The sequence below is a fragment of the Cnephaeus nilssonii genome (genome assembly GCF_951640355.1).
Source record: "Cnephaeus nilssonii genome assembly, chromosome: 21".
Lineage (NCBI taxonomy): Eukaryota > Metazoa > Chordata > Mammalia > Chiroptera > Vespertilionidae > Cnephaeus > Cnephaeus nilssonii.
Window position 1 is genome coordinate 11,918,699 of NC_137092.1, and position 288,358 is coordinate 12,207,056.

A 288,358-nucleotide genomic window follows, 5' to 3' on the forward strand; every position below is an offset into this window, starting at 1 on the left:
TGTCCATACAAGGGCAACAAGTGTCATGGCAGCTACAGGTTCATGAAGACTATCGGGAGCCCTTACTGGAAACAGTGTTTAGAGCTACCTGAACAGCTGAGCTCCCTTCTAGAAAGCTGTGCAGGAAAGACCTCCCACTGTAACAGTGGGAGAAGGGGGCCCCCAGCCTCACTCCTGGGGGGTGATGTGCTCTCCTTTGATGCTCCCACCGTAGCTCTGAGAGCCATCGTGGCCACAAGCTGTGTGAGTCCCAGCATCAGCATGAGCCAGGAGAGGATAAAGAAGCCAGCTGTGAGTGGGTCTTCTCCTCCCATTTGCCAAGGGAAAAAAGATTAATAAGCATTCCCTGGCACAGAGCAGAGAAGCCATCCAAAGTTCTAAGACTAATGTGGCATCGTTTTTCTGGTGGGGCTTGAGTACTTTGGCATTCAGGGAGGTGCTGCACTCCCAGGTCTACTGTTTTATGTGTCTGTTCGCAATGTAGTTCTGTGAGGTAAGTAGAATCAAAGATTATAGAACAACTCTGAATGTCTTTTCCCCTTCCATGCAGGGTATTCTTCATTTCTCAGCATTCAGCTCATTGATAAGTACCGCTAGGATAGCTTGTCAAATTCCCCCAAAGCGATGAGTATCCTTCTTTGTGCTCCTGTAACATCCTGCACACCCCTTATTGACAGTCCTGTCCTGTGGGGTTCTATCTATTTACTTTAAAGTATGTTTCTTCAGTAGACTGCACTCCTCTCCAGAGCAGAGGCAGAGGTGGTTTTATGTTTTCTTTGTAGATCCTTATCCTCCCCAGTCATTTACTATCTATACCATCCCAAGTCCAGTTTTAAAGACTGGAACATCAAAGATACTGAAAGAACAGGAGGGAAAGGAGGAAAGTTAAGGATTTACCCAGAGTTCTGATGTTCAGTGCAGCACTCAGTTCTAAACTAGGCTGTCATCGTGCCTATTTTGTTGTCCACAGAGAGTGAAACATATTTCTAAGGATGATTTTACTACTAAAGAAATGAAGAACATACAGCCCAGGCCAGATAATTCTTAAGTATGATTAGACGATGGCTTATGGGCTTCATCTACGCTTTAAATGAGGATCATTTTCAGGTCTAATGGAAATTACATGGTGGCTTTGGCTTCACAGGGAAGGAACTTTGAGCTAATCAGCCTTGGGAATGCCACCATCTGAGATGCCAAGGCAAAAAGAATGCAATCGATTAAGAGTCTCCCTTCCAGAAAGTTCCAAGGCTGGGAGGCTGCTGAGATGAGATGGGACTGGAATCCTAGCCACAGGCTTAATTGCTTTGGAAGAGCCCACAGCTGTTGCTGCTGGAAGAGGAGGGTAAAATCCTGTCTTCTTACTTTTCACTTTCTGCTGACCTTGTTTCTGAGCCGCCTGGTACCCGTGCCTATCCCAAATGGTTTTCCTTCAGTGTCCCAGGTCTTGTCTTTGCTTTTCATTGTAACCTCAGCACTAAAGGCAGTGTCTAAAATATGGTATGTGCTCAATATTTGTTTGATTAACTGATGAATTAAGCCACCAAAGTAGAGCTCAGATGGGAAATGACAGTTTTATGGTACACAAGAGAGATGCCCCTTCACTTTTTCAACTAAGATTTCTCTTGACCCTGTCACTGGAATACAGGAAGGTGAAGAAAGGAGAAACTGTGAAAAGCAGTTTAATTTTGTCTACCCTATGACTATATCTACTCATATTTTCCCATTCATATTCCATGACCAAATCAATTTTTGGTGGGAAGGGGCCTGTTTTATTTTGTTGTTTTTGTTACTATAATGAGAACAAATTCCTGAATAATTAATGCCTTGCTACACATCTGCAACCTCCTCTGGCCTTTGAAATAGCTAAAATGACCTAAGGTCTAGGGGAAGAGTGGCACCAATGGACTTTGCCAGAAGTTGGGCCCCTGGGGTAAGAACTAGAGGGTTATTGGCTTAAGTGGTGTTAAGCAGCGCCTAAGAGTGGAAAATGAAAGGAAATAAAATCCCTCAGAGAATCAAGTATAGCTAGGCCTCACCCTAAAATAAACAGGCCAAACAAGCATGTGTGGCAATGGTTTATTCCTCAAACCTGTTCTCCCCTTTGATTTCACTTAGGTTTCCAAACATTTATTTCTACCTTCTAGCTGTAACCTTAGACCCAAACACGTTTTAAGACTTTAAGCAATGTGGATTTGTTCACTTTCTTCTTTATCTTAGAGAATAAATGAGCATTCTGTATGAATTTCAAAAATATTAGTGATGGAAAAGCCCAGCGAGTTAACCCCATGACTAACCACCATGAGTCCTTCTTATGTCTCCCAAATTAGAATTTCTTCTAGTGACCATTTAATTTTCAGAGTAAAAACCGTAGGTTGCACTTGTTTTTCTGTTAACACTTTACTTACTACAGCTGAGGGGTACTTTACTCCTAGCAATATGTTTAGGTTCTTTCCACATTCTACATATTGTTTCTCCTTTGATTGTGAACCTTGGATTGTTAGAAACTTACAGTGTTTCTAGATACATTGATATTTAACTCATAGGTCATTTAGAAAGTACCAGTTGATGTCCACTACCTCATTTAATGTATCTTATTAAGTGCAATTTGCCTTTTTGCCAAGGATATGCAAACCAGAATACCAGGTTTGAAATTCAAAATGCATGACATCTGAGTGGATTTCTGCAAAATTTCTCTCTTGCTCCTCCTACCCTTTCTCCACACTTGCAGCAGTAACTTAGAATCATCATACTGTTTATTTTGTCCCATCTGTCCCAAGTTAAAATAAGAGTGTGATATTTCAGTCTTAAACCTACCATGTTGAACCTAGAGTGAAGACCAGGTAGGTATCTACCAGGTGTTCTAAAAAATCCATCTGCTCATTGCCTAGGGCCAGTGTCTTTCACAGTGAGGAGAAAAGTGCTGGACCAACAAAACAGTCCAGGGAAGTGAGGTTGAAATTGATTGAAGTAAATTACTCCTAAAGCCTTGATTCTCCTCTCCTTTGAAGGCAGGAGTAAATTTGGTTTCTGCATCCAGGTGGTCCTCAGATGTTCTAAATTAAAACATAGTGAGAATGGGTTTTTCATAACTCTGCCCTGACCAATCTATGGCCTTAGACTCTGCTCTGTTTCTGCACAATCCACCCAGTGGAACTGCAGAGTCAAGCAGGCAACGTGGAAGCACAATTTCTTTTTCCTCGTTGGAAATAGGCCAAGATTGTGAATGTTAATCACCCAATTCTTGTAAAAGGTACCTTGGGGCCTTTAATAAGCATGAATGGCCGAGTCTCAGTTTTACACTTCATCTGTGAGACTTTGTCAGAGGGAGGTGGCAGCTCTAAACGAGTATTTACACAATACCCCAAACCAGAAGTAGAAAGGCAAAAGCCTGCAGTTGTTGATCTCAGAGACTTGAAACTTGATGAAAGAAGGGCTTTGAGCAATGGTTTTCCATGGCTTTTGAGGGTAAGTCTAAAAATCAAAGATTTCAGGGAGCAAATCCCTGTCTTTAAATATCTTTCCTGCCCAGCTCCATTGTCTTTCCCCTCATGCTGCTACCCTAGGATTTGGAGTTCCCACCTGAGCTACTGTCTCAGGAATACTAGCTTCCTTTTCCTTTCACTTCCTGCCTACCTTGAACACAGTGATGGCAACATAAACTTGGGTTTTTATCGGAGGTGGGAAAATTAGAGAGGTACAACCTCTACAGATAAACAGAATAAGTATGAATTTTAACTTTAATCTGCTTACTTGTGTATCTCAAACAAGTAGGTTAAAGTTACTGAACTTAAATTTTGTCATCTATAAAATACATCATATAATTATTATAAAGATCAATTGACAAAACTTAGTGATGACCCTTGTAAATTATAAAGTATTGCATGAGTGTAAGTTATTATTATTATTATATCCATTTATTATAATTGTTTATTATGCAGAGGTGCTGGGGGTTAGTACTTCAGCATATGAATTTTGGAGGGACACAATTCAACCCATAGCAGATGCTCTTGGGTAGGGAAGAGAGGATGAACTCAAGTGCCTGTGTAAAAGGTTAGCACATTCATAACAAAGAGGATGGAAGGAAGACAATGTGGAAACAGAGTACCTGGTTTTCTAGGTTTAGTGTTTTCTTCATGAAATAAGCCGGATTAGTGGCCAATGGCGAATGTGGAGGAGATATTACCTGTTTGAGAAGAAAGGAAAAGAGGCACCTGGGAGAGTGGGAAAGTGACTATTGTAAAGAGAAGTAGAGTAGACTTCCAGGGCAGCACGAGGGCCCATTTAGAGTGAGTGGCCATGGCTTTAATGTGAGAACAATCCATAAAGTTACGTGGTTTTTCTATTCAGTTATGTTCAGATGTTCAGCTACTTGAGAATGATATGAAGTAGAACAGAGATTTGGGTTTAATTAGAGTTGTGATTTTGCTAGATGTATATGGTGGAGGGAGAGAGGAATGAGAGAACTAAGTATGTGTTCAAGGTCTTGATTATAATGATGAACCATAGAGTCAAAGGCAGTAGGGGGAAAAAGGAGATGAGGAAAGATGCCTGATAGTGAAAATGGAGTAGCGTCAATAGATTGTAACTTCTTGTGGAGTTGAGAAACAGCTGGAGATGGGAGACTAGATAGAGTGCACTAAAAAGACAGGGAGTGCTGGTCATGGAAGTTACTTTGGAATTGGGATCTGGAGTAGTTGCAGTGATTAGTAATGACTAAACTGGAGTAGCACTGTAAGAATGAGAGGTTTAGCCAAGCCCAGGTGGCTCAGTTGGTTGGAGTGTCATCCTGTACACCAAAAGGTGGCGGATTCAATTCCCAATCAGGGCACATACCCAGGTTTTGAGTTCGATCCCCAGTCAGAGCACATGTGGGAAGCAACAGATTGATGTTTCTCTCTCACAACCATGTTTCTCTCCTTCCATTATCTCTCTAAGATCAATAAAATAAAATAAGTAGTTTAGTAAGAGTAGGGGTCAAAGAACAGATTTTTAGGGCATTAATTGCCCCTAAGAATTTGAAAATGTTATGAATTATTACAGGAGTAGTTTTAAGGAGTGGAGGGGCATCCGCAAGGTGCTAAAATAGCCTAGGGTTGAAGGGGAATGACCTAGAAGTTTGTAGCCTACTGTAACAAAAAAAGGACCTTAGACAGTTCAGTCTAAGAGCAGGAACTTACAGAGAGCTCGGCAGGGAGGGGGGGGGGGTGGGGGGGGGAGAGAGAATGGGGAAAAAGAGAAGGTTCTGGAAGAGCCAGTGAAGCTAATGAATGAAGAGTAAGGGGAACACCTCAGGCACCTGGATGTAGGGAAAAACAGACACTGCCTTTGAAAGCTATAAAGAAAGAATCCTCTGGGAAGAGCCAGGTTTGGTCAAGATAAGAGAGGGAAGGGATTGAGGATAAGAGGATTTTTGCTGAATATGGACAGTGAGTTCCGGAGGGTACAGCGAATGTGCCTGGTGTTGGAGAGAGCTGAGCAAATGGCTGAGTTTAGGGAAGAGAGTCTGGTGACTAGGAATGGCCTGGGAGTCCTGAACTTCCTGACGGAGGTACAGAGGTGTGGAGACAGAAGGGATAAATCTTGCAGTCTCTACTCCGAAGTTGGGTGTGGATGTGTTTGGGGTGGAAGGTGGGGAAATGCTTGATAAATACTTCTGGAATTTAATCCACTTTCAACTATTACTCTATCAATAGAGAATCCTTTCTGATTATCTCCCTAAGGAAAAAGTGCAAATCTATAGAGTCTAAAATGGCCCAAATTAAGTGTTAATTCCTCCCGAACTCCTGGGTCCCATAGATTCTAGAATCTGCTATTGAGCAACTATGACTATTCAGCATACTCGGGGGGGAGGGGCGTTAAAAAACACTAATGAATCTCTTGCTTTTAGTGAGTTTATATTTTAGGATATCCAAGAACACAACGTAAGCATCTAAATGTTTGCATTTCCCCGCTTTTTGGGGGACGAAGTAATGGGTACTAGAGAGGTTTGTAGGATGTAGCCTTGAATGGGTATTCGTGCCATGGACAGTTAAGAGAATTATAGGTGTGTATTCAAAATGCAGGTATTTGAATGATGTTTACATATTGTTCCGAGTGTGCATGTTTAATAATACACATACATACAAATACACAGTGAATGTGCATGCTTTGTGTGCCCTCCAACCCTGGGAAACAGACTGGTGTGACATGATCACCCTCCTGCGGTCATTTCATGGACACAAACTCCTGCACTTCTCTAGAACTCACTGAAAATATCTGAAAGCCTCAGCTGAAACTCATGGTTAGGAGCCTTTACTATTTAGCCACCAATAAAGACAGCTCTCCTCTGCCCACAGTCACCCCATCCCAAGCTGTGTCCCTGGAAGGTGCTATGTACTTCATGTAAATGTCCATGTCAGCAGCTCTTTGTGGGACACCTTTGTCTGTCTGAGCAAGGAAGAGAAATTCTCAGAACAGTCTGACCCTATCCCTCATCACAACTGGTATGGGGCTGCCCCCTGGAGGTCTCAAAAAGCCTATTCCTTAAATGCAAGCCAGAGGATCGAATTAGACTAGAGGCATTTGAGATGTTGAAGCTGGAATATATCATCTGACCATCTAGTCCAGACCCCTCACAAGTGAGTACATTGAGACTTGAACCCAGGGAATCAATTTTCAAAGACAGAATCATTTTCAGAGAGTCCATGCAGCAATGCGAGACAGTATAATCCATAATAAATTCCTCCTCAGGAAACTTACTGCAGCTTTTGAAACTGAGAAAAGCTGGCTTTATCTATTCATATTCAAATTGTTCGGGAAGATCATTAATTCCTTGATGACACTTACTAAACATCTACTGTGTATGTCACAATGAACTTAGCATTATCCACTAGTTGTTCGCTTCCTGACACCTGTAACTAATTTGTTAATCCCAATATACCTGAAATCAGGAAGTAAATGATCTAAAGTAGCTTCTCAACTTTCTGGTGCTGTAGCAATAATTATGTTTAAAAACAGTAATCCTCTGACCTCTCTGTTATGAGGCAAATGCTGTTGTCACCAAGTAACAGACTATGCCTCTTATGTCTATACATAATCAATTTCAATTCATTATCATTGGTTCCACCAGACTACACACAGTGGGGTCAAGTGGTGTGTGATCCTGGCGGGGCACCTGCTGAGTATTTAGGAATGAGTGTGTAAGCAGAGAGAGCAAATGTTGATAAGTGTGGACCAGCATGAGTTATATCTCATTACATTTGGCAATCTGCAATTTTGGGGGAGATGTGGAAACTCTCCTCATTACAGCCTCCTTCTGTTGATAGAGAGAGGAGTCAGTTAAACATGTTATAAAGAGGTAATCACAATGTTATTAATTAGAGGAAAGGAAGATTACAAAGCTGTCTGATAACATTTTAGCAAGTAAAAATATGTGTCTACACCTAGAAAAGCCATTATGTTGGAATAGCGGTGATTTTTCTCTGGCTTTTATGATAATGATTGATTTTTATTTTCTTTGAGAAAAGCAATTAAGAATAAGAAAATAAAAAGAAATTACAACACGATTAGAATCCTAGGAGGCAGATCCCAGTTATTCTCAATTGGTGAATTTGAAATCAAAACAAGCATTAAAGCAAAGGGGGAAAGAGGCACCGACCTCTGACTGGTGTGTAAGATTCTTGCTCCCTTGCAGAGAAAAAAAATAATGATGAAATTTTTTTTATCATTTCTTCTGTAAGCAACAGGCATATTCTTGAAACGGTTTTGAAATACCTAAAATTTTATTTGTTTTTTAAGATATAAGTTCCTGGACTCAATTTCATGTTGACTAAGCTGAAAGTTGTCCAACTCCTTTGATTAAGAGATTTAAGCAGGAGGGCCATACTACTTTCGCTGGGAGGTTTTTCTTCTCAGTGGAGCTAAACGGTATTTCCAAAATATCTGGCTGGATCTTAAAAGTCATTCGTGACAGGTGATAATTGATTGCATATTGAGTTTTGCCAGAAACTTTAATGTCATTGGCATATAGAGACACAGCGTTACCACGGTGTGTATGTGCAGAGGACTGGAACACAAATAGAGGGTTTCATAAATTAAATTTAATGTTTCATAGCTTTTTTTAACCAAACAAAGTAGGTGTGGAAATTATTTTAAGTTAAAATTTATATCTGTGCAAAATAAAAACCAGTCTCGGGGTGTATAAGTGTGACAAGAAAGCAGGATTTAAGATCATGTGTAGCCCTAATTGAACTTTAAAAGAAAGAAAAGGTATTTTCATATCAAAAGGAAAAACTTAAACATTGGAATTTTAAATATTTTCAAGCCTGGGCTATTTACAAAATAATAATGACCCTAATGACAACAGTTATACACATCATGGAACAGGAGAGTTGGATAATCGATCGGTGCATCTCATTTTAAACTTAATATAGTTATTTCTATTTTATGAAAAGGTCCCATTCTTTCTATCACTGTTAATATGACTAAAGAGAGAAGAAACAAAGTAGATGAGGAAACTCATTGACTTAGAGTGAAATTAAACCCTCACATTTCAGATAATTGCAATTTGTTTAAAATGTCAATTTCATTCTACCCTCTAGAGCAGAAATGACAAAGCAACGGACCAAGGGTCAAATTAGGTCAAACTAGCTTTATTTAACCTACACTATACATTTTGTTTTATTTTGTATTTGTTTTGCTGTGGCCACTTTCCCCCTCCTATTTTTAAGGCCCTCCAGGACTCATACACTATATCCAGTTATCCATGGGATAGTTATTGTCATATCCAGGCAAATTCACACACTTAGAGTAACTGTTTGGCTTCCCTGTACATTTTTGTTTATTTGTTTTATTTTGTTTTTGTTTTGTACTCTATTCCAGAGCAGTCAATTTCTTTAACTGCCAGTCTCCATTACTGGCTGTGAAATCTATTGAGTGGGTCTGGGATCAGCATTGTTTTCCACAAACTAGAATACAGTAGAAATTAGCAGTGCATCATAAGTATAAAGATAAGCCTACTTTATAAAGTGTTCACCTCGTGTGCATACATGTGCACACATAGAATTATGTGCAAATTAAAAATGCATTTCTTACTATGATGGTAGTCCAAAAAGTCTGGAAAACACTGCTGTAGAGAGTATCTCAGAAGGGATTACTATCTTCATTAAGATTACATTCAAATTACATGTCACAAACATTAATTTACCCCTCAAATTATATTCCACAAATGCTGATTAAATTCATTCCAGAAATATTTACTTTCTAGTACTGATGTGCCAAGAACTTTTCAAATTATTCTGCCTTCAAGGAGCTTGCATTTGTAATGTTTAGGATATAATCTTAAGAATTTTGATTTAACTATAACATCCTTTAGTTCTTTTGTCGTACTCAGTTCAAGCTCCATCCACTTCTTATTCACCTTCCCCATCAATTTTTTTATCACCCTGACTGAAAGTGAGGAATTTCTTCTCTTACCGCCTGCCTCAGTGACCTATTTAGCAGTTGCTGTATATGGATTTGTGCCATTTCTTCTGTTGTTCTAATAAGTGGCATTTTAATGCTGTTGATGAGCACAAAAAATCCTAAGTATTGACAGTATTTTCCTGCCTTTACCTGCCAAGGAGGATCATTTGTTGCATTGCTATAGTTGATCTTTTAACATGCTGAGGATAGGCACAGGCCAAGATGCAGAACTTAAAAAGAAGAGAGAATGCTATAGGTTATGCTATGTAAGAAAATGAATTATTACATCCTGGGATTATAAGAAAACATCCAGAAAATGGGAAAAGATGGTGGGAAAGAAGGGTTTAAATAGGAAAGCCAGTTGGTCTAGAGTTTGGTAGAGAGAGATAAGAAAAGGAGAGTTTAAGAAGTTTTCCTTTTTTTTAAAAAAAATCTCTCCTTTGCTACCTGCTCAAGAGACCTTCAGTAAGTCTTCTCTTAGAGTTCAGTGCTTTATGGAGTTATTTGTGGGGTGGGAATACTGCCCTGTGCCTCTAGGTACCCAGATTTACTTGGATTACAGCTATATGATTTAATACTTGCTAGGACAGCATTCCAAGTCAGTTTGTGACTTTTGATGAAGGGGTTTCAGAGTATTTTTACTAACCCATGGCAATCAGATTGGAGGATTCACACTGAAGGGCATTTTCCCCCTGTACAATGAAGACTCAGTGCATTTGAAGGTAATTCTCAAGCTACCCAAAGTTTAGGGTTTGAACCTTTTGTCACCTTTAAAACCATTTGAAGAAAGACATCACACCCATGCACTTATTGTAGAACTTGCCCATAAGGGTTTCAGAAAGAAATTATAAAAGTCATCAACAAGATACTAGAGAAATTTCTTGCAGCAGCACACAGCACCCTTTCCTGTCTTTCAGTATGTCAAAGGAAGCAAATATATTGGGATTTATGATCAATAAATCTAAAGCCCTGTTATTATTCTGTCCAGTTCTCTGACCTCAGACTTGAAGGTCTATAACTTCATCTTACATGACATCAGATAGACTCATTCTGGGAATAAGGCCATTCCACAGTTCCCTGCATTAATCAGTGATATGTCCCATAATCATTCTAAATCTGCAGTCCTATAGACACATAGTTGAGTGTATACAACAGCATTAAACGTGTCAACTAATCACCACATGTAACCTATCATCTCAGGAACAGTAATTTATCCAGGATGTGCAATGCTATGTGAAAAAATCTTAGAGAGATGCTCCTATCTCCACATCTAAAGAAACTGTTCTCCAATGAACAGAACCAAACACTTGGCATTTCTGTCCTAAAGACATCTTCTATTGATGCCCTTGATCAGTACGAGCACTAAGTATATCCATTGTAGTCATTTATTGTTTAAATAATATTTCTTATTTTTAGGATATTTTTTTATATGAACTGACACCTCTGGACAATTAATTTCCATTTCTATGAGTTGTTTTTATTATGCAGCATTAACCAGTCACCAAGATAATAATGGGCCTTTCTTTGATGTACCTCAATCTGCACATCTGCTTCTGCTCCTCTACCAGATGTTCGTATTTATTTATATTCCTTGCTCCAGTTTGAGATACTTCTGCTCTGGGGAAAGACATATCAGTACAATAAACTATATTATAGAAAATGTCAATATAATTAGTGTGTTCATGAGAATTAAACATAACCACCTCAATCAACAAAAACTGAGATGATTCTAGAATTTTCTTAAATGCATGCTTACAATGAACTCTTAAGTCTTTTCTTAATTCATATTCTAGGTCTTAGTACTATTAAAGTATCCTTTGGCACAATGCAAAGTAGCCTTTTAAAAACTGTTTCATTCCTGCAAATTGTCTAATCAACCCTCTTGTATCTATCTGTGATCATTTGGTTCCTACAATATATATCTGAATCACCTCTAAAATTATTTCCATAACACATAATTTCAATAATTACAATTGTTCATATGTATTGAGCACTCACCCTGTGACAGGCTCGTGCTGTATACTTTACAAACATCTCATAGGGTCCTCATAACAACCCATGAGGCAATGCCATTATAATCCCCATCTCACAGATGAGGAAATTGAGGCTCCATGAGGTTGGATATCTGGTAAATAACAGAGCAAAGAATCAAGCCTAGAATTACCTAGCATCTCCTAACTTCTGTGCTACACCGACCTCTTCAATATCAAATAGAATGATTTTATCTATAAATCAGGCACATGTTAATACATCTTCCACACCAGGAAATAAATACCTGCCACACCCCCATGTAGGAACTTGCTTTGGATTAATTTGTAGAATTTCAGGTAGAGGGAAGCAATTTGGTGGAGACCTAGGTAGGAGCTGTTCCCCAAGGATCCAGTTTCTTAAGTTGGGACACACACACACACACACACACACACACACACACACACACACACACACTTCGGGGCAAAATGGTGCATCTTCCTGGAGTAGTAAATTCTTCAATGATAAGCAGTTTAAAACAGTAGTTTTTAAAGAAACATGGACATATTATGGAATGAATTTTTAAAACCTTGAATTTTTAAATTAAAAGTAAGATTTCCAGAACCTTCCCCTTTCTGGGAGTTGGGCATACCCTCCCTTTTGTGTTCATGGTGCATTGACTCACAGGTGTTGGATCAGAGGAGCCCTTGAAAGGTCTTAGGCAGATTTGGTTGGTGGGGTCAGATGCCCGGAGGCATCTCATTCTGCCTACAGTTTGGAAAATGGGTGCAAAAGAAGCAAGAAAGGCCGATAATAAGGGCAAAACACAGGTAAATGATAAAAAGCAGCACACTTGGCTGTTTCACACATAGGCACACAAACACATGCGCGCGCGCGCGCACACACACACACACACACACACACCCTGCAAGATAAAGATGTAAAAGATTTAAAGGGCACATGTCCAAATATTTCCTCTTACTCCCCCCCCCACCTTTATTAAACATGGGCCACATGTGCGTGTGCTTGGCCTGCTTTGCTCATTCCCTTGCCTCTCATGGCAGAGCCCCTCCAGCAATGACCCTGACTAAACATTTCACACCCTGGGCAGTTTGCCATGGTCTTTTGGTCACAGCCAGTTATGTTTCTGGGCAATTCCTGGAGAAGCCTGAGACATCTGCCTAGTGGTGTCCTCTATTGTCTGATAGAGAAATAAGGGTTCATGGAGGGAAGGAATATTGTTTTTATTCCCTCCATTTCAGCTGATGATTGTCATTTCAGGATGTAGTGACTTCAATTGGTGAGAGAGATTTATTACTCACTTCCTGGAGAAAGCAATTTTCTCTCATGTGTGAACATTTAGACAGGGGCATCCAAAAATGTCAGCAATTTTTGGCTTTTGTAACTTAGAGGGGAAGAGAAATTACCTTCTGCCCAGTTTCCCCCACTGCTCAGGAATGAGCAGTGATGTGCTCTCCAAAACCACAAGGCAGAAGGGGCCCTGTGCTCTTCTATGCGATAAGAGTACAAAGCCACTAGCTTCAACAACTGTCTCTCTAACGACAAACTAACACAAATTCTTTAGTGACTGGAAATCCATTGCAGCAAAGGCACGATGACAATGCTACATATCCTACCCTCCATCACATCACAGCTCTAAAGATGTACTTTTATTTTGTAACTAGAGGCATGGTGCACGAAATTTGTGCACGGGTAGGGTCCCTAGGCCTGGCTGGCAATCAGGGCCTATGGGGGCCATCTCGGCCAGTCCTGATCAGGGCCAGGCCAGCCAGGGCCTGCTGGCTGCTGGCTGTGGCCTGCCAGTTGCTGGCTGCCGGCCAGGGCTTGTGATCCTGCCAGCTGCCAGACGGAGCCAGAGGGACAGGGGGCGCTGACTACCAGGGCGCAGCTTCTGCATTGAGCGTCTGCCCCCTGGTGGTCAGTGCACGTCATAGCGACTGCTCGACTGGTTGTTCTGGTCGTTCTGTATTTATGGTCGCTTATGCTTTTATATATATATATATATATATATATATATATATATATATATATATATATATATATATATATTATGATTTACCAAAGAGGATCAGGAGCTCTCAGTAACCCTAAGACTTCTTTTCTCAGTCTATCTTCCTTCCCTGGGAATTTCACCTATCCCATTGCTCTCATTATTCACTGGCACATGACTGACCGGTCCATATCCATGCCCATATCTCTCTGCTGAGCAGCAACCACCTGGAATACTTTAGATTTCAAACGCCACAAGTCAAAGCCTGAACTCATCTTCTTCCCTCTCACCCCTGTTCATTCTAGTGTGTTCCATATTTCAGTGACCAGTACCATTTTCCACTCACTTTCTCAAGCCAGAAACACTGAGCATCTTATTTCTCTCTCTCTCTCTTAACACTCAGTTTATTCAACTAGTCATCAGTTCCAGGAGATTCAAACTCTTAAACACTGCTAGAAGCTGTTTGGTTTACTTCTCTTCATTTCCACCTCCAATATCACTCTACTGGTCTGTCTTCCCAAGTCCTTTTCCCTATCTAATTCCATATCCCTGTCACCACACTGCTGCCAGAGGGAATATTCTAAAAATCATATCTAGTCATATTACTCTCCTAAAAAAAAGTCCTTGATGTTTCTACAAAAGGGGAAAGTTCAAACACCATCTACATTAATAAAAGAGAAACATGCAAATTGACCATCACTCCACTACACCCACCAGCCAATCAGAGCGAGTATGCAAATTAACCCAACTAAGATGACGGCTGCCACAGAGCTGGAGCGAACAGGAGGCTTGGGTTGCCCCCGGCGATGGAGGAATCCAAGCTTCCCTCCCGCCCTGGCCAGCCCTGGCCTCCACTCAAGGCTACAAAGTTTCAATTATAGAAGATAAATCCCAACAAAGATGGTGGCGGCCATGGAGCTGGAGCCAGCCAGAGACTTCAGTTGCCCCCGGTGATGGAGGAAGCCAAGCTTCCCGCCTGCCCTGGCCTGCCCTGGCTTCTGCTCAAGGTTACAAAGTTCCAAATATAGAAGATAAATAAATCCCAACAAAGATGGTGGCGGCCACAGAGCTGGAGCCAGCCGGACGCTTGGGTTGCCCCCAGCGATGGAGGAAGCCAAGCTACCCACTGCCCTGGCCTGCCCTGGACTCCACTCAAGGCTACAAAGTTTTAATTATAGAAGATAAATAAATCCTAGATACCTGCTTCCAGCTGGCCCTGGCCTATGCTTGGGTCGCTGGGAGGCGTGGCCACCCTGCAAACCACCACAGGCCCCTCGCCCAGGCCACCCCACGCCCCAAGGGAACCCCCACTCTGATCTGGGACACACTTCAGGGCAAATCAGCTGGCCTCCACCCGTGCACCAGGCCTCTCTACTATCTAATAAAATAGTAATATGCAAATTGACTATCACTCCAACACACAAGATGGCTGCCCCCATGTGGACACAAGATGGCTGACACAAGATGGCTGCCCCCATGGGGACACAAGATGGCTGCCACAAGATGGCCAGCAGGGGAGAGCAGTTGGGAGGGACCAGGCCTGCAAGGGAGGGCAGTTGTGGGCGATCAGGCCAGCAGGGGAGGGCAGTTGGGAGGGACCAGGCCTGCAAGGGAGGGCAGTTGGGGGCGATCAAGCCTGCAGGAGAGGGCAGTTAGGGGTGACCAGGCTGGCAGAGGAGGGAAGTTGGGAGCGACCAGGCCTGCAGGGAAGGGCAGTTGGGGGGGACCCAGGCCTGCAGGGGAGAGCAGTTGGGGGGGATCAGGCCTGTAGGGAAGGGCAGTTGGGGGGGGGTGGAACCAGGCCTGCAAGGGAGGGCAGTTGGGTGGGACCAGGCCTGCAGGGGAGGGCAGTTGTGGGCTATCAGGCCAGCAGGGTAGGGCAGTTAGGGGTGACAGGGCCAGTAGAGGAGGGCAGTTGGGGGGGGGGGGGGGACCAGGCCTGCAGGGGAGGACAGTTGGGGGCGATCAGGCTGGTAGGGGAGGGCAGTTAGGGGTGACCAGGCCAGCAGGGGAGGGGAGTTAGGGGCAATCGGGCTGGTAGGGGAGCAGTTAGGCGTTGATCAGGCTGGCTGGGGAGTGGTTAGGGAATGTTCAGGCTGGCAGGCAGAAGCGGTTAGGGGCAATCAGGTAGGCAGGCAGGCGAGCGGTTGGGAGCCAGCAGTCCTGGATTGTGAGAGGGATGCTGGGCAGTCAGGCATCCCTTGAGGGGGCCCCAGATTGGAGACGGTGCAGGCTGGGCTGAGGGACACACCCTCCCCTATGCATGAATTTTGTGCACCGGGCCTCTAGTATTTTATAAGACACTTCATGAGCAGACCATTTACCTCTCATCTTTAACATCCAGAACCTTAACTCTACTCCCAAATGCAAAATACTAAGGAATTTACAATTTCCTAAAGTTTTGTCTCTTGCCTTGAAGCCTTTGTACATGCTGCTCCCTTTTCCTGGAATAGTTTCTGTCATCTTCCTCATGGCTAAACTGCAGCCTACTGTTACATACCCAGGGCCCGGGACTGGGGTGTCCATGCATGATCCTGAGAGCAAACACCTGCTCTCATTTTTCACTCTAGGTACCTCTCTTGCCTCACCTTAATTCCAGCCCTCCATATACTTAATATCACTTTCATCCTGATCTCTATTATCTTCCTCCCTCAAAATGGGTTAGGTGCCTATCCCATGTCCTCAATTTGTATCCATTATTTCCCTCTTGCATTTAGTCTGCTGTATTGTGATTGACTTTTTACTTTTTTCTTCCCCATTAAATTAGAATTTCTTTGAGGGCAGGAATCTTTTATTAACTGTCCTTGTCATAGTGCTTGATATCAAGCAGGCAATTAATGTGTCTTGCAGAAATGAATACACTTTCACCTCTGCGTGTGCCCAAGTAGAATCAGAGAAAGTTTGACTTGGGAGGGACCCCATAAATCATCAGGTCAAACCCCTCATTTTAAAAAGGAAGAAAATGAGGTGAATAAGGTTAGGGCAAGACTGTTTCTCAGACTAACCTAAGCTGGGAAAGTATTCTAGTACCTTATTTTTAGCAGATGTCAGTTGGCAGTGCAATGAAACATAAGCTATTCACCGAATGATATTTAATATTCAAGCCAAATAATGTGATATGTCAATCAAAATGATTTTATAACTCCTTATAAAATAAAAGAAATCAAGTTTTTATGAGATGTTTTTCTTAAGTTGGTATGTAAGCACCCACCACCACCACCAGACCACCCACATTTCACAGTTGAAAACACTGGGAAAGGGCCAGGAAAAATTAGTAGAAATGCAACTAGAGAGAAGAGTGTTTACTAATTTGTGATATTACATAGCTAAGCAAGACCTTTCCCTTGGCTTCAGCAGAGTAGGCGACAGATGGCATTGCCGGTCTCTTGATCACTTCTCCTCTGTACTTTTCTTAGAGCCAGGAATACTGTAAGGAGTGGGGTTGCCATGAGTGAGTAGTCAAAGAGGAGCTTCTTACCAGTAGTACTTATTTATATATGTGAAAATATAGATATTAAGAATTATATTAAGAATTAAATCTTTCATGTTTGGAGCCTTCAAGCAAATAGACTAAATATCATATAATAAAATGATAGTTCAGTAGGCTTTGGAATTTACCAAACCCCCCCAAAAAATCAAATTTAAATCTATTCATTTTATATTTCTGAAAAAGAGGTATTAGTAAGAATAAGTAAAGAAATACATGGAAAATACTTTAAAAAACAAAACAAATGCTGAGGGGAGAAAATGAATGTTGAATTGAGTTCCTTCTCCAGGTGCTATGCCAGCAAGTAGCAAAGCCAGAATAAGACTTACTTATCAGCTGCTTCACCTGAAAATCAGAAAGGCACAGAAGTCTTCTAGGTGTTGTCAACAGAAAGTAAAAGATGGCTGGCATTCTATCTTGTGCAAAGATAACCAGTGAAATAAAATGAGCTCAGAATTCTGATGTTTAGGAACTGCTGTCAAAAACATTATTTTGACTGTCAACTATATGATTTGAAGGAAACCATATCTAACAGGGTATCTCTCTCCCAAATTTCCTCCTTTCAGAAAGTATGTGACAATTAAGGACCTTAGGGAATTTATATTTACTGAAGAGCCTCCTGTCCCGTTTCCCACTCTGACCTTGCATCTGTTTGCAGAGACTTGAATATTTACCAGTGATGTGCTGCTAAATATTTAACAACCAGTTTTCCAGGGGGAGAAAAATACCATGATGTATAACAATTAACAATTTCTGTGGTGTAAATACTCCCCTCATGGCCAATTGCAAGTTACCGAGGTGATGCCACAGAAAGCAGAGCTAGGAAAGACGTGCACAATCACCTGTTCAAAGCCAATGTGAGCCAGCTCCAGCACACTGCTGCTTGACACCCTGGGACTCCTTGACCTGAACAGAATTCTTCAGTGTAGCTCCTACCAGAGCAAGTCTTCAGACTGTCATTGCCTCTAACCCGAATTCTTTTGCATTAGTCCTGATTAGCTAGGTTATTCTACATAACAAATTAGCCCTGAAATATCACTGGCTTGAGAACAGCCAAGGTTTATATTTCATTCATGACATATGTCCAGCCTGGGTCCACGGGGGAGGGCACTCTGCCTATCACAGTGACTCAGGTCCCAGCCTAGAAAATGCTGGTGGCAGTGACGGGGAGCCTGGAGACTTGCGTGTGGTTTTTTCACCATCACAGCTCACATTTCATCAGTCAGGACTAGTTCCATGGTCCCACCTAAAAGCAAGGGATTTGGCAAGTACGAGGGAGCGGTAGAATGTTCGGTGAGGAGTCTCAGCAAACTATGATGACTTCAGCAGGCATCCACATTTCCTTGTGGTCTGGGCAAAGCATCTTCAAGGGACCAAGTACTGTTAGGGAGAGATAGAGGACCTGACTCTGAATGCCTTAGGGCAGGTGTCCTCAAACTACGGCCCGTGGGCCACATGTGGGTGTTTTTGCTGTTTTGTTTTGTTTTTTACTTCAAAATAAGATATGTGCAGTGTGCATAGGAATTTGTTCATAGTTTTTTTTTTTAAACTATAGTCCGGCCCTCCAACGGTCTGAGGGACAGTGAACTGGCCCCCTGTTTAAAAAGTTTGAGGACCCCTGCCTTAGGAAAACCAGTAGCTCAACAAGAATCTTCAAATGACATTTTTTAGACTCATAATAAATATTAGTGTGCCAAACCAATTGTTCTTCTTTGACTTGGAAGGAGACTTACTGCTCAACAAAAAATCCCAGGAAGGCTTTGCCCTGGTCCTCTTTGCCACACCTGGGCTATGTGGCGAGTTGTTATGAACTTGCTTGTCTCAACAATAAACAAGCAATGTGAGGTTTTCCTGCCTGAGTTTAAAGCCCAATGCCCACTTCCATAGCACATTCCTGGGAGGCTGGGCCCCTCTGAGTCCAAGTGTCTGAGACAGGGAATGTCCAAAGCTGGAGGGACTGTGGGTTCCCAGGGACTCTGGCCCAAAACCACAGGATTTCAGTTCAGTTCAACAGATGTGTACTAGTACTGGTGCCCAGCGAGGACCAGGTGTGGAGGCTTCCTGTGGGGCTTCCACCGAGGAGAGGGCATCAGGTTCCTCCAATTCTCTCACTGCTTCCTGTATCTCTCAGCTGATGAGACACACCATCACTTTAAACCCCTCTATTCTGAAAGCAAACACCTCTGAGCATAGGGCTAGGGAAATGCGCTGAGTAGCAGAAGAAGATGACTGCAAGCCTAACTCAGCCCCTGACTAATTCCGGGCACGTGGACAACTCTCTCAACCTCTAGCATGCCCATTTCCTCATTTACAAACTGAAGGAGTGGACTAGAGTTTCCACACTTCCTTTTTTTTAAAATTTATATTTTATTGATTTTTTACAGAGAGGAAGGGAGAGGGATAGAGAACTAGAAACATCGATGAGAGAGAAACATCGATCAGCTGCCTCCTGCACCCCCCCCCCCCCCGCCACGGGGGATGTGCCCGCAACCAAGATACATGCCCTTGACTGGAATCGAACCTGGGACCTTTCAGTTCGCAGGCCGATGCTCTATCCACTGAGCAAAACCGGTTTTGGCTTCACACTTTCTTTGTGAAGGCTTTAGGGATCGATTTGCCTAAGAGGCTAGAAGCTAGTGGGCAAGGCCCCAGGACCCCATTCTAACTTCCAACCAGAGAAGATATATTTTTAATGTGTGAGATTTTAAAGCAGATTTTTAGTTTTGTTTTTCAGAGGGGCGCCTTTGCCTCATAGGAGATGTTCTTAAGAAAAGGTTTCTAATACTTTTTTTTTCTTAAGTTTAAAAACCACTGGACTAATCTGAGTACCTGAGAGAGGTGGAGAAAGTAATGTGGACTGGTGGCACCTCTGTCCCAGCAAGTAGGCTGCCTTGTGGCACCAGAGGAAGCTGTCCTTTCTCACGGAGATTAGCCAGGCTGCCAGTTGTTTGGCACTGCCCAGGCTCCTATACTTGCAGCCCGCATCAAGCCTCTTCATCCAACCCTGCCAGCGTGTTACATAGACGCTCAGACCAAGTGAGCAGCATGCAGAGTAATGGGACTTCCCTGAAGCTACGGTCGAGGATCACAGTCTGCACCAAGAGCATGTGGTTTGGAATAATTCCACAGCATATTAAATCGTACAAGAATTTTCACTCATCTTCATCGTGGAGGTCACAACATGGCTTGCCTCTAATGAATTCTTTATATTGGCAGCTCTTCTGTTATTTTTCCCTTCCTCCGTAGGTTCCTCATTTCCACCTCTACCCCCCACCCCGCCTTGCTGTGAGCCGCCCTCCCTCCCTTAGTCTCTGTGTGGGAACATGTGGTAATACTTTTCCTTGATTTAGGCCTTGAGTTTGGTCTACACCTGGGTAGGCCTTCAAGTAACGGCTCAGCAGGCGTCTCGGAGAGGTCGTGCTCCAGAGTGCTCTGTGTGCACACTTGCTGGCACTCCCTGGCGGGCAGGCCAGCCCTCTCCTTCCTCCCTCCCCAGCCATGCAGGGCCTTCCAGATGTGGCTCCAGCAGATAGGCTGGTTGTCTATTCAAGGTTCCAGGAATGCATTTTTCAGAATGTGATATCCCACCCAGGATGTTCCTCTTCTTGAAGCGAAGGGTTAACTGAAGATCAGACTGGATGAACTAGGTTAGTAACTTGCTTTGGTGAAGTAAATATACCTTGAACAGTTTTCTTGTAATTTAAAACTCTTCTGAAATATCATTTTAATAGGTGCATAATATTTCATCATACCATTATTAAGTAACCCATTTCCTATGGGTAGGAATTTAGATTACAGATTTTTCCAACTTACTAAAACACACTGTGATGAACAACATGACAGCTGATTTTTTTATTTGTTTGTTTACAACTTAGAACTGAAATCACTGGGCCAAAAGATTAAACATTTACACATACCTATCATCCACACTCTCCAGTGAGGCTCAAACACAAATGGAATGTAACGTGGTTGTTGATTGTTAGAGATACTGAATAGAACACTTGCCTTCTGAGGCTTTTCTGCCAAGTTCTTCCCTATTCTTGGAACTGGTCATAATAAATGAAGAAAAAAAACCTCAGCAAGGCATATGTTGTTGTCTAAGATTGTCCAGATATTTCTCCTTGGACCAGCGCCACCACCTGCTGTTCAGGAACATACCTCCCTCAGCTTTACTCCTCAGTCAATGCCACATCAGGATGAATTATCATTTGCAGTTCAGCAGTTGGTCTTACCAACATAGGAGCCTTTCCCATTTGGAATTCCTACCATAGGAACAGGAACAGGGAGGAGGAGGTATGGAAAGTTCCTGGAGAAGAGGTGTGAGGGGACCCCTATACCTGCCCCATTAAACTACATAGCATCTCACTGAAGGGTTCAAAAGAGGGTAAAGCCACTCCTTAGATGGTGGTAAACCTTGCTTGCGATAGAGAAACCATATAAAATGACTCAAGTTAGAAAAAAATAGAAATAATCAGCAAAGTATGGCTTACATGTTTATAAAGATGGTGAGGATAGCTGGAGATCCCTTTATAAAGTTAAAGTGAAGAAAAAATAAATTTAGGGAACAACACATTACAAAGGACCTTTAAAAAGAGCACAGCAAATGCAGAGGAGGTGGCTGGTATCCTGTTGATTTTCTGTCAAACCATTCCATCCTGAATGGTAGAGCCTGCTCATCTGGATACCACCCATGGAATGATGAGTAATTCTCTGACATATTCACTCAAACATGTCTTCTTGAGTCCTTAAAACTAACTAATATTCACCAAACACTTTATAGTTTATGAAAGCCTATTCATATATATTATCACATTTTATCCTTCCAACAACCCTGGGGCAATTATTATTGCTTACTATTTGTGAGTTAACTGAGGCTAACAAAAGTTAAGTAGCTTATCCAAGATGATATATTGTGATGGCTAATTTTATGTGTTTGTCAGTTTTACTGGGTCACAGAGTGCCCACATATTTGGTTAAACATTATTTCTGGATGAGTCTGTGAGGGTGTTTTTGGAAGAAATGAGCATTTGAGTTGGTAGACTGAATAAAGCAGATTGCCCTCTTCGGTGTGGGTAGGCATTATCCAATCTGTTGAGGGCTTGAATAGAACAAAAAGGAAGAAGGATGAATTTGCTTTCTCTGCCTGACTGAGCTGAGATATTGTTCTCCTGCCCTCATACTGGGACTTACACCATTTGTGGTTTTCAAGTAGATTATTTTCAGAACAGGTCATTTTACATCAGCACACTGGGCATTGGAAATGCAACCCATTGAGAAAAGTCAGATATTTTTTTGGTTGAGGAAGTTTGACATGAAGTTGAATATAAATATCTTCCATTATTCCATATTGTCACTGGATATAAATATGGGGAGTAGAGGGAGATTGCAATTATAAAGGGGCTCTGAATCAAGCCAAAAGTGACTTCCCTTATTAAACCAAAGAGAATCTAAAGAAGCTCCTAGACTTTCCATGTGGTTGCCACAACTAGCCTTCTGTTCTGAAAATCTAAGCCCTAGTACCTTCCTCCTCTCACTCTTCATGCTTTCCTCTTTGTCTCTCCCCCATTTCAAAATTCTCAAGAAATGCAATGCACAGAGTCATATACTGCCAGCAGCCCACTGCATCTGTTACCATCCACCAAACCCCTCCTAAATTTTTTTCAGTGCACCGTTCCTTTCCCAAAGGCAGTGTAAGGCCCCATTAGGCAGGAAAAGAGAGTAAATCCAGGATGTGGTTCCATTCAAATCTGCGTTTTATATCTATTGTATTCTCCCAGTAAGTGATTTTTTAAGTTTGTTGCCTATTAACGTATGAGCTTTGATTAGAAGATTTCCTATGTTTGGCATATGTACTCAGTATCCTTCTCATGTGGTAGATAATGTCTTTGATGGCAATGACATTTATTCTATGCTTGGAAGATTTATTTAGTCTCACTCTTGGAAGATCCTTCTGTTGCATTTTTGACTTATACTGTTTTTCAAAATCTTTGGGGCATGGGGATTAGGGTAAAGGATATTACCTTTGGCCTTTCCTGAAAATATTCCTATAATTATACTGTTCAGAAATTTGCCATCTTACATAGGTTCTGTTATATTCACAGGTTTCTATCATTGGATAGGCTTAGTCTATTTTTAGTATATACAAATGACGACTAAATATGAATTTAAGGAAAATACATTCTTAAAACTAAAAAAATAACTTAAAAATCTAAATAATGTTAAAACCATTAAGGGAATAACATTAACTCATTAAATACTTTTTACCACAAACAAACAACCTAGCCCATATAGTTTTGCAGGTGATCTCTTCCTAATAATCTAGGAACAGATCATTACAATTTTAATCAAACTCCATCAGCAAACAGAAAAAGAGGATACTACCCAATTCCTTTTATAGGCTACTATAACTGTGTTGTCAAAACGAAAGTAGGACAGTATAAAAAACAAAATTACAACTGAATTTTCTTCATGGGCAGAGGTAATTTAAACTTTCCTCAAGCAGTGAAAAGGATTGAGTTGAATTTAATTAACAAAAGTGAAATATTTACTAAATGTAACAATATATGAAAATGCCAAGGACTTTTCAGTTAGCAGCAAAGAAAAGCACTAAAAGCTGAGGCCCTATAGAGTTTTGCATCAGAAGAGATTCTCTGTCTGTATGGGAAAGTAACCCATGGCCTTCTATTCCTGACAAAATAGGTGAATAGACCATGTAGGACCTCCTCTGTGATGCATCTATACAAATTTGTATGTTAGCATACATCATAAGGTGCTACTATAGACAAAGCACCTTAGTGATAATGTTATCATTCTTCAAGGAATTCTATAATAAAAAATATTAAAGAGCCCTGCCCAGACTGACTCAGTTGGTTGGAGCAATGCCTCATACACCAAAAGGTTTCGGGTTTAATTCCTGGTCAGGGTGCATAACTAGATTGTGAGTTCAATCCATGGTGGGGATGGTGCAACTGATCAGTCTCTCTCTCTCTCTCTCTCTCTCTCTCTCTCTCTCTCTCTCTCTCTCTCTCCTTCCTCTCTATCTAAAATTAATAAGCATGTCCTTAGGTGAGGATTTAAGTAAATAAATAAATGGCATTAGTGTTTTTTAAAATGTGAAAGAACTTTACAATATACCATATGTATGGAAGGTAGTAATATGATTATCAAATGTCCCAGTCACTTTTATGCTGGAGTGTGTTTCAATGACAGATTATAAACCCCAGAGGACAAGGTTTTGAGTGAAGAGAAATGAGGGTAAAGAGGGAAATGTATGGCCAATAGAAGGTAGCACATTCTTGGAAGTTGGGAAATAAAGTATGTTGGGAGTGGAGAGAAATGTGAAAATAGATTGTTTTGAGTGATGTCGATCCTTGGTAGTACTAAAGTTAAAATTTAAACCATTAGCTGAATTCTAAGCCACATGAGAGTAGAAGTAGCTTCCACCATGTTCTGAGCATAGGCCATGGCATACAATAGACACTCAATAAACTTTGTTGAATAAGTGAAGAGTGAATATTGATTCATTAGTTGTGACAAATTTACCATACAAAATAAAGATGTTAATAATAGGGGAAACTGGGTAGAAGGTATATGGGAACAATCCTCACCATCTTTGTAACTTTTCAGTACATCTAAAGCTACTCTAAAATGAAAAAGTTTACTTAAAAAAATTTTGCCAACTTTTATCAAGGGCATAGTATATGTATGAACTGTTCTGAGCAGTTTTATCTACTACTTTAATTTTCACAACAACCCTATAGTGCAAACAAGATTATCCCCATTTCATAAAGAGACTGAAGCAAAGAGGTTAAGTAATTTGCTCAAGGTTGTCACACAGCCAGCAAGGAATGGAGCAAGGAATTGAACCCAGGAGAGAGAATTTTGTCTTCTTAGTATAAGATGGTTTCTGGAAGTGTCTCTCAGCACTATTATTTGATTCTCTGATTTTTAATAAGTGTCTGTTGTATTGAGGAATGAGTATATGGCAAGTTAAAAAGCTATTGTTGTGGAGTTTGGGAAACTGTGATAACAAATAAATTAATAGGATTTCAAACTTCTACCTGAGTCAAGAGTGGGGGCGGCGAGGGAGAGATGAGATTATGAGTATAAATGTGAGTAACTTAAGCTTTATAAAAACAATTTTAATAAAATGAGGAATTTACATAGTGGGAAAAATTGGCAATGGTTATTACCCAAAAGTATAGTAGAGAAAAATGGCCACACTCTAAAGGATTAAGACAGTTGGCTCAGGTGAAGTGCATACTGTTATGCAAAAATAATCATAAAAGTTTTAAAACGTGAATGATTGATGAATTGTATAACTTGACTGTGAACAAAAATAGAAGCCTAGAGATTGTAGCCAGTCTAAGGGGAATACAAATAACTGGGGGAGAATATGAAGGCACTGCTATGCACAAAAGAAAAAGTGAAGTACAACAATCAAATCATAGACAAAGAATGAGGTTTTGTTCAGTTTAATATAGTAGAGAGTTGAAATATAAGGAAGAGTCAATGAAGCCATTATTTTGGTAGGTGAAGTTGGAAACGGTTGGCTCCTGTAAAGGGTATGGTGGAAGACCTGAATAGATTCATTCAGAAATGAAACAAGGCAGAGAAAGCAACCCCATACATGACCTTTAAAAGCAGTATTTGTTCTGCTGATTGACTTGCATATTAGCCAAAATTACTTCAATTTTGAATATTTTCTTGTAATCTTCCTTTTCTTCCTAATGTCTGACTCCAAATGTTCCCCCCACACACACACCACCCTATATGCTTTGCTTATATCCACTTATATCAGCCATAAGGTGGAGCTTTCATTGGAAGTTTTCTGAGAATGTGTATTCAGAAGGGGACAGAAATGGAGTATGGGGCCTATCCCTTAATATTGCAGAATCCCTCCTCCTTTTACATGTGTTTTCTTAGGTTTCTTCTGCCCTTCAATTGTCCTCGGATTGATCTGGGACATCCATCTTCTTCTACATCAGAGCTCCTGTGTCTCCATCCTTTGGACTCAGACTGGGACTTACATAATTGGCTCCCAGGTTCTCAGGCCTTGGGGTTGGACTGGAACTATTACACTGGCTTTCCTATGCTCCCAGCTTCCAGACAGCGGAGTGCGGGATTTCTCAGCCTCTATAATCTCATGAGCCAATTTATCTCTCATAATAACGCTTTCTCAATATCTATATATTCTTCCAGTTCTGGAAGACTCAAATAAACTAATCTTTAAGAGTAAATTCTCCTTAAAAATTAAATTATCTAATAGTCTGATATGCAGTAAATTCTTAGAAAAATCATACCTATTACAACACACAGTTTTACTGTATGCATTTTACTTAAAATCTTTTTTAGATATCAATAAGCATTGGCTTCTATGTGAAGTATAAAAATATTTACAACACTAGCATTTTTTTATGTTTTTAAAAAGTTTAAGAAAGGATTCAATTGAAACCTAAAGATTCTTTCTAGTAAGAACATAATAGAATACAAGCTGTCTTATTGAAATTTACTATAACTATGTTTTATGATAGAAAAAGGTAACTATTTATAATTGCATTTAATACTTATAAGATCATAGTCAGAGACAGACTACTTTGGAAGTCATTCAGACATTTTCCTAGTGGTACCCTGCATTTTTAAAGAAATTTTGATGGTCGGAGAGGGTCAAGCTGGGAAAGAGAGAAGTTGAGGGAGGAGTAAGAAAGGTAGCCGACACCATTCTTTGTTTAAACCATTAGATATAAGGCTACCAGTTCCTCAAAGCCCCATTACCAATCATCTTTCTTTCCAAAAGATAGCTTCATGGTCTGGCATAATATGCGTTGGTGGAGTTCACCATAACAATATCTTTGAACTTTGTACACAGTAAAAAGAAAGTTATTATTTGACATAGCACAATTTTGAAGTAACAGACATCTGATAAAACATTAAGAAATCAAACATTTAGCTAAGCATTTAGAGAAATGACTTACCATGAGTCATGGATTTTGAAATAGTCCCCAAAGTATTTATGGCAAATCCCTTTACTGAAGATATTTAAAATTAGATTCAAAGAAAAACTTGAGTGAGAGAATGCTGGAGTGAAAACTCCCACACTAACAAATATGAAACAGATGAATTTTAGCTTTTTCTATTTTTAATATACACAACTGTTATTTTTCTGATTCATTAAAAGGTATATTTGGTATTCTAAGCTCTTGGCCAAATAATATAAAATAACATCAAAATTAAATCGACAGTACTTAATGGTTCCAGAGACCTAGAGACATATGACAGGACATTCAAGGCCAAAACTATAAACTCCAAATATTGCTTTTATCATTGATAGAAAAAGAGTGATCTTTGGGAACTTCTTCTTTAGAAAGTGATATATTCTCAGGCTCCCCACAATTCACGGGGGGATTCTGAACTGCAAGCACTGCAGCTGATTTTAATTGCCGCGATGATGCATAGGGAGAGATGTGATATCTGGGGTAACTGACTTCTAAACAATGAGGGGCTTTAAAGATTAAAGTCAACACTTTAAATTGCACTCACAACTGAATAGGAAGCTAATGCTGACCATAAAATGCAGGTGTAATATTCTCCATATGTTTTGGACCTGTAGCTGAAAGAGATCAAGCCTTCTGCATCACACACAATAAAAACTCAAGGACAGTGCATTATAACATTCTATTTTGAAGGTTAGAAAGACAAAGTTCATGATGGTAAATAACACAAACATATAGTAAAAGGTGTTCTTAGATGTAGGATGCCAATCTAAGAAATAAATGAACATCTATGAGGCCTTCTTAGCCAAAGGCAAGCAGATTGCTACAACTAAGTGTACTTTGAGTACCTGAAATCTTGGCCTAGGTATGAGTTGGTCCATAGTTCCTGATTTATCTGATAACAGCAGAAATCTGGATGCATCAATAACTGGCTAGACCTTTTCAGGTATGAAAAATAATGCCTCAGATATCACACCTGAATAAGGGTTCACAGAACACTATAAGATTAAAGTCTAAACTTGAAAAAAAATCAATAGTCATAGTATCCTAAAGAAACAGCACATCCCTAAACATAGACAATCCTTGGTGAGCTAAACAATACTCCATGCAAAATCGTACTGGAAAATTGAAATTGAACAAACCAGGAATAGTCCTGCCAATGTGAAAGAAAATTCTCCAAATAGTATAGTTTTGTTTTAGCCACTGACATATGGGAAAATTTATGTAGTAAAGTATATGCTTATAAAGTTTCAACTTATATTTAGTGGGGGAAACAATTTATTATACCAAGAAAGCATAAATGTCTGACAGATGGTAATGCTTTTTTTCCCTATTCTTGGCAGGGTCCCTTTTTAGCTGAATGGCTCTCGCTTCTTAAAACTATGAATATTGTCATTCACACCTATTTTCTGAAATTAAACAGACCAGTTCTATGATGAAACCCCCTATAAATTTGGTTACTGTATAATGTCTTCCCATTTTGTATCATAAATTATCAAGAATACCACTCTCCCTAGAATAATGAGAAATGCCAAAACTAGGGAAATCGCATTCTGTAATAAAACCCTTATTTTAAATTATCTAAATCAGCCCTAGCCCATGTTTCTCATTTGGTTGGAGTGTTGTCCCATCCACTGAAGGTTCATGGGTTCAATTCCCGGTCAGGGCACATCCTGTGGTGGTGGATTCAGGGAACATACAGGAGGCAACCAGTGTTTCTCTCTCACATTGATGTTTCTCTCTCTTTCTCCCTCGCCCTTCCTCTTTATCTGAAATCAATGAAAACATATCAGGTGAAGATTAAAAATACTATCTAAATCAATTTTTGAAAACCTATTTTTTTTAATTTATTCTGATAGGAGCTTACAAAGGAAAGTATAAAAGATTATACTGGAAATACACTATTTCATCCGTAAATCTTTATTTTTGGCTTTTAAAAGTTCTATCCCCTGGCCGGTTTTGCTCAGTGGATAGAGCGTCAGCCTGCAGACTGAAGGGTCCCAGGTTTGATTCCAGTCAAGGGCATGTACCTTGGTTGCGGGCACATCCCCAGTAGGGGGTGTGCAGGAGGCAGCTGATCGATGTTTCTCTCTCAGCAATATTTCTAACTCTCTATCCCTTTCCCTTCCTCTCTGTAAAAATCAATAAAAAATATATATTAAAAGAAGTTCTATCCCTTTAAATCACTTGCTAAATTATAATTTATGTGTAAAATATAGATGTCTAGGCAATGGATCTTGTTAGGCAAAATTTTTATGTGTTTGTGACATAAGCAGACTAGTTTATTGTGTTACTTTAATATGAAAACTACTTCTTCACGTAAGAAACTTATTTTCTTGATAAAAAAAGGATGTACTATATAAGCAAGTGGAAGACCAGGTAAAGGATGCAGTCAGGTGGGTAATACTGGATGCCATCTCTCAAAAGACAGAGATTAGATCTGTGTGCTGTGTGCTTCTCACACTAGGAGTCAGCATTGAGTCCTGCCTACTTTAAAGTAACAAGGTTTTTTTCTGGGATTTATTAAGCTGATTCTCAAATGAAAATTATCAAAAATGTTAGATCATTTAGGGTAACAGACTGCTATATCAAATCCCAGTATTTCAGCAGCTTAAGAAAATAAAAGTTTAACATCCAATTAACAGTCCCAAGCAAATGCCTTTGGTGAAGAAAGCAGGATGATGCTCAGGGTAAAGGGTTCTCTGTGCTACAACAATCATTCAGAAATTTGAGGCTTTCAGGGTCACCCCAATATCTGTGCAGATGTGGAAGAGCATGAACAATGCTTGTGAGATGTTTTTATAGGCCAAGCTTGGTTATGGCGATGCAGCCTTCTGCTCATGTCCCACTGACTAGAACTCAGTCACATGTTTGTATCTAAGGATAAGCAAGGTTGAAAAGTGTTGTCCGATTGTCATAGTAGGAGGAAAGAAAATTAAATGTTTATTTGAACAGCTACTCAGTTTTTGCCACAATATATGTCACAAACATTTTATTGCTACCAAAATTGGGTTGGACAACTGTCACTTGTAAAACATAACTACTGGCACTTTCTCTACCACTTAAAATAACACTTAATTTTACTTTTCTCCCTATTTTACTTTTTCTTCTTTGTTTCTCTTTCTTATCTGCAACTTATTAATCATCTGCTAGTGATTTGGCTGAACTGACTATACATAATATGTTTATTTTGAAATATGCATTCACATTCAAGAAGAAAATTAGTAACATAGTATGACATACATAAACATCTGGTTAAATTTTTTATAAGATATAACTGGAAGGCCAACAAATTTTTTACTGCTTTTCTAATAAAAATGCAGGACTTCTTTCCCCAACAGTTTAAACCTATGAGAGTAATTATGATCCAAATTCAGAATGATGTAAGTAATGATTGCCTATATTTGTCTGTAAGAGATTAATCTTTATGGTCAAGCCATAATCCAAAGACAATTTTCATCTTATAAATAAAAGTTTAGTGAAGAACAGAATTTTGGAGAAAATTCCTTGATAATTGACTCAGTGGGGCAGTCCAGGTGGTTGCTGTGGAGATGCTCAGGAAAACCTCTTTCTGGTACCATCCCTCTAGCAGCCTCATGCATCAGAAATTTTATTCTCAAATTTGTCTCATTGTAATAAAAAATAAAAGGGGGCAGCTGTTATTCTGGAGGATCTGACACAGTGGTAGGTGGTAGTGTCGAGGTTAACTGCACTGGATTTGGGATTCAGATAATAACTGGGTTCTAATCCTGGTGCCATCAGTCATACCCTGTGGGACTTGAAGTCAGGTTGTTGCAAGAATTGAGCAATAGGACTGTGTTATATAGGATATAACCAGTGCTCAAGAAACAAGAGCTGTTGTTATTAGCATTATTAGAGGCCCGGTGCACGAATTTCACAGCCCTAGCCGGCCCTCGCAGCCCCAGCTGGCCCTCGCAGTCCCGGGTTCTTCCGGAATGTTATCCAGATGGTCGTTCTGCTGTTCGGTCTAATTAGCATATTAGCTCTTTATTATATAGGATTACATTTTGATTGGTTGAACGGCCAACTGGATGACCGGACACTTAGCATAGTAGGCTTTTATTATACAGGATAGTTTTTGATGAGTATACTTATCTTTATGAATACAACTATATACACATGATTTCATTTTAAAAATGATGTTGTATTTAGGTGTCTGTTATAAAGATTGTTTTTTGTTCAGTTCCAAAAATAAATAAATAAATAAAAGAACTGGGTCTGATTAGGCAGAGGAGATTTAGAAAGAGACTAATCTCTTCAGTTGTATGAAGGATCTTGCAGAGGAGTGATTGCCCCTGTGTAGGAAAGCCCTGGGAGGTAGAACCAAGACTGAAGCAGAGGTTGGAGGTTGAAGGGGGAAATGTGGCCTCATAAAAGGAAACATTATGGGCAGGTGAGAGCAGATCAGAAACCGGCATGGGTCGCCTCCTGCGGGGTCAGTTCTCCATTCCAGGTTATCCAGGATGGAAGAAATCTTGGTGGAGAAGACATGGACAGGACTCCAGGGGTTCTGAGTTTCTAGACAATGCCTCATACTAGAGAAGGCTCCAAGAAGCAGCAGAGGGTCCAAGTGAGTAAGGAAAGCAGCCTGAGCAGCCCTCATCATCTCCTCCCCCAGCCCAGGTCTCCTGCTGCAAAACCGAAGATTTAACTGGAGGCGCTGGGAGTCCCATCTGGGAGCTGTCCCAGCTGGGAGACTCGGTTGCTATGGTGACAGAAGCGGTTGACAGGAACACTTTGAACCGGTTTGGGGAGGGGAGCCGCAGGGGGTTAAGAAACTGGCCGTTGCGGCTTTGGTTACTAGGGCAGCAGGGACGCTTGCTCTGGGCCTGATCCTAATTCAGAGGCCAGAGCTCCACCGCCCTTTGCATGGCACCCAAGAAAGAGAAAGGTGGGCCGGCCAGCACCAATTCTAAGGCGTGGGAACCATCGCTCATCGCTGCGCACTTCAATCAGGTGAGCGGAGTCCCTGAGTTCTCCTCACCCATTGACCCTCCAGGCCACACAGCCGGCTCACCCTCCCTTCCAGACGCCACAGATGCCCCTTGGAAAACCCGACCTGGTACCTCTCCCCAGGCCTGGTCCTTTCTGATCGCAAAACTCAGGGTCCCATCCGCAGGGAGTGTTTGACAGAGTGGGTGTTAAGGAAAAAAGAGGGGAGTCGGTGCAAGTTCAAACAGAGCCTGGTGGGGAAGAGGTGTCCCTGACACTCTGGGATCCTTCCGTGAAGTCACCCGATGGCCCTCCATGGTGTCCTGAAGTTGTCTTTATGAACTGTCACTTCCTCCTGACATCTCCTGGAGAACATCCATCCTGTCAAATCACTGTAGCCTGTCCTACCGTAAGGTTTTAATAAATGCTGGGTGAAAACTCACTCGTGCTGTGCCTAAGATAACATAACTTATTCAGTACAAGTGAGCCTTCTACTCATAGGAAGCAATGCCTTTCTTATGTGATGCCCAGGTACCAGAATATCAGAGATTGGATGTAGTTTGAAGGCACTGCAGGAGATCAGAGTGATTGGTTGCTAGACTCATAGGATGCTGCAGAGGCACCAGGCAATCTCTAACCCACCTGCCACATGAGTTCAAATTGTACTGCATCCCAGAACCCACTAGCTCCCCACCCTCCTCCAGTGAGTTGGACAGCCCAATAGTTCTTGTCACCTGCCACTGGAAATCCACTTCAACACTAAGTATATTATTCTAAGTCCAAGGTAACATTTGAAAGGAGGAAAATTGATTTGGGGAATTCCAGCCTGCCATTCTAACATATTTTTTTCAATTGGAAAAAAATATTTTTTTATTTTTTTTATGTGTGTGTACAGTTCACTAGTGAGGTAGTACTTGAAGGAAAAATATAACTAAAGACTTATTATGGCTTTTATGAGAAATTTCTACCTATTTGTCCTTATTTTCCACTATAATTGTGTGTTTTTTCTCTATAAACAGTAATTCTGTTTGATACATAATTCTACCTGATGAAGACTTTCATGAAAGTAAAGATACTGCTGATGCTGACATGGCATCATGTAATTTTTGGTTATTTCTGTAACTTTAGGAATAAAGGGTGTCAACTCAGTAATTCCCTTTATAGTCTCAAATTCTCAAAGATATTTTCCAAAATACCCTGTAAAAGCACCCTCTCTTTTGCTTTTCTAAGTCAACACTAGCCAAAATAATTTTCCCCGTTTTTCTTTGCGATTGTATAGGCCAAGTTTGGGCTGGAGGGAACATTTCTGCTTGAGTTATAAACTGCTGAACAACGGAGTGTGATGGAGGTGCTGACACTGCATTAGCTTTAGTGTTGCAAATAAGAAGCTATAATTTTCCTAGTTGAATGGAAAACCTAAAGGCACTATTTTTCCTTATGGCTTGAAAACCTGAAATAATATTCTGCCTTCTTGCTCCTGCTCAAACAATATAATTTCAATAAATCTTATATATTAATAGAAAGAATTTGAACTCAAAGTAATATGCAGTTTCAACTACAAAGAGTGAACTTCTTCAATTTGTTGGAATACATGGTTTTTTTATTGCAGGAGGATGACAACAGCACTCCACCTCAGCTCATATTTTTTTCTCATCTTGGTTTCATGTCTGAGCCAAGAGGAAAATTCCCAGATTAACCCAGCAGGCCAAAGCCCAGAGGCATGCCCTAACCACCAATGAAATAGACTCTGAATTTGGTTTGAAGATTACTGTGGATGTGTGAATTCCTTACCCACGGAGCTTAGTAAAGTGCTTCACACGTAGCGGGTGCTCAAAACTATGTTATTGCTTCAGTTCTCAGAGATTTTCTCTTCATGTAGTTGCTACTCGTGTAAATTTGTGCTCCAGTATGTGGTGTGTGTGTGTGTGTGTGTGTGTGTGTGTGTGTGTGTGTTGGGAGGTGGAAGAAGGAGGCCCTATCTCTGAGTTTTCTATAAGCTAGATTTTAGAATTAACTGATTGAATAATTTAAATCAATAGTCATTTTGATCTCATATTCATATTGAGATATACTAGACTTTAAAGGAGTATCACAAATTTTTCTATCTTATCAAATGTGGTTTCTTCTTGGCTGAGCAATCACTTGATTGCTTTAGGTAATTGACTGCTTTCAAAGTTCCTATAAAGTTATTCTTTCTTTCCCTTCCTCTCTCTCTAAAATAAATAAAAACATATTCTCAGGTGAGGATTAAAAATAAATAAAAATAGCTGAACTATATGTTTCAATTGGAATTTTGTGTTATGGTCAGAACTTATGTGTCATCATAGGGGAAAGGAACCTCATGATGTTATCTATGTTAAGTGGTAGCATGATACCAACATAGAGAGTATTCAGAAGCCAATTACAAATCCTTTTTTAAAAAATTATTATTGACTTTTGTCCCCAAATGCCTTTTTCAGAATTCCAGGGTTTCCCAAAAGTTTGTTTGGGTTGATTTAGATATAACACAGATTGAGTTTGGTTTGGAATTTTGCTAATTTTAATTGTTAAATATTTTCATATTTTCAGATAAGTGGAGGATGGTTATTTCTTTTCATGTTTCTTAGTTTAAGGTCTTATTTGCATGTATACCAAAAAGGCAGCCATAACTTGTGAGACAAACTATTGGCATAGCAATTATATTTCCTTACTGTGACTCACCACAGAAAACATTAAAAAGTAAAAGGGGAAAAAAAAGCATGTGACAATCCGTCCACCCCTTCACTTACCAGTCTCACTGTTCCAATGCACTAATTTCATTTTGCAATGATAATGCCAGGTCCCTAATCCCCAATTTAAGGAACTGGACACTCTACTTCTTGATTTAAGCCTTCAATTCTTATTTAACACAAATCTCTACATGTTTTTAAATATTTGAAAAATCTATTATAATATATTGATGTGTCCTTACTGAGATTCATGAGGTCTTTCCCTGATTTTTTTATTTTTATTATCAATGTGTTTCCTCTTTTCATAAAGGTAGTAATATTTGCATCTAAGACACAAGCTGATACTATACATAGTAGGGCTTTTCTTCACAATACTCAGTAGTGGAGATTCCCAGGGCATCTAGCTAACCTGTCCCTTTTATAAAACTGAGGATCCAAGTATTTCAAAATCTAGTGCAAAGATGTAATGATTTAGCACATGAAGGACCAGATTCCTTCCTCCTTAATAGAAGATTAAGTTATGATATGCAATTATAGCATTTTATATAAGCCTTGTAATCAAACAAAATTTTACATATTTGATCTTACGTAAATCCCCAAAATAGTGTTATGAGGTAGGTATTATTAGAATAGAACAAGTTATTTAGGGAATGTATGTTGAAAGGTTATTTGATTAGTACCTAAATTTGAGATCAAAGTGTTGCTTAAAACCAATAAATAAATATGGAAAGTGTACTGCTTTTACGTGAAACTAGACTTTATCCTTCTATTTGTTATCCTCTGTCTCTCACAAACAACATTTAGAAGAGAGACAGGCTTTAGCATTTTCTTTTTATTTCAACTTTTTGGCTTCTTTCTGAGATCATTTAAGCAGGACAAATAAAAATGTGAGTGTCTTGATTAGGAAAAAATTATTTTCCTATCTCTAAAAATAGTTCAGAAATGTGACTTCTTCTGCTACCTGGAGGTATACTGCATTTTCTGGTCATGCCTGCCAAACCTGGCTCATAAAAATCTTAGACCACCTCTGTCTTTCAAGTCTCCAGATGTCAATGGCACTATAATTCTCACAGTCACTAAAGCTCATCTATGAGTCAGAGGTCATCTATGAATCATTTAGTCTGCCTCTAAATCCTCTTGATTTTTCCTTTATTGTTTCTCACTGCAATCTGTTCTCTGTTCCCATGCTTTCATTCTACCCCACACCTTCATTTTTTGATTCCTGATATTTTACATGGATCCTGTAGCTATACTCACTATAGAAACATCTGTTCCTATGTATAAAACCAATGAGCAACTTATTTTTCCTAAACACTTCTCACACCATGCTCACTCCCAGCTCACAGACTATCAATGACCATCTGCAATCTCAAGCTAATCATCCTGGCTTCTTCATCTTCTTTAATCTGGCCTCATTTAAGCATCAAATTGAATTGCTCCAGGCAAACAGTCTCCTCACTGCAGCACAGACATGTGAAGGAGGCAGTGAGCTGCTAGAGACAGTCTGGCAGACCTAGGTACTGAATTCTGATTCTGAAATGAATAATGGTTGACCTAGAGCAACTTTCTTACCTTCTTTGAGACTTATTTTCCTTCTGTCAATGGAGATAATAATATCCACCTCAAAGGCTTGCTATGAAGATGAAAAGCTCATCCCAAAAGATACATAGGATGACGTGACAGTGCCCTGAAAAGAACTGTGCAGATTCATTTCACTTCTCCCAGACACTTCACCTGCCAACCAAGAGGCATTCAAGTAAAAGTTCTTAAAATACTTAGTCGGGCTGGCCAGCATGGCTCAGTAGTTGAACATCGACCTATGATCTGGGAGGTCATGGTTTGATTGAGGGCTTGATCCCTGGTGGGGGCCATGCAGGAGGCAGCTGCTCAATGGTTCTCATCATTGATGGTTTTTATCTCTCCCTCTCCCTTCCTCTCTGAAATCAATTTAAAAAAATACTTAGTTAATAGTTCCTCCTTCTAATACTTCAGTTGAGGAATAATATTTTTGGGTATTAAATGTGGCTTAGTGACAATAGCTAAATTGTGCACACTTGAAATAGAGTTTCCTTGGAGTTCTTGAACAAAGCTTATAATTCCTATAAAGGTTTAGAATTGGATAAGGGTTCAAGATAGGTGTTGCTGAAATATTAATATCCAAAATATTTCATATATATAAAGTTTTTATAGAATATATAGATACAAGGATATTAATAAACTGAATCGAAGTAGGTTTTTATGGAAACACTAGAGGCCTGGTGCACAAAATTCGTGCATGAGGGGGGAGGTCCCTCAGCCTGGCCTGCACCCTCTCTAATCTGGGACCCCTCGGGGGATGTCTGACTGTTGGCTTGGCCCTAAACTGTCAGTCAGACATCCCTTTCACAATCCGGGACTGCTGGCTCCTAACCTCTTACCTGCCTGCCTGCCTGATCACCCCTAACCACTCTGCCTGCCTGCCTGATTTCCCCTAACTGCCCTCCCCTGCCAGCCTGGTCGCCCCTACCCGCCTCTGCCTCAGCCCCCACCACCACCACCACTGTGGCTTTGTCTGGAGGGACATCCAGTCTAATTAGCATATTACCCTTTTATTAGTAAAGATGTTTAATTGAATTGAAGTGCTTGGGCTATTATAAATATAGTTTATCAAAAAAGGAAATACATTTTTTGGACAGAACCCTTGAACAATTTTTGAGGGGCAGTGAAGGATTTTTCAACTTTTTTGATCTTAAACAGTAAGCTATTTCTCATGTTAATGTGTATTTAAGACTTACTGGAAATACTTATAATACGAGCTGAAGACTGATGTCTGGCAGCAAGTGTATTTCTGAAATTGGGTTGGTTTTTATTACTGTGTTTTCTGAAATATGCTTTCATTGATATTTACAAAACAAATTGCCAGTTCACACAAGGGTTGTTTTAATAAAAGCCAATGAAAACAACGGAGTTGCTAGGAGCAATGTTAAGAGGGAAATGGACTTTTCATAACCTCACATTATAATTTCTCTTTTTGGACAAAAGTGTATTATTTGAATGAGTTTGGAACCAAAGGGAATTAGTATGTCAAAATATCTACCTAGATATTACATGTGATCATTTTTATTAAAAATGAAAAATATTAAATATAAGTAAAATGTGTTTCCAATATAAGTTTGGCGACATCTGAGGAAAATGTTAGGTAAGAAATGGTGAATGTTAACCATGTTTCAGCTCTAGCTATAGAAACCATCAGTGGCTCCCAGTTACCCAAAAGACCAAATCCAAGATGTTCTGCCTAATTTGGCCTTTCTCTGCTCATGCATCTTTATCTCATTCTGTTCCAATGTAATGCTCTCTGTAGTATCCCCAAGCACACACTGACTATACCCACAAATTTTCCTGGCTTGAAGATCTCCCACCTCCATGTAACTTTTCCTCATTAAAAATCATCCCCTATATTTTCCAAAAAGGAGCTCAAGTCAACACCATTCTGGCCCTCACTGACTTTTCTCCTTCCTAAACTACTTCAGTGATTTTATCGTTAACACTATCTTTATTTGAGCTGTGGCCCAACCGTTTCAGTGTTATATCTCTGCAAATTCCTTTGAGGGTAGCAAAAGGTTAATATTTTTAATTCCCTCCCTCCTGGTTATAGCACCTAATAGTGATAGGCACATAGTGGCCTGCTGAATCAATTTCATTGACTGTATTTACTGTCTCAACCTTCTGGCCTGTTTTCTCTCTTGAGCCCCAGAATTAGTCACAATCCATTGGTCCTCAGAACTTAAATTGAAGAAAATCTCAAAGCATTCATTTTTGTAGCCATAAAACAGGGACAGTGGTCATACCTCCCTTACAGATATTAAAAAGATTGTTAAGAAGATTTAAAGGCATCTAATACACTGTATCTTAGACTTCACACATCTAGACCCAAACCCCAGAATTTCCCCTTCACACCTGCTCTTCACCAAGTCTTCACCTTCTCATTGAATGGTGACACCATTCACCCAGCAAGTCACTAGTACCAAAAACATTGCACTCAATGTGTTCTCCTCCTTTGCTGCACCCCATAATCAATTTTTAGTAAATCCTATTGGTTCTATCTAAAATCTTTGTTCTTGGCATCACCCGTACTGCTACCCCCTAATCCAAGCCACCATCATTTCCTGCCAAATCTACAGGTAGCTCATGAGCTTAGGAACTTCTCTTTCTCCCATTCTTACTGCCTAGAGTTTTGTCACTATACAGCATCATGAGTGGTTCTTTTAAAACATCTGACTTGGAGTAAAATCCAAATGCTCCATCATAGTCTTTAGGCCTTTAGGTCTTTTAAGACCCTGTATGCGTGCGCCTCTGCCAACCACTCTGACTTCATCTCGTATCTCCTATCACTCCCCTTTTACTCTGTCTTTTGTAACCACACTGGCCTTTTTGATGATATTCAAATCTATCAGAAAGCACATTGCCACCTCAGAGCCATTGTTCTTGCTGTGCTCTTGGCCCAGGATGACCCTTCCTGAGATAGCCACTCCCTCCCTTCCTTTAGGATTCTGTTCAAGTATCTCCTTCCCTGACCACCCTGGTTAAATTACACCATTTCCCTCTGTCCACCTACCTTGATTTGGTTCCTGACCTTCTACTTTACATTTATCTCATTATTGTCTGTTTCCATCTATATGAGGGAAGTTCAGTAGGGCAGGAATTAGTTTGCTCACTGATATATTGCCAGGACCTGACATATTGAGGGGTTCAGATAACATTGCTAAAGGGAGGACTAGTAGGCACTCAATAAGGAGGAGCTGTTTAGTAATTAGAATTATTAATCAGTATGATTACTATATTTTTGGAATGGCATGAAAATCAAACAAAGTATATGGAAGAATGTGGGACTCTATTTAACCTGGTGTAAAGATTTACTATTATAATAATTACTCTTTTATATATTTCCATAAGGATGTTACACATGTTCTTCAAACACATGGTGAAAAAAGGGGGGCATCTGTAATATTCCCAACAATAAAGATAAAAATAAAACAAACAACAGAAGCCTACTATCCTGTTCATTGAAGTTAGAAATCATCCTTGAACCTTCTCTGCTAATATCAAATTGGCCAGGGATTCCTATTACTTCTCCCTCTCTATTTTAGTTTCTTCTTTTCACCTCCCATAATTTCTAACAAGAATACTCTTCTAACCTTCCTTCTTTTTGCCTCCACCCAGGGGTGGGAACTGGTTAGGGAGAGACTTGGATTCAGTGCAGATAGCTATGTACTAGTATGTGTGAAAGAGAATAGAGAGGGGAGGGGAGAATGGGATTGAAAACTGGAGCAGGAGAGATGGGAGAATTGAAGAGACAAAGAGGTCAAAGGAAAGTGGGTCATTTTCTCTGGTACAAAAGCCCAAGGAAAAGGAGCTGGTTCTTAAGATTGAGGGAGAATGTATTGGGATGAAAATGTAAAAGGGGGAGGAAACCTAAGCAAGAAAGCCTTGCTCTTTTAAATGCAAGTCAAGCCACTGTGTAGACAAACTGGATAAGTAGGAGACATAGACAGAGGACTCCTTCCACGGTCCTTCAGGTGGCATCTGCCATGAGACTTTTTCTAGGATACAAGGAGAGATGAGGTCTAGCCAAATGCCTATCACCCTACATCATGACTATTCGTACATCTCTTTTCCCTCCTGGACTGTGGGTCTTGAGAGCAGAGACTTCTTTCCAATACTCTTTTAAATACAGAAAAGCACAAAGGATAACAACAAGCACATATGTGCCATCATTAAAAATTGCTAATTATTTTATTAAATAAACACTGTAAACAATTAAAAAACACTTTGTCCCTACCTCCATTCTGTGTTCCATTCATCTTCTCTCCCTTCCTAGACACAAACACTGTCATGAATTTCATGCATATCCTCTCTGCCTATGTATCTGTTAGTCTCTATCCATGAATAATAATACATAGTATTATTTACTGTATGATTTCTAAAATTTACACAAATGGTTCCATGATTACACTTATAAATTCTGAAACTTGTCTTTTTTTATTCAGTCTTATGTTTTGAAGTCTGTCCATGGCGAGATATACAGATTTCGTTCATTTCCTTTAATTGCTCTTATCTTATTCATCTTTGCTTTCTCATTTCCTAGGGTAAAACATACAGCATAGATACCCACATAGTAAACATTACTTCTTATTGAATAAATTAGGGCAAATTAAATAATAATAGAAATTGAAACTTTGCTTTGTAGCTATCAAATACTTTTACCTGTAATCTGTTTTCGCCTTTATTTCTGTATTTTTTTTTCCCCAAGCTGATGCAGTTTAAGGATAGCGATTATGCCTTATGCATATGCATTCTATTTCTAAGACCATTTCAAAGTCTGGAACATAGTAACTCCTCAATTAATATTGGATGAATGAACAAATGACTCTGCTGAATTATTTTGCTAAGGTCCAGATTCTGAGTACTTGAGTGTTTTCCCAACTCCATGTGGTTAGAATCAGGACGAATAATCAGGTTTTCTGATACTAAATCCAGTGCTCTATTCATTGCACCACTGAAAGAGCTATTGTAAGGACTGTATTAGGGAATCAGTAGGAGAAGAATAATTACAATGAATTACTGCCCTGATGTAACCAATAAATAGACTCCATGTACCTGAGTAATTGGAAAAAAATAATAACCATTGCCAGATCTATGGCTTGAAATTTATCATAATCATTAACTTGGAATATTTGGTCACATGGTTCTTAAATGAGGTACATATTGTAAAGGAGATGTGTGAATTATGAGGGTGGACAGGATTGCAGGAGTGAAGGAATGAGCAGGAAGAGGTTTCACTCACATGGAACTGCGCTTGCTAAGGTCACTGGTAACCTTCTCACTGCTTTAAGGACATACACCACTCCCTCAGCTACAGAGACACCTTCCCTCCTGGCTCTCCTCCATCTCACCTTCTTTCTGCCTCCTAAGAAATCCTTCCCCAAAGTTGTGACAGCTCAGAAGAAGTCTGAAGAAAATCACAAGTATTCTAGGAAAAGCATCTCATGAACTTCTTCATCCACCCATCCACACTTTAATCAGCCCTCCTGCTAGGATTGATTGATATAGATCAACACTTTTTACCCTTCACTTGTCAATGGGGGTCTTATTCCAACATCCTCACCCAGAGACATGTCTCACTGTCTCTTGCCTTCTTGGAGCAACTGGAAAAGTCAGGATTGCTACACAGAACCAGCTCTGGAGGCAGTACATCCCAACTCCCTTGATGGGCCAGTCAGAGCGACTGATACTAAGTAGCCTGCACAGGAAAAGGTCTTTTAAGGCACTTATTTTAAAGTCACTTTGCTTACTTTCAAACTCCCTTAGTCATATTTGTATATCCTTTGCCATTTGTTACATCATAGACCTTTAATCATAGTAATTTAACAAATACTTTTGGGTTAAAGTGCTCCTTTTCTTGTTGAATTGAGGCAAGGTGTGGATTTCCTACCTTTCTTCTTACTCTACATGCACCCTCTGAGTTTTTCTGAGGCAACCCAGGGAGTGTTTGGAGAGACCCCACCATTCCCTACTGGCATGATCCAAACTCAGGGATCTAGAAGATCTGACACTGCCCCAGCACCATCCTTGGATACACATTCTTTCCCACATCCTAATTTGCAGATAGTAGTTTTTGACCTAAAAATTAGAATAGGTTGTCAGACAAAGAATTTTTGCCTGGTTTCCAGGTATTAGAGACAATATAAAGGATGTAATTTGGTTACCGAAATATTGGCATTTCTTAGACATTTTATTGAATTTTGGGGAGAATAGGATAGAGTACTTGTAATCAGGACAGTCTTATATACTTGTAGCTGTCAGAAGTATCATTGCATATTCTGTACTCAGTAAAATAGATGCAGGAATTAAACTCTACCAGGGGCTTTGTAATAAACAAATGAGTGAGGACACTTGTATTAATTACAAGAAAATGATTGTCCATGAGACATAATTAGCCAAGCAGCAGCTATGAGGATGGATGGCTCATTAGAAAGAGTATTGGTTGGTTATTTTGTTTCCTCTGAGTAGGCCTAGTACCAAGGCTATACAGATTCATGGACTATACAACAATGCTTCATGGATAAATGACATTTAAATTAGAGAAATGAAGGTAGGGGGAAAAAGGCTATAATAGGGTAACTAATAAGATAATAATGAATCTTGAAAATATATCTTAATTTTCACGTGGAAGATAGTAACTCAACACTTGGAGACTAGAGGGAGGCACAAGAGGGTCCCATGTCTGAGGAAGGAGTTTATGAAAGTGTGTAGCCTTTAATATCTGATGATGAAAAGAGATCTTTTTTGGGGTGAGTCCCTGATTCCAATTTTACATTTGTGTAGCAATTAGCAGGACTCCTCTTGGCTTTGCTTGATCTTCTCTGTTAGAAAAATGTCTCTGATATGTAATATTTGTTTGAAAACCCAAAGAAGCTTGTTTCCTTTTGAGGTTTGCCTTACTTTTTATGTTCTGAAGTTCATTTTGGACCTCAGATTTTGCTCCGAGCAATAAAACTGGTTGGATTGCACTAACATAATGGAGCCCATAATTTTAGCCAACTCGTGGGGGTGGGGAGATAGTTAAGGTGTGTAGTGGTTTCTGTGGTTTCTCTGTGGAGTAGAATTCCCTACAAAGCTTTTCCATGTGGTGTTTTAATAGCTGTCTTAAAACTCTCTGATGCATGGAGCAAACAGAATTAGGCTCATGTGCTGGGTTGGTGGGATGGGCCAAGGACTCTGAAACACGAAAGAAAAACAAAGAGCCTAACTCAGAGGTTAACTTGTCCACAGAAGATCCTCAGGACATATCCAAATTCAAAATTACAGAAGTAATCACCTCTTTAACCCATTTTGCAGAATTTTCTAAGGGAAATTAGAATATTTTTGCATATATTACTATTTCATAAAACCTTGCATAAAGCTTTCAATTTACAAAATGAATCTAGATGCCTTTCAACCACCTTTGGAAGGTTGTATTATTACATCCACTTTTATAAATGACAAAACTGAGTCACAAGGGTAGCCCCAAGGTCATTTGGCTAAGAAACTAAGTGGCAGAATTTGATATCACTCCAGAGTTCTGCATCTTTACACAAGATCTTCAGTGCTTTTAATTAGGGATCACATTCAATATTTATGATTACAAGGAAAACAAGCCAGTGGTGTGTACATGCACAGTAAGGACGCCTCAGGACTGCTGAGTTCTCCTCAGTGAATGAATATAAGACACTGAAGTGTTGTCTACTAGTAAGCATCCAAGGAATATACTCTTTCTTTAATTGAAATGCTTGGTGATTCAGAGACATGGTTCCTTCCAAAGTTCAGAGTGTAGCTGATAAAATGCCACATACTTAGTTGGTGTTCCCATACTAAACATGTGTAAAAATTCTCTTTAATGTGTGGTTTTGGCTGCCAAGTTCAAGAAACATTTATTGAATGCTACTCTATGTCAGGCACATGGGGAAACAGAAGTTGTCTAGATGGGAGGATTCTTGGGGAGCCTTTTCCACTGCCCCAGCCCTCTGCCTAAAGTGTCATTTACAGAACAACCCTTTGAGTTAGTTCAAGAATCACTGGCATCCCTTTTAGAAAATGCAGATAGCGTGGAGAGAAATAATAATTTTAAAAGTTTTTATTTTTTCTCTTCACTAAAACTTTGGGGGATAGTTATTTATCCAATCACCAAAATCAACTATTAAGGTCCTGAGCTGAATAAGGGGATGAGGGTAAATTTTATTCTACCCAGGAGAAAGGGGATCTGGATTCTGGAAAGTCCTGTAAGGGGTTTTAGGGGAGTCAGAACATAGCAAGCAGCAGGCCAGGGGGCCCATCTTATCTGAGAGAGGGGTGCTCTAAGGCTCTCTACCAAAAACAAACTTCAATCACTTTGCTTTCGTTTTTAAGAACTGGCCCTGCCTGACATCTGTATTTTAGATCTAGGTCCATAAAATTAACCAGATTAATATTCACAATCCAAGTACCAAACATCTGATCCACTTCTTAATATTTTGAAGCCAAGTAAACAGGTCCCATTTCTAATGAAAATTTGTCTGGTGCCCAGTCCTCTGTGTGGCTCCTCAGAGTTCACTGTCTTCTTCGTCAGCTCTGCACTTCTTTTTGGCTCTAATTGATGTCCTTTCATGTTGGTGATGGGTTGATTTCTCTGACAGACCTGCACCAGGTGCCACACTCTCACATTCTCTCCCAGAGCTCCACAAATTAGATACCTATAGAATTTTAAATGAAAATCCTGTGTTCATGATTTTTGCCCCTCTTCCAAGGATCTAAAGTATTTTAGAAATATATCAGTTAACAATATTGTTACTAAAGGGAAAAGTATTTTACAAATGGACTGACCACCAGGGGGCAGCTCCTGGATTGAGCATCTTCCCCCTGGTGGTCATTGTGCATCATAACGACCAGTCGTTCAGCCATTGGTTGATTTGCATATTAGGATTTTATTATATAGGATAACATGTATCCACTTTTAACCTGTATTTTCAACTTATTTTACCGTTAGAATTCCTTTTTAACAAATGCAATTATAGCAGCAGCCAGTTATATGTAATAAAAATATTTCTTTTGCTGGCCAACAGCCCATACTAACACTCCTTTGCTGATGGAGATCCAAGACTCCTTCTGAAGGAAAAACCCAGTGTGAGAAAGACGTTCACAAATCCCCTGTCCATTTGACAGCGCATCTACTTAACAAAAGGGCTATCCTTTCAGCAGAGTATTGCCATAACGTACGGGTTTGCATATCTGCACAGTGTTAAACAACTCTTAACAAAGCATGACTTCTTCAATGCATTGATTTTTCTTGGGGCTTTTACACAAATCTTCTCAACTCGTCAGGCTCAGGGGAGTCCTGAGTAGAGGACTGTGGGGCTCCCATCCTGGGTCTTTCAGGGCCAAGGCAGCAGAGGAGAGCGTGCTGGCCTCCAATTGCCTTCCCAGTACCAGTTGATGTTTGTGCTAATAGCAGGAAGCAATCTCTATCCTGTCACACCAAAGCTACTGTTCACTTGCTTTTGATAGGGTTTCTGTAATTATATTAGAATATAGGAATGCCTAAATAAAATTTGGAGAACTTGCAATATATGAAAGAAAAATAGTTATCAATCTACGCTGTGTCTCTGGGACAGTGGGCTTATATGAGACAGTCAGGTTGTCTGCATTTCCATGACTGCTTTCTCGCCTTAGGAGACTAGTATGTAAGTGTTTGGGTTAAGACGCCCTCCTGCCAGGCTTCAAATTAGGTGAGACTGGTAAAGTAAATAAAAGGTAATGGATTGTGTCCATACATGACTTCATCCCATCCTTTGAATGACTTTATCAATAACTACTAGAGGGCAAGACTCAGCAATAACATGTACAGTGGATGCCTCCTGGCAGCAAGAGCCAGCCTGACTTCCTGAGGTGTCTGAGGTGTGCCCGACTAAAGCCCTCTTCCTTCACCACTGGATACATCCAGGGAAGTTTTCCTAAAATGATTAATGTTTTCTTTCTCTAGGCTTATGCTACTAATTACAACCCAAACTTTTTGAACTTTCTTAAACAAACTCGCCCACAGGTAGGAGCACTGCAGGACTCTCGTGTGATGAATCAGGTTGTCCGCACCCTGCTTTCTTTCCTCCCCCAGGGGCAGCCTCTAGACTAAATTTCTCTTGCTTCCCGGTGAACTCAAATGTAAAGCTTTTGCTTAACTGCGTGTTGGTGGAATACGAATGGAGGGGTGTTTTTAATAGTATTTTGCCATGTCTACTTTGTGTTTGATTTTTTTACAAAAATTTTCCTATTGCTAAAACTGCTGCCCGTTTGTAGAGATTTGGACTCTACATTTATCCTAAACTACTAAGAGAAAGATTCAGAAATTAAATTTGCAGAGCATCATTTAATTAGACACAGGAAACAATTTGCTCTTGGTTAGTGGAATGTTGTGCATTTCCTGGCATCTCACTGCCCCCTAGTGCAGCTTGCCAGTGAGTGCATCCTTCTCCACAGACAATCCAGGTTTGCGTTATTTCTGTCTGGTCAGTCCATTCTGGCGATGTGGTTAACACTAATTCAGCACTCCCACAAAGTCCTCTGGGAGTCCTGTTTAGCCAAACAGATCTAATTTCTGGAGCAGGAGTTTGGTGGGTGAGAGAGTGCAGAGGGGAAAGAGCCTCAGCAGAATTCCTAGATCCCTTCCAGTGGAGAGATGTGGCCTGGCTCCCCAGCAGGGCTGAGAACTCTGCACCTGAACAGGTCTAGGCCAGCTCTGGCCCAGGTGAACTGCCTCAAGGTGAGCCCAGGGTCCCAGAAGTTTCAGTACAGTGCTGTGACTCAGAGGAGCAGGTCTTGTGTTCAGATGTGTTCTCGAGAGAAGGAACCCAGGGAAATTTTCTTAACCTCTTGGAGTCTTTGTAAAACTGTCATTTATAAAAGAGCAATCTTATGGTATTTAGAAGATTTAATAATCTATTTTTGAAGGTTTTATGCACTTCGGTATGTGAAATAAATCTTCATTTATTATGGTTACTGTGGCTGAAGTAGCCATTAGGTGCAATTTAAGGATTATAGAAAGGCATTTTGACCCCAAAGGCTTGCTCTCAAAATTGTTCTGAAATGATCACAAAATTGCAAGCCAGTATGTGGTCTCCATGTGGTTTTTGCCAAAATGACCTTTAACAAGATTTTTAACTTCGTAGGGCCTCTGTTTTGCCCATCTATAAAGTATTAATGCACCTATTTAAAGAGATTACTTAGGGATTTAATGAGATAACATATGCCTGGCACATGGCATTTTTCAATAATTGTTAGTTCCTTCCTCCTCCCTTCTCTTTTTCTGGTCTGAAATAGTGAACACCTGCCTTCAACGCCAGATACTGAAGGGTGGATGCTGAACTACAATGCCCTCTTCTGAATTATCTCCAAAAGAGCTGAGAGGCAGCCCTTTCTTGTCACCACTGACATTCAAATATTGGCAAGGAAATTTACAGCAGGGAGTGGGGCTAGGGATAGAAGTGGTCATTAAAATCTTCAGTGATGGAAAGCGTGACTGATAAGAAATTAATGGGATTGCCTGTTCAATAGCCATATGGACTTTATTATGAGAATGAGAGAGATTTTCCTCCTTTAATGATGATTATAGTTGCATATTTGACTGAGAGACAGATAAGAGAAAATAAAGGTGTCCAAAAGGAAGTTCATTTGTTACAATGGAGTTTTTTTCTAAAGCATGCATAATGAATATCATACCTGCTTTTCTGAATCAGGGTGAATTAGCAAACAGCAAAAAAGCAGGTTTTAAACTCAATATGACAGAGGGAACACAGAGCCTCACCCACATGCGTGCACACCCACACACATGCTTTTTGTAGGTAAAACACACATTTTTGTGCTTTTACGTGCAGTTTTTATTTTGGTGGTAGCATTGAAAATTGGGTGGGTGTTGTTAGGAAGTTTCCATGGAGAGAAGTAAGAGAGTTTAGTGATAATCACTATTTGATGGTAAGGAAGAATTTGCACTAAGATCCTTTCTCCCACCTGTTCCCTTGTCTGTCATTACCCTGATAAAGAAATGGAGAGAAGCCAGAGAGAACCACATACAATTAATGCATTTAAGTTGTGTAAACTCTTTTCAAATCAACTTAGACATTGTTTTGGAATCCACCAAGGGGGAGTTATACTCTGTTTGAATCAAAACTCTAGAGTGGAGCTAGAGAGAAGTGAATATTGCCAGGCCCAACCCCTTTATTTTATAAATGGCACCTTCTTTATTTTATAAATGGGGAAACTAAGGCCTAGAGAGTGCACATAACTAAAGTGCCCTCCCTTATTATTATTATCTCTCTTTCCTGATGTCTTTATCATGTCTGCTTGATCCATCTCCCCATAACACTGTCAGAGGCCTGATTTGTATGTTGGTTCTTCCCTCAGCACGGCAGGGTAGGTAATTCAGTAAATTCCATTCTTAATCTCCTCCAGAGAATTGCTTCTTCCCAATAGAAATTAGAATAGAGAGAAAGGGATTACTGAATAAGAATGCTGTCTTTAGTAAAGTTTCTTTCAGTCATTTAATGCAAAAATTCATGTCCCAGTTTAATATTTTAGCCTATTTCTTGGGAGTGGAAATAACTCACGAATTAACAATGTGATTCTTATTTTAGATTAGGAGAAAAAGATGGGTTCTAGTTCTGTGTTTTACAAATGCTTCAGAGATTGATTTTTACCTCATATAAAAGTCCATTTGGCAATGAATACAATATCATCCAACATTCAACAAATATTTCTTGAGCTCCTACTATGTTCCTAGAATTATTTAGAATCTTAGGATTCTATCAGGGACAAAACAAAGTTTTTGGCATTTGAGATTATATCTTAATGTATATTTTGTAACATATGAACTACTGCTTTCCGACACCAAAATATTTTTGGATAGCATTCTAGTGAAAGTGTGTCATTTTTAAAAGTTGTCTTCCTTAAAATAAAAGACCTACTTTCTCAAGAAAATTGCAATTTGGTCAAGTGGCATGAAATTTGGCACAATACTGCCGCCTGGCGGCTACTTAAATCAGGAACCCACATAGGCTACATACAAAGTCAACTGTGTTTTTTTTAAATTTATCTTTATTGTTGAAAGTATTACAGATGTTCCCTTTTTCCCACCATTGGCCTCTTCCACCCTGTTCAAATATCCTACTCCAGGCCTTTTCCACACTATTGTCTGCCTATGGGCTATGCATATCCTATATAATCCTATATAGTAAAGAGCTAATATGCTAATTAGGCCAAACAGCAGAATAACCATCTAGACATCCTTCCAGATGACCGTCCAGATGACCTTCTGGACGAAGCCGGAGCTGCCAGGGCTGGCTGGGGCTGCGAGGGCCGAGCCCCTTGCACGAATTTCATGCATCAGGCCTCTAGTATGCAAATACATTCATTAGTTATCTCTTCCCGCCATCTCCCCTTACTCCCTGACCCATAAGATTTATGGAAAAAGTATTCTGTTTTTCAGTAGAAGTCTTTGACACACAAATACCCAGCCAGGAGTATTGAGAGTCTAATTCTTTTGGTTTTATAACAGAAAGATTGGAAGGGCTCCGTTGCTTTTGTTGTTGGAAATCAAGTTGAGGACGACCTTCTCATTCGAGCCCTCACCCTCGCTGTCCAGGTCCCTCAGCGAAAACTCTTCAGTATAATATCATGGCAAGACATTCTCCAGCAGGTACTGTCCTTCCCACTCTCTTGAAGATATTTTTTCTTAAAATAGTAGGATAAAATAATAAAGAAATAAAACTGTCATATTCTTGGGCTATTTGATAAATTTTTGTGGATTATTTTAAACAGTTAGCTAGAATAATTTGAATTGTTTAATCTGAAGTAATTATCTTTTGTCCATGAATATTGGTCATTCAACATTCATCCATTCAACAAAAATTTCTGAGGCCTTACCTGGCTCCATGCTAGGTTATATGAGGAATTATTTAATGAAAGTTCAATAAAATAAAAGACAAAACTATGTAATATTCCCGGGAAGTCTAACTAGAAAGATTACAGTCTACAGAGACTCATAGCTGTCAGAGGTCAGAGGGGCCCGATAGCATAGTCCTCTCAGATGGCACATACTCATACAGGCACTGAGCGCTGACCACAGTGACTATAAATACTTCACCTTGTACATGAATAGCTCTTCTTGCTAGATTCCCAACCCCTCAAGTCACCTAGGTGTTTGAAAGTCACATATATCTATGTAACTATTCTTTATGTATGCCTTTATCATCATAGATGCATTTAATTTTCTTACAGATTGATGAAGCAAATGCATTCTTTGGAAGCACACCTAAAAAGTCAAAGCCATCTACAGGCATTAACTTTCCCTTATATTATGAGGTAGGTAGACATATTTATTGAAGAGATTTTTATTTTAGAAAATGAGAATTGAAACAATAATCTTTTAGTCACTTTAAAAAAATGTAATTCATTCTTTGAAAGCAAATTCCTGTTTCTCATTGGATCTGTTTGTTCTTGGTGATGGGCACTTAAAAAATCTGCCTCCCTTTTAACTAAATTCCTCTCTAGGAATAAAATTGTCCCAGATTGTCTACACCATCACTGCATCCAACTAAGACTATAAATCAGAAATTTTTATATGCAAGAGTGTTTGGTCATACTTTCTCATGGTAATTATTGAATATGTGATATTATTTAAGGGGGTCATATTATTAGTGTATTAAAAAGTATTCATTTCACCAAAGACATAATGTAAAAATGTCCCCCCAAACGTTTCCTGCACAGGACAAAGCCACCTGGAATGATTTTCTACCAGTTTTTTATCTTTGTGCACATTCTACATCCTACTTTCCTACTTTAAATCAATGTGAAAATGACAATAATCTTCAGATTAATGGTGCATTCCATTTCTAGCAGATGCTTAACACCAAACCTGGCTGACTAGTTGGTTTGTGCAAAGGACTTAGAACTCATGCTCAGTACAAGAGGGTTTCCTCTCACCCTGCCTTGTTAATAACTAACTTACAGCTCACAAGAAACTATAAAAAGCCAGTGATTAATTAGAATATCACTTAAAATTTATCAGGTACTGTTTTATGGCTCTGTAGATTAAAGCATAAGTATTTTTGGATCTTTATAAGACAAACTTGTTTGCACTTTATTTCAGTGATGACTAGTAAAGTTTTTATGTGTCTCAGGTCTTGGATGATTTCATAAAGACCTCTGTAGCATTGCCTGAGCGCTATCTGAACAAGTTTCATTGCGTTTATATGTGATTGACAATACTGTGGATTTTATAGCATTGACTCTTGCTACATTGTCGTGGGAAAGCTCTGTGCTGTTGGAGTTAAATAACATATACTTACTGTCTTTTGTTATGATGTTCTGAGTATGTGTGCTCTAGTTGGGACATTAGGTGATACCTAGATTTAAATTATTGGAAATTTTCTTCTGAAATAGCTATAGAAACACATGTCCAGTTCTTGAGCCTGGGATCAAGGAGCTCCCCAAAGGACTCTTCCTTCTTCAAAAATGCTCAGTAAAAATCAGAGACGATACAGGCCAGTTTTGAAGTCTAATCTGAACAGCCATTTGACTGGGATCACACAGTGTCATAAATCCAGAGTTCATTTGAAAAGCCATTTCTCTCCAATATATGCCATGACTCTTGGATGTGTATGCTTCACTCAGGGAGGTCCATTTCACATCTGGCTCTACCACATTCCTCCAGTGGAGCTTTTGGGCAATCAGCCATCCATACCCTCTCACATACCCTGTTGTGAATGGTTGCAGAAGAAAAGGGAAGCCAGATGAGCAGCACCACAGAGAGTGGACCTTGGGTTCAGCAGATGAGCATTGATATCAATGACTATAGCAAAAAATGGATAAAGAACAAAAACAAATTCAGGCTCTTGGTCAGGTCAGCCAAGGACAGAATGCACAAGTGGAGAAGCGGGGCCCACTTCCATCTCAGTCCCTCCACACTCAGGACCTGGTCAGGAACTCTGTCACCTGGTACTTCATCCCAAGTGAGTTAAAAAGCTGTGGGTGATGCCTACTGAGAGCCCCGAGGTAGCTGTGAGTGGCGACCATGAAAGAGGCCCAGAAGCTAAATTCTTCTGAGATCTCTGGACTTTCAGGGCATGTGGACAGTCTGTTCCTGAGTCTATTTCTGCTGATTGTCCTGCATGGTCTGTAGCAAGTGGGTCCCTTGCCACAGGTGAAGTCTTCAGGAGCCAGTCTAGGGAGTGTTATCTTTTCTTTCTCAAAGGAAACTGCAATGGGAAAGAAAAGCTACTCTAACAAAATTGCTTATGTTGCATGGGAAATTCATAGTGTTGTTTCCTTTTAGACCTGCATTTTTTAAAGAAACCTCAAAATAGATATTATAAAGCCATGCACTTCCATTCCATTTACTCTACTTGTAAGATATTCTCATTGGCCTTACATCAGAGCCTAGTCGTTCTTACTTTAAACACAGTTCTAACCAATTTGGCTTTCTGGTTTCCTAGCTTGTGGTCAAATTAGGAGGAGCAGCAAATTAAAGTGAAACTTCATTATGGTACAGTTCATCCACAAGTAGTAAAATAGTGTCAGAACCACATTACATATTTCCAATAACGACTTGGAATGTCTGGGCCAGCAAAGACCACATTCCTGAATGATGTGCTCAAGCTTTCGTTTGGATGGCTTGGTGTTGTGTACACACCGCCTCATTTCTGAAATTGTGTAATTTCCCCTGAAACTTTAGAATTGCATCTATCCATGATATTGTATATCTGAGAGTCTTTTTTTATAAATCACAGTTTTTTGAAAACCTGCTTACATCTGTGCTAATGTAATTCCACAGAGACATGCATAATAACTATAGCCCATTTGTTCATTCACCTTCTCTTTTTGGCAATTGTGTTTTGCTCTTGCAAGAGCTACTTCAAGGACTCGTGGGAATGGAAGAGAATAACCTTTTTTAGTCTCAGGAATGTTAGCTATTTATTTATTATACTAGAGGCCTGGTGCACGAATTCGTGCACAGGTGGGGTCCGGCCGGCCCACCTCCATCTGGGCCCATCAGCCTGGTCGGCCGGGGGGAGGGGCTGTGGGTGGTTGGCAGGCCGGGGGGAGTGGCCACAGGCGGTTGGCCGGCTGTCCCTGCCCTCTGGTCGAACTCCCGGTTGAACTCCTGGTTGAGGGGACAATTTGCATATTAGGCTTTTATTATATAGGATTATTATTTAACAATGATGAAGACATTGATGATCTCATGCACTGGCATTACACATAACCCTTTTTGAGGATGTGGACACCTATGAAAATGAATACAGATTGCCTGTATTATATAGTAACCAGTTTTACCCAACAGTGGTATTGTACCAAATATGAAACAAGTATATTCTTATTCAAGAACTAGTGTCAAACACTATCTGGATAATGGAGGAGGAAATATGAATATTATAAAGACTGACCCCAGAAGCTTAAGAACTAGTTAAAAAGAAATAAAAGGAAAAAATATAAGCCTGACACATAGTAGGTATTCAACAAATGTTTGTTAAATGAGTGAATAACCCAATGCAGAAAATAGTCAAGTCCATGAGGAACAGATGAAGTGTTATGGGCATTCCAAGGAAAATGAGATTGCTATTAGCTAGGGTTGGGAGAGTTTTGTGGAGAAGGTGGTATTGGGAGGACAAGGAAAGGGGTCCTGATAATTTTTATCTTTTAAATATATTATCCAAATTAATCCATATCACAATTCTAAAAGAAAATATAAATATCCTCATTTTATATATAGGGAAATGAATGCAAAGAGAAGGTAGAAAGTCTACTAATTAGAAAACTGAAGAATTTGGATTTAACTGTAGTTAAATTCATTGCCTCAAGTTTTGCCACTTTTCCACAAACCCAATACCCTTTCACTGGGCTCAGAGCTGTTCACCCTTGGATGGGTAGGTCTTGGAATTCAAATGTGGCAGAGGACATTCTAAAAAGGCGAACAGTTCAAGCTAAGACGTAGGAGTGGGAGAAGACTGATAATACATACTAAATTTGTACTTATGTGGTACAATATATACTAACTAGGAGAGGTAATCTTGTGCGTATTTTAATTATAGCTTTAAAATCCTAAAGATGGAAAGCTATGAGAAAACATTTCAAACAGTGGGAAAACTCTATGCTTTAAGATTCATTCCTGGAGCTTAAATTTATTTTTTGAGTATACACAAATACCTGTTTGTCCGTATATGTTTTATGGCCCATGTAGAGAATTTGGCCTGTTCATTTGCAGGTATACTCATTCCTGACCAAAAGTGAAAAGGAAAATACTAGGGGTCATTCAAAGCCAATAGAAATGTCCCCTATGAGAAATGTAGATGTGTACTATGCATGCAGATTCTCCTTCTTGTGATTAAATCTGATACATAGTAAATGAGCATTATAAGAGATATACCAATTTTTGACTTGGACATTGTGGTTTTGATAAATTAGAAAGAAAGATAAAACTACCAACTGGGCAGGGATTTATTTGTCCCACTTACCTGAAATCAAATATAACTTTCTTGAAAGTCTTAGATTCCACTCCATAGTTTCCTTCATTTCATGATGGTGCTCATTGCACCTCCCTACCTGGAAGGCCTCCAACCACACATGGACTGTGGTTTTTGTACTTGTCTGTGAATTATTCAGAAAAGATAAATTAGGTTACCACAGAAACAATAAACCAAAAGCCTGCTGAAACAAAAATGGTCTATAAAAATAAAGATTTTTATGCCCTAGTTGGTGGCTCACTTGTTTAAAAAAATAGTCAATTTTGTACAATAAAGGACTTGGACAATCCTAAAGATTAATTATATAATGCAATTTTACAAATATGCAAATAATAATTTTCCTCTTTATATCTATCAATAAAAAAATAAAACCTTATGTTTTAACCGATATATTTTAATTAAGATATTTCTATGGCTCTTTCTATTGGGAGATCTTAAATATGGAAAGATTTTTCTGTTACTAGATTTGAGAATAATGGACCATATGCAGTTAAAAATATAGGATGCAAATTTTACATCGTCAGATCTAATTAGTTTCACCACATTTTTAAGATACTTTGCTATTACATTGAATTAGTATCCCCCTATGTAATAATTCCATATTTGATCCCTCTTCATGGATGTATAGACATGTTTCTCAGTTCTTTCCCCAACATGTATACATAATAACACACAAGTAAGAGTATAGAATCTATTGTAATCTGGTTGGCTCCCTTTTCCAGATTCCTAATATAAAACTTATTTCTTAAACAGTGTCTCAAATTAACAGTCTACTCAATAAAATTTCAAGCCCTTATTTTTTTGGGGGGTGGCCCTTGTCAAAATGAAAAATGGGAAACTCATGCTTCAGAGATAGGAACAAATAATATGTGAAAACATTTAAGAGGTTTGAAGTTATTAAAATGGCAGATCTACTGGGAACAGAAGGAGCAGTATGTCATGGAAGAAATGAAGGAAAAGGGAGACAGGAAGCCTTCTCCAGCCTTTTCAATCCTGCATTTTAAAACAAAACAAAACAAAATTCAGGAAGAATTGGAAGGTAGCCAACCTAATGCCGTTATTTCATAGAGCTTAGGGACACACCAGGAAATTACAGGCCAGTTAGTTTAACTTCACTTGTGGGGAAAGTATTAAAAACTGCTGCAGGAGATCAAGTAAAAGGATGCTTAGAAAAGCACAGCTTGATTAAGGCAAGCCTGGCCAACGTGGTTTTCGGAAAGGGAAGGTCATGTCTTAGGAACTTGTTGAAATTCTTTGAAGCTATTATGGCCAGTATAATCTTCAAAGGGTACAGCGAGGCCCAGGATTGGTGTATCTTTTTCGTCCCACACTAGCCCTTCAGGGATGCTTGCAGAACGTGGCCCACATCAGGGCCTTGGTGCTCCAGGGTTAGAAACCACTATCAAAATAGCAGAAAATAACCGCTGAAGGAACATTTTTAAAGCTGGGACCAATTAACACAATCTGATATTTATAAATGTAAAATAATGACTTGGAACCAAATTTAGGAATATTGAGCTATTACAAAGAAGTACTACATTGGGACTATAAAAACAGCCTAGGGTTATTGTGCCAAAATCTGGGCTTTGGGAGCGTTTCTCACCCAAAGAAGGGGAGATGAGAAATCAGAGGGGTAGAAACAGTTAGAAAGGGTTAGTTAGCAAGGATGGCAACCGAATGAATTTTGTCAAGATGGGGAAAAGAGCAGTCCAATGTGTTAATGCCCTGAGCCTCCATGGAAGGAGGAGGGCAGAGCAGCCTGGCAGAGAAGGTCAAGTCCAGGCTCATAACTGAGGGGCAGAAGGTCAGGGCTCTATTGCTTTAGGAAAGGGTTCCCAGGGCTCAGAGCTCAAATGTTTGCCTCTCAGATCTGAAACTTGGAGTTCTGTTTTCAAAAAGCAGAGACAGAAATGGAGCAAGGTTCAGCTAATGAATAGCAGCCATCAGGTTAGAAGCTGGTGGTGAGATGCACTGATCCAAAGCAGACTGCCTGGGTTCTAACCCTTGACTACTTCCTTGCTATGGAATCTCCGACAAGTTACCTAACTCCACTCTATGTCAGTTTGCTCTTTGTAAAGTCAGTATTCTTGATAGTACCTACCTCATGAAGCTGTAGTGATGATTAAATGAGATAATAAATACAAAATACTTAGCCTACTACCTGGCATAGAGTAAGTGTCCAATTAAGTTTACCTATAATTAATAATAATATTAGTAATTAAATAATATTGAAATAATAACATTATTTAAAAAATTCTACTGAGTCATGGTGAATGTTGGAGTTTTTCATGGAAGCATGGGAAGAACTAGAAACATCTATGACTAGGGTATTTTTATTGCTAATTTTTATCGTGGCAAAAATACATGCATAAAATTTACCATCTTAAGTATTTCTACGTGGATAGTTAGTAGTGCTAAATATATTCACATTTTGGGCAACCAACCAGTCTCCACAACTTTTTCATCTTACAACAATAAAGATTTAAAAAATAAAATAAAATAAAACTTGGTTTGCAATCAGTTTAGAGAAAAATATTAGGTTTGTAGTACAGGTGTTATACAACTTTGGCTAAATCATCAAGTGATAATCACTAAGGTTTAGGAAATGCTTTATTTGTATACATCCCACAAATATTTGAGTGCCTATTATACATCAAATCTAAAGTTCAGTTTATCTTGGTGAATAAAACAGATTCCTTGCTGTCACAGAATTTACATTTGAATGAGGAAGGCAGGCTTTAAGCAAAAATTAAATATGAAAAAATATATAAAACTAGGAATTGAGATAATTGTTTTAAGTCAGAATCACAGGGGAAAAATGCATTGGAGATAAAATGATAAATAAATAGAGCCAGCTAAAGAGTAGAGAAAATATTCAGGCAGAGGAAACGGCATGTACAGAGAATCCGAGGCAGGAAGGGGAAGATTCATTCTTAAAAGGATGAAAAAGCCCACTGTGCCTGGAACAGAAAGAGAGAGCGAGAAGAGAGAGGTGGGCTGAGGCCAAATCTACAGGAACTGGTAGGTCTTTGTTAAGAAAAAGTTTGCATTTTTACTTCATAGGAAATAGGAAGACATTAAGGCTTATAAAGGGGAGAGGGACACAAGCTGAGTTTGTGTGTGTGTGTGTGTGTGTGTGTGTGTGTGTGTGTGTGTGTGTGTGTTTTATATTTTCTTGCTGTTGGATGAAGAATAAATTGGGATGGGAGCAGGTGGCAGACATGGAAGTGAGGAGACCAGTTAGGAAGCCATGGGAATATCCATTTAGAGAGAGAGTAGGCAGATTCAAAATATATTTCGGAAGAAGATGCTGATGTGAGATGTGAGGGGTGAGAGAGAAGAAGGTATCAGGAGTGACTCCAAAGTTCTGGCTTAAGAAACTGAGTGAAAATGTTACCGAACTGAAAGATGCTCTATTTTAAAATGACACATGGTTATGCAAGGTAGGGATTCATATCCAAAGTAAAGGGATTCATATCCAAAGCTCTGCCTCCCTGATTGACCACTGTTTGCTCAATTACAGGTTGAGTTCAGTTGGCTACACTTATTGGGCTGGGTTCTGTCAAGCTCATCCTGTTTACAGCTGGTCTGCAAAATACTGGCTACATTGAACATTTATTGAGAATAGGATTTAAAAGAATAGCCCAGACCGTGAAACCCTTATTCTACCTAACAAAAATAATTTTGGATATAGAAAAAAAGTAGAGAAGATTAAATTTGGAAGAAGTTTGGAAGTATACTTTGGGACCAGTTAAATTTGATGTCGGGAGATATCTAAGAGGAGATGTCAAGAAGGAAGTCGGGATTTGTAGTTTCTCATTTTGCCTAGCTCAGTGCTGGCACATGGTATGTATCAAAGAAGTATTGTTGTCTGAAATAATCAACATATTAAGGGAGGACTAGTGAGAGTTACTGGTAAAAACTACGAAGAGTAGACAGACAGTGATCCCTTTCAACAACAGCAGTTCAGTAGTACTTCCTGGGAACTAGAAGTTTTGGCCCTTTCCATTTTCCCTTTATTGGTACCATATTCTATACAGTGGTTGTCTAACTGGCTGAAAACCCATTAGTTTACAATGAAATTTAGTTGGTTTCGGTTGTATGTGTGTAGTTTGTGATACAAACTTTTTTTTTGCTATAAATATAGGGCCAAAAGAGATGGAAAACCAATGCATGAGAATCCTCTAAACCTACTCTGTGTTAATCATCCAATTGCATTTCCCTTTTTCAGTTGCTCACCTAACACTGGGCTAAGAGACAAAGCAGATACTCATCCCAGCTTGCTCCTCACTCAGCAGACATTTCACCAAGTTTCTTATCACATGCTGGATAATAGGCACAAGATTGAGTTGGACCTGGTGGTCTCTGCCCTCAAGAGCTCATAGTCAACAACTTTATAAACAACAAGTTTGCTTTATGCCATTGTATGACATTTTAATACCTCGTAGCAAGTCTGATATAGAAGTTGTATATTTAATGCCTGGTTATAATTGAGTCTATTCTTCATTGAGCCCTGTGGCTGACCTCACTTATTGTTCACAACTTTTAGCCAAAAGGGTAATGGTCCCCAGACAAGGGTATGTTGGAAAGAGGAGAATGGGAGGGGCAAAACACTCACCAAAACAGTCAAAGATGCAACAGAGTTATGGGAGGCCTTGTTTCCTTAGAGGGAGAGAAAGTATAGCTGAAATTAAAATGTGGTAACAATTTTCATGCTTCTATGTGTTTTTAATGTGATCTCTATTTCTGAAATTCTAACTCCTCAATCTTTGGTTGCAAGGAAAGGAAGAAGAAATATCAAACTAAAGCTGGGAGAATGGACTATTAGAGAAAAATTCATTTATATTTATTGGAGAACTACTATACATATTGAGTACTTAGTGAATATTAATTTGAATGGGTGAATCTCAGATAGAGCTTTATGTACTAAAATTCATCCATTATTCTATTTCACAAGCATGATTGGCAAAAACAAAAACCCTCAAACCTTAGTAGCATGATAATGTAAGTTAACTGAAATATGGTCACTATATTGATTGAAGAAATATATAAACATATATAAGTTTAGGAGTTTGAATCACAGGAAACCAATCTTACAAAAATTCTTACCCAGAAAAAGTGAAATTGTTCAATAGATCCCTTCCTTTAAATTTTCGTATTTTAGCTTCATACTTATTTGGGTTACGTGTGAGCGAGGTCAACAGGATGCTCTGCATAGTGCCCTGTGCCACACCAAACACTCTAAAACTAACAAGTTTATCATTTCCTTATTTGCTTTTATCAATAATTTTTATGAAAAAGACAAACTCATTTTGGCTCACTCACTCATCAGGAAATGTTTAATACGATTATATTTATCAGAGGGAACACCTAATTATTTTAATTATTTCAAGTCTTATAATGTTACCCTTCCATTTATCTCTGGAACTGCAGAGAAGCAGGGCAGAGCCTATGACATTTGAGTCACAGGCATCGCTGCTGGGTTCTGTGTCCTATAGGAGAAGCTAGTCTTGCATTGCATTATCCAAGATTCATTTTATGAATATGACTGAGGGGTGGCGGGGGGGAAGGATGGATCCTATCTGAATGCAGTACAAGGGACAAATATATTACTTTTGGTAACTAATAAAATTTCAAGGATGACAGCAAATTTCTGATTTGCTTTTCCTCCAGTAAAATGTCTGCTTTGAATTATCCAGAAAAAAATCCTTCTCTCTGCCAACTTGTTTCAATTCCCTGAGTAAAACCATCTATAGAGCATTGTCAGAGGTTTCCCATAGAAGTTCATTTCAGATTTTTCAACCATTGGAGGAAAACACACACACACACACACACACACACACGCACACACACGCGCACACACACACACACACACACACACTTTTCCCCGTTTTTGGAGCAGGCAAAGGAAAACGTACTGGATTGGTAAGGCTTGTGTATGGTGCTTTCCCTTTCTTTCTGAAAGCAGAGACAAGTATTAGTCATCAGATGGGGAAAAGAGTTTTTGGTCTCACCCCGGGCTGGTGTCCTGTTTTATGTATGCAGGCCCGCCCTGTGTGTAGGCGGAACCGGCAATAGCTGTGTGATGTGATTTAAGAGGTGCTGGAAATCCTGCCTGTCCAAAAATAGCCCCCGCACCAGCCTATTGAGTTCAGGCACAGTGTCCATAAAACCCTGGTTTAAGTGAAATGAAATGAAACTGCCTTTTGCAGAATGTTAACCCATCGTGTCTCCTATCCTCTCAGCTTGAATCTACTTCTCAGAGATAAAAACTGGCCCTTGAAGTCATGTCCAAAAGGGTGAAGGGTTAGCAAGGGCCAAGGCTTAAGGTAATGATGCAAGTCTCAGAAGCAATTCTGCACAACCATGCGTGTTAAAACTAAGTCCCTTCCATATTCATTCAGCCAGGCAGCCAGTCTGATTTTGAATCAATCGTTTATGGAACTTGACGTCTCACACAGTACTCCTTGCTGGGACCTTTAAACAAAACAAAAATAATAACAACTTATGTTTGGAAGATATTTGTAGGAACACAAAACACTTTCACACACAATGTCAGATCTGATCCCAACAACAACCTGGTGAGGCTGACTTCCCTCTTACTATTCTCATGTGGCAAATGAGCAGAGTCTCAAAGAGGTTAACTGCTTACCCACCACCCGCAGCTAATCATGGCAGAGCTCATGTTAGAACCCAGGCATTCTGACTCCAAAGTCAAGGCCATGCTCTTGGAGACACAGTCCCTATAGTCAAGCGGCTAACAATTGAGTTAAACCTGCTTAGCAATTTATCTAAACCAAAGAGCACAGTCCCGGGAGTTTTCTCTAGTGGTGTTACTGAGAAGGTGTTTTCCTTTGTCTTAAAGTTTCTGGAAGAACTGTTCCAAACACCAGCTTCCAGGCACACTTTGCCCTGGGAAATTTGAGTTAGGTTTTATCAGTCATTCCTCGGGGGAAAAAAAGGGAAAAGTAGAAATGTGAGTTGGCAGAAATTAAGGTGCAATGTTCTCTAGTAGGCCTTGGGAGCTAGGGGTGTTTGGAGTAGTAGGAAGTGGGGCTAGACCTAATGTGGCATTAGGAAGAGATTGCGCAGTCCAGAACATCTATATCCAAGCTCATCGACTTGCTCCAAAACTGAACACACACATACACCTCTGTTCCTTCAGCCATTTGGATGAGCCATGGTTTTGTAGTAACTCTAGCTCATTCCTTTTTAGCCATTGTAGCTCTAATTCACTTCTACCTTTTTCTTCCCAAGTGCAAAATGCACCAAGTTGAATAGAATTACGTAAAATTCAGACTTAGATGTTTTCATTTATCAGCCAAATAGCCCTGTTCAAATGCCATTTCTTTTATGAAATATTCTTGGAATTCCTTAGGCAAATTCATCTTGCTGTGTTATATCGTAGTGGTTTGTTTGTGTCTGCCCCCCGTACTTCCTAGTGAGTGGCATGAGCAGGAGAGGCATGTGTTATTCATTCCCTAAAGACCCTGTGCTCTAGGCTAGCAATTCCAAGCTATTTTGGTCACATTTCCCATCAGCTAAAAAAATAATTGAGCATTTATTCAATGTATGTTGTGTGTGTATACAGAGAGATAAAAATGTACAGGAATAGAAACAAATTACCAATATTATAGAACATCCTCAAAAGTAAAAACAAAAAAGGACAAAATAAGAATAAATATAATCAGGAGTTCTAATATTTTCCCCATCCTGGTGGCTAGTCCTGTGTGTGTGTCGGGCTGCATTGAAGACCAAAGCCACTGACTTTCGCACACAGTGGGGACAGAATAATGTTTGTGAAATGGCTAAAAGAATGAATGAATCCTGTCCTATACATACTAGTCTTTTGGGCACATTCAGCACTTTCTGTGGCACCAGTCACTTCTTAAGTTAGTGAGCTAGCACTTAGCTTTCCCGGCCTCTGAACCCACTGGCTTAGTGTGAGGAGGCTGGCTGATGTTACCTGCCATCGCAGTTCCTTTACAAGGGACACCTGCTCAATGTTTGTGAAGGTCTGCGCGATTTGTGTGCTGACTTTTTTTTTTTTTAAATTCCAGTCTTCAACCTGGAAAACAGATATGGAAATGAGTAATTCTGTTAGCATAGGATAACAAAAAAGTTTAAAAAGTGCAGCAAGGACATAGAGCAATGCTTAAAGCTTTCTGAAGTTTTTAGGGAAAAGTTTTAGGGAAATGGCTTGAAAACGGAATGGGGAATCTAGGAAGTAAGGAAGGAGGAGGAATTCTGGGCAAAGGACTCAGTCCATGCCAAATCAGGCAGACATAAGATGGCACAGTGTACCAAGGAAGTCTCAGCAGCGGGTATCCTCAAGTGCAGGCAGGAAAGTGGGAGGAGCAGCCAGCAGTGAGGCTGGACAGGTGTGTCAAGGTCAGGTCATAGAGGTCTCGGTATGCTCTGCTAAGGAGTGAGCAGTTTGGTCCTGTGGGTATGGGAGCCAATGAGGAATGCACAGCTGGGAGTAATGAGAGGTGGAGCTATTAGGATTTGTGTGCAGGAAGAATTCTCTGGGGGGAGTGGGGGTGGTACCGTTAAAAACAGTTAATTGCTATATATCATTTCTATTGTACATATAATTTATCCGCTGTTTTACTATAAAAATAATACATGTTAATTTTTTTAAAATTTGGAAAATATAGAAAGAGCATAGCCCATATAGTTGTGGGTACTTAAAAAGTATCTATAAAACATTCCACCACTCAGAGATGTATGCTTCTTTCTAAAACATAGGAATTATATAATATATGCTTTCTATCATATCATTTCCACATATGATGTTGGCCTATTTCTAAATCCATATTCAGTGTCTATATAATAGAAAGCATGTCTCTATTTAGTAATTCATTTAACCAACCCCCCCTTTGCTAAATTTAGACTGTTTACTAATAGTTATAACCCTGATTGTTTCCTTATGAAAATTTTCAAGAAGTGGAATTACTAAGTCAAAGTAAATAAACCTTTATAAAACTCTTGACACAATGTCAAATGCATTCGAGACAATTTGTGCCAATTTGCATCCCTTCTAATACTTCCAATTTAACCACATCCTCTTCAACTGAGTGTTTTTTATCTTAGTCGATTTGATAAGCAAAAATTGTAAGGTTGGGCCCTGGCCAGTGTGGCTCAGTTGGTTGGGCGTCATCCTGTGCACCAAAAGGTCGCCAGTTCGATTCCTGGTCAGAGCACATGCCCAGGTTGCGGCTCAATCACCCGGTCAGGGTGCATGAGGGAGGCAGCTATTCGATGTTTCTCTCTTTTTCTCCCTCCCACTCTCTCTAAAAAATCAATTAAAGACATAAAAAAATTATAAGGTTAGATATTTAATCAGATTTTTATTGGCTATTAGATTTTAATCAGATTTTATTGGCTATTTTTATTAGATTTTTTGAGTATGGAATTTATTAAAGTTAAATGATTAGGTAATTTTGTTTTTAGATTTCTCCTGATAATGGGAGGGGACCCTTTATTGTCTAAATTCAGAATGGGGGATATTTGCTTTAAGTGATTTCAAACAGATTTCATGTGCTGTGAGGCAAAACAGAAAGGAAGAAGCCATCATCGACCCTGCACAAACTCAAGGTGGACTGCAGATGAAGGGCGCACGTGCAAGACTGCTAATGAGGGCACATCTTATTAGCCTGCAGGAGGGGCCTCGATGGAAATGTCAGTGAGGCCTTGGCAGTGGGACCCAGCAAGAGTAATCTCAGATAAGGAAGTCTGGGAAGGGTTGATGCAGAAGGCTCTTTGGTGTGAGCCCTTCCAATTTCTAACCTCTTCTTGGCTCCTTGTGTCAGTGGCCCTCAAAGTGGCACACCTCAGTCACCTGGAGAGCTCATTAAAATACCAGTTCCAGATCCCAGCCACAGTGATGGGATCAGGGCATCTTCAGGGAGTCCAGCAACATACTGGTGAGCAAGCATCAGGTACTTCTGAGCCTGCACTTGGAGGAACACAGCCACACCTGTCCACATGCTGCTCACAGGGCCAGAAAGGGTCCGTCCTCCTCCATGATGAACTCGCCACCTATACTCTGCATCCCCCTCGCCACCCACCCAGACTGGACTGTGGCTCTGCCTGTTCTCACCCCTTCTCACATCTCCCAGAGTTCACCCTTCATTCATTGTTTCTTTCATTTTTGAGCACTTATACTGGGCACTGTTCTGGGTGCTGGAGGGACAGGCAGGAAACTGCCATCAAGGGACCGTCAGTGGTGCTGCCTGCATGCCCACATCTTTGTCTACAGCTGCTGGGCAAATTAGAAAACCTCTCCTGACCACACATGCTATGAGCAAATGGCCAACAAGCTGGAGGGGAAAGGAACAGAGTGTAAGCTCTGAAATACTCATTCAGGGGTTTGAGGTTTGCCGTGGTCACCAAGACATCGAATAAAGCCTGAGTTTTTGTTGCAGATGAACAGTCACTGAAGATAAATAACACGCCAAGACTCTCAATGAGACCTCTGTGCAGCTGATGTCTCTTACCTGCTCTACACTCTCTGTATCGTGTTACTTTCAAAGTGAAATCCAAATTCCTGTCATATGTCCTTCAAGCTGCTGGTGGCCTCACCCTTGGTTATCTCTCCAGTGTCAACTGTCCCTCATATTTGGGGGTAGCATATTCTGCCACCTGTCGGAGCTATTGGGATTGAGGGTTCTGAGTCTCAGGTCCTCACCAGGTCTCAGGAAAAAAGAAGTTCAGCTATTTAGAACTGAGGCACCAAGTAAGGATAAAATGAGTAAGCATGCCAAGAATATTTAAACATAAAAAGTTGAGCTAAAAAACACTCCATCCCTCCAGTGAAGAAGAGGATTGGGAATGGAGACTGGGGAGGAGTGGAGATGCTAGCTGGGAATCTAGTAGCGTCAGCTAACGGGTGAAAAGGCATATAGTGAGGCAACAGAATATGGTGACGAGGAGCAGGACCTGGAAGCAGATGGCCTAAGTTCAAATCCCATCTCTTTTACTTACTTGCTGTGTTATCGCCAGGCCTCAGTTTTTTATCTATAAAATGGAGTAATAAAGAGCACCCACCTCAAAAGGAAGGTGAGAGTTAAAGGAGCTAGAATGTCTAAAGCGCAATCCTGAGATTATTTTAGTGCAATTGTTGGAACAATCCTCATCTGGCACATAGTGTGTGCTCTGTAACCATTGTGTGTCCTGAGAACCTACTCCTACCTGCAGTCTATTCCCAGAGCTTGATAGCTGTGGCTATAAACATTTGAGAACACTTTCAAGCCAAACAATCAGTAACCCTAAAAACACCATTCTAATATTTATTGAGTGAATATACTGTATATGTACATAAGCCAGGGATTCTGTGAGGGGACTTAAAAGAAGAATCAGATAAGAATCTGAACTTCCCAGCTCCTGAAGGAAACAACCTGTATACACAAATAATTCCAATATGAGAGAGTTAAATCCCTTTGGAAAGATTTGAAAAGTCGTCAGGTTGTTCAGTTGTAGTGTTCACTACAAGCTAAAAGGACTAAGAATGACTTCAGACAGGTGGGAACATCTAGGGACTAAGGAAAAGATCTGATCTAAGAGAAAAGATTGTAAGAAAAGACTGCCAAGGTAAGAGTTCAGTGTTGCTCATCAATACACATCTAAAGCTAAAATACCTCTGACCTTTCTAGGTAACTAGAGGCCCAGTGCACAAAATTCATGCACTGGGGACTAGGGGGTGGGGCGGGGGAGGTCCCTCAGCCTGGCCTGCACCCTGTCGCAGTCCGGGAGCCCTCTGGGACAGTCGGACATCCTTAGCGCTGCCACGGAGGCAGGAGAGGCTCCCACCACTACCACTGCGCTTGCCAGTCGTGAGCCTGGCTTCTGGCTGAGCAGCGCTCCCCCTGTGGGAGTGCACTGACCACCAGGGGGCAGCTCCTGCATTGAGCATCTGCCCCCTGGTGGTCAGTGCATGTCATAGCTACTGGATGTTCTGCGGTTTGGTCGATTTCCACATTAGCCTTTTATTATATAGGATTCTTCCATAGGTTATCACATTCAGCTCTATGTGCCTTTATGCATTTCTCTGGTATACAAAAAACTAACACGCTACTTAGTTAACAAGAGAAGCTTAGCTTTTTCCTTCTTTGGAAGAGTAATCCCAACAAATGTGTCTCAAGTAGAAGCCTGTGCTTTTTGACATACACATGTTAGATGCTCAAAATGCTCATCTCCCATGGGAAATCCATCACATTTCAAATTACACATGTCTGTTAAAGCACAGATCTGTTCTACCTGCCCTGTATTTATTATTGTTGCTTCTGAAACTTCCTTACAGCCCCAAAGAGGTCTTAATCCCTGTCAAATGCTATTACGTTACCAACTTTTATGTAGTCTTGAAAGGGGCTGTTTATTTAGTTTCGGTGACTCCTTATTACTGCCAAATATTATTTCATTTCAGCACAGATGTAAGAGGTCCAATGACTGGAATTATTTTACAGCCTTGACATTGTCGAGAGATGGATACCAGTTTAATTATGGACAGCTGAAAATGATCTAGGAGTCACCTGCTCGGGAAATTCATCATCATTACAAACTTCTCACCAAGCTGCAGTCTGAGCACTTGCATAACGTTCCATTGGCGTTAGGCAGACAGTATGATCTATATGGAGCCTGTATCTTCAGCCACCTTTACATTTATGTACAGACAGCTTAACATTGCTTGATTATTTTCTTTTCCTCTGCTCAAAGTGAGGAAACATGTTTCCGTCATTCCCATTCCTTTTTTCCCCTTCTTTTTTGGTCTCCATTGCCTTCCCTCACTGCTACCCTCCCCTCCCACCTGTTTTCCCAATTATGCCTCGTTAGAAATTATTCATCGCTTAGAGAATGTGAGTTGCATAGACTAGACATGTAAAGGATCAAGTAATGCAAAGACTGCAATATATTTGGCACTCAGTAAATGCAGAAGGAATGAAGGAGGGATGAGAGTGGAGGGAACAGGAGAGAAGGCTGTGAACTGCAGAACCCTCTGCACACAATTCCTCCGTCTCAGTTCAGAAGATATTAAGAAGAGCAAACTGCCTCCTTCTCTACTCTCCTATTTCACGGTGCGCCATAACAAAATACGCTCCTACACTTTCTCTTTTTCTCTCTGCTTTCCCCAAGGGGATCCCGATTGTCCTGGTTAGAGTACAGAGAGGGTTAAGTGAAAGGAGAAGCCATGGTCTCCCCAGCTGATAACAAATTCGGGTCACACTGTCTTGTCTGTCCAGGTGCACTTCGTTCCATTCCTTTTCTCTCTCCTCCACTTCTGTCTTGGGTGTGAGGCTAGTAACAATAAGAGCTCATTTCAGTGAGGTTTTACCGTGCGTATGTTACTCACCACCCAAGGTCTTTTTATGTGTTATTTCATTCCATTCTCAAGGCAGTCTTATGAGATCAGCAGTGTTCGTGTTTTCTTTCTGTAGCTCAGTGGTTCTCAACCAGGGATGATTCTGTCGCAGGGAACATTTGTCAATGTCTGGCGATAGCGTTGATGTTCAGAGCTGTGGAAGCCAGGGGTGTGCTAAACATCCTGAGATGCGCAGGATGACCTCCTACAAACAGAGAATGTCCTGCTCAAAATGTCAATGTGCTGCTGTTAGGAAACCCTGCAGTAGGTGACAAAGCTGAGGTTGGAAGGGAGTAGCAACTTGCCCAGGCTCCCAGTGGCATTTTCGAGGGCTGGAATATAAACCAGCCTCGCTTCTGCGTGATGCTGTGCACAGGTAGCCATGGCTCCGGAGCCTCTTCATCGCCCCTGTACCGAATGCGCTCAAGTTCCCAGCACGCATCCTCCCATGTGAGGCACCTCCATGTCAGTGGTCCTTCTCAGTCATTGGCAAATCCGGCCTTTTCCTCAAATGTACAGAATCTGGCTCATCTGATTCAGGTTCTTCGTTCTAAACATTGAAAATGTTATAACACACATCAGGGCAACATAGTTCCTCTGTTTTTTTTTTAATATTATGGGCAGATATAACATATAATAGCACAAATTAATAATGATGCTATCTAAATAACGAACTTGAAAGATGGCACATATAGTTACCCACTCTACTTTGATGAATAAATTATACAGATTTAATCTGACAGGTGTTTAATGATAAACCTAATACCTTGTGTTCTTTTAGGATAATTAGGGAGAAATGGTAAATAGCAGAATTACTTTTAAGGTGCTGATCAAAAATGTTAGTAGTGTTCTTCTCTTACTATTAATTCTTCAATATCCGCAAGCTCAGTATTGATGGTGTTTTTAGATACTGAGTATCTTTTAATAATTATCCCAAAGGCAGCTACACATATAAACACACATACTCTGTGCATACATGTACACAGACACTTGTGCACATATATGGGTATGTGTACATGTCACACATGTGTGTGTCAAAACACTTTTTGCTCAGCCCTGTGCTAGCCTGGACTGAGTTAAAGTTATGGATTCTGATCCTGTTTACTGAGGTGTTCCTGTGTCTAAACCAACCCTAAGTCATGGACCTAAGAATAATGGGTTAAATATGAACTCATATTTTGCATATTAATACAACTACTGTGCAAACACTATGGACACCCTCCCTGGAGGACCCTGAAACCAGATTATTTTTAGGAGAACTGGTGGCTATTTGGAGCTTCTGGAGAGAAAGTCTTCCTTCAGCCCATCGCTCTCCATAACCCCTCCCTTCTCTGCCCCACACACCTACATCTTTCCTCCTCCATCACCTCTTTCCCAAGACCAGTTCCAGACAAGAGAACTGCAGATCCGAAGTCTTCATTCTTCCTCAGAACTCACCTGGATTAAACATGCATCCTATATACATATACACATACATACATATGCATGCACACATATATGTTTATACGTATACACACTTGCACACATATACCCATTGGGTTTCTAATCTGTGGGGCAATTTTAAGTGTTTGTCCAGGCAGATGCTGTGCTTACTGCTAATGCGGGGAGGAACCACCGGGCGGGGGGATGGAAGAAGGGAAGGGAGGGCACTAGTGTCTGTGGGTGGGCCTGACACCCAGGCAAGGAAAGAATTTGGCTCATTTGCTCTATTTTTGTTGGATTAGATCATTAGATAGTAAATATGGCCTCAGTCTTTGAGCCAAGTAAGTAATAAAGAGGGAAATATTTTTATTTCTTAGTGTGCTCAAAATCATAAACTTTTTAAGAGGAAAAGGACATCTACCTCAAACTAGGATCTCCATTCTGCGCAGCCTCCACTGCACTCTCTGAGCTAAATTTTCTCCTACAGCCCTCTTTCCGGGTCTAGAACCCCTCCGGAAGCCCAGCCTGCCCTCCACCCAGCCCTGGCAGGCCCCTCGGCCGGGCCTGAGCAGGTCCAGGAGACACATACAGGCCTGCCTGGCAACAGTTCTTCTCCATTTTAATGAGTTTCATTTGCCCATAGGACTCTTTTTTTTTTTTTTTTTTTTTTAGTTTCTGACTCATGCCAGGCTAATTTATTTGGTTTTTTGGTTTAATGAACACCCAGGTTTGTTTGTTTTTTAACCCACTTAAGATTGTTTTTCTGCCTAATTTTAAAAGCCTGGATTTTTGTCCACAATTATTCCCCACCCCTGACCAGCTCACTGCTCCCATTTTCTCTTGTAGCCTTCATCTTCCCAACACCTACAGCCCTTGTCAGTTTGCTTCCTAGTACACACACACATGCACACAGTCACACACATAGATACACACATGCGGATACACAAAGGAACACTGGTATGCACATATACATTGATGAGATCCTGACAAGTGACCCTTACACTGCTGGAAGTTGAAGGTTTGATTATTTCAATTAATACAAGTAAGACAAAGGAGGGGCAGCCTTTCTGAAGTGTTATGTTAGCCTTTCTTCCATCCTGTCTCTTCCGCAGTTCTTTTGTTTTCTTTCCTCAAAGACTTTTGCTTCAAAACAAAGGTCCTCTAAGGATTTGTTTTTCATCTGAGACTAAACTACTGGCTCCTGATTGGGTGTAATTGTGACTTATGGAGTGTGAGAGGAAAGAATTTTCAGTGGAAATTAATTTGCTTTTCTGCCTCTCCTGGGATGACCTAAATACCATAAACATTTTCAGTCTCAAGTTTTGAAATCAGCAGAGACTTTCATTTTCATTCATTAACCCAAGGATCCACATGTCATCCCTTTGGGGGAAGCCCAGAGAGAAAAGACATATGTGGGAATCACAGCTCCTCTGAGTATCCCTGGGGAGGACAACATGCTCAGAGTCTGCCATTGCTGAAGGTGCCAGGGTGCCCAGGAGGTGCCTGCCTTCCTCCGAGAGTGTCAGGGCATGGAATCTGCCCCCACGGGGCTGCCCTGGAGCTGTTCCGGCCAGAGGGACCACCCCATCCCTCCTCAGTGCTGCCTTGCACTGCCATTGCCCTCACTCCATGTCCCTGTGTCACAGGAACATGGTGCCCAGCTATTCCCGTGACACTCCTCATCACGAATCTCTCCGTTTCACAGTAGGATACCACTGTCATTTTGATGCCATACCAGGTTTTTGTTTCAGACCCAGCTCTCGGCAGGCAGTTTTAGATGAACCAGAGAAAACTTGTATAGCCAGCAAAATACCTTTCTCTGTGGATGTTTTGTTGTGCTTTGAGTACATTTAAACACCGAGTGAGGTAACATTCATGGACTCATAGAGACCTGGGGAGAGAAAGCAACTCCAGAGACATCCCATCCATCACCATGACGCCAGGCAGGCTTCACCTACACCACCCCAGACATAGGTAAATATCCTGTTTTCACAGGTCATCAGGAAAAGAGACTCCACAGCGCTCCTGGGTAACCCATTCCAGTGTTGACTTCCCTTCAACGATGTTGTTATATTCGTATTGCAAGGAAATGCCCCCTACTCAACTGCTGTGAGCTTCAGAAACCCAAATTTGTATATTTTAAACCAGATGTCACAAAGCAGCCTGATTGTCAGCACACCGTTTAGCTGGTATTGAAAATGCCATTTTAAACCATGTACATCTACCCCTGGGCTTGGACCTAACTGGACAGCTCTACTTTTACAGTCAACGGGTGACCGTTCATTCCCTGAGGACTCTCTTCCTCTTGAACGTGGTCCTAATTAGATGGTGAGGTTCTGCAGGGGTGCCTTTGTCTTCCTGCTCCCAGAAATCTCAGCCATCGGGTCCCTTTCTCTAACTCGTGGTACTTGGAGAACTGCTGTAAAAAGCAAAGAGCTGTCTCACGGAGGTTGTTTGTCAGACACTCGCAAAGCTTTCTGACACTTGGTTTGTTCCTTAGGTTTTTAGGAACTGCAGTTTCAAGGAGTCCTTTCCCTGGCTTCCCCCTTCCGCGATGCAATGCAGGAAACCCTGGTATGCTCTCCAAGAGGTCCAGTTACATTTTGGCTTAAGATAATCCACAGAGCCTTTGCAGTTAGAAGCAAAATAGCCATCTCCCTTTCTTTCAGCTGTTTCCCTTGGCAAAGTGGAAAGTCGTAAGGCACTGGGTTGGCCAGGAAAGCCCTAACCAAGAGCTGGTAGGAACCTCAGACAGGACGCGGCCGATGAGTTGCAGTGCGCGCCGTCATTGTCTGGGACGGAGGGTCTGAAATTGACACCATATGCGCCCGGAGGAGTAATTGCTCCAAGGGGGGAGAAAAGCAACATGTCAGAACATTTTAGTAACACCTAATTCATCCTGGGGTTATAAATAAATCTGATTCTTGCTTAAAAACAAAAGTCGAAAAATACTTTGACTAGACTAACTTTTGTGACAGTGCTTCCGCTGGAGGTGAGCTTTTATTAGGGAGACAACACAAGTAAAGAGAAACACGTAACAACTTTTTTACGGTTTATTTTACGTGATTTTATTTTTTTGCAGTAAATAAAGTGGTTATAGGGCTCCAAGGAAAAGGGCCCAGATGTTAGGGAGTTGTGTGACATTTAGGGGAAACAAGCTGTAAAATGTGGAGTCATAAAACAGGCTGTCAGTGCCACACATCTGGACAATACAGCTGTATGTTCCTAGTGCTGTCGTCACCCAAAGAAAACTCAATAACCTTATTTCACCCCAATTAGGCTGCATACCAACAGGATCAACATTAAATTGCAAGGGGGAGGGGTGCAACATTCGCACGGCGCCTCTGTCAGTCATCTTTTATCTTTCATTCTAATTTGGTCACTCAAAAATAAATGACTGCTCACATAGCCATCCCCATTATTATAAAACCCTGCTTAATTTATAACATACTAATAAGTCAAAGTTTGACGGTTCGGACTATTTGCTATGCCAGACAACAGATTTTCTGTAGCGTGAACCTGACCTATCCGGTACCCTGTTACCAGCCCTGCCTACCTTCCCTCTGCCCATTTTGGAGAGTTTGAGTCTAGCCCTATTGGGGGAAGCTCCCCCTGCCCTCTTGGAAAAAGAAGTTAATTTTCAGACAACCCAATTTAGTTGGAGGATAAATGCCCCTCTCTATGGCATTGATGCATTTTTCCCCTACGTTTTTTGGCCAGCAATGAGGCACTTTTGCAGTAAGGCAAATATTACAACACCAAAATACCATTTCATCTTTTCATCACTGACAGCTTGTGCCATAGGCTATGAAATGCCACCTTTTCTAATAAGTGTGTTTCTTCACAGGTGTTAGTAGCAGCAAAAGTCATTACGGACAATGGAGAGAAACTAACCTTACCACTGATAGGGAAACTCTTGAAATTCCAACTTCTCCAGATTAAACTTAAGGACCAACAGCGACGGGAAAATGAAAGGAAGGTACTGTACCCTGGTGGGTTTTCTAAAGACTCTCTCTCTCCTCTCTTTTCCGTTAATACTCACCCGAGGATGTTTTCCCATTGATTTTTAGAGAGAGTTGAAGGGAGGGGGAGAGACAGAGAGAGAGAAATGTCATTGTTGGTTGCCTCCCGCCTGTGCCCTAACTAGGGCGGGATCGAACCTGCAACTGAGGTACGTGCCCTTGACTAGAATCAAACCCTTCAGTCTATGGGCCGATGCTCTGTCCACTGAGCAAAACGAGCTAGGGCCACGTGTCCTCTCTTCACAAGCCGACCATTGTCACCTAGCACATTTAGCTGTTTGTCTCAGCTTCTTAGAGAGAAGCCTACACAAGGCTCTATCGGAGAAATTGTATTTCCTCAAAGGCAAACCCATTAAAAATAAGTTCCCTTATGTAGAAATACGACAGTATCCAGGGCCTGTGCCTGAGGTCATTTGTGTGGCAGTCTATTTATACCTACTGACAAAGAGGAGACCGAGGAGAGACAGAGTCAGGAGAAGTAAATATAAAAAACTGAAAGTCCTATCTAAACTTTACCACATGATAGTCAACAAGAGTATCTATTAAATAATCGGCTACATCTGTACCTTCATAATAATCTGAATATTTCAGCAGCAATCCATCACTTCTGTTTCCATATTATACGTCTGATTATTTCTTCACATGTAGACTTTTCATTTAATTAGCCTTTGGAAGTCAATCTGTGTGTTTTCCAAAGATTCATCTTTTCATCTGAAAAATATTTTAAAATATTTTTAGCAAAGTGATGCCAGGTTCAAATCCATTTGCTATTATCATTACTCAAAATAGGAGATGTTTTTCTTATTTTTCATATCATGATGAAATACTTTGGGAAAATCAGATGCTCCTATATGTACATATATAACATGTGCCTGTGTGTATGTTTTAAATGGATTTACATGTTAGTTCCTTTATGTCCCTAAGAGAAAGAGGTAAAATCAATTCATGTAAGAAGACAAAGTGACCATATGCCCATAATACCTTCTTCACTTTGGCAAGATCCTCAAATCCAGGTTTCCTACTTGAATTGGTCTCTTGACAGGATAATTGTAGAACAAAATAATAATGCCGCTGTATATTTGTAATATTGGGCTTTATGTTTTTCAAAGAGATTTCCCACACAGCATCTTATTAACATGGCACATATTGTCCTCAGGAAATTTCTACTCATATGAGCACAGGCAAAGGTATAGTTTTCCACCTATTGAAGCATTTTCCATCACGTACAGGAGACTTATACCTTAAATACTCAGAGACGTTGAGACTTGGCAGAAGAAAAATTGGAAAATTTGAAACTATAGAAACATCTTTTCTTGCCTTTTTAAATTCCAGTGTCACATGGGAATCTGAATTAGAAAAAAATAGACTGTGAGTCCTGGAAAATTCCTGCACCTTCTGTTTGCTCTGTGCTTTTTCATGGCACCTACAAATATACCTAACAGGCTAAAGAGTGTCAGTTTACTTACTGGTTTGCCACCTATTTTAAGCTAGTAATTGTTTTTAATAGGAATAGATTTTAGATTTAAGTTAACAGGTTTGCAGTAACAATAAATGGAGTATCCTGAAAGCTCAAGAAATGTTTTTAAAGCTAGCCAGGAGCAATGATATAAAAATATTTCTGCACTGTTATTTTGCTCAGCATTTCTTTGAAATGTGAACTATAATGATATAGTTATGAAATTCTGAAGATATGGAGATAATCTTTATTTATTTGTTGAAAATTCAAGAGTCCTAAGGAATTTGGGGCTTGAATTTTAGATTTATTTATATATTATATATAAGTAATAGATGCTTAAGAGAACTCTGAGCAATTAAGAGCCAACAATTACACAATCTGATTTGATGTCTTCATTAGATCGGGTTCCCAAAATACCAGCCCCAAATCCTCGTGTTGCAACCATATGAGTAAGTGATGAAACCTGATTGGAATGGAATACTTTCCTTTACTCTTGGTAAAGGCAAGATTAAGGGGTTGTTTGAGAGATGATATAGTCTACGTTCATTTCAACAATACTGCCCAACAGGTCCATCGGAACAATTGAGGTTAATGTTTGTCAGCCAGGGAGTTTGGCAGAAAGCAAAATAAATATAAAGTATGTAAAACTGACACTATACTGTGGATTAGAAATTAAAAAACAGAAAAGAGGGCTTGACCCAATTTTCTTCTCTTTCCTAAACCCAGGGTAAGATTCTGAAATTCCTACAGTGGAGTGTGTGTCTCCTCAGGTTTTTAACTTCAATGTGAAATCTATGTAGATGTTTTCTTTCAAATGCTAATTACATTGCTTAAATCTGTACATTTTCTGAAAAAATTTTAAGTGAAGGTTTAAAATATATCCAGAACAATAATTATAGAAAATATTAGGGGAAAGCTGTGGACAAAAATTAATATAATTCAGATCCTGTTCTTTTTCCCCAAAGAAACAAATATAATGTATCACTATATATTTGATCCTGTTTTATTAAATCTTTTCTTAAAAGTAAATGGTAAATAATATAGTTTCAATTGCCAGGTACAGTAAAACTGATTTTTTTAGATTCCACTAATTTTAGTAATTTATAACACTTTAGTCTGGGTTCTGCTTAACATTGCATTGACTTTGATCATGAAGGAAGTTTGCTGGCTAATAAGTAGTACCAAAAAATAATACAAGAGAAGATAGTTCTTAGAAGAACAGTTTTGAAGTCTTTAGCACATGAATTTCTGGGAGGCAATCCTTGCCTCTAACTGCAAATAAGTTGAATATATTTGAAAACTTTATCTATTTAGAAATAAACTTATTGATTACTTCCCAATATGCATACCATGAAGGAAATATATATACTGTATTTCTTTAAATATATTTTATCATTTCAGAACTTCTGAATATGGCTCTTTTATAATTAATCTCAAACTATATTTTATTGTATCTTAAAATGTGAATAAGTGTGTTTTGCTTAGAAATGAATTTTCTCATCACATCATTATCTCAGCATTTATTCTGCATTTTTAGTTCTTATCAATCTGTTGTTAATTAACACACATTTATTGAAACAAACATTTAGAAAACAATGTAGTGGGCATATATATATTTTCATAATGTTCTTTATAATTTTAAAATAAATAACTTGGTTTCCATTCTGAAACCTGTTTTCATTTAGCCATTATCTGAATATTATAGCATCATTAACATTTTTACTTCTTTTTAATTCTACCTTTTCTGTTATATATTAATTATAAACATTTATTTAAAGCCAAAATACTTCATTGTGACTCAAACTATATTAAGAATTTAGGGTTTTTTTATATTTAACTAACAGAAAATATTTAATCATAAAAAATACATGAAAATGGCTATAATACAAAAAAAATTAACAATTTAATTAGTCAAACTAAATCTAGTTTTCTGTGCCTTGGAGTTGAGTCAAGTTCAGAATATTTGAATAGAGTTTTGGGGAAAAAGCAAATATATTCTAGTTGTGCTTTTAATTTGTGAATTCAAATAACCAGTCCATATTTTCTTGGATATTTTTAGCATCTTTTTTATATAAAAACAGAACAGTTCTTTCTGGCTGCTATACTTAGTACAAGTTGCCTTATTTCCCGACGTACTAGGGTGAAGAGAAAATATATATATACATGAAAGAACTATTGAGAGAGAGTATTGGTAAACTTTTCTTAAGACAGCTCAAGATTAAAAGCACATGAATTTGATAAGATATGACGATAAAGCCTCAGACAGCTTGAGTCTGCTCGTAACAGCGACAGAGAAATGGGTCACTTTAACACACATTTTCCAGCTGAAACCCTGAAGCGCTGGAAACCAGCCAATGTAATGCCATTGTGTGTGTGTGTGTGTGCGTGTGTGTGTGTGTGTGTGTGTGTGTGTGTGTGTTTGCTTTAAAAGAAAGACCATAGGGACATACCAGGAAATTACAGGCTGGTTAGTTTTGATTCAGTTGTGGTTAAAATCTTCAGAAACTATTTCAAGAAATCAAACAGAGGAAGAGCAGGAACTTGGTTTAGAGAGACCGTGCGGATTCAGGAAAGGAGTAACTTGCCTCACTGGCTTGGTGGAATTCTTTAAGGCTGGTTATCGAAATGAGGATACTACCAACAAAATGTGGGATCTAAAGAACTGCAAAATCCAACAATTCACAGTAAATAACAAATGACTTACTGGCTGGCAAATCTGTAAAATAAAAATGCTTTGCAAATTGGGATCCTTTAATTAATAAAATCATTTTATAGATTTCATGAAAAATGTGCAGGAACACACTTATTTAAAATTGAGCAGTATTTTTAAATACAAATAGCTTCAATTACAGCAGCTAATAATAATTAGCTACCATTATTGACTGTCGGCACTATACTAAGCTCTTCACACAAGCTATATAATTTAATTTTTTGAACGACTTTATGAAGTACAGAGTAGTATTCCCAGTTTGCAGATGGGGAAACTGAGGGTGTGAAAAGTTAGGTAACTTTCCCAAGGCTGAATAGCTGCTCAGAGGTGGAGCTGGAATTCAAATCCAAACCTGTCAGACTCTAAAGACCATGCTCTTACCACTGTACATACCCCTCCCCAGTGTGTCTCAATATTTATGCAAAGTGGCTGTGTTGGCTCAAAACCAGTAGAGTGTCTGCCAGAGATGTTTCCCTGTAACAGCAAAGGCTCTACTCAGTGATCTGCCAATAGCCAGCTGGTTGCACTAATTGCAAGGATACAGCATCCCAAGGTCAAGTGCAGAGACAGGTCATGGAAAGTAACTAAGCTCAGCAAAGATAAAGACCACTGAGCTACCTGACCACCAATTTCAAGGGAATCCTGACTTCATTTCCAGTCCTGTCCCCACCCAGAAATGACCTGGTCTTAACATTCCAAACATTCTTGCCCCTTCTCTCTACCCTTCGGGATATTGAGATAGAATAGTGATGTTCATCTGGTGTGCTACAAGAATGTTTAAAACATGTAATACTTAACTGCTTAGTCAGGGGCATTGACCTCTTTTCCCTTAGCTTGTCACATAAAATAATAACAGCCAACATGACAATAGTGGGAATGAATCAAAATTATTTTTTGGTCAGATTGGAAAAAAAAATTTTTTTGGTGTGCCACAGAATTTTGGTAATTAGTTTATGTGTGCAATGAGATGTAAAAGGTTGAAAATTGCTGAGGGATAATAACATTGGCTGATCTTGGTGCTAAAGCCTCTAGATCTCATAGAGTCCTACAGGAGACAGACATTAGACATCAGACCCACTGCCTCACCACCACTACTGCAGGCTCCTAACTCAATCCCATCCGTTATATTTTCTGTTTGTCAGGGAAGTGGGGAGGAGAGCAGAGGACAAAGAATAAATATAAAATATAGAAAAGGAAAAATGAAATGTTCATAATGCCACAACCAATCAACAACTTGGTATAGTCCTTTGTCCTTTCTGTGGATTTGTTTCTTTATATAGCTGCAATCATAGTAAAAAGAAATTATTCAGCTTTTTAAAAATTAATATAATTTTTACTCTTTACCACACAGCATTCACATGTATTAATTTACTGGTTGTATGATATTCTATGGACTACCATAATTTTCTTAATTATTCCTCTATTGTTGAGCATTTCAATTATTTCCATATTTTTTCATAAAAGCAATGTTATGATGAACAACTTTATAGTATATAATTCTTGATATTTTTAATAATTTCCTTAGAATAGGTTTATAGAAATTGATTAATTGAGCCCCTAAATGTCCCCATAACCTTGTGTATCCAAAACAGGTTCTAGATCCATTTAGACCCTGCTCTCCATTTTTTTAAAAAATAGCCCTCCGGTCAAATGAACTTGGAAATCACTGTGTTAAGTTTTGGAGATTTCATAGCACATTAGCTTATTACAAATGGGCAGTTTCAGGAAAATAAGTCTGTTTAGTCTACTATCTTTCAAACTTATTTGACACCAGACATTTCTTTCAGCCCATATCTTGTCCTTTCACCTGTGACTAGTAGAATAGATTTTTTATGAAGTAGAGTAATATCTTGACAGAGAATCAGAGTAGCACTCAGGACACAGAGCCAGTTCCTCATAAGCCACATAATGTTGGAATGGCTTAGTCACGGAACCTCCGTGAGCGTGGTCTTTACCTACGTCCTTAATAATATTTCGTGGGAATCTTATGCTAGAACATGTAAGACATACACAAAAAAAATATATACAAATATTAAGAAGCACTATTGACCAAAATAATAAGATGAAGTTGAGTGATTTACCAATTGTTCCACTGACGTTTACCTCCCATTCATTGTGAGGAATAACAGAACAAATACATCAAGGAGTCATTTAGAATAAAATACAACCTAAAATATTTGACGTATCAAATAACTATGCTGCCATGTTTCAGACAGGAGAATTTGTATTTTTTTTCCTTTAAAAAGTGAGAATAACAAGATTAAGAATTTTGAATAGGTGTCACTTGATACTCAACTGAGTACATGAAATGCTCATACTATTTTTGGTTGTTGCTAAGACAAGAACTCACCATCTGCTATGTAGCTTAACTAGTTAAGAAATATCTGTGCCTATCCAAGGCCTTCTCACAGTAGAAGGCACCCAGATGCTTTTTGTACACGATGCATTTTAAATAAAATGTACTCTGTAATGAACTTGAGTCTCCCTTCATATGCTGGAGAACATGTGTTCCCTAAACATGGTGGAAAGAGGGGCCTTTTGGATATACCCTCCTATATTTTTGTCTTGAATTGGCAAGAGTTTACCTCTGAGTTCTTCAAGTTGTGAGCAGATCGCCGTAGAATAAATAGGAGTATGCATGCTATGTTAGCCAGCAGTGAAGAGGGTCAAAGAAGAAGTTGGGGGTAAACAAATTGTAGCATATGATTTAGGAGGGGCCAACTTTCTGAATACTCAGCTATTCAGGTTCACTTTGCCCTAACCTGCCCCCAAATTGCAAACATAAGCTCATATGTCCTGGAGGGGCTTATTCAGAATAAGAGAGAGAACTGAGGAAAAGGAGAGAAGATGGGAGATGACCTTTGTGTGCTCAGAGCTTGGTAATAAAAGGATGCTTTACCTTTGGACCAAAGTAGAATTCTAGAGGCTAACAGTCAATCATTGTCCAGAACCAGAGGGTCAAGGGGACTATCCTGGCTCAGCTCTCAAGTATGGGGGGTGAGAGGAGTAAGGAACACAAGTAGGAAGACCGCCACTAGAGGCAGCGCTGGGGGAGAGAAAGGGCCTGGATAGAGCAAAGAACGTGCTCCGAAATCTGCCAGGGCTTCTCTGCCTGCACCTGGCTCCTGGGAAGACAAGGTGCTTCCCTTTGCTTCTGTTTCTACATACAGTGTCTGCCCCGGGCCTTCTCACAGCAGGACGATCCAGATGCCACCAAACAGTGCAGCTATAGCTGCTCTACCTGGGAAATTCTTTACAGAGTGATGCTTCTTGAAATCCTGCCAACTGAAGATGCATCATTGTTAATGGAAAACACAGAACACTGAATTGTATAGAGAAAACAGTAACGATTATATAAAAATGATGCATAAACATAATTTAAAGAATGCATTAAATATATCATCTTCCACTCATTTTCTCTGGATGATGGATTTATGGTGATTTTTGTAAATTCTGTATATTTTTCCCAAATTTTCAGGAATGATATTTTTATAATTTAAAAAGGTTATTTAAAGAAGTGAATCAACATTTATAGGTATTTTTTAAAATACTTTTGTGAAAGGAGGGAGGTAAATATTGATACAGTCTCCTAGCACCCACCCCTCCGCTCCTCGTGCATAGATGTGCTTCATCACCACTTAGGCTCAACCAGATCTCCACTATCTTGGCCTGAAGATGGAATAGATGAGTAGACAGTGATTAACTGAAATAAACAGTAAGTCCACCTGACAGTAGAAAAACCATTGCTTGCTCACTGTATGATTTGGAAGAAAAAATGTTCTCTCTTTCCAGGCGACAGAAGACAGATTTAAGGTAGAAAAGGATGAAGGGAAAGCGAAAACTCCCAAGGAAAAGAAGGCCGCAGAGGCCAAAGCTGCCAAAGGAAAGGGGAAGGACCAGCCTGAGGCGAGCGCAACAGTGAAAAAGACGACCCAGTTAAAACGGAGGGGAGAGGAAGATGAGATCAAAGTTTACATCGGTCAGTAAGATGCTCCTCGTGCTGGTTACCTTTCACTTCTTGCCTTATCACCTACAGAGTAACTGGAGAATAATTCCCCAGCCTTTTCACTGTTTATAAAACCATAAATCACATACTACCCATGACCCCCTAGTAGAAAAATAGTTCTATTTGCAATTCATTTGTGTTTTCAGCAAATGTTTATTTAGCACCTGTCTTGCTATGGGCACATTTACATAATACACATAAAGGATGAAACAATGAGCGAGCTGTTGTGGCACCGGGGAGTTTACTATCTTGTTGGGAACGTTTTTTTAAAAGGCAGACATAATTATAAAGCAAAGTAAAAAGTGGTTATTGTCATGAGTGAAATACAGTGGTAAAAAAATTAGACCAGTTAATGTGGGACTCAGAGCTTCCTGGCCTCAACTTCTCCCACTATCAGTGTGTCTTAGAGCAACTTGAAGTTTCTTTCTTTTTAGATTGTTGATATAGAAATGATTTCAATTAGACAGCTATGAGCAATTCATTGCCACCTTCCCATGAGTCCAAATGGAGCTGCCTGTTATTATTTGCATGGCATGTAAATGAGATGGCAGGCCTTCCCATCCCTCACTCCCCTGCTATCTCTGCTCAAAATGCACTAACTAGGCTTAGAAGCACTGACATTATGGATTCCATGGGCAATATCAATGCTGATTTGTTTAGTGATAGAATAAAAATCATTACTTGAGAATTAAAAGTGTGTGCACCTATTGCACTATTTTAAAATTTATCTTAGTGGGCTATTATGGTATATAATTTTCAGTCACCATCCACTCTCAATAGTTGCTGCCTAACCCACACTTAGCATTCACACCTATTGACATAAATACCCGGAATACTTTGGTAGGGGGCATGTCCATATTCAATATTTCCCTCTCCTGTAAACACCTCTCCTTATAAAATACCACAAAGCTGCAGCTACTCGTAATTCAGGAGTAAATCCAGATGTTGCTCAAAAGAGATTAGAAGCAAAAAAAAAAAAATCGCAGCCTAAACTTTGTGTTTTTTTTAAACAAAATCCTAAGCACACATTTTCCATGACCACAAGCCCTGTGTATGTTTGTCCTCCTATTACGCCTATGTCTCATTTGCAAAAGTGATTTAATATTTTGTAAAATGGCTTCAGCCTTCTTACTGGAAGGGCAGTAATGAGAACCAGTTAGGAGGACTGCATTCCAGCCAGCTGGACTGCTTTTGGCAAGCCAGGGGATTGTAAACGCATACATAATGTACACAGCCATGGAACTGGCTGAGTGCAACCTGTTCTTTTAAAGTGACACCTCCTTTTCTTTCTGGTATTGTGGACAGATGACGAGCCAGATGATGGTGCCCAACATTACATTATAGTTGTGGGCTTCAACAATCCTCAGCTATTAGCGATCATGACTGAACTCGGCATTCCCATAAGCAGCGTGATTAAAATATCTTCGGAGAATTACGAACCTCTGCAGGCACACCTGGCAGCAGTTAGCCAGCAGCAGGAAGTTGTTCTTAAGCCAGAAGGTATGCAGCTTGCTACACAACTTACTGGGTCCTTCAATGTTCCCCGCTGTCCTTAAAGTATAAATGCAAGTTTCTGTCCAAAACATAGTTATATCATACATACGTTCTGAAATCCTTTCAAGACTTAGATTCAATTTTTAGTCTGCTTGCACTAGCCAGGTGTTGTAAATTTTGCAAATTAAAATCATCTTCTGTGTTTATATCGCTATATAGCCACAGAGAACATACACTGCAGGTCAAAAGACTTAGTTATCCAACTATATTTCTCTGGCACATTTGATCTATAACTTTTACCTAGAGCATGAGGTGGGTAGATCCACTGTAGAAAATCCATTCTTCCAGAAGCCACCGTCACCAAGTGGCCCAAGGGAGATCATGGCCTTGGATGCTTGCTGTGCTTTGCTCCTGGCTTGTTGTGATTAAGCAGGAGTGCCTTATCTTCCAGGCCTTAAAGTAGTGAGTTATGGGATGAAGCCCCCACCACAAGAGTTCAGCCATTGGAGCCTGGAGCTCCATTCAGCCATTGGAGCCTGGAGCTCTTCATCTAAGGGCTTTGTGCCTGACCACCTCTGTGGGAAGGAACAAAATGCGTTACATCCATTAGACGATAGGACTGAGGTTTGGTGTATAAGCCTGTGTGACCCAGAAGTCCAAGCTCATTCTGCCACCTACTGTTACTTTGATTGTTATTTACTAATAATACCATTTGCACCATGTTTTGTAACTTATGCAGCCACGTCCCCATTTCTATAATACTACATTTTTAAAACTCCTGTTTCAAGTAAGAAATTGCTACCACTGATGATGATAATAGCTGCCATTTATTTGACACATGCAATGATTCATATAGTTTTCAGAAATGTGTTTCGTTTCCATTTTCCCAATAAGGACTCTCAGCCTAGAGGCAGCTATTAAGTAAGAGTAGAGATTCAAACCTAGATACTTCTATTTCCAAGATAGTTGTAACATTAAATAATTCATTATTGGAGCCAGTGGTAGTGGTAGTGGTGTGTGTGTGGGGGTAATGCTGCGTAAACTTCATAGTCTCTCTTATACAAATTATTTAATTTATAAAAATAAATAATAGAAAAATAGTCTTTAAGTAGACTAATGAGATATTGGTAGTAAAGCCTATTTTAGCTATAGCTATAATAACCATAAGTATTTTAAATTTTCAAGTGTAACTATATAGAAAACTGTCATTATTTTATAGTCAGAGTACAAATGCCCAGAGAGGCCAGTAGTTATGTTACTATGACCAAGAGTTAACTGAGGCATAAATTGGTGAGCCAGTCTGGTTTTAGCCACTTGGGAAAGAAGAACCGAATTATTTGCATTTGTAACTAGTTATGCAGCAAATAAACACTAACTTGGTCAGAAAGTGGTTGAGCAGTAAAACTGCTCCTATACAAATGCAATGTAAAGTGATAAAAATATTTAACATATTAGCTCCAAAATATGTAGCCATATCATAATCATTCAGGGCCTCAACTGTAAGATGAAGGGGATGGGACAAGCTCATATTTAACACAAATTTCAGAAGTAAAATCCTCTGATTTCATAATCATATAGCCCAGGTCCAAAGTCTTCTCAAAATTGCATTTCTTTTTTTGCATTTTCTGGAGCTATATAAGACATCTTGCATTGCATATGACGTGCCATGTCCACTTACAGTGGGACGAAATTCAACACTCTCATTTTGTGGTATAAACATGTTGCTATTATTAGCTATAGAAGCTGAAAAATTGAAGAAAGAGAATACTATAAAAGAACTTGACATTTTCTGGAAGTACTTGGAACCGATCCTGAATAATGAAAAGCCTGAAACAAATCTCTTTGATGTTGCTCGATTTAAATACACAGTCAAGGCAGATGACTTTCCTTCCGACTGGTCGGACAGCCAGATGATGGTGAGTACCCGCAATAAATAGAGTGAGCGCTGTGCACATGGACACTGTGGTTCCATTTACCCATTCCTTCCTTCCATAGATATTTATTGATCATAGACTATAGGTAAGGTTTTGTCCTTTATCTTCAAGACAATGAAAGCATTGAATGCCCAGTAATGGTTATAGACTGAATCTATAGCTTTCAGTGTATGAATTAGTGACAAAGAATAAGAGGTAGATGAAGAGCTTTGGCCAGGTAAGCTCAGTTGGTTAGAACACTGTCTCGATATGACAAGATTGGGGGTTCAATCCTGCAGGGTGATGTATTTCAGCTCAAGGGAGCTGAACTGAAAGCACATTCTTGGGAGGGAACCACATGAAGTGAGTGCTCTGAAGGGAGCTGGGCAAAGCAGGGTGGGTGCGGTAGATGAGTGTCTGTGGTCAAGGACTGTGGATAGCTGCCAAGAAGAAAAAAAAAACTGAGGAGAGCGGGATCAAAGCCTAGGACAGTTTCTGAGCCAAAGGGTAGGTGTCCATGGCCAGGGGTTGGAGCATGAATATTTCTCGTTAGGAGAGTCCCTGATTTTTTTTTTTTTGAGATGGGTGTACACTTGATGAATGAAGTAAGTGATAACACTGAGGAGGGAGGCCCAGATTTGAACCTCCAAGGATGGACAGGACTTGAATAAGTAGCAATGATAGATTAATTTGAGTTATAAAGGCTGCCAACAAAAGGCATTAGCTGTCACTATGTGGAAACAGAACACTTAGGTCTGATACCTTGCTAATAGTAAGAATATATATTTGTTTTGTCCTAGACTTGGAAAATGAAGCTGAACGTAGAAAAGCTATAGCTGAAGACAGAGCTTATTCTAGGCAAAATTGGTTATGGCAAAGTTATGGGTTCAATCTTTGATCAATGCACATACAAGAATCAACCAATGAATGCAGAAATAAGTGGGACAACAAATCTCTCTCTCTCTCTCTGTCTCTCTCTCTCACTCTCTCTCTTTTTCTCCCTGCCTCTCTCTAAAAATTAATTTAATTTATTTTAAAAACACAGCTACTTCTAGTAGAAGTAGACTAGATACATGGTATAGATACATGGTGTCACACTCTCAGCTATGTCTTTAAGTTGATAATGGCCTCATATCCAAGGCAGGAGGCAGACAAAGAGCCTTCTTCCTCTGTGGAGGAAGAAAAGCATTAGTACCTTTGGCTGCAAACAGGCAGGCTGTATTTCTGCTCAACTAAGGTAACGAAAGCTTTACATCAAATAAATGCCCATCAAGAAGTGCTAACTTGCTCGTGTAAGACATCTGTAACATCTCAAGTTAAGAGCTCGGTTGCTGAAATCATTTTCTGGCTTTTAACATATGATTTGCTGTTTGTTTTAAAAATAAATTAACTAGTTAGACTAAGGGGTCATTGGGCAGAACTTTTACTATATTTCTTAAAAATGCAAACAAACAAAAACACGTTTTGATGCCAGGCTTTGGGCAAATACTAGGTTGAAGCTTAACTGAAGAATGCACAGAATGAGTGTAGACACGTGAAGCGTAGACTGACAGCTGTGCTGTGAAGATGGGCTGAGCTAGGCACTGCCCTGACTCCTGCCACACTGTGGTCACGGGCCCCACAAGAGGCTATCTCACCCTACCTTACCTCTCAGCTCAGACATAGGATGAGCCTATTGAATCCTCCCTTGCTTTCAAGCAGACAGACCTAGTGATAGCAGTACCTTTCTACTTCTGGAAATGAAAGCCCAGGTGATAGAAGCATCTGATTTATAACTGACCTGCCAGATCATAAACTTGTGGATATTAGAGGAGTGGTGGTCTATCATGATTTCTTAGGTTTTTTCCCTTAAGGTAGCACAGGTGAAAGAAAAGGAGAGGCAGGGAGGAAAGAAAGAAATATTGTTCTTGCACACACTGCAGTGTGCTTGCACAGATGATGTCAAAGCTGAGCAATGCTTCCTATGTGCCTCTTGCACAGCCCAGCAAGAAACCATGAACAGCTTATCTTGGGCTGAGGAAGTAGAAATTACCTATCTGATGTGCTGTTTTAGGAACTGAGATACCGAGAAAATAAGCCACACTGCTGAAACTAATAAATAGGGTGCTTTTCACTTAGTTCAAGCATTAATTCGGCTCTTAACAATATTAGGTAGCCATAAGGCCCTCCAAAGGGAGGTGAACAAGAGGAGCAAGAACAGTTCAACAAAGGAAGACTCATGTGCCATGGCTGGGATTCAGTGGTTGGGGAAGCGCTTTCCTATAAAAAGTGATAGGTTTGACAATGAGATGTCACCTCACACCTGTCAGAATGGCTATCATCATAAATCAACAAATAAGCGCTGGAGAAGATGTAGAGAAAAGGGAACCCTTGTGAACTGTTGGTGGGAATGCATATTGGTGCAGCCACTGTGGAAAACAGTGTGGAAGGTCCTCCAAAAATTAAAAATGGAACTGCTTTATGGAGCGATTGCACTTTTGGGTATATATCTGAAGAAAACCAGAACACTAATTTGAAAGAATATATGCACCATTGTTTTCATTGCAGCATTATTCACAATAGCCAAGATCTGGAAACAGCCCAAGTGCCCATCAATAGATGAGTGGTACTTTTACACAATGAAATGCTACTCAGCCATAAAAAAAGAATGAAATCTTACCATTTGCAACAGCATGGATAGACCTAGAAGGCATTATGTTAAGTGATGTAAGTCAGTCAGAGAAAGACAAATACCATATGATTTCACTTATATATGGAAACTAAAGAACAATATAAATGAATGAAATAAAACAGAAACAGACTCAGAGATACAGAGAACAGACTGATGATTATCAGAGGGGTGGGGGCTGAGGTCAGGGTGGAAAAGGTGAAGGGGCTGAGAAATGTAAATTGGTAGTCACAAAGCAGTCATGGGATGTGCAGCATAGGGAATGTAGTCAACAGTCTTGTATAACTATGTGCAGTGTCAGGTGGGTACTGGAACTCTGGGGGAGAAGACTTTATAAAGTATATGATGGTCTAACCACTATACTATACACCTGAAACTAATACAAAGTAATATTTAATGTAAACTGTAATTGAAAAAGAAAAGTACATTTTTAAGTGATAGGTTTAGCTGTTAAAGTAGATACACACCATACATCTGATTCCAACAATATGAAATGAGTAACTGATTTTCACCAATTCTGTCCCCTATAGCTGGAATTGGGCACCAGCATTTTTGAGAGCATTGCCTGTTTGATGTACGACACCCTGGACTGGAAAAGGCAGCACCGGCATTATTTGGAGAGCATGCAGCTAATTAAGGTCCCACATGTGGTTAGTGAGAGATCTGTCTTAGAAGCCACGCTAACTTCTGAGGTAGGCACGTGCTCAAATGTCTTTTCATGAATGGAATGATTAACTGAACAACTTAATTTTCACTTTTATAAAACATATGAAGAAAACATCATATAAATACTTGTAGCAAGGTCATACTGCCTGTCGGGATTTAATAGGTGAGGATGGGAACAAGGGAAGACCCCTCAGGGACAGTCTGAAAAGGGTACCTATGTGGTGGGGGCTTTATAAGCTCCCAGCTCCCTGCCACATGCAGAGGTGCCCCACCATTCCCAGCCCATTGTGCACTAAGTGGTCTGGAACAAGGAGAGCTGGCAGTCAGTTCAGGATGTCTGCTTAGCATCTACCATGTGCTAACGCTGTGTGAGGTCTGACAGTGAAACAATGAGCAAGACTCCTCCCCTGTCCTCCTATGGAGGTTAACTTTTAAAGGGGACAGCAGTCAAGTCAAGAGCCATTTCAGCACAGTCAGCTCAGAAGGAGAATCAGTAAAACATGGCACCTACCCTGGTCTGGAGGAGTAGGAAAGAGAGAGGAGGCAGGAAAACCTTACCAGGAGGGTCAGTGATGTGGTGAAGGCTGAGTAGAAGTTGCCTAAGGCAAAGCCAGATGAGGGAAAGGGACAGACTGGCCTTCTCAAGAAAGGGGCAGAGATATACGAAGACATGGAGGTCAAAGAAAAGAATTTTTATGGCACAAACCAGGATCACGGCGTAGGTCAGTGCCCTCAGGCCATATGGGCAAAGTGGCGAACAATAGCATGAACTAAAGCTAGATAGGAGCCAGGATGCCCATTGGTGCTGAGTTAAAGGGTCTGAGTTTCCTCCTAAAGGTGATGGGGACCATCGAAGGATTCTGAGAGGGAGAATGGCATGATTCGGAGTCACCCAGGGAGGAAAAGCTTTTTGACTCTCAGTGCCCCTTCTCCCCATCACATTCCTGGCTAGTGAGCTCTGTTAGGAAAAATGGGAAAGTGTCTGTACCCATTAACTTCTTCCTTTTGTTTGAGCCTAATATCAGCAAATGATTTTGTGGTGGGAACATAATCATACAATCTCAGAATCCTGTCAGATCCCATCAGACCCACATTTGACTAAAGCATCTCCCAGCTGGACACCTCAGTTGTTTCTTTATAATTATTTTTCTTTTAGGCTCCACAACCTGTTGCCCCAACCCCTGGGAAGAAGAAAGCACAAAATGAAGAATTACAAGCGCTACAGTCAGCACGTATGAGACCTGTTATTGGAGGCTCTAGGCCATGAGCTGGGGCTTTGGAATAGTGACTGTCCACCGTACTGCTTTCCGTTATCCCTCCCCCTGCAGATCCTCTGCCTGTTAGTGCAGGGTCATAGTGTGAATTGGTGGATGAGATTTTGATGGAAGACCTGGAGAGTGCATCTTGATTGAGCAATGACGTTTTGTCTGTTTTACAGTGGCTTCTGTCATCACAACGGAAGTAGACATGAGATATTACAATGATTTGCTGAATCCAATTCCAGAAGAATTCATTTCTGTGCCCCTGATACTGCACTGTATGCTGGAACAGGTAGGTGAATAACCGACCTGTTCAGTCACTTCATCTCTCCTTGCTTCCATTTTTAAAAAATGATTTTAAAATTACATACATAATACCTGAATGCATTTTCCTGTACAAAGATTAGAACATTTTAGATAAAACTAAAGTTTGCTTTGATCTTCAAGCCCCTTTCTTTTGCTATGCTCTGGAATTGTTTCTATAACATTCCTTCAAATTTAGTAAACCTGTCCTTAAAATTATCTATGTCTTTTGTCATTTTAATGAAAGAGAAAAAGGAGTTGGATAGGTGGATAAGGTGTTTACTAGTCTTTAGCTATCTTTAAAATTTCCTTTATACTTGTAGATTTAATCAGATTTTTCTATTTCTGAGGCCAACCTCAGACATTAGTATTTTTTTTTAGAAATATGTCAATCTTATTTGTGTTTTGTATATCATACAAACTTCTTTATTCACTTATATGTATTTTTAAATTTCCTTTGTATCTGGTTATATTCCTTTTCTATCACTGATCTTATTTATTTGTGCTCTCTCTTTTATTGATCATGGATGTCAGTGGTATATCTATTTGTATTTGTCTTTTCAAAGAACCAGCATTTTGTTTCATTGATCAACTCCTTTTTACTTTTTAATTTTTTTCATTTATCTTAATTATGTCCTGTTTTCTTTGGGTTTATTTTTATTTCATTTTAATTGAAAGCTTACTTTATTTATTTTTACTCTCTTTTACTTCATGCAAGGCTACACATTTCCCTCTGAGTATTTCTTTGGCTACATCCTGATGTTTTCAATTGTAAAGATTCTTTTTTTATTGCCATTGTTTGTTATGGTTAGTAAACATGATATGCATGTTTAAAATGTTTTTTTAATTTTCTGGACTTTTTGAGTGATCTGGTGTACATGGTCACTGGTGAATTTTTATATGTATTTGAGAAGAGTTTTTTATTAACTAATTTAATCCTTAAAACAACCCTATGAAACAGGAACTATTTTTATTTCTTGCTTTACAGATAAAACTGAGGCATAAAAAGGTTAAGTAACTTGTCCAAATAGTAAGTGGCAGAAACTGCTTACTACTTAAAACCAGTCCATCTGAGTAGAAAAGTAGGCATGCAATCTTTTAAGACCTCACTTTCTCTTTATGCAGGAGATTCTTGCCCTTTACTGATCTCACCATCCATCTGTAACTTTTCTATCTTGAAGAAAGAATGAGGACTTGACCTGAACCCCAGTTCCTCCCAGTCAGTAGCCTTGGGCCTGAGCCAGTCACCTAACTTCACTTCCCCTGGCTTCTTTCTCTGTAATGGAAAATAACATCTAGTCCACCCACAGCATTGCTGTGAGGCTGAAATGAGATAATGTATGTGAAGGTGGACCACATAGTGCTGGGCATTTGGTTGGCACTCAATAAATATTTATTAAATCTGAAGGAGTGTAAGCACTCTTTTGCTTTAAGAGAAAGAGTAAATCATTAAGAAAAATTATACTGTTATTTTTATTTCTATCATAGGAAATTTTCTTGTTTACCATTTATATTTTGTTATCTATTCTAATACATGTATTAAAGTTCTATCTACTTTAATGAATGGATTATAAACATTTTTCCTTTTTTTTTTTTTTAGTCAGTGGTAATTAACTGCCACTTTGTGTAAGCACTGTACTTTATTTGTGGAAACTGCCTGGTTTTTACTAAGAGCAGTAGAAATATATGAATATCATAAAGAGCTGACCAGTAAACCAATTCCTCCCAATTCTTTATCGTAACAGGTTGTGGCAACAGAAAAAGAGCTCATCCCACCCAGTCTGGTGGAGCTGCCGCCCAGAGCCGATGGGCTGGATCACAGAATTGCAGCTCACATTGTGTCCATCCTGCCCTCTCTCTGCCTCACCGAGAGGGAGAAAAAGGTCAGATGGCCTGAGAGAGCCAAAGTGCTTGCATGCATTGAAAAAGTATGGATTCTCTCTTTAAATCAGTATTATTTCCATTTGAATAGAGTCTCCATAAGATATTTTTACCTGAAGAAGAAAGTGAAAACAAAGCAGCGCCCAGAGGCCCTTTGCTGCTGAATTACCATGATGTGCACGCCCACAAGAAGTATGCACTGAAGGTATTAATAACCCATTTACCCTGAGGATGACCGCCTCGGGAAAGCCCGTTTGTAATTACTCAGTTAGAGAAATCTTAACTGATAGCCTTACTGAATCCTATTATTACTCATAATACACAAAATGAATACCTGTTTGCAAAGTGAGAGCTCAGAAAACGGAAATGGATAAGGGAGAAATTATGTCAGCAAAGAAAGCTTGCCTAATTATAGTGGTCCAGTTAACCATCACATTGATTGTGGCTATACCAAATTTGCATTAAAACTTTATAGTTATTTGCTTTAAATATCTGCTAATATGAAAAACTAGTAGAGGCCAGAAAAGACTCTCAGAAGGGAGAGAGGAGTACATATGAGACTTTGGCAGTTTGTCACTGTGAATGAAGAATCTGTCATTTCTATGCACCAGGAACCTCTGGCAACGTGAGAACTAGCTTTTGTGACCCTCAGCAAAATACCAATAGTTTGTCTTCCCCAATTACCAGTGATTTCCCCTGTTCCCAAATAATGAGAGGGAAGGTATTATGTTTTGCCTTCTCCATATGCATGAGTCATTTGGCAGCTGCTTTAATGTCTTCTGTTGTGCTGTTCTTTTTCATCAGGACCAAAAGAATTTTGACCCAATTCAAATTGAGCAAGAGATGCAGTCCAGGTTGCCACTGTGGGAATTCCTTGAGTTCCCTCTGCCCCCACCATGGAATAGCACAAAACGTCTAGCTACAATCCATGAGCTCATGCACTTTTGTACAAATGGTGAGTACACTACTCTATCTTAGCTTAAACTCATTCACTTATGGCCCTATGTGCCTCTTTAGATTACACCCAAAAGTATTTTGTTTGTTGAAAGACCTTTCAGATGAGGGTGGGTATTTTGATTGACTACAATTTTCTTATCCTGAATAATGTTAGCAATACTATGATAGCTACTATGCTTAACCTTATTCAATTTGCTGCACTGGGTTTTGGCTCTACTGTGTTTCCATAACAAGAATCGCCTATTTTTCATTTTCTCCTTTTCCCCACCCCCTATGTCATAGCTCTTCATTGACATAATTGGAGATGATGTGGGAATCCCTGTTGTAGTTAGAAAGATAGATGGAGGAGAGAGCCTTCTGTTGGTGTGGTGCTGAGGGTGTGTTGATCTACTGAACCTCCTCTCCCAACAGGAAGGGCCATTTTATGCTCTTAAAGAATGGTGAGAAAGAGGGGTCATTAAGAATATCTAAAATCTGCCCTGGTTGGTATGACTCAGTTGGGTGTGCATCAAAAGTTTGCCAGTTCGAGTCCCGGTTGTGGGTTCGATCTCCTGTAGGTGGCGTGCAAGAAGCAGCAGATCCATGTTTCTCTCTCTCCTCCCCTCCTCTCTTTCTAAAAAAAAATCAATTTTAAACAATTTTAAAGACTATCTAAAACCAGCTTCTCATTGCAGAGTTCGCTGAAATTTTATGTTATAGACAATCATTCCCTAAAACAAATTCTATTTCCACCTGAGGCTGTATAAAGATACATTCCTACATATAAGAAGGAATAAGAAATTACATAAACATCTTTTTTTTACAATAAAGCATTTGACCTAGAAAAGAGAATAGCATGGGCAGATTCTTCCTTCTCATTTCTTTTCTAACTCTAAGCCAGTGGTTCTCAACCTTTCTAATGCCACGACCCTTTAATACATTTCCTCATGTTGTGGTGACCCCCAACCATAAAATTATTTTCATTGCTACTTCATAACTGTAATTTTGCTACTGTTATGAATCTTAATGTAAATACCTGTGTTTTCCAATGGTCTTAGGCTCTACAGCAGCGGTTCTCAACCTGTGGGTTGCGACCCACAGGTTGAGAACCGCTAGCAGGGTCCCCTAAGACCATCGGAAAACACAGATATTTACATTAAGATTCATTAACAGTAGCAAAATTACAGTTATGAAGTAGCAACGAAAATAATTTTATGGTTGGGGGTCACCACAACATGAGGAACTGTATTAAAGGGTCGCGGCATTAGAAAGGTTGAGAATCACTGCAAGTCTAAGCAAATTATGAAAGATTTTTATATTGATTTACATGATTAGTTGTTAATACCTACCTCTTACCCCACTATCTTGGACTTCTAAAATACAAGAACCAAATTTTTTCTTTGAGTCTCAGGCCCCTATCAGAAAGCCTAATGCACAGAAAATAAAAATGAATGAGTGAGTGAGTGAATGGATAGATACACTTAGTGTAAAAGAGTAAATATGCTAATGAATAGATCCCATTGAAAGCTGATAACCTTTGAAGTACAGTTATGGAATATACAGCACCAGTTCAAGTGGGTGGAAAGAGGCCTTTTCTAGTCCTCATGAAGAGGAAATTCTACTGAATATAATAGCATATGTTAGACACAAGTGAGTAATTTTTTTGGTTTTAAATTACAATAGCAGAGGGTGCTTTTGCTTTAAAAGGATAAGTTGTAACCATATTCAACCAATGTGGTACCCTGGAAAGTCCATGTGAATTAATCTGGACACTTAATATTTATTAAGCTATGAAATAATTGGGGAGCATTATCTTGATAAGTTATATCTTGATTATGTAGCTTTCTTATTATTAGGTGCCTTTGATGTTTGTTGTAAAATTGCGGAGCCCATATTAGTCAGATCAACACCCATCATGGTGTGACTCCCTTGTTATTCTGGTGAACGGACCCCTCTGGCTGCCCCCCTAATGTACCATAAGAGCATTCCAAGCAGCACAGATCCTGCTTTCTTACAGAACCCTTGAACTGGAATGAAGTAGAAAGAGCCTTCAAAGTGTTTACTTTTGAGAGCCTGAAACTCTCTGAGGTTGATGAAGAAGGGATACTAATGCCTTCTAGGAAAATAGATGGGATAGATTCTGAAATTTTCAACATACCATGGGACAACCCTGCCAGATTTGCTAAACAAATAAGGCAACAGTACATTGCAAAAATGAACACCCAAGAGGCCAAACTCGAAACAGGTACATTGCATGGAGGGAACAAAAAACACTCTTGCATTTTGTGGTTGTTGATTTTTCTAGTGTGGCAGCTCATGAATCTTCTTTACACTGATTAGATATTGAACCCAAAGACAGCGTTTTATTTATGGATCAGAATTGGTCAACATATGTTCAAGATAGTGAGATCAATAATGAACCTTCAAATCCTAGTCAACCTGATGCTGACAATATGAAGCATTCTGACACGAATAATGAGAAACCCTTAGAGCCTGATAATGGAGAGCCCTCAGAAAGGGAGGCCAGTGTGGAGACTCAGCAACAATCTGAACCTTTAGGTAAGTAAACATGTATGTGTTTGTGTGTGTGTGTGTGTGTGTGTGTGTGTGTGTAGACACTATTAAGAATGTATACATCAGCCGAAACGGGTTTGGCTCAGTGGATAAAGCGTCGGCCTGCGGGCTGAAGGGTCCCGGGTTCGATTCTGGTCAGGGGCATGTGCCTTGGTTGCGGGCACATCCCCAGTGGGGTGTGTGCGGGTGGCAGCTTATCGATGTTTCTTTCTCATCGATGTTTCTAACTCTCTATCCCTCTCCCTTCCTCTCTGTAGAAAATCAATAAAATATATATTTTTAAAAAAAGAATGTATACATCAAAAGAGTGATTCAAGATGCATTATTTTAATTGCTCTCCGTTTCAATTGAAAAACTTTTTACTATATTAGTTATTTGGGTAATTAAACTTTGTTAATGAGTGTTACTAGTCAGTAAATCCTTTTTATTTCAACCCTTGTTTTTCAAAATTTCCTAAAGCCTCTTTGTCCACTCTTACTTTAGTAAACATAGTGCATTTTTATTACTTAAAAATATAATTATGAATTATATTATTGTAACTTAAAGATAATTAAAACTTTTATCACTAGTGTTTCACAGGGTTAGTATACTTATATGAAAAAATTATTTTAAAATTACTTGCAATAACATAATGAACTGCCTAGTACAGAGCTTTATACAAAATCAATACTCAATGAACATTGATCCCTTTCTTTTCCTCCTTATAGCTCATATAATTCCTCTCATTCTAGAATAAAGCATATATGTTGTCATATTTGGAGGTATAGTCTCATTCATGAATAAAGCATATATATTTTCATATTTGGAGGTATAGAAGTAGAAAAATATTAAGCTAAATTTTTATTGAGCTATCATACATATAGCTGTCAGATTAATTACTTCAAATACAGCTCAGTTACTTTCCTATTTATAACATTCAATGGCTCCCTACTATTTGTAAAATAGAACCCAACTCCTTGGCCTGCTTTACATGCTTTGATAATAGTACTAAATTACTTTTCTGAAACCCCCTCTTCTTTTTACTTTTTGCTCACTCATCTCATGCTCTAGCCAAATAGAATTAGGCCCTATTTCTTCTATACAACCTGCTCTTTTTAGTCCCTGTGCCTTTTCCCCATAATTTGCTCCACCTAGGGTTCTCTTTTTTATGATGATTAGGTATCAATAGCACCTCCATGAGACTTTGTTAGATGTGTCCATCTGGAAATGCCTCCTTAGCATTTCCATGGTAACAATTAGTCTATACTTTCTTTATTGCATTAGTTGTCATTTCCTGCTACTTATTACAGTAATGCATATGCCTATATTCAAGCCTCTATAACACTGTAGCTTCTTAAATGCCATAAGTATGTTTATCTTAAAAATATTAACCATATACTGTTCTGGCCATCTGGCTCAGTTGGTTGGAACATCCCTACACCAAAAGGTTGTGGGTTTGATCTCTGGTTTGAGGTATGTACCATGGGTAATCAACTGATGTTTCCCTCTCACATTGATGTTTCTCTTTCTCTCTCTCTCCCTTCCTCTCTCTCTATATATATACACACACACACACATATACACGTGTGTGTGTGTGTGTGTGTGTGTGTGTGTGTGTGTATATATATATATATATATATATATATATATATATATATATATATATATTAGAAGCCCAGTGCACGAAATTCATGGATTGAAGGGGGGGCCCTCAGCCCGAATTGCCAGAGGGCTCAGGCCAGGCCCAGGGACCCCACTGGTGCATGACTGGGGCTGGGGAGGGACGTAGGTAGGTTGGCCAGCTGGGGAGGGACCGCGGGAGGGCTCCAGGGTGTGTCCAGCCCGTCTGGCTCAGTCCCAGATGGCCACACCCCAGCAGCAAACTAACATACCAGTCAGAGCATCTGCCCCCTGGTGGTCAATGCACATCATAGCGAGCAGTTGAGCGGCCTTAGCATATCATTAGCATATTATGCTTTGATTGGTTGAATGGATGACTGGATGACCAGACACTTAGCATATTAGGCTTTTATTATAAGGATATATCTATATCTATATATCTATATCTATATCTATAGCTTATATCCATGGGGAGCGGGCCTAAGCCATCAGTTGGACATCCCCTAAGGGTTCCCTGATAGTGAGAAGGTGCAGGCAGGGCTGAGGGACCCCCCCCCCCAAGTACATCAATTTCATGCACTCTAGTCCACTATAAACATATGTATTTAAAATTGCATTGGAGATGCTAGCCAACTCAGTAAGGTAAGAAAAAGAGAAAAAAATGTAAGGTTTGAAAAGGAAGAAACAAAAATATTATTTGTAAATATTGTGTTTGTAGAAAACCCAAAATAATCCACACAAAAAAAATAGGATTAATATGAAAACTTAATAAGGAAATTGTGGTTGTGAAAGGATGCACATGAGATGTCTGGAGTGCTAGGACTTTTCTTTATCATTATTCATTATGCCAGATATTTATGTTCCATACACTTTCCTGTATGTGTTATATTTTATAAGTCTTTAAGCATTAAAAAAGTAAGTGGTCAGTGCCACAAGAGAATAGGTGTTAAGTCAGTATTGACTGAATGGTTAACTTACCATTTTCATTTATCTAGATGAGGGTAGAAAAGGAAATCATCAATGGAGTAAAATTAAAGAAAATCTATTTGAATATTGCCATGCCTTATTCCAAGCCCTATGCTAAGATATTTTACTTATATTAACTAATACTTTATATAAACATCAAGCCTATAAGGAAAATACTATTATCCCAGTTCTAAAGATGAGGAAATGAAGACTCAGAGCAGGTTAAATAACTTGTTCAACCACATAGAAGGCTAATTCCAACCAACGTTTTCTTCACTGTGTCTTGGGGCTTCCACAGTTCCAGAAATTCCTTGTGATGCATCTAATGGCTTACCATATTCATAATCTCTTCTTCATGCTGATACTTGTCCTGATTTTGCTACATTTGGGTCTTCCTTCCTTTTTTCCCAATGTTGATTCCGTATTTCCCTGTTCTAAGTGCCTTCATCTATTAGCCTAGCTCACAAAAAAACAAATCAAATAAGTTAACCAGGGGTGGTGTAGCATGAGGGCATCCTATGGAAATATACACATATGACAAATAAGTCACTTTGAATTAATATGGAGCCAGAATAAGCCAGGGGAGATATTAAACTTGAGGGTTTTTTCCTTTGTTTTTTTGTTTCGTTTTGCTTTTGCTTTTTTCCCTTTAGAGCAACTAGTATATGGTTTTCCTTAGGCAACTTTTGCCACCTGGTGGTCAAACCACATAAACTGGCATTCTGGATTCTGGTGAAAAGTAGATAGATATAGCAACTTCCTAAATGATCAAGGCTGAACATTATCAGTGTGTCCTGGAGACTGAGCAATCTTGAGAGCTGGAGCTGAGACTCAGAAGGGATTCTACACGGCACATGTGGGCCCACATCAAGGAATGGTTACAGTTGAACCAGGTAGGGCAGTTGAAGCTTAGTGCCTTACTGTGGCTGTTGTGGATGAGAGATTTTTTTGTGGTGATCTTGCATTTTCCCCTTAACTATGTCTCACACTTCTAAAGCAGCCACTTTAAATCTTTTTAAACAAAGCAGAAATTGTTAATGTATTTCTTGCACAACCATCTTAGCATCAAATACATATAAAAGCCTTTCCTGGACATGAAGGGCTGAATATTTGTGCTTTTCTTAACCAAACACTGTATTTCCATCTGAGACTGTTTTTGAACTTGACAGGGCCTATTGGATATTTATGAAAAACTGAGAGTTGATAACCATGAGGCTATAGGTTTAGATGTGCCCTTTATGCTTGTTGGGTGTTTTTTTAATAAAGTAACTGCTCTGCAGAGGGATCTTGTTATCTCTAAAGTAAAACAGATTAGGAAAGCTGTTTTTCAAAGGGATGAGAACGCATCTATTTCCAGATGTGTCAAAAACTACTGAATCACACTGTCAAAGGGTTATGTGGTTGAAGGCTGAAATCAGAAAGAAAGAAAAAAATGATATTTGCTCTTCTATTAAAGAGTTCAGATTAGTTGGTGAATGTTCTTTCCTTTGACAAAATAACTGATGCACAATTTTTAGAACATATTTTCTAAACTGGAGACTTTCTGCTGGATCCTTAAACACAGAAGGGAGTATCAAATCTCCCGGAAATCTGGCATACCACAGAATAGAATAATTTTTATTCCACAGATTTCATATCAATTGCTCAAGGACACATGGGACATCATGGTCTATTTAGGGTTATAGTTGGCCTGAGTTTTCTCTTGAGTGAATATATTTAAATAAATACTGAACTGAACTGACTTTATAGTTTTACTCAAATCAAAATGGAACATTCATGCTGTCACCTTCAGCAGCCCAAGGCAGAATGGAACCAGTAATGAAAATGTAAGTAGCTATGCTCCTAAAAGAAAGAAAAACATGTCCCCTCCTTGTTAGACATAATTAACTACTCCCTCTGGAAGCCCAGATATGGTTGTCTTTGCCACAAATCTTATGCTTACCCCCAAATAAGCTTTTGTTACAAGGTTTCTGCCACATTTCTGCTCTTTCTACATAGATTTCCAGTTTCAATATATGATGTAGATTCCCCCTTCAATTATTTTAAATAGTATTAGGCCCTGATAAATTCCATGATTAAAAATGAAGCAGGGTATGAGACAGAAGGCTTTTGAAGAGGTAACATTGTGTAATATGAATGAAGTAAGAATTTGCAATCCATGAATATTTCAAAGCAAAGCATGCCAGACAGAGAAAAGCAAGTGCAAAAACTTCATGACACCGCAAGCCGGCTGGTGAGTCTGGAGTGGAATGAACAAGGGAGAGTGGAGGGAGATGCATTTGGAGAGAGAGGCTGGAGCCCTTTCATATATTACTTTATAGGCATTAATTTTCTATTATTCTAAGGGTGATAAAAAGTCAGATTGGCTCAGTGATTCAGCAGCACTACAAATAGCTTACAAGATTCATTTCCTACTCCATTTCTTTGGTCAAATTTGGAATGTGCTATATATTTTATCAATTTCTCTATTAGAGATTCATAATCACAAGAGTATATTACAAATTTTGAGATGTTCACAGTAAAGATGCTTGTTTATCCATGTTAAACTAATTTATCATGGATATCTTTTTTATATGTAACATTCGTTAACTTTAGGAACTACAAAAGCATGGTGATGCAGAGATCAATAGCAGGACTCTGTTCTTTCTCTGCCCATTCATGTGGCTGTTTGTTCCATGGCCAAGGATCATATCTCAATCCCAGTCATCTGATAAGGATTCTCTTGGGTCACAAGGAGAGCTAGTGTGCATGACTCATATTGGTCCATGGTTTCATGGAGTCCAACTACCCATTCATTGAACTAAGATTTGTTAAACCCCATCTATATATCTATAGATGCTCATTAAATGGTTTTCACATTAATAAATGATTAATGAGTGGAAGAAGAGGTGCATTTTCTCATTGGATGTTCACTTATCTGGTAGTTCTCCTTTTCATACATCCTCTGCCCTGATCTTGTCTGTGGCTCATGAGGTAGACCAACAGAAATTTGAAAAGAGTTTGTGATCATTGCCAGCATGACGAGACAATCAGTGTGTACTAAGCAGTTGATACAATTTAATCAGTAAATATCTGCAACTTGTAAAGGTAAAGGTACATAGTCGTGAGTGGTACAGTCTGAAGTCAGCATATCTGATGTGATTTAGGAATGTATATATAGGAAGCTGGGTTCTTTTCAAAGGGTTTAGTATCACTTTTCTAGATAGACACTGATTTAGAGTTATTGACACAAACACCTTTTTGGAGGCATGAAACATGCCTTTCAGGAATTACCTTTTCAGCACAGAAACATAGATCATATGGGCAACAAAAAGGCACAGCACTGACAAAGGCAAGAACAAAGCCCAAACACAACTGGATGTTGGTGTCTTTGATTTACAGAGCAGACCAACGAGATCAAAGATGAGGCAGTCACAAAGGCGGGTTCTCTTGAAAAGGTAAGAAATTACTTTCTTAAAAGTGTAGAGACAAGATCATCAGAGAAAACCGTGACCCAGAATAAGAAACAGTAAAAAAAAAAAAAAAAAGAAAAAAGAAAAAAAGAAAGAAAAGATGCTTGGCAAGAGAATGCAGATGCCAGAGAAGGAGAGAGATTATTCAGAAATCCCCAGACCAGCTCCAACTGGAGAGAGAGGAGTTAATTTCACTAGCCCGATTAAGCAAAACTTCCAAGCTCCATGCTCCTCTCTAGACAATGTGGCTTGGCAACCTCACAAACACCTGCTGACCATACAGCCGTGTAGAACTAATACTGTCTTGAAGAGAGTTCAGAAAACCTGCCTATAATTGCTAACAGGACTCCGAAGAGTATAACCTAACAATAAAAATATTTAGATTATGTTGCCCATAAAAAAAAAAGTCAAAGGCATACTCTTTCTGGCAGCAGGTCTCCTAAAATGTTGCCATATGGATTTATACATATGCAGATTTCCCCAATTAGATGGAGTGCATGCTGGCTAGTTGATGAAGTCCACGAGGGCTCCATTTGTACTTACACAGATTAAAGCTGAAATCGTATTCCTGTGATTTTTTTAGCAACCCAAGAAGATGGCTGTGGAAGCAGAGTTAGAGGACATTCAGAAAACGCAGCAACGCAGTCTGATGGACTGGAGTTATACTGAGCATTTTAAACCGAAAGTTCTGCTGCAGGTATTAATGGATTGTGTGTGGAGCGGTCTGATGTGTCATGGTGTGATTTAGAGCAGTTCACTCCTAAGTCACTCTCAAATCTAGTTTGTATCACTATCCCCCTTTACTTCAGCTATAAATGAGTTCTTCTCAGATCCAGCTACACATAGGCAGTGAATCTCCAAAAGAGTTTAAAATGTACTTTCCAAAAGGATCTTTTCATCAAATCTTTTAAGAAAAAGAGAAATGTACGTGACTGCTGCACACATTTTCTTGACAAAAGAAAGTAAGCCGTTTTGGGGAAGCAGCCTCATTTTCCCCCCCATATTGCCTGTCAGTTCTGTTCAGTTTTCACTACATTTCAGAGGATTTCTGATGCAATTAACAGGCCAATGGAACCTGCAACAACTGACATTTATTGAGCACCTACCATCTGCTAGACAATGGTTAGTATGCATTTTAGCTCATTTAACCTCTCACTAAATCTATGAAGTAGACACTAGGTAAGTGGTAGGAAACAGAGGCACCTTGACCAGTAGTAACTCATCCAAAGTCACATGCTGATAAGTGAGAGAAGCAGACAATGAACCCAAGAAATCTGGCCCTTGAACTTGTGCTCTTAACCACTATATTAACAAGTAATCCGAAAACTAATTCCTTTTGTTGTTTTTACATTTTATGTTTAAAACTGGACTCTTTCCTCCAAGTTTTAGATCCACATATTCTTAAAGCCAGATGAGGACAAATATGTAATATCTCAATCAATAAAGAAATTAAAATGAAAAAAAAGACTCCTACGAAAAATAGCAGCTTCCTCCCACCCCCGAGCCTGTATTCCCAGATGTAAAAACCTTCAAGCCATTTCCCCTTTTTTTGTTTTGTTACTTAACTGTTATCTTTAAATAACAAGTATATTTTATTTAGGTTTAGTTTTAGGCATTACCATCAATTGACTCTATTGAGAAAACAGCTCTGCCCACCCCCACCCAAAACACACACACCCAACACACACACACACACACACCCAACACACACACACACACACACACACACACACACACACACACACCCCTTTGCACTCTAACACTTCTTGTCATTCTCTGACACTGTTAACTCTCATAATTTTTGGTTGGGTCTGTATTCAATATTTACTTTATTTCAGTTGTATAATTGTTATTCACAGCTGAAATTGTGTAGTATTGTATTCTTACTGGTACATTTCCTTTTCTGATATAATTTCTATTTTTCCTGGAGTTCATTTTCCCATTTTTTCATGTTTGTTTACTATGCATTTATCACTACTCATCCCCGAGCTCTCTATCAAAGAGTAAATCTCCTTTTAATACATTCAAACCTAACAAGTATTCTATCAATTTTATTGTCTAAGCAATATCTCTCCCACATGCTCTGAACTCCTACTTGCCCTCTAGGCCTGCTGCACAGCTGTGGTCCTGGGAGCTCCCTTTACTTTATCATCCTGGCCACATCCTTTGCCTCTCTTTCCAGTTAGATATTCTGTTTCCTGAATTCCAACTCATCGTCTCTCTTGGCTTACTCTCTTTTTGTAGGGGGCCAGCTCTTCCAGTTGCTTCTTGAATTAAGATATATAGCAGGTACATTATTGAGGCAGTTGATATTTGGAAACATCTTAATTCTACCCTTACCTTTGACTGACAGTTTAGCTAAATAAAAATGCTAAGTTAAAAAGTATTTTCCCTCAAAACTTTGAAGGCATTCCTCAATGGTCTTCTAGCTTCCTAGATTCTCTTAGAGAAAAATCAATGAAATTCTGATTCCTTACCAGTTGTTTGAGTCTATTTCTTCCTTCTCTCTGGAGGTTTTTAAGATGGACTCTTTGTTCCAATGGTCTAGACTTCCTGTTGATGTTATTTGGTGTGGTTCTATTGCTGAGTATTACACCAGTGAGCCCAGGACAACCTTGAAACTCCTGTCTTTATATTCCGGAGCATATTCTATAATCATTTCTTTGACAATCCTTTCCCCTCATTTTTCCTATTCTTTCTTCCTGTGACTACTGTGATTCTGGTGTTGGACTTCCTGGACTGTACTCCCAATTTCATTATCTTTTCCCTCCTAGATTCCAACACTTGATCTTTTAGTTCTGGGAATATGGCTCAGCTTTCATGCAATTCTTCTACTGGGTCTTCTAGTTTTGGCATTATCATTTTAATTTTCTAAAGTTCTATTTATAATTTTATATTACCTTTTTTATAGCATCCAGTTCACGTTCCCTAAAACCATATTTTCTCTTATCTCTATGAGGATATTAAAGTCCTTTGAAGTCTTAGTGTTTTCTCCCTGCAGTGTCTCTTTTTTCTCAAGTTCTTTTTTTGGGGATTTATTTTTTGCCTCCATTTTTCATATTAGAGAGCAATATCTAATGATATCTTGCCTCTTTGTTCATATTAATAACCAGACACTAAAATATGACAGGAAGTGCTGCATAAGGTCCAGGGGTGAGGAGTTGTCAATAACTGGACTTCATCATTGGTGATTTGGCTGAGGGATTTCCTTGAGAGACCCATCAGTGTTGGTATGTTAGATCTGTTCTCTTGGGCGATTTAGATTCTCCAGGAAAAAAAAATCTAATTTCCTGTCTGAAAGACATAACTTGCCTGTCAGGGTTTTGGGAGCTGAGTGATGGGGAGAAGGCAGTTAGTTTTCTAACCATTCAGTCTGTGGATCTGCATTGTCCAATGTGGTCATCACTAGTCACATGTAGCTTCTGGTACTTGAAAATGTAGAGCATTCAAATCAAGATGTGCTATAAGAATGCTATATATGATATACTAGTATATATAACTATATATGATCTACTAGTATATATAGCTATATAAATTCTATGCACACTAGATTTCAAAGACAATATAAAAAATAATATATCTCATGAACAATTTTTGTATTGATTATGTGTTGATTATGTATTGAATTATTAATATTTTAAAATATACCTACTATAAAATTTAAAATTACATGTGGCTCACATTTGTGGCTTACCTTGTGTCTCTATTGAACAATGCTGAATTAGACTTTTATACAATTCCTTTTCTCTGTAGTACATCTCTCCCTCAGCAGTGCCTAGGGTCTCTCTTCTTAGAATCCACTGCCACCTTCTGGAGCCAATAATCCTCCCTCCTTCCGCTGAGGAGGAAGACTGCAGCCACCTGGCTGCTCAAACCTGTCCAGGGCTTCTGGGGGCCCTAAAACCTTTTAAAACGGCTTTGAATTGATCTTTCTATTTTCAATGCCATTGGCAGAGGCACATAGTACTGCCATTTTCTGAGCCTTTCTGCATTTCTACACACAAATAAGGTTGTTCTGGTCTCTCCTAAAGTTAATCTGAGGATTTGGCTTTCTATGTCCTGCTAAGTCAGTTACCACTTATACTTCTGTTTTCCAGCTTCAGAAATGTTGTTGCTTTGCCTCCTCTCCCATGGCCATATCAAAAACCAATAATTCTACTGTTTCCTTTTTTAGTGAGATGTTAGGGTGTACCTGTGTTTAATCTTCCATCTGAAACTGGAAGTTCATTTCAGACCTTAATTTATTTCAGTTGGGCCCTGTCCTCACTCCTCCATGAAGCTGCATCTTTAAGGGTCACCAATAATTGTCCTTTCAAATCTAACATACACTTACCTTTATCTTTTTTTAACCTTTTAATATCATCACAAAGCAGGTCACTTTCTGTGAAACAGTCTTGGTTTCCAAGGTACCATACCATATTGCTGCATTTGGAATTTTGTTGAATATTCTTCCACCTAAAATCTAAATATTGAAGTGCTTTAAGTCTCAGTTTTGAACTATCTTCTTTCTTCTCTAAACCTTCTTTTAATGATTTCATTTATTACCTATGTCCTAATGCTAACGACTCTTAAAATTTTATTTTTCCAATTATTTCTCTCTTAGCAGACTGGTGGTTGCCAGAGTGGAGGGGATGAAAGAGGTGAAGAGATTAAGAAGTACAAATTGGAAGTCACAAAATAATCATAGAATGTACAGTAAAGCATAGGGAATATAGTCAATATTGTGATAACTATGTTATGGTGCCTGATAGCTACTGGAAATGTCAGGGGGAACACTCTGTAAAGTGAATGATTATGTAACCACTATGATGTACACCTGAAACTAATCAAAATTAAAATGAAAGTAAAATTTAATTAAAAATTAAAAGATACAAATAAATAATAAGTAATCTCTCTCTTGAGCTCCACACTACCTCCAAATTTCACTTGAATTTCTGATAGGCATCTCAGATTTAGTGTCCCACATTAAGCTCATAAGTTCCCCACTCAAGCATGTTTCTCCCCTCATCCATCTCAGAAATGTCACTATCAAGCCTAAGGCTAAGAGTCACCCTTTATTTCAGTTTTCCTTTATCCCACATGTCTGATCCATCATCAGGTTTTGAGGGGTAAACCTCAAAATTTCTCTTCACCATCTCCACTGCTGCTACTTTAGTCCAACTATCATCTACTTTTTTTAATTTTCTTTATTGATTACGGTATTACATATGTGTCCTTATCCCCCCATTACCCTATCCCATCCCCCCACTCATGCCCTCACCCCCCTGTTGTCTGTGTCCATTGGTTAGGCTTATATGCATGCATACAAGTCCTTTGGTTGGTATTCTACCACAGTATCCTCCTACCATCAGCCTGCTTCCACTCCCACTTACTCCAATCCATGCTCTACCTATCAGATGTCCCATCAATTTCACCTTCTTAGAACACCTCTCAGAACTTCAGAATGAGCTATAAAAATCTTAATCAGATTTTAGAGAACAGTCTTGTGTATTTTGTTCATTTTTGTTTTTCTAGAACCTACACAGTGCCTGACACATAGAAAATGTTTATTTTTTATGAAAGAATTAACTAATCTGTTAATATTAATCAGAAAAAGCCAAGGTATAAAAAAGAGAAGAAAGGTATAGAATGAAAACTTAAACATTGATTGAGAGCAACTGTAGCTCAGAAACTTAGCTCTGTAGATCCCAGCAGCCAAAGTGAATATGGAAACACAGATTTCAGAGCTCTTTAATAGAAGGAAGGATAAATGTTCATCAGAAATAGACATACTATTCGTTTTGGCAGTTTAAAGTCAAATTTGCCTTTCAAAAAAAGTTCAGTTTTAAATAGTGTCCTACATTTTAAAAAAAAAAATTCACTACATGTGTATTTTTTATAAAGGCTCTCAGAGAACAGATGAGCCACTCCATAAAGACACTCATACAAGACATGAGATTGGAGAAGTAAACGTATTATTTTGGTTATGCTACCAGTGAAAAATTGAAAGCAAAATCAAAACAGTTCTTTCCTAACATAATATGCAATTCTGCGCCTTTATATCATGAACAGCAAAGAACTGAAAGCTGCCTATACCAAATTGGTACTGAAAATGAAAACAAACAAACCCCACAGCTGTCTATTTTCCTGTGGACATAATCCCCCATGTTGACGGGCAGCAAAAGGAAACAGGACAACAAGCTGCTCACGGTGCCCCTCTACTGAGGGCTGTAATTGCGGTGCATGCTGTGGATAGAATATTTTGGAAAAGGCCAGGGTTAGAAGTCAGATAGAAGTAAGATGTATCAGAAAAACTGCTCACCTCCTTTCTCTGTAGTACAGCCTGGTGCAGAGAGCACTCTGTGGAGTATGAAATGGTGACATTTAGAATCAAAAGACACTTTGAGCCCAGGCACTGGGACTTACGTGTCCTTGGACAAGTATCTTCTCTCAGCCCCAATTTATGCTAAAATATGAGGGGTTTTTTAAAAAAATTATACCTATTTATCTGAGGGGTTTAATGATGATAAAATGAGATGATTTATATGAAGGCATGCAAAATGTTAAATTAGTAACTGCAGCCTTAATGGAAAACACCTGAGCAAATGCCTCTACATTTGGACACTAGTATTTGTTTTTGTATAAGAACTGCTGAAATGCTCCAAAAAATATCTACCTGTATGCTCTCACCTTGACTAACTAACAGTGTGGAGGTAAGGGGAGAAAGAGTAGAGGGCAGAGAAGGGCTCTAGCAGGAGACTCTTCTCTTGAAAAAAACACACAAAAAACAACACACAACGATGCAATTATTTTTATTTTCAGGTTCTTCAAGAAGCCAATCAGCAATACAAGTGTGTAGATTCTTATTACCATACCCAGGACAACTCTTTACTTTTAGTCTTTCATAACCCGATGAATATGCAACATCTGCATTGTGAACATTGGAATATTGCTCTTCACTCCAATGTTGGATTCAGGTAACCAACTTAGCTAGTTTACTTAGTTATCTTAGTTTAGTTAGCTTGTTAATTCTTACTTAAATTTTATTCCCTTAGTCTAACTAGGTGGTTCAACCCAATGAATAGATTTGACTAGTACTGTAGATAAAATTCAGCTCGTCGAGATGAATATCTGAAGCGTGTCAGGCACTGTGAGAAGTGATGAAACTATACCCCTAAAGAAGATATCATTCCTGGCCCCCTCGAGTCTCGTAGAAATGCTATTATCTTACATTTGATTTATTTAGACTTCAATAAAACTGTCTCTGAAAGATTCCATGTAGGAACTACAAAACAGGACATTCTGCATACTGGTTTGGGATAACTCCATTTGATTTGGGAAAGACTAGCAGGTAGGTCAACTGAGTGACATATCAGCCCAGTGGTCAGGCTCCCAGCAAACTGGGACCTCTAGGAAACAGTGACTTTTTTTTTCCAAGCTCCTTAGTTATTCCTTTACTATCTTGAAACTTTGCTCTCTCTTTTCATTAATAACAAGAGCATTCCGTTATCTTTTAATGCTGGTTAATATGTACCTATTATTTATTATTTGTATAGTAAATGTCTTAGTCAGAAGGGATACAGAAAAGTTATAGAGAATGGACTTAGAGAAAAGCTGGGGAGACAAATTGTGTGCTGGCACACACATGCACAGCCACAAGAGTATACCTACTGTGGTCATAAAATTATTTTTCAATTAAGGCACATAATAGGTGTACCAAACTAATCTTGAACTATTACTCTGTTTTTGTCATTTATTGCTTCAGTTAATCCAGTGAGTCAGTTAGCTGATGGTCAACTAAAAGAGTTTCCGTAGTACTATAAAATTTCCCTAAAAAGAGATTGTACCATAAAACTCACCAACTCAACTGTTTTGAGAGAGACTTCTTCTCCAAACTGTCAACTCTTGATATTGTCAAACTTTTTAAAATATAAATATGTTTTTTATTTATTTCAGAGAGGAAAGGAGAGGGAGAGAGAGATAAATTCATCAATGATGAGGGAGAATCATTGATTGGCTGCCTCTGGCACACCCCACACTTGGGATTGAGCCCCCAAACCGGCATATGCCCTGACCATGAATCAAACCATGACCTCCTGATTCATAGGTTGGCACTCAACCACTGAGCCACCATGACTGGGCAGTATTATCAAACATTTTAATCCTTGACTTGGGTAGAAAGATCTAGTTTTTAAAATTTACATGTCTTTAATTGTGAATGAAGTTGGTCAGTTTTCATATTCTCACTGGGTATTTATATTTGACTACTTTGTACAAAATATGTCCAGGATGTTTCTGAATCTGTTATATTTGTTACATGGGCAATTTAGGATCAATTCATTTACCCACTCAGTATCTTAAGTATTTTGTAACATTCATTAATAATAACTCTTTGCTTTTTTAAGGAATTATTTGGAACTTGTTACAAATTCCATTCAAGATTGGATCATAAAAGAAGAAGCTCTCTATCAGGAATCTAAAATGGCTGAGGAAATTGCTAAAACCAAAGCTGAGATGGAACTGAAATCTTCTATTAGTGCCAAAGTTGTTTCTCCTAGCAAAATTTATTCTGTTAAAAAATCTAGTAGTAAGTAAGCTTTTGAATTTATACAAGTCCAAAGACATTCTCCTATTTCTTCATTTAACCAAGACTGACTATTTTAGGATTTAAACAAGTTTCCTGCACAGTTGCTGTGATTCTTGATTTTCTCTAATAAACAGAATAGCTGCATTCCTACTATGATGAGATCATACCCAAGTGGAATATCGACCCAACTTCCTATCGGGTCAGGAAGGTTCAATCTGTTGTACAGGTCAAATGTGATGTTAGGAAAATACCAAATATCTTGATCTTGTTAAGGTTGATAGGTTCAGCTATCTAAAATTTGTTGACTATATATGAAGGAAATTCAGAGTCTGGATGTCTCCAACAGAAAAATTACAGATTCCAAAAGTGAGGTTAAAACAAGACGTTCCTTAGAAGAGCAAACAGAAGAGTCCCAACACTAACCTGGGGTAGAACCTAAAATTAAAGGGAAGCCAGCCAGTGTGGCTCAGTAGCTGAGCATCCATCTATGAACCAGGAGATCACAGTTCAATTCCTGGTCAGGGCACAATTCCTGGTTGTGGGCTTGATCCCCAATGGGGGTGTGCAGGAGGCGGTCAAGCAATGATTCTCTCTCATCACTGATGTTTTTATGTTTCTCTCCCTCTCCCTTCCTTTCTAAAATCAATAAAAATATTTTAAATTAAATTAAAGGGAAAAGGAATTCTTGGGACCTGTAGCAGAGACTTGACAGGATGTTGGATCAGTATCTTTGTTTTGTTAATTTCCATGGCTTTGATGCTGTCAAGAGAAAGGAGAAGAGGGTGACTAAGAGGAAAGATAGTTGATTTTAAAAGTCAAATAATGAAGAAATTCATCTGGAAAATAAAGATTATTCACTGGGTTTGTGCAAAGAGAATGGACTCCACCTTAATAATACTCATTATTTCTAAAAGCCAACGTTAAAAGTAATTTCTTATAAAGAAGCAAAGTTATATAATTTCCAAAGCTTTTACAACCTCATTAATGACCAGAGAAATTTGTGCTTGGTTTGATTCTAAAATAAAAGGTAGCAAACCAAGTCAATGATGAATCATTCACCATCCACCAAAATGGTTATACAATATAATCCATCTATCAGCTGAGCCTTCCTCCTGATGGGGGCTCAGCAGGAGAGCAGTAAGTGGAATAATGGAAAAAGAGAGGTAGGGCCACCTTCTCTAGGTGCCTAAGAAAATCCAGAAAATGGCCAATTTGGGATTGGAATACATCTGGTAGGTATTATATTCAGTTTGATTCCTCTCAAGTCAGGAAAGATGTAAACCTTCCAAACAGAATGATTATAATGGCCAGAGGAGGGCTTTAATGCAGAAGGAAAAGTTAGATTTGTCTTGTGTCGTCTTAACGTGTTAAATTAGGATTAATTGGTTAAAGCCCTAGGAAGAGAGAGTCCAGTTCAATAAAAGCTTTAAATTCTCAACACACTGCCTCCACTGACAGTGAGTTCCTCCTACCACAAGAAGCTCAATTCCCCTTCAGAAGCCCATTCAGGAGATGGCGGGAAACAATTCTGAGATGAATGAATGGGGAGTTGAGCTTGATAGCCTTTGATATCCTCTACAACCCAGACATTCGGTGCTTCTGTGAAACTTTATTTTAGGGAGTTACTAAGAAGTTTAATTTTTTCTGATTATAGGTAACAAAGTAATGAGCAAAACAGAGATACCAGATCAAGAAAAAGAAAAAGAGAAGGAAAAAATGACGTTTGTTTTAGAAGGCTCTCTGAAGGTAATACAAGGAAAGAAAAAAAAATGACACTGAGTAATCACATAGTCAGAAATTTTGGGGGATAGTCTGTGTGGTATAAGAGGAAATGATCTTTTTGCTAAGCATTCAGAAATAATTGAAAACTATAATGAAATAATAGTCTTTCCACCAAGCTGACGCTTCTACCAGACGATAAGCCTGTAAGGGAAGCTGTCTCATTCATTTTTATGTAACCCAAATCCAGGGCAGCACCTTGTTCAAACTTGCCATACTCTTTGTTTCTGTGGCAGGTGTTTGTTTTGTTTGTATATTTTAATTGGAATTTTTAGTTATAAAAGTAATGTATGCTTTTTATAATAAATCAAAATTACCCTGGCTCTTCTATGCCCCTGAAATAAGAAATATTAACAATTTCATATTTTCTATGCTTATATAGCATGCATGCACAGATACAAAGAGGGTTTTCCTTTGTTTGGTTTTGGTTTAGATTTGGTATGTTTTTTCTATATTTTTTTCTTTTCTTGCTCAATCTCTTCTCCCACTCCCCAACATCCTCCCGCCAGAGCTTTCTACCTGCTCTCTATCTATGAGTCTGTCTCTATTTTGTTGTTAGTCCAATATATTCATTAAATTTCACATATGAGTGAAATCATATGGTATTTGTCTTTCTCTGACTGGCTTATTACACTTAGCACAATAATCTCCAGATCCATCCATGCTGTTGTAAAGAGTAAATGTTTTTCCCTTTTTACAGCCAAGTAGCATACCATTGTGTAAATGTACCATAGCTGTTTTATCTGCTCATCTACTGATGGGCACTTGTGCTGGTCCTAAATCTTGGCTATTGTAAAAAATATTAAAATTAACATAGGGATGCATATAATCTTTTGAATTAGAGTTTCAGGTTTCTTTGGATAAATTCCCAGAAGTAAATTGCTGGGTCAAGTTAGTTCCAATTTTAATTTTTTGCGGTAACACCATACTGCTTTCCATAGTGGCTGCACCAGTCTGCATTCCCACTAGCAGTACACAAGGGTTCCTTTTCTCCACATCCTAGCCAACAGTTGTTTGTTGATTTATTGATGATAACCATTCTGACAGCTGTGAAGTGATACCTCACTGTGGGTTTTATTTTTATTGCATTTCACTGATGATTAGTGATGTTGAGCATCTTTTCATATATTTATTGGCCATCTGTAGATCATCTTTGGAGACATGTCTATTCAGGTCCTTTGCCCATTTTTTTAATTGGATTGTTTGTTTGTTTGTTTTTGGTGTTGAGTCTTGTAAGTTCTTTATAAAACAGATGTATCAGCGAATATGTTCAGTGGGTTGTCTATTCATTTTGTTGCTGATTTCCTGTGCTGTGCAAAAACTTTTTAGTTTGATGTAGTCCCATTTTCTTTTTGTTTGTTTCCCTTGCCCAAGGAGATAAAGTAGAAAAAAATAGTGCTATTAAATATGTTTACAATTATACTACCTGTGTTTTCTTCTAGTATATTTATGATTTTGAGTCTAACATTTTAATTTTTAATAAATTTTGAGTTTGTTCTTGTGTGTGGTATAAGAAGATGGTATAGTTTCATTTTTTTTGCACATATCTGTTCAATTTTTCCAACACTATTTATTGAATAGACTATCTTTAGGCCTTTGCACATTCTTGCCTCCTTTGTCAAATATTAACATAAAGGCATGGGTTTATGTCTGAGCTCTCTGTTCTGTTCCATTGATCTAGATGTCTGTTTTTGTGCAAGTACCATGCTGTTTTGATTGCTATGGCCTCGTAGCAGAGATTTATATCAGGTTGGCCTTGTAGTAGAGTTTGATATCAGATGGCATGATTCCTCCAACTTTGTTCTTCTTTCTCAAGATCACTGAGATACCACTTAGAAAAGTCTTGTTAAATGTTCTCCAAAATGGACCCAAATGGGATATAATTTTGTTAATCCTGTTACAATTTTTAATGTGTTTATAGGCATGGAAAGAAGAACAAGATCGATTAGCAGAAGAGGAGCGCATAAAAGAAGAAAAAAAAGCAGAAAAGAAGAGTAAGGAAGTTGGTAAAAGGAGAGGCAAAGATAGGGTAGAGAAAGAAGAGAGTAGGAATATGAAGAAAAAATCTGTTTTCAAGGAAAAATCTAAAGAAGAGCAAATAAAGCTACCAGACGTACCAGAGATGGCGATTCTCCAGGAGCCACAACCTGAGATAGTTTACCCGGTAAAATTAATTTTTGAATAGCTTTATTGGGTCATTAATAATTGTTTGTTGGGGGGAAGAAACAACTTCTGTGGAAACAGTAGGTTCCCAGTCTTTACTGCCATAGCAAAGGCCTTGGGGTTTCTTCTAGTGTAGCTGATCTCGGTCTTGTAGTCTATCCTCTGATACCTGGGGCCTTCTTTGTAGCCAGTCTCTACAATAGAACACCCTCAGACCAGTTTTTCATGAGTGCCATGAAACTGGGTTACTAAGGACAGTAAAGATGGAAATTTGACACAAGAGCATTTTTAGATTTATGTCAATAAGTAACTGTGACAGGTCAAAGATTGGCTTTATCTGTCTCAGATGACTAGACTTGAGGACATCAGTTGTTTCTCTGTAGGCACCATGTTTTTTCCTTATAGGCTTTTATAAAACCTTCCCTTTACCAATCTGTCCCTCAACTAGTTTTATGAGTAAAACTTCAAGGGGGGGAAAAAGGAAAGCAATGAAGCAGCCCTTGTCTTTTTTAGCTACCACTCTGAGATAATTGTTCTCAAGCTTTAACCTACATCAGAACCACTTGGCGCTCTATTAGCAACACTTAGTACAAAAATGTCTTTAACATTTTTATGTGTTCAAGTGGAAATACCCGCTCAATGTATCAGTTCATTTAAACAGAAAATTAACAGCCAATGAAAGCGAGATTGCTTTCTTCTTGCACTGCCTTGGCCATGGTACAACGATTTGATTTGAGTTTCATTGGGTTATGAGAGTGCCCCAGTGAACAGAGTTTAAAATCATGGACCGCCTTTAATTCTGCCCCTCATTGTAACATGACAGGAGGAGCTAAAGATGATGTGAGTGCTGGTCTCTGAGTCCACAGTGACAGAACTCTAATTGGTTCGCGTGATGAGTTGATTTTTGTTGATTGCAGTTCCCCACTCAAAGCATATGTTTTCTCTTTTAGTTTCGTGGATACAATATGGGAGATATACCCATCCAAATCTCAGGAACAAATTATTATCTGTATCCTTCAGATGGAGGACAGATTGAAGTAGAAAAAACAACATTTGAAAAAGGTACATTTGGAAAGCAGCATTAAATGGCTTGGAAGCTACCCTTTTCAGTCACGTTGGGCCCTTGTACTCTCAGGAGTAATAGGTGAGAGTGGTCATGTGCCCACTCCATTCAACATTTTCACACTCAGATTTATCTGTTGTAATTGACTCTGTGAGGCACAGGCCACCTGAGAGGTTAGCTGGGACACACAAATAGAAAGTTCCAGTTGTTAAAATATTTAAATATTTCTATATCATTGGGAAATAGTGTAATATCCAAGCACATACTGTGAAGTTAGAGAAAATTTCTTGTTTGGGCTCTGGAGCACAGAACTTGGGGGCCGATACCCAGTTATTGTAGTGATAAGAAACTGCTGCTAGATTCAGAAGACTTTAAGAGGGCAAGGGGCAGGTGAGCTGTGGAGGACCTAGTCTGGAAGACCCTAAAGGAAAGTACAGATATAGCCTCAGGGAACTGTCTAAGCATCTTGCAAGGCTTATCTTTTCATTGTGCTTCAAAGATTCCTCAGGTGAGTTTGAGGACCTGGGCTTTATTTGACAGCTTATGGTCTGATAGGGAGCAGTGGTCTCTGAGAGCTGTGATGAGAGCAGTGTGGAGGGATGTGAGCAGGACCCTATTTAATGTCCACAAGATTATGCACATAGTCTGGCCAGTGTGGTTCAGTGGTTGAACATTGACCTATGAACCAGGAGATCATGGTTTGATTCCCAGTCAGGGCACATACCTAGGTTGCAGGTTCCATCCCCAGTCAGGATACATATGGGATGCAACAGATCGATGTTTCTCTCTCACATTTATGTTTCTCTCTCTCTCTCTTCCTTCCTCTCTCTTTTTAAAATCAGTAAAATCATGTCCTTGAATGAGGATTTTTTTAAAAAGCCTGCAAATTATTCATATCCTATATAATAAAAGCCTAGGTGGCGTCACATGCGACGTCACCACAAGATGGCTGCCACAAGATGGCCACCACAAGATGGCCAGCAGAGGAGAGCAGTTGTGGGTGATCAGGCCTGCAGGGGAAGGCAGCTGGGGGAAACCAGGCCTGCAGGAGAGGGCAGTTGGGGGCAACCAGGCCTGCAGGGGAGGCAGTTGGGGGCAATCGGGCCGGGAGGGGAGGGCAGTTGAGGGCGATCAGGTAAGCAGGAGAGCAGTTAGGTGTCAATCAGGCTGGTAGGGGAGTGGTTAGGGGGCAATCAGGCTGGCAGGCAGAAGCTGTTAGGGGAAATCAGGCAGGCAAGCAGGTGAGCAGTTAGGAGCCAGCAGTCCAGGATTGTGAGAGGGATGTCCGACTGCCAGTTTAGGCCCAATCCCACAGTTGGACATTCCCCAAGGGGTCCCAGATTGGAGAGGGTACAGGCTAGGCTGAGGGACATCCCCCCCCCACCTGTGCACAAATTTCATGCACCAGACCTCTAGTTATTTAAAGAATGGTTTTTGATATGACATCAAATGCCAGACTGTTTTATTATATAAGGTTTGTTTATTTAAAACATGAAAAAGATTTTTATTAAGCTATAAGTATGCATATTTACTTATGCTACCATATGTAGTAATATTTAATATTTTGAATATCATCTCTGGGTATAGTGGACAATTATTATTAATTAGAATTGGAGCTCAGAATCACATACCTGAGAAAAGCACGGGACTCAAGTTTTATAATGGTATTTGTAATAGTATTTTCAATAATTATTTCTCATTCTTACCAAGATTTGTATACACATACAATATATATGCTTCAGATGGCTCATAGTAAATGCAATGTTTTTATCCCAATCATATCAATTTTGAGAGATAATAGTGCAATCATACTGAATTTAAAAAAAGAAGAAGAAGGCTGAGAGAGGAGATAAAAAATGAGTCAGAACACTAGAAGAAAGAATGTATTGTTAGGAAAATTCTTACTAATAATAACTACTGTAACTAATATTTATGTAATTCTTTATAAGTTGCAAAACCCTTTCATATTAACTATTTCATGTGATTAAAGGTGAGTATAAATTTGATTTGAGATGTGATTAGAAAGGCTGCAAATATCTCCCTCATCCACCTGCCATCTATTCCTGGATTTCACTATTAAGAACCTTTTATAAAAATGGGGACATCCCTACGTATTTCCATTCCCTGACTGATTCTATGCTGCATTATTTCTATGTTTTGCCAAGAAGCTTAACATGGCATCACAATCAGCCCATCTTCTATCCCATGATTCTTCCCCAGGCTCAACTTTTATCAAAGTGAAAGTGAAAAAGGACAAACACAATTTTATAATTCATCTGAAAGACCCTAAGAAAATTGTGAAAAAGGAAAAACAAGTGGATTATTCTTCAGAAGATGAGGAAGAAGACAGAGAGGGAGAAAAAAATATTGAACTAGGTAAGCAGAGGCATCTCTGGCAGTAGATAGGGGTTATCTTTCAGCAATGTGTCCATCCCGTCCACCTGACAGAAATACACGTGTCCCTCACATTCAGCATGTAAGTTTCCCATAAGGTAACTGAAGTATGTTATCATTCTGGTTATATACATTTTCCCTAATGTAATGTGCATATACATTAAATACATAGCCCATCTTTAGTGGGCTGCTTACTCGGTCTTGCCCCCCTGGAGACCCAGCTTTTGATTCTAGTTGTCATATAGAGTCCTCCTAGCCTGGCTACCTTTAGCAACACTGAGTTTGCAATGTCCACTGTGGCCTGACTTTGTTGTATTATGCTTGTATCAGGTCCTCATTAGTTGATTCCTACTGAAGGTTTAACTTCTCTCCAATATTCATTGCAAATGAGGGGTTTCCTCCTATGCTCTCACTATTATTTAGTTCTCCCTGTAGTATCAAATTTCTTAAGTTGCAGAAACAAGAGAAAAACCCTAAATATGGCCAGAGGAGTCTACACCTGCCAGTAGATGAGACTTCCAGGTGGATGTCCATTGATTGTACACCATGAAACTTCCTGATAACACCATTTAACATCTCCAGGCAACACCTAATGGAGAAATTAATTGTTTCTTGTCCAATGTGATGAGAGTTACACCTGAAAAAGGAGATGAATTCATTAGTAAAATGTTTTGGACTCAAGTTAGTAATAAGAAACATAACTAAAGCTTGCTAATAAATTTAGTATGGTCACAGTATTTTTCAAACTTATGAACACAATGATTGACAAGTTTGAATGTACTCAAGAATGTAAAGCAAATTGTTAAATTATCTTTGTTTTTTCTTAATATAAAAATATAGGTTTATTATAAAACATTAGGAAATATAGGACTATTTAAAGAAGGTAACAGTGGCTAATAAGTCTACCACCCCAGCAGTAACCACTATTCATAGTGTGTTCCTTTCTTACTTTATTATCATGAGCATTTTCTTATTCATTCAATATTCTTGGAAAACAAGCTTTTTAAATGATTTCATATTAATTCATTGGTATATATGTCATAATTTACTAAACCATATTCATGTGTTTGCATATTTAGTTGATTTCCACTTTGCATTGTGTTTTGCTTACATTTCTTTTTAATAAAATGGAAATGTCCTTGGTTCAATTTTGTCTTTCAGAAGAATCAAATGCAAAGAATAAAGTTGTCAGCAAGTTTGGATCTTTTTCTGCCACCTTGGAAAATGGAATCTGCCTCTCAATAAGTTACTATGGACCTAGCGGAAATGCACCAGGTGAAGTAGACACGACAGAAAGGATAGTGTCCCATGACCACGGGTGTCTGCCCGACCTCAGTCTGCCCACTTGTTGAGAAACATGTTCTGATGTAATGCCCCTCATCTCCTGAAGGGTCAGAATATATGTGGATGTGCATACATATATGTGTGTGTATGTGCATACGCATACATATGTAATCTTTTATACATAGAAAATAACAGTACTTTGAAATAGCATTTATCATATAGAATCTTATAATCACACTAGAGGCCTGGTGCACGAAATTTGTGCACGGGGGTGGGGGTGGGGGCGTGAGGGTGTCCCTCAGCCCAGCCTGCACTCTCTCCAATCTGGGACCCCTCAAGGGATGTCCGACTTCCCGTTTAGGCCGGATCCAGGTAGGGCCTAAATGGGCAGTTGGACATCCCTCTCACAATCCAGGACTGCTGGCTCCCAACTGCTTGCCTGCTTGCCTTCCTGATTGCCCCTAACCACTTCTGCCTGCCAGCCTTATCATCCCCTAACCACTCCCCTGCCAGCCTGATTGACGCCTAACTCTTCTGCCAGCCTGATTGCCCCTAACTGCCCTTCCCTGCAGGCCTGGTCACCCCTAACTGCCCTCCCCTGAATGCCTGGTCACCCCTAACTGCCCTCCCCTGCAGGCCTGGTCCCCCCAACTGCTCTCCCCTGCAGGCCTGGGTCCCCCCCAACTGCACTTTCCTGCAGGCCCGGTCGCCTCCAACTTCCCTCCTCTGCCGGCCTGGTCACCCCTAACTGCCTTCCCCTGCAGGCCTGATCCCTCCCAACTGTCCTCCCCTGCTGGCCATCTTGTTGTGGCAATCTGTGTCCACATGGGGGCAGGATCTTTGACCACATTGAGGCAGCCATCTTGTGTGTTGGAGTGATGGTCAATTTGCATATTACCCTTTTATTAGATAGGCTAGACATATAAGATCATATATGCACACATATATATTCCAGTTATCTTTGTTATCTAGCCCATTAAAATAAGTCCGTTATTTGGTGCCAAAGAAAGCATGGTTTGCCAAGGAATCCTCTTGATTTTCTATAGAATAATATTTCTATGAATCCTGCGATTATAGAACTATTCAGTGTGCTTCAGAACATGAGGCTTAAAGGAGCCATTCACTGGACATCTTGAAGGATTTCTTTACTCCACTTTTAATAAACAAATTTTCCAACTGGAAGTTATTTCCTTACAAACCACTAAATAATATGTTGCTTTACCAGGAACTAATTAGAAAATCTTGTGGGTTCCCATGCATTTACAGGGATCTAACCACAACAGATTTTTTTAAAGTTTTAGAAAATAAAAAGATAATCCCTATGCTATATTGCCTTAAAACTTTGTAGATCGTGGTGATTTAATGATCTGCCTTACTATGGACTTCCGTTTCTGCAGACACACATTCCCGTGGATGATTATAATCCAGGGCCTTATATTGTGCCAAATATTGTAATACTCTAGTGAGTTAGAGAGCCCATTACATTGTTAGTATTTTTGTTTTTTTTTTTAATTTTGTATTTGATTTGTTTTTAAACTGGCACTTGGAGAAGTCATTTAGTGCCTAACATTATGTATTAAGTTTCATTATCACACAGTCACTGAAAAATCCTATGCACTTTAAACATAGGTTATCATTAGTTTACATTCTACTCTCTGTTGACTATGTTGTTGCTGTTTCCTGGTTTTCTTATTCTTAATTTAATCTTTAAGTTAATATGTAATTATTCCATTTAAAACAAATGTTGCTAATTTCAGGTGATAAGTACAGCATTTGGAAATGTTTATAGTGTGGATAATAAGTAATATTTTACTTACTGTGTATTTAAAAAGGTGAATGCATTAGTTTTAAAAAATATCCTATATAATAAAAGGGTAATATGCAAATTGACCCTAACGGCGGAACAACCAGTTGCTATGACCTGCACTGACCACCAGGGGGCAGACGCTTAATGCGGGAGCTGCCACCTGTTGGTCAGTGCACTCTCACAGGGGGAGCTCTGCTCAGCCACAAGCCTGGCTGATGGCTATGAGGGCAGCGGCGTGGCGGGAGCCTCTCCCACCTCCTCAGCAGTGCTAAGGATGTCTGACTGTGGCTTAGGCCTGCTCCCTGGGGGACATCCCCTGAGGGCTCCTGGGCTGGTGGAGGGATGTCTGACTGCCAGCGTAGGCCTGATCCCCCAGAGAGTGGGCCTAAGCCAGCAGGTGGACATCCCCAGAGGGGTCCCGGACTGCAAAGAGGGCACAGGCCTGGCTGAGGGACCCCTCAAGTGCACGAATTTTTGTGCACCAGGCCTCTAGTATATTATAAGTTCCGTAAGGACACATAATAATTAATATTTTAGAACTTTTACTTGCTAATTGCTATGCAAATTTTCAATTCAATTATCCCCCTTAATTGGGTATATACAGTTCTCCAGAGCCTGCTCATCTCACCTAACTGAACTTTTATGCCCATTAATGAGTAACTCCCATTTACTTCTCCCCACAGCCCCTGGCTACCACCATTCTGCTCTGATGGAATTTGACTATTTTCCATCCCTCATATAAATGGAATCATGCAGTATTTGTTTTTCTGTGTCTGGTTTATTTCACTAAGCTTAATGACCTCAAGGATCATGATGCCACATATTGTAGAATTTTTTTCTTTATAAACACTGAGTCATATGTATATGCCACTTTTTATTTATCCAGTCATCTGTTAATGTGTATTTAGGTTATTTTCCCGTCTTGGCTACCCTGTTCCTTTTGTGCCTGTTAGTTCCTTGAATGAACTATGCTTTCTCTTATCTGTAAACTGTGCTTTTTTTTTATCTGTAACACACATCTCATGCTGTGCCACTTGCTCACAACACATTCTCCTGCTACATACACCACCACTTTCAGCAATTAAACTTCCTCCCACACTTCAGGTCTCATCACACAGGTTACTTGCTCAGAGAAATGCTGCACAGATCAAGCAGCAGTAGCGTGTGAACTGGGGTTTTAGGGGTGAGTGAGAATTGCCAGGCAAAGAATCAAAGGCAGGGAATTCTAGGTGCCAGGAATCGTGTGTACAAACTGTGTAGTATAAAGGCACAACAACTTTATGGAAAAGCAAACTATGCAGTAGAGCAAAAGTGTAGGTTGAATGAAGGCATTTGTGTTATATAACCTCACTCCTGGGTTCCCATAGTGCTCTGTACTTCCCATCACAGGCTTAAAACACAAATTGTACCCAGAGGTTTCTTCTTCTGAACTTCCCATTAGTTCCTTGTAGTCTCACTCATCATTGGCTACCCAATTTATGGTACATAGTACTAGGTATTCAATCAGTATTTACTGAAAGAGTAAGGAGATGAGAATGAGAGGGAGGAGTTTCCAGCTGCCTGTAACTGGATGCCATTCACTTGTTTATATGCCTATTGTACTTCTAATGGGCCAGGCAACTTGCTGACACAGCCACTAAGATGAATGAAACCATGGTACCATTACTCAAAGAATTAATTGCCTAATGGGAAAAGAAAACATAGAGTAATAACTGGGCCAGTGGTAGAAATTATGTATAAGCATAGTACTGGGAACAGCTACAAAATACTTCAGACAGAAGGTAAAACATCTGAGATGGGACTTTAGAGAAAAGTGGGGATTATCCAGACAAAGCAACAAGGAAAGGGAGTCCTAGGCAGTTAGAGCCATTTATGTAAATACTCAGTGTGTAAAAGCAAGGCATCTTTACAGAACAGTGAAAAGTTGAGTGTGACTGGAGTGGAGGAAGGTGAACATTGCATGCCTGGGATGAGTAGGGAGTGGCAGAGGTCTCTAAGTAAGGGACAGGAAGTTATATGATCAGATTTAATTTTAGGAGCATAATTTTAGTGACATTTTGGAAAGTGCACTGACATGGTGGTATTGGAGGTGCCAGATACCAGTTAGGAAACTATTGCAATAATTAAATACAAGAAAATGAGAATCTGAGCTCAGGTGCTAAGCTTAGATAGGAGAGGCATGATTGGAGAGAAATTTCCGAGGGCTTGGTGACTGTTTGGATGTATAGGGTGAATCAAAAAGAGAAAATGTGAATGATCTGAATGTCTTACTTGGGAATAGGGTGTGTGATTAGTCCTGGCGTTGAGAGGGGTGCCCAGCTTGGGAGAGGAGAGACTTACTGAGTTTGAAATGTGTCCATTATCACCACCAGGGGGAGATATCTAATAAGTAGTTGGAAATAAGGATCTGGGGCTGAGAAAAGAAAGGCCAATTCTCGAGATGTAAATTTTGGAGTCATTAGCAAGTACATAGATGGCAGTTGGAGCCCCAGTCCTGAAAGAGATCACTCATGAAGAGACTCAGCCCTGGCGAGCGTTACAACCACAAATATAAATGCCTGGGCCTCTATTCCCAGAGAGTCTGATCCAGTAGGTCAAGGTGGGGATCTGAGCATTTGCTGTTTTTGTTTTGCTCCATGAGTAATTATCATGGACGGCCAGAGCTGAGGACATCTGTTGTATAAGGATAAGGGGAAACCCTCTGAAACTAGCAACATTTAACAGATTGACAAACGGGGAAGAATCAGGAAAGGAGACTAAGAACAAAACTGACCAGAGAAAGAAAAGGAGATCAGGTGGGAGTGTCAGCCTGGAACCCAGAGGAGGATCAAGTTCAAGATGTGAGGAGTGCTAGAGGCTCCCGGCACAGTTTCTCCACAGGTCAGCTTTCCTTTTAGAATTCTGACAATTTTTAAAAACCCAAATAAAACCAAGCTGCTATGAGAAGATGTCTTTTACCATCTCAGTTAGAAATTATCTTTCCTGAATGTCCTTGTTTGTGTTCCTTGTTATGTTACTATTTAATATTACCTTGTATTGAAGGTATTTGAGTGCACATCTTATTTGGACTATTTTGGCTTCGTTCTTTTATATATTTTTTTATTTATCACTACTCCACATATTTTGTATATGAGAGTCTCTTAATAAGTATGTCTCAATTAAATGAAGAGTTGGTTACTGCTCTGTCAATATGCCTTTAAAATGTAGATGGGAAGGCAAGAACATGTGAAACAATGACTCCATCAAATATATCATTGCATTAAGTATCTCAAATATTTCATCTATAATCCTGATTTTCAAATCAACTACATTATGCCTGAAATCTGTTCAACTAATAAGTCATATTCAGCAAGGTTATGCTACCTTGTTGCCAACTTGTATAAATAAATGAGATGTAAATTATATTTAATAAACATATGTAATATGAATGTCTAATTTCCTTGTTTTCTTCATATAGAGGAAAAGGATCCTGGCTTGGAAGCAATATTGAACATCCCATCAGCACTTCTTCCAACAGTAATTCCTGTTATAGTGCCAGTTCCTCAAGCCAAAGGAAAAGGGAAAACAAAAGTCAAAGAAAAACCCAAAGACTCTATTAAAGAAGAGGAGCGCCCAAAAGAAGAAGAAAAAAAGGTGAATGGACCTTGCCTTGGGTTCCAAAGCGTACTTCTGCCTCGATGTCAGCTCTTTAAAAATCACAAGTTACATCAATGTATTTCAACTTTCCTGTCCTTCATAATTCCCCAATCCTTCACAACTGCTATGTTTAATATCTAAGAACTCCTGAATTTTTTTCTATAGCAACTTTTAATTTATTGATTGATTGGGGTAAGGGGGAGAGAGAGAGAGAGAGAGAGAGAGAGAGAGAGAGAGAGAGAGAAAGAGAGAGAGAGAGAGAGATATCTTTTGTTCCAAAGTTGATTGTTGGGTACATGGGTACATGGCCATATTTATCACTGAGAACCCACTTCCTTTCTTGGTGCCCTGTCTGGTCAGATGAGAAGGGATAAGTCTCATTGAATTTCCTTCTCTGAGGTGAGATTATAATATTCTACAAACCGCTGCAATTTCACTATGACTATTCATTTGCTCCTCAAGTCTTTCCATTGTTTGTAATCAATAATAAAAGACTAGTTAGAATAAACTGAAGATCCAGCAATGGGAGGTCAGTGGAATGATTTTAGTGGCTAACAAAAGAAAGCCAAGTGGAAAGACAGACATTATTATCATTAGGGATTGGATGTGTGCTCCAGAATAACTTTTATTCCAGAACACACATAACTAAACAAAGTGTTCAGGCATAGCTGGCATAAAATTAATTAGTATTTTTAAGTAGACACAACCAAACCCTCATTCATTTATAAATAGTTTTTTAATTATTATTTTCACTTATTTTTATTTAATACAAAAGCAATGTGTGCTCATTATAGAAAAATAAGGATGCATATCCTGGTAGCATAATGTCTCTAGAATTCAAACTTTAGGAATTGCACAAAAAAGGTATCAGGGAGGTTGGTCTGCTCTTACACCTGCATATGCAAACAGAGGCCTCTTTCAAAGTCTAATTCAGGCCCCAGCTCCTCCATGACTTTTTTCCTAATTGTTGGCTATTGAAAACTCCCTTTTATATATATATACTAGAGGCCCGGTGCACGAAATTCGTGCACGGAGGGGGGTTGTCCCTCAGCCCAGCCTGTACCCTCTCCAATATGGGACCCCTCGAGGGATGTCCGACTGCCCGTTTAGGCCCAATCCCACCGGCCTAAACGGGCAGTCGGACATCCCTCTCACAATCCAGGACTGCTGGCTCCCAACTGCTTGCCTGCCTGCCTTCCTGATTGCCCCTAACCGCTTCTGCCTGCCAGCCTGATCACCCCCTAACCACTCTGCTGCCAGCCTGTTTGCCCCCAACTTCCCTCCTCTACCAGCCTGGTCACCCCTAACTGCCCTCTCCTGCAGGGTTGATCACCTCCAACTGCCCTCCCTTGCAGGCCTGGTTTCTCATAACTGCCCTCCCTTGCAGGCCGGGTGCCTCCCAACTGCCCTCTCCTGCTGGCCATCTTGTGGTGGCCATCTTGTGTCCACATGGGGGCAGGATCTTTGACCACATGGGGGCAGCTATATTGTGTGTTGCAGTGATGATCAATCTGCATATTACTCTTTTATTAGATAGGATAGAGGCCTGGTACAGGGGTGGGGGCCAGCTGGTTTGCCCTGAAGGGTGTCCCTGATCAGGGTGGGGGTTCCCTTGGGGTGTGGGGCGGCCTGAGCGAGGGGCCTGTGGTGGTTTGCAGGCCAGCCACGCCCCCTGGCAACCCAAGTGGAGGCCCTGGTATCTGCAATTTATTTTCCTTCTACAATTGAAACTTTGTAGCCTGGAGCGGAGCCAAGCCTGGGGCTCCCTCCGAGGCCGGCAGCGATTTGTGTTGGGGTTATAATTGAAACTTTGTTGCCTTAAGCGGGTGGGCCCGGCCAGGGTGTGCGGAAAGTTTTGCTTCCCCTGTTGCCGGCGGCAACCCTGGCCTGCTCTCTCAAGCTCTATTCTGCCGCCATTTGTTTGAATTTGTTTACCTTCTATAATTGAAACTTTGTAGCTTGAGTGGAGGCGTAGGCCTGGCTAGGGCAGGTGGAAAGCTTTGCTTCCTCTGTTACCTAGGAAACCTTGCTCTCTGTGGCTGTAGCCATCTTGGTTTGGGTTAATTTGCATACTCGCTCTGATTGGATGGTGGGCGTGGCTTTTGGGTGTGGCTTGTGGGTGTGTCGGAGGTATGGTCAATTTGCATATTTGTCTATTACTAGATAGGATTATTGATTTCAGAAAGGACGGGAGAGGGAGAGAGAGATAGAAGCATCAGTGATGAGAATCACTAATTGGTTGCCTTCTGCACACCCCCTACTGAGGATTGAGCCCACAACCAGGACATTTGCCCTTGACTGGAATCTAACCCAGGTCCCTTTAGTCCACAGACTGATGCTCCATCCACTGAGCAAACCAGCTAGGTCGTAAACTCCCTTTTCTGAGGAAAGATGTACCAACCATTTGGGTACTATTTAACTGTTTCACATATCTGTGTGCCATTCTACAAGCAGGTTGTAAGTTGCATAAAGGGTGGAGACTCATTATTCTTGCAAGGTCTTAAGCACTCAGCAAGTTTTCCCTTAGTCATAATAAATCAATAACTTATTTATAAAAAGATGAGCAATTATTCACATGCGAAATTATTTACAGGAAGAAGTAGAACCAGAACCTGTTTTACAAGAGACTGTTTTTGTTCCCACCTTCCCAAACCTAAATGTGTCTTGCCCCAGTGGGCTCCTAGTGACCTTCATTGGGAAAGAGTCAACAGGTGAGTGCTAACTGGGTGGGGTAGGGAGGCAGGGGGGCAAAAAGTCATATAGAAGACAGTTAAATCACCACTGAAATTGTGTATTTTCCCACCTATTATTCATACTTGTTGATAATGATATAATAAATACAATCCTATCTAATAAAGAGTGAATATGCTAATTGACCATCACACTCTCACAGAGATGGCGGCACCCACAACCAATAAGGAGGGAATATGCTAATTGACTGTCACACCCTCAAAGATGGCGGCACCCACAGCCACAAGATGGCAGTGCCCAGTCCCTTCAACCCCCTAGCCACCCAGGGCTGGTCCAAGCTGCAGGCAAGCCTTGGATGGTGGCTGCCCAGCCACCCAGGGCCAGCCCGAGGGATGACCAAATGACTGAACAAGCAGACTGCGTGGGGCGACCAGGCCAGTGGGGGGGTAGTTGGGGTCAACCAGGCGGGGGGTGGGGGGGCAGTTAGGAGTGACCAGGCTGGCAGGAGGGGGGCAGTTGGGGGCGACCTGGACATCAGTGGGGGGCAGTTAGAGGCAACCAGGCTGGCAGGAGGAGCAGTTGGGGGCGATCAGGCCAGCACGCAGAGGCAATGAGGGATGATCAGGCTGGTAAGGGGGCAGTTATGGGTGACTAGGCTGGCAGGGGGCAGTAAGGGGTGACCAGGCCAGTGGGGGGCAGTTAGGAGCGACCAGGCCAGCAGGAAGGGGCAGTTGGGGGCGACCTGGATGTCAGTGGGGGGCAGTTAGGGGCAACCAGGCCGGTAGGAGGAGCAGTTAGGGGCGATCAGGCCAGCATGCAGAGGCAATGAGGGACAATCAGGCTGGCAGGGGTAAGAGGGCAGTTAGGGGCAATCAGGCAGGCAGGCAGGTGAGCGATTAGGAGCCAGCGGTCCAGGATTGTGAGAGGGATGTCCGACTGCCAGTTTAGGCCCAATCCCCAAGATCAGGCCTAAACCGGCAGTTGGACATCCCCCAAGGGGTCCCTGATTGGAGAGGGTGCAGGTTGGGCTGAGGGAACCCCTCCCCACCCCCATGCACAAATTTTGTGCACCAGGCCTCTAGTAAATATAATAAATATTATAACCTTTAAAAAAAATTTTTTTATTGATTTCATAGAGGAATAGAGAGGGAGAGGGAGAGAGAGAAACATCAATGATGAGAGAGAATCATTGATTGGCTGCCTCCTGTATGCTCCCTACTGGGGGTTGAGCCTGCAACACAGGCATGTGCCCTTGACTGGAACTGGACCCAGGATACTTCAGTCCACAGGCTGATGCTCTATCCACTGAGCCAAACCAGCCAGGGCTATAATAACCAGTTTTTGAGCACTTACTATGGACCAGGCACTATCTAAATACTTACCATATATGACAAAATACAACTATAAGCTAAGTCCTAATAATTCCATTTTACAAAATTAAGAAATTGAGACTTCAAGAGGTCATTGCCCAAGGTCAGTATATAATTTTATAGTCTGTTATTTCTATTGATTTTGTGTATGGCTCCTAATCTATTAAGATGATTAAGTACAAGTAGGGCTTCTTTAATTAACCTGATGGTCAATTGAATGTGAATATTACTTACATGGAGACCCAATATTGCTGTAGAAGTAGGGAGTGCAGCAAAGCAAGCACTGAACTCGGACTTGAGTTTTAACCAACTCTGTGACCCTTTCAATTACTGCCTCTGAACCATGTTTTTTCATCTGAAAACTATTATATCAGTGGATCCTGATTTTTTTCACAACCAAACAATCTTTATTATAATTCCTTACTGTATGCCATATTTGGAAAGTGTATCAATCAAAGGATAAGAGTATGCCTATTAAAAATAATTTAATGTCGATTTACTTGCCAGACAAATGAAAAGAATCTAGATGTAGTTGATCACTTTTGTCTCAATATCACTTTTCATTAGGTTTTATATATTATTAGAAATAGACCATGGACTCTTGTTTCTATTTCCAAGGATTCCTAGTGGTCTGGGTTCTCCATGAGGGGACCCATAGTGTTTGCTACCAAGACTAATGGCCATTAAGGTCTTTCGAAGTTAAAGATGCTATGAGTGTACTAAGAGAGATATTGTTTTCAAGTTCAAGGACATTTTGCTTGTTTGCTTATTTATTTGTTCCTGTTATCAAACCCAAACTTAATACCTGTTTCACCTGCCTTTTCTTATTAGTCTTATTATATAGTCTAATATTTTCATCTTTATGTCTAGGTAGACAATGTGGTTAATAATGACTCTGCCTGGAACACATAATCTTTTAAAAGTTTTTTCATATATTGTAAATATTCTAATTCAAGCTTGAACATAACTACAACATAAACAAAGTAGCAATACCTTCATCAGGGTCAGCCTTGGACATAGGGAGAGAAGGTCACAGTTGTGACTTCCCCTGAGGCTCCAAGCAACCAGGAGACTGTAGGGGAGCATTGTGGGCATCCAGAGTTTACTCTCTGGTGACAGAAAAGGTGACATCTAAGGCAACATTCTTTTGCTTCTTTCCTAATTTTGCCCTGAGATGTCCTGGACTTCATTAGAGAGAATGGTTTATACGTTGAGAAGGTACCTATTAAGTGCATGTAGATGACCTTACTTACTACATTTGACAAAGGCAGCAAAGAACCAGTACTCGGGGCCTCTGTCATATATGGAAACTGCCCTATTAGTTATATATCGACAAAAGAATAATAATTAAAAAAAAACTAAGCAAGAAGATAAAATCCCAGCCACATAGCATTGTCCAGTTCACAGAGGCTTCTTTTTTTCTTTAAGATAAATATGTTACGGATGAGGAACCCACTTGGGACATCATAGTCCGACAGAGCTACCCCCAGAGGATGAAGCACTATGACTTCTATAAAACGGTGCTACCCCCAGTGGAGCAGGAGGCATCGAGGGTTATCACCAGGGAAGGCACCGTGATCAAGTACATGCTGGATGGATCCACACAGGTAAGAAAATGTGAGATAAAGTACTCTTTCCTGCTGCAAAGTAAAATACAAACAAGCTATGGGTAAGGAGCAGTACTGTGACATAGAAGAGGAACAATTCATTTGAAAATGGGATGACACTTGAAAATGACAAATAAAAAGTAGTATAGGGAGAAGAAAAAACACTATCTGTGCCATACAGGATACAAATAAGCATATCATTCTACATATGATCCAAGATTATAGACCAAACACTGTTTTTCTTCTCTACCTCTCAAAGCACCTTAAAATACTAGAAAAAATACTTTTAAATAGCAAGTTCATAACTGTACTAGAGAACAACACAATGTGTCATCAGTGGATCAGAAGGCTTAGAGAATTCCTTAAAAATTCAAGTCAGATGGAATTCAAATGATGGAAAAACAAATGCAAAGTTTAAAACATATTAAAAACAAAACCACCGAAATTTTTTAAATGGGAGTTTTAACACAGATGTTTCACAAATGGAGCTTTGAGCTCAGAAACCAGGGCAGTGCCTCAGGTAACTCTCTGCTACCTGAAGGGTGAGACCAGAAACTATAAACTACCCGGAAGCCATGTGCCCTGCTCCATCCCTCCCCAGGGAAGAGCATCCTCTGACCAGAGATGGCACCAAGAAGGGAAAGAGGTTCTCAGTGAAAAATATGGCCATGTACCCCAAAATCATCACCTTTAGAATAAAAGATCAATGTTTCTCTCTCTCTCTTTCTCTCTTTCTCTCTCTCTCTCTCTCTCTTTCCTCCAGCCCCCAAAAGTCAATAAATTAAAAGTTGTTAAAAGTTGCTATGGAAAAAATAGAGTTCTTACATATTAAAAATAACAATTGTGAAAGATGGGGTGGGGGGGTGGATTATGAAGAATAGAAAAGTTAAAAGACATTCCAAATGAATCTATATGATAAAATTTCCAGAAGGGGAAAATAATGAAAAACAATATAGTAAATTTTCCTAGAGCTTAAAAAAATACTTTAAATTAAACAGGACTACCAAGTACCAATCAGAATGATATTAATTGTTTAAAGATTATTTAGATACTAGAGGCTCGATGCATGAAGATTCGTGCAAGAATGGATCTTCCTTCCCCTGGCTGCCGGCACTGCCTTCTCTCTGGCCTGAGCCACCTTTCTGCTCCAGCCCGGAGCCACCTTTCCACCTTCCCATGCTGCCCAGAGGCCCGGAGGGGCTGGGGTGGTGTGGAACGCCTGTGTCGTCGCCATGGTGTCCCGCCCTGCCCCTGGCCACTCAGCACCTGCCTATGCAAATTAACCCACCATCTTTGTTGGGTTAATTTGAATACTCCTGATTGGCTGGTGGGTGTTGTGAGGTACGGTCAATTAGCATGTTACTCTTTCATTAGGTAGATGCCATAGTACAATTTTAGGACTGCATAGGTAGACAATCCCAAAAGCTTCCTGAGGAAACCAGTTACATATGAAAGAATTAAGATGGACTTCTTACTAAAAACACTGTCAGTTCTTGTTCTGTTGTTTGGGAGGCTATCAATACTGATACTGGATAGAGTATGTACCAATAGTGCCTCTGAATACAATATATACTAGATAGATACTGATAGAAACTAAGCATTTAAATATGTGATAAAGTTTTAAATGTAGTCAGAAAAATTGAAACTGGATAATTTCCCAATTACATAAGGGAAGGGTGAATAAGGGGAAAACATTTCTAAAAAGTCAATCTAATAAAAGACAGGAAATGAAAAGAAAACAAATAGCAGAGAAGGTAAATGGAAAACAAAGTAATATGTTTGTGCTGGTTATTAACCTGTAGACTCTGAGTTCCAAATTGACCCTTCTGTCAGATGTTTTGTTATGCTGAGTCTGGAAGTCTGCAAATAGCATTTCTGAGGATTCATTTTAACCTATTTCAGCTTCACACACACTTTTAATTGTTAACCAGCCTCTTCCTTGCTTCTGAGAATGCTGGATTTATGCTTTTCCTTCAGATTCTCTTTGCAGATGGCTCTGTGAGCAGTAGTCCCGATTCAGGACCTGTTTGTCCTCCTGTTGAAATGTCAGTAACTCCTCACAGTGGAGACTTGATGGACTCGATTTCTCAGCAAAAGTCAGAAACAGTACCATCAGAGATTGTCATCACAAAGAAAGGTAATAACCAAAGCCTCCATAGTGGTTTTAATAGACTTTAAAATACAGGGTGGAGCAAAAGCAGGTTACAGTTGTTTGTATAGAAAATAATACAATAATTAAAAAATAATAATACAATAATTAATAAATCTACACTAATAAAAGAGAAAGGTGCAAATTGACTGTACCTCCACAATGCCCACCAACCAATCAGGAGTGAGTATGCAAATTAACACAACAAAGATTGTGGGTTAATTTGAATACACAGGCACAGAGTGAAGACTGAAGGCTCCAGCCTGAGTGAAGACTGAGGACTGAAGACTAAAGACTTAAGACTGAAGACTGAAGAGGCTTGGCTTCTCTGCTGTGGCCAGAGCGGAGATGCCAAGCCTTGCTGAGGCTGGAGTGGAGAAGCCTAGCCTCTAGGCTTGGCTTCTCTGCTGCGGCCGGGGCGAAGGCCTGGGTCCTGGGTGCTGGAGGAAAACCAGTTCCATCAGCCAGGGGAAGGAAGGCCTATTGCACGAATCTTCGTGCAACAGGCCTCTAGTAATAATAAAAAAGTAAACTCTGTTTTGCATACTCACAACTGTAAACCTTCCTATGCCCTACCCTGTATTAAATCAGCTAATTCTCATATCAACCTTATGAATTACATATTTTAATAATCCCAATTTACAGATGAGGAAATTGAGACACGAGACACAGAGAAATAACTTCCTTGAGGTCTCTTAGCTAGTAAGTGGTAGAGCTGGGATTTGCATCTGAACAGCTAACCCCTGACCCACACTGTCTTTCATGGGTTACAATTTTTTCTCAATTTCTAATAGGACTTTAATGATCTGAGACCAAGATTTATTTAGTCTTTTTGTCAACTTCACACATCTCATCATAGTGCCCTGTAATCTTGTATGGAAGCAAAGTGAATTCCTTTTTCAGTAACTCAAAATTTAGTGAAGCAGAGTTCCTTTGGTAGTAGCAGAAGGTCCCTGGTAGAAGGCAACTGGAAGACGCCCTATAGCTTTCAAACTTCCCAGCTCAAGGGCTCCCTCTCTTGTTGATTTGAGGACTTGGTGTACAGGTGGTCTGTGTAGCCTCTTCTCTAACTGCCCATCCTGGTTCCAAAAGGCTTTTGCCTCCAGCAGGTGTACTCCAGGTTTCTTCACAGCCCTTCCAGCTAGGGCCATGGTCGGCAAACTGCGGCTCTCGAGCCACATGCGGCTCTTTGGCCCCTTGAGTGTGGCTCTTCCACAAAAATATCAGGGCCTGGGCGAGTCTATTTTGAAGAAGTGGCGATAGAAGAAGTTTAAGTTTAAAAAATTTGTCTCTCAAAAGAAATTTCAATCATTGTACTGTTGATATTTGGCTCTGTTGACTAATGAGTTTGCAGACCACTGATCTAGGGCAATGCATTCACTTTTCTTTTTTTTAACTAATGTGTTTTTAGGGAAATTTTAATTTTACAGAGAAAAATGAGCAGAAAGCACAGTATAGGGAGTTCCCATATACTTACTCTCTTCCTGCCTCACAATTTTCCCTATTTTTAAGGTCTTGAAAGTATACTATATTTGTTATAATTGATGAGCCAGTATTGATACATTATTATGAACTCAGGTCCTTAGTTTATAGTGAAGTTCACTTTTTGTGTTGTACAGTTCTATGAGGTTTCACAGAGAAATAAGGCCATGAATCCACCATTAGAGGGTACACAGTAAGTTTCGTCACCCTGAACATCCCCTCTGCTGCACTTTCTCATCCTTGTCTTCTCCTCCACCCTGAACCATCCCTCACAACCACTCATCTTTTCATTGTCCCTGTAGTTTTACATTTTCTAGAAGGTCATATAGTTGGAATCCTATAGTATGTAACCTTTTCAGATTGGCTTATTTCAGTTAGACACATACATTTCAGATTCCTTCTGGGTTTTTCATGGCTTGATCGTTCATTTGTTTTAATTAACAAAATAACAGTCTGTTATATAGATGTGCAAAAATTTTTTTATTCATTCATGTTTTGTTGGCTATCCAGGGTGACACAAAAGTAAGTTCACGGTTGTTCATGTGGAAAATAATTCAGTAATTAATAAGTAATGCCATAAGAATAAACTCTGTGTTTCACATACTCACAGCTGTAAACCTCCTTTTACCCTACCCTGGATTGGTGGTGTCCAGTGTTTTGGCAATTGGGATGAAGCTGCTTTTACACATTTGCATGCAGATTTTTATATGAACACTAGAGGCCTGGTGTATGAATTCATGCACGGGTGGGGTCCAGCCAGCTCGCCCTGATCTGGGTGGAGGTGCTGATCGGGGGCGGGACCTGTCACGGGGAGGGGCTGAGGGTGGTTGGCCAGCCTGCCCCTCCCTCTGGTCAAACTCCTGGTCAAGGGGACAATTTGCAGATTAGCCTTTTATTATATAGGATGTTTTCAGTCATTTAAATAAATACGTAGGAGCATATTCTGTATATGTTTAGCTTTGTAAGAAACTGCCAGACTGTCTTCCAAAGTAGCTATATCATTTTTGCATCCCCACCAACAATGATTGAGAGCTCCTGTTTAATCCCTATGATATGCTTATTTACTAACCATATATTGTCTTTGGTGAGGTGTCTATTGATATATCTCGCCCATTTTTAAATTGGGTTGCTTTCTTAGATGCATCCATGATTAGATATTGTATTTTACCAGCACTTCCTAAACCTGTCATGAAAGGACTGACCCCTGGCACATGCGAAGTCTTTTCCTCTGCATTTCGCTCAGGATCCTGCTCCATTCATCTTAGATACTGCCCACACAAGTTTAAAATTGGAAAGTGTGATCCGGGACATATAAACAGGACTCAAAGTGTACAGAAATTGGCCAGAATAAGTATGATGTCATAGAGAGTGAATTGTGTATATGCACGTGTATATTTGGAAGAAGGTGACGAGAATCCAGCCAAAGTTCAAATACCAAGATTAAGATATTCATGACCTGATATTTTCATCATTTGAGAAATAATATAATTGAGGAATACTACTTAGAATTTCTGTGCCATAATGTCTTTATACTGAACCAAACAATGAATGATTCATATAATTGATATTATAGTTATATTGTTGTGTTTGATTTTACTTGAACTTCTGCAGGAAAAAGTCACAAAAATCAGTCCTCGGTGTTACACAAGAGTGAAATCCATGACCCTCCCACAGAAACGGTTCACATAGCGACTCCTATGGAGACTCACGTGGGCACCTGGTTTACAACCACACCTGAAGGGAATCGGATTGGCACCAAAGGATCAGAAAAAATAGCAGACTTGGCGCCATTTTTATCCTTTCAGGCCACAGATCCTGTCACTGGAACGGTATGGCAAACTGTTTATATTGCAAAATAGCCTAAATCATGAGAATTTTGAAACAACGCATAAAACTGTGCCTGGCAAATAGTAAATTTTCAATAACAACTTTTTGAAACAACGCATAGAACAGTGCCTGGCAAATAGTAAATTTTCAATAACATACCCACCCACCCACCAACCCACCCATATAATAGTGGGTGGGTTGGTGGGTGGGTGGGTATGTGGGTGGATGGGTGGATGGATGGAAGGAATGAATGGATGAATAGATGGATCTTTCTCCCCAAATCTAAAAGCATTTTGCCATTTATTTGACCAGCATAGAAAATCATAAAATACTAATTTTTGAAATGGAGACAGGTCATGAATTTTCCATACCACTCTTGAGACATATGATTAATAATGTCATGTATTTCCTTATGTTGAATGCATTTGTGTATATGTCTTACCTCATAGAAATAAGGGCCTATGCCTTATTCTTACTTCTTTGTGTGCACCTGATGTGAGTGGTAGGAATTTGTTCATGATCCTTGATTTCAAAGAACTTAATATATTTAAGGAAATTCTCACATTAAAAAATTCAAGACACCACAGAGCAACTGTACAAAACATTTCATTTGTAGCATAAAAATAGGTACCATATGAGTGGTATAGAAAACAATGTGTTTTTTTTTAGGATGTGAAATTGAAATTCCTCAGATGAATAATAAATAGCACCTTCTATGTGCAGGACTTTCTGTTAGGGGTTTTGCAAATATCTCATTAGTCCTTATACCAATGAATATTGTTACACAGATGAGGAAATTGAGTTTCAGCAAGTTATGTAATGTGGTCAAGAGTACGCATCCCGGAAGTGAGGGAGCCAGAATTAGAACCAGCTGTTGGTGACTGAACAGTGGGCTCTTTCTATCCCTCAGATAGTCTTCTGACACCTTATGTGGAGCTTTGCAACACCCTCTGAGTCTAAACAAAAGGAAGAATTTACGAGGTGCCTTATCTCTGGTTTGTGAACTTCCCACCTGTTTACAGCCATGTGCTGCTGTCAAAGCAAAATGTCTGCTTGCTATTGAGATTACTTACATTATCCACTAGAACAAAAGGGATTCTGGGTTAAAACTGACAATCAAACCACCAGAACACAATCGGCATTCATCTCATCTGCAGCCGTTTCATCCAGCTGGGAGGCCCAGCCACCACCCACAGGCACAGCTTCTGCTACCCTCAGACCCACACATCACTGCGCAGCCACCCACAGGAATACGTGAGGACCAACCTGGCTCAGAGAAGCCTCAGCCCCTGCCCCACCAATCCTCATGTTCTGTCCTGATGACACGAGACAACCCACATAACATGCACGGCAGGCTCAGCACGCCACACTCACCTTCAATCTTTAATTTCCAAGGAAGCAAGACCTGGGGCCATTTTCCCAGCAAGACCAGGGTCAGGCCAGTCCTGATGTTAACTTTTCACTCACTAATATGTGACCGTGGAAGGAGCATCAGGTTTGAAGTCAGACGGCCCTAGTCCAGCAGCAGCCCTGGCACTTGCCGAGTGACCCTGAGCAAGTATCTTAACCTCTCTCAACCCAAATGTCCTGCCTCCCACGTTTGTTGTAAAGGTCAGACCAAGTAGATAAGATAAAGCTTCCACTTATAAATACATAACCAAGCATTGATGGTATTCCCCAGGGCGTGAAAATGAGCGCACTTGGGATTGGCCACTGACCAAATGAGATGCCCTGCCTTTGTGTGTCCAGGTTATGACCACTCGGGAGGACAAAGCAATCATCGTGGAAAAGCAGGATGGCACGCGGATAGTGGACCATGCCGATGGGACCAGAATCACAACCTTTTACCAAGTTTATGAAGATCAAGTTATTCCTTTGGGTAATCAAGAAATAAGTACGCTTTTATTTTTTCCAAGTGTGTGACAATTTTATAAGTCTCTAGAATTTGATAGGCAGAGGGATAGCAGCTCTAGTTCGCGCATGGGTAGTAATAGTGGCTTTTCCATTTTCATCCCCAAAAACTTATAGTCTGCTTTGGTGGCAACTAAAAGTTAATAGTCATGACTCAACTGTCCTGGACAATAGCTCTCAGACTTGATTTCTTAGATCTTTAAGGAATCAAATTTGAAAAAATAGGTGAACTCAGCTAGGCTCCCCTTCAATTCCGAGCATACCTCTCTACCAGAAAGGCCAGCTGCAGCTGCTAAGCCACTGGCACCTGTTCAAAGACTCTAAATGCCTACCAGCCTTCCTAACCTAAATCTGAACAAGATTTTTAGAGAAAAATTATCCCCTGACTCTCTTTTCTTTTATTCCAGAGTTTATTTGTTTCATGCATTAAATTCTTCATTGCCAAATTAAGTGCAATAAAATTGGCAAATGAGTGGGAGAAGTGGAGCCTTTATGCCCCACTAGACAGAGTGATAACTAAGAGTCACTTGGGAGGGCAATTAAAAAATATCTAGGAAATTGAAAAGGTACCTATCATAGGATGCACTAACTCCACTCCTGGGTAGATATAGAAAAACACTCTATGCATTTATACAAGCAAATAGGTGCGGGGGGTGCTATTTACAACACTGAGTATAATATTAAAATATTGGAAAGCATGAATGTCCATCAACAGCATAACAGAAAAATAACATGTGGTATATACTTACAAAGGAATATTATATAGCAGCTGAAAGGAAAGAAGTGCACACACAATATACATGTACACACACATATGTATATCAAGATGGCTAAAGGTCTCAAAACAAGGCTAAGTGAGAAAAGCAGTTGCAGAATGATACAGAGTAATATATAACATGCCAATTTAAAGCATGCAAAATATTATACATTGGTTTTGGTACACATATTTATATAAAAGTATACAAATGGATTGCAAGAGAAGGGAATAAACTGAGAATAAATTCTTATGTACATATTTAAAATGTTGAAGCAAATATAGCAGAATATTAACAAGTGCAAATGTTGATTGAGTAGTTATGCTTTTCTTGATGTTTTCAATTTTTCAAAGTAAAAAGAGTAGTGGAAGTTAAACGGCACACTACACTAAGTCAGAGAAGTTCCTCTGGGAGGATTGCTCTACGTTGCCAGGGAGGGGCCTAGGCACTCCCGCCTTGCGGAGTGAGCTCTCAGCACTTAGTCTCAACTTCCGGTCCAGGTAGCCGGGAGACAGGAGCAAAATCAGCAGGCAGCGTGTTTCCCGATGTGCGCATGCTCTCAGATCTGCTTGCCATGCATTTGCCCACAGATGATGGTCCTCAGACTGTCACCAGGCAGGTGAAGTGCATGCGGATAGAAAGTTCACACTATGCCACTGTCATCACCAACTGCGAGGACAGTAGATGTTGCGCCACCTTTGGGGATGGGACATCTGTTATTGCAAAGCCACAGGGAACATATCAGGTAGGTCTTGGGGGGGAGAGGGAGGTTTGGAAGGGGGAAAAAGAGTGCCAAAGGTAAATGTCCATTCGACTAAGAAAACCCACTGCTCCAGGGCAGTGAGCATGCCTGCCATGTGGACCCTCTTGGAGATGACTCCTGCCCAAGATCATAAAGGGTTCAACAGTTTGAATAGGGCCACATGTTTTTGCTTCAGTTAAAATGTTTTTCATTATTTTATATTAAACATCTGAAATAAGAAGGTACATCGATTACTTGAAAGAAATAGTGAAGTAACTAGATGAAATATGAGGACTTGGGACAAATTAGATGCTAATTATTCAGTGTACCTCCTTATCAGGTAATCTTTCCCAAATCTTAAATCCTCTCTTGGATTTTCTTCCTGGAAATACAGTTTGTGGCAGAGATCTGTGAATAATTTTTGTCCTAAAATTATTCTCCAAAGTCCTCAATTTGGTTAAGAAATTTTAAATAATTTCTCTCTTTCTGATACCCTTCTAGGTGTTACCTCCAAACACAGGCTGTCTCTATATCGATAGGGATTGTTCGGCTATATATTGCCATGAATCAAGCAGTGATATATACCATCCTTTCCAAAACCGTGAGCAGCTGAGAGCTAGCATGTACATCATGAAGCACACCTCAGAGGTTATCTGTCAGGTCCTGGACCCGGAGGGAAACACCTTTCAGGTAAAATGTATCATTAGTTTGGAAAGAGAGGCTGTGGCTTTGCTTTTCAGATATTTCATATGAGAGAGCCTCCATGTAGCTTTTTACCTTAGCAGTTTCAGGGTGAGTTATCTACTAACTGCCAATACTTTGGGCAAGCGGTGGTGAATGTCAGTATCTTTGATTATCAAATGTACTTGCATAGGGGATAAAAAGCCCAGCTATTGGGATGGTAGAAATGCTAAAGCCAAGTAATTAATTAGAACAGAGTGGATGTAACAGTGGAGAAAACTAAACATCTATAAATAATGCCAACACAAAGGGATGGAGTAAGAGTGGTTGGTTTGTGTCCAGGGTAAAGTAACAGCAAATGCATAGACAGCGGGCATTTTAAAAGGCAGAGAATCCACAGTGAGAATTTCAGTTAGTGAGGGTTCTGTGGGGATGAAGATAGGGAGGGGGGAAAGCTGGAGGGGAGTTTAACTACTCGTACAGAACTCTACCTTCTGTTTCTCTGTCCCTCAAAAGCACAATTACCCTCTTACCTCTAGGCCAGGCATTGGCAAACCCTGGCCATTTGTTTGTATGAGCTAAAAATCATTTTTATATTTTTTTCAGTGGTTGGGAAAACATCAAAAGGAGAATAATGTTTGTTGACTCATAAAAATGACAGGAAATGCAAATTTCATTATCTATATATATAAAAGCCTAAGTGTGTGGAGTCACAGAATATAAACCTCTTCCATGCTATCACTCTTTCAATCTTTCAGGACAACTAGCACATGACCAGCCTTTCCTCCATGTTTAAATCCCAGTTCCTTGAACTCATCCTCAGAAGATAAGGCTTAGAGTCCCCTGCCTTCCCAGTCACCTTCCTCAGGGTATTTCTAGTTTTTCTAGTTTGTTTTCACAGTGTAGATGTGGTTTGTGAGTGAACATGTGCTATTAGGTTTTCACTTTTATGCAATCTGTACTTAGTGAGCAATACCTTATCTATATATATAAAAGCCTAAGTGACCGTTACGACTGAATGACTGGAATGGCCAAATGACCAGAACAACTGGTCAGCCAGTCGCTATGACATGCACTGACCACCAGGGGGCACAGCTGATCAATGCAGGAGCTGCTCCCTGGTGGTCAGTGCCCTCCCACAGCCAACCTCCCACAGCCCCTCCCCCTTGCCAGCCAGCACCCCCCCCCCCATAGGCCCTGATCGCTGGCCAGGCTGAGGGACCCCACCTGTGCATGAATTCGTGCACTGGACCTCTAGTAAATAAATAAAAATCCCTGATTTTCTGAGAATACAAAAAATCATCTATTTTCTTAAGTGTGATCAGCAGAAATGTAAGCTTTATGGCATTTTTTTCTTTCAGTTGCTAATATACTTTGTCCCTTAGGTCATGGCTGATGGTAGTGTATCAACTATGGTACCTGAAATCAATTTGGAAGATCATTTAGATGCAAGTCCTGAAGGCTATGATAGTTTATCAACTGCTCACCTTCATAAGAATCATCTGCAAATCTTTGGTGAACATGTCCCCAGGTAATATGATAAAAATAATACCATGACTTTTATTTTTAATTCAGAGTTCAAGGAGCATTTTAACTGAATATGTCAAGTGATTCAATTTTTATTTCTTCAAATAGGTTTTTTGTTGTCTATGCTGATGGATCAGGCGTAGAACTTCTTCGAGACAGTGACATTGAAGAATACCTGTCCTTGGCATATGGAGAACCAACTACCGTAGTTCTTCAAGAGCCGGTGCAGGAGCAGCCAGGTAGGAAGCCTACCTGGCTGGAGCTCACTGTGTCCCTTCCCAAATTCTCACCTTTCCTATCCAGTCCACACCCAGGCCATCTCTCTACTTTTTCTCTTTGCTCACTTTTCAATTCTACTTTTGACCTGACTGTGTCAACCTATATATACAGTTATTTGTGCTCAGACCAAGATTTATCTGAGCATAACCTATGTAAACTGTAGAGGATGAGTTCCTCTCCTACCCATATGCAGATTTGTATCTGTGTTTAAGTACATTATATATGTACCTAGGTTCCTATTATGTGCTTGTTTAATCTTGGTAGGAAAAAAACAAAGAAAAGTGAGATATCCCCTGTAAGTTCATTTTCTGTCATTTTGAAGGTGTTACCTTAATGAATTTAATAGAATAAAAAGAGAAAGTACATTTGATGTGTAAGTTAGAAAGACAACTTGAAATACATTTTTTGTCATGTATTCATTGGACATTTATATTATTTTCAATTTCAAAAAAAGTCTGTGTGTGAGTAAAGATTAGAGACACATATTGCATTAAGTTTGAACCATCAGTGTATGTAATATATGTATTTAAAACATAGATATAAACTTGCATTTTATCTGTGTACCAAACTAATGTGCTAGGTCTAAGTTTATGTGTGTGTGTTTTAATTTTTTCTCTGGTTGGTAGGATATATTTTGTGCTTGTTTATGAATATACCTGCATCTGTGTGCAGTTAGATCTTTCAGTGTATCAGTGCACATGCTCTTTGTGAATGTGGAGAGTGGGGTGCTCTCACTGGTTGTACAGTGTGTGTTGTGGAACTGTGTGAGAACAAGAATTCAAATTGCATTTAACTAGCATCTACTTGATAACCCACCATGTGCCAAACACTGGCTGGTTATTAGGGATACAATGGTGAGCTATGAGAGCATGGAAGGCTCCCCTGAAGACACTGAAACCAACAGCTGGTGGATATGTAGGAGTTCATTAAGATAGGAGGGAGAGCTATCTTGGAAGACAGACTACAAAGCAGGATGCATAAAACACTGGAGAAGATGGGGGTAAGGTCATAGTACCTGAAGCTCAGAAGGGACAATGGTACAGAGTGAGGCAGGGGTGAGAAAATGTTAGACTCAGTTTTATCCTGTGAGCAATGGGAAGTCAATGAATAGCTAAAATCATGGCTTAAGGTAATCAGTCACCCTGACTGCTGGGAGGTTCACTCGCAGAGTAGTTATGGGCAGAAAAGCTAGTCCTTACTGCAATCCCAAATAGGACCTCTCGGAGGTGAATGATCTAAGGAGGGCCAGTGGAGAGGGAAGAAGTGCTGAACTCCAGAAATGTTTAGTGGTGGGATGGACAGGACGTGTATGTGGGTTTTGGAAGACAATGAGTACTTTCAGGTGATCTAAATACAGTCTGTAGGTGCTACAGTGACTAAAAGCCACCTTTCTCTTTTGATCTCAAGGCCCTTAAGCATCATTGCTGTGTCTCACTTACCAAATAGTAGTTGTTGAAATTAGTGAATGCCCATTGAAATTTTCAGAATATTTTGTTGGAGAAGTGACCCTCTGATGACTCTCTTTCAACAAGGTGCCCTCAGCATCACTGTCCTTCGCCCTTTTTGTGAAGCATCACCATGGCTGATGAAGAAAGAGCTCGATACAATTGTTCCTCCGAATCTTCAGTCGAGAACATGGGAGACATTTCCCCCAGTAGAGGTATAACTTTTCTGGCTGAAAAGTTACTAAATTTGCATATCCATCCATAAATGAACCAGAGTCTCAGGTCTTCTCCCATATATTCATATATTTTCATTCTTACGTAAGTTGTGAATGGGCTTATGGAATTTTATATTTGAAGACTGACCAGCTAATCTGTTTTACTTCTTTTACCCTACATTGCAGGCTTGAACATCTTCTCATAATATAAAAATATCTACTCTGAGTAACCCATGTTGCAGCTTTTCTGTCATGGAATTACTGATATGCAATACAGAAATCTTCCCTCCTCTTGTTCCTTATTTGTTAGTTTTAATGCACAATTTTAGGTCTTTCACCCTCCTTTTTTTTCTTAGCTTATTAATTCACAAATTAAGTTCATAAGAAAAATGTGAAGAATTATTCACAGGGATTTATAATTATAATGTTAAAAAATAAACATTGTAATTAGGTCACAGTAGAGAAGCCCCCACCTAAAGTTTTTTTTTTAAGAATGAAAGAAAATATCTTGAGTGAGAATCTTGAAGTCCTGAATCTCACAAGATTTTCCATTTCATCTTGCAAGCAGTTTAAGTAATATGTCCAGCTTATTGTCAGGTGTTAAATTATTAAGTCAGTGAAGGCATTGATAAGATGATCAGAGAGAGATACTAGTGTTAAGTGAAGAGGATAATGTTTTGAGTTATGATTTTTGCTTTCCTGAATAATTTTGTAATAGCAGGGGCATAAATAATGAACACTTAAGGTAACAATGAGCTCCTAGCCCTGTATTTTAATTTGGTGGCTATAATCAACATGGTGAATGAAGATGATCTGAATTCTAGTCCTGACTCTACCAATTATTAATGTGGGATTTGGGACAAGTCACACTGGACCTTTACCGGTACTTCCTTATCTAAAAAATGAAAGGACACACCGAATGGCTCACTAAGGCTATATATCCAAGTTGAAAGCACTGCATTATGACAAATAATATGCCACATCTGAAATGAATGAAAGCAGTTCAGTCTCTTCCTCTGCAAACACCCGGTGGGAGTTGCCCAACCCAGACAAGACGCTGAGTGGTTATCACTGACCAGGCAGTGAACACTGAATAGCAATTTAAAAGGGAGCACATTAGACACACTGCGGGGCTTATGGCATCAAACCACACCATTCCTGAAAACAGAGCATAGCGTAGAGATGAGAGTCCACTCTAAGGCAGACATTTCTGCTCAAGAAATCCTCAAAGATTCATGCTTATTCTAGAGTGAGCTCAAAGACCACTCAGGTCTATAGATGGTTTCTCTCATTAAGTCAACATATTCATGGAACCAGAAAGTTAAAGATTGTTTTATTCCAAGTGTCTTTGGTTACCTGTGGGTATCAAAGGATAGTCTCATGCATTTGGCCTAAGCTAGGCTGAAACCACGTTGCCATGGCACAGCACTGCTTGGCACTCCCCTGGGTGCCATCCACAGGACATCATGCAACAGGATTTTAAAACATGTAGATTCTCAGAACCACATATAAAGAGGAAAGCTTGTCCAGTTTTGTTATCAAGTCTTCTTATTCTTGTGAAACTTTTTGAGAATAATGATATTTTATTTATTTACCTTTTTTTTTTTTTTGCCTATGTATTCCATAGCAGTGGTTCCTAGCATAGTGTCTAAATAATAAGAACTCAGTTTTGTTAAAATGTTGATTTCTTGTGTGGTTGTTTTTGCTTTGTTTTGTTAATAGAAAAAAACTCCAGGACCTCCATTTGGCACTCAGATTTGGAAGGGCCTTAACATTGAGGCCAAACAGCTAGTGAGCACTCCCGCCCCTATAGTCAAGAGCCCCAGTGTGCTACAGATACGCCAGTTCATCCAGCACGAGATCATAAAGAATGAGGTGAAACTGAAGCTACAGATTTCCCTTAAGGTAATGGAACCCAAGTAACCTGACCCAAAAGAATCAGAAACAGGGCAATCATTCCTCTTGGTTTGCCAAGGAACCTGAATTAATGTAACAGATGAGTGTCAATCTTCCAGGGGGGAGGAAATTGAGAGGTATAAAATGCTAAATGAGTCCCATAAGGTATAGGAAGTATTGAGACCCCAAAGACAGGGAGAAAGTAAGTAACTTTTACATAGGATTGTCATATAGACTCCTCCCTTCTCATTATGTGGAACACTAGCCTAGTGACCTCTGGAAAAAGGTAGAATTGCATATTAATCTGAAATTTGTCCATGAAAGAAAACTATTGTTGGTTTTTGGAAATGGCCTAAGAATTTTTAAATATTTAATTAGTTGTATAAGCATATCTGTAACATCTCACTCTCCAGTATGTTAAATTTCAGAACAGGGATCATATGTGCTTTGATTATGGGTCTCCAGTACCTGACATAGAACAGGGGACAATTATTTGTGGAAAAAGTTCAAATATTTATGGAGAAAGAAGTTTGTTCCTCTTGGAAGCAAAGGTATTCCTAAGCAACTTACATTCAAAAATAGACCCATAAAGGTTGTCCCTGGAAAGGACTCTGAAGATCATCTAATCACCTGTGTCCATTTTATTGGTAGGGACAGTAGAGCATATAGTTAGAGGCGGGGCCTCTCTGAAGTCCATATACAGTTCTGATATCCTATGGCCCTTAAAGCTTTGCTTTTGTACTTTTCAGATCTTTGCTTACTAACATATTAAAGAAAGGTCTTTCTACATTGCTTGACCAGTAACTGTGGTGGCTGGTCATTGTGAATTAATATATTCTTAATCTCTTTGTGATATTCCAAGTTGATGTTGACTAGTTTGGTGTCTCTACCTTATTTCTGATTTATAGTGATTCATTTTATTCTGCTGATTTAGGATTATATAAACCATATCCTAAAGAAAGAAGATGAGCTACAGGACATGACAGTTAAAGATTCCAGAACTGAGGAGGAGAGAGGCAATGCTGCAGATCTCCTCAAACTAGTTATGGTGAGACAGACTGTTTCACATACCACTGCCCCTGCTATTGTTCCACTGCTAGGTGCTCCAAGACAAAATACTGAAAGTAAGAGCTTGTTTCCGCCATTCCTGTGAAACATGTTCTCCCTCCTTATAATTTCTTATTTCTGTGGAAATCTGACTTCTTATACATTGAATTTTTCAAATATTTTTAGGCTCTTTCCTAAATCATAAATAACTCTGAAGGCTCTTAAAAGAAAAGTTTTGATTATCTTAAGAGAAATTTATATTCTTTGAAACATTGAATGAATTAGTGAAGGAAATAAGAAGGAGGAAGAAAAGGAATTTCTACAACGTAAAATGATTTTTAGAAATTTGTTAAGTGAAAGAAATGACTAAAAAATTAAATAAGATTTGTATAAGCATTAAAAATAATTCATTGTATAGTAATTTTCATAAAAGATCAAGTTGATCACATAAAGAATGCTTGTAAACAAAGTAAATTTTGTGTGCGATATAATAACTAAGGAATTTTATCTTTATTTTAGTCTTTCCCTAAAATGGAAGAAACTATAAAAAGCCATGATACTCAAAGTAAGTACATTTAATATTTTTTGCAAAATATTAACATATTCCAAAAGAATAACCTTAAATACACTTTTCAGTCATTCTTGCGTCTAATAGCAAAGTTCTTTGTAGGTATTTCTGTTGTTGTATTAGCCATGTTGTATCATTATTATTTATTCACTAGAGGCCTGGTGCAATGGGGGTGGGGGGGGGGTCCCCTCAGCCCAGCCTGCACCCTCTCCAATTTGGGACATCCCTCTCACAATCCAGGACTGCTGGCTTCCCAATCGCTCACCTGCCTGCTTGCCTGATTGCCCCTAACCACTTCTGCCTGACAGCCTGATCACCCCCTAACCACTCCTCTGACAGCCTGATAGATGCCTAACTGCTCCCCTGCTGGCCTGGTTGCCCCTAACTGTCCTCCCCTGCAGTCCTGGTCACCCCCAACTGCTCTCTCCCATACTGGCCTGGTCGCCCCCAACTGCCCTCCCCTGCCGGCCAGGTACCCCACAACTGCCCTCCCCTGCAGGCCTGGTCACCCCTAACTGCCTTCCCCTGACAGCCTGGTAGCTCCTAACTGTCCTCCCCTGCAGGCCTGGTCGCCCCCAACTGCTCTCCCCTGCAGGCCTGGTCCCCCGCAACTGCCCTCCTCTGCAGGCCTGGTTGCCACCAACTGCCCTCCCCTGCAGGCCTGGTCCCCCCCCAACTGCCCTCCCTTGCAGGCCTGGGTCTCCCCCCCCCAATTGTTCTCCCCTGCAGGCCTGGTCCCCCACAACTGCCCTCCTCTGCAGGCCTGGTTGCCCCCAACTGCCCTCCCCTGCAGGCCTGGCCCCCCCAACTGCCCACCTGGTCCCCCCCCAACTGCCCTCCCTTGCAGGCCTGGGTCTCCCCCCCCCCCAATTGTTCTCCCCTGCAGGCCTGGTCGCCCCCAACTGCCCTCCTCTGCTGGCCCGGTCACCCCCAACTGCCCTCCCTTGCAGGCCTGGTCCCTCCCAACTGCCCTCCCCTGCTGGCCATCTTGTGGTGGCCATCTTGTGTCCACATGGAGGCGGCCATCTTTGACCACATGGGGGAGGCCATCTTGTGTATTAGAGTGACAGTCAATTTCCATATTACTCTTTTATTAGATAGGATCTATTTTCCTGCCTGAATTATGAGATTCTTGAAAACTGTGATTGCCTCTAATTCATCTTTAACATTCATCTGCTGAATTAAAAAAGTTAACATTTGGCTTCTATGTTTACCTTAACCTGAATTTAGAACACAGCTAAGACACAGGAATGAAACAATCAGCCAATAGGCACTCTCCCCCCGTCCCCACACCCACACGGAACTTTGGAGCCACTACACAATTGTCACCAAAACCTCACCCTGTTTTACTCTATATCTACTCTTGGAAAATAGCCTCATTCAAAGCAGGTTTATTTTGGAATATGTATGGCTCCAACAAAATTGGTTATATGGTTTCATAGTTTATGGCAGACAAGCAACAAAGAAACTTGGTAATTTGGGTTTGTTTGATTTTTGGCCATCTGCAGCAGCCATAGCTTCATTAAGCCCACAGATGTGTTTTGTGTGTCCCCACAGTGTTAGCTTGAAGTTTGTTTTGTTTATCTGAATTTTTCTTTTCTTGAAATGTCACTTTACCACATGGTAGCATGTGGCTCAAGATTGTAAACAGAAGAATCCATCACAACCCAGTGTCACCCTGTCCTTACACACTGTTGTCACTCTTCCCCCTGGGCAGCCCCTTATATTAAAGTTGCCAGATTTAGAAAATAAAAATAGAGAAGGCCCAGTTATATTTGACTTTCAGATAAAGAAAAAGAAATTTTTTAGTGTAAGTATTGGGACCCACTTATATTTTAAAAATATTACTTGTTTATCTGAAATTCATACTTAATTAGTTGCCCTGTACTTTATCTGGTAAAACTACCTTTTGGCATTGAATTCATAACCTCTGGCATGAGGAAACAGTCTCAGAGAGGTAAATGGGTAGGTTGCCCAAAAGTGAAGGACAAATTAAATATATTTTTGAAACACAAAAATTAACAAACAGATGCGGGAGTCAAACTGGGTCTTGTATACTTACAGCAGCCCCTGACATATTAATAGTGGTGATCTGGGGTCAAGGTTCCCCACAGGATTTCCTAGAACACTAGTCTCTGAGGTGGCTCCACCAAAAATGAGTTGTAGGATATAAGTTTGGATAATGCTGCATGTTGCTTTATGTTCTTAGAGAGCCACAATATACATTAACTAATGGAGGATGCAGAGAAGTCCTGCAGCAATGAAACATAGTTATAGTTAGTGTAATACTTACACTAAAAAATTATTGGTTGTTCATCTGCAATTCAAATGTAACTGGGCCTTCTCTATTGTTATTTGCTAAATCTGGTAACCTTAATATAAGGGGATGCCCAGGTGGAAGAGGATAGGGAAACACTAGGGTTGTGATGGATTCTGTATGACCTGGTGTTTCCCAAGCTCATATACCCATGAGCCTTGTTTCTTTTTTTGTTCTTCTATTAACATCCCACCAAGACCATGATCTGTGGAATAAACTTTGGGGTCACTTTCCAAATTATCGAAATAACAACAACAATAAACACACACACAAAAAAAAAAAACACACACAACACACACCACATTGTATTACATTCATACCTTTAGATTTAGGTCCTTCATAGTTTTTTTTTTTTTCTTTTTGGAAAAAAAGACAGAACAATTTCAATAAAATGGGTAATTTTTCAGTGCTTCAGATACAATGAAATTCAGTCAGGTAGATGCTGATTGCCCTAATAACATGTCACTATGTTTCCTTTTTTTAAAAAAACAACAACACATTTTTATTGATTTCAGAGAGGAAGTGAGAGGGAGATAGAAACATCAATAATGAGAATTACTGATTGGCTGCCTTCTGCAGGCCCATCACTGGGGATCGAACCCACAACTCAGGCATGCACCCCGACTGGGAGTCGAACCATGACCTCCTGGTTCATACGTTGATGCTCAACTACTGAGCCATGACAATGGGGCACTATGTTTCTCATTTTGTCCTCTGGTAGGGTACTGCATAAACGTTCACTGTTATAGTATAGCTTGATCATGGAAATTCTAGTAAGCACTTGATGGATTAAAGAAAGGCTCTTAGACAGTATCTCTAATGAGTCATTAGGTATTGCTTGTGCGTGGTGTGGTGTTGTAAAGTTAAATGCATCTATTTTTAAAGTTGCAGCCCACCTAATCGATTTGTACAAGCAGTCTTTGACTTCTGCTCCGGATTGTCTGCCAGACCCATTTGATACAGAGTTCTCTGAAAAGAAATTGAAGTAAGCTGATCCAATAATGTTTTCCAGTTAGTATTAAGCATGCAGTGATTGAGGAATGGAGAGATGCGGGTATCATAACCATGGGTGACCACATCCAGGAGATCTCCGCCTTTCATCTGCCACACTGTCAACAACTTATCATACAGGGGTGGTTTTCTTTTATTGTTTGCCAACCAAGAGCATTGCCTCTCTTGTTTTAGAAGCACGTGCATTTATTCATTCACTGATCCAAATGGACATTTATGGCATGCCCATTATGTGAAAAGCTTCATGCTGGGAGCTGGAGATAGAGTGATAGATAACAGCTCGGCTAGTGCCATCTTGGAGCTTATAGGGTAGCATCGGAAACAGCCCCAAAGCAAGTCAACACATAGGCACATCATGACAGATTGTGAGAGATGCCACAGAAGGTATATGGGGGCCCAGAAGGAAAAATGACAGAAGGGCCCTATTTTATGACTAAAAATAGGGCTGCTGGGAAGGGGGCATCTTTTGGAAAAATATGCTTTTAGACATTTCAAAGCATCACCCGGACTTATCCCAGAGGCAGGTGGATAGTGGGCACTAAGTAACCTACGATATGGCCAATTAAGTTAACAGAGAAGGAGCCAACTATGTGGAAAGTCAGCAAAGTACAGTATTGCCTTTTTGGTCATACTTCTCTTTCCTCTCACATAGGCACGCTGCAACAGTAAAGCACTGGAAAGAGAAGATAGCTCAGCAGAGGTAATTCCATCCTGAAGTATATATACATAAACATATGAAAAAGCCCAGCTTTGTGGAGTCATAGGAGCTTAGAGGGGGAAGAGTTGGGAGGTCCTACCATCCAAGCTCTCTGCTGTGATCTGAATCTCTTCTGTGCTTCTGCCAGTGGTCACTCAGCTTTTGTGTGACCATGTCCTTATCTCTTGAGGATTCCCATTGGACCAGTAGGTGGATCCTCTCTCTCTCATAAGTAAGAAAGCTCTCTGTGCTTTGCTAATTTCAATTACTGATAAATAATCTAGAACTTAATGCAGAGCACAGTCATAAACATTCAAGGATTCATTTAACTCATCTGAGGAATGTGCTCTAAGCATCATGTGCTTTGATTTTCTTTCGATCCTAGCCAACAATTCCAACTCTCTTGCTATAAAGAAAGGAAGCCAGATATATTTCCTGAGCATATAGCAGTATACATGGTACTATTGTGCACATTGACATGGCTTCCCTCCAGAATGACTCCCAGATGAATATCCTTCTTAATAACAATGTCTGGGTTACCTTGTGGAATGTGTTGGACGAGTGGTGAGATAAGACCTTAAGTCTCATGGCCCACCCCTACATAAAGGTCAAACTGTAAGGTGTATACTGTCTCATAGAATATCCCTGGAAGGATTTCCAAGAGCCTGGTAACAGTGATTGCCTGTGGGGAGGGAAGTTGGGAGGTTAGATTAGGGAACAGTGTGGGATGGAGACTTCCTTTTTATTATGTACTCTTCAATACCTTTAGAATTGTGTACGTGTGTTATCCATTCACATATTTTAGAATTTTGGAACATTAAAATGTTTAATTTTAACCAAGAGGTAGGTAATAGAAAGCCAATGTAAGTTTTTGAAAAAGAGAGTGAAAAACATAGATATGTGTCATAGAAAAACAAGTGTTGGCAGCATGCATAATGGATTGGGGAGGAGGATTAAGGAAGGAGAAAGTTTCAAGGAAATTTGAGGTGGTCAGAAATGTCAGATGATATGGAAGTGTCATGAAGGAGAATGAACGGAGGAATTAGGGTTTATCAGATGGAAGGTTTATTGATGTCTTTTGTGAGAACAGTTTTAAGAGAGTGGTAGATAATAGGCAGACTGCCATAGGTTAATGAATGAATCCATGAGGCCGTAGAGATGAGACATGTTAATGAGAAATTATCCTACCTAATAATAGACAAATATGCAAATTGACCATACCTTCGCTATGCCCGCGATTGGCCAGGAGGCTCGGGGGGTCGGGACTCGGGGTGGCCGGGGTGGATGATTGGGCCGGCGGGACGCTGAGCTCCCGTCACCAGTGGCAGCTGGAGCTCAGCGTCTGCACCATGGCTGTGCTGCAGCACAGAAGAGGCCTCTGGGGCAGTGAGCTCACGTCCCACCGTGGACCATCAAAAGCGGGGGAGCTGGGTGCCTGTCCGCTCAGGCACCAGGCCTTTCAGAAGCCTTTGCCGCGCCGGAGGCTTCTGAAAGGCCTGGTGCACCAGCAGAAAGATACCCAGCTCCCCCGTGATCGAAAGCAAAAGTGTGGGAGCTGGGTGCCTGTCCACTCAGGCACCAGGCCTTTCAGAAGCCTCCGCCGTGCTGGAGGCTTCTGAAAGGCCTGGTGCACCAGCGATCAAAAGCAAAAGTGTGGGAGCTGGGTGCCTGTCCACTCAGGCGGACAGGCACCCAGCTCCCCCGTGATCGAAAGCGAAAGCGTGTAGGGAACCCTACACGTGCATGATTCAATCATGAACTGGGCCTCTAGTTGTTTAAATAAGATGATATTTTGATTCAGCCAGTATTTCCAGAGAGGCCATCCAGTGTAAGAGAGCACTGTTTTAGTTCAGTAAATTGACTTCAGGAATTCAGTTTGCTTATCTATAAAACGAGGATGATTGGACCACCTAATGCCTAAGGTCAGCTCACACACTGGGTGACTAATTGCTGATTAGCAAGTGCACTTATCAAGATCATGGGCTTGGAAGCAGCAGCCTGGGTTTTAATTCAGACTTGACTTCTTACTAGCTAATCATTTAGGGTGGGTTACATAACTTCTCTAGGCCTTGACTTTAGGGCAATACAATGGGAATAATAATAGTAACTTGGAATTCTTGTAAGATTAAATATAAAGTACTTTGCACAGTGTCTGGCATGTAATAAACACTTAAAATGGAAAACTATTTCAGATAGAATTAGGTTGAGCTACATTTAACAGACAGCCTCCAAGTCAATGCTTTTATAAGAAAGAAGTAGACAGCGCCACATCATCAGATTCCTTCTTTTCATCTATTCTATCGTTCTCAGCACATGATTTCCATCCTCAGGGTTGTTTCATGGTTGCAGAATGACTGCCACAGCTCCAGCCATTTCATCTATATTTCAGGAAGTAGAAAAAGAAATGAGACAAGGACAAAGGGAAAGCCTCCCAGCTGAGTTAGCCCTCTTGAAAAAGCTACCTGGAGTCTTACTCAGGGGATTTAGTTTACTTCTCATTGCCCATCTTTATATGTAAAAAGTATAGCTTTTAGCTGGTATATGTCTCCCCAATGTAGGGTTCTGATATTGGAAAGACATCTAGCAGGATTATAATGTTTGCTTTTATTTCACTTTGTAATCACTGATCACATCATTCATAAACTTTTACTTAGGTTTTCGTTTTTGTTTTTGTTACCACTGATTCTGAAATTATGCAGATTAGAAGAATATAGCTGGCTTTAAGACCACTGATTTTTAGTGTTTTGAGGTCAACTGTAAACCCAACCAGCTGGTATCATTATTTGCTATCTTACAATGAAAGTCTGATTTCTAAGTAGGAAAAATGACTGGGATGTAGAGCTAAAACAGAAGCAAATAATGTTTTGAAATATTTTATGTCTCTTTTGCATAATTATGGAACTACTGAGCAGGAAGGAGATTGAAAACACAAACAACTATTTAATGAAAATTAGGAACAAAGTAATATCACCTTACTTCAAATCTGAATTTAGCAAGACATTTCAGTCTCAGGTAACTGAATGCAATTAATAATTATTGAATAAGAGTCCTTTTAAAAGTTGATATAGTGCATATGTTATTATATAATGTTCCTTTCCTGAAGTTATTTCTTTCCTACATCTAATCCACTAAATAACCTATACCCTTCAAATCCATGTCTTTAAGAGCATATAAGAGAGAGACCTAATTTCAGGTCTTACACCTAAGTAGTGTTCTCTACCAATGTGTTACTACCTCTCCATCTCCCTGCTTTGAATTATCACTATTAATTGCCTTACCCCATCTACCATATTTTCCGGCATATAAGACGACTTTTTAACCCAGGAAAATCTTCTATACGCCCAGTCTTATACTCCGGAAAATAGGGTATTTTAAGCCATTTTTTGTCAAATTCTCCCTATTGATGCCTATCCTATGATAAATCCCAGTTTTATTCATTAAAGTTTTTATTCCATTGAAATTATTTTACCCATTGGCTGCTGAGATAGCTCTAAGTTATTATAAGTTCAGAACTCCCTGTATTGCTATGAAAACTCCAGACACTATTATTAACCAGAGGCTTCCTGAGAAGAAATTATATGAAACTAATTAACAAAATCTACAATGAGTTAATAAGTCTCTTGAAAAATTTTTAGTTTACAAAACTTCATTTCCAGGACCTTAAAAAAGAGACTTTGATCATTGCTTATCAATTTAACATGCTCGTAGCAGCTGCCTTTCAGCCATGTGTAAGTCTAAAATTATTCTTTTGGTTTTTTCTTATCTGGACACCCTTTCTGAAAACTTGCCTCCATTTACAAAGAAGTGTGAAGATGTGAGCAAAGCAGCTGAGAAAAATACATGTGGTCTTCATCCAGGTAATGTGTTTGTGTAGCTCTTGTTCCTGTGACTGTGCCTAAATGAAGAATACTTGATAGTGGCTCTTAGACCATAACTAGTTCCTACTACTCTTTGCCTTAGTAACAGCTAATGACTTGACCTGCTATAACCTGTATTTTAGTCATGTCTGACTTACATGAGGAAAGGAAGATGTAACTAAAATTTAGTTGTCATCCAGTGTGCTTAAATTTTACCTAAAAGCATTAAGAAGACCTGGCTAATTTAAAAAATAAGGGAGTAATGAAAGGTTGTTGGAGAATAGGATATTCAAAGGGTCTCAGAGCATCACCTCACATATTACCTACTAATTACCAGGAGGAAAGTGTACCTTTACAATGGAGAGAAATGGCATTTCCCACTTTAACAAACTTCATTCAACCAGAGTTGGCCTACCCAAGTTGGTCCTTGATCAAACTTCTGCTAATTGCAAGACAGCCTAGCATGTGTTGGGGGTGGGGGTTGAGAAGGAGAATTCTTGCCAAAAATCCTTAAACTGCATTTGATTAACAGGAAACAATCAAACAAACCCCAAATGTAGACACTTTTTAAAAGACAATTGTCTTGGACTCTTCAGACAAATCAGTATTATTAAAATAAAAAGGTGGGGTAATTATTCTATATTAAAGGAGATTAAGGAATCATGAAAATGACATGCAATACATGCACTTTGGATGTGTGTTGAGAAAAACAGCTATAAAAGATATTGTGGGGCAACTACATGAGTTTGATTGGGGGACTCTATTAGCAGGCATTGTGGCATTACTGTAAGTTTTCCTGAGTGTGATGATAGGTCAGAGTTTGCAAAGCAAAGATTAAGGCTGGAACAAGGACTTGTGTGAGGGAGAGAAATCGGGGGTGAAGGCTGGTGATTCTACCTACACCCTAGACAGACATCACTAATCAATCAAACCTACTCTCCTCTTGAGATGGGAAAAGGCCTCAGTTTTTCAGCACAGTCCTCCAGGCAGCCACCATCATTCATTCAACCAGGGTTGGCCCACAAAAGTTGGTCCTTGATATATTTATTTAAAATGTTTTCATATTGCACTGATTCCTTAGAGAGATACATTTTAATTAACAATGATATGTTCAGCCCTAGCCAATTGGCTCACTTGGTTGGAGTGTCGTCCCATACACCAAAAGATTTCAGGTTCAAGTCCAGGTTCGGTCCCTGGTCAATTGATGTTTCTCCTCCCACCCCCTAAAATCAATAAATACATATCCTTGGGTGAAGATTTTTTTAAAAGAATTACATGTCTACAGTAATGAATACATTTACGATTAGAAAAAAAATTTTTTAATTCACATCTCAGTTATTCTTGCCAGATAACATAGGCCAAATTACTTGGTCTCTATTTCATAACCCAATAAGTTAGCTACTACTACATAGACATAAAGCCCTGAAAGAACCAGCTAGCTCCCAGGGAGTGTGAGCCATGTTTGTTAAGGGCAAGCACTGAATCATATAGGACGAATCATTGCTTCTTAGTAGCTTTCTTCTAGTCTTCCTCAAGTGTGGGGTGAGCACCTTGTTCATTGTAAAGAACACAGACATTAGTAATCATTGTACCATTGTCCAGAATATCACCTTATAATATTTGTTTTTTAGGTTTTCTAGATCCCCAGCCAAAAGAAGTTGAAGAACAGGAATCCTCAGATATGGTTCTTTTTCCAAAATCGGAGAGTTCTGTGGAGATCAAGGAGTTCGCTAACCAGAAGCAAACTGAAAATTTAACAAAGTCTCCCACAGGTATGGTAATCATTTGCTTTCTCAAAACTGGACACATGGATACCCATGGTGCTTGCCTGCAGATAGTGGACACTCAAATATAGGTCCCTTCCCCTTCCTGTCTTGATGATTTTGAATCTGAGAAAGGATGTTTAATATTATGATGTAAAGTACAATTCTTATTTCAATTGCCTGGGTATTTGGAGAAATTCAGACAGCTGCAGCAATGTGGATTATCTACTCTTGCTTATTCCTCACCAAATGTGGTGACTAGAGGATTAACTTCCCTGGCTAAATTTACCTGTAATTACTACCACTTTTTAGAACTATAAATATAATAGTTGAACCAAAGAGATTCTCAGGATTTTGTCCTCATTAGTTTTAAGAAATCTTTCAGAATCAATGTTTTCTGTATTTGTACCTCATTGATTCAATGGAAAGAACCCTGAAGATCTCAGTATAAATTCAGTTTATCAAGGCAAGTCATCAACTTCATAGAATCTGATTTTTCTGATTTAATTAGAAAAGGTTATACTAATAGCATCTCATCAAGTTGGTGTGAGGACCAACAGTGGGTAAAATCTCTTAGTAAAATGTACAGATATAACACTAGAATTATTTTTTTAAAGCCTTTGTTCCTTTAAATGCGCTCTTAAAAAAAGAAGAAAAGTTTTCCAAGTCAATGGCCATTATTCCCTGGGATGACCTCGAGTATCTTTGAATAAAATGTCCATGTGGTAATTTCAACTTTCTCTCTAACAGAATCAGATTTGTGTACGCCCATGAAAATCCCAACCCAGTCATTGCTGCAGGATGTCGCAGGACAAGCCAGGAAGGAGAAAGTGAAGTTACCTCACTATTTGATGAGTTCCAAGCCCAAGTCTCTACCTCTCGCAAAGGTAAAAGACACGGGGACACATTTCCCAGAGCCAAGCAACATTTTATGTAAACCTGAGCCATAGGAGTGACTGATGGCCAGCCACTGTGTGCTATTTACTGTACGTACCATCTCACCGCGAAGGCCTGCAGGTCACACACAGATGAACTAAGTCAGTGCTTTGCTCCTATAGGCTCACTGGAGGAATTTTGAGCCAGCAGTTCATTGGTAGCTTGAAATCAGCCCAGCTGGGAATTCTTACATCATATAAATTGACAATTTCTGTTAATCAGGGTTCTTTTCAGGAAGCCAGTGTTACTGGCACACTGCTGGCTAAGGGGGGTCATCGGCCACCCTTCTCGTGACTCAGGATAAAATCCAAATATCTTAGCCTGACTACAAGCATGGCCTCGTTTGCTTCTTGGATCACCTTGCCCCAAACTCACTGTACTTCCGCCATGTGGGTTGTTAGTTCTTTAGTTCTTAGTCCTTTAAAAGCATCCAGCTCCTTCCTTCCTCAGAGCCTCAGAGATTAAGAGTCCACCTCAGCTCTGCTGGAAGCCTTCCTTGAGCTCATCAGACAGGTTTTGATGTTATCCTTCGATACTTTCATGACACCCTGTGCCCGTTGCCATCACAGAATCTGAAGCAATGTATATAATTGACGTGATAGGAGTGCTTCTCAAACTTAAATGTGCACACGAATTACCTAAAGATCTTGTCAAAATACAGATTCGGACTCACTGGTGTGGGGGCCTGGGATTCCGCAGTTCTGACAAGCTCCCAAGTGAGGTCAGTGCTGCAGACCTGAGGAATACCAAGGGCATAGGGCAGTGGTTCTCATAGTGTGATCACCTGACCCAGCAGCACTGGCAACACCTGAGACCTTGTTATAAATGCAACGTCATGACCCACATTTACTGATTGAGAAACTCTGGGGATGAAGTCAACAATTGGAGTCTTAGCGAGTCCTGGAGGTGATTCTAATGGGAGCCAACGTTTGATAATCAGTGGCACAGAGGAAAGAGCACAAACTTTAGATTCAGGCAGACTTGACTGTGAGACTTTGCCACTTACCACTTGAGCAAATTCTCTACACTTGAGCTTCTCTAGCCTCAAACCAAAGCCTAAAATACTCCCTCACAATGGTGTTGCTCAAGGATTACATGAGACAGCAAGTGTTCCTTTCCTCTCAAGACAAGCAGTATTTTCTCTGGAGACAAGAGCCTTTATCTCATCTTGGGAACTCACAATGGAACCATTTTATTTCATGTTGTTACTTTTTCCTTATTGCAAAGGTGCAAGATTCTGTTGGAGGAAGAGTGAGAACATCCTCCATTGCATCGGCTGCAATTAAGAACCCAAATTCATCCCCTTTCGGATTCCATCTTCTTCCTCCATCAGTGAAGTTTGGGGTGCTTAGAGAAGGGCACACCTATGAAACCACTGTCAAGCTCAAGAACATTGGTGTGGACTTCTGCAGGTGAGGCCTAGGCACCCGCATCTGCTCAGTCACCTTCTACTCTGTGGCTTGTTTTTGACTACCTACATCAGTTAATGTTTCTTGAAATGAACTGTAATTATAGTCTGACTCTTGGATTTTCACATCATTCACTCATTTACTTGCTAATTCTCCCATTCATTGATTCATTCATTCTTCAGAAAATCAACATTTATCAAGCCTCAAGTATTAGTAGGTACTTCTTTGCCCCACCATTAATCATTATTCATACCTTGGTAGAAGCAACTCCAGGCCTGATCACCTCTAGAAAAAAAAGGGGGGGGCGGGGTGCAGTATAAGTGTTAACAATAATTAACACATATAATTTGAAAGTCTACTTCTCAAATTATTTCTCAAATCTACCACCAACTATGATAGCTGACATGTTTTAACTTTATGATCTAAAATGATTTTGCCGAAACCGGTTTGGCTCAGTGGATAGAGCGTCGGCCTGCGGACTCAAGGGTCCCAGGTTCGATTCCGGTCAAGGGCGTGTACTTTGGTTTCGGGCACATCCCCAGTAGGGGGTGTGCAAGAGGCAGCTGATCGATGTTTCTCTCTCATCGATGTTTCTAACTCTCTATCCCTCTCTCTTCCTCTCTGTAAAAAATCAATAAAATATATTTAAAAAATAAAATAATAAAATAAAATAAAATAAAATGATTTTAATTACATTACTTCTGCATAGTTGAAGCAAAAAGGGAAAAATATAACCTGAACCATTAGGGTCATTTTGGCTCTGAAGTTCTGACTTGGAATTAATAACAAATATTTTAACTCATGGTTTGTACTCCTAGTTGAGAATACACTGCATCTGGTATTCAGTGACCAGGAAGTGTCAGTCCCTCATTTCCAACTCAAAACCAATAGAATTTCAGAGCTTGTGGAGACTATGCCAGTGGAACAAACTGAGTAACTTATGTGTGTTTTTTAAATAATTGAATTTATTGGGATGACATTGGTTCAGGTTCAATGTACAGGTTTCAAGTGTACAACTCAATAAAGCATTATCTGCACATTGCATTGGGCACCCATTGCCCTGAGCAGTCTCTTCTGTGACTTGTTTTAAGGTCTTGTAGGCTAGAGAGTAAAGTGAGGCCTCAGATCTCCTGAGTACCAACTAGTTCCTTGCAGACAGCTCACTGGATCCACACAGCTGTTGTCACTGCTGCATGTGGGAGTGCTATACCAAGACAACTCCCAATTACAAAATCACCTCTTTTCCATTTTGACTTAAACTTTAGCATAATGTGGAGGATTTCCCCCATAAACATGGAATAAATGTTTGTTTCAATTGCCAAGTTTTTCTCAGTGTGAGTGGCAAGTCCAAAAATGGTTGTGATTCTGAACTCAGGTTCAGAAATACATGCAGCAGAGCAATAGGAGCACGGGTTTCAAAGATCGCAGTCCCATTTCAGTTGAGGCCAACCCCCACTTCAGGAATTATGTTTGCTTCCTCAGAAACAGCCTGAGGAGGACCCAGGCCACCGGATCAGATATTATTGGCTGTTTAGCTTGTTGCCAACAAGTAGGTGGGGAGGGGTAGTCAACCTCAAACTAATAAACTCATCCGTGCTGATCCTCTGTTCAGTAGAGAATTTTAGCTTTAGAGAGTTCACTCCTCAGGGGTTAAATTTAACCCCTACTTGGCAAACAGCAGAGTTGAGGGTCACAGGAGCAGGGTTAGGATCGATGTGGAGGTGGGCTTTCCCCGGCATTTTAATTTACTCCAGGTCTTCAACCTTCAGGCAGAACCCACAAACCACAAGAAGGGAAAGGGACCAATAGGCCCCATGTGTGAGCACAGGGCCTTTCAAGTTCTCCAACTTGCCTGTATCTCCTCTCCCCAAACATCAAACCCCATGCACAACAGAGCCAGACTGGCTCCCACGCTCCACTGCTCTCCCCAAACCTTTATCCTTCTGCTTAACAATCTGACAGTCAGCATTGTGTTCATGCTGGCGGCCACACTGCAGTGCACACATAGCCAAACATGCACGGCTCTGCCCGGCCTGGCTGCTTGGCAGGGCTGGAGCTGGGCTAGGAGCCTGCTTGATGCCGCTGACAGCTGTTGGAAAGGCGCTTGCGAAATGGGCCCCAGAGTCTTCTCCCAATTGAATGTTGGGTTGATTTTCTAATGGTGTGGACCCCATGCTCCTATAGCGTGAATATTAACAACCTTCCTGATTTTTAATACCCAGGTTCATCCATTGTTCGTGGTTTTCATTATGGCATAAATTTATTCCCATCTCTCGGCCTGTAGGTTCAGGGTAAAGCAGCCGCCGCCCAGCACAGGACTGAAAGTGACCTACAAGCCTGGGCCTGTAAGTCCTACATGTTGCCTGTTGTCAGTGTGTTTCTATATGAATGCAGACATGTTTCCAGTGAAGTCCTTTTCCCCATTCCATTTAAACCATGTTGAAGTCTAATTTTTCAGTAGCATAAGCAAAAGATTCCTGGCATTGGTGCAGTATGTGGCTTGATGTCACTTACTTCATGTAATAACCATGAGACAGATCCTGTGTGTAAACAAAGTTAAACTTTGAGCTATGGAAACATTTCTGAAGTTCGCCCAATACTACAGTTATGTATGGTTGTACGAAAAAAATATCTGTAATAATTAAACATGATTTAACATGCATTTGGGAAGTTAATTACCTAACTATATCCTGTGACAAATCCTTCTGCAATGAAAAATCCTTTGGAAAAAGAAATATTCCAGTCTTATAATTCTATGTAAATCTGATTTGTTCTCTTGGTGTTTGCCAGTGAATATTATTAAGGATATTATTTAATATACTAAGAAACAGTATATATTAAATTCATCAGCTGCCCCGTTTCTCCAAAGATCTCTGAAAATACAAATGTTAAAATGTCAACCTATTCTGACTTTATTTGATATAGTCCTAAAAGTAGGATGTTTAGTATAAAACTTGTATATCGCCACTTACTCTAAATTATAATTTCAGAATTTTAGCGTGACATAAAAGTTTGTCTAAAATATAATAACATCACATCTGTAAATCTTAACACTTATTTTTTGGTCAGTGCACCATCCTGCTGCTTTAACAATCCTTTCATTTCACCCAACAAGTAGTTCCTCCCACAAACCACTGTGTGCCAGGCTACAGGGGGTGATGAAATGAGTAAGACAGGGAAGGAGCTCACAGCCGAGCACACAGTGGGCACTCAGAAGACGTGTGCTTGAAGACAGAATGAAGTGAGGAGGTCTGGTGGATGCATGAACCCTTTGTCACAGGTGGGGCCATGCCCAGGCTCATGGGAACACTGAGCAAGGGCATCCAGTCCCATGACCAGCACACAGGGCTCACCGAGTCCGAGATGTCATATGTTGATATAGAAGGGTCGGGTTGGTTCAGTGAAGGGTTGCCTTGGTTCAGTGCCCAGTCACCTGGCTTCTTGTTGCAACTGTGGGACCAAGCAGCTCAGGGATGTTGGCTCATTAATCCTGAGTGCCTTGTTTTCCTCGGCTGTAGAGGGAGCTCAGACCAGACCACGTCTTAATGCTCTTCCAGCTCTAACATCTTTCTATTTGTGAAGCAGTACTATGCAGGCCCCAATTCCAAGCAGAAATGCATTTTGGGATTAGATCCACTAATTCATGAGTCTCTCTCCCAAACAATTTATCATTGTACTGTGTCAAGATTTCAGAATCTTCACAACATAAGGCAAAAACTATATCCAAAGCAAGCTGTTCTTCCACGGCTCTGGGAAGTTAGCAGATCTTTTTCACTTAAGGTAGGGATTATGCCAAATGCCAGCAGGCCTGTGGGATAGACCTTTATTGATACTAAAATCCAGAGTGTATTCTTTAAAGCTCACTCTATACTGTGAGGTGTTTTTTTTTTCTTTTTGTCAGTAGGTTTTGGCTCTGGCAAATAAATAATCTGTAGACTTCTCCATATGTAAATCTGGCCACTGCTCAGCTCGGTCGGTTGCCAACACTAAACGAATCTGCTCAAAGCCTGGGCAGTCCTGTGTGGTGCTGCACTCCAGCCCCTCGTGCAGAATGTCCTCCTCCCCAGCCCTGCTAATTGTCGGGCTTGGAGGGCCCAGGGCTGATTCTCAGAAACAGAGCTCTTGGATCCCCTCCAGGATGTGCCTTACACGTTGCTGAAAAAACTGAAACGTTCTTCGATTCCATTATTTTTTAAAACAAGATGGAGGGGGAAATTATTTGTATCGAATTGCTTCCCGTGTGGACTTATTTTTTCCAGATAACTGTTGTCAAGTCTGCTTTTGAACCCACCCCCCAGAGAGGCAGCTTGGAAACACAAACAACTCTCTGTTTCCTGGCTGGTGTTCTTTTCAAGGAACAAGGCGAGGAGCCCGTTCCTCCCTGTTGCTTCTTCGTTGGGTATCAGGTTTCTGCTTGGTGGGTACAGACCTCTTCCCTGTAACTTTCAGACCTAGGCAGCCCAGCATTTAAACGAATTCTGTCTCCCTCTACTGGCTTTGTCACATCACAGGTCCCACATAAGGAAAAGTAGAAATCAAGAGGCAGGACAGTGGTAGGTTTCACTCAGTCTCTTAGATCACATTTCCAGTTGTCTTAAATCGAATCTGCAAGGATGCCAAGGAATACAAACTCACTACTGACATTCAAGAACTAGCTCAGTTATGGGCACTATGAAAGTTTGCCTTTGGTATCACCTCTGGGGCCCTGGCATTTATCCTTATGCCTTTTCTTAATAGCACCTGGTTTTCTTCAACAACTTACCTGGGGTCCCATTTACTCAATGGAATACTGCCTCACTAATCCATGAAGTACTTCTTCTAAATGCTGTAACAGTAAAGCATTCATTCATGCCTAATTTATAGATGAGGAACCCGGATTAGTTTCAGTAACTTGCACAACTTGGTGTGAAATTCAGGATTTGAACTCAGATCTGTCTGATTCTAAAGCTCCATTGTGTCTCACAGGTGGCATCTGGCTTGCAGGTAGAACTGAAAGTGGAGCTATTTGCCATGGTTATGGGCGAGGATAGCACCAAGGGATCGACACACATCTCTCACAATATTGAGATCATGACCGAGCATGACGTCCTGTTCTTACCCGTGGAAGCAAATATCCTTTAAAGTTCCGTTTGAATTGTCATACACGGTGCAAAAATTGCATTTGGGCCAGGAGAACACAGGAGTCAAAAATGCAAGTTTTACATGCTCAGGCTTAGGAGATGAAGGATGGATATTGATCTCTTGGAATTTCTTCTGTTCCCCCTAGTGTATGTTGCTCTGCCTCTCTAGAGGGGCCATCAGTCACCATAACCCCCTCACACCCGCACTCCATAGCTTCATTAATTCCAAGCAAAGTGCCTAACACACAGCACCAGTACAGTCATTGCAAGATGAATTAATGCCAATGTTACTGGCTGTGTATGGACTACCAAATTTTTTTTAAAAGCAAGTGTTTGTCATCAAGAAAAACTTGTATTCTTGTTGAGAGACAGGAGATACCTTCTTATTATAAAGGTTGAATGGCTATTCACTGAATTACACATACATACCTCATATTAATGTCTCACTTGTAGATATCATATGGATATTGAGTACCTATTATATGCAAGGTGCTATATGAAATATTTCTCATCTCATATATAAAAATGAAAATGGGACTCTATCTCAAAAGACATATACACTAGTAGCAGAAAACCTTCATACCTGATTTCTATATTTTTTGTATTCCAATGGCATGAATCATACTACTTTGTGCTATAGTTATATATATATATATCTTCTTGTGTTATATATCCGATATTTGAGTCTTCTAGAATGCAGACTGATGAAAGGAGATTTAAACTAGAAAGAACAAATAGGCCAATAGCAATAGGAAAGCTCCAGGTGTTTGGGAGAGTTATCAGGGAGTTTGTTAAGAGTTTGGGGAATATTAGGAAGTATAGTGGGAAAGTTGGTTGGAATCAAGTTGTAGAAGATTTTGAATCCTTGGCTTAAACTTTATTAAATAAGCAACAAGTGAATCATTAAAGATTTCTGATGCACTGGGGACATAATTAGCATGTCTTTATAAAAATTAATCCAGTGTTATTGCGCAAGATGTGTTGAAGAGTGGCTGGATATGCAAAGAACTATTGGAAAGCTACATCGATAGGCCAAGTGTAAGGACAAGAACTACATATGGCAACAGTAGTCATGTGGAAGAGGGACATCATGAAGGACATTGGCAAAGAGAGCTGCAAAATCTGAGGTGGAACCCATTGATAGAAGGAAGAGGACATGAGTTCAACTCCAAGGTTGTGGGCTCAGGTAATGAATCATGGATATACAGAACTGGATTTCAGTTGGAGTCAGATCTGGAGACATAATTTTATGCATCACCTATAAAGAGGTGAGGAATGAAGGCATGGGAAAGGAATAGAAATGTGGGGTCTGTTTAAGGAGCAGGAGAAAGAATCCCTGATGCTGATCACAGCCATTAGAGCATTTAGCACTTGTGCTAGTAAAATTTCTATTTCCTTGCTTATAGATTAAAGACCACCTGCAAGGCACAGATAGATAGTGGAAAGGGTTTTATTAGATCTTTAACCTATTTCCAAAGACCGTGATAGTTCATACCCCTCTGTACCCTCTGAACCAAAAACCATAAAATTGTATATTGATGTGGTTTGGGGGCCTGGTTATGGTGACTGATGGCCCCTCTAGAGAGGCAGAGCAACATACACTAGGGGGAACAGAAGAAACTCCAAGAGATCAATATCCATCCTTCATCTCCTAAGCCTGAGCATGTAAAACTTGCATTAAACAGAAAAGTACCTAAAATTGAGCTAATGGTGCTAGAGAAGAGGTTCAAATTTTGAAATGTTATGAGTTTGTGAATATAAATCACTTGACCATGAAAATCATAGTCCTTAACGAATATTATACCAGTTTTAACAAGCAGCAATTATGATGAGAGACCCAAAGATTTTCCCCAGGGAAAGGAAAATCCCTTGGTCCAGAGGACGTCTACAGCTCCTTCCTCTGATCTTGGAGTTTTCCTGGCCCGTAAAGTCTGTCCACAGTAGGTCCAGTAAGTACTAAATGGGAATCTGATTTTCAACCATTCAAATCTGAGGCCTTAAACCTAAAGTTTGTTCTCTTCTTACAGTCAGAAACCAATGAGCCATTTAGCCTGGTGGAATGAAATTCCTGGTTTTTAATAACTACAATAGCTATTCTTTTATATACATTATCATATCTAATCCTCCCTAATACTACCTGTAAGATAAATACTATTTTCCCCACTCTACAAATGAAGAAATGGGGCTCAAAAGTGAGGATCCCAAAGAGTTTTTGTTTATGAGTCATATCTAGAGGACACCAACCTTCAAGAGGGATTTTTAACGACAAAGTATTACCTCTTCCCTCACCCCTGAGAGTAACCTCTGACTGACCAAGGGGAGACTTAGACGTTGTACTCACAGAGACATTGCCGTAAGCCATCAGGATGGGGTTGGTGGGGAGAGGAACCTAAGAAGAAAATTATTAAATCCAGTCATTAAAAAATGAGACTTTGATAGTGCTTGTCACAGGCAGGGAGATAATAATATTTACATTTCTAGAAGAGAAAAGAGCGACCCTAAAAATTGAAAGACTGAGTGTAAGGAAGCATCAGGCCTTTCAGTTTTGATAGAGCTTACGAGTGAGTTTGGACAACAGGTTTCCCCAGAAATCTGACATGGGTACCCTGCCTCCGAACCGAAGTAGGAGTGTGAGTGTCTACTCAATACAACAGTCTCACTTTGCTCTCCTTCCCGTTTGTTAAGACCAAGCTTCCCCCACCCGCTATTCCTCAATTCGCTCTTTCTAATGTTTGAATGAGAATAAATTCTATTCCATTTCTCTCATTTCTGACCTGAGTTAAGTCCTAAACAATGGTTTTCCTCTCAGGAATTCTCTACCTATAAATGTCTCCCAGAGCGTAACGTAATGGGCATCTCACCTCTTTCCCTGCAGCTTTACAAATGGCTTTGTGTTCTTTCATTTTTGCACTTTCTTCTCGGTATAGTTCAACAGCCTCCATGATCCTCTCAGCCTACACAGACGAGGCCAAAGGACAGAAGTCACCACGACCCACTCCTTCACCCCAGAACCCTGCACCTGGAGGGCCTGCCCGGTTTAGTAAAGATGTGCCCACAGAGTGGCCAACTGCGTGCAAAGGCATCCTTGGTTCTTCTTTTCTTTTTAGTTTTCAGGGAGGGACTCAGTGCTCTGGACTCCGGGAAGAATGGACGTGGACACCTGGGAGGGGCAGCTCCGGGGAACGGCTGAAAGGCGCTACTTCCATCCAGGGCCGATGCTCCACCCCTGAGCTACAATGGCCAGGGCGACATTTTTACCTTTTAATCTATGAGAACGAACAGAAAACCAGAATAAGGCTAAAAAGTTCCTTCATCTTGAATTTAAGTAGAGGATTTGAGTCTAAAAAATAAACCAAAAATAATAAATAAAATAAATAAATAAAATATTAAAAAATAGAAAAACAACAAAAGAAACCAAAAAGCTTTACTGAGATGAAGCTGAGGATTAAGAGGAAAGTGGGGAGCGGGAGGAAGAAGAAGATGAAGGAAAAGCAATGTGAAATAATGGAATGATGTTAGAAGAAGAACCATTCTGAAAAAGGAGTTGGTGGCCTTTTGGGTTTAATGCTCTTGGAAGTTTCAGTAAGGATCAGCAGAAATCCACATAGAGCATTGATGTTTCAATGACACACGTCATGGGTAACCTTAAAAGTATTTTCAGTTTGAAGCCAGAGTGAGGTAGGTTGAATTACAAATGTGAAGTGAAGAAGTGGCATTACCTCTTTAGATACTTTTAGAAGAATCTTGATAGTGCATAACAAATGTGGTGGCAATATAAGGCAAAGGAATGATAATATTTGGGCTCTTTGCTACAATCCATTGCTACCTGAGAAATTTTATCTGTAGTGTGTTTCATAGATAAGAATGCATAGTTGCTAAGTGTAAGGGCTTTTGAATTAGTTGAGCAAGATTTCAAATATTTCACAGGCTAGCTGTGTGATCTTGAACAGGCACTTAACCATCCTACCTCTCAGGAGGATATTATCTATCTAGATAGATATACACACACCCCTCACAGTTTCTTGTGAGGATTTAATGAAATAATGTATGTGGAACATTGAACACAGTCCTTGATGCACAGCAAGTCCTCAATAATGTTTGCTGCTTTTTTATCCCTTCTTACTCATCATTTTGTCCCTAGAATTTAACAAGGCAGCTAGCTGGTCAAACCAACACAGAACCCAGGATAAATTTAGAAATTAATTTGAGATAAGATCCACTTTTATGATATTTTCAGAGAATATTATGTTCTCTATAATTCTTTTGCCTACAGAATGTTTTTAATATTCTTAAACCTGAAATGAAGGGTTTGGTACAATTGAAATAATTCTACAGCTGCCCACTAGAGGACAGAAGAGAGTCAGGCAACATTTGAGAAGAAATATTCAGGGACCAGTTGTCCTTGATTCTAGGATAGACTTTCCTACTATACTACTATGGGAAACTCAGACACCAGAGCCTGAGAATTGTTTTTGATTAAGCTCATTATTTTTAAGCTAAATAATGGATTAGAACTCTTTCCCAACATTTTACTGCCTTTCAAAGATAGTAAGCTGACAATTTTCATTTTATCATTCTATATTTATACTTCCATCATAGCTCTCACTTAATTCTGCCTTATATAATTTTTATTTTTTTCTGTGTGTGTCATCAACCGCCATTATAAGTAAAACCTTTGAAGGCTGGTGTAGTTTCTCACTCGGGCACTTCTTTTGCTTAGTAGACTCCAGGGATTCAATGTCAACATTCATATTATCATCATGGTAGAGAGAGGCAACAAGATATTTTGGATTAATGATTAGGGGAGCACCCACATTCCTCCATACACTTGATAGGCTCATATGTGTTGACACCAAAGATCAGTGCCAGAAAAATCAGTGAGTGGGCTCTTAGAATGTATTCTCTTGATAAAGAAAAGTGCTAAGGAAATAGTTATTCAATGTATAATGTGTTAGTGTCACGTGGTCTGACATGCATTATTTCATTTATTTCAACAGTTCTGTCAGATAAATTTATTTTACAAACTAGAGGCCCAGTGCATGATTAAATCATGCACATGTAGGGTTTCCTAGGCCTAACCTGCCATCCAGGCCATATCCACTGCCCCGCAAAGCCTAGCACGCTCCGTGGACACTGCTAGCAGCCTGCTCCCCGCTTTTGATGGCAGGGGGTCCGCTGGTGCTAGAGCGGACACACAGCTCCCCGCTTTCGATCGCGGGGGAGCTGGCTGTCTGTCCGCTGGTGCACCAGGCCTTTCAAAAGCCTCTGGTGCGGCGGAGGCTTTCGAAAGGCCTGGTGCCGGAGCGGACAGCCAGCCAGCTCCCCCGCTTTCGCTCCCGCTTTTGATGGTCCGCAGCAGGACATGGGCTCGCTGCCCCAGAGGCCCCTTCTGTGCCGCAGCCATGCGAGCTCAGCGTCCCGCCCGCCTAATTGGCCACCCCGGCCACCCGAGTCCTGCCCCCTGCGTCTCCCGCTGGCCCAATTGTGGGCGTAGCGGAGTGATGGTAATTTACATATTACCCTTTTATTATGTAGGATGAGGAAATGAGAAAAGTTTAATTCACCTAGTATCAGAAAGCTATATATATATAGACACCCTCAAAGAAAAATTTTCTCAAGGTGAGCAAACAGAAATGGATTTTATCCTGATACTATTCCAGCAATAGGGGAGAAAGCACAGGCCACGTCTGGATACCCGATTCTAGGAAACAAGGGGTAAGGACAGTTTTTAAGAGGGGGCGTGGGGGACTCACAGGTCATCTGTGCCTGTTAATTGGCTTTACTCAAAGGAAAGTAAGCATTCCCTTTCCTTCCTGATGGAGGTATTTTAGGATTTGAGGCAATGTGTCCAATGAAGTTAGGTTCTCACTCTCTCACAGACACCGGGAGACAGGGGCTTCTCTTCCTTGATGATTACATTTCAAAGAGATGTCCCCAGGTCCTAGGTTGTAAAACTATCACATCTCTAAGCGTGGAGAAACAATTTACAAGTGTTCTAAAGTAAATGCTGTAATTAAAGAAAAGTGGGAGGCTTACCCATAAGGAAAACCCTGTCTAAAGTTTAGTCAAGCTGAGGGGGAAAATGGAACATGCCCTTGGCAGCCGGCCTCCCGCTCAGGCTTACGGGGCCGGCCGTGCGGAGGTCGCATCCCGGGGGCTGCACCCGAGCCCACGCTGCTGGCCGCCGCACCCACCGAGCTGGCTCTGGCCGCATCACTGAGAGGAGGGCCGGTGGGTGCGCGCCCGGAGACGCGCCGGGCGGCTGGGCCTCCCCAGCTCGGCCGCACACAAAGGTTTGCTCGGCTTCGGAAGAGGGGCCGCCGCCAGGGGGGACTGTCCGTCTGTCTGTCTAGCCGGGTGGGAGGTGACAATGGAAAACGCTGGTTGCCGCCCTGAGCAGCGGGAGGAGGAGGAATCAGCACCAGCTCCAAACCGCCGGACCGGGGTCCAGGCCCACGAGGACGGTTGCCTTTAAACCCGTGGGCTCTTCCAGGTGCGGGCACGGTGCCCCTTCCCTCCGAAGACCGGCTGGGATAAACGCGGTGTCCTCTGGGCCAGGGGGGAGCGAGCAGACGGTGGGTGACGGGGACCCGCCGCACAGCCGCAGGGGGAGCAGCAGGTGACCGCGCCGTGGCTGCGGGTCCTGGGTCCGGCGCCGCTGCTGCCGGGCGCAGGGGGAGGGGTCTCCCGTGTGCGTCTGCGGGGCCGGGGTGGCGGCCCTGAGTGTCCGGAGGCGGGACCGGAGGCTGCGCGGTGCTGGAGGGCGCTCACACTTACCTGGCGGGGAGACACGTGATCACGAAGGCGGATCTCCCGGGGAGGCTCGGCCATGCACCCAGGGGGTGGTGAGCCCCACGAGCTCTCCCCTGGCCTCCCCGGTTCCCGGTGCCACACTGCGCCCCTGCGGCCCCACAGCGTGCGGGTTCGCCCCTCCCAGCGCTTCACCGTCTCCCAGGCTCCCCCGTTTCGTGACCCAAGTGTGCGGACCACTCCGCCTCCTCCTGTCTAGAAGGTGCCAAACCTGTCCTCTCCCCACAGCGCAGTTGGCCCCATTAGGACTCCCACAGTCACCACAAATGCCCCCCCTCCCCCGCGCGTGGAGCTGGGAAAGCGTGACAGACGAGTCCCCATGACCTCCCACACCTTCTCCGTCCAGGTCCGAGGGAGGCACCCCTTCTTGGAAAGGTGAGGCCCGAGCCCTGCCTTTGCACGGAGACTCCCGGCTCCTGGTTCCCTTTCCAGCGCGCCCTTTCCCTGCGCGGGAGATCCAGCTACAAAAGTTTATTTAGCAGACAAAACGAAAGAACACGGGAGGAGAAGATTCAAGGGGGGCTGCTCAGAGGGATGCCTTGGCCTTTAAGAGAGAAAGTCATGGAGGCAGAAGTGAGCCACAGAAGAAGGGCCCTTAGAGCTTAGGAGAAAGAAAGCAAAGATGCACGCCTGAAGGAGGAGGGAGGGAGGGAGGGAGAGGGAGAGGGAGAGGGAGAGGGAGAGGGAGAGAGAGAGAGAGAGAGAGAGAGAGAGAGAGAGAGAGAGAGAGAGAGAGAGAGAGAGAGAGATCTTGAGAGTTCCTGCTAGCACGTGCACTGGGTCCTTTGTCTTAAATGTTTTTGCCTGTTTTTTAAAGGCAGGGATTTTAGGGGAGGTCTCAGGGAGGATCTCAATAGAATGTTCATCAGCTTTCCAGGTGTGTCCTTTAATAGGCTGATTAATCAAAATTAGCACAGATAGGATCAGGGTCCTGGTCTCTATTGATTGATTGGTGCTAGGGTGTGTAATAGAATATTCATCCGATTTCCAGGTGTGTCCTTTAATAGGCTGATTAATCAAAATTAGCACAGATAGGATCAGGGTCCTGGTCTCTGTTGATTGGTTGGTGCTAGGGTGTGTGTTGGGGGGGGGGGGGGGGTGGAATCCTTGGTCCTGATGTCAGCCATGGTGTCCCTTTGTCTGGTTTGGGTGCTTTTCTGGTCCTGGAGTTGAAACACAACTGAGGCCTAGATGTTCTCTCTAGTTTGAACAAAACGCTGTCTCTGCAGTCAACAGACTGGAGGCTTTGTTCCTATGATTATTTGATGCTAATCAGACCTCATTGTCCTGAGGGCTTAATGCTTAAGGCAGGTGAGTCAGGGTGCTGCTGGCTAAGGCCAGTTGGGATGGGCTATCTGTCTCAGTTTCCCCATTCCACTTGCTAAATCGTCCTCCTCATGTTTTACTCTCCTGCCTCACAGTGAGGAGAGCAATGGATAGAGAGACTCCGGGCATGTGGGAAAAGTCTCCTTCAGGTACACAGCAGAGTACTGATCAGGACATGCTTGTGAAGAAACTGCTGGAGGCCCAGGGAAGAAACTTCTGTAGAGATCCTAAGTCTACTAGAGACTTAACCAATACACACTTACTAGCTCACGGTTTCTGTGAGGACGAATCCAGCCTGGCTCAGCTGGTACTCCTGCCAGTGTCTCTCCCTGAGGTCTCAGCTGAGGCAGGATCTGTGTCACTCAGGGTCTGAGCTCACATGGTGGGGGGGTCTTCAGGATTCAGTTGGACTGAAGACCTGGCTTCCTGTCTATCTGTTGGTCTCATTCAGTGCTAGGCCATGTGGATCTCTCCAGATAGCAACTCATTACACAGAGGCTTATTCTTCCGAGTGAGTGACTGAGAGAGACAGAAGCAGAGAGAGACAGGACACAGGTCAGAGTGAGCAAGTGGGTAGGCATTGACTATTTTTATTTTATTTTATTAAAAAAATGATTTTCAAAAGAGGAAGGAAGAGAGTGAGAAACATCTAAACATCTATGTGAGAGAGCAGCAGCACTGATTGGTTGCCTCCTGTACACGACCTGACTTGGGATCGAACCCACCACCTAGGTATGTGCTCTGACCGGAAATGGAACAGCAACCTGTCTGTGTACAGGGTAATGCTCACCCAGCTGAGCCCCCTGGCTGGGCCAGGCACTGGCTTTGTATGACCAAACCATGGAACTGAAGTTGGGTCACTTTGCCATCGTCTATGGAATCATCACTGACATCCACACTGGAGGGGAGGGGGCACATTCGCACTACAGGAGGGAGGTGAAGACCGTGGGGAGTCGCCGAGGAGAGAAGCTGGTGACCGAGAGGTCCATGCCTTGCCCGGAGTCACAGAGTCACAGACTAGTCAGAATGCAGAGCCTGAGATAAACCCAGCTGTGTGTCCTCCAAGTTGGGGTCCTGGCTGCACCCCAGTTTCCTCAGAGGCTCTGAAAAAGGCTGTGCTGATGGAATCCTGTACAGACATGGAGATGGCATGAGGGAGACAGTGAGCATTGGGCAGGCTAGACGGGCATTTGGCCAGTTTTGTCTGAAAAGGAGCCCAGATCGGGAACCACGGAGGTGCGCCTCTGCCCACAACCCACCCGGAGTGGAGGGAGCTGCCGCCCCTTTATGCTGAGCTCATGCTTATGCAGGCCTGACCCGTACCCTCGGTGGATAATTGGGAAACTGAGGCCCGTAGAAAGGCAGACACTGCCCAAGGTACATGACATACAGAGTCCCGAGTTCAGGAATGCTCAGACCTTCCACTCCAAGGCTTCAACCCCTCCCAGAGTTGGCTTGGAAATTAGAAATCCTGACACATTGGGGAGCTCATGCCTTTTCTCCCTGTGTGGGGCCATTTTGTTCTGGGATCCAGAACGGGGATTGGCACGTGAACCGCGTCCCGCACGGCCAGGGGTGAACCTGAGGAGGGCGGTGAAGGATTTCCAAGGCTCTGTCTCACCTGGGCCCAGGGACAGTTACTTCCACCTGAACAAGGTTGTGCATGTGGCCTGGCTTCTCTCTTCACACCAGTCCTCCCAACCACCCTGGAGAGACCGGACTAACACCCTCCTACGGCACCGTGCCATGGCCAAAGCTACAGTGTCTCAGGACAAATGGGCATAAACATTGGACCAGACTTATGCCCCTGCCTCAATGAGATCACCTCTCTGGTTGACACAGGTATGAAAAACAATCCTAATAGAATGTGATGAGTTCTACAGCTGACCTTGACCATAAGCATGGAGAACATGAGCCCATTGGGGATCACACACAAGGCTCTCTTTAGGATGTGATTCCTAAATCATACCAGAAAATGAGTAAGTATATGTCTATCCACTTCATCCTAACCTTTAATGTACCATGGCAACGGCGGGAAGCACTGTGAGATTAAACAGAGGTTGGAGAACTCAAGGGAGATTAGGTCCACCTCAGAGGCCATGGTCAGCCGACTTGCACATCCCAGCAATGGCCTTGGAAGTGGGGCCTCCGACCGAGCGGGAAGCAGCTCCTCCTTTCGGAAGATCAGGACTGTGGTCTCCACAGCAGCCGTTTACTCTTTCAAATTACACTATTGAACAAACTGGCCTCACTTTCCAGGGTCCTTTCCTAAGTTTCACAGCCGACTTCGAAACTGGAGGTTTTTACATTTTTGATTGCTGTTAACATTAGATGCGATGGAACAGAATTTGAACAATTATATTTTAACAAAAAAATTAATTTTATAGTAAGGACTATGTGCTGGAACTGCTAGGTACTAGAGATCAATGAAGCTAAAATAGGTGTTTTTCCTCCCTAATTTGGAATACAGTCATACGGGGACAACGACGTGATGGGGTTCCCATAGTCCACGTGGGCTTAGGGGACAGGCAGCATAAAGGGGAAAGAGCACATTTCTTTATGGGGAAGTAGTCTGTGTCCACTTCCAAGGAGGATCCCTAGAGAGAAGTTCAGAATTCCAGTCTGTTGAGATAAATCATATTAAACAGGAAGGTGAGGGATTGGAAGGTATTTCGGGCAGAGGGAAGCATTAGGAAAATGGATGAGTCAGGAGACAGTAAGATATGTTGGACGGGGTTGCAGGCACTGGGACCATCAGGAGGCGAGTTCCCAGGACAGGAGCAGGGATGGCTGAGCGGAGAGGAAGTCAGACACCAGCTCTGGGAGCCCTGGCAGGATGGTTCCTGGCAGAGACCAGCAGTCCTGGTGCAGGAGGAGAGGACAAGTGGAGGGATTGCTTCAGGCTGGGAGGTTTGCAGGGAGGGTGTGGCCCCCAGGCAAGTCAGCACCGGAGATCCTAGTCGGGGGAGAGCAGTTGGTGTGGCGGATCATGGGGCGCAGGCTGCAGAGAGACAGAGCAGGGTTCTGACAGGAGAAAAGTGAGAAGGTCTCCCTGAGTTTGAGAGCAGGTGGAATGAGAAGGAGGGGGGGAGGGGACAGACAGTAGCAGCGAGAAAGTGAGATGTAGGCGGGGAAAAGCAGCTCAGGCATGTCCTAAATGATGACAAGCCGCAGAGGATGGGCAGGAGAGAATGCCCCTGAAGTGGAGGGAGGTGATGGTCTGGTCTCAGAACTGAGATGCTAATGAAACGGTGAGAGTAGGAGGTGGAGGAGTCAACCACAAGGACAAATACCTCACCCACCGAGTTTCCTGCAGGTGGGACAGAAGGACATTTTGGAGGCAGTTGCCTAATTTCTCCCTGAAGAATGTGTCCTGATTGAGGGGTTAGCAGGAAGCTGTGAGTAGGAGGTAGGGAGTGACCCAGCTGGATGCAGCAGGGACGTGTCCAGAGGTGGCCCAAGGTGAGTGCTGACTGGCCTCATGGCACCATGGAGAGGCCCCATCTGTGGACAGAGCCAGCACTTGCTGAGGAAGCACTGTGTCCTGCTTGCTTCTGAAATCCTCAGCCCCGAGCACATTTGATGACCTCAAAGAGCCCAAGGGTAATGACATGCCCCTTCCTATGACAGATAAGGGGAACTGTCACTTGTGATGCTCAGCATGAGCTCTCCACTCCTCCCTTGTGCCCTCTCCTCCCCGCTCCTCTTCAATCTTATCTTCTCACTTGCTGCCCAGACACTCTGGATGCCAGCACTAGCTTTACTCCTCATGCCTGGAGCACCCATCACTCTGTGCTTTCCCCAGACACCCAGATCCCGCGTTTAGCAAACCATTGCGAGGATCAGCTCAGCAAACAGGGTGGCTCTCACATCCACAGGGACACCCACACAGGCTAACACACACACACACACACACACACACACACACACACACACGCACAGGGACAGGCACAGCCCAGAAGCCCAGGACACAGGACAAGGGATCCAGTCCTCTGGGCACTGCTGAGTGTCCCGTGCACACTGACCAGAGCCCATGTGCCCCCAAAGCCCTCCACCCAATGCCTATTTCAGTGGTGCCATATCCCCTATGTCCCTGGGGTCGTGCTGGGCAGGGGCTGGAGGCACCGTGTTCACACCTCCCTCGGCTCCTGCTCCCTGCAGTTCCTGGATCCCCAGATGCTGATCGCGGCTTGAGAAGGAAAAGCATGGCTGGGGCCAGCAGAATGCTCTGCACTGCTGACCCCGGGACCTGGCACGCTGGCTGCGCTAGGGAGCAGGGGCAGAGGTGGACAGAGGCCCTGCTGAGAGAGGAGGTCAGTTGTGCTGGAGGCCAAAGGGAGGGCACCCTCCTGGCACATTCCTGGGTAATCCCCCATGCAGAATCCACAATTACATTCACCAAGAAGGCGCAGTTCTGACAGCATAAGTAGCCAAAGAAAAGCAGGAAACAGGCTGTATCTGAGCAAGAGACACTTTATTGTTTCTTGGGGTTTCTGGAGGCCTCAGGCTGGGCTGGGCTCACTGTCCTCCCCCAGAACAGAGCGGGGCTCCGTGGCTATGATCGTGGTAGTCCGTGGCTATGACTCCCAACACTGACAGGAACTCGGAAAACTCGATCTTCTGATCCTTATTCTTGTCATGGTCCTCAAAGATATGGGCCAAGAAATCTTTGCCCCTTTTGTCCTGTGGGAAAGACAAATTCAGTCCCAAAAGTGTTATGGGTGGAAGAGGAGGAGGAGGAGGAGGAGGCAGAGAGGGGGAGAGAAGCACCTGGGGCCGCACAGGTGTAGCTGGTCTGGGACAGTGGAGGGTGTCTGGGGTGAGGGGGACGTGAGCATTACCCTGCAGGTCACTGAGGGAGATTCCTTGGACCAAATATCAGCATGAAAGAGAGACCTAGTGCTGGTGGGCAGACTCTGGCCAGAGCCTCACTGATCAATGAGCTGGAGGGTGGGTGGTCTTTAGACCCAGACCTGTTCCCCCCACCCCCTTCCAGGACCCCATCTACCTAAGTTCTACCCAGAAACTAAAGATAGGCCCTAACCCTTGTCTCTTCATTCCTAACCCTCCTCTCCTGTCTCCTATCTGCCTTCCCGAATCTTCCATGCTCAGTGCCCTCTTTTGCTCACCTACTCTCTGTGTCACCTAGTAGCCTCTCTTTTTGTAATCAGTTCAGTGCATTCTAACTGTCAGACTAAATCAGGTCTACGAATGAGCTTTTCATTGTAATGAAAGGTGTTAAATGTTATCAGCCATGGAATTTCTATCGCCTTCCCTTGGATCTCAGAGAACCTAATGGAGGCTTCTAGAGGCAGAGCCTGAACCTATGGGCTTCAGTCTCCTGGATGGAGGGGACCCATTCTTCACTCTCCTATTTGACCACCTAATAACCACCCTTGATCTCCAGATGCCTCTACACTTGGCCACCTATATCATCTCTTTCATCCTAATAACTCAGATGAGCCCTCTTAGGCCTTTTTGCAGATGAGAATATGGAGGATGAGGGAATGGGATTGACTTGTCCAAGACCCTCCGCCATGCCAGGGCCCAAGCAACCTTGAGAAGTCACCCAGACTCACACAGGCCTTGAGGAAGTTAGGGAAATTATCCTTCAGCATCTTCAGCAGGCCCTGCTTGTCGATCTTGTCATCAGGTTTGGTGTATTTGTGGAACAGGTCAATCAAGTCCATCACGGACTGCTCAACTGGAGTATGGCTCATCTTGGTTTTCAGGGAAGCTGCCAGAGAGAAAGATGGGGACGGTTGTTATCCTCCCAGGTGAGGGTCCCTAAGTCAGAACAATGGGATGGGAACTGGGCATCCAGTGAAGTGAGGCTCAGGTGGAGCAGAAGGAACTGCCACTCTAGGAGGTGGGATGAGATGCTCACAAGGAGGAGAGTGTGACCAAGGCTGGGGCCTGGCCCGTGCAGGTCACGGCCCAGAGGAGATGGAGGAGAACACAGAAGCCCACTGTGGACAGAACCACAGGAGCAGAAGCAGAGAGCGTAGGGGTCAGCCACACGGAAAAGGACTGACGTTTTAGTTGGGACCTGAGCCAAACACAGCATTTGGATGAATCTACTCTTCAAGAGCATCAACACCAACTCCTCCAGGGTCAACGTCAAGGTTAGAGTCATGGGGACAAAAAAAAATTTCCTGACTAGTCTGGCCTGACCTGCCCTGAGCTGCTCTTGGAATGAGACCCCTGAGGAGCCCATTGTGAACATGAAGCAAGCTCTAAATGAAATGGGCCCTGGAGGCTCCCAGCGGTGAGTGTGAGCAGGAAGGTCAGTGTGAGCAGAGAGATACAGCCCTGTCCTGAGCTCCTGCAAGTTTCCCTGGACCATCCCCACCAGCGGGAAAGAAGGACTGCTGAGCAGTGTTGGCATCATGTTTGAAATAATCAGAAATACCTGCCTCAGTTTTAGGCTCTTGGGTGGAATATGGGGAGATAGGCTCCTTGAGGTGACCTTTGTACCTCCCTGCTATCTGGAACCCCAAGGCTAGACCACATTTAAGTAAAGAGGTCTGACTTCCCAAAGCCGGTACCTCCACCAACAGTCTGGACTCCAAGCAGAGAAATGGGACAGTGCAGCCCTCACATCCCAGACTTTCCAAAACTCTCAAGAAATGTGTATGGCTCACATGTGCGGGCATCTAACAAAAACTACCATTGTCTCCTGATCTGGGAGAAAGATCCTCCCTGTTATGTCCCTAAGTGAAACCACCCAAGGCCTTCTGTGAACTTGGCCAAGGTCAGAGCTGAGCCCTGTGCACAGAAGGTCACTGGTCATTCCCTCAGCTGGGAGAAGGTCCACAACCTTAGTTGATGGGTCTCTGATCCATGTAGTGGCAGGTCTTCTCACCAGACAAGGTTAGTGGGACTCCCAGGCTTGGAAGGAGAACCTTCCAGACTTTGACAGAGACACCCACTCTCCCCAGAGGTTGGGGTGCAAATTGAGTCTTCCCCAACCTGTGGTCTGAGAGTCAGGTGAGTCCAGATAGAAAAGAAGAGGAGAGGAAGGGCCATTTCCTCAGCTCCCAGCAGAGATGTTTCCACAGAGCTGTCACACAGAGGACAACAGAGCAATGGGAGCATCGGTCCAGCCATCTTGGAGATGAGGTCCTCTGGACCCAGTGGGATGAAGTCACACAGCCCCATGACAGGCAGAGCCCCGTAACAGGCAGAGCCCCATGACAGGCAGAGCCCCGTGACAGGCAGAGCCCCATTACATCTGGACCCAGGCTCCTGAATCCTCTCCCATCACCGCTTTCCCTACTCCTGCAGACAGCAGAACACACTAGGCCCTGAGCACCCCCTCTTACCCTCTGGCAAAGAGTCAGGTGCATACTTACCGGAGCTGACGAGGTGTCACTGAGGAGAAGGATGAGTGTGCTGTGCATCTGGGCAAAGACTGGTCCCTTTATAAGGCTCAGTCTGGCTCTTCCCAGGCACTGGGAGCCTTAGGGTCATGATCTCTGTCTACTTCCTAGACCATTGTCCCATTCAGGGGCACACATCTAGGAGAATGTGTTCATCATGTTCCAGTAAAATCCCAGGTAGCTCTCAAGGGAAAACACCTAGAGCCTTCTTCTGCCCCTCACTTCACTGGGGTCAGGGGTGTGGAAGACAATGGGATGTGTCCTAAAAGCACAGGAATTGTGGTAGAGAAAACTGGGTTTCTGAACTTAAAGAGGGTGGGACTCTGAAAGGCAGCATGGTCTGTGTTTGCTCATCACTCAGTCCTTCCACAAGTTTGTTCTGGCATCTAACAAAACTCTCTCCAGCGGTTAATAAGTCCTTACCTGTGCCAGACATCACCTTACCTGTCATATTGACATTCCTCCTAAACCTTCAAAACCTTATGAAATTGTGCTGTTACCCTCATGTTGAGGACGGGGAATTGAGAGAGTAAGAGGTAAGGAAAGTTCCTATGTGCATGAGGCTAATAGACAGCAAGCTCAAGATATGGTCCCCCAAAACCCTGTTTCAAAACCTCCCTCCTAACCCCACTACTAGACCTCTGGGGTCACTGCAGGGCCTGTGAACTCAAAGTCCAGGGGAGTGAGGCAGGGTCACCTCACTCCCATCTTCATGTTGAGTCCTCATTGGAGCGCTGGGAGGAAAAGAGTTGGCATGACCCACAGTGACAGACCAGGGAACACAGAGAGAGTAGTGGCTCAGCATGTCACCTGCAGGTGAGGGAAGACAGGAGGTCAGAGCTCTGAGTCCTGGCGTTAGCCCCACACTCTAGAAATTCACTTAGTAGCTCCAGGGCCCACCGGGACCCACCAAGGAAGCCACTGTCTGAACTCAGGGATGGTGACCACCATGAAATGAGCCAGCAGGAGATTGGGCAAAGTTGCCATCCTCCCATAATGATGCCTTCCTATAAATTCTTCAATGATGTTTCTCCTTCCCTTATGCAAAAACAGTCAGTGGCTCATGCCCTGAGGTCTGCTATGTCCTAACCTGCTGTGGAAAATCTAGTTCAGGAGCGGGAAACAGCTTGGAGGTCAGGATGAAACCTGGGGACCTCTGGGAACATACCATGTTGATTCCCTAAAGAGTCCTTGTTCCTGCTCTCTGCTCCCCTTAGAACATCCTCCCATGGAGTAAGGGGACTGCTCAGGCTTTGGGCACCCTGGGACCAGGCCCACCGCTGAGCTCCCAGGTCAGGCCCCCCAGTGCACTGGGCCTCCATGCTTCAGCCTGGCCTTTCTGTCCTCAGTTATGTCCATATTTGAATCAGCACCAGACCTCTCTGGTTCACTCATTTAATTTATTCTCACCTCCAGTCAAAGCCTCCCAGGAAGGATACACAGAAAACCTGGAGCACGAACTGCCTTCGGGCAGGGGAACTGAGATGGCATGCCCACTTTGGCCCTGGTGTAGCTTTTGAAATTTGAACAAGGTCAAGATACTTTAAATTAGTTTTTAATTATTTTAATTTGAGTTTTGCTTTGTTCAATCCTGGTCTCACTTTCAGAGTCTGAACCATGTATAGTACTTGGCTACCGGAATCTAAACATCATTGATCTGTTGCAAGGTGTCTCTGTTATTTTACTTATATACTTATTTCCCCTTAATCTTCATTACTATTCAATTCCCCCCAAAAAAGCCAAAAAAAAGAAATATATGTTTTCTCTTTATTTTTATGCATACTAATCAATGTAAATGATTATTTTGGCCTGTGTTCTATCTATGTCCTTTTTTTTATATGGATCAATCATACAGAAAAATGCAATAAACTACAATGTGCAGCCCAATGAATTATCTCTAACACCTGTGACTGCCACCCAGGTCAATGAATGAAATATTGGCACCACCCCTACCAGTCACTGCCCCTTTCCTCTCTTCCCCAAAACCATCATCTGGACTTTTATGGTAAGGCTCTCTCTTTGTTTCATTTGCATTTTACCACTTAAGCAAATTTACTTAAAGGGGAACATATTCTGTATATTCTTCTATGTCTGCCTTAGTTTGCCCAGTATTACATTTATAAGCTATATCCATGTTGTACTATTAGTTCATCATTGTATACTATATATCTTGGTATGAATATCACATCATTTTCTATAATTCTGCTTTAGATATCACATGCCCTCAATTTCCTTTTGTATGGTTTCCAGCTCAGGTGACCAGGGATTTTGACCTCACCCTGTCTGGTGAGGATGTGGAAAGGGCCCAGGGCAGGCCCTGGTTGTGTAAGTCCTGGGTGTTTAAGGAATAAGAAGGAGATGAGCCCATGTTTCAGGGACCAACTTCAAAACAGCCCTGTTTATTGTCAGAGACATTAGTGTTTGCAACTATTGTGACTGACAGCCAAGTCCCACTCCAGCATCTCCCTTGTCACTCCCACCACCGAAAGGCTGTAAAAATCTTCCAATCCCTGAGCCAATAGTCCTTTGGCAACATGGTCTACACATCCAGGTCATCTCTTGGAACCATCTCGCAAGCATTTACTGTTTATCCTGAGCCACTCTTTCATTCATCCCAATGAACTCTGGACTCCAGCTGTCCTTGGCTGTTTGGAGGTGAGACCTGGACCATTGGTTCAAGGTACAAAATTTAAGGATAACCCACTGAGTACCACTCACTGTGCTTTAGGATGAACATATGGCAAGAGAAATTTTTAAAGAATTTATCTCCCTTCAATGCTCACACTTTAGAAGTGAAGACAAAAAGAATAAAATAGAAACTGTGGATGTTGGAGATGTACAATGACATACTGTATAAACAAAGAAGAGAGGAGGAGAGGTGGACCAAGATACCTTAGATGTGGCATTTGAATGAATGCCAGTACATAGTGTTCAAGCAAGCAAATCAGGGAAAGAGATTCCAGACCATGAATCTACAGCACAGAACAGACATGACATCAGGAGGACAGAAACAAATCTAGAGCCAAGGGTATTGGAAGTGAGAGGTTTGGGACAGGCACCAACTATGTCCAACCCAGTACCAACTCCTCTTCTGAACTAACATAGCCCAGTTTTGCTTGGGGTTGGAGTGCCTAGTACCTCCATGTGTGTTGAGTCTCATCTAAGCCATTCAGAGAGTCCTGTTCCTGCTTTCCCTGTGCCCCTGGCAACCAAGAGTGAACATGTGTCCCATCAGTTCTGCCCAATGAAACTGAGTGATGCTGGGACAGGCTTCTGGGACTCTGCTTTTCTGACAGAAGGGGACAGGGAGAGCTGGCCCTGCCCTGCCTCAACCCATGCCTGGGTTGCTGGTCCTGGTCACAGGCAGTCATCAAAAAATACTTACCCAAATGAGTTGAAGAGTTACAGCTTCATAAAAACCTCCAAATGAATGATTTTAGAAGCTTTAGTCATAATTTCCCCAACTAGAAGTAACCAAGATGTCTTTCAAAAGGTGAACGAGTAAACAAACTGTGGTACAGCCATACAGTGGAATGTTATCCAGCAAGAAAAAGAATTGAGCTATCAAGCCACACGAAGACATGGAGGAAACTACAAGGATAGTGCTGAGTGAAGGAAGCCATTCTGAAACAGCCACATACTGTATGATTTCAAATATATGACATTATAGAAAAAGCAAAACCATATTGACAATAAAAGTATCAGTAAACATCAAGATTCAGGATAGGAGGGGATGGCTGGGTAGGTGGGGCACCGGTAATGTTTAAGGCAATGAAACTACTTTGCATGAGACTGTAATGATGAATATGTGGCATTACACATTTGTCAAAAACCACAGAGTTTCACAATATGAACTGAACCCTAGTTAAACCATGGACTTTAGTTCATAATAATGTATCAATATTGGTTCATTAATTATAACTAATGTTCCATGCTAATTAAGATGTTAATAAACAGGGGACATGGTGGGGAGAGGGGGTATATAGGAAATAAACTCTCTGTTCCAAAATTGTCTGCCAATCTAAAGCTGTTCTAAAAATTAGAGTATCCTATATAATAAATCGGTAATATGCAAATTGACTGTCACTCCAACATACAAGATGGCTGTCCCCAAGTGAACACAAGATGGCCGGCAGGGGAGGGCAGTTGGGAGGGACCAGGCCTGCAGTGGAGGGCAGTTGGGGGCGATCAAGCCGGCAGGGGAGAGCAGTTGGGGGGACCAAGCCTGCAGGGGAGAGCAGTTGGGGGGACCAAGCCTGCAGGGGAGGATAGTTGGGGATGACCAGGCCTGCAGGGGAGGGTAGTTGGGGAGGACCAGGCCTGCAGGGGAGGGCAGTTAGGGGTGACTAGGTCGGCAGGAGAAGGCTGTTAGGGGTGACCAGGCCGGCAGGGGAGGGCAGTTGGGGGCAATCAGGCCAGAGGTCTGGTGGGATCGGGCCTAAACAGGCAGTCAGACATCCCTCGAGGTGTCCCAGATTGCAGAGGGTGCAAGGTGGGCTGAGGGACACACTCCTCCCGTGCACGAATTTCATGCACCAGGCCTCTAGTCTACACTAATAAAAGAGAAACATACAAATTGACTGTACCTCCATTACGTCCACAAGCCACACCCACCATCCAATCAGGAGCAAGTATGCAAATTAACCCATCAAAGATGGCAGGTAAATTTCCATATGCAGGCTAGGCGGGCAGTGCCATGGCCCGCCCCTGGGGGTCTGGGTCCATCGGGGCCCGGGAAGGTGGGGTTGACAGCGCCAGACACCGCCCACAAGGTACCAGTCCATCGGGACCCTGGGAGGCGTGGTTGGTAGTGCCAGATGCCACCTGCAGGGTCTGGGTCCATCGCAGGCCCCAGGAGGGGCAGCAGGCCCACCTAGCCACGCAAGTGGGGCCCTGGGAACATCGCTGCCCTAGGGAGGCACGGCTGGGCCTGCTTAGCCACTCCCGTGGGGCCAGTGAACACAACTGCGGGGCTGCCTGAGGGGCGGCTCCAGGGCGAGTGCCACAGCTTTGGCAAAGCAGCTGGCCAGAAGACAGGTGTTCCAAGGGGCCCCGAGCAGCACCTCACCATTCCTCTATGAGGACATCACACACAGGCGCTGCCTTCGCCAGCAGGCTCTGGGCAACATCTGCAAATGCTACTGCAACCTCTAACATTCTGGGCAAAGAACTGACCCTATGCCCCCCTGGGTACCAGGCTTGCTAGGAGTGTGCTGTCACCAATGCCATAGATCAAAGGCAAAAACCTGGCGAGGCGGGGTGCACCAGAGGGGGCTTGGGCTGGGGCAGGGGACCAGCGGGCAGGGATCTGCCTTGCCTGCAGAGAGAGGGGTTCTCCAGTGGCCCCAAGACATGGATAGGCCCAGCCAGGGATCAAGGGGCATGGAAGGATGTCTGGGAGGAGGGGCAAGGACCCACAGCCCTGAGGCGGGGGTTGAGGGGTGGTGCCTCCTCAGTGGAGGAGTGCAGCACTGCAGGGTACCAGACTGACTGACGTGATTCAGAGAAGCTCCCAGTGCTAACCAGCCTCGCCCAGGAGGCATTCGCACTTCAGAGGTGGTGACTCCTGCTCCTGCCTTGACCCAAAAACAAGCTGGCGCCGACCTGCCCAACAGCAGTGCATGCCTAGGCGGTGACCTTGAAGGCTTCCACCTCCTCCGGAGAAGGGAGGACAGTAAAGAATGGGGGCAGGGGCCCGGGGAGAGGAAAGAATGTGGAGCATCCGCAATGAAGAGGTGCTTGAGAAAGAGGCCCGGAAGCCTGACAGGAAGGTTTGTTCTGTTTGCCCAGCGGCTGCCCCTTAGGAAGGGCAGAGAGCATGGCTCTGAGGGCTCCTTGTGTGCTGAGTCAAGTTCCACAGCCAAATGGAATTGGCCTCAGTGTCCTGGTCTGCAAAATGGATGAAGTGTGTCCCAGTGCCTTCACTGAGCTTTGATGGCCAATTGAGATACTATATAAAGAAAATGAGGGATGAAGTGAGAAAGAAAAGGAAGGACGAGCAACACAAAAGAAACACTGAAAGGAACCTGTAAACCCATTGTCACTTAAATAGGGAATATAGTCAATAGTGTTGTAATGATGGTATGATGCCAGGTGGGTACTGGAAATATTCGGGAACACTTTGTAAAGTATATGATTGTCTAACCACTATTCTGTAACTAATATAAAATCTAAAACCAATACAAAATAATATTGAATGAAAATTGGAGTGAAATTTTTATAAATTTCAAAGTTTAAATAAAGGCTGTAAAGGAAGGAAGGGGGAGAATAAAAATAGTGTTCTTCATTTTACCACTTTATTGTCTTTTCAGTACATGAAAAAGACAGTTGTCTTTATATGGTGCTTTTATACTTTTCTAAGTCATTATCTCATTTTAATTTCAGGGCAACTTAAAGACAAGATAATTATTCCCTCCACTATTCAAAGAAAGGAAATCTTGGTGTCTGGTCCCAATGATTCAATCGTCAAGCCCTCATTGTAAAGCAGGGTTAGTAAAATTTTCTGTGAAGGGTCATATCTATACTAACAAAAGCCTTGGGGGTGATCAGGCCAGCAGGGGAGGGTAGATGGGGGCAATCAGACCAGCAGAGGAGCAGTTAGGTGTCAATCAGGCTGGCAAGGGAGCAGTTAGGGGGCAATCAGGCAGGCAGGCGAGCGGTTAGGAGCCAGCGGTCCTGGATTGTGAGAGGGATGTCCCAGATTGGAGAGGGTGCAGGCTGGGCTGAGGGACACCCTCCCCAGTGCACAAATTTCATGCACCGGGCCTCTAGTATTAATAATACAAATAATAAGATCGTGTTTCTTTTTATTGTAAACCAAGTTTGATTGAAACAAATAGCCCTCAAGAGTTATCTAGGAGTACCCTCCTGACCTATGATGCTGGGTTTATGAGCAAGCATTCTATTTTCTTCTTTTCTGTATTTTCTGGAGCTCTCTTATAATCTTATCTAAAAGCTAGCTAATAAATTGAATCTGTTGTTTGAGAACTAAGTCTCTGAATGTAAACTTATTAGCATTTTAGATTTTCTGTCCAATAGGAAATTACTTAACCAATTTATTTTATTTATTTATTTTTAAAAATATATTTTTATTGATTTCAGAGAGGAAGGGAGAGTGAGAGAGAGATAGAAATATCAATGATGAGAGAGAATAATTCATCTGCTGCCTCCTGCATGCCCCACACTGGGGATTAAGCCCGAAACCTGGGCATGTACCCTGACCAGGAATCAAACCGTGACCTCCTGGTTCATAGGTTTATGCTCATCCACTGAGCCATGCTAGCTGGGCCCAATTTATTTTAATTCTTTGGCCTATCCATCTCTCCTCCCCAGAAAGTTATCCCTCTTTTCTTGAGTTATAGAGTGTGTCATTGTACATCTCCAACATCCACAGTTTCTATTTTATTCTTTTTGTCTTCACTTCTAAAGTGTGAGCATTGAAGGGAGATAAATTCTTTAAAAATTTCTCTTGCCATATGTTCATCCTAAAGCACAGTGAGTGGTGCTCAGTGGGTTCTCCTTAAATCTTGTACCTTGAACCAATGGTCCAGGTCTCAGCTCCAAACAGCCAAGGACAGCTGGGGTCCAGAGTCCATTGGGATGAATGAAAGAGAGGCTCAGGATAAACAGTAAATGCTTGCGAGATGGTTCCAAGTGATGACCTGGATGTGTAGACCATGTTGCCAAAGGACTATAGGCTCAGGGATTGGAAGATTTTTACAGCCTTTCAGTGGTGAGTGATAAGGGAGATGCTGGGGTGGGACTTGGCTGTCAGTCACAATAGTTGCAAACACTAATGTCTCTGACAATAAACAGGGCTGTTTTGAAGTTGGTCCCTGAAACATGGGCTCAACCCTTTCTACTTCCTTAAACACCCAGGACTTACACAACCAGAGCCTGCCCTGGGCTCTTTCCACATCCTCACCAGGCAGGGTGGCTGATCGGCACAGGAACATAAGGTCAGAGGTCAAAATCCCTGGTCACCTGAGCTGGAAACCATTCAAAAAGAAGACAAAGTGATGAGCATGTGGTATTTAAAGCAGAATTATAAAAAAAATCATGTCACATTCATATAAAGATATATATAGTACACTAGTACAGTGAAAAACAAACACAGTACAACATATAGCTTATAAATGTAATTCTGAGAAAAATAAAGCAGATACAGAAGAATGCATAGAATATGTTTCCCTTCAAGTAACATTTGAAAGAGGGGGAAATGGCAGTGTTCAGGACTGTATGGTTAGGTGGTAAAATAAAGATGAAACAGAGAGAGGGTCTCATCATAAGAGTTCAGATGATGGTTTTGGAGAAGAGAGAAAGCAGGCTGATGTGGGTGGTGGCAACGTTTTATTCATTGACGTGGGGACAGTCACAAGTGTAAGAGATTCATTAGACTGTGTATTGTAGTTTGTTGTGCTTTTCTGCATAATTAATCTATATTTTAAAAAAACATGGATTGAACACGGGCCAAAATAACTATTTACATTGGTGAGCATGCATAAAAATAAACAGAAAACATTTATTTCTTTTTGGGGGGAAATTGAATGGTAATGAAGATTAAAGGAAAATAAGTATATAAGTAAAAAATAAGATACCTGGCAACAGATAAATGATGTTTAGATTCCGGAAGCCAAGGACTATACATAGTTCAGACTCTGAAAGTGAGGCCAAGATTGAACAAAGCAAAACTTAAATATAAAAATTAAAAATGAATTTTCAGTATCTTGACATTGTTCAGATTTCAAAAGCTATACCAGGGCGAGTGTGGGAACGACATTTCAGTTCCTCTGCCCCGAGTCACCCCCTGCTCCGGGTTTCCTGTGTGTCCTTCACAGCAGGCTTTTAGTGGCGGTGAGAACACAGTACATACGTGAACCAGAGAGGGCTGGTGCTGGTGCAAATGTGGACATAACTGGGGACAGGAGGGCCAGGTGTGGAAGCCCAATGCATTGGGGGTGGGCGGGGGCAGGAGGCTGACCCAGGCTCAGCGGTGAGCCTGGTCCCAGGGTGCCCAATGCCTGAGCAGTCCCCTCACTCATGGGAGGGGAGGATGTTCTAAGGGGAGCAAAGAGCAGGAACAAGGATTCCTCAGTGAGTCAGCAGGGCCGTTCCCCAGAGGTCCCCAGGCCTCATCCGAACCTCCAAGCTCCTGTCTCCTGCACCTGAACTAGATTTTCCACAGCAGGTTGGGACACAGCAGACCCTAGGGCATGGCCACTGACTCCTAAGCAGACTGTCCTACATAAGGGAAAAGGGAACATCACTGAAGAATTTATAGGAAGGCATCATCATGGGAGGGGAGGCAACTTTGCCCAATCTCCTGCTGGCTCATTGCATGGTGGTCACCATTCCTGAGTCCAGACAGTGGCTTCCTTGGTGGACCCCGGCAGCCCCCAGAGCTGCAAAGTGAAGTTCAAGAGTGTGGGGCTAACGCCAGGACTCAGAGCTCTGACCTCCTGTCTTCCCTCACCTGCAGGTGATGTGCTATTCGCTCTGTGCTACCTGGTCTGTCACTGTGGGTCATGCCACCTCTTTCCCTCCCAGCGCTCCAGTGAGGACCCCACGTGAAGAGGGGAGTGAGGTGACCCTGCCTCCCTCCCCTGGACTTTGAGTTCACAGGCCCTGCAGTGACCCCAGAGGTCTAGTAGTGGGGTTAGGAGGGAGGTTTGGAATCAGGCTTTTCTGGGACCATATCTTGACCTTGCTGTCTATTAGCCTCGAGCACATAGGAACTTTGCTTACCTCTTACTCCCTCAACTCCCCGTCCTCAACACGAGGGTAACAGCACCATCTCATAAGGTTTTGAAGGTTTAGGAGGAATGTCAATATGACAGGTAAGGTGGTGTGTGGTATCATTATGGACTTATAAACCACTGGAGAGAGTTTTGTTAGATGCGAGAACAAACTTGTGGAAGGACTGGGTGATAGCAAAGAACATTTCAGAGTCCCACCCTCTTTAAGTTCAGAAACCCAGTTTTCTCTACCACAATTCCTGGGCTTTTAGGACACATCCCATTGTCTTCCACACCCCAGGCCTAGGTTTCCTTACCCACAGAGCAATGCTCTAGAATAGTGCTATCCCTTGGGAGTTGCCCGGGATTTTTACAGGAACATGATGAACACACACTCCTAGGTGTGTCCCACCCACCTGAGTGAGGCAATGGTCCAGGAAGCAGAGAAAGAACCTGGCCAAAGGGCTCCCAGTGCCTGGGAGGAGCCAGGAGGAGCTTTATAAAGGGACCAGTCTTTGCCCAGATGCACAGCACACTCACCCTTCTCCTCAGTGACACCTCATCATGTCTGGTAAGTCTGTACCTGTTTTCCAGGGGGGTTCATCAGGGGCCAGTGTGTTCTGTGTGCAGGAGCAGGGAAAGCGGTGATGGGAGAGGATTCAGGAGCCTGGATCCAGTCTCAACTCTGCCTGGTATGGGTCTTTCCAACTTCATCCCACTTGGTCCCGAGGGCCTATGTCCAACAAGATGTCTGTACTGATGCTCCCACTGCTCTTTGGGCTCTTCTGTGACAACTCTGACATCCCTGGTGGGAGCTAAGTATAGGAACCTTCCTCTCCTCCTTGTCTTCTTTTCTCTCTGGAATCACAGACTTTGCACCCCAACCTCTGGGGACAGTGGGGTCTCTCCCAAAGTCTTGAAGATTCTCCTAAACCCAGGCCAGCAATGCCCACTCACCTTGCCCAGGTGAGAAGACCTGCCACTACATGGATCAGGGACCCATCAACTAAGGTTTTGGACCTCGTCGCCAGCTGAGGGAATGACCAGTGACCTTCTGTGCACAGGGCTCAGCTCTGGCCTTGGCCAAGTTCACAGAAGGCCTTGGGTGGTTCCACTTAGGGACATAGCAGCAAGGTTCTTTCTCCCTGATGATGAGGAAATGTAGTTTTTGTTAGATGCCCGCACATGTGAGCAATACACATTTCTTGAGAGTTTTGGAAAGTCTGGGGAGTGAGGGCTGCACTGTCCCATTCCTCTGCTTGGGGTCCAGACTGTAGGTGGAGGTACCGGCTTTGGGAAGTCAGACCTCTTTACTTAAATGTGGTCTAGCCTTGGGGTTCCAGATAGCAGGGAGGTACAAAGGTCACCTCAAGGAGCCTATCTCCCCACATTCCACCCAAGAGCCTAAAACTGAGGCAGGTATTTCTGATTATTTCAAACATGATGCCAACACTGCTCAGCAGTCCTTCTTTCCCGCTGGTGGGGATGGTCCAGGGAAACTTGCAGGAGCTCAGGACAGGGCTGTATCTCTCTGCTCACACTGACCTTCCTGCTCACACTCACCGCTGGGAGCCTCCAGGGCCCATTTCATTTAGAGCTTGCTTCATGTTCACAATGGGCTCCTCAGGGGTCTCATTCCAAGAGCAACTCAGGGCGGGTCAGGCCAGACTAGTCAGGAAGTTATTTTGTCCCCATGACTCTAACCCTGACGTTGACCCTGGAGGAGTTGGTGTTGATGCTCTTGAAGAGGAGAGTCGTCCAAGTGCTGTGTTTGGCTCAGGTCCCAACTAAAATGTCAGTCCTTTTCCGTGTGGCTGACCCCTACCCTCTCTGCTTCTGCCTCCTGTGGTTCTGTCCACAGTGGGCTTCTGTGTTCTCCTCCACCTCCTCTGGGCCCTGACCTGCACGGGCCAGGCCCCAGCCTTGGTCACACTCTCCTCCTTGTGAGCTTCTCATCCCACCTCCTAGAGTGGCAGTTCCTTCTGCTCCACCTGAGCCTCACTTCACTGGATGCCCAGTTCCCACCCCATTGTCCTGACTTAGGGACCCTCACCTGGGGGGAAGGATAACAACGGTCCCCATCTTTCTCTCTGGCAGCTTCCAAGAAAAACAAGATGAGAGACACTCCAGTTGAGCAGTCCATGATGAAGTTGATCGACCTGTTCCATGAATATACCAAACCTGATGACACGATTCACATGCAGGCCCTGATGAAGATGCTGAAGGAGAATTTCCCTAACTTCCTCAAGGCCTGTGTGAGTCTGGGTGACTTCTCAAGGTTGCTTGGGCCCTGGCATGGCGGAGGGTCTTGGACAAGTCAATCCCATTCTCTCATCCTCCATATTCTCATCTGCAAAAAGGCCCAAGAGGACCCTCCTGAGTTATTATCAGGATGAAAGAGATGATACAGGTGGCCTAGTGTAAAGGCATCTGGAGATCAAGGGTGGTTATTAGGTGGTCAAATAGGAGAGTAAAGAATGGGTCCTCTCCCACTTGTCACTCTCCATCCAGGAGACTGAAGCCCATAGGCTCAGGCTCTCCCTCTAGAAGCCTCCATTAGGTTCTCTGAGATCCAAGGGAAGGCGATAGAAATTCCATGGCTGATAAAATTTAACACCTTTCATTACAATGAAAAGGTTGTTCGTAGACCTGATTTAGTCTGACAGTTAGAATGCACTGAACTGATTACAAAAAGAGAGGCTACTAGGTGACTGAGAGTAGGTGAGCGAAAGAGGGCACTGAGCATGGAAGATTCGGGAAGGCAGATAGGAGACAGGAGAGGAGGGTTAGGAATGAAGAGACAAGGGGTAGGGCCTATCTTTAGTTTCTGGGTAGAATTTAGGCAGATGGGGTCCTGGAAGTGGGTTGGGGAGCAGGTCTGGGTCTAAAGACCACCCACCCACCAGCTCATTGATCAGTGAGGCTCTGGCCAGAGTCTGCCCACCAGCACTAGGTCTCTCTTTCATGCTGATATTTGGTCCAAGGAATCTCCCTCAGTGACCTGCAGGGTAATGCTCACGTCCCCCTCACCCCAGACACCCTCCACTGTCCCAGACCAGCTACACCTGTGCAGCCCCAGGTGCTTCTCTCCCCCTCTCTGCCTCCTCCTCCTCCTCTTCCACCCATAACACTTTTGGGACTGAATTTGTCTTTTCCACAGGATGAAAGGGGCAAAGATTTCTTGGCCCATATCTTTGAGGACCATGACAAGAATAAGGATCAGAAGATCGAGTTTTCCGAGTTCCTGTCGCTGTTGGGCATCATAGCCGTATACTACCACGAACATAGCCACGGAGCCCCGCTCTGTTCTGAGAGAGGGGAGGACGATGAGTCCAGCTTAGACTGAGGCCTCCAGAAACCCCAAGAAACAATAAAGTGTCTCTTGCTCAGATACAGCCTGTTTCCTGCTTTTCTTTGGCTACTTATGCTGTCAGAACTGCGCCTTCTTGGTGAATGTAATTGTGGATTCTCCATGGGGGATTACCCAGGAATGTGCCAGGAGGGTGCCCTCCCTTTGGCCTCCAGCACAACTGACCACCTCTCTCGGCAGGGCCTCTGTCCACCTCTGCCCCTGCTCCCTAGCGCAGCCAGCGTGCCAGGTCCCGGGGTCAGCAGTGCAGAGCATTCTGCTGGCCCCAGCCATGCTTTTCCTGCTCAAGCTCGATCAGCATCTGGGGATCCAGGAACTGCAGGGAGCAGGAGCCGAGGGAGGTGTGAACATGGTGCCTCAAACCCCGCCCTCCTGCCCAGCACAACCCCAGGGACATAGGGGAGATGGCACCACTGAAATAGCATTGGGTGGAGGGCTTTGGGGGCACATGGGCACTGGTCACTGTGCATGGGACACTCAGCAGTGCCCAGAGGACTGGATCCCTTGTCCTGTGTCCTGTCCCTGTGTGTGTGTGTGTGTGTGTGTGTGTGTGTGCGTGTGTGCGTGTGTGTGTGTGTGTGTGTGTGTTAGCCTGTGTGGGTGTCCCTGCGGAGGTGAGAGCCACCCTGTCTGCTGAGCTGATCCTCACAATGGTTTGCTAAACGCGGGAGCTGGGTGTCTGGGGAGAGCACAGAGCGATGGGTGTTCCAGGAAGAGGAGTAAAGCTAGTGCTGGCGTCCAGAGAGTGGGCAGGTAGTGAGCAGACAGGACTGAAGAGGAGCGGGGAGGAGAGGGCAGGGATTGATGAGCAGAAAGCTCATGCGGAGTCATCAGTGACAGTCCACTCCGCTAGCCGTGGGAAGAGGCGTGCCATCGCCCACACGGGGCCCTTCCATCTGCCTCTGTCCTTCCTGCACCTGCAGCACCAGCTCAGGCCTGGAGCACTGCCCCCAGCTGCTCCTTTCGGAGCGGGAGCACCGTGAGCCCAGAGGCAGAGGAGGAGGAGGAGGAGGACTGGGGTGGGTGGGGTGGGTGAGTGGGGGGCTAAGCCACACAGAGAAGAGCTGTTAGAGGCCAGGGGCAGAGTCCGCTCAGATCACCATCCCCATGGCCTGCAGTCCGGGAAGACTTCCTGGGGTGGGCTCTTGAACGGGGACTCCATCGATGGATAGGAGAGAGTTTCTGTCTCTAGAAGGCACACCGAGGCAGTCATGGTGACAACATGTTCTCTTCTGGGATCCACAGAACCAGCTCCAGAGCAAGAGCAAAGAAGACCTCAAGAGGCAACGCCGCCTCCAGTGGCCTCTCCAGAGCCAGAGCAGGCTCTGGGCTCAGCCCTCCCTGACCTCCAGGAGGCAGAAGAGCCACCGCAGCTCCTGCGAGGCCTGTGGTCCCCGGTCCTGGGCCGCAGCGTGGCAGCTGCCACGGCAGAGAGGGCTTCCTCTTGACATGCAGTTTTTAAATATCTGTGTTTATCTTATATTTGCCTAAAATTTTACTGTAGTTTTTGTACCATGCGGTTAAAGTAAAATGTATTTTAAATGAAATATAATAAAATGTTAATAAATTTTAATTTAAATAAAATGTAATTTGTCTATGATCCTTCGAAATGTGCATGCCAGCGACATTACGTACATTCACAATTTTCCACAACCACCGCATCACGTCACCACCTCTCTCTAGTTCCAGAGCCTCTGCCTGTGGCTGTGGGAGGTGCTGGCAGGGGAACAGGGGGGCTCAGGCAGGGGAAGTGGTGGAAATTCATTTCTATCCTTCCCCCTAGCACGTAGCACACATGGCAACACTTGGGAGAAATGTCAGTGTTCAGCAAGAATTAACCTTGAATCGTATGAACCGAACATAACTTAAATGGCAACTGGTGATGGATTGAAGAGCAAGTGTTGATATATGCAAGTAAATGATCACCATGCGCTCGTTAAAAATCAGGCTGCATTGACTTAGTGTGTGAGCAGCTGTCCAGAGTACAGTATTAATGAGAAGACTAGTCACAGCACAGCTGTAAGGAGATCATCACTGTGTATTGGGATGGTGTGTGTGTGGGGGGGGTTGTTTTTGTCCCAGACTGAAAAAAAGGCAGGGTGAAGGGGGTACAATATGAAACCTCTATCCCCAACAAGTTCTGTGTGGAAAATGAATTATTTTTAAGTGATAAATTATTATCTAGCAATTGTCCAAGGTCATATTGGCACACCAAATTCCTTAATTAAGTGGCTTCTCGGGTTTTATTTTTGCTATATGGCTATAGACATTGCTGTGGTAAACACCTACTTATTGCTTTTTCTTACCAGACTTATTGCTGTTTAATTACTTTCCTGGGACGAATTCCCAGGGGAATGATGGCTGAATCTAAGGTATTCAATAAATTCTCTGTGACTCTAGCTTGGCATTGCAAATTGTTTTACCTCTTAGACACCTGGGCCATTTTCATTTTACTTTAGTGTATTGATGAACCACTTATTTGCCGAGGAAATCATTATGTTGGGTAGATGAAGGCTCACCCTGTAAACTGGTAGAAGTTTGGCTTCAGTATTTACCTGCTTCTCTCAAACCTTCAGGGATGTGGAGGCTTAATCTCGGGTTCAATAACCTGCCCTTTGGCGCCCCCTTCTGGGAGATTCACTCACCCGCTGCGTGCCCCGCCCAGGGGAGATGCAAGGCAGGGAGAGAAGGGCTGGCTGGCGGGCAGAAAGCTGGAGATGGGGGAGGAGTTCACCTGCCATTCAAAGGCCCAGGTGGTAGCTGTATGGAGGCCACGCCTACACCCCTGGCTTCTTTCAGAGTGGGGTCATTTCCACACAGCAGTCGATTATTGCTTATAACAAAGCTGTTCCTACCGCTTGTCTCTCACCTCCCACCCATCACCTACATCTGAGACCCTGTGCGCAGGAGAAGGCTGCAGCTCGAGCTTGGCACACAGGGCCCTTCGCATTGGCCTCCATCCTCCTCTCCAGCCCCGTGTCTCCCACCTGCTCCTCATGAACCCCGTGGACACCTTCCCCTCGCAGGCCACCCCCTTTCATACCCCGACGCCTCTGACCATGCGGCTCCCTCCGTCTGGAGTGCTGGTCCTCCGTGCTTCTCCTCGCAGCAGCATCTTCTCTTCAATCCACCTGAACGCTGCCTCCTGAGGAAGGCTTCCTCAGCTCCCCAGGCAGACGGTGTCCCTTCCTGGGTGCCCAGGGCGCCCCGTTTGTGCCACTAAATTAGCAGTGTTCACAGTGTGCGACTGTCCCCTCGCTCGTTCCGCCCTGTGAGCTGGCCGCGTGTCCTACTCATGTGGCCTGGAGAGTCCTGGCACACGGCAGGGCCTCGAGAAATAGTTGTCGGGTGAGTGGATGTCCTTCATGACTGTGGAGTCTGGGGGTTCACTAACTGAGGTAGGACATGCAAGGGAGGTGCATTGGAGTTGTGTGTGTGGCCCCACCCAAGCCCTGGAGCTGGGAGGGTGAGCTGGGAGGGTGAGCTGGGAGGGTGAGCTGGGAGGCAGGGAGATGGATGACCTTGTGACCTTGTGTGGGTCTGAGATGCTTCAGATCAGGCTCTGAGGGCAGGTGGGTCCCTGAAACTGGCTGCGTTCATCTTAGGGAGCAAGTGCGTGTGATGTCACCTCAGGAATGCAGTGAGGCTCAGCTGTGCTGCTGAAGGACCCGTGAGGCGTCACAACACCGGCCGCCATAATTGGAGGCCCCGAGGATGGGCAGGGAGGGGCCTGAGACCAGGCCGGCAGGAAGCAAAGGGCAGAGGAGGCTTGGGCTGGCCCAGAGGAGGTGCTGCTCTCTCTTCCCAGCTTCTCCACCGTCCCCAGCTGCTCCACCTCCACATCTCTGGACTTGGCCCTTGTCCCGCTGCCATCAGAGGGGCCCCGCTGCCATGACGGACACGCCAGTCGAGGAATCCCTCTTCCGAATCATCCACAGCTACCACCAGTACGCGGCCCGGGAGGGGGACGTGGAGACCCTGTCCCTGGAGGAGCTGAAGGCCCTGCTCATGGACAACGTGCCCCGCTTCATGGAGAGCCTGGTGCGGGGCCTGGGGGCAGGTGGGGGGCAGTAGAGGGTGGGTTGTGGGGTTTGACGTGAGGGTTTTGTACAGGGAGCGTCTCCCAGGAGCACTGGAACTTAGGGGAGGGGAGGGGAGGGGAGTGCTGAGGCAGGATCAGCGGCCACGGGGAGGACGGCCCTGGCGGCTTTTCCTCCTGAAACTCCCTGCCTGGCCCCGCTCCAGCCCAAGCATCGCTAACGCCTGCAACCCACCCTGACCCCAAAGCCGTGTGGTGCTCTGCTTGTTTTGCTTCCCCTGAGAACAGGTCCTAAACCCTCCCTCTGCCCCTAGGCCCTGCCCAACCTGCCCCTCGAGTCCAGCCCCTTCTCCTGGGGTCTAGCACAGCCTCCTCCTGCCCACCCCCATGCTGGGGAGGATAGTCAGGTTAAGGCAGTGGTCGGCAAACTGCGGCTAGCAAGCCACATGCGGCTCTTTGGCCCCTTGAGTTTTTAGCAAAGGCCAGCTTAGGAGGACCCTAATTAAGTTAATAACGATGTACCTACCTATATAGTTTAAGTTTAAAAAATGTGGCTCTCAAAAGAAATTTCAATCGTTGTACTGTTGATATTTGGCTCTGTTGACTAATGAGTTTGCCGACCACTGGGTTAAGTGGAAGCCAGGAGGGACTAGGTGTGGGCAGGTAGGACATGGAGCTCCCCTCCCCCTCTTGTCCCAGGCTGTCTCAGACCAGCCTAGGCTGCTCAGCCACCTGCTCAGGCCTGGAATCTTCTCTGCCATCAGGACCAGCCATGTGATTACCCGGCTCCCTGGGGACTGCAAGGCCAACCCGAGTGTCTGCCCTCGGTGCCTCGGTGCCATGCCCCCGGGGTGACCCAAGGCTGCTGCATCCAGGACAAGCACCCCTAGACCCTGCAGGTCTCCCTGGCCTCCCTTCGGGGAACATCGGAGGAGAGTCTTGTCCTGGGCTTATTGGAGCGCAGCCACCAGGTCACAGAGGGGGACTGGGGGGCTCTGATGAGTCCCCTGTTTCTAGGGAAACCTTGTCACCTGGGCACGGGGCCCACAGAGCAGGCCCCTGGGCACAGGGCGGAGATGGCAGCCTGGCCAGGTGGGCTGCGTGAGGGAAGCCGGTGCACTGTGGGGTCAGCCAGCCTGTGGCGGGCTCCCTCACCTTCGCCTGTCCGTCTCCTCCTGCACTCTGACCCTGACTTCCTCCCTGCTGTCCCTTCCACCGAATGCTCCTTTGCTCTCCTACGCCACCCCCAGGCCTTAGCCCTCAGGGCCACTGCTCTGGGACATCCGGACAGTCCCGGGGCCCATGGCGTGGGCCTTCCCCCATCCTGCCCTTTCCTTAGGACACAGGCCAGTTGCCATGAACAGTCCTGGGCAGATGGCACCGCCTGCGGAAATCTGACCCACTGGGTGCCGGCCCTGCCATGGAGCTAGAGATGCAGACCTGAGGGCAGGTGGGCGGTGCCTTGGGCAACTCCCCAGTGCAGCCCAGGCTGGGCAGCCCCTGAGGGTGTCTGTTCAGCTGGGAAGACAGACTTAAAGCCACCAGCAGAGGGCCAGGCGCTCAGCCCTGCTCAGCCACTAGCCGGTCAGCCAGGCTGCACCATCTGCCTGCCCCCTGCGCCCCGGTCCAGGTGCCCGGCCCCTGGGCCCCTTCTGCCTGGTTCTGCCGCGCAGGGTCCTGGCCTCGAGTGAGTGAGGAGTGCTCCTGCGAGCCCCCGGCCGGCAGGGCCACACTCAGCTTCCCTGCGCCGTTTCTTCACCAGCGGGCGGTGGAGCCTGCCCCTCTGCCAGGGCCCAGTGCCGGGCGCTGGCTGACCCTGGGCCCCCTCCTCAGGGCCGGGAGAAGCCGTACTTCGTCACCGCGCTGTTCCGGGCGGCGGACAAGGACAAGGACAACCAGATCTGCTTTGACGAGTTCCTGTACGTCCTGGGCCGGCTGCTGAGGGACTACCACCTGCGGTACCACCGGCAGCGGTGCGCCCACTACTGCGCCCAGCACGGCCTCTACTAGGGGAGCAGGGCACCCCCCGGGCCTGCCCGAGGAGCCATGCGGCCCAGCCGGGGCGGCCGAGTGGAGCTCTGCCACGCGTGTCTGTGTGCCCAATGTGTGTGCGCACGCATGTGCACGGGTGTGTGAGGACACCTGGGAGGGAAGAGAATAAAGCAACTTCACAGCAGTTTCTGGTGTCTCTCTCTTCCTGGTTAGGGCGTCAGTGATGGGTCCGGAGGGGAGGTGTGGATCCCCCAAATAGGGGGTCATCTATTTTGGGTGAGAGAGAGATCCCCTGCCTCCAGGAGCCCTGTCTGAAGGGGGAGACAGCCCCTGCCTCCAGGAGCCCTGTCTGAGGGGGGAGGCAGCCCCTGCCTCCAGGAGCCCTGTCTGAGGGGGGAGGCAGCCCCTGCTCTCAGCCTCTGTCTGAGAGAGGGGAGTCTTCTCTTTGGGGAGCTGACCCTCAGACACGAGAAGCTGATCACTCCCTCACGGCACCTACATGGTGGGACAGGACAGGAGGGCAGAGGCACTCGACGTGGACCCTGGTTGGAAGGTCTCTTGTCTCTGGGTGAGAGCCCCAAGGATCAGCGTGCAAAGGGGGCGCCTGGGAAGGGCCAGGACTGGGGCGGTGGGGGGGTGGGGGGCATGGAGGGGGGTGGGAAGATAATGCTGGCAATTACCTGGGTGGCGGGGTCAGGGCCAGTCTGGGAGGTAGACCCTGAGGTGGGTTTTGTGCAGCTGAGTCAGAGACGGGGACCGGGGCAGAGCCAACAATCCAGCCTGTTAGGGGGAAGAGCGATGAGTGGCACTTGGGTGACTGTCAATCAGGGAAGTCTTCCTGGAGGAAAGAGGGCTGGGTCTGGTTTTACTAATAAAACATGATGATAGACGTGGCGTTACTCCAGCTCAGGGCTACGTGTGACTCACGGATCCAAGTCCTCCCTGGCCCCGACCCCTCCCCGCGGAGACCTGCCCTGCCCTGTCTGTGTTGTCTGTGTTTCTTTCTCTCCCGAGAGCTCAGGAATCGGACAGAATCCCTCTGGGAGGCGCTCCTCTGCCTCAGGCCCCGCGAGGGCTCATCTTGGTGGGCTTCTTCTCTGAGGATTGTCTGGGAACCCACGTCCCAGTTACTGTGGTAGAAACAATGGGTTTTAAGGGAATGATGGGCGATCATCCTCATTGCTCCCCCGTGCAGGTGACTGGGGGGCTGGGGGGGTGAGGTGTCCTTTAAGGGCCCTGGCTGGCTCTTTCCCAGCCGGGTCTGTCTCACAGAGGGCAGAAGCGCCCTGCGGGCAGAGTGGGGGCCTTTGTGTCTGGTCAGTCAAGCTCTGAAGGGGATTTCCCTGCCGCTCCCTCCCTGGGGGGCCCCGTCGCCATCCCTTCCACACTTGCCCGTCTGCCACACTCGCCTTTGGGGACTCAGCTGGGCCCCCACCCCCTTCCCTCTGGGCCCTCCTGCCCTCCGGGGGCCTGACCTCCCTGAGGAGGTGTGCGTCCTGCTACACCGTGTGGGGCTGCTGTGTGCGGCCTCCACCGAGCCAGGGACGTGCCTTCCCCCCGGCCCAGGGTCAGCACACAGTGGGTGGTCAGCCGTGTTGGAGGGAGGAATACAGGAACCTGCTTGGAATCCCCGTGGGCCTCGTCCTCACGTCCAGAGACCCAGGCGATCCCTCCCCGGGCCCAGGGGGGGTTCTTCCTGCCCGTTTCTTCGGAACCGAGTTGGGTTTCACAGGCCATTGAGTACTAGGGGCACCTCAGCCCAGCGCTCCTCGCCTCCTCCTCGCCTTCCGAGGGGGGGATTTCTTCACGGCCCACCTGCCCGTCCTGATTTCGCCAGCCCAGGCCGGGCCTGCTCGGGTCTGTTGGGACACACCCAGGACGGAGCTCTTTCCTGTAAACAGGGCCAGGTTCTGCTCCCCCAGGTTGCCCCATGACCCACAGCCTGATTGCGGGCTCTGTCTTCCCCCCAATATGCTTGCCCAATTCCCAACATCCTCTGCTACCAGGGCAACTCAGCCTGGCTCTGGCTCGCCCCGAACCTCCCCAGGCCGTCTGTCTGGAGGGGCGTCTCTGGGGAGACAGTTCGTGCCCTCGCTGCTCAGCATGCTCCCCTGACCAGCACGCGATCCTGGGCGGAGCTCAGGGCTCCTGCTGCCTTGAGTCTCCCTCACTGCATCTGGAGACTGTTTTCCTTGATCCCTGGATGAAGAAAGCTGTCCACACAGGCACCATTCTCAGGGGGTGGCTTCAAAAAAGGGAGCTCCTGCCTGTCCAGTGTGGCTCAGTGGTTAAGCATCGACTATGAACCAGGAGGTCACGATTCAATTCCGGTCAAGGGCACATGCCCCCGTTGCCGGCTCTGTCCCCAGTAGGGGGCGTATAGGAGGCAGCTGATCAACAACTCTCTCTCAACATTGATGTTTCTTTGTCTCTCTCCTTCTCCCTTCCTCTCTGAAATCAATAAAAAATATATACTTTAAATGGCACCTCCCGAAGGTCAGGGTCTGGGAAGGCATCATCTCCCCCAGCCCCTCATCACCCCACTGAGAGAGAGGTCAGCATGAGCTCCATCCCGGGCAGGTGAGCAAATCCTAAGGAGAGTCTCGGAAAAGCCAGCTTGCTTGTTCCAACGCCTGCTTTTTGGCACCTAAGCACCCAGACAGAGCAGAAGACACGCCCATAAGAAGGAGCTTGAGTAACTCCCCGTGCCTCAGTTTCCTCATCTGTCACATAGGGGTAATTGTACCTGTGACACCCACTTTACAGGGTTATCAGGTGAGACAGTGGCCATAAGCACACTTTGGAAACATGAGGCGCTGCGTGGGGTCAGGTGCTGTTATAGCAGCTCACAGAGGAGAGGGCCTGAGCCCGAGCCAAGCACGAAGGGCTCCGGCCTCAGCTGAAAACACGTCGTATGTCGGAGACAGCCCTCTGTTCCTGTGAAGAGGCTGACTCACCTCCTGCCAAGGAAGCGAGACTGCCTTTGGTCGGTGGGTTCATACCCTGCCTTGCTCCAGAAGTGAGTTAAGGTGGCTGGGAGGGGATAAAGGGAACTTCGGCTTTGGATAAGGGACGGACCAAGCACTCAATTTCGCATTCCTTTTGACCCCAAGCAAGTATTCACTGAGCACCTAGTATGTACCAGGTCCAGGGGTTGTGATGCGGTTTCTGCTCTGAAGGGGCCCCAGGGCTCAAAGAAAAAACAGACAATAAGCAGATGGATCACAATGTAGCAGGGAAAATGCTGTGATGCATGGGGACCTGGGTACCACGGAGGAGAGAAGCATTAACTCGGCGTCCACAGGGGTGGAAGGAGGCTCAGGGATGCACAGGGGTGGCCACCAGATGGTGCCTGGGCTGGCTCTGGAAGGACGAGGAGGACTTGACTGGCAAAGAGGCATTCCAGGCAGAGGCAGGAAGTAGATGACGTCACAACATGTCATAAGTCACCTAAGTCATTTGATGCACTGAATGTTGTGTCTCCCTGTGGGCCTCAGTTTCCTCATCTGTAACATGGGAATTATGGCAGTACATACCTCTTAGGATTGTTGTGAGGATTAAGTGGATCAATGTAAGTAAAGCACTTACAATAGCAAGTGGCACCTGGTGAAAGCCCAATAAACATTAGCTACGATTTTGCTATTATTTGTTGTTATTATTGAGTTCTGTTGCTATTACGGAGTGTGCCAGGCACTGTGCTGGGTGCCGGGGAAGCAGAGGTGGATGGTCTGCCTGGGTCCTCGCGGGTCCACAGTCCAGCTGGGGCGTCAGGCACATTCACGGGCAGCATTGGTGCTCTGCCCTCACGCGGTGCTTGCTGGCTGCGCACTGCTCTAAGCACTTCACACAGTTTTGTGTGAACTTTCCATTGAAACGTTGTGCATATCAAGAAAAGTCTACAAACCATAAATATTTTGCATCTATTATTAATCTTTACAACAACACTACATGGTAGATTACATTTCTTTTTAGGTGGAAACATTAAAATATTTTTATTTTTAATTGTGACAAAATACACAGAACATACAACTTACTATCTTGACCATTTTTAAGTGTACAGTTCAGTGGTAAGTACATTCATGTTCAATCTCCAGGCCTGTTATCTGTCATCCTGCAACTAAAACCCTGTACTCTACTCAACAAACAACTCCCGTCTCCTCCTCCCTCCAGCCCTGACAACCCCCATTCTGCTTTCGGACTACACTGGGTACAGCGTATACGTGGAATCACAGAGTATTTGTCTTTCTGTGATTGACTTATTTCACTTAGCACCATGTCTTCAAGGTTTACCATGTTGCAGCTGTGTCAGAAGTCCCTTCCTGTTGAAAGGCAGCGTGGTATTCCATTGTATATATACACCACATTTTATTTGCCCATCCATCTGTGGATGGACACTTGAGTTGCTGCCACATTTTGGCTCTTGTGAGTAATGCTGCTATGAACGTGGGTGTACAAATATCTTTTTGAAACCCTGCCTTCGATTATTTTGGATATACACCAGAAGTGGAATTGCTGGATCATACGATAATTCTGTTTTTTAATTTAAAAAAATATGTTTTTCTTGACGAGAGAGAGAGAGAGAGAGAGAGAGAGAGAGAGAGAGAAACATCGATGTGAGAGAGAAACATAGATCGGTTGCCTTTCATATGCACCCTGACTGGTGTGGGACCTGCAACCAAGGCATGTGCCTTAACTGGGAATCGAACCGTTGACCTTTTGGTGCATGGGACAATGGCCAGGGCATGTTTTTAATTTTTTGACGAACCATCATACTGTTTTCCACAGTGGCAGCCTCATTTCATATTCCCACCAGCACTGCACCAGGGTTCCAGTTTCTTCCCATCCTCCCCAATGCTTTTCTTTTCTGTTTATAGTGATAGCTATTTTCTAGTTGTGTTGGGTATGAGGTGCTGTCTTGCTTTGATTTGCATTTCCCTGATGACTGATGATGTGGAGCATCTTTTCATGTGCTTATTGACCATTTGGGTATCTTCTTTGGAGAAATGTCTATTTAAGTCCTTCGCCCATTTTTCAATCAGATTGCTGTTTTGTTGTTGTTGTTGTTGGGTGATAAGAGTTATTTAGATATTCTGGATATTAACTCCTGTCAGATATATGATTTGTAAATATTTTCTCCTATTATGGTCTACTTGAAGTATTTTAAATCTCTACTTAATAAGTGAGGTAACTACTAGTGAGGCACAAAGAGGGGAGGTAATTGGCCAAGGTTACACAGCTATAAAGTTACTGACACAATGAAGCCCAAGGTTAATTCCATCTACTTCCCCCAGGAGGCGATGGCGGCCCAGGCCCTGGAGAAGCACAGGGTAAACCCTTGTTGAATGCATGAAGGAAGGAGAGAGGACAGGGGTTTTCCCTGCAGAGTCAAGTTCTTGTCAGATTAGACTCTGGAGCCCCAAACTCTAGGATCTGGTCTGGCCGTGACGTGTCCATCAGACTGGGAAACTCGGGGTGAACCGCTTCGCCTCTGCCCTCAGCTTCCGTGTCTGTACTGGGTGGGTTCCATGCCCCACCTCCTGACAAGCGTGTTCTGAGGCTCTAAGTAGATTATGTGATTGTGAAACGCTTTGTAGCGAGAGGAAAGGCGTGACGAATCTTCAGCGTTGGAAGCCGGTTAATCTCAGTGGCATTTTGTTGGGTTAAGCAGCAGCTTGCTCCTCCTGAAATCCTGGGGAGTGGGCCACCTCCTCTTCTCCTCTTGGACAGGAAGCACTTCTGGATTCTCCAAAGTCCCCCTCCACCCCTCACCTTCAGAGGGGGTTCCTCTTCAGCCCAGGCTCCTGGGGTCAGGCACACAGCCATCCCCCAGGGAGTTGAAGGGTTCCTGGGGTGCTTAGGCGGAGGCTCAGAACCCCATGCACACAGAGGGATCCCAAGCCTGCCTTTGTCTCCCCAGGGCAGTGCACCCCAGCTTCACTGGGCAGGAGAGGAGGGGAGAGGGGTGTGGGCAGCAGCAGAGAAACTGACTGGCCCTTAGCTGCATGTCCCTACGAAGAGTACCCACCCACCCACAAAACAACAGACCATCGTGGAGTCACTGCACCTTTCATTACTAACATCCAGCCCCAGGACCAGGGGTCTTAACCTTTATGGGGTCTCAGACCCTCTAGAGCAGGGGTCCTCAAACTTTTTAAACAGGGGGCCAGTTCACTGTCCCTCAGACCGTTGGAGGGCCGGACTATAGTTTAAAAAAAAAAAAAAACAACTATGAACAAATTCCTATGCACACTACTAAGTCGGCTGCTAAGCAGGACAGGCAGCGGCGGCAAAAACACCCGGCGGGCCGGATCAATGTCCTCGGCGGGCCGCATGTGGCCCGCGGGCCGTAGTTTGAGGACCCCTGCTCTAGAGAATCTGAGGAAAGCCAGGGAGGAATGTGCTGAGGCGCACACTCAAAATGATGCCTCCACTTCCGTTCCATTCAGAGATGACAGGCAGGACACAGGTACCAGGACACTAGCAACTGGAAGAGGGGGGGACTCGGGAGGGGGCGCCTGGCCACCCTGGCTGCTTCCTGGTTTCCCCTGCTGGGCACTACTGCTTGGAAAAAGCCTTCCTCTTCCCCTCCTCTTCCTCCCCCGCCCCGCCCCGCCCCGCCTCGCCCCTCAGAAATGTCCAGGCTGCCTGATTGCCCCATCCACCTGGTTAGGAAACCTGAGGCTGTAGCAACCGGGACGGGAGTAGCTGCCTCGCCCTCTGGGGCGGCGGCCCAGCCCCGCCGCTATAAAAGGGAGCGCCGCTCAGCCTGAGCATCCCGTCAAGGCTGTCAACTGTCAGCGCTGTTTCAGGAAGACCTGGTAAGTGGACTGCCCTGGTGGGCCCCACACTTCGGGCTTCCCCGCTTCCCCGGGGGAGGCTGGGGAGCGGGGAGGGGGAAGGGGAAGCTCAGGGAGGGCTGAACCAAGCTCCCGACCTCCTGGGGAGAAGAGTGAGACAGGGACAAAGAGCCAGCCAGCTAGCACTTTTAGGTGAGGGCACATTCATTTCCTAAGCTGGGCTTTTCTTGGGCAGAGGGTGAGGGCATGGAGTTGGCAGGCTGTGTGTGTGTGTGTGTGTGTGTGTGTGTGTGTGTGTACCTACTCCCTACCACACTGCGATCCATTTCGTCCCGCCCCTTCTCATCACAGCTAGAGCATCCTCTGGGTTTGGTTATTTGGACGGTGCAGGCCAGGACAAAGCCGTTACTTGAGTTATGAACCTTCTGAGTGTCCCCTTAGTCTTCACTCCACTGTGGGCAGAGGCACCATCCCCACCCCTGTGCCCCCCCTTCCAGGTGAAGCGACTCCTTGGGCACCATGCTGACGGAACTGGAGAGCACCCTGAACAATTTCATTGAGATCTACCACAAGTACTCCAAGCTGCAAGGGAACGACCACGCCCTCTACAGGGATGACCTGAAGAAATTGCTAGATGCTGAGTGCCCTCAGTACATGAAGGTGAGGTGTGGCTGGGTGTCCCCTGGCTCTCTGCCTGGCTCTGATGATGCCGGGGGCCACTGGCCCCCCTGCTGCCCCGGGTAAATGGCCACTCCGATCTTTACACTCTGCTTCTTTCTCCTCCATCTTGACAGAAAAAGAGTGCAGACACCTGGTTCAGGGAGTTGGATATCAATGAAGATAATGCCATCAACTTCCAGGAGTACCTGACGCTGGTGATAAAGGTGGGCCTGGCAGCCCATGAGGAAATCCACAAGGAGTAGCTGCTGGGCCTGGAGCTGCTGGGCCTGGGGCTGGGCCCCTGGACTTGTCCCTGAATAATAATAAAGTGATTGATACCTCAGGCCTCTCTCTCGCTTTCCTCTTGTGGAAGGAGGCTCCTTGGGGGTGGGGGGGGGGGGGGGAGGGTTGGAAAACCCACAGGGACAAAACCAAGCTTCCGTTGGCCCCCACTCTCTATGTCTCATGAACTTTCCGTTCTTACCATGTGTCCGGTTTCCGCTCTGCCTTCCCCCCTAAATGATTTCTGAGTCTCTTCTAGCCCTGGCCCCCAGTCACTGGCTCTACGACTTAGGGCTCTAAAAAGCCCATGACACTGTAGCTAATGGTCTTCCAAAGGGTGATAAGGAAACAGGGTGATGTAAGGAAAACTATTGTTCTCTCAACTAAATATTAATTCCCAGCTGAGTGTCTTAGATGAGACTCTTGGGAAATTAGGGCAATAACTGCATAGAAGTGTGTTTGTGTGTGTGTGTGTGAGAGAGAGAGAGAGAGAGAGAGAGAGAGAGAGAGAGAGAGAGAGAGAGAGAGGAGACTGATTCTGTGTGTGGTGTGACAGGAGGTGGGTGTTTAGAATTCTACGATAAGTAACACTAATAGCCCCCGGCCCAGATTTTGGAAGCTTTTCTTTTCTCTTGACTTCCAATCTCTCAAACTCAATTAAAAGATACAGGGATGGCAGACAGGCCAGTGCATTAATAAAACTCAACTCAAAGAACTGTAACTCAAACGCTGCCCTGTGGGGTGATGGCTCTGGTGATCAAGGAAACATCGAAGGGCCTGGTGAGTGGGAATTTCAGAACCCAGCCCTGAGCTGGGTTTCTTGCCACACCTTGGAAATGTTCTGTTGCCCGCACTGGGGTGATGAGGTCGTGGTGTTGGTGATGGAGGTGTACTCTACATCTCTGAATGGAACGGAAGTGGATGCATCATTTTGAGTGTGCGCCTCAGCACATTCCTCCCTGGCTTTCCTCAGATTCTCTAGAGGGTCCGAGACCCTGAAAAGGTTAAGACCCCTGGTCCTGCGGCTGGACGTTAGTAATGAAAGGTGCGGTGACTCCACGATGGTCTGTTGTTTGGTGGGTGGGTGGACTTCGCAGGGACATGCAGCTAAGGGCCAGTCAGTTTCTCTGCTGCTGCCCACACCCCTCTCTCCTCCTCTCCTGCCCAGTGAAGCTGGGGTGCACTGCCCTGGGGAGACAAAGGCAGGCTTGGGGTCCCTCTGTGTGCATGAGGTTCTGAGCCTCTGCCTAAGCACCCCAGGGGCCCTTCAACCCCCTGGGGGATGGCTGTGTGCCTCTGACCCCAGGAGCCTGGGCTGAAGAGGAACCCCCGCTGGAGAGGTGGGAGGGAGAGACGTATCATTATCAAATTTTGTTTGCCAAGGGGGCCTGCTGACTCAGCCCACTCAGAACCCATGGGGAAGGTGACAGAGTGCCCCCTTGGAGTTTCACTGTACGTGATGGGCACTGGCTGTGAAGAATCGCATTGACCTTGAGCTCTCAACAGTTGATACTCAGCTCGTGGTGCGCAGGGGAGGTGACCCCACTGGCACTGGCCGCCTAGAGACAGAGGGGCCATCACTGGGAGGTTCAGGGAGGCGGGAGGCGTGGAGACTGTGGTTTACAAACAGGATTGTGTTCATTGCAGGAACCATTGGGCAGAGTCATACAGGCTTGTAGCCCAGAGCAAGGTGATTTGGTTTCCTGTTTCCCCAGCTACAAAAGAAGAACAGGACAGTGGGAAGTTGAGAAATAAGTTGTTTAGCAGGAAACCCATGCAACATTTGGGCCCACAAAGGAGACCTTGGCTCACCAATTGAGGCAGATCCGGCCACTGAGATTTCCGGGGGGGGGCCTGTAAGGATGACCTGTCTGAAATCCTGCTTCTTCAGTCAGGTTCTCCACCCCAGCCTCCCGACTCGGGGTTCCTCACGGTTGTGACAAAAATCCTAAAGGCAGGGGGAGGATCTGGAATTGGGCGACTGGTGTCTAGCAGCTGAGCAAATGAGCTTATTCCCATGGAAAGGTGTCCCCTACATTCCTCCACCCGGGAGCCAGACCGTCCTGTTGGGGTCCAGATCCCAGCCTATCTCCTGGCCTCCTGGCCTGGGAATTCAGCCTGAAGTCCAATGGGCTGTAGAGGGGAGGGCAAGCCCCCAACACATGCTGGGCTTCCGCGGGGTGTCAGCGTGAACGGGAAATGCCATCGCAGACCGGGAAAAAGACAAAATGCTGATTGCTTCCGTCTTCGATCTCTGCTGGGGTCCGGCCGAATAGAAGCAAATGCAGCCACTTGTTAATCTTCCACCATCTGACACTTTGGGGAAATGTCAAAGGTCAACACAGTATATTTGACTAACAAATCCCAGTGGATAAAGCCAGTTTACCTGCTTGATGGAGTAATATGATTGTATAGCCTGGTAGAGATGGTAAACCCCTAACTGTTAGGGTTTCCATCACTCTTTTTGAAGTTAAAAGTGTCTCACGTCCCACTTGAGAGTCTTACTTAGACACACCTTTCCTGGCTGTCTTTATAGATTCTCAAATATTCTTCAAGCCAGCTTAAACAGACAAACATCTTTACCGATCTTTCATGAATGAATTAAAATAAGAATTTTGACATGGGCCCACCATGTGTGCTGATAATTTTACTTCTCGGCACTAGACTTTGTGACAGTTTATCTCATTTATTTTTTTTGTAACAACCCTGAAAGAGGTCATCGCTATTTCCATTTGTGTATGAAGAGATTCGGAGAGGTTAAGATAAAATAGCAAGCGGCAGAGGGAGGGTTAGATCCCAACAGTCTCTAGGCGAGAAGCCTCAGTTAGTTAAGATGTGCCATGAAAGCCCTCTCCCAGCCTGTGTGTGCACGGAGGGCCTCCCTCTGCCGGCCTCTCGGTCGGTCCTCGCCTCCTGCATGGTCTCTCCATCCAGGGGCATAAACAAAGGTCGAAGGTGCCAGAGTGAGCTTCTCTCTGGGGTTGACTCACCAGGCACAGCTCAGGACTTGAACTACCGTGGGGTTTTTCGGGTTTTGTTTTCTTCCTGGTGTGAGCAAGCCAATACAAGAGGATCAGCATTTTGAGTTCCTTAACCTCTTAGGTGTTGTTCCAGAAATAACTTCCCCTTCCTTCTGGGCTGGGGGCCGTCCCTGGCAGTCTTAGGAGCTGTAGACGTTTCTGTGTAAACAACTCTCGGATTTGCAAAATCACGGTCTGAACCGGCTGCGAAGACCAGGGTACGGACCTTGGGCAACTCTTTCAAACCATCTGCCCCCAACCTCTCTTGGCGGACAGCAGCCTCCTCTTCCTCCTGCTGAACAGGCACAATTAGCAGGAGAAAGCACGAAGCTCTCCCGCAGCCCAAGCCCACGCAGAGCCTCTTCATCAGCCCAGCCCAGCAAGGGCTCCAATCCGGGGCAGCTCGCTCAGCGTCTTCTTTTGTTCTACCATGGTCGGCAAACTGCGGCTCTCGAGCCACATGCAGCTCTTTGGCCTCTTGAGTGTGGCTCTTAGGCCAGCTTAGGAGTACGCTAATTAAGTTAATAACAATGCACCTACCTATATAGTTTAAGTTTAAAAAATTTGGCTCTCAAAAGAAATTTCAATCGTTGTACTGTTGATATTTGGCTCTGTTGACTGAGTTTGCCGACCACTGCCCTAGGACATTCCCCCCCTGTGCTTTGCAGAGCAAAATATTTAACCAAAATAGGATGCTCTGGATTTCTTTCCTACTTTTGTCCTAGACCTTTCATGAGGTGCATCTATTAAGACCTAACCATAAATATCACACTTAATTAAGAAATTATAGAGCCCTAGCCAGTTTGGCTCAGTGGATAGAGTGTCGGCCTGTGGACCAAAGGGTCCCAGGTTCGATTCCAGGTCAAGAGCACGTAACTTGGTTGCAGGCTCCTCCCCAGCCTGGGCCCTGGCAGGGGCTCGTGCAGGAGGCAACCAGTTGATGTGTTTCTCTCACATCAATGTTTCTCTCTGTCTTTCCCTCTCTCTTCCACTCTCCCTAAAAAAATCAATGGAAAAAAAAAATATCCTTGGGCAAGGATTAACAACAACAACAAAAAGAAATGATAGACATTTCTCTTAATGATGGAAGAAGACATGGTGCCCCATTACCACTTCTATTTAGAATTTGTATTGGAGGCCCTGGCCTGCGTTATAAGACACGAACAAATAAATGAGAAGTAATGGGAGCTCTCGAGGCTCTGGCCACGTGAAGTAAGCGAATACCCTACTGGGCACCCCCGTTTCTGCATTTCATTGCCTCCTTCCTTTCTCCCTTGTGAATAACAGCTACTCTTGCAGAATTTTTAGAAATGTGCCCCCGCCAAATTGGACTTGGTTCTTCCCATGAGGCTGATAATGCCATTACTGAAAAAAAAAAACACTGACTTGCTGGCATCTCTTATTTTCTTCTGCGGGCTGAATAGCCTTCCCATAGCCTGCATCCGGGCACCCCGGCTTGGAGCAGGAAAGACGCTGCCATACTCTCAGACTCGGAGAAATCAGCTACTCTGAGTCCCTTCCTCTCGGGCAAGGTTCAGAAAATTTAGAAATTCACAGTCTGAGATCGAGACCTCAAAAATCATTTCTCCTGCACGTCCCTTTTCTGCTGTCTATTCTGGGTCTCACAGAGAGTTATCCTTTCAACACATTTAAGGCATGCTTTCTGTCTTCTTTTTCCTCCAGAATATCCTGCCAACCACTCATGCTGTCCGAAGTTCGGGGGTCGGGGGTATCCCGTAGGACTCCTTCAAGCCCTCCCCAGACCTTCAGAGCTCCGGAACCCCCCGCTGGATTGATGTTCTGAAGGAACTCCAAGTCCCAGCCTGGTGCCCCGGGCCTGGACAGGGCCCTTAGCCATTTTCTCAAATGAGGTGTGTGTGTGTCTCTCTCTTTTCCCTCTTGCGTTAGACAGGAGCCTTTTCTTCCCTTCTGGAACGAGCCTCAGTGACTCCAATGAAGCCAGGAGCCCTCAGCACGAGCCCTCTGTGGACGGCCCCGCCATGACTGGGCCTGGGCAAGCCTGCTTGGTGCGACATTGGGCCCGGGCTCTTTCTCCAGGAGCAGCACGGACCGCCTCCCAGGGTCTAGGAAATGCCACTGGGGCCACATAACCCCCACAGCTCTAGCACACATCGCGTGGCCTCTGTTCTCACGTGGCTATGGGGGCTCTCCCTACACAAAGCCCACCTGGGCCCTGGGAGCATCTTAGGACCCCTCCTCCCTCCTTCCTCTGATGTCTGCCACTTTTAATGTTCTCAGCCAAGTCCTAGCCCTCCCTGCAATGCTTGATCCCCTGAGGCCTTAATGTCAACTCCTATCAACCACACTCTCTCCAGGCACCTCACTGGCCCGGCCACCCGCCCTGAAGGTTGGCTCAGAGCTACAGGGTGACCTCATTCCCAGCACCCTCGGACTCAGGCACTGTGGGTCAGGCCCCCTTCTCTGGGAAGAGGGTCAGTGTGTTTAAAAACTCGGGGTGTGAGGCAGAGATGCTAAAATGTCATCCCTGGAGCACACCTGGATGCTCCGCTAGCTTGTCTAGGGGCTCTCAAAGAATTGAATTTTTTTTTTAGCAAACAAAACATTCTTTATTTTCCTTCTCTGCTCTCTGGAGTATTCTGTCAATCACCTGGTATCTGCCCAGGGCCTAAACACACCCTGTACATTTGCAGGTATTTGTTGTTTTATTTCATCTTACATAAACGTATGTGCTGCATTCAGTCTGTGCGTGTCTCAAAAAGATACGGAATGTGGCCTGGCTGGTGTGGCTCAGTTGATTGAGTGTTGGCCTGTGCACCGAAAGGTCGCCAGTTTGATTCCTGGTCAGGGCACATGTCCAGGTTTCGGGCTCGACCCCCAGTAGGGGTTGTGCAGAAGGCAGCCGATGGATGTTTCTCTCTCTTTCTCTCTCTCCCTTTCTCCCTTCTTCTCTCTAAAATCAGTTTTTAACCTATTTATTTAAAAAGATACGGAATATAATCGTAAAGAAGGGAAAAAAATCAACAAACAAAAAGTAAGCAGCTGCAGGAGCTTGTCAGGCGGTCTCGTCCCTTGTGACTGGATTCCTCCCAAGAAGCGGTGACTATCATGGTTCAGTGGGTGCAAAGTTCCAGTTACACAAGACGAAGGTGTTCTAGAGACCTGCAGGTCAACAGGGCGCAGTTAACAATACGGGTTTGTGCACTTAAACGTTTGGTAAGAGGGTAGATGTCGTGCTGAGTGCTCTCACCACAAAAGCAAAGGCCCTCGGTCGCGTAGGAGGCGATGGCTGTGTTTACTGTTGTGATGGCATCACGGGTGCATATACATGTCCAAACTCATCAAAGTGTGCCCATTAAATGCGTGCAGGGTTTTTTTGTGTGTTAATTATACCTGAATAAAGCTGTAGAAAGGAGTTGTTTTCTCCCGAGAGGGAAAAAGGGAAGGAAGCAGTGACTTGGACAGTCTCTGCCACACCTGATTTCCTAATAGGATTACAGCCTTGCCCCATGTCAGTCAGCGTTTGTTCAACATTTGTTCTGGGAGAACAAAGCAGGCCACAATGCTGAGTAAGCTGGATGGGGGTCCGGACTGTAATTGTGCTAGGATGGAGCCCCATTACACGGATCTTATTTTCCCCATCAGTTCTCATGCTCCCACCTGTCCAGTTTCTCCTCTTGTGGCCTCCCCGCCCCTGAACGGCCCGAACACCTCAGGGGCTTTCCTACTGCACTGCGGGGGCCTGTGCAGGTCTCCATGGCGGAGGGCGGGGAGCCAGGGTCTCACTCACCTGTCCCTCTACAGCCGTTGCGTGGACGGTGTGGCTCCTGAAGGCGGGAGGTGCAGGTTTAGGGACGAACCTAGCCCACTGCTGTGGGGGCGCACTGCATGGGCGGGTCCATGTCCAGGCCTCAGTGCTGCCCTGTGTGAGGCCCTGGGGCCTGGGACTCTGCTTCTTACAGTTCATGTTGCCATGGCAACTATGCTAACCAAGCATGCAGGGGAGTCTGAGGCGCTGAATGCAGATTCCCAGGTTAGACTTACACATTTTTTTTATTTCTGAGGCCTTGATAACCTCTTCCTAGCCTTGGTGCTTCAGTGGTGATCATCCTCATCCAATTCGGTAGCTTTCTCATTGCCAAGTTCGGGGATTGTAGTGGGAGAATGGGGAAGACACAGAGGGATTGGTGTCTCACTTCCTGAAAACCCTGAGGTCCTTCTTGGAAATCCACCCAGTGACTGGCTTTGCATCCCAGAATAGCGTAGGGAGAAGACTTCCTTCCCACATCTCCCTACCCCCAAGGCACAAAGATCTTCACTAAATTGGCTTCCGGCTTGAGGGTAGGGTTGGCGATGTATTTCATTCTCTGCTTCCTGGCTCTGCCACCTCTCTCTCTCCCCAACCACCAGGCACCTGCTGGGACTCTGCCTCCTCCCCAGACTGTAAGTTCACTGAGGGCAGGACAGTGTCTGTCCAGTTCATGGTGGCCTCCCTCAGCGCCTGCCGGCCAGCGCCTGCCAGCCAGTGCCAGGTGAAGACCCACGCCCTCCTCGCTCCTCACCACGCCCTCCTCGCTCAGAGTTCTCCAGAGATGGAATCCCTTTAGATCCAGTCTCCCATCCTTTAAAGCACCATCACCGTCTTTTTCTCTCTCCTTGCTTATCTGAGAGTTCATGTCCCTCCTGGAGAGGGTAACGTTAGAGAAGGTGTCTCTTTGAGGGCAGTCTCCAGGCTAACTTGGGGGGTAAACCCACCTTGGTGGGCTGTGATCCTGCCCCATCTGGTCACCCCGCCCCACTGTAAGTTCTGGTGTGCCCCACCCCACTATTTGGGTGTGACTAACAGAGTCCCGTGGTTGCCATGAGTACTTTGTGTGGGGGGTAGTTTTTAATTTTGATATAATTTAACTTGATGTAATTTAGTTGGATAGAATTCCAAACTTACAGAAAAGTTGCACGTATAGTACAAGAAACTCCCATATACCCCCTATTCAGATTTCCCAGCTGGCCCATTGTTTCTTTACGTTATGAAAATTTGAAGTTATCTTTTTTAAGAAAATATATTGTTATTGATTTCAGAGAGGAAGGGAGAGGGAGAGAGAGATAGAAACAACAATGGTGAGAGAGAATCATTGATCGGCTGCCTCCCGTACGCCCCACACTGGGGATCGAGCCTGCAACCTGGGCATGTGCCCTGACTGGGAATCAAACAGTGACCTCCTGGTTCATAGGTCGATGCTCAACCACTGAACCACACCAGCCGGGCTGAAGTTACCTTGATATGCTGTTCGGGGTATTTACATGATCACATTTAGTTTAATTCCCTTTGAAGGTGATAGTCTGTTTTAAGGATACACATAGTATTTCTAGTTGTGAAAGTGAGTCTGTTATCAATTTGGCTCAAAACTTATTTGAAAAGTTTCCTCCTTGTCCTGTAGCATGCTCTTACTACTTGTACTTAGTGGTTTTAAGTGCAGCAGTCTAATGAAGCAGTAGACTATGTTTTAGAGGAAGTTTTAGGTTTATAGAAATATTGCACAGGAAGTAGTTCCCATATCCCCCCTGGCCTTCCCTCTCCCAGCGCCCCTCTTATTGACACCTTGCATTAGTGTGGTGCATTGGGTCCAATCAAGCCAACATTCATACTTCGTTAATAACTGAAGTCCATAGTCCACACGATGACTCACTCTTTGCATCGCACATCTATGGGTTTTGACAAATGCCTAATGGCTTGCATTCACCACTGTAGTGTCATCTCCATCAAACTGTCAGCAGGGGAGTTTCCCATCCTTTTCAGCCTCCTTGGCTGCCCCAAGCATCAGCCTTTCTGCACAGTCCCACCCTGGAGCAGTTTCTGTCAAGTGGGAGCGGCAGGACCAGTCGAGGTGACAGCCAGGCCACAGGTCTCAGGAACTCCCCCCCGGAAACGCCCAGGCCAGCAGCGGGACACTCACCATGGAGCTGGAGGGAGCATCCTCAGGGCTTGAGCTTTCCCCAGGGGCCAATCCTGCCTTTTCCTTGGGGTGCAGATGGGAGGAGGGAGGAAGGTCAGGCAAGTGGCATGATTCTACGTACCAGGACCTGTGCCAGGCGCCTGCTGTGTGTTGGCTTCCTTGTCTCCCCGAAGGCCTCGCTGAGTGGCACAGATGCTGGGCTGGTGCTCAGGGGGCCAAGGGCAGCTTCCGCAGGGGGAAGAACAGCATGTAGGCCCCTCCACCCCGGGACCACTGTCAGGACACAGAGGAGGAAGGTCACTTGTAGGAGACTCCCAGTGGCCAGTGACCAGGCCCCTGGAAGGCTGGCTCTGGACTCACATATATGCTAGTCGGTCTGAATGATCCACACCCATGATCGGTGGGTAAGGGCAAAGTAAAATTTAAACGTCGCACTTCATGGTTTTTAAGCACTTTCTCACATAGTCTCCCAGTTGGGCCTCAGTCGCAATTCTGGGAACTAAATGTGGCCAGTGAGATGACCACACAAATGAAGAAAGGGGCTCACAGAAGCCAAGGGCTTGCCCAAGGGCACAGAACTGACCCCCATTCCCATCCCCACTGTGGCCTGCAAAGCAGCCTTGCATCAGACCCCATCCCAGTGTGGGATCCGGGTTCCAATCTTGGCCTGAACCCCACTCAGTACTCCCCACCTGGGCCCTGTGAGGTGAATTCTCTGTGTTGTGATTTAGGAAGGTGTCTGAACCCATCTAAGACCAAATTCCAAGAGAGCATCACGGAATTTGTGCTGCTCTGACCCTGAACCTAGGGACTTCCCATGTGGGGGTGGGGGTGGGGAGTGGTGGGAGTACATCAAGGAAAGAATTCTTTAAAGGCTAATCAAGAGTTGACTGCATTAGGCGGGAAATGGGAAGAAAAAAAGCAGGGTCTGATAAGAGTGTCTGCATCTACCAAAAATTATGAGCCGGTATTATTTTTTTAATAACTAAAAAACTATTCTTATTTTAGGAGGAAAATGGCAACAATGGCAGAGGTTTTGAGAGCAAACCAATTAGGGTTTGGCACTTTAAAAAGTTACTTAGCGCCCTAACTGATTTGGCCCAGTGGATAGAGCGTCAGCCTGCGGACTGAAAGGTCCCAGGTTCGATTCCGGTCAAGGGCATGTACCTTGGTTGCGGGCACATCCCCAGTAGGAGGTATGCAGGAGGCAGCTGATCGATGTTTCTATCTCATCGATGTTTCTAACTCTCTATCCCTCTCCCTTCCTCTCTGTAAAAAATCAATAAAATATATTTTTAAAAAGTTACTTAGCCTCTCTAAACTCATTTCCTTCATCTGCAGAATGGGCACACTATGAGCATGCCTCTCTGGAGAACTAAGGGAAGGTGGTGTCAAGCAGTGTCTGGCATGTCGTAAGTGTTCAATACATGGTTGCTTTCAACAACACATAGACTTTAGTTTTTATAAGCATTTTATTTATTTTTAACTTTATTATTATTATTATTATTATTATTATTATTATTCCTCACCTGAGGATATTTCTTCATTATTTTTAGAGAGAGTGGAAGGGAAGGGGAGAGACAGAGAGAAACTTCGATGAGAGAGACACATTGATTGGCTGCCTCCTGCACGGGACTGAGCCTGTAACTTGACCAGAATCGAACTGGGACCAGAATCGAACTGGGACCCTTCAGTCGTAGGCTGACACTCCATCCACTGAGCCAAACTGGCCAGGGCTTTTAGAAGCATTTTCCATTTAGACAAAAATTGAGGAGATAATATAGGCAGTTCCCATACACCTGTACACGTCTCCCTGCTTGTGATCATTCCACGTTCATCTGGTACATTTGTTAACAATTAGTGAACTGCTCTTGATATATTATTATGAACTAAATTTCGTACTTTATTCAGTTTCCTTAGTTTTAAACCAACATCCCTTTTCTGTGTCAGGATTACATGCTCACTTCGTTTTTATCATCGTTATTATTTTGGGGGTAACAGACACAGCAAATGCCTCTCCCAGTCCTTCCTTTTCAGGGAGTAGCCACCTAAGCAGTGAAACATGCTCCCCTGACCTTCTATGAGGAAGCAGGGGACTGAGTTAGAGCTGAAGGCTGGGTCCTGCCCTAGAGCTGAGAAATGTGTGAGGCGCTTGTGTGTGTGTGTATGGGGTGCGGTTGGAAGTTCTGTTTCAGGATGAGCAGGGGTGTGATGGGTACAACCTGAGCTTTGCCACAAGTTTGAACTTTGTATTGAGCAACAGTGTGTACCAGCTATTGCCTCAAGGCGGGTGAATCAGAGAAGTTTCCTCACTTGCGGTCAAAGGGGAAGCTGGAGTGCCTTATAAAAACCTTCCCGGCTGGGTGTCCCTCACCTGCTGACTTCTTGCCAGAGCTCCACACTCCTGTGCATTGAGGGTAAGTGTCCTTTCCTTGCTGGGCCCTCGGGGTCCTCAGAGTGGTGACGGCAGGGGGCCACGTTGCAGGCTGTCGGAAGCCACAACCTTCCACTTGCTGGAGCTCCTCTGGGCTGACTACATTAAAAATTTTTTTTTCATTTAAATTTTATTTTTCAATTACAGTTGACATGCAATATTAGTTTCAGGTGTACACCATAATGGTTAGACATTTATGTACCTTCTGGAGTAAAGAGCTGACTGCATGTTGGACCAAGGAGAACAGCTCTTGCTGAGCGAGGTGGACCCAGACTCAGGACTTAGGGATGAGCTAGGTGGACCCAGTCTCAGGTCTTGGGATGGCAAAGGTGGGCGGGCTGGTGAATGTCTATGAGGGACCCGTGGCCTTTCACTTGGGGAAAAGGAACAGCTGGGGAACCACAGAACCCTTCCCAGCTGAGTGAGCAATACCCTCTTGTTATACTATCCAGGAGTTACGGGGACATGGGCCACTGTGGCAGCTGAGGCTGATTCTTTTCAACGTTAGATGGTATTCGATGTCCTCCCTCATCCAATCCACAAATGAAGAGCAGAGAGATCACAAAGCAGATGCAGGGGGAAGCCATCCGTTGTTTAAACTTTCAATGCAAAAAGAGAAGGGAGAGGGGGGTTGAAGGGGGGGTGAGGGAGGAACTGTCCTAGACCTGCCTTGTCTCCTGAAGGTTAACCTGAGGTTTGAGAAGATGACTAAGCTGGAAGACCACCTGGAGGGGATCATCAACGTCTTCCACCAGTACTCAGCTCGGGTGGGAGATTTTGACACCCTCACCAAGCGTGAGCTGAAGCAGCTGATCACAAAGGAACTTGTCAACACAATCAAGGTGGGTGACGCCCATCATGGTGAACTCCCCCCGCCCCCGCCCCGCACCCCCCTTCACATTGAGGACAGTGGCAAGGACTGGATGATGGAGAAACAAGGACTTGGGTGGGTTCAGCCCCAATTTCAGCACCCAAGGAAGCTCTCCCCATGCTGGGGGGAAAGGGCCCCACCTCCCTCTCTGGGCTAACTCACTCTGTCCCCTCAGGCTGTACTCTCTCCTGCTCTGTAAGTGTTTGCATGTAGGTGAGGTGGAGAAAGGCGGGCAGGTGGATTAGTGAACTACAGAGAACCTTCCAGGTCAAGACTTGTGTGATTCTAGGATGGCTCATGATGGTTGCCTCTCTCTGCCTTCTGTTTTGTAACATGGGATTCTCCAACACAGTTTTGGCCAATGAATGAATGTCCCCGGGCCTCCCTAAGCTGAGCTCTGAGGATGAGAAAGGGGGAGGGTCTGAGCTCACTGTGTCTGCTGTCCCCTTCTCCTAGAACACCAAAGATCAAGCCACCATTGACAAAATATTCCAAGAACTGGATGCTGATGGAAATGGACAGGTCACCTTTAATGAATTCGTGGTCCTGGTGACCAGGGTGCTGGTGACTGCCCATGACAATATCCACGATGAGCACCACCACTGAGTGGCTTTTCCCCAGCAATGTCTGCAAGAAGAACGGAGGGAAGGGAGAGTCAATAAATGTACTCTTGAAACGTTCTTAACCGTGTCTGTGCACTTCTTTTCTTTCCATGTCCATGGCTTTCAAACTGGACGACAACTTACCCCTGCTATTCTGACAGGCCTCATTTAGACCCCTGAGACCCCCTTCTCTGTTCATTAGTTCACCACCTATTTATTAAATGTCCGCCACGTATGCGTTTATTCATTCATTCTACAAATATCCTATGATAGCCAGAGACCAAAGACTCAACGTTTCTGTCCTCTAGGGGCTTACATTCTAGTGGGGAGGGGATAGAAAATAAATAGACAAACAAATGGGGTGGGGGAGGGGATAGGGAGTGGTGGGGATACATCAAGGAAACTTGCAGCCATATATATTATGATACACTGGTAGGTAATGATAGGCGATATGAAGAAAGCTAAAGTGGGGAAGTAAGATTCGGGGGGGGGGAAGGGTGTTGTTTAGAGAGGACGACTGAGGAATGCATGTGAGCAGAAATCTGAAAGACAGGAAGGAGAGCAGCATGCAGCTATCTGGGGTCCAAGAGTTCCTGGCAGAGCAGCTAAGGCCCTGGGGTGAACATATGTTTGGCTTGCTCAAAGAACAGCCCCGAAGGCAATGTGCAGGGGCTGAGGTGGGGGTGGTGGGAGGTGTGCGCCTACAGGGAGCAGGGAGCAGGTCCTATCTGCAGATGTTGGGGAGCACTTGGGAGCCACTGTGGGCTTTGGAGCAAGGGAGCGAGATGATTTCACTTATGTTTGCAAAGGATTACTCTGGCTGGCTTGGTGGAGAAGAGCTAGCCAGAGGCAGGCAAGAGTAGAAGCAGGGAGACCGGCCAAGGAGGGATCGTCCAGAGGAGCCCTGGCCAAGAGAAATATAATGGGGCCACACTTGTCATCGTATGTGTACTTGCAGCCATATTACTTGAAGCCATAATTTGAGGAAATTAACATGAATGGACCTCGAGGACATTATGCTAAGTGACATAAGTCCGTCAGAAAAAAGCTACGAACCATATGATTTCACTCATAGGTGGGATAGAAAACAGAAACTCATAGACACAGGCAACAGTATGGCAGTTACCAAAAGGAAGGGTGTGGGAGGTAGTAAAGGGTAAAGGGGACCAATGTGGTGATGGAAGTTGGGAGTTGGGCACACAATGCAATATATAGGTCATGTATCAGAAATGTACACTTGAAACCTACATAATCTTATTAACCAATGTCACCCCAGTAAGTTTAATTTAAAGAAGGAGGAGGAGGAGGAGGTAGAGGAAGAGGAGGAGGAGAAGGAAGAGAGAAGGAGAAGGAGAAGAAGGGGAGAGGAAGAAAGGAACAGCAGCCAGGCACATTCTTGAGCTCTGGAAAACCCTCCAAAGGTTGGTCCCCAGCCCCTCTCCAGCTGGAGGAATAGGCCAGAAGGACAGAGTTTGTGACAAAATTTAAGAAAGACTAGGCAGCCTGGCCGGTGTGGCTCAGTGGTTGAGCATTGACCCAGGAACCAAGAGGTTCCTGGTTCAATTCCAGGTCAGGGCACATACCCAGGTGTGGGCTTGATCCTCCGGCGTGGTGGTGGTGGTGGTGGGGGGGGGGGGCGGGTTGCAGGAGGCCGCCTATTGATGTCTCTTTCTCATCGGTGTTTCTATCTCTGTATCCACCCTCTCTAAAGTCAATAAAAACAGATTTAAAAAAAAGAAAGATTAGGTAACTTGCTGGAGCCAGGTCTGACAGATTTGAGGGAAAGTGAGAAGAAGGAGAGCTTTATATTGGGGGTGGGGGTAAGTTTGTCCTTCTGTTTATTCAGTGCAATTCTTGGGATTAAAAGGGTAGTTAGTGGCCAAGAGTGTGAATATTGAAGTTAAATTTCTGGTTTCAGAGCTTAGTTCTACTACCTACTAATTGTGAAACCTTGAACAAGTTATTTAAAATCTCTAAGCCTCAGTTTCCTCATCTATGAAATGGGAATAACAATAGCACCTCCCAGAGTTGTGGGTCGGATCATCTAATAGCACTTGTAAAGCACTTTAGCACAGCACCTGATACCGAGTGAGCACTCAGTAGATAGTAATTTATACAGGAGGTAATAGTTGTAGCTGGTCACCGGTCAGCTTCTCTCTCTCTCTCTCTCTCTCTCTCTCTCTCTCTCTCTCTCTCTCTCTCTCTCTCTCTCTCTTCTCTCTCCTGCAGACACTACAGGGGAAGCTTATTTTAAGCCAAAGCAAACTCTGAGGTTATTTTTAGGGGTCAGCTGTTCAGTTAGGGTTGACCAGTGTTAGACAAGGAACCAAGGGCAGTTAGCAGTGAGGTGTGATCTTCCCCCAAAGGCCTCTACACTAGACCCAGCTGCTGTTCTGTAAACTGGGATTCCTGCTCAATGCACTGACATGTGTCTGTGATCACTTCTGAGGGACATAGTATTCAAATCTGGTAGAAAGAGAGAGAAAAAAAAAAAAAAAAACCCCGACAAGAACAAAATTCAGTGTATTTGCTATTTTGAAAACATTTACCAGCCATGATTTTGTTTGAAAATGACCAACTAAACCACAAATTGAACTTAAATCCTATTTTTTAAAATATATTTTATTGATTTTTTACAGAGAGGAAGGGAGAGGGATAGAGAGCCAGAAACATCAATGAGAGAGAAACATTGACCAGCTGCCTCCTGCACACCCCCCACTGGGGACGTGCCCGCAACCAAGGTACATGCCCTTGACCGGAATCGAACCTGGGACCCCTCAGTCCGCAGGCCGACACTCTATCCACTGAGCCAAACCGGTTTCGGCAAACTTAAGTCCTATTTTTTAAAAATTGAAGGAACCCCAAGCTTGGGCGAAATCCATCAGTGGCACCTGAGGGCAATGAGAAGCGCCCTCCTCCAGGTTAGCCTCCCGGCTCACCTGCTTCTTGGCTCTGAGATTGAGCACGTGACCTCTCCCTCCTCTGGACCTCAGTCTTCTCCTCTCTAACGTGCAAAGCTTGGATGAGGTGACGTCGAGTCCCTCCATGAAAAGGCACAGCCTCGTCCCCTGACGAAGGCAGGTTCCGCGAAGCAAGCCAAGGGACACGAGGACCGCTAGAACCACCGGGCCTCGGAGGCTGGACCTGTCCTCTCCAGCACCTCACCACCAGCCTCCTGGCCAGTCTGCAGCCATTCCAGAACATTCTCCCGGTTCCCTGTGAACTGTCAGACTTGGCGGATTTGTACCCGGTGTCCTGCTGTTCTCTGTGTCTAGGTGCCCTCCATCCGTTCACTCACAAACACTGTCAAGTGTCTGCTCTGCGCTAGCGCCAGGCTGCTGGGCGCTTCTTTAGCTCTGGAACTCCTGCTTGTCCACAGAGACCCCACCCAAATGTCCCCTCCTCCAGGGAGCCCTCCCACTCACACACCCTCACATTCCCACCTCCCATCCAGAGTAGTTTTCAGGGGACCCTGGGGCTCGCCTGCCTGTCAAGCTGCTGGGCTCCTGCGACCACGGTTGGTCTGTCAGTGTCCTCTGGGCAAGGGCGTCAGTGTGCATGGGGGACACCAGTGCCACTCTCCAGGGTGCAGTGTGTACCCCACCTTGCCCTTCAGGAAAACGGTTCTGGCAGGCCGCTGGCACACCGCAAGCCGAGCCCACCTGGGTGTGGGGCCTCGGAAATCAGGAGAAGCTCGGGATTCGGTGGGATGGCTACGGTGGAGCGAGGGCAGCTGGGACTCAGCATTTAACGTGGCCACCAAAAAGTTGAGAGAAAGCAAACTAGGCTGTAAAAACCCAACTTCCTGTGTGTCTCTGATTTCTCTCGTTACCTAACAGCTCTGGGTACACAGAGGTTCAAGTTCTGCCCTTGCAAATCTCACCTTGGCATCAACCCGAGGAAGCTTCCTCACCCTTCCTGTGTCTCTCCCCCCCCCCCCCGCCTCCCCCCACTGCAGCCCAGCCAAGAAGGCATCAGAAACACCTGCTCTGAACTCCCAGGGTGTCTGCTCATCACCCACCTTCGCTTTTCTGTTTCCCACAGTGTAATATTGAACGTATCTGCTTGGGTGTCTGTTGCCCCGTGAGACTGAGGAGGGCTCCTTGAGGATGCAAAGTTAAGGCTCAGTTAGTCCCATGGCAGTGCTCAGACTGGCCCCCATCCCTCCTCCGCACAGAGCCAGAATGATCTCCTCCAGTTGTCAATCATATCAATCATCCCTCCTCCTGTGGATGGGAGGGGTCTGTGATACTTTGAGGGTAGCGGGGTAGGGTAGGGAGAAGGAGACTGGGGTCCTATCTGGCCCAGGATCTGACGGAAGACTTGGGGTGGAGGGATTGTTTCAGGCCTGAACCCCAAGAGGCAACAGAACTTGAGCAACCAGTTGGGTCAGTCCTGCTGTCACTGTGGCCATGGGCATGTCAAAATCCATGACACGGGCTTTCTAAAGCGTAAGTGTTCAGCAACTGCTGGGAGGCAGGGCAGAACCCTGAGGTTGCTTTCTGGAGTTTGTTTCAGAGTCAGGGTTGTGTAAGATTGCCTCAGCGGGCTGGTGAAAGCTGAGGCAAGGTCTTGGGAAATAGCACAAAATGATCTTCTTTATCCTCCAGGGGTTGTGGGGCATGGACCCCTTGTTGGGATGGGGCCTGGGGTATTGGAGATCCCGGCTGAATCCATCTTCTCTGAGAAGTGCCCCCTGGATGATGGTGCAGCCCCCTCCTGGGCTTTGTGCTGTTGGTCTCATTCCCACCCCAAATCCACACCCCACAGGAGACTCTTCTAAATGCCAGTGATCACATCGTTCCCTCCCTAACCCCCCCACCCACCACTGCTCCTGCCCTCCTTCTCCTGCTGTGGCCTAGGATCTGTTCACTTTCCTCTTCATCTTGAACCTGAGCCTCCTCATTCCTGCCCAGACCCCACCTCTGTCCACTTTCAGGCCCGTGCACACATGTTCTCCTCTGTCTCAAGCACCTGCATGGTTTTGGGGGGACGCCTGCTGCCCCCACACTTGAAGCGACTCTAATCGTTGCCTTTTACCTCTATAGCCCAGACGAAGGACAGCCTTCCCACCTCAAAGTCTTAGGGAACTTCTCGCCTCTCTGGTCTTTCCTCTTCTGTGTCAGACTGATCTGAGGAGCTGTCCTGTAGGCCTGGGAGTCCCCTATTGAAGCCTTATTCACCCTGGGGCCCCTCTGACCATTATAGCGCCTGACATACAGTGAGCCCACGATTCGTGCCTGTTGAGTGAGTGTATGAGTGGACCAACCAGTGAGTGATGCGCTCACTCATCTGTCCCCTAGTTCCGGGAGCATCGCCCAGGCCCCGGAGCGTCTGGGCAGAGTCCGGCAGCTTAGGCCTCCACTGTTGCTTCCTCATCCCTCCCAAAAGGCATCCAGAAGTTCAGGTTCCACAGCGAAGGGAAGCAGGGTCCTCTGATGACAGGCTCTCTGTTCCTGGATGCCAGGGAGACCCCAAAGTTCTTATTTCCCAAAGGATGCATTCTCAAAACCCCAGGGGTAGCCACCCGTTCTCACCTGGGGCGGCACCTTAACCTTGACCCTGACACTCCTGCTCCCTATCTCAGGGAAGAGGCCAGCTCTCCTCTACTCCACAGAACCAGTTTTCTTGGATTGAGAGGGGCTCATGGGATGGGAGGGGCTAACCCACCGTGACCAGCTCCCTTAAACACGCTTAAGGAAAACCCACGGGGCTGTGTAAAGCGGCTTGCTGCCAGGCCCTCCCCTGGGTCTAGAACAATCTCCTGCTCTCAGAATGAGCTGGCAGAGCAATGAGGCAAAGGGAGAACTCGGCTTCTAGAAGCTCTGACCCCCGCCATCCTGCTGTCCCACCCTCTCCCAGCCCTTAGGTCCCACATGGGCGTGCCCCTAATGCCCAAAGCTGTCCCCCCCTCACCCTCCAGCCCCATCAGGCCTCGGACCACCCACCTTCACTCAGTAAGGCTCCCTGGCAGCTTGCTCCCTGCTGGCACCTGGGACATGCTGCCAGTGAGCCATAGTCCTTGCCTTCCGGGCCCTGTCAGACTTGCTGATAAGGGGCTCCAATTCCATGTTGAAAATGCAGGGGTAGCCGAAACCGGTTTGGCTCAGTGGATAGAGCGTCGGCCTGCGGACTCAAGGGTCCCAGGTTCGATTCCGGTCAAGGGCATGTACCTTGGTTGCGGGCACATCCCCAGTAGGGAGTGTGCAAGAGGCAGCTGATCGGTGATTCTCTCTCATCGACGTTTCTAACTCTCTATCCCTCTCTCTTCCTCTCTGTAAAAAATCAATAAAATATATTTTTAAAAAAAAAGAAAATGCAGGGGTAGAAGCACCAGAGAGTTGCATGGGCCCGGCTGGCTGAGGGAGCCTCTATGTGCTTGAGGAAGGGGGCTGGTCAGGGAAGTCGTCATGGAGACAGTGACGCAGAGACCCCAGGGTGGGGAGGGCAGTCCTGGTGCACAGGAGCGGAGGCCAGAGAAAGCCGGGGTGCCAGGAAGGGAAGTGTTTTGAAGACGTGGACCGTGGACAGGCGGCTACGTGGATGGGAGGGGTGAGGGCTTCTCTGTGGCCCCGTGGATGGGGAGGGAAGCGGTGTTCATGCCCAGCGGGCACCGGGAGACAGGTTCGGGCTCAGTACAAGGACAGACTTTCTGAGAGGCAGTGCCAAAAGGGAACTCCCTTCGCTGGAGCGGTGCGGGCAGGGCCCTGCCAGCCGCTTGGCTGGGATGTGGTGGAGAATCACTCCAGCATGGGGTGGGGCAGGCCGGCTTACATCAACAATTTGCCAACTTCTTCTCCAGACAAATCCCTTTCCTCAAACAGAACTTCTAGTGTGCAGCCGATGAGGGCTGGTGTGGCAGGGGCTCCAGGCCCCACCGCCCTGCTGCCCCTACCTGCCGGTTTGAATCCACGGGGACACCCAGAAATCTTCCATCTGTGAATCCAATCCAACCCTCCTTTCTCCACCCACTTCCCAGAGAAGAGAACATGGAACATTCCAGAAATCTGAGGACATCTGTACAGTCAATATTTCTTGAGAAGCTGCTATGTACCAGCCATCACTCCCTCCAGGTGCTGGTGATAAAACAGAGACTAAGCCAGATGGCACCAACTTGGAGTTCACAGTCTAGTGGGAGGCAGTCACAGACATGTTTATGGTGCATTCCCCTCCCCTCCCAGCCCCTGCCCCTGTCCCCGTCTCTTTCCCTCCCCTCTTCTCCCCCTCTCTCCTGCTCCCTACCCTACCCTACTCTACCCTACCCTATCCTCCCCTTCCCTCCCTTAACCTACCCTCACCAACCCCCCCTTTTTCTCCCCCCTACCATACTCTCCCTTACTTTACCTAACCCTGACCCTACTCTACCCTACATTTTCCTCTTCTCCTTCCCTCTCCTACCCTACCCTACCCTACTTTACCTGAAGCATGGAGTCCTGGCAAAGCCACTGATAGAAGCCAGGCCTCCAGCTCCCAGGCAGTTCTCTTCCCCCTACCAAGCTGCAGGCTGAGGGGGTGACCCCTATGCAGGCAGGAGAGTGGCTGAGCAGCCCCCTCAGAAGCTGAGTGTCTCCAGTTGTCAGGTCTCCAAGTCAGGCAGGGAAGGAACTGGGGTGGGGGGGGGGGTGCGGGGGCTTCTGAACGGTTCCCCCAGCTCACAGCCTGGAGCAGTGCTGGAAACACCCCCTGCCCCGCAGCAGGAGCCCTGAGATCTGTACCCCACGGCAGAGGCCCCTGGGCCCTAGAGCAGGGTCGGCCCAGCCCGCGGCAGCCAGGCCGAGTGGAGAGCTGCCACCTGCCATCCGACCCGCAGCTCCTTTCTTCACGCTCAGCGCTGGGGACGAGCTGGGAGATGAGCCCGGGGAGAAGGTGGTGGCAGGCCCTTTCCTCTCTCACTGTCTCCACCAGCTCCACCCCTGTAGGACTGCGGACTGGTCCCTCCCAGCTCTGCACCTCGCTTTCTTCATGGTAACACGGGGGATGGATGCCTGTCCATCTTTCTCCCCAACCCCAATGCTGTCCGTCTTTTCTCTGTGGACGGGCAGGGCAGGGCAGGGCAGGCAGACACCTTGGTCTGGGCTGTGGCCTTTGAAACGCGCCCCCAGCCTGGAGATGAGCTGGGGAGGGACTCAGGCTGGCGCTCAGGCCACAGGGCAGGGAGGGAGGGTGGCAGAGGGGTCTCTGAAGTGAGCGGGTGGGTCTGGAGGCTGCTGAGGGCGGACGCGGGGAGCCAGGCCCGACTACAGGTTTTGCAGAGAAGTGCCCAGCTGACCTGGGGCTGCAGGAACCTGGCCACCTCGGGAGTGGGGGGAGAGGGGTCAGTTTGCTCTCGGGTTTCGAACCAGAATCTTCAGGCCCGACAGGCTCACTGGACCCAGAGTCCAACCTCCTCACGGGGCTACTGGGCATGGGCTGGGCTCCCCGACTTTCACCCATGTGCACACCTGCCCCAGTGTCCACAGGGACGAGGAGAGACCCCCTCATTCAAGAGACACCAACTGCCCCCATGGACTCAGAACTTCATTTGTGGACAGACACCCCCACCCTGGCCCTGTCTCCTATGCCCAAACACCAGGGCTCTCAGACTCAGCCTGTCCAGGGCCTGTCGGAAGCTCCTGGGGGCACCAGGTTCCCGCAGAAGAGAGACGGCAGCGTGGGCAGCATGGGGAAGGGGCTGTGGCTGGGGGGGGGGGGGGGGGTGGTGTGGTGGCGGCTGGCATGTCGAGGGGATGGGGTGCCCCCTTTTCGCTTTCTGTGGTGGCCAGGGCCCATTTGACAGGGTGCACAGGGAAGTCCTGAGCTGGGCTGGGGTGACTAGGCCTGACAGCAGGGCCCGAGGTCAGAGGCGAGAAAACAGTCAGGGAGGTGAGCGCCAGGGACTCAGAACAGGACCGTGTTCTTGAGGCTTCTCCTCTCGTTACTGCGAACGAAGGGGCTGAATGAAGGGGTTCCGCCCTGGGGAGGGGCATGGAGTGTGAGCCAGAGCCCGGGGAAGGGGCATGGAGTGTGAGCCAGAGCCCGGGGAGGACAGGCTGTGGAGGGGGTGGAAGGAACACACGGAGCATTGGCTTGGAGGAACTCTTTATTCATCTCAACCCCCGGCTTTGCAGCTCAGGCCCCGCCTCAGCTGTGCGCACACAGCCTGGGGCCCCGGTTGGGAGGGACAGGGTGGCCTGCCTCCTGGTTAGTGGCTGTGGCCGTGGCCATCATGGCTGTGGCCGTGGCCATCATGGCTGTGGCCGTGGCCACCACCCTGGGTTTTGCAGGGGTTGCGGCTAGCCTCCCCGAAGCCTGGCCCGTGGGTGTGGCCGTGCCCTTTGGGGGTGTCCTTGTGCATCTGCTCGTGGGACGCCTCCGTCAGCCTGCCCACCAGGGTGATGAACTCCTCGAAGCTCAGGTCCTTGTCTCCATTTGTGTCCAGGTCCTCCATGATGTCCTTGATGAGTGCTACGTCCCTCTTCTCCTTCTGCAGGTTGGGAGACAGGGTGGTCAGGGCTCGGGGTGGCCAGGGCCAGAGGCAGGGAGCACAGCCAGAGACCCGATGGCAAAGGCACTGGGAAACCTGGCTTCTGGGCCTCAACCCCAAATTAAAAATGACCGCTGATGGGGCGCCGTTTACTTTCCAGTTATCCCGCACACCCCCGGGGGCTGACTCAGAGCCCAGAGCCCGTCCCGTCCCCTCCCCTGCACTCCGGTCCCCTGGGCCCGGCCCCTCCCTGCCTTGCCTCTCCCTTCCCTCTCACGGTTACAAATTAGTGACACTCATGTCAACCTGTGTAGCAGGAAGCACCTGAGGAAAACAAGATGATCGGGCCCTTGTGGAGGTTCAGGGAGCAGTGTGGGTGCTCCGTTGACCCAAGGTGAGGTCACGTGTGCAGAGGAGGGCAAGGGGAGGGGAGGGTCGCGGGCAGAGCGAGCTCCGGCGAGTCCCAGCTGTGCCACTCGCTGGCCGGGGCACGGCAGCTAAGGCCCCTCCGGAACCTGGGGGTGCCCGGCTCATCTTGCAGGCCCTTCCCTCCTGCTATGCCTCTGCCCGGTCTATTCCTTCTGCACGTTTGCCTTCGCCCTGGGGAAGACCAGACCCTCCTGAGCAGCCCATTGGCAAGGCCGCAGCCGCCCCTCCTGGCCTGTCACCGCCTCCGGCACAGGGGGTGGGGGTGGGGCAGGCCCAGGCCTCACTCGGAGGAAGCCATGCCAGCACTAGCCTGACCCAGCGTCCTGCTGGCTGAGGTGCCCCTTAGGGGGAGCTGTCAGCATCCCTAACATCTCCTGTGGCAACCCTCGACCCCACCAGGTGGGGGCGGCTCCAGGGCGGGCTGGCCGGCCACCAGCCCCAGGACATGGCTCCAGGAGTGGACCTGAGACTGGTCCCCAGGGGCGCCACCCTTCCTAGTCCAGGCCTCTGTTCCCCAAAGTCCCCCAAAGTGTAAAGAAACAGAACAGGTCTGCTGGGACACCGCGTCCTCTTTCCCGAGGGCTGCCGGATCCCTTTTAGATCAGTAAGTACATCACACGCCCCGAGTGCTGGGCGGGGCCTCGCACACGCCCTGGCTTTGTTGGGAGATCCCGATCAGAAGAGCGCCCTGGGGCTCCATCTGGAGCTCAGTCTCCCGGTTTCTGCCAAGGCTCCTCCTCTTCGGCTTCTCCTCTCACACCTGCAGGTCTGGGCTCCAAGGTCCCCTTTCTTGTCCACCTGACAAGTCGCCTCGCCCCCGCCCAGCCCAGCGCTCCCCCGGCTCCTCTCTTCCTTTCTCTCCGCACAGAGCGGCCCGGAGCCCAGCCCTACCTTGAGGAAGTTAGGCAGCTCCTTCTTCACCATCTGGCCGAATTCCTTCTGGTTCAGGCGGTCGGGGTGGCCCAGGCGAACGGAGTACTGGTGGAAAATGTTGATGATGGTGTCCACGCTGCATTCCATCAGCGACTGCGACATTTTGTCCTGATCTTACTGTGCTCTGAGCTGGGGAGAAGCAAGGGGTCAGGTGCTGAGAAGAAAAAGGCTTCCTAGACACCTCCTCCTGGCTGCTTGCAGAAATGAAGGGGGGGCGGGGGCGGTGCGGGGAGGAGGGAAGGAGACACAAAAGAAAAAGAAAGGGGCATTGAACTGGGAAAGGGATCCTGACCCAGACATGGGAGAAATAACTTTTAGAATATCTGGAGAATGTAAAAATATCTGGAGAATGTAAAAATAAAGCAGAGCATCTGAGAGCAGGAGGCTCCAACAAAATGGGAAGGAAGCTTTCAAGTGAGCAGGTTAATCAAGGAGGGCTTCCCGGAGGAGGTCTGGAAAGGCAGATTGGTAGCAGGTGTCCAGAAAGACTCGGCAGGCAGGCTGCTGCCCAGGGGAGTTGGCAGCTCACTTACCTAAGCTGAAGAGTCACACAGAAGGGTTTGACAGCATCCTGTGGGCCCAGCATTTATAGGCCTCCCCTGGCCAGGACACTCAGCCCTCTAGTGGGAAGATTGCTTCACAGGTGAGCAGTGTGGTAACCCGGAGCTGAGCGTGCCAGGAAGGGGGATGAGGGTGGAACAGGAAATGTTCACACAGATCCTTCTGTACTTTTGTGAATTCCCCAGTCCTGGGCCTGGGGCTGGTTGGGGAGGAAGTTGCTTGGTTAGTTCACTTCCCCTTCACCCCACCCCTGCCCTCCCTGAGCAAGCTGACTGTCCTCTGGCACCCCTCCTTCCCTCTGACCCCAACCCCCTCTGGTTGAGGGAGCACCTTCCCACCTGATAGCCAGGGGCTGGTGGTGGGCTGAGGACCCCTGGGTGGGGGCGGACCCACTCTGCCTCCCCAGAGTGGGCAGCCCAACAATGATGGCTGAGCTTTCCCCTTCTTGGGTCTGTGATTTATGCTCTTCCCAAGGGTGAGGGGCTGGAGTGGAGGTCTTAGATCCACAGGGTCAGAAGGGTAGGGGGTGGGGTGGGGTACGGGGTCCACCTCCTGATAATGCAAATGAAGAAACTGACACCCAGAGAGGTGTCAGAGCAAGGCCACATAGCTGGTTGGTGACATAGCAGGCATTGGGCTCAGACATCCAGGTTCCGGGCTACGGGTAATCGGATTACACCTCCCTCTTGTAGGCTAAGTGACAGCGCCTCGGGGCGTAGGCTGTCAGCATTATTCTAAAATCCTGCTCCCATTGTGAGAGCCACACCCTCAAGAGTTTTGATGTAGCCTCTTGGGCAAGCCTGCCCCTCCAGCTGCAAGGCTGCAAACCTCCCATAGCTCCCCATCTCCCAGGGAGGAATGGCCGTGCCTGGCCTGGTCAGCCTCTGCTCCTGCCCCCTCCCTGGGGCCCATGGGGTCCATGAGCACCCCCAGGCCCTTGTCTTTGGTGCTCTCACCCCAGGTGTGCCCTTCCCCCATGATGGGGTGCAGTCTGATAGGGGTACAAGGATAGGTTAAACATGATTATTTTCCCTCCTCTTCTCTTCCTCTCTTTCCCACACTTTTACTAACAAACCGTGTAATTGGTTCATCAACTGCCTATGCTTAACCTTATGTTCTGGTGAAGATTTTGTTACAATTGTCAGTTGACCAGACAAAAACAGACTTTTAACCCAGCCCTGAACTGACACACCTGGCCCCCAGGAATGTGGAGGCTGATTGACTAGGTCTCAGAAACACCTGGGTAGCCCAGCTGGCATGGTCCAGTGGTTGAGTGTTGATCTATGAACCAGGAGGTCACCAGTGCGATTCCGGTCAAGGGCACATGCCTGGGTTGTGGGCTCAATCCCAAGTAGGGGCCGTGCAGGAGGCAGTCGATCGATGATTCTCTCATCATTGATGTTTCTATCTCTCTCTCCCTCTCCCTTCCTCTCTGAAATCAATAAAAATATATTTTAAAACACAAAAAAGAAACAGGGTGATCCACACAGAACGCTGACCATCCTGATCTGGGGACCATAATGAAGACATTCATCAAGACCCAAGACCCCGCAGGGACTCAAATTCCAAGACTGCAAATCACCAGAACCCCCTGTACTCCCTCCCGCCCACGTTCCCTTCCCCCCATCCCCCTATATAAGCTTTCTCCTAACAAGCTTACGGGGAAGGTGGATGTTAGGGTTTTTACCAGTGACCTTCCCTGATATCTGGCACCTGATATTAAATGTGCACCTGGACTCCAGTCCCTGTCTGCTCTTTGGCTGGGTGGTGACAGGTAGCTCGGACACTGGACGCGGGGGACATCCGTTTTCAGTCCTGCCCACCCTGCAGGGCTCAGTTCAATGCTGCCTGGTCCAGGAAGCAGCTCCGTTCCTCCCAATGGGAAACAGTCTCTTTGCTGGGTCAGTCCCTCCCACCCCACTCCTGGCTCTCCGCACTTCCTTTCCCGGAGTGAAGGTATTTGCAAATTCTGCCCTTGTCTGATCACTGCCGGTAGATCCTCAGGCGAATCCACATTCATGTTCAGGTCCTCCAGGGCTTGGCGCAGGGGTTACAGAAAACCGGAGAAGAACCAAGCAATACTTAGAGAGATGGAGTTACATTTATTACGCGCGGGTCCAGAGGAAAATGTCTCTCAAATTCTGGGCCCCCTAAATGGAGGAATTTTCCCTATTTATATGTTTTTACCTTCTTTGTCTCCCAAATATGGGGTGTTTCCGGCCCCCTCTGCGAGTTCTTGAAGAGCCCCTATGTGCTGGGGCTTTGAGACCTCAACCAAAGGCCTGGCCTGGTGCCAGCACCGATAACTTCGTCTGGGGAAGGTTTACTGGCCTCTCTGAAGTGGGAGTAGTCTCATTTGCCTTATTGTTTAAGCAAGCCAGCATTTACAGAAGCCGGATAGCAGGGTTAACATTTCAAACAGCAGGTTTTATATAAGATGGGTGCTTCACAGGGAGACCTCTCATTTGCTGAAGGGTCATGTCCTTCCTGGCACCCCTACCCCTCGACCCAGGAAGTGTGTCTGGAGAACCCACTGGAAGGACCTTCCAGGCTCTCCCCTTTCATCAGGGAAGGTAGGCTCGCCTCGTCCACCTCCAGGAGTCGTTTTGTCGGGCTCTCGTGAAGCCTGCCCTCACGGGCAGGCCCGTCCTGGCCGCACTGCCCTCCGAAAGCCGGAGGCCGCCCGTGTGCTGCCCGCCTTGGCCCTGAGCATGTTCCGTCTTGCACTGCTGCCATGGCACATGGAATAGCTGTTTAGAGCTCAGACCGGCTGTGTGACGTAAGGCAATTTACGTAGCCTCTCTGTGCTTCGTTTTCCTTATCAGTAAAGAAAAGACAATTACAGGACCTCCCTTGAGAATTGAAACAGGACAGGTAAAGCTGGGAGGACTCAGTCCTTCGAGGTGTTATTATTATTGGTTATCTCTTCATTCATTCATACGAGCATCTGTTGAGCACCGGATACTAATGCCAGATGCTGGGGGACTTTGGTGAGTGAGTCACAATACCTGGGGGAGGCATAATCTTACACCCCGGATTCCTAATCACATTTAAACTCCCGAGAGCTAAGGTTGGGGCATGGCACTGGTGCTTGTATTTAATCAATGTTTGCTGAATGCATGCTTGGATGAATGTGTTAATCATCCGTGAATGAGTGAACAGTGCAAGTCTGGCCCAGGAGTGCGTCTATGGAAATTTCAGGGGATTTCTCTAATGGGGCTGGCCCTCTATGGTTCCAGCTGACGGAGGAAGCGCACACTGCCTGGAGGAACCTTCCCTCCTCAGGCTGTCAGGGAATCTTGCTTCTGGCAATCCCAGCAGGTACCTGGGCCCCTCGCCTCTGTGCGCCCACAGCGCCCTCTGCTGTCTCTATTGAAGCACGTTTCCCTCTTGGCCGAGGTTCTCAGGACAGCTTGCAGGGACAAGGTACCCAGAGGAAGCTGGTGAGGCTGGCTGGGCCTGAGAACACCAACAGCACCACCTGTAGGGCGGCGGTGGCAACTGACACTAGGGCGGGGTGGAGGCGGTGGCCAGTGGGAGCCTTCGGAATGAAGGACAGCTGGCCCACAGCCTCAGGCCCCGGTGGCCACCTGGGAAATGGGAACAGGTGCTGCTGGACCCACCGAAGGTCCAGGAAATGGGAATCTCACGTGACAACTCCTGCTTATAAAAGTTGTCAACCGGTTTTAAAGGAAAATAGGACATTGACAAGGGAGCATGGTGCATGGTGGACGGACCATGATGCAGGCGGGCGGTGTGTAACCTTCGCTCGGCCTCAGAGGCCTTGTCATCCCCGCTCTGTGGCCTGACCCACCGCTGTGTTCCCAGGGCAGGGCCCGGCGGGGTGGGCATTGGATGAACGTTTGTTGAGTGAATAGACGCAGGAGCACAGGGCCACAGGAAGAAAGGAAGGAGGGAGCATGAAAGACCGGTGCTCCGTTGCCGTGTGACTCTGCAGTGCCGTGGCCTGTCACCATGCAGTGTTGATCCAGGATGAAAGGAAAGTGAGGGTGGGCGGGGAGAACAGGAGCAGCAGCTGGCGGCAGGGAGCAGCTGGGCAGGGCTTTCAAATAGACGGGATCCCCTGTGAGCAGTGGGTTCCCTTGTCTGAAGGCCACAGCAGGCCCCAGGGTTCCAGGCTAGCCCAGGCTCGGGGGAGGCCAGGGCTGAGCCGTGGAGGTCCTATCAGACAGGCTGCTGTTGGCTCCATCAGTAAGTGCCCCACCCCACCCCCACCTGGCCTTCTCGCTGCAGTCCCAGGCCAGAGGTTGGAATTAGGGGTGGTAAAAAAAGGGGAAACGCATCGCCTCCTGCTAGGGCATACATTGGGCAATAGTCCTGGTTCTGGACAGTGACTCTTGAGGCTGCCACTGGGAGAAAAGGTATGGCTGCCTTGGCTGTGTTAAGAACCAATCAGTGTACAAATGAGCAGGCAAAGCTGCTGTAACCCCACCCCAAACATTGGACCCCTTTCCCTCCCCACATCCCTTCCCCTCCCCGCGCCCCTTCCCCCACCTGTGTGTGCCCCTCTCCCTCCCCGAGCCCTGCTGTTGTCTTTCAGGAAGTCTTGCCCCTTCTGAGTTGTCCATGTTACAGCAGGTGTTACAAGGGGGTGTAAAGCCGGGCACACCGTGGGCCTTCCCCGGCCTCTGCCTTTAGCCTATGGGAGGGACGCTGGCCGAAAGCTCAGAGTGGACTGAGGGGCTGGGAGCTGGGTGCTAGTCCTAACTCTGCCCCACTTGCCGGGTGGGCTCTGGAAGCTATTTCCATGTCGGGGCCTGTTTTCTTACCCACTCAGCGTGCAGGTGGGTCGGCTGGCCTTTGGGTACTGTCTAGCGCTGACAGCAGGCTCCCATGGGACCTTGGTGGGCCCCACGAATGCTGCAGGCCTGGGGGCTCACCTGCTGCTCCCCAGCTGGTGAAGACAGGCCCCCCGCCCCACAGGGCAGTGGAGCCTGGGGCCCTTCCAGCTGCACTCAACCTGCTGACTCTGCCTGCTGCCCCTGCCTTCCTCCTTGCTGCCCTGTATCTCACGGAACCTAGTCTTTGTCCTCATGATGTCCCCGAGGTTCCAGGTCCTTCCAGCAGTTTCTGGCGAGTATCTCAGAGTCTGCTGTTGTCTCCCTCTGCCTCTCGGGAATCCCTTTGAAGTATACAGCCCTGTAGAGACAACGAAGGGCTCTCCCACACTTGACCATGTTGGCGTTTTAATTGCAGGCCTTTGGGTCGGTCTCGGATTATCCTCTCCTTGAGAGTGGGGTTCTCGTGCTTACTCAGCCCTGGATGGTACGCTTTGCCTCCGAGAGACATCTGATAAACGTTTGCAGATTAATATGTGACTGCCTAGGTTTTGATGCTTAGAGATTGTTATTTCCTGTAATTAGGAAGTAGTGCAGCATGGGAGAACACAGAGGAGGAGGAAGGAAGTGGGAGGTGTGATGGAGACTGGGAGATGGAGGAGATTCCTGTGGGATTCCCAGAGTGCGTGCTGCCCCCTAGTGGCCTTCCTGCATCACGACAGCTTGTGCCAATCCTTGGCCTGCTTCTCGATCAAGACTTTTTTTTGCACTTGAGTATCTCAAAAAGTTTTTGTCTCTGTAGGTTACATTTATTAATATTTATAAATTTAACATTTTAAAATATTTATTAGTCCACCTAAAATAGTATTTGTAAACCCAATTTATGGTGACACATTTTTAATTTTTAAAATACAAAATAATTATTTTTTTTCAAAGAAAGCCAGTGAGATGAGTGACTTTATATAAAAATACAAATTTTTAAATAAAAATTTTTCGCACACCTCTTCAATATGTGGCTTAAAATAAGATCGTTGGATTCTCATATCCATTTCTGTATTCAATGTGTTGTATATGTTGTTTAGATTGGAAATAGGAAGAAAATCCAGCCTCACACAGACAAGTACTTGGAGAATAGAGAAATATATTAATAGTCTTTAAATATCACCATGGGTATTGTTTTTTTAATAATTCACCCAAACTCAACAAGCGGAGGTTCCTTAAAGGTTAGCTGCCATGTGGCATCTGAAACCATATCAATGAACCCTTTGTACTCAGTCAAATTAGAATCCCTTGGTCTATCATGAAATGTGAACAGGTCCTTTATCCAAGCATGGCTTTGTAACTTCATGGGTGGTCCCTTGGGAAGTAATCATTCACTGAGTTAGTCTCATTTCCAAATGCTGACCCATTTCATGATCTACACACAGGGCAGGAAGTTCCCAGGTGTGGGGCAGGACTCCCAGGGCCCATGGGCATCCCCAGGTGGGCCGGGAGCTTGGGCAATCTTGCTCTTTCCCAGGGAGGAGGCACCTGGCTTATTCACAGGGCGGGTCCCTTCTCTCAACCCGAGTCTGGCTTCCCCAGTCCTTCTCAGTGCCGTGGAGGGAGCAGGCTCGGAGCCTCAGAACTCTGCCCTTCTCTCGACTTTTTATAGGGACCCAGCTTTCCTCCTCTCTGGGAGGCCAGAGCCCCAGGCTTCCTTCCCAGGAGGAGAGCCCTCTAGTGAAGGGAGAGTGAAGGGCAGAGGAGGCAGCTACTGAAGGAGGGCAGGGCAGAGGCCAAGCCTGAAAGAGAGGAGCTGCCAGCCAATGAGGGGTGAGCCTCCTGCACCCTGACCTGCATGGGATCCCAGGTATTTCTGTGTGTGGGTGTGAGTGCTTTTTCTTGGAAGGGCCTGGACTCTATCAGGTTAAAATGTTAACAGAGTGAAGAAAGTTGCCTTGATCTCCCTCCCCTCTTGAATTCTTTCTCCTAAAAAGAAAATTTTCTCTATTGGCTGTGGGTCCTGGGCTTACTGCTACCCAGTTTCTTCTCTTTCTCTCTAGCCCTGAATCTTTATGCATTATGTCTCACTTGCCTCCTTTTCTGAGGCCCAGTTTCCTGATGGTAAGAGCGGGTATTGTAGGGCACTCTGAGGAAATTTAATGGAATGTCTGTGGAGTCTTTCCAAAACACCTGGAACATAGGATATGATCAGAAAGTGGTAATGGTTACTGTAATTAGCATCTGTCAGAATTTTTTTGGGTGAAGTACCTCATACCTCTGACTCTTAAATAGAGCTGGAGATGAAGCCAGTCCTACCCCTACTTATAGCTTACTGCTTTTGAGCCTCATTGTGTTCACTTACAAAAGTGGGGTTAATAAGATCTTATAGGAACTTTTATATAAAAGCCTAAGCGACTGAACAACCAAATGATCTGTCGCTATGACATGCACTGACCATTAGGGGGTAGACACTCAATGCAGGAGCTGCCTCCTGGTGGTCCGTGCACTCCCACAGTGGGAGCACTGCTCAGCTGACCAACAAGAGCCAGACACTGGGCTCATGGCTGGCAAGCACAGTTGCGGCATGAGTCTCTCCCACCTCCGCAGCAGTGCTACCGAGCAGTGGCAGGCGCAGAGGGGCCGGGATGAGCAGGAGCGTGGCGCCCAGCCCAGGCTTAAGCTCCTCCCAGGCCACCTGCCGCTTGGTGCACTACTATATCCCTTGAAGGGTCCCAGATTGAGAGAGGGCGCAGGCCAGGCTGAGGGACCCCACTGGTGCACGAATCCATGCACTGGGCCTCTAGTTAAATATAAAATCACAGAACTAGTTGTAAAAACATCTACATAGTCACTAAAGGGTTTTAGAAGCTGTTATTTTCTATACTGGAAGGCCTAAGATGAGGCACTGTGCTCCCCTGGGGCATCAGAAGCTCCCAGGGTCACAGGTGGTGGCTAGACAGAGGTACTGGTGCCCTCACCTTTCCTGAGCCCCAGCTGAAGATCAGGCACTGTGTTGGGGACCATGAGAAGCCTGGCCAGGTGCTGGCCTGGGAGGCAAACAGGACACCATGCAATGGTGTACCCCAGTGGTGGGCAAACTGCAGCTCACGAGCCACATGCGGCTTGTGAGCCGCGGTTTGCCACTCTGTTGACTAATGAGTTTGCCGACCACTGGTGTACCCCATTTGAAGAGCGAGCACGGTTGGATTAACTGTCAGTGTCTCTCCCAGGGCCGTGGTCCACAATCTTCTCATTGGTGTTCCGGGACCACGTGGGGATGCTGCTGTGGCTGCTTGTCTTCTCAGCTCTGAGTCTCCAGGCCTGGGGTAAGTTTTTTTCGTTGGGTCAGAAGTGCTTTGGGCATAAGCCCCAGCTGGTTTCACTTGCAAATTGTCCTCTCCAGGCTTATCACTCTTTCCCACCAGTCCTATGTTCCCCTTGTGAGCTCAGCTCTGGTCCCTCCTCCCTGCTGAGATGGGCTCTAGTTCTCAGCCTGCCCAGCCTGCCCAGCACACCTCATCTGCAGTGGTATGGTCATGGATATGACTTTACAAAAGAGCAGGATCTCAGCCTTGGAGGAGACTCTCACTGACCTTGTCTTATAGACAGAGAAAAGGCCACAGTGTGGCATTGACAAGGGCATCTCTCCATGGTCGTCTGACAACGTTGGGGAGGCTGCAGAGTGTCGTGGTTATGAACATGGCTATGGAGCCAGACAGCTTGGGTCAGAATCCAAGTCCGTGGCTTAAAACATGTATCATCTTAGACAAGTAATTGAATTTCTCCGAGCTTTAGTTGCTCATCTGTGTAGAAGGAGTAGTTAATTTGCTTTGCTTATCTTATAAAGTTGTTTTAAGCCACAGATCTGATAGTGCCCTTGAAAATGCTTTGTAACCTTCAGAGCTGGCCTGTGGGAGGTGATGTTGGTGACATTGCTGGTTCTAGTGGTTATTGTTCCCATGATCTCAGAGGCTGGCCAGGCAGAGGGGGATGAGGCATGTTTGTAATGACGAACCCCCAATTAATCCTGTCTAAAACATCCAGTTTGTGAGGGCAGTCACAGCAGTTGGAAATTTTCTGTATTTCAAGAACCTTGCCTGGACCAATAGGTTGTGTGTGTGTGTGTGTGTGTGTGTGTGTGTGTGTGTGTGTGTGTTGCTCAAAATGATGATGACTATTTTGGTGTGTGAGATTCTGATGTATTGGTTGAACTGCTCAGATAAGGGGATGGAGAGACTGCAGAGCCTCTGGAATGGGGGAGGGTTAGGGAGGGTGGGAACCTGAAGGCCTCACTGGGGCAGATGTGAGAGGCCAAGGCAGGGTGAGGCCTGAAACATTTCTGCCTTGTTTCCTGGAGGAAGTCAGGGGACTTGGGGAGACTGAGAGGCTGTGGAAGGTTGAGGGGGGAAGAGGGTGCTGCGGGGTGCGGGGGGTAGGGGGCAGAGCCCATGCCTATGGGGTGGTCCAGGTGTTCTCTGAGGACCAGCACCAAGCACAATGTTCCTTTGTAGGGTATTCTCCTCAGTTCTCCTGGAATGAAACCCAAGCCAGAGAAGTGTCAGAGCGGCTTGTGGACCTGTTTGTGGGCATCTCGCAGCTCATTCGCAAGGGTCGCAACGGTGAGCTGACTTGGGGTTGACTGGGGCTTCTTCGGGGAATGTTTCTCAGGACTTCACTGCGGCTGGTGGGGGGTGGGGTGGAGTCCCAAGAGGGGCATTCACAAAGGAGTGTTGTGGATGGACTTGAGCCCTCGGGCAAAGGGGAGGTCCGGGCAGGAGAGAAGACCTGGGGAAGAGACAAGGCCCTGTCCCCAGCTCTCAGCAGTAGGATAGAGACCCCCTGCCCCTCAGAGAACTCCTGGAGTCCCCAAGACGGACACAGACAGGGAGCCTCAGGGGGTCTGGGGGCCCAGTGGGCCTCTCACAGCCCTGCCCACAGTGACTTTTCATGTGAAAGAGAGAAAGCTACATACCTGATGCTCATGGGGCTTCCTGGTGCTCTGGACCCGGGGCTCCCTAGTTTGAGGACAGTGACGGACTTTCCTGAGAGTCACCTTGTTGGGGAGGGACAGACCGAAGACACAGAGACACGGGCAATGCCAGTGAGGACAGCACATACTAGGCATCCACGTGAGGTCTTCAAGAGAAGGCAGCTCGGGACCGGGTTGGGTGCGAGTGGTGCTGGGGCTGCTTTCCGCAGGCGGAGGGGGAAGCCGGCCAGAGAGGAGTTAAGGGTGGATAGCCTCTAGGGAAGCACAAGAAGCCCGTGTTGGGAGAACAAGGCCACCTGACTTCCAGCTGAATACAGAGTCCGATGGGGAATTTTTTTTTAGCCTAAACAGACTATGGAGATGTGAAGGGGAGGCTGTGGGTGGCAGGAGAGGCCCTGAGTTGGGAGGATGAGGGTGGCGTGGGCCGCGGGCCAGGGGAACTGGTAGGAGCTGCAGCATGCCATCCTTGCGTTTCCTTCTGCAGATGTCCCCACCATTGTTTCCCGCAAGGAGTGGGGAGCGAGATCTCTGACTTGCTGGGCCCAGCTGACCCCACCTGTGGCCTATGTCATCACACAGCAGCTCACGGGCATGGAGTGCCAGCAGCAGGACGTTTGCAGCGAGAAGCTACGGGGCCTCCAGTCCCATTCCGTCTACACCAAAGGCTGGTGCGACATGGCCTACAAGTAAGAGCCGCACTCAGGTTACCCTAGTGAAAGAGACTCCGACCGGCTCTTCTCTCTTCTCCCATCTTCCCTTTGTTGTTGCTCTAAATAAAACAAGCACAAAATGTTAAAACACAGCTGCCCCTCCTCCTGAGGATGGGTGAGCGGGTTCCTGTTACCGGTATTTGCCATTCAATCCACGTGTCCCTGCCTGGCAGCTTCCTGATTGGGGACGACGGCAGGGTGTATGAAGGTGTCGGCTGGACTATCCAAGGCCTGCACACCCAGGGCTACAACAACGTCTCCCTGGGCCTCGCCTTCTTTGGCGCCAAGGAAGGTAACGGTCATCCCCCTGGACCCTCTGCTGGAGAGTTCTCTATACTCTCTTCCTTCACTCCATTGTCTCCACGCTCCTCTCTTTTCTTTCTCTCTCTTTTTTTTTTTTAAATTATAGAATTTTTTTGAGCCAAACTGACCACCTTTGCTGGGGAGCAAGATCTCAAACGTCCCCCACACGCCTGTCTTTTCAGCCTCCATCACCCTCTCTCGGAGTCCTTTCCTCGCTGGGACTCCATGGCATGGCGTCCTTTGTGTCCTCTTCCTCTTCTCTGTGAGGTTGCTGTCGCCACTGGGGAGCTCACAGTGCTGCCGTCACCTCGGTGTCTGAGGTTGTGTGACACTGAGCCTGCACAGAGGCAGGAAAGCGAGGGTTCTCTCTTCCTCCAGTGGCTCCCTTTGGGAGGACCCACCCAGAAGCAGGCAGGCAAGGAAGTCTGAGAAATGTCCTTTGTAGGTGTGTAGCCCCCTGTAAACCAGAGGGGAGCATGGGGCCGGGTGGAGTGGAGAGCTAGTAGATAAAGTCACAGCATGGACCGCAGAGGGGTTTCTGTGAGAATTATAAGAGTGAGCGGGTGAAAAGAGCAGGTGCCACACGCATGACTGTGGGAGCTGTTAAGCAAGGCCTGTCACACTTTTCTCCATGCTAGGTGTGCCTGACTTGTCAGGTGGGCCTCTCTTTGCGTGTAGATTTTATTGCCTCCCAACTCTTCCACCTAGAGATGGAGTGGATACAAGTCTTAGTTTGGTCCCTGAAAGAGGTCACAAACTTGGCCTCCAACAGCTGCCCAAGTAGTTCTTTGCCTCTTAGTACCACTGTCCTAGCTCCTGGACCAGTTTCCTCTCTTCCCATCCATCAGTTATTCAGGCTCAGGTGGTAACCTTACCCTCCCTCCTAGACCAGACTGGAGTTTCTTGCTGACAGTTTGGTGATCCATGTCATCCTCTTTCAGGCAACAGTCCCAGCCCAGCTGCCTTATCGGCCGCAGAGGACCTGATCTTCTACGCCATCCGGAAGGGACACCTGTCACCCTGGTATTTTCAGCCCCTTCTCTTGAAAGAAGAGATGTGCCTGGCCTATCAGCAGCCAGCAATGCCCAGGAGAGGTGAGGTCCCCCATCCCACCTCCTCCCCCTCCCAGTGACACCCAGACACGAGGGAAGGTTTTTTTCCTGTTGGTGTTCATTGATTTCTTGGGACCCAGAACACCACATGCCGAGACCCAGAAAGTTCTGAGAGTGTACCTTCCTGACGACCTCCTCTCCTTCCCACTGGAATGATATGGCCATGGAGCCATTCTTGACACAAGTATGTGTACACACATTTTCACTCCATCAACAGGTACTAGTATTTCCTGAATACCAGACACTCTTCTAGGTACGGAGGATACAACCATGAACAAAACAGACAACTTCACATTTCAGTGAAGAAAGACCCAAAATGAAGAAATCGACAAGCAAAATGCATATGCTGTCAGGTGGCAGGAAGGCTATAGAGAAAAACAAAGCATGGTCATGGGGCAGTAAACATGTATATATATTTGTGTATACTACGTGAGTACACACACACACACACACACACACACACACACACACACACACACCTTTCTAAATGCAAAACTCAGCCAACCTGCAACATGACCACAGGGTTGAAAAAAACCTGACTTCACAGATTATGCTGACATCAGAGTGAATATTTCAAGAAACTGGATAATAAAAATCACAACCTATTTGGGAATGAGCAAACAGCAACCTAAAACCAGTACAATTAATAAGCACTTTCAATAACTTAGCACACTCTCTGCTAGAGTGGATCTTTTCTTGGACTCAAGTATATATATATATCCAAGGGACCCCACCAGTGCATGATTGAGTCCAGGGAGGGATGGGGGAAGTTGGCCAGCTGGGGAGGGACCGCAGGAGGGCTCCAGGGAGTGTCCGACCTGTCTCACTTAGTCCCTATCGGCCAGACCCCAGCAGCAAACTAACCTACCAGTCAGAGTGTCCGTCCCCTGGTGGTCAGTGCACACCATAGCGAGCGGTTGAGTGGCCTTAGCATATCATTAGCATATTATGCTTTGATTGGTTGAATGGCCGACTGGACGACCGGATACTTAGCATATTAAGCTTTTATTATATAGGACATTACTCTTCACTCAAGGATATGTTTGGATTGATTGATTGATTGATTGATTGAAAGAGCAATACATCTATTGGTTGCCTCCCATATGTGTCCTGACCTGGGATCAAACCCACAACCTAGGTGTGTGTCCTGATTGGGAATCAAACCCCCAACCTTTCCACGTTTGGGACGACACTCTAACCAACTGAGCCACCCAGCCAGGACAAGGATATGTTTATTATTTTTTTTAATTGTACATCTCTAAATAAAGTTTATCTTGCTTTCAGACAAATGCTATCTTCAGTAATGATAATCTTTTCACATTTGTAGTTCTTTATAGATTTCAAAATACTTTCATAGACATGTGATCAGTTCAGAGACACTGATTTCTGCGTATTGGTCCTGTTACATAAAAAGCACACACACCTGCATGTATTTGCAGTGCATATTCAAGCAGGGAGGTACACTTTGTCTTTTAAATGAAATGGCCATGACTCTACGATCAACATTTCTCCCCCTTCTGCTCACACACCAGTTTCCATAGTTGTAATCAGAACCTGTAGATTTTTGCCTCTGTCCATTGGCTGCAGGCCCTTGACCCAGACAATCCCTGTGTGGCCTTTCCCAGGAACCACCCCCCCTACCCTGATGAATGCATGTTAGGATATTCCCATGGTGCCAGAGGGTGGGGAGACCGGGGAGCAACCCAGCCTGCAGTGGTGTGATTTTGGGCACAGGAGCATTCCCATGGCCTTGGTTTTTGTTGTTGTTGTTTCAAATTTAAATTTATTTTTTCCATCACCTCTTATCCCTTCTATGCCCTCTACCACCTCCACCCATCCACGGTCTTGGTTTTTCACCTCACCGCAGCTTGCCCCGGCATCATCCCACGGTCAACTTGGGAAGCCAGAGAGACATACTGCCCTCAAATGAGCCTCCCAGCCAAATATGTCATCATCATCCACACGGCTGGGGCAACCTGTAACACATCCATGGACTGCCAGACTCGCGTCCGAGACATACAGTCCTACCACATGGACAGACTGAACTTCTGCGACATTGGATATCAGTAAGTGGGATCCATGGCAATGGGAACCCTTCTCCTCAAGGCTTACAGGAAGGAAGGCTCGGAGAGGAACCGACATTACTGAGCCCTTCCTTTGTACCAGGTGCTTTACATAAGGCAGCGTCTTTTATTTGTGCAAGACTCTGGACTATCATTCAGACATAGCTACAGGTTAGCTCTCTCTCCTGGGAATAGTCTCCTCTAGGGAAGACTGAAAAGAAGACATTGGGAGCAATAGTGATAAAGCAAAACTGCGAGACCCTCAGGGGAGACCACTGACGGGTGGTGCCTTTTTTATGCAACCCCTTCCAACTCTGAGGGACACAGGCCCTGCTCAGCCTCTTCCTCCATCTGGCCCAACCCCAACTTGCTCCCTCTGATGTTAGAGCCCTGCCATGCCTCTGGTACTGTTACTCCATTTTATGCACACAGGAGCTTTTAACCTCTCTGGGCCTCTTTAGCCTCATCTCTACAATTGGGAAAACAATCTATATATATAAAAGCCAAGCAGCCGGAATGACTGAAATGACTGGTCGCTATGATGTGCATTGTGGCCAGCCAACCTCCTGTGGCCCCTCCCCCCAGCCAGCCCGGCCCCCGATTGCCCGACCTCACCCCCCAACCCCCGCATCGGGGGCAGGGGCAGCTGGCTGACCTCCCGCAGCCCCTCCCCCTGGCCAGCACAGCCCCCAGTTGGCCCCCTCCCACCCCAATAGGGCAGGCTGGCCAGACCCCACACGTGCACACATTTGTGCACCGGGCCTCTAGTACCATATCTACTTGAAGAGAGAGAGAGAAATCAGAATGTTCTCTTTTGGTTCCTTTAATGCCTGGTCTCTCATAAAAACACACACTGAGCTAATGGAATAGCAGAAGCTAAATAGAAGATGCCTTGGAATTTCATAGAAGGGATGTAAGGTGAGAAGATGACAAATTGCAATCATTCATCTATGACTTAATCATAACAGCTTTTGCAAAGTTTCAAGGAAGAGAACATGTCAAGAAGAGGGTCAGTGTAACCTGGAACAAAAACACGTTCCCATTGTACTAATGTCGAGGCGGTCACTGGTCACCTTGGGGAGGTGAGATTCCGTGGCATTGTGGGGCGAAAGGCCATGTCACAGTGGGGGACTGAAGTGGCTGTTATTATTGCTTGTCACGGTCTGACCTCACTTCTCGGGTTCAGAGATTGTGATTGTCTTTTTGTTTTTGTTTCTCTGTTTTTTTCTCTGTGCACATTGGCACATAAGAAATGTCCATTCAACATGTGATAAGTGAATGGGAGAATGAATGCATGATTCAAGGAGTAAATGAAGCCAATTAATCTTCCCAGCGTGACTTTCTCCGTTTTTCTTTGCCCACTCCTAGTTTCCTGGTGGGCCAGGATGGCGGTGTGTATGAAGGTGTTGGCTGGAATATCCAAGGCTCTCACACCTATGGATACAACGATATTGCCCTAGGAATTGCCTTCATGGGCAACTTTGTAGGTAAGGCATGAGCATGGGGCAGGGGGGGGGGGGTTCGGGTGATGAAACCTCCTGTGAATGTCTGGGGAGCATGGGGGCAAAGGCAACCTTGTGGTGCCTGACAATGTGGGGTACATTTTAGCTTTCAGGGACTCAATCAATACAGGATGCAGGTCACCCAGGAGTCCCTGCCGGGCAGAAAGTTTCCCCCAAATCCACCCATCCCCATTCCCAGTTCCATCTGTCTTTATAACCATGCCTAAGAACATAATCTTTTGCAAACTTTGGTACTTATATGGCTCAGTCAGCAAATGCATCCTCTTCCTTGGTATCCATGGCAACAATGTTGAGGCGCATCACTGCCTGCTATGGCAGAGTGTGGACAGTCGGGGGTGCCCTGCCTGCCTCGCGGTGCCTGTGGAGAGGTGGTGTGCTGTGCTGAGGTTCTCACCCAGCAAAGCTCGGAACCTTCCAGAAGAAACTCTGCAAAGAGGAATCTGGGAACACAGTGACCCTGTTTTCTCTCTGGGCCTGGCTGCCACAGATGATGTGCATTTGTTGGCTATGGTGTGTGTGGGGGGGGGAGGGGGGGCAGAGGGAGGCTGGAATGCAGATGCTTGCCCCTGCCCTAAGCAAGTACCCTTGAGGCTCTGATGATTGGTGGGGTACGTGTTTTGCAGAGAAGCCACCCAATGCCGCAGCGCTGGAGGCGGCCCAGAGCCTGATCCAGTGTGCGGTGGACCAAGGGTACCTGGCTCCCAACTACCTGCTGGTGGGGCACAGCGATGTGAGCGAGATCCTGTCTCCGGGGAAGGCTTTGTACAACATCATCAGCAGCTGGCCTCACTTCAAACAGTGAGGGCCCGGCAGGCTTTGGACAAGGAAGCCGGGAACGCTCCACCTCCATCAGCACTCAGCAAGGCCTCCTCAAACCAACAACACTGCATGGTCTGCAATACTGTCCCCGCAAAGTGCTGTACTTTTTGTTGGTCTTAAAGACACAGTCAAAGTAAACTCAGCACACAGCCTCGCTGCTGCCTCTTCTGCCTCATTCGTGTAAAGAGACCCTGCCCAGGTCCCCTTAGTCATTTAAAGTGTGTTCATACTAACACCTGCCTCCCCACTCCCCGCCCAGAGGGTTGTTATGAGGATGAAGTGAATTAAATGTGTTAGGGTCTTAGAATTTTCAGTTGGCCTATAATAGTGGTTCCATTCAAGTCAGCGGAGGTATTGTTACCCTTGTTACTCTTGTTGCTGTTGTTGCTGCAACTCTCCTGTGGATGGAAGGATTTGCCTTCGTGGGCACCGGTCTCAGCTGTCCTGGGGGAGTTTGGCGCAGGCTGGTGAGAGCAGGCTGACCGCTAACCTTGATGTGAGCAGGGAGGGGGGGGGGAGGGGGGGAGCCTGCGGGGCCACAGGTGAGGCAGGTGTCAGGGCACCCCTGCCAGGTGTGTGTGTGTGTGTGTGTGTGTGTGTGTGTGTGTGTGTAGAGCTCATCTTGTCAGTTGTTTTTCACAATCGTAAGCTTGAAAAGCCAAATGATGCCAAGTGAACTTTTCTTTGGTTCCAGAATAGAACACTAACCTGGATACCCCCCCCCCCCCCGCCCCATTTTACAGAAAAACCAAAGGGCACAGACCTGCTCCAGTCCCCCCAGGGAGGTAAGGAAAGGGGGGACACTCAGATCCTGGGCAGGCACACTTGCTAGCACCCCGCTGGTCAAAGTCGTTTTCTGGCTCCTCCTTTACAGCAGAATAAAGTAAACCATCTCAGCAGCATTTAGGTCTTTCCACTCTCACTCCAACCTCCCCTTTTCCGCAGAATCAGCCCAAGTGGGCAATTCACAGGCTCACCTCCTGGGCCTGGCCCACACTGTCCCACCTCCCTCTGGGCCTCTCCAACACCACCCGGCTTCAAGGCCCTTACGGAGGGAGGCCAGCCCTCCCTGAAGGCTTCCTGCTCCTCCAGACCGGAAATGACACCCCTTCCCCTGGGCGCCCACGGACCTGGCCTGGGCCTTCTGGTCGCTCACCCTCCTCCCGTCCTGGACTTCATGGCTGTGCCTGCACCTTCCTGGTCTCTGTATCCCCAGGTTCACCACAGGCCTGGGTCATGGGGGGTAGTGGGGGTGTCACCCATGTGTCTGCACAATGGAGGGGTAAGATCCACCCCCGCAGGGTGGGGTGAGCAGAGGCAGTTCTTCCCCCAGCCGTGTGGGACTTGGGGGAAGACACGCTCCGGGGCCCAGGTTCCCCCACCCCCATCAGAGGTTTCTGTGACCTTCTCACTGGTAACCGGTAACCGGGGTAACGGGTAACGGCAGCCTGGGGGCCACAGTGGCGGCTATCCCATCAGGAAAGGTTTTCTCCCCAGGCCCCTGCCAACCTTCTCCCTGTGCCCACTGGCTCTTCCTCCGTCTCCCTGGCTTCTTTCTGGCCACATCTCAGGCCCTATTCAGCGCCTCTGCCTCTGCCTCCCTCCCTCCCAGCTTTTGCTCTCTCACATTCTTCCTCTCAGGCTGCCTCACCTGCTGCCCCTCTGCTCCTCGTCTCCTCTGCCTGCCCTCCTGCTGCTGTGACTGTCCCTGTCTTTGCCTCTCTCTTTCGATCTGGAATATGGCAGCGTGGGAGTAACAGTGGGACAAAGGGGGCTGGGACTCCCACCAATCAGCTTCACTGGGCCCCCCAACCAAGCCCTACCTGTCCCAGGGCTGCCAGGAATGCTGGGGATGGAGGGGGCGGGGGCAGGCAGAAGGCCAAGGGTGAGGCTGCTCTGGGGAAGGTACATATTTCCCAGAGGCTCAGAGTCACACAGCAGCGGGACAGGTGTGCTTCTGGCCCAGCAGGTTCTGCTGGGCAGGGCTGGCTGAGGGGAGGGCGAGGCCTCAGTTAGAAGAGCCGGCTCCCAAAGAGGGAGGGTGTTATTACCGGGGAGGGGTGGTGGGGGCGGGAGCTCCTGGGAGGTGTAGCAGGGACTCTGGGGGACATTCCACAGGGGGCTGGAGAGAGAAGTGCCACCCCATGGTAGGGACCCGAGGATTCCCCCTCAGCATGGCCCAGAGCACTTGGTACCCAAGACTGATGTTGCCTGATGGGGGAGGAGGGGCGTATTTCTTACTCATCCTCCAGTGCTCAGCTCACAGGTTCCTTCTTCTAAGAGCCTAGCTTTTGAAGCTCCCAAATTAGCATTCTCCTATTCTGTTCTTCTTTGGTGCTTGCTTATTCATTTGAAATTCTCTCTCTCTCTCTCTCTCTCTCTCTCTCTCTCTCTCTCTCTCTCTTTCCCTCTCTCTCTGTCTCCCCAGGTTTTATTGTCTCACTATCCCACTAGATTATAGGTGCCATGAGGGTGGGGAGCATGCTTTCACCATTCATGCCTGTGCCCGCTCCTGGTGCATGGTAGCTGCTAAGCAGACGTTTTAGACATGTGTGATCACAAGGTCTGGGAGCCGGTGCTATGATCTGATAGTCTATTGATTTGTCCTGGAGCAGGTGCCAAGTGCAGGTAGTTTGTCTGGCCTGTCCCTGCTGAGCTCCCACTGGCTCATCCCATGGGGGAGAGGAGGGGTGGGGGAGGGGAAGTGGCCCCGGGTATGAAGATGGAGGGAGGGAAGGAAACCCACCCTGGGATCAAACCAGGTTACAGACCCCCAGTGCGGACATCCTAAGTGGATAATGGAGAGGGCTGATGCCTGATGACGCGCGGTGACCTTTTTTCTGTGCAGACTCTGTGCTGGTCACGTATTTGTGATTTCATTTCATCCAAGCTCTGCAGGGCAGGGGCTCCCATTGCTACCTGGCAGCTGAGGAAACTGGCCCTGCTTGAGGAGACGAGGTCACTCCGTAAGGCCCCACAGCTCGTGCGTGCATGCCAGTGCCGAGCGGCGTCTGTCCCTTCGTCACACACTATCGGGCTGTCCTCACATTCCTTTCACAGCTGGAAGTGGAAAAAATACCAAGGGGTCCCCTGACTCAGAGTTCACTGAAGTAGTTACTCCCCTCGATTCAATGACAGTCTTCAGTGGGCAAGACGATCCATGTAAAAACCCATGTCAATGGCACAGTCCTGAACTCACGTTGTAATAATAACAACAGCGATGCAACCGGGATTGGTGTGCCTTTTGGTCACATGGTCAGCCCCCCTGGCGTGGTGGGTCTTTCCTTCACAACGGCTATTAGCCCATCTCTCACCCCATCACGCATCACCAGGCCCATTCTCAACCCCAGGGCGGGACTCTGGTTTGTCTTGATGAAGCGTCCTATGAGAAGGGTTTCCTCATAGTTTAAAATTTGTTGCACTCTTTCTGAATTTTGATTTTGTCATCCTCTATGAGCCATCGCTCCCTTCTTTATCTTCAGCATTTTTATTCAAATCCTTCATTACCATCCCTCACACACGTTGGGCAATGAGTGCCAGGCACTCCTACATACATCACCCCATTTGACCCTCCCAAGAACCCAGGGCATTGTGGTCCCATTTCACAGATGAGTAACCCAGGAGATGTGCCCGAGAACCCAGATTGAGTGCCCATCTCCCTGCACCATCACTGCCTGGTGTAGTTTTTCCAGAAATCTACCTCTAGGATTACAGTGACCCTTAGCCACATGTCTCTGCTGTGTAGTGCACCAGCCACCAATGGGACTATCTATCTGACAGGAACTATCTATCATTCAATTCCTGTGATTCTGTGACTGCCAGAGGGAGAGAGGGATTGTGGAAAATATGTGTGTGTGCACACAAGGGCGCATGCGGTGTAGAAACTCCACTGTTCATTACTATTAACCCATTTTTATTATTGAACATCCACAGTCATTGTTTCAGTTATCACCAATCCTATATAATAAAACAATAATGTGCAAATCCACGGAACGGGGGAACCACCTGTCGCTATGACACGCACTGACCACCAGGGGGCAGATGCTCAATGCAGGAGCTGCCTGCTGGTGGTCAGTGTGCTCCTACAGGGGGAGTGCTGCTCAGCCAGAAGCCAGGCTCACCGCTGGTGAGCGCAGCAGTGGCGGGAGCCTCTCCCGCCTCCACAGCAGCGCTAAGGATCTCCCAACTGATGGCTTAGGCGAGCGGGCCTAAGCCATCAGTAGGACATCCCCCGAGGGCTCCCAGACTGTGAGTGGGTGCAGTCCAGGCTGAGGGACAGCCCCCCCCCCCCCCCCAGTACATGAATCTCGTGCACTGGGCCTCTAGTATTCTTATGAATTCCAATCTGAAACTTTTATTCTTGTTTTTCACTAAAAGGCAAGTGTATCCTTGAACTCCATTCTTCTTGGCCCTCTCTCTCTTAGTCTTTTTACACACATGTAATGAGGTTGACATCTCAAGTGTGCATCTTCTGGGATTCTGGCCAACTGAGCTGGATATGGCCGCGGAATCCTACGAGTTAACTTGGACACACCAGCCTGGTGCTGAGCCAGGCACGTAGGAAATGGTGTTGTATTTCTATAGTTGCCAGAGATGACGCGTGGAGGACTTTTCTGACTGGCTTGGCTTGTGGAGGGAGAGCAGGGCTTTGTGATTTGTAGACTTCTGGTGTCAGGAAGTTAAAGGGATGTTGATGCTTAAAATCACAGACAATCTTGGTTTACATTCTGGTTCCAGTGAAGCCAAGGATACTTGTTCAACGCTCTTGGTTTGTTATTCTGTCCAGCTTAGGCCATGGCGAAATTCTCTGGGTTGCCATTTGAAGATGAAAGAAAAAACTTGCAAAATTACAAATAAGTGTGCAATACCCATATGAGCTCACACTGAGTAACGGCAACCCATGTTGCCTTCTCTCAATGAAGTTTTTATCTGGAGGTGGCGGGGGGGGGGGGGGATGAGGTGAGGGAGAGGACCCATAGGGAACCAGCATGAGGTGAGATGGAGCCCTAATAGCCATGGGCTGTGGACCTTCTCCGGGCTCTCTCTCTCTCTCTCTCTCTCTCTCTCTCTCTCTCTCTCTGGGTGTGTGAGTGTGTGTGCGTGTGTGTGTGTGTGTGTGTGTGTGTGTGTGTATGTCTGGAATGTTCTCCCCCACTCCCTCCGTTTTTTTGCCTGGCCAATTTCTATTCATTCTTTAGCATGGACACACACACACACACACACACTCCTGCAGCTGTTTGCGGGGTGGGGGGTGGGAGGGTGGGGTGGGGGGGTGGGGGGGCAGGAAGGTGGGTTAGGGAACAGCAGAACAGAACTGGAGTCCTGCCCTAACGTGGCCAGTAGGTGGTGCAGGTGAGCCAGCTCCCAGACCAGGGCTGGGAGTGGGCAAGCCCTGGTGGGTGTAGGGTGGAGCAGCTTTGCCAGGGGTGATTGCCTGCACTGGCTGCGTGAGGAGGCGGGATGTCCTTCTGGTGCACGTACAGGAAAGAGGGAGACATGGCTGGAGGTGCCAACTTGCTGGGGCACTTGCTGCAGGAGTGGGCCAGGTGTTGGTGTCCTGGTACTTCTGCCCACAAAACTGCTCTGGGCACATCAGGATCCAGCGGCCAGGCAGCCTGTCCTGAGACGTGGAGGAGGAGGCATGCCCGCCTCCCAGATGAGCCCCACACTGCCTGAGGACAACTCTCCCCTTGCTCTGAGTCAGCCTCTGCTCCCACACTCCTCACAGATATTGCTACATTTCACTCCCTTCCCCTCCCCACCCTCTTACCCTCAGCGAACATGGAGGCCCCCCCAGCAGGACCTCTCTCAGCTTCCTGCGACCTCACAACTGTTCCTGCGACCACATGCCCAGAGCTTCCTTCACATCAGCCTCAGCCAGTGATGAGCCCTCTTCTGTAAGGCCCACCTTTCTGCCCCTTCCCTTGATCTCGTCCTTTTCACACCCCTTGGGAATCCCCCCTTTTTAAAATCCTCACCTGAGGATATGTTTTTATTGATTTGTAGGGGAAGGGAGGAAGGGAGCGAGGGTGGGAGAGAGAGAGAAAGAGAGAGAGAGAGAGAGAGAGAGAGAGAGAGAGAGAGAGAGAGAGAGAAACATCGATGTGAGAAATACCAACTGGTTGCCTCCCATATGCGTCCTGACCAGGGATCGAACCTGCAACCTAGGTATATGCCCTGATGAGGAACCAAACCCACAACCTTCTGGTGTACGGGATGAGACTCCAACTAACCGAGCCAGTTTGTGTGGGACCTTTGCGGTCATCGTAAAAGGTGACATTTCTGAGAGATCAGCCCTGGGATTAGACTGGTGTAATTTCAGCGTTTCCATTGAAATTTCATCTTGAGGGCAACAGAGAACCGGCAAGGGGCTGTCAGGTCAGATGTGTCTTTTTGTTTATTTGATGGATAGTTGGAACTGTATTCTGAAACCCAGGTTTGCAGAGTATACCAAGCTTTCCCGGGCAGAGAAAACCCAACTCCACAGGAACCGCGGGGAGGAGGGAAACATGGTGCTCCTCGCCTTCCTCTTGCCTCTTTGGCTTCTTCTTATCACTCTCCTACCAGGTGCGCTTCCTCCACCCGGAGCTCTGTCCTCATCTCTCTTCTCTGGTTCTCTGCTCCTTCGCTGATGATCTCATCCACCACCATAGTTTTAACTTCCCAGTTTGCAGGTCCTCCGTAGAGCTGCAGGTTCGTACAGGCAGTGGGCTGTACAATGGCCATCCCGGCTCCCACATGCCCAGCAGTGAATGTAGCTCCTTTTTCCAAAAGCCTTTCCCAAGCTGTAAAACTTCAGGTCACTCTTTCCTCCTCCTCTTCATCTACACCCAACGTAGGAGGCAGTATTGTCACTAGCTCAGTGCTTGTACTTCGAAGCTGGATGGAACTGGGACCAAGTTTCAGTTCCCAGACCTGCAAAATGCACTATACAAATACACAACTGAAAAGGCTAGTGTGAAGGTTGAACGGGATAGTGCAGATGAAATGCCTAATATCAGCCAAGAGCATTATAGGCCTCAACAATTATTAATTAAAATTTGCAAGCAATTAGCTGCAAGTCTCTGGTTCTGATCTCAGCAATGGCTCCTGACTCTGGTCCCTTCCTTCCTTCTGCGTGCTATGGCCTGACTGAATGTTGCCATCGTTTCTTACCCAAGTTCTTCATTAGTCACATTAAGCTCTTTATTTCTCGGACTGCTGAGAGTCTTTTATTTCATAATATGAAATTATATTTAATAATATGTAATTGCTGGTTTCCACTAACACATTTTACTCTTAATATTATGGTATCTATAACAATAAAAGCATAATATGCTAATTAGACTGGACAACCTTCTGGACGAAGCCTGGGCCGCGAGGGAAGCCCGGGTCCCAGGTGCCAGAGGGAAGCCGGCGCCAGCAGCCAGTGAAAGGAAGGCCTACTCTTGCACGAATTTCGTGCATTGGGCCTCTAGTTTTCTTATAAGATCCAGTGGCTTCAGAAAGGTGACAACCAAAAAGTGCCAATTAGGAGCCCAAGGTGGCCCAGCTTTGGGAGGGAGTGGGGAAGAACATTCCAGACACACACACACACACAGAGAGAGAGAGAGCCCGGAGAAGGTCCACAGCCCATGGCTATTAGGGCTCCGTCTCACCTCACGCTGGTTCCCTATGGGTCCTCTCCCTCACCTCATTCCCACCCACCTCCAGATGAAAACTTCATTGAGAGAAGGCAACATGGGTTGCCGTTACTCAGTGTGAGCTCATATGGGTATTGCACACTTATTTGTAATTTTGCAAGTTTTTTCTTTCATCTTCAAATGGCAACCCAGAGAATTTCACCATGGCCTAAGCTGGACAGAATAACAAACCAAGAGGGTTGAACAAGTGTCCTTGGCTTCACTGGAACCAGAATGTAAGGACACGGAGCAGGGACTGCAAACTCAAGCCTGCCTGCCTTCAGTCAGTGCACTTCCCGTAGTCTAATGTCCAGAGAATCAGGGACCCTGTGCCCTTCTTCTGTGGAAACTATGATGGGATTCAGAGAATACGGATCACCCACAAGGCAACCTGGGCAGCACTCAGGTTGCTCACTCAGGGAACGGTTAGGCCATGATCACACACACACACACACACACACACACACACACACACACACACCTGCAGCTGTTTGGGGGGGAGGGGGAGGTGGGTTAGGGAACAGCAGGGAACTTCACTCCAGTAATGTCAAACCTAGGGGTTGGAAAGGGCCAGAGGCTATGGATAAGGTGCAGTGCTGCTGCTTACCAGCAGGGGTCGGACGAGCCTGCCTGTGCTCACCGCATGTGGAATGCAGGTGGCACAGAGCACTCTTGAGTCAAGGACTCTCAGGTAGGTTGAGATCACAAAGCACAACAGCGACTTCCTTCCATTTACACTGGGAGAGGCAAGAAAAGATTTATTCTGAGAGATTTCTAAGAGACTATGGCCCTGTCAACACCTTGATTTTTTTTTTTTACTATTTGTCTCCAGAACTGTGAGAAAATAAATGTACGTGGTTTTAAGCCGTTCTGTTTGTGGTACTTTGTTACAGCAGCCCTAGAAGCAAATACATATGCATGCCCTACGGCCCAACGATTCTGCTAGGGTGGCCAGTAATAAGGTGCTGTCTCTGCAGTCTGTCAACGTCAGCCACAAAGAACATCTCAGCCCCTTCCCATAGCCTGGCAGGGGTGAGGAGGCTGGAGTGCTGCTCTCCATAAAGCCACATGCCTGCACGGAGGAGGGTCTTCTTAGATGAGGAGGGGCAGGCAAGGAACTTCTCCAGGTTGTTTATGAAAGAGGCCTTGGAGAATCTCATAAGCCACTTGGCATCCTTGAATTTTCTCTGCCCTGTGGGGGGTCCTGCTTTCTCCATGGCATCCTTCAGGCCAAAGATGAAAGGGGAAGTGTCCCGTGGGGGGTGGGGGGGTGAAGGCATCAGTGTGGGGAGGCGGGGAGGAAGCCACAAGGACCAGGAGCCTCGCTGAAGGGGTGAATGGGTAGAAGAAGATGAAGCTCAAAATAGGAAAGGGAAGGTGCCTCTCCACGGAGATTTGTATTTGAAGGTATGAGCCTGGGGTTGGGCTCAGGATTTGGAAGGTCTGAACGCTGAGACCTAGATTTGGGAGCGGAGCAGTGAGATTGCGAGGACTGGGGCTGAAATGTGGAAGCATGGGAGCAGGAATTGGAATGGAGTCAAGAAGGTCTGGTAGTTGAGAGGGGGACATCTGGATTTGGGAGCCTCAGGATCTGGAATCTAATTTTATGGGGATGGTTGGGGAGGATTTAAAGTTTGAGTTTTGGAGAAATGTTACTCCGATGGCCAGAGTGACGCTGGGGACTCACTGGTTGAATTTGGCAGAGGGGCTCAGACTTGTGGGATGGTCTGCAACGGCTGAGATTTGGGGACCGAGGGCTACGACCTGGGGACTTCCCCATGCACCTCAGAGTTGGGGAACTTCAAGCTCAGTAGGACTTAGAGGCCAAGAGGGCAAAGGACACCTGGCAGGGAAAGTGACCACTTCGTGGAACCAGAAGGCGGTTGAACAGTCTGTGGGTTGGGAGAGATTGGAGGCAAGAGTAGGCAGAGTCCCCATGTGGATAAAGGACAGGGTTGCAGGGCAAGGGGGCCCCTGCCTCCCAGAAAAGCGTAGGCCACCATTTTTCTAGTATTCATAAAACTTTAACACATTTTTATTAAATTCTCTTGTAGGTATAGTTTATAATACCCCCCTCCCAATGGGAAATTTGAGCTAAAAGTTAGTAGATTTGGAGATATAGGGGAAAGATCAAGAAAGTTTAACACCTGTTTAATAGAACTTCTAGAAGCAATGCAAGGTGGGAAAACTAAATGAAGACATAATAGAAGAAAATTTTGTTGAGCTGAATAAAGATATGAGTCTTCAGTTTGAATGGGCCTATCAGACGTTAATGATAATAATAAAAAGACCAATACCTAGACAAATCCATATAAAATGTCAGAACTCCCAAGACAAAGTAAAACTACAGAATGCTTTCTGAAAGAGCAGTTTATCTACAAAGCAGTTCTTGGAGGGAAATATAAAGACTTAAATGGTTGCATTAGGGAAAAAGTAAGATTGAAAATAATGAAACCAGCTATATAACTTAAGTCTAAAAAGGAACAACAGAATAAACCTAAATAAGAGGCAAATGATAAAGAGAACAAACATTATTGAAATAAAAAACAAAGGTATAAGAGAGAAGATCTAAAAATGCCTGAAGTTGGTTCTTAGAAATGACCAATAAAATAGACTAATCTTCAGAAGATAAATTTTTTAAAAAGGCATATATATATATATATATATATATATATATATATATACATATATATATACACACACACACATGCATACACACACACACACACACACACACATATATATATATATATATATATATATATATATATATATATGACTATTAGGGATGAAAAAAATATACTTAAAGATGCAGCAAAGATTAAAACAGTAAGTGGATATTATGAACAACCTTAGATCAACAAGTATAAAAACAATAAAATGGAAAATATTCTGAGAAAAATGTAAATATTCAAAACAGAATTAAGAATAGACATTTTGAATGGTTATATAACCAAAGAATTTAAACTCTTCCCATGAAACAAAACATCAAGCTCAGTTTTACTTGCAAATTCTACTAGTGTTCCAGAAATAGACTTTTCTAGGTGTATAAAAATTCTTACAGAGTATAAAAAGACAGGTTCATATGCCAATGCTTTTTGTAAAGATGTCTGTTATCCTTGACACCAAAACCAGAAATGGATAGTAAAATAAAGAAAAACTGCAAACGAATATCTCTTATGTATACAGACACAAAATACTAAATAAAATTATTAACCTGAATCCAAAAATGCATAAGAACGATGTAAAATAACTTGAATTTCACTCTAGGAATGCAAAGTCGATTCAACATGGAAAAAAATATATTAATATAACTCACTCCATTCATAGATTAGAGAACAAACTCCATGGTGTCACCTCAGTTTTCAACCACCATATAAAAACTCTTAGCAACCTAATAAAAGAAGGAAAATTTAAAGACATTTATTTATTTTTTAAAAATATATTTTATTGATTTTTTTTTTACAGAGAGGAAGGGAGAGGGACGGAGAGTCAGAAACATCAATCAGCTGCCTCCTGCACACTCCCTACTGGGGATGTGCCCGCAACCAAGGTACATGCCCTTGACCAGAATCGAACCTGGGACCCTTGAGTCCGCAGGCCGACGCTCTATCCACTGAGCCAAACTGTTTAGAGCCTTAAAGACATTTAAAAGTCCAATGCAGTGGTTGGACTATTCAGTCTTTAAATACATACTTGTTTTGATCTCCATAAAGGACTGTTGTCAAATGATGAAAATGGTAGTGGCTGTAAATGAAAGAGCTGGGGAGAGATGATTTGTCTTTCTGTCTCACGCCGTGATCGGGTAGGAAGAACGCCTTGGTTTATTCATGTAGCAGGTGATCTGCATTGAGTAAATCAATACATTGGCATTTCCTTCTGGCAGATAGAATCAGGATGTGACATAGGGCCTAGACAGTTCCTGACCTGGCTGATGCTCTCAATCTCTTTTGATGTTCTGTATTCGGTCACTGATAGACTAACGGTATCTTCTTTCTTAAGTGTTAGGCGTCCTGTGTTTCCCCATGACCTCTCCGGTCCTGGGGTTGAACATCTCATACACTTAGGCTGTGTTTTCCTAGGTTGATGAAGCTCCTTCAAGGCAGCAGGAAACGGCTCCTTGACCTCTTGTCCCTACACGTGCCTAGGAACAGTCTTACTCACTGAGGAGGCTCCTAAGCATCTGACACAAGGACTCCTTCTGTCAGTCTGGGTAGCATAAGCTCGGTGGCCCTAAGGTACAGCCGCCCGGCTTTCAGACCTTGCAGAGTAGGCTCTGGACTGCCAGAGAGCATCTGCCCAGGGCAGCCCTGTCTTTAAAAACCATTGAGCTCACCCTGACCGGTTTGGCTCAGTGGATAGAGCGACGGCCTGCGGACTGAAAGGTCCCAGGTTCGATTCTGGTCAAGGGCATGTACCTTGGTTGTGGGCACATCCCCAGTGGGAGGTGTGCAGGAGGCAGCTGATGGATGATTCTCTCTCTCATCGATGTTTCTAACTCTCTATCCCTCTCCCTTCCTCTCTGTAAAAAATCAATAAAATATATTTAAAAAGAAAAATATGATTTAAAAAAAAATCATTGAGCTCGATGAGAAGACTCAAGGTGGCGCCACTCAATGCACAGGGCTGTTTATTGACATCTTTTCCCCAAGATAGCTGTGTTTGGGGAGCACTTCGCGATTTTAAGCCCCAAATCAGAGTCCATCTCTTTGGCTGCCAGGCATTCTTCCCACCCCAGGTGACTCCCATCTCCCCACCCGCCCTCTCCCCAGTAGAATAAATGTATGTGTTGCATGAAGGTACACCTATGGGTGAGTGAATGGAAGAAAAGAGAGGAGAGGAACAGAATGAATGAACTGGGAAGCTACAAAGACTCGTGGATACCCAGAAATTATCGTGATCAGCAAATTTATTGGCCGAGGAGGCACTGGGGGTGGGAGGTAGTTGTACAGAAGCCGAGGAGAAAAACTGCAGAACAAGATACAGCACGAGTGTCCGCTGGCTTCTCCCGGGGGGTTCAAACGCCAAGGATGTGGAACCTCACGGCATTGTCAGGAGAGCACTAAGCCCATCGGCGCCCGCGAAGAACACCTCCAGCTCCCGCGCCTCCGTGGCGTCCCGCGGGCCTTATTTGCAGGGCCAGGAAGGCGCCTGCTTCTGCTGGGTCTGGTGGCAGACCGGGACGCACTTGGAGCCCCCGGAGCCGCCCCCGCCCCCGGAGGAGCCGCCGCCGCAGCCGGAGCCGCCGCCGCCGCCCCCAGAGGAGCCGCCGCCACAGCCAGAGCCGCCGCCGCCCCCACCGCCGGAGTAGCAGCCGCCCCCGGAGGAGCCGCCGCCGCCCCCGGAGGAGCCGCCTCCGCAGCCGCCGCCGCCGCCGCCAGACGACCCCCCGCCGTAGCACTGCTGGGGCTCGCAGCAGATCTGGGTGGTCTGCTGGGAGGAGTAGCCGCCGGAGCCTCCGCCGCCGCCAGAGGAGCCCCCGCCGCAGCCGCCGCCGCCGGAGTAACCTCCGCCACCGGAGTAACCGCCGCCCCCGCAGCCGCCGCCGCCGCCGCCGGAGGAGCCGCCCCCGCAGCCACCGCCGCCGGAGGAGCCGCCTCCGCAGCTCTGGTAGATCTGCTGGCCGCCGCCGCCGCCGGAGTAACCTCCACCACCGGAGTAGCCGCCGCCCCCGCAGCCGCCGCCGCCGCCGCCAGAGGAGCCGCCCCCGCAGCCGCCGCCGCCGGAGGAGCCGCCTCCGTAGCTCTGGTAGATCTGGCCGCCGCCGCCGCCGCCGCCGGAGTAGCCACCGCAGCCGGAGCCTCCGCCGCCGCCGGACGAGCCCCCGCCGCAGCCGGAGCCTCCGCCGCCGCCGGACGAGCCCCCACCGCAACCGGAGCCTCCCCCGCCGCCGGAGCCGCCGCCCCCGTAGTACTTGATGCCGCCTCCGGAGCCGCCGCCGCCGCCGCCGCAGCCGCCGGAGCTGCCGCCGCCGCCGCCGGAGTAGCCGCCGCCGCAGCCAGAGCCGCCGCCGCCGCCGCTGGAGTAGCCGCAGCTAGAGCCTCCGCCGCCGGAGCCGCCGCCCCCGGAGTATTTGATGCCCCCTCCGGAGCCGCCTCCACTGCCACCGCCGCAGCCACCGGAGCTGCCGCCGCCGCCGGAGTAGCCGCCACCGCAGCCAGAGCCTCCGCCGCCGGAGCCGCCGCCCCCGGAATACTTGATGCCCCCTCCGGAGCCGCCTCCACTGCCACCGCCGCAGCCGCCGGAGCTGCCGCCACCGCCGGAGTAGCCGCCGCCGCCGGAGTAGCTGCCACCGCAGCCAGAGCCTCCGCCGCCGGAGCCGCCGCCCCCGTAGTACTTGATGCCGCCTCCGGAGCCGCCGCCGCCGCAGCCCCCGGAACCGCCTCCACCGCCACCGCCGCAGCCACCGGAGCTGCCGCCGCCACCGCCGCAGCCGCCAGAGCCGCCGCCGCCGCTGCCGCCGCCGCCGCCGCTATAGCAGCCGCCGCCGCCGCCGCCGCCGGAGGATTTCCCGCAGAACACGGGGGGCTGGGGGGTGGGCTGCTTTTTCTGAGACATCTTCTCTGAGGTGGAAGGAAAGCCTGGAAGGAGAGCAGAGAGCTTTATGGACCAGTGGCGAGAGGGTGAAGGAGAGGAGGCAGCTGTAGACATGGCAACCCATCACCCAGAGCAGCATGCCTGGCCAGGCTTCGTGCTCTCCTTGTGCAGATCCCCGAGAGCTCTCGGCTGGGCTGGGATCCCTAGGACTGGTGCTCTTTAGAAAGGAGTTGCGTCCTCTTTTTTCCAAGCTCTACCCATATAGCCTAGTTAGTGGTGCCCATTTTTCTCTCCCCACCTCTGCCTCTGGCCTCTTGTGTGATTTTGGAGCAAAGGACCCACACTCTCCTATTTCCTCACTTCCTGTAAAGTGAGAGGTTGGAGTACTACTGATTCAATGAGTGCAAATAGAAGAATACCACAAACCTTCACATAAGGTGGGGATTTTACGCATCCCCTGCACAACAAAGGGTTTGTCAGAAAACCAGAAAGCTGCTGTAACGGACCATCGGCCCATACACCAGAAGGCCGCTGTAACATACTCTCTGCAAAAACGTTTAGTTCAAGCTCTTGGTCTATCCCACTGAGCTTGGCCATGATCCGGGACAGGTATCCTAAAAGGGAGGCTCCCCCGTGGTCCTGCCTGGACTCCTTTGGTCTTTCGGATCCCCATCTCTCACCCGATGCGTCAGCCATCGCCTTTACCACCTGTTAAGTCCAACCTTGGTCTAGGGGACTGGACTAGGAGGAAGTTGGATCCCAGCATCTCACAAGTCATTTCCCTCTCAGGACGTCTCTCTCTGTACAACAAGCTTTGGGGTTCTGATGGGATCTCTCGCATCAGCAGCATTCTCTGACTCATTCTCCCTTCTACTCCTTCAGAGCAGGCTCCGCCTCTCCTGACAACCCAGCCCCAGGCCTTCTGGGACAGTCTCTCCTGTAGAGTGTCTCCCTGTGCCCAGCACCACGCCTGGCCCCTACAGGGGTGCCTGAGAGATAGGAGACAGTCTTGCTTTGTGAAGTTTACATTCTGGCCAGAAGACGAGACACACCATCTCCACAGCATCTGCCCAGCGCCCCCCCCCTTTCGTTCCTGCCTGAATCCCCTCTAAGCACGAATGCAGTTGGGAAGCCAGAGGGCCAGTAGCTCCCAAGGCAAAGAGAGACCTTGCGCCTGTCCATCCCCTGCTCTAGCCTCTGCAGGCCTGGGCCAGACCCGCTGAAAAGACCAGGGCCAGTGAACCCACACTTACCCAAAGGAAGGTGAGTGAGGAGAGGGAGAAGCTGGCTGTGTGAAGAGCACTGGAGCTTCTGAGGTTTTATACTCTAGCCACATGTGACTCATCTATTGATCGGGGCCAGGCTCTTGTGTTTGACCTGTTACGTGACCCACGGTTGCCGCCCCACCCCCCTGTGATTGCAAGCATTCATAAAGATTTTGGCATTCTTGAAATGGGCAGCCTCGTGTGTGACTGGCCCCTTTTTCTGACGCAACTGTGCGGCAGGCTGGGCAGGGGGACGGCCAGCCAGAGTGGATGACCGGCATTGTTTTCCAGTCCTCTGGCCCGGGGTGCATGCCGGAACCAGAGGGCCAGGCGGGAGGAGTATGTCCCCGACTGACTCTGGAGATGGCCTGAGGGACTCACACTGGAGATTTCAGTCCTTGGCACCAAGGAGCGGGGACCTTTCAAATCCCACAGTCTGGCTTCTGATCCCATCGCTAGGAAATCTTCGTAACTCTAAAGAGAGCTTGCTCCTCCTTTGACAGATGTTTCTCCCCCAGGGTCTCATGTGCTTTGCTGGGACGTTTCTGTCTTGCCCCCTAGCTTGAGAGAGTGAATGAAACCCTTGCACCCAATTCGGGGTTGTACCCCGTGGATACTGCTGTAACTAATGGGACACGGGTGGCTACTTTGATTTGTTCCTGGGACAGCAGGTGTCTGTGGAAATGGATAATCGATATGTCTTTCCTTGCCGAGGAGCCAGCTAGAGATCCACCATGTGGTCCCTTTGGCTTTGGTGTCCTGTGGACTTGTGTGGCCACATGACCTCAGCCTAGGAGACAGCCATGGAATGAATAAACTTGGGGTTAGGTATCTGGGTTTAGGTGCTCCCTTTGGTACTTGCCAGCGGTGTCACCTTGACAAAGCCACAGCACCTTACCTGGTGCCTATACACAGGAGACTCTGAGTCAGTATTTGTTGGCTGTTGAATGAACAAGCTCAGTTACCTTGCACATCAGATAGGAATAGGAACACCTGTGTCATAGGCTTGTCAAGAGAGAATAGTTTTGTGCAAAGTGCAGAGGTGATGCTGTTCTTTTTATTGTTTTCTCCCATGACAGCACATTCTGACCTCTCACGTGGACTACCCTTGGACCCCACGGTCAGGAGGGAGTCCATGGATGACTTGAGGCAAGCTCTTCTCTAGGAAAATAAAACTTTCCTGTTGACCCTGGGCCAGTACCATCCCCTCTGTGTATGCAGAACAGCATGCTCCCCCTTCTTTCATCACTGGAACTCAATTGCTATTGTTTAAGATGCCACATTTGAACTTTGTTCCACCCAGCCGTGTGTGGTAATGGCAGCTCCAATAATAAATTGATGCTTAATTAAGGTGGAGTTTTAATGAAGCAGATGATCCTGATTAGGCTGTGACCTTTAGAAACTGGTGGCACTCGTTTTAGTGTGGACAGCATGAGCCCTGGTGAACACAGGGACTCCCTCCTTAGAGGGTGGCCAGGAGGGAGATGGGAGGGTCTGTTGAAAAGGCAGGTTTCTCAGTTTGGAGCTGAAGCACAAGGAGATTTGGGAGGGAAGCAGCTGCCCGATAGATGGTTGCCATGGGTACAAAACAGTTTTTTCAGTCGGGCTGTCCTGGAGAGAGGAGCCTGTGGGGACCAGGGTTCTAGTGCTGCTCTGTGGGTCCATGTTGTCCCTCTGGGTGTCTTTAGTTCTCAGGGAAATGTAAGGAAAAGGATAGTCAGCAGTGCGTGCTTGAGAAGGAAACCCTTTCATTCTGAAATCATGGCCTTCCTACCTTTATTGGTTATTAAAATATCATTTATTTTTTAAAATATGTTTTATTGAATTTTTTACCGAAGGAAAGGAGAGGGATAGAGAGTTAGAAACATCAATGGGAGAGAAACATCGATCAGCTGCCTCTGCACACCTCCTACTGGGGATGTGCCCACAACCAAGGTACATGCCCTTGACTGGAATCGAACCTGGGACCCTTCAGTCCGCAGGCCGATGCTATCCACTAAACCAAATCGGTTAGGGCTAATATATCATTTCTTTTCAATGTGATAGGAAATTGTAGTTGTTTCTTTCATGTCCTTGTCAAAATGAAAATTTGGCTGTCATATATTAGTTATTAACTATATATTTATTTATTTATTTATTTATTTTGAGGGGATGTTACTTCTCTATGAAATTGCAAAGTTCGGGCACTTCCAGTGCAGGTGACCTCAAAGAGCTAATAATCTTCAAATTACCCATGCTAATTTGGAGGATTTATGTTCTAAGGAAGATATGTGTTGTTTTTTCATTCTATCAGGTTGAAGAGCCTAATGCTTTTTCATGAGTGTAGCCAACACCAGTGTACTGGGCACTACGTTAAGCATTAGGGAAGAGGCCGAAGGCTTTCAAAGCTGTGCATGGATCTCCTTGGTAGATTTGGGTAAGGGGTAACTCCTTGTGTGCCTCTGCCACCCTACGGAGCATATAAGAAAAACCTAACTAGTCCACTTACTTTGTTAACTTGCAGAAGAGGCGGATGCAACATAGTGCCGAGAGCAGTGCCGGATCCTGTGGCTCTCAGCCTGAGTTAACCTTGCCTGGGGTGTGACTACATGACCCCGCTTCCCCATTTTACCCTCTGGACCAGAAGTCCCAATGGGCCATCTATGGGGACAGCAACTGGTGATCTCATTGCAGCACGTCAGTGAGGAAATGATGGAAGTTTGTAGAATTACTACACTTAGGTATTTGAAGTTTTGTAAGACTTGGCATGCCAGGCTTTTAAGATGTATGGCCTTTAGACATGTAACCTTTCAATGTGCTTGCGGCATGTCTGAGATCTGCAGCCTGACAGATGAGGACACGATTCCTGCCTGGACATGTGTCCTTAGAGGGGACAGCCGTATAGCAGATGTTTCACAGTGCCCAGTGCGGTGCGAGGCATTAATAGGATTTGAAGTGGATTCTTGCAACCCATTGGCTAACAGCCCTGGTTTGAGGGAGACATGGTCACTGTGCCCAGGCAATCCTCCAAATGAGGAGCGATTACAACGTTTAAGTCTGGGGACCCTCAATCTGATAGAAGCCCACTCATCACCGTCTTTGAGTATCTAAAGCTATGCATGAATGCTCACAAAGTCGTAACTGAGGGAAAAATGGCAACAGGTGCTTTGTAAAGAAAAATGAACACAGGGCAGGCGAAGAGTTTGGAAGCCTGATAGCATCGTTTATTTCTCTTACACTCTGGGCCCGGGAGGTATCTCAGAGCTCGGCACCCTGTCGGCTCCCTGTCTCTCCTCTCTCCAGCCCTCCTGGGTGAGCAGTTTGACGAGGTGGCTGACTCTGGTTGCTAAGTGGGGAGAACAGCTTAGAGGTCTGGGAGAAGGCCAGGTCCGGAGTGGCTCACAGCTCTGGAACTCCTTCCCCAGGAAGCTTACGGAGGTTCATCCCACCCCCTGGTCCCATCTCCCTGGCCACTTTCCCTCTCCAAGACCTTAAGGAACGAGTGTACTGGTTCCAGCCTGCAAGTAACACACCCAAGTAGCCTTGTCCCCTTTTTCAAGTTACAACTGTCCTTGAGAGGATGGTCCTCATTGGTTCTTTACTCTGCATCCTAAGTTTCATAGAGTTTATAGCCCCTGGGGCTTTACCAGAACGTATGGACCCTTGAGACCCTTCCAGGTTCTCCTGTGGCTCTTTGCGTGGAGGAGGACCACAGCTGAGTGGTTCGTGGGTTCCCACCGGGCTTGTGGGCTAGCATGCAGGGTGAGCAGTGCCCCTGGGACGTGCTGGCCTGGCTCAGATGCTTCCCGTGTGGACAGACTCTCAGTTCATGGGCTGCTGTCACATGTGTGTCCTTTTCATTCCTCACAACAGTCCTGTGTGCTCAGTGATAGTATATCCTCATTTCCCAAACGAGAAGCGGCTCATAGAGGCTAATGGGATTCTCAAATCCCCACAGCCGTGAGGTGGCAAAGCCAGGATTCAGACTCAGATCTTCTGATCTTAAACTTTGCACTCTTTGCGAGCGCTATGTAGCTCTTCTTTTTAGGTCAGCATTAGGCGGAATGAAGGGATGATGCGCAGTCCGGCTCCCCTCCATGCCCTCTGGGAGACAGGGAACAATGTGCTCTCATGGATGCTCCCAGCTCCTTAGGGACCATTCCATGCACTGGTAGACTCAGGAGCTGGAAGGACATGCAGAGAGCATCCAATCAAGCCCAATATTTGCAAAGATAGATGAAGAACTCAGGGCCCAGACAGGCTAAACTACCTCCCGAAGCTAAGGCTGAACCAGGATCTCGGCTCCCCCTCCCCCAGCACCTCCTCCTCCCCCCTCCCTCCCCGAGATCCACTGTAGATTCAGGGTGTGACTTTCTGCTTTCTCCTGACAAGAGTGCTTCCAGTGTTGGCAGTGAGACCAGGGAGTAGTTAAAAATGACAGTAAAAGTTTTTATTGATGAGCTGGGCCTGGGCGCTCTAGCCTCTGGGCCTGGAAGTAAATTGCTGATTTCACAAGGCCCTTTCACAGATGGGCAACTGCGGGGAGCCTGAGGGCTCAGGGCCGACCTCCTGAGCTCATATGCAAACTTGACCAACAGGGAGGAGCAGTGAGCAGCCCTTGTGGACCCCAGTCCTGCTCTTGGTCAGGCAGGGTCTCCTGAGGTCTCGCGGGACTGTGTGCAGCGTGGTCCAAGAATGTGGGCTCCTTGACCAGCCAGTCCTTAACCAGCCTGTCTGACCAGCCAGTCCTTGACCAGCCAGTCCACTGAATTCCAGGGGTGGCTAATCCATGCTGTTTTAATTGGATCCTGAGGCAATGGCATCTGGAAATCAATGTGACAGAAGGAAAAGCACAAGCACTTTAAACCCATAGCCTTTTAGGCTCTTTGGCTTAAAGCTTTAACAGAGATAGCTAGCATCAACTTGCTTCTCCTTTCCATGGGTCACTGACAAGCAAGATAAGTGCCCTTTCCATTTTGGTTTCAAACCCAATTTTTTAAAAAAGATATAAATGCCTTTAATGATGGAGATAATTACAACTGATCGAAGCCTGGACTTCTCTTAATATGTAAAATGGGTTACACAAAAGGAGTAAAAATGCCACCGAATCTCCATACCACACTGTAATGTTCACTCTCTTCTATCTCTGACGTTCACAACGTTTTTCCCCTTTTCTTAACATTTTTGTTCTCTCTTCTCACACAAACACCCATGGAATGTTTTCACTTTTGTTCTTAATTCATTTTCTTCCTCCCACTGTGGCCCTCTTGGGGAAAAAAGGAAGAAACTGAGATGAGCACATTCAATTATTACAGGCTTCCTATTAGGAATATCTGTTTCGAAGGAGGTAGATATCAAAAATTTACCACAGCGTTTGATAGTGGTCCAGCAAAAAAAAAAAAAAAGTCTAAAAATTTTTAGACAGTTATCATCACTGTAGTCATGACCTTTGGGTCACAAGTCAACTTTGATCCTTGAGTGCTGCGTTCAGGAATCCCCCTGAGGCTGCTGTGGGCTGTGGTGTGACTCCTCTCTCACCCACAGACGGTGGTGTCTAGGATTTACTATGAAAACCAGAATCTGGGCCAGCCTCTGTCTTGACCAGTAACCCTTGTTCCTCCGACTTGATGGTTACCCTTCATTCTTCAAACGATACTCCTTATTTCAATAGCTGAACTTTGGAAGTTGGCTGGATGACTTGGGACAAATCTTCCCACTGCTTAAAAGGGTGGAAACAATCATGATTTGGTTGCTAGGTCTTCATTGACTTCCTTTGGGTTCATCCATGTGCTCAGAGACTTCCGAGACGATGGCCGGTGAAGCCACTGCCCAAATATGGAACAGATTTCTAGAACCTTCCCTTCTGGCTAAAAGGGCCATCCAGGCAAGATCAGAGCCTGTCTAAATCTTCATATTCCTATCTAACTCAGGGCTGGGCTTTCGCATGAATATTTGCTAAATATTTGTTGATTAGTCAAAGAGATAATGAGAATTTAGTCTCATATCCAAGGACAAATGTAATCTGAGTTAGCTTTCCATGGCAAGTAGCTTAAATACATTGTCCATGGCAAACTGCTCGCCCTGTCCACCCCCCATCTTTCACCCAAAGTGCCTGATTCTCCCATTGTCTCTGCTTCCTATTTTTCAGAGAATCTCTTGGATCATGGCTTTCCAGAGACCCTGTCCTTCTACGGCCCAGTGGTCAGCTTTCTGGCCGGATCTGAAGCAGCACCAGAGAGGGGGGTGAGGGGGCTGTGAGGTTTGCTAGTCTCCTGTGTGTTCTGAACGGTAGGGATCAGAATCTCCTCTCTTCTGAGAAGGTTTGGGATCCTGTTGTGCTCTAAACCCGGCCCCAGCGCCGATGACCTGCGAGCTTGGGCAAGGCACTGTCTCCCAGGCCTCAGTTTCTTCACCTGTTAAGGCATCTGACTTACTCCCGCCAGGTTTCCTTTGGGCCCCTCCTCCCATGGCCCCTCTGAACAGAGGAGGGAGAGATGAGGAGGGGCAGAGGCAGTGACAAGGAAGGGGCCAGATGGGATGACAAGACCATGAGCTGCTGGGAAAGAGCACAGAGAGACTCATCCTCCCCAGGCGCCAACCTCCGGCTCAAATCAGGGGCATTAGGGGGACTTCTCTCTCCAAGGGGATTCCTGGCCAGAGCTGAGTGTGGAGGAGGAGGGAGGGGTGCAGCAGGAGGGCCGGTGAGGAAAGTTGGCTGGGTTATGAGCAACCTTGCAGAGAGTCATTCCCAGGGTGGGTATAATTGCAGGGGGTTAAGAAAGGCATGCGGGCAGGCTGGCTTGCTTTAGATTTTCCTGTAATTAATCTATATCATTTTGAATCCAGAGGAGGATTAATTTGGCTCCTCGGTGCTCCTTGGCAGTGATTCCCCTCGGGTGGGGGAACTGCCCCCTAATCCTCTAGGAAGTCATTCTGCTGTAAAAATGTAAAGAAAGAAGAAGTAGCCTCAGTACAAACTGAAAAGCAAAGCAAAGAAAAAAAAAGTCACGCATAATTCCAGTATCCAAATGCAACTGATGTTAAAGTTTTGGTGACTCTTTTTACATTGCTCTTTTTTTTTCTTTTTATGTATACTTCCCCTATATATAAACTCTCGATTTTGGGTGCTGATTTTCCATGTGACGTTTTCCATGTGACCCCCATATTCCTATGTCCCTTCATAGTCTCTGTAACCCTTCGTTTTAATGGTTGTGCTTTAGTGCCCACTCCTGTTGTTAGCACTTAGACCTTCCAGTTGCCCCTTGACCTCTGTACCCTTGAGAACTTGTTATTGCATTTCATTGGGTCGTGGTTGTCTCTCAGGTGGACGCTGGCAGGGACTTTATCTTCCTTCAGGTGCGCAGTGTGGCCGCATAGTAGGTGAGGAGGAAGGTTTGTTGTGTGAGGAACCCCCAACCCTTTACTTCTCGCCTCCCCTGATTCTCCTTGTGCAGAACCCGGTGACTCAGTTTCCCCTAGACTGTCTAACACCACAGAGTCATCGTTTTCCCCCAAAGGTTGTTTTCATCTTGTCTCCTCAAATGCCATCTCTTCACAGGCTTCGGGGCCAGGATTCCCTGAGGCGTGTGGTCACAAGCAACCGTTCAGTGTATGTGAGGAGGTGTGGGGACGGGGCAGACAAGAAGTTGGCAGTACAGTAGGAATTTGGAGAAGTCAGGTAGGCTGTTGAGTGCAATGCCAGCCAAGAGCCCATTGGACACGGAGATGCAGAGAAAAGAGCAACTGGGAGCACCTTGGAGGAGGCGGGCTTAGAGTGAGGATTGGAAAGCAGGGAAAACTGTGGGCGGGTCTCTCCAGGTTTGGACTTTGGCTCACACATTGCCATTAAATGTATGCATATGTGTGTGTCCATGTGACATGTGTGCATATGTATATATATATGTGTGTTCTGTGTATGTGTGAGTATGTGTGTGTCTGGATGTGTGTATGTGTGATGTGTGTGTGTATGTGTGTATGTATGATGTGTGTGTTTGCGATGTATGTGTGTGTATGTGTATATGTGTGTGTATGTGTGTCTGTCTTCTCTCCTCCAAAGCCCTGCCCTCCGTAGGGTTTAATATCTCTCCTCACACCCGACTCTTTCTCACAGAACCCGCCCCCCTTTCCTGGGAAGACAGGGATTGCGGGCACCCTTCCCGAGCCCCAGGGTTGCTCTATGTGCGCCAAAGTCCAAACCTGGAGAGACCTGCCCACAGTTTTCCCTGCTTTCCAGTCCTCTCTAAGCCCGCCTCCTCCAAGGTGCTCCCAGTTGCTCTTTTGTCAGCCAGCCCTCGGTGCCCACAGCAACTGCACCGTGTGAGGAACTAACTCACGGCATTCTCCGTGGCAGTGGATTTGCCCTGATTATGTCATTCTTCTGCTAAACATCTTTAGTGCCCCCACATTAGGATGAAACCCAGATTTCTTAGTCCAAAGGGCCCTTTGTGGCTCAGGCTCTGCCCACGTCTGATGATTTCCCTACGGGAGCATTCTGCTCCAGACACCCCATACCCCCTGCTGAGCGAGGCTGCCTTCCTAGTTTTTCCTGCCCTTTTTCCTGCATCTGTGAATGTCTTCTTTCCTTCATTTGTCTAACTTCGACTTCCTTTTAATACTCCACCCAACATCACCTCTAAGGAGCCGTCCCCAACACCCAGTCTGATGGAGAGAGCATCCCCCAGCACAGTGATCCTGTCTCCCACTAGACTGAGGTCTCCTTGGAAGGGCAACCTTGTTCAATCATTGTCTTGCATCTCCAGCATCCAGCACAAGGCCTGGCATAGCCCACAGTGAATGCCGATAGGACAGAGGGATGAATGAATGCCTGCTTCTGGAATCCTCAGTGGCCTGATGTCAGGCATTTTAATCCAGGTGGGGAGGACATTAAGTGCCTGTCCTATTTGCACCTCCCTGACAAGATTGTTTGCTCCTGGAGGGCAGGAGTGGCCTTGCAGCTCTTGGTAAACCTGGAGCCTGTGGACATACCAGGCACTGAGTCAATATTTATTGAAAGAAAAAGAAGGAAGGAAGGAAGGAAAAAAGGAAGGAAGGAAGGAAGGAAGGAAGGAAGGAAGGAAGGAAGGAAGGAAGGAAGGAAGGAAGGAGATACAGTGTAGGAAATATAGTCAACAATATTGTAATAAATATGGATGGTACCAGGTGGGTACTGGAAGTATCAGGGGAAACACTGTGTAAAGTATATGATTGTCTGACCACTATGCTGTACACCTGAAACTAATACAAAATAATATTGGATGTAAACTGTGTTTGGAAAAGAAAATTTGAAGAAAGAAAGAAGTAGAGAAGAGAGGGAGGGAGAGGAAGGACAGATTTGTTTCAGGATTTGTAACACCGCTGGTTCAAGTTTAGTCAGAATAAATGACTTTCCCACCTTCCCCAACTTTGGGTTTTCTGATCTAATTCTGGCAACTCTAAAATCTTATAGAGCCTGTTTGGTCCTCAAAGTGGGGGTGGGGGGTGGGGGGGATGGCGGATAATCGTGATTACATAGTTTTAGAAGTTTTTACGTGGATGTCAGAAAAGGTTTCTGAATTATTGCTGTGATTTGATTATCCAGATGACTGTGATAGTAACATCTGACTTACTTATTCATGGTATTTAATTGCTCTCCATGATTAATTAGGACATTTCGTTCCTCATAATCCCCCGGGATTATAGAAGAGTTACATAAAGTGAGGTGTGCTTTGCTGTGGCGAACCACAGCCCTCCTTATTTAATAGCTATGCATCACCTCTTTTATTTTCTTTAGGAGAACAGTAGAGTTTGTGCTAGAATAGGTATTCGAATCCTGAGTTCTTTCCTTGTTAGTCTTGGAATTTGGAGCAAGTCACCTGACCTTAATGCAGAATATGTGGGGTGATGAGCACAATACAACTTACATACAGATGATGTATTATAGCATCCTATACCGGAAACCTATATAACCAATGCCACCCAATAAATTCAATAAAAAACAGGATATAAAATAATACCAACCTCACAATTATTGGGTCAATATAGGAGATAACTAAATTTCAACCCTGGAGTGGACATTTCTAATTGGGAGAAAAGATTAGGAAATGGAATCTGGAAATATAAAACACTCATGTGAGAATGAATAGGGGGGGAAAAAAGAGTCCACCCTATTGCCCCTCCCTTAAAAAATGATTTATTCATGTTTGAAAACTGTGGATAGAGGAGAAAACAATTATTTTACACATGTAAAATAATGGATGGTAATTTGCAAAGGGAATGAGTAAAATGTTATTAAAAAGTTACTTTTGAGCTTCAAAAGATCTTAATGGGTTTAATATTTTCATTCATTTGTTAATGTGGACAGATTGTCAAAGTAAAATTGTATTTATCATCTCTTCAAGCCATGAATAGTATATAAAGGTGATATTTTTATAAAATTGGATATATTTTCTAGAAATGTTTATAGCTACACACTACGTTTTTTAAATCCTCACCCATGGATATGTTTTTGATGTGTGTTTTTTTAAATTGATTTTAGAGAGAGAGAGGGAGAGAGAGAGAGAAACATTGATGTGAGAGAGAAACATCAATTGGTTGCCTCCCTGTGACCCGACTGAAGATTGAACCTGCAACCTTTTGGTGTATGGGATGATGCTCAGCCAACTGAGCCACCTGGCCAGGGCCCAGTGCACCACTTTTAATGTGTATTAGAACGAACACCTTTTATCATTTATGCTTTTTACTAGTAGCCCATCACGTGATATCGTGTGCAGTAGGCCGCCCGCCACTTCCGTGGGAGGCGGGAGGGAGCCACGCTGCTTCCACAGGAGGCAGGCCCACCGTCTCCTCTCTGGGCCTGCGCTCAGCCGCAGAGGCTGCGGGCCGGCCCCCCTGTCCTGTCCGTGTCCGCTCCGGCTCTGGGGGGCCGGCCTGAGCCAGGGCGTGGCAGGTCACCAGCCCCCCCCGCCCCCTCTCTGTATCAGTCTCCGCTCTGGGCCTCACCTGCGCACGCAGCCTCCTCCTTCCTGGTCATGACTCGTTTTGGTGTCCTGGCCTAATTTGCATATTCTCTCTCTCTCTCTCTCTCTCTCTCTCTCTCTCTCTCTCTCTCTCTCTCTATATATATATATATATATATATATTATTGCTTAGAATGAGGTAAAAGGAATAATATTTTGGTAATATACCTTTTAACATAAATTTGGTGAAGAAAAAAAGAGTTGAGTTGATCTAGAGAAAAGTGTTAAATAATAATATAGGTGGTGCATGGAATATGGGAAAAACTGAAGGAGGGAAGTGAATTATTGAGGTTTCCAAAACCCTTGATTACAACATGGGCCCTGCTGTTTCCCTTTGGAGGTTCCAAACACCCCCGTGGGAAATCGGACTGTGGTGCAGGAGTCCTACCCCATGCTCACCTGTCGGCAGGGCAAGGTTCAGAAGGCCCAGCTCTCTCCCTGCTGAGACGGTCGCTGGACCTGAGGGAGATCGCCTTTCAGGAGCTGACCAGGTAGAATCCTGGTGTTATCACTCACTAAGCCATGGGCCCACACATCATGTTACCTAACCTTCTGAAACTATTTATGTGTAAAATGTATTTCCTTTGCCTATGTTTTCTGGATGTTATAAGGATTAAACAAGGTCTATTATTTGGAAAAACTATTGAACAATAGTAGGAGTTTAATTAAATGTTGGTGAACTGAATATATTTAAATGAGAGTGTAGACATTGGGTAGTAGCTCAGAGTGGGGCTTCGTCATTGAGAAATAATTAAAATGGAAAGAGCTGAAAAAAAACTAATGCATTTCTTTTTTATGTGTTTATTGAAATGAGAAACAAACAAAAGTGGGCGTTCATCCAGGGGCACACAATTTACAAGGTTCAGAATTACAGTCAAAAGGATAAAGCTCTTATGGGAAAATGTCCAGTGTCCATGCGGGGTTGAGGGTGGAGAATTGACCAGAGGAATGTTTTAGGGCCATATTTTCTCCAGTGGGTTTGCCTTCCCTGTGGTTGTTGTTGAATTAAGGGTCTGGCTAGCCTTGATCCCTTTGTCCAGTTCTCTTCTATGCTCTTCTCTGTGGCACTCATTCAATACTTAATACTTTTGTTACTAATGGTAGCAACTACTGTTTGTTGAGCACACACTGTGTGCCAAGCACTATGTTAATTGCTCTCCACCTGTTACTTCATTTAACCTCATCACCGCCCAGCAGGAGTGGCTCAGTTGGTTGAACATCGTCCTGTATACTGAAAGGTTGCTGGTTCCATTCCTGTCAGGGCACATACCTAGGTTGCAGGTTCGATCCCTGGTTGGAGCACTTATGGAAGGCAACTGATTTGTGTTTCTCTCTTTCTGTCTCTGTCTCTATCTCTATCTCTATCTCTATCTCTATCTCTATCTCTATCTCTATCTCTATCTCTCTGTCCCTCTTTCCCTTCCTCCTTCGCTCCCTTCCTCCCTCCCTTTCTCTCTCTAAGCATGTCCTTGGGTGAGGATTAAAAACATAAAATAAAACCCTGAGCACCTGTGGGACTAGTATTGCATTTTATAGATGAAAAAAGTGAGGTTTGAGGAGCATAAAGAACTTGTCCAAAGTGACATGCTCAGAAGTAAATGAGCCAGGGTTACAGCCACGTCTGTCTGACTCCCATGTCCACGCTTATGAAACTCTGCTACCACATACATACACACACACACACACACACACACACACACACACACACACCCCTGCCTTTGTGAAACGCATTCTAGCCCCGTGGGGACGAGGACTGGGCTTTATGTAAATGCTGGGCAGATCACTCCACACTAGCTGACCTCAGCTTCCTCATCTGCACTGTGAGAGGTCTGGAATGGCTGATGTGCAAAGTTGCCCCTAGCTTTGGTAGGACTGTGGACTCCCTGAGGGAAGAACTAGTGCTTCCAATATCCTAGAGCTCCTTGCACAAAAATGCTGGCAGCCTGACTGGCCCCTTGTTTGGTGGATCGTCTCGCATTGAGGCCACCGGCATTGGGTTGAGGGAGCATGTGGAGAGTTCAGCCCAAGGCAACTTTGGGTCCGAAGGTCACTTTGTTGGTTTGGTCCATCAGTCTTGGGGATCTTCCAGATGGAGCTCGCTGAGGAACCCCGAAAATTAAGGACCCTAAGAAGCTGAAATTGAAGCTGGTGTATTAAGCTTCCATAATAGAAAGGGAGAGACTGTTGGGCCTCCCGTCATCAGGGGAAGCCCAGGCTTTCGGACTCCCAGTTACCCTTGCTTTAGATTGATGGAAAGGAGGTTCCCCGCCACGCGTGGCATTACCTGGACCAAGAACCCTCTTCCAGCGCTAGGTTCTGTGACCCCTACCTAAGCCCTTATAACATTCTGAGCTTATTACTTAGGGAAAAATAATCATTTTTCATAATATATTTACAGTATGTGTTAGTGTAGGTTTTCCTCGCTGGACGAAGAACTCCTTGAGGGTAGAACCGAAACTTCTAGATCATCAAACCTCTAGTACTTAGTCCAGTGTCCGCCATGCAGTGGAGTCCTATAAGTGTGGGTCAAACAAACTGATGGGGGACATCATCACCAAGGTCCCAGGAGAATGTCATTTCATTGGGAGAGAAGCCTGCCCTGGTGAGGAGATATCCAGCCCTCCCTGGGAGCCCCTCGTGGCACCACTACCATCATGATCGTCACCACTTACGACCAGGCTACAGAGAGGACATATAATAGTAGATGCCACACTTAACCCAAGCCTTTTTCAGGGCAGCGTCAGGTCTTGGAAACCTAATACAATCCAGAGGAAGGCACCAGGAAGACGCGAGAGCAGGGTAACATGAATTGCTGCTCATGGTGCCTAATTCCCCAGTGAATCAAACGTGAGACAATCGAGGTGCTCCAGCCAAACCCTTGGCTGATGGCAATGGAATCAACCTGGTTCAAGTCCAAATTACTTGTTGTCTTTGCTGGCATGAGTCTCAGAAATGCCACCGAGTTCCAGAGATGCCGCGGCTGTTGTGTTGACTCTGCTTGGACAGGCCATGAGAGGCACAACGATTTGTTTTTCTGATTTAAAATAAATTGTTTTCTGATTCCTGGGCCTGGCAGAACAGGATGAGTGTCCCTCCGCAGGGCTCCGTGTCTGTGGGGGTGTTGGGCCAGGTGTGGCTGGTGAGGCCTTCTTCCACCACTGGAATGTGGCCTCACACTCCTACGGGGTGACCTCCCCACAGGGGTACCCTGACTATCCCCTTTTTACCCTTGAGGAAATGGAGGCAGAAAGAAGCCATGCGATGACTCGGGGTCTCAAGCCCTAAGTGATAGATCCTTTATACAGGGGTGGATGCTAAGTCAGTCCATGTATCCTCTTAGTACTCCAGTCAGCACCTATAAAACAGTCAATAAATGCCAGCATTATTCTGGAGCTATTGGTGATGATCAGGACCAGAGAATTGTGGTTACCTTTACTCTTACCACCCTCAGATGGCGATGGAGCTCATGTCTGGGGCGCTCATTTTGCTTCTGTTAACAAAATGGTAAGGAAACTGGCATTTCAAGCCTTGGTTGAACAATCTACCCCATTCTGTTCTATAGCCACAGACCTACATTCTTAAACTTCGAGGGGACCTAGGTTGTCATAATTAGCAACCCGGTGTTTGTGCACAGGTAACACAAATGCAAATATAGTTAAATGCAAATACGGATGCATAGAAATTCCCACTTGTGCTGGAGCAGGGGCAGGTGGAGGAGGAGCTGAGTTTATGCTGGGTGCCCAGGAAAGAGACCGATGGGGGGCCCTGTACCTGAGACTTGAAGGCGAGAGGTCTTGGGTTGAGCTGTTGGCGTGTTGGAGGCGGACTGAAGAGGAATTTCCTTCTGACCCAGCAAATTCCACAGGGGCCAGAGGGAAATGGCACTCAACCCCTCACTGAACATTTACTCTGGGATGGAAGCTGGAGACAGACATGAGGAAGGCACACTCCCCCCACCCCCACCCCCCGAGCCCCCATTGTTACACGGAGGATGGACATTAGAACAATGATTGCACTACAGGTTGACACACAAGGACATACAAAGTGTGGTGGGGTCCTTATAGAGTTCGAGTCCAGAATATGTCAGAGGGACTGTGAGCGTGGGGGAGGAATTCGAGGCAGAGGGAAGAGCAGGCACGAAGGCCTGGGTGTGACACAGCAGGGCACCTACAGGCAAATGCAGGATCCCGCAGGACAGCTCTTACGGAGGGCACATGCCTGGGTGGAGGGCAAGGCAAGTCGTATCACGGAGGAGGCAGGAAGCCATATTTAGGAGTTTTGACTTTTATCTTAAAGGATACAAGCAGCCACCAAGGACTTTTAGAAAAGAAAGAAGCATGATTCTATCTTAAATTTGCAAACCAAGCTGTTTCTTCCAATAGTGGCATCCTGGCGAAAAGCTGAGCTGCGCTTGGCGGAGAGAGAGAGAGCACAGTGGGGCTGGGGACCAGGCAGGGGCTGGCAGGGGCCCCAGGAAGTGATGAGCAGGTTTGACTGGCGACCTTGGCCTGCCTGACCACGTCCTGTGGAACAAACAAACCAATCCTTGAATACCTTTGTCCTGACGAGCACACAGAGCTGCTTCGTTTAATCTTTAAACTAACTTGTGATTTTGGCATTGCTTCTCCCATCGTGCAGCTGAGTAAATGAAGGCGCAGGGCGGCTGAGGAGGTGCCTCCAGCTGGGCAGGTGTGCGTGCGTGCTCCTGTGGAGCCCGGAGGGGTCCAGGCCCCGCTCCGTCCTTGAGGGCCAGGGGAAGGGAGTGGAGCTTATGACAGCTGCAGAATGCACGTTCTCATACCCACTCGGCGTCTGCTGAGGAGGAGGGTGTGGGGAGACCCAGAAAGCCTGTGTTTCCAGGAGGCTCCCTGTCCCCCAGGGCGGAGGCAGCAGGGTGAACCCCCAGGTTGGCAGGGAGATGAGGGGCCCGTGGCTTTCATAACAAGGGAGAGCCTAGATCAGCACAAATCCATCTCTCCTTCTGGAAAAACCGCTCCCAGGACGTGCTTGACTATCAGCCACTCGCAGCAGTTGGGCAACCTGGCCCCCCACGGGCTGCCTTTCTTCTGCAGTTTCCATGATGAGAAAGAAGGGATTTCTTAACCGCTCAGCTGTAGGAATCAAGGGGTGGAGGGCACTATGGTGAAATGGGGCACAGCCCCGCCCCACCCTGCAGGGCTGCCTGCCGCAGCAGGACCCTGGGTCCCAGGAACTCTGTAGGCAGCCACACCTCTGGGTTAGGAGAAGGGGATGCCTTCTACGCGAATTCTTTGGTTCTTCCGATACCTTAACTTACCCCATACAGTGCGCCGGCTACCTTGACAAGGGTTTTACAACCAGGACCTGGTTTTGTCTCCACAATAAACCTGAGAAGTAGGTACTGATTTCTTTTTTTATTTATTTAATATATTTTTATTGATTTCAGAGAGGAAAGTGGGGGGGGGGTGGTGGAGAGAGAGAGAGAGAGTCATTGATCGGCTATCTCCTGCATGCCCCCTATTGGGGATCGAGCCTGCAACCTGGGCATGTGTCCTTGACCAGAACCGAACCTGAGACCCTTCAGTCCACAGGCCGACACTCTATCCACTGAGCCAAACCGGCTAGGGCAGTACTGATTTCTTTATTTGACGGATAACAATATATGATGCACATTACCATGAATGTCCATTTGATGCCACGTCCATTGCCGTTCAGTGAACACAGGCACGGTTCTGGATGCTGGGGAGACAGCAGAGAACGTGGCCACGAGGACGTGATCACAGCTGTACCAGGCAGACTGCCCATTGCAGGATCTAATGACAAAATGGGCATCAGTGTGTTCGATAGACCAGAAGGTGCCACCTGCCTCTAGGGCCATCCTGGCAGGAATAAAGGCTCAGTACACTTCAAAAGTTGGGTGACATTACCCCATGTGGTTTAGGAGACCTGCCACTTGAGACTGCCCCACCACAGGTCTTAAATCAGATGACTGGGGACCTGGGCCTTCAAGGTCCTAGAGGTCAGAGCATTACTGGTTGCCCAATTTTTACAAGCTGTGTGGGTTCACCCCCCCTCCCTCCGCCATTCAGCTCCCTCCATAGTGCCCGTTCTTTGGCTGGGAGGATGCTTAGCAAAGGAAGGCCAGGTCCCTGCAGCCCCTCATCCTGGGGTGAGGCTGGGGACTGGTCCCATTCCCTTGGTGCTGAGAAGCATCAGCCCATGGGGAGAGCTGGGGTCTTCGTGACTTAAGTTGGAATTCACTGGTTTGTGTCTGTGATGAGCTGTCACCTTTGTTTCTTGTAATGCTTCAGTCAAAAACTGTTTATTATTATTTGGTTTATTTGTTTACTAATATAACTTCCTCGAACCCATAGCAAAGGCTACCGATGTTACAAGGTTTATGACATAGAAACAGAAAACCAGAACCAAAGAAAGAAAGACAGATCAGATACAGGAAACAAAGGCACAGTTTTCTTTATCATTTTCTTTTTAAATATATTTTTATTGATTCCAGAGAGGAAGGGAGAGGGAGAGAGAAAGAAACATCAAGGATGAGAGAGAATCACTGATCGGCTGCCTCTTGCATGCCCCCCACTGGGGATCAAGCCCACAATCCGGGCATGTGCTCTTGACTGGAATTGAACCTGGGACCCTTTAGTCCGCGGGCCGATGCTCTATCCACTGAGCCAAACTAGCTAGGGCTTCTTTATCATTTTAAAACAATGAACAAAGTATATGTAACCTTCTATTACAAAGAACATTTTGCATGATTACTTAGAACATTTTGTAAAATATAGAAAGCATCAATATAAAATAAAATAAATCTGTAGGCCTAGGTTACGGTGTTTATTTTCGAGTATGTAATTCTGTATTTATTATTTTAAAGTGCCACTTAACAATAACACATAATTTTTCTATACCATGTTTTAATGATTGAATAATATTCCATTACACGGATATACCTCAATTTATTTAATCAGTGTTCTCTTGCTGATGATTTACATTATTGACTTTTCCCCGCTTTAATACAGTTGTTGCAGTAAGTGTCCTTGTACATCTAAGTTCTTAAACATTGCCCGTTGTTTTTTTAGGGTAAATTCCTAGAAGCAGGATCCCGGGGTCATAGCAGGTCCATATGTTTTATGCACAGGCAAGGACACAGGCTCTGGAATGAGACCACGTAGGACTGACACCCTCGGCCATCGGCCAGCTGCAATGGCCTTGGAGGGCCTGGCAGGACCGTGGCTTCCTCCCTGGTGAATTGGGATACTAACAACCACCTTTACGAGGTTGGTTGCTATGCGATGCATGTGTCTCAATACATGATAAGCCCTTAGATCCTGGCCTGTGCACAGTGAGCACAAAACTCTCAGCTATTATTATTGTTGTTGTTTTCCTTGCCAACTTGTCCTCCTGAAAGAGTGTCCCAATTTAACTCCCACAAGCATTGTATGAGCGTTTATTTCCACACACCTTTTCCAATACTGGGTATTATCATTCCTTATTATTTCATTGTTTGCCAATCTGATAGACTTTAATTTTACTGCTATAATTACTAGTGATAAGCATTTTTTGATGTCTTTATTCATGAGTAAATTTCCTGTTCATGCTTTTTTTTAAATTTTATTCCCTGTTTTAGTGAGGTACAAGACTTCGTATGGATTTCTTTAATATAGTAAGGTCTTTAATATTCTTTCTATCTGTGGACACAAAAATTGTATTTTTCCTTGTTGCTCCTGCCTCTGCTACACACTGAAAAGCCTACCATGAGATGTTACCTATATTTTTGCAATTTTTATTTTTATTATAATTTTTTACCTTTAGACTTTAAATAAAATTAATCTGTAATTTTAATAGTTAACTTCCCCACTTTAAAAAATTATTTATCACTTAATTACGATAGACTAAATTCTATATTCTTGGTTGGTTTCTTGACTGTTTCCTCTGTTCCATTGATCTCTATGTCTTTTTCTATGCTTGTATTTTAAATTCTTATTGCTTTATAAAACACTTTGATATCTATCAGCACAAGTCCCCTTCCACTATTTTTTTTGGGGAAATATTTTCTTGGCTATTATCATCTGATCATTTGTATAAATAAACTGGAATAATTGTGTCACTTCTAAGAAGAATACTTATTTTGATTAGAATTTCATTTTATAAATTAATTTGGGGAGAATTGATATTTTTCCTGCTTTTGCACTTTCCTGCTTAGAAACATGAAAGTTATTTCTTATTTAATCAAGAAATTTTAAAGTAAACTTCTGATTTTAGAATAGTTTTAGATTCACAGAAAAGTTGCAAAATAGTAAAATAGTACAGCATTCCTGTGTACCCTGCACCCAGTTTTCCTATTGTTAACATCTCACCTTATTGTCATATATTTGTCACAATTAATGAACCAATATTGCCCTATGTTATTATTAACTATTGTCCGTCCTTTATTTGGATTTAATTGTGTGTGTTTTTCCCCCCCAACATCCTTTTTCTATCCCAGCGTCCTGTTCAAGATGCCACATTAGTTGCCATGTCTCCTTGGGCCGGTCTAGATTATGACAGCTTCTCAGAATTTGCCCGTTTTTGTTTAACTTGACCATGTTGAGGAGTGCTGGTCAGGTATTTTGTAGTTTGTCTGAAGTTTCTTCACCTTTATTTTCACAAACTGTTAAAACAGATTGGAATTGACCTTGTTTTTTAGGTCATGGTAGCTAAGACAAAAAGGAGTCTCCTTCTCCTTCTCCTTCTCCTTCTCCTTCTCCTTCTCCTTCTCCTTCTCCTTCTCCTTCTCCTTCTCCTTCTCCTTCTCCTTCTCCTTCTCCTTCTCCTTCTCCTTCTCCTTCTCCTTCTCCTTCTCCTTCTCCTTCTCCTTCTCCTTCTCCTTCTCCTTCTCCTTCTCCTTTTTACTTTTATAAAGAAATTAGAGGCCTGGTGCATGAATTCATGCATGGGTGGGTCCCTCGGGGTGGCCTGTGGGGATCGGACCAAAACCCACAGTCTAACGCCATCTGCAACTCCTACCTACTGCTCCTACTTATCCCTGCCCCACCGTGCCTGCTGCGGGCTCATGAGCCCTGTGTCTGGCACCCTCCCTAGGGGAGTGGCCTGTGGGATTGGGCCGAAACCAGCTCTCTGACATCCCCTGAAGGGTCCCGGATTCTGAGAGGGCACAGGTCAGGCCAAGGCACCCCACCGGTGCACAATCAGGGCCAGAGAGGGAACACAGGAGGGCTCCAGGGTGTGTCTGGCCCATCTCGCTCAGTCCAGTCAAAGTGTCTGCCCCCTGGTGGTCAGTGCACATCATAGCGAGCAGTTGAGCAGCCTTAGCATATATCATTAGCATATTACACTGGACAACCGGACACTTAGCATATTAGGCTTTTATTATATAGGATGTCTATTTTGGAGACCCTACAAAAGAGGCATTGGGTGACATGGAGCACCCATTCTTCATCAAGAGAATGGTAACATACAAATATAGGTTCTCATGGGTCCCTTTCTTCAAGACCTGTATAAAATCCAGGTCAGCACATGAAGTGTGGGTCCAAGGGGGGTCATTTTTTGAGCAGTAAGGTAACACATTTGACTGGTTAGTCTTACACTTACCTAACTTGTCCCCCAGCTACAACCTAGAGGAGAAGAGCTGTTAGATAGCAACTTCCTCAGACGACCAGTGCTTTAGGAATAAAGTCAAGCTGCTGGGCTCCAAATGCCAGCTCCACCTCCTCACTAGTGCTCTACTTCGACATCTCTGAACCATGGAGTCTTCACCTCAGGTGGAGAAAAGGGCAGCCCCTGCTTAGAGAGCCATGGTATGGATCAGATGAGATGGCACACCATAAACAAGTGACAGTGTTGGCTATGGTCATCATGATTTTCTCTTGGGTGAGCCTCCCGATGGATCCTGGACATCTAAGGTCAGAAGCTACACTCTCAGATACATACTTGATGAACTGGTGAACGTATTTGGGAGTAGGGAGCAGGCTTGATAATCTATGATGAAAATTGAGTCGTCAAACCAGTGCTTAAACCTACATGAAAGGCTATCTGCCTCTGTATGGAGCAGGCTTGGGGGACACCTGCAGAGAAGGCTGAGTTTTCTCGAAGAAGCAACTGAGGGTTCTAACCCTTATAAAGATCCTTGGCTGAGTCCCCAGTCTTCTGTCCCATGGTACAAGAAGAATTTATTTTGTTCTGGAAACAAAAGTTTGATCTCAGAAATCCCTTAGCAAGGCTCTCCTGGACCTGAGCCAACTGGCCTCTCTCAGGACCCCTGTTTTGAATCAGCTGCAGAATGGTCTCCCATCACCATCCCATCACCAACCCCTTCTAGGATGATGCATAAGTTTGCTTCATGGAATTATTGAGTCAACTGAATTTTGGAGAAAATCTGCCAAAGATAACCACTTTCAGTAATGATCAACTCATAATTTGATCCTTTTAGTCTCTGGTAATAATTAGATTCTAGGACCTAGTCCCGTGAGGCTTTATCTGAATAAATATGTGCCCACAAACCTTGACCCAATTTTAATGCAAGAATTTTGGTGTCAGGGGTGGGGCGGGGGTCAAGGAGGAGGAGAAGAAGAAGGAGAAGGAGAAGGAGAAGGAGAAGGAACTACATCACCCATTTCCAATTCTGCATGGCCTGAAGGCATACATTCATTACACCCATAAATGTTAATACATTGTTAGTGTAATTATGAAGGGGATGCTATAACATTGCCATATTTATGAACACTTGTAAATAGTCTACACCTAAAATGTGGCAGTTATATTGAGATTTGAACGTTGCCCAACATTAAGGACGGAGCACTTAACCTTCGTCTCCTTGAGTGCCTGAGCTCATGGCTGGTTTTGACCAGCAGAGACTGAATCCTACTTGTGTTTTTGGGTTTATGCCTGGGCTTGGAGTCACCGTATTGAGTCTTTGATGTTCGGAACTTTATGAGCTGGATAAAAGCTTTGTGGGCACATATTTCACTACCTTCATCTTATAAGCCAGGACACTGAGAACACGAGTGACTTCCACATAGGTTATAAGTCCTAGGAATTAAAGATTAAGCTGAAGCTAGGGTCTCAGGTCCAATTGTTTTCAAGTCCCACAGCTCAGCTAGCCCTTTTGTGAATTCACGTCCTCACCCACCTGGGCAGAGTTGCTCTCCCTCTCCTGTGGCCACCTTTATAAGCTAGACATTTTTCTAACATGGTATTTCTTTCATCATATTACATTTTTTTCTGTTTCTTGTGTTTGCCTGTTCTAGCTGACTTTGAGCCCCTTAGGGCAGCACCTTTGTCTTATTCTTTTTTTAATTCCTAGGGCTCAATGCCAGGCCCAGAAGGCTCCCATTGGATGCGTATAAAATGAATGAACAGACCGACATGCCATGCCAGTTTCATCAGTAATCTTTGCATTTATATTTAGCTGCCAAGCATTCTTTATACCCAGATTTGCCACTAGGTAGCAGTGTGGAGCTGAGGACTCAGGCCTTCCTATCTTGGGACCTTGTATCTGGATGTTCTGGCTGAAGTCCCCCATTATTTCATCTGTGTAGGGGTGATTTTTCACTCTAGAGTCCTCCCTGACTCCTGCCTAGAGCAAGTGGATGTCAGAGGGGACCAGGAAGAGTATCAAGTATGGTCCCATCCTTTCACAGACCTGGGGGCTGAATGGACTTCATGTCCCCGGTTCTTGTGCCTGTCCCAGAGCAGAACCCAGAGGGCAGGCAGGTGGGACTGACAACTTGATTCATATAAAGCTGGAACGGAGTGATCCTTTTATACTATTGAGGCCATGGGTGGGAGAGTCACGGAGACTCACCCACTTTTGGCTTTAGCAACATCTGGGGCTAATGAGCACCAAGGTGGATTTGTCACCTGGATATTTTAGTAGAAGCAATGATAATTGTCAGCTGGACCTCCTTCTTGCTGCCTCACATCCGGCCCCTCCTCACAGCCTGTCAAAAAACACCTTACACAACTGCCCTCTTTTTCCCAATGCACTTGGGGCAACTCTTTGCATGAGTCAGCTCCACTGAGTTGTGTCATCACGCAAGGGAATGTGTCCTCATCAGTGTCACCTGGGGTCTGGGGAGCTGGGGACGAGGGTGGGGCACTGAAGTGTGGTGGCCCTGATGAGGACTTTACCAGGGATGCGGGAACACAGGACAGGCCCACATTCCTGGAAGTCTGGCATCATCCCAGGTTCTTGACCCCCACCCCACCCCTGACACCAAAATTCTTGCATTAAAATTGGGTCAAGGTAAATACAGGTGATGGTATTGGTGGTAGGAATATGAAGCTGCAATGATGTAAGAATTGGGAAGGTCAGAATCAATGTTTTCACCCCAGCCTGAGTTAGCCTTCAGTCAAGTGTTCAGTATATGGGTGGAAAAACACTTGCCTTATTTGGGACAGGTCTCTTTAAAGGGGTATACGAAGTTTGTCAGGCTTTATTTTTTTTCAACCACATCTTCTTAAAGACCACAGTTTGGAGGGGATGAGGATGAAGGTGCGTGAGATGGATATTCTAATACTTTGTAGGAACATGAGCAGGTTGGGGGCTTCTGAGGCTAAGATTGGGGCTCTTTTCCTTGACCCTCAAACAGGGGGTGGCCTTAGGGCCGGAACTGTGTGTTCCCACTCACTCTGGAGGCCCCAGAGGGTTGGGTCTCCCTGAGATTAGCTGTGCTCCATCTCCAAGTGGGGGTCTTGATAGTAAGGGCTGAATCACTAGACAGGATGAGTCCTCCAACACCAGATGAAATCTATGACCACTCAGGCTTTAGACTAAGGACCCTGTGATGGACAAAAACGGTGGAGGTGCATTCCCAATGGGCAAAACTGTCATTTCCCTCTGCCTCTGTGGTCAGTAGGAACTGTGGGTCAGGTTCAGGCAGTAGGCCAAGGGCAAGGGAGCAGGCATGGTCCCAGCACCCAGAGCCAGCTGCACCAGCCTTGGGGGAGGGCCGGTGGTGTGTGTGTGTGTGTGTGTGTGTGTGTGTGTGTGTGTGTGTGTGTGTGTTTTATATGCATGTGCAAGTGTGTTTTGTATGTTTGTGTGCACATGTGTGTATATGTGTGTGGTGTGTGTCCTGGAGTGGCACATGGGAGGAGTCTGCAAAACTCATACATGTGTGAGGCTCTAGAGGGTGAGGAGGAGGAGGAGGTGTCCTGTTCCAGGAGGACAATGTGGGGCAGAGAGGTGGGTTGGGTGGGGTGAACTCTGTGGTGCAGGCCCACGTGGAATCTGACTCTGGCCTGAAGCACGGGAACCATTTGGACCTGATTCAGCCGCTGGTGTTAAAGGCTCAGGCGGGGCTGCCTTTGTACCTGGGCACGGAGTTCCGGGTCCACCCATGGAAGCCCTATAAATGGGAGCCCAGGCTTCAGTGTTGGCTTCCCCCCTGCTCAGCCCTGCTTCTGCTCTCCAGCTGGCCCCCATCTGACAGCTGCAGCCAGACATCCGTGTGCAGCTGGGGAGGCCATGGAAGACCTCTCTGAAGAATTAGCATGTGAGCTGAGATCTAAACAATAAGGCAGCCAGACCCAGTTTTTTAATGTATGTTTTTATTGATTTTTAGAGAGAGAGAGGAAGGGAGAGGGAGAGAGATAGGAACATTAATGATGAGAGAGAATCATTGATCGGCTGCCTCTTGCATACCCCCTATGGAGGATCGAGCCTGCAAGCTGGGCATGTGCCCTGACCAGGAATCCAACTATGACCTCCAGGTCCATGGGTCAATGCTCAACCACTGAGCCACACTGGCAAGGCAAGACCTATTTTTTTTTTTTTTTTAAGTATGCCAGTCTTCGGTTGCTTTTCTCCTCCCTCTCTACCCGCAATCTTCTACTCTCTACTGGATCATTTCTTAGTGTTGCTTATTTTAAAGGAAAAAAAAAAGCAGCAAAAGTTTCCTGGGGTCCTCGTTTCCCTCCAGCTATCACCCCATTTCTCTGTTCATGTTCACAGCCAAGCATCTTGAAAGAACAGTCCACACCTTGCCTTGGCACCTCCCTTCGGTTCCCCAGTCCCCCAGCCCCCATTCTATTCTGGCTTCTAGGCCTTCACACAGACGACTCTTGTCAAGGGCACCAGTGATCTTCGTTGTGTGTTGACTCGTCAATTCTCCTGGCTTTCTTGGACTCCTCTCTTCTTGGGTCTCCCTAGTCCCTGCCCTCGTTCATCAGATGCTCCATCAGCTGGCCACAGGCTCCTCCATTGTCCAGCCTTGAGATTCTGCAGTGTCTCCACTCAAAGGGGCTGCTTCTCTTCTTCCTGGGTGATCACTGCCACTCCCATCTTTATATTTCTAACCCCAATATCTCTGAGGGGTCAGAAATATCCAAATATCCCCTAGTCTTCACCTCTCTGTAAATGCGCCACCATTCACAAACCTGTAGGTATTTCTACATTTTTTTTCTTCCCTTCACTCCACACACCGAATTCACCTGTTAATTTTTCCTACAAAACATTTCTCAGACCCAGCCTCCTTTGTCTCCACTGCCGTCATCTGTCATCTTTACCCGTAACTACAGCAACACATCCTTTCTTGCTTGATCTATCGTTCATCCTTTATCCACATTGCACATGGGATCATCTTTTAAAACCTTGAATCAAATAAAACGTCTCTTCTCCGCTTAAAACCTTCCAGGATCTTCCCATTGCACTTTGAATAAAACCCTAAATGTACATGTTGTTTGAGATCTGGTGGGAAACATGTTTATTCATATATACAAGCATACACATGTGTGTGTGCAAATTCACCCTGGCCTGATGTTCCCACTCCAAGATAACCTGATTGTTAGGTGTCTGGGACTCACCAGTGTCTGGCATACCCAATAGGGAGGATAGTAATTGGTGTTCACAAATATATGCTGAATGATAGGTTAATGAAGGAAGTTTATTCGATATCTGACTGAGCTCTGCTGAATGGCAAGAGATGATCAGTGTTAGCATCAGCTTTGGAGGTAATATGGAGAACATCTACTTTAAACAGACTCTGGAGCCAGGTGCCCAATTTGAAGCTCAGCTTTCTCGGTTGTCTGCGAAACCCTGAGCAAGTTACTTAACTTCTTTGAGCCTTAGTCTCTTGTCTATAAAACAGTGGCAATAAGGCGACCTACTTCTTGTGGTGATTGCTATTATTGTTAATTTTTAGTACCTCTACTCTACCTGGTGCAGGAATGACTCTGCAACATTCCCGGCAGGTAGTTTTGCAATTCTCGTGATAGGGAATGCTGTCCCTGAAATCTTGAGCTACTTCTCACAACATCCCAAGCTATTTCTTGTAGGATGGGCCTCCTTCATTAGCACGGAACTATGATAATAGTAGCTCTCTGCTGAGGTAATGAAAGGATGATCTGGGGCCCAATTCTAATGTGTGTGGGGGGATTCTCCGACAGCAACTAGATGTCCTAACATCTCAACTCAATTCTGACACTGTCTACCTGGAGATACTGATACCATTGTGATGATCTAGTTATTAATAACTAGAGGTCCAGTGCATGAAATTCATGCACGGGTAGGGTCCCTAGGCCTGGCTGGCGATCAGGGCTGATTGGGGCCTTCCTTCCCCCAGCTGCTGACTGGGGCCTTTCTTTGTTCTGCGCCGCCCCCTGATGGTCAGTGCACGTCATAGTGAGTGGTTGAACTCCTGGTCAATGGAACTCCTGAGGGGACAATTTGCATATTAGCCTTTTATTA

The 288,358-nt window shown here is 44.7% G+C and overlaps 7 protein-coding genes and 1 pseudogene across 9 annotated transcripts; 5 read left to right on the forward strand and 3 right to left on the reverse strand.

The window, feature by feature from the left end:
- Positions 1-31,789: 31,789 nt before the first annotated feature.
- On the forward strand, positions 31,790-165,364 carry SPAG17 (sperm associated antigen 17; the record flags this gene model as incomplete). Its single annotated transcript, XM_079762032.1, has 49 exons — positions 31,790-31,876; positions 49,655-49,795; positions 50,377-50,460; positions 73,250-73,381; positions 81,383-81,569; positions 82,902-83,096; positions 84,825-85,006; positions 88,202-88,363; positions 89,494-89,569; positions 89,776-89,888; positions 91,645-91,782; positions 91,872-91,985; positions 92,585-92,735; positions 94,734-94,961; positions 95,057-95,275; positions 101,237-101,292; positions 101,891-102,004; positions 108,109-108,263; positions 109,692-109,873; positions 111,528-111,619; positions 113,574-113,816; positions 114,766-114,877; positions 117,099-117,254; positions 118,434-118,547; positions 123,821-123,996; positions 126,593-126,710; positions 129,489-129,667; positions 131,645-131,804; positions 134,910-135,127; positions 136,875-137,019; positions 138,382-138,536; positions 139,035-139,223; positions 140,600-140,745; positions 140,850-140,980; positions 142,553-142,680; positions 144,403-144,585; positions 145,511-145,624; positions 146,143-146,188; positions 149,394-149,493; positions 150,172-150,219; positions 153,129-153,228; positions 153,971-154,073; positions 155,714-155,845; positions 156,587-156,723; positions 158,000-158,184; positions 160,466-160,526; positions 163,147-163,281; positions 165,087-165,230; positions 165,329-165,364. The coding sequence occupies 49 exons, from the start codon at positions 31,790-31,792 to the stop codon at positions 165,362-165,364; spliced, it is 6,702 nt and encodes a 2,233-aa protein (XP_079618158.1).
- Positions 165,365-175,955: 10,591 nt separating this feature from the next.
- On the reverse strand, positions 175,956-177,157 carry LOC307093127 (protein S100-A7-like; the record flags this gene model as incomplete). Its single annotated transcript, XM_079760895.1, has 2 exons — positions 175,956-176,120; positions 177,017-177,157. 2 exons carry the CDS (start codon positions 177,155-177,157, stop codon positions 175,956-175,958), a joined length of 306 nt encoding a protein of 101 aa, XP_079617021.1.
- An 18,657-nt stretch (positions 177,158-195,814) lies between these two features.
- LOC307093124 (protein S100-A15A-like) lies at positions 195,815-197,972 on the forward strand (annotated as a pseudogene). The gene is made up of 2 exons: positions 195,815-195,983; positions 197,796-197,972. The product of its transcript is annotated as a protein S100-A15A-like (transcript).
- A 6,662-nt stretch (positions 197,973-204,634) lies between these two features.
- S100A8 (S100 calcium binding protein A8) lies at positions 204,635-205,754 on the forward strand. The gene is made up of 3 exons (XM_079760896.1): positions 204,635-204,772; positions 205,249-205,411; positions 205,546-205,754. The coding sequence occupies exons 2-3, from the start codon at positions 205,271-205,273 to the stop codon at positions 205,672-205,674; spliced, it is 270 nt and encodes an 89-aa protein (XP_079617022.1). The 5' UTR covers positions 204,635-204,772; positions 205,249-205,270; the 3' UTR covers positions 205,675-205,754.
- Positions 205,755-216,944: 11,190 nt separating this feature from the next.
- S100A12 (S100 calcium binding protein A12) lies at positions 216,945-218,631 on the forward strand. The gene is made up of 3 exons (XM_079760894.1): positions 216,945-217,063; positions 217,764-217,922; positions 218,408-218,631. The coding sequence occupies exons 2-3, from the start codon at positions 217,785-217,787 to the stop codon at positions 218,555-218,557; spliced, it is 288 nt and encodes a 95-aa protein (XP_079617020.1). The 5' UTR covers positions 216,945-217,063; positions 217,764-217,784; the 3' UTR covers positions 218,558-218,631.
- An 8,983-nt stretch (positions 218,632-227,614) lies between these two features.
- On the reverse strand, positions 227,615-230,050 carry S100A9 (S100 calcium binding protein A9). 2 transcript variants are annotated; one of them, XM_079760892.1, is made up of 3 exons: positions 229,912-230,050; positions 229,337-229,507; positions 227,615-228,016 (listed from the first exon to the last, which is right to left on the reverse strand). In XM_079760892.1, exons 2-3 carry the CDS (start codon positions 229,478-229,480, stop codon positions 227,735-227,737), a joined length of 426 nt encoding a protein of 141 aa, XP_079617018.1. In that variant the 5' UTR covers positions 229,481-229,507; positions 229,912-230,050; the 3' UTR covers positions 227,615-227,734. The 2 variants fall into 2 exon arrangements, with proteins under 2 accessions (XP_079617018.1, XP_079617017.1); XM_079760891.1 differs by lacking the exon at positions 229,912-230,050 and having other exon boundaries at positions 229,337-229,543.
- Positions 230,051-237,981: 7,931 nt separating this feature from the next.
- On the forward strand, positions 237,982-246,226 carry PGLYRP3 (peptidoglycan recognition protein 3; the record flags this gene model as incomplete). The annotated part of the gene is made up of 8 exons (XM_079760890.1): positions 237,982-238,049; positions 239,235-239,342; positions 240,198-240,399; positions 240,597-240,715; positions 241,668-241,820; positions 243,706-243,904; positions 245,270-245,388; positions 246,048-246,226. Exons 1-8 carry the CDS (start codon positions 238,001-238,003, stop codon positions 246,224-246,226), a joined length of 1,128 nt encoding a protein of 375 aa, XP_079617016.1. The 5' UTR covers positions 237,982-238,000.
- Positions 246,227-258,803: 12,577 nt separating this feature from the next.
- LORICRIN (loricrin cornified envelope precursor protein) lies at positions 258,804-262,185 on the reverse strand. Its single transcript, XM_079760889.1, has 2 exons — positions 261,695-262,185; positions 258,804-260,485 (listed from the first exon to the last, which is right to left on the reverse strand). Exon 2 carries the CDS (start codon positions 260,460-260,462, stop codon positions 259,032-259,034), a length of 1,431 nt encoding a protein of 476 aa, XP_079617015.1. The 5' UTR covers positions 260,463-260,485; positions 261,695-262,185; the 3' UTR covers positions 258,804-259,031.
- Positions 262,186-288,358: the final 26,173 nt, after the last annotated feature.

What these genes read in the sequence shown, in the direction of transcription:
- S100A8 (XM_079760896.1), top strand. Translation starts at nt 205,271, where the DNA reads ATGCTGACGGAACTGGAGAGCACCCTGAACAATTTCATTGAGATCTAC. An exon ending in AGTGCCCTCAGTACATGAAG is followed by an intron (nt 205,412 to 205,545) that starts GTGAGGTGTGGC and finishes CCATCTTGACAG; the next exon opens with AAAAAGAGTGCAGACACCTG.
- LORICRIN (XM_079760889.1), bottom strand. Translation starts at nt 260,462, where the DNA reads ATGTCTCAGAAAAAGCAGCCCACCCCCCAGCCCCCCGTGTTCTGCGGG.
- S100A12 (XM_079760894.1), top strand. Translation starts at nt 217,785, where the DNA reads ATGACTAAGCTGGAAGACCACCTGGAGGGGATCATCAACGTCTTCCAC. An exon ending in AACTTGTCAACACAATCAAG is followed by an intron (nt 217,923 to 218,407) that starts GTGGGTGACGCC and finishes CCCTTCTCCTAG; the next exon opens with AACACCAAAGATCAAGCCAC.
- S100A9 (XM_079760892.1), bottom strand. Translation starts at nt 229,480, where the DNA reads ATGTCGCAGTCGCTGATGGAATGCAGCGTGGACACCATCATCAACATT. An exon ending in AGCTGCCTAACTTCCTCAAG is followed by an intron (nt 228,017 to 229,336) that starts GTAGGGCTGGGC and finishes CCCAACCTGCAG; the next exon opens with AAGGAGAAGAGGGACGTAGC.